Here is a 278,763-nt window from a genome sequence, read left to right as displayed (position 1 = left end):
TACCAAAACGTAAAGTTCCCGTGGGAGGATTACAAAAATTTTAGTTGTGTTCGATTCCTAATTCCTTAGGTTGCATTGGTGACGCCGACGGATGTAAAAACACAATTTTCAATGACTGACCACTGTGAAAAATGACATGTTTCACCATTCTCCAAAGTCCATGTGTGCTGCAAAAGTTGAAGAAAATGTGCATTGTTACCTGGGCGATTTATGAGAAATTTGCGAAAGGGTGTAATCCAGCCCCAAACATCTGAACATTTTTCAATGGGGACTAGATGCTTTAAAGAAAACTTTGGCAAAGTTAAACAATATGACACATTTTTTAGCTATTTATACCCACGAAGAGATGATGGCATTTCATTGAACAGGCAGCCTGCTACACCCCGGGGCAGTAATCGCTTAGAAAAGCATTACATTGCAGTATGATCAACGTGGAATGTATTTTGCTGTTGAGCGTGTTTGCCTCTTCCCTCTCCTGAACATCTTGAAACCTAAAATTACCCTTAATTTCCTTTACCACTGCACACCCCTGAACCCTAAAATGATCTCCCTTTACACTATATATATGTATGTGTATATATATATATATATATATATATATATATATATATATATATATATATATATATATATATATATATATATATATATATATATATATATATATATATATATATATATATATATATATATATAGGGGCGTTATAGTTAGTTGGCCATTTCACTCATACAAAACCATAGAAATTCCCCCGTTATAGTTATTTCAGCTAACTATAACTCGTGCTCCCACAAGGCACTCCTGATGATGTCACATATTACATCACACATGACATGGTCAGTGACATCACTCATGACATCACTGATGACATCTCAAATGACATCACTCATGACATCACTGATGACATCATCCAGTGAATGTGTGTTTTTCAGAAAATTAAATATGTTTTATATATGTATATCTCAAGGTTGATGGAAAAATAAATGGGTATACAAGTGTCTAAATGGATGATTTTTTGGGGAAATTGATTGTATAACTGACTGATTAAGTGTATCTTAGTGAATGCATGGGTTAGCAAGTAATGTTTAAAGGTGTACCTATCTGTATCAGTCTCTCACTTTGTGTATAAGTGGCTGCATGGGTTGGTGAGTAGCTACATGAGTGTCTATATGAGTTATTAGTTGTTTTTTTGAGTATCAGTATGAGTGTCTGAGTGTCTGTATGGTTCGGTGGGGGTATTACTTAGCGCATAGATGCATGAATGAGTGACTCACTGTTTGTATGTTTTGAAGACAGCATGTGTGCAATACTGTATGGGTGGATGAGTGTGTGTATGGGTGTGTTAGTGAGGGAGGGTCAGCTGGGAAGGCGGGAGCGGGGTGAATACCAGGGCAGGGCAACACAACAACAACAACAACAAAATGGCCGGTGGCCTTCCACGGAGCAAGCAGATGCCCTTCTAGCAGCAAAATAAATGTTTAAGCACTAACACAGAGCGCAGTACGGTAATACAGATACAATGCAGGCAGCAATATCAATCATCAGTTTCTCTCTCAGCAAGCAGCGGGCATGCGCTACGATACCAATCAGAGGCGAGGCAGGTCAGGGAGCAGCGTGGGGAGCGACCTCGTCTGCAGAGAGCAGGGACGGTCACAGCGCGATATGGACAGAGCTGCGCAGGTAGTATTCGTGGGAGGGAGGGTCAGCTGGGAAGGCGGGAGCGGGGTGGATACCAGGGCAGGGTGACACAACAACAACAACAACAAAATGGCCGGCGGCCTTCCACGGAGCAAGCAGATGCCCTTCTAGCAGCAAAATAAATGTTTAAGCACTAACACAGAGCGCAATACTGTAATACAGATACAATGCAGGCAGCAATATCAATCGTCAGTTTCTCTCTCAGCAAGCAGCAGAGATGAGCTATGATACCAATCAGAGGCGAGGCAGGTTAGGGAGCAGCGTGGGTGGGCACCACCAGGTTCTCTGCTACTCTGGACCCAGGTGGTTCCCTCTGTTAACACTCCCTGGACCAACTAAACCTCCCCACTGGCAGTCTCTAGTCAGTTGCGGCCAGAACCGGCCCCATGGCCATCCAGATGTCTCTGGCCCTTGCTGTCTCACCAAGTGGGTGGCAGTAACCCCAGGCACATAGTACTCCTTGGCCACTCTACCTCTCCTCTGTGCAGTTCCAAACTGCCACTGTTCCTCCCACCTGGGGTCCGCACCGTCAGGCTGACCAGCAGTCAGGGGCGAGACTCTCCTCCCTCTACCTCTCCTCCTATGTGAGGCACCCTCAGAACACCACTATCTCAGCAGTCCAGGGTCTGGACCTTGCAACTGATCCATCAACCTAAGGTCTAAACCCTTAGGTTGAACCGGTGCCAGAGGCGAGTCCTCCCTCCCCCTGCAACCCCTTCCAGAGTTCAGCACCCTCCCACCTGGAGAAGTACCCCTGGAAGACAACCCAGGGTGGACACTGATTACAAACGTCCATCCCGCCAGGTCAGGCAGTACCTGTCCCTGGCCTCCCAACACAGGATCTAAGCCCTGCGGCTGAGCCTGTGATGGAGGCGAGTCCTTCCTCCCTCTACACCCCTTTCCAGAGTTGCACACCCTCCCACATGGAGAAGTACCCCTGGAAGTCAAACTGGGGGAACACTGGTTACAGACGTCCCTTCCGCCAGGTCAGGCAGTACCTGTCCCTGGCATCCCAGCCCAGGATCTAAACCCTGTGACTGAGCAGACACCAGAACTACTAGAGCTCTGTTTACGTCACCCCGGGTTCTCCTGACAATTGGATATCCCCTTCCCTGGACTGCCTATCAGGACAGCCTAGGCTCCCAACCTGGGGCTCCCTTATGGAACTCTCCAGGCCCTGAGACTGCGGTTGGGGCATCTCAGCACACCTCCCCATCTCACTCCCTCTCCTAAGAGACCGAGCGTGAGGCCCTACAACCCTCTCACTACCCTGGGACCTAGATGGGCTTTTCCGCACCTCTCCCACCTCGCTGGGTTAGGAGACCCCTGAGGGTTATGGCACAACCTTGGGAAACAATTTCTGAGCATGTGCTCCCTGCTAATTACATGGAACAGCCCTTCCCAATCATTCACCGCGCTACCCAATATCCAATCCTCCAGTGAAATCCAACACACCTCCACAAACTCCTCCCAGGACTGGTGAGCCAGTTTACCACTGCCCTTGAACTTCAACCTGTTCCCATCTTCCTGGGAATCAGGCACAGTCTTCTGGGACCCTGGGAGTGGGACTCGCTACACTGGATTCAATCTCGCTGCCACCACTGAATCCCCCCCTCACTGGTGAATCCAGACTCCTGAAACCGCTCTCATGGGACAACCTACCCTCCTGAGCTAGTCTCTCCCTGGCGAAGGCCCTTTCAGCCTCAGCCATGCTTTCCTGTGCAAGGACCTTTTCAGTCTCCAGCTTTTTCTCTTGCACCCTCAGCTGTGCTATCTCCTTGGCGTGCTCTAACCTGAGCCTCTCCAAAGCCAGCTGATGTTTCCTTTCTTCCCTCCTATACACCCACTCTTCTGGGGACAGGGAAAGGGATGGGGCATTACCCCTGACACTGGACCTAGCACTGGACTCCCTACCTATGGCGTCCTTCCTTCTTACTGGTGCCCCCGCCCTGTCATTTTCGACCTCCTGTTCATGCTCCTTAGGGCCACCCTCTCGGCCTTCAGCCAAAGCCCTCTCTGTCTCATAGTGCTCACAGTCCCACTCATCCTCTTGCCGTTTAATCAGGAATCCCTGAAGGCCTGGCTTGGTGTCTGACCCACTTACTAGTATATCACTCCTCACACAGAAACCCCTCAACTCCACCACACTATTGAACAGATGGTCAAAATCAAGGGCAGATTCCATTTTGGCAAGACACCAAGATGCAGTGCAAGACAAGGGACCTAAGTGCAAGAGCTGCTTACAGAAGTGCACAATTCAAAATGACAATTTCACGGCGCAACAAAATCAGAAAAAATAATCCCCAAAATCTGTGAAATGCACCCTTTGTAGTGCAACCAGTTGTTGTTGTGGTACTGCGCAAACACAAGTCCTATCCCACCGCTGAGCACCAATGTTAGAAACATGGTAGCGTGGTGCGGAGCGGGTAGGCTAAACTCCAGGGCATTGTGTAAAGCATCTGCGCAGCACACCCACAGGCGACACACTACAATAGAGACTCTGCACCAGGTGATGTGAAAATAACTTTTTGTATTAAGACAACACATTGTAGAATGTAATCTCAGGTACAGATAAACTGTGCCAGCCGGCACCCGGGAGCAGTTCACAGGGGACTATTTACAAGACTGGGCCAATCGGGCCGCTGCCAGAACGATCACCAGCACATTTAGAATGAATGTAAGGCTCAATAATAAACGTAAAGCAGCCAGTACCTCCTGGCAAGATTAGGCACTTAGCCACAGTGCAACTAGCCTTAAGCATAAACATAAAGCATCACATGAGACATCGTCATGAACATAAATACATGATGGTTGAGTCCTAGGTCCAGTATGCATAACACCAGCAGTGCAGGCCTTAGGGAAAGAAAAGCATTATCAGCATGAACATAACACCTGAGGCAGTTTAATCGGTAAATGCGGATGAAGTAAAAATCATAGTAAGCATTCAGTTCGCACCTCAGTGGCATCAATAACATTTGCATAAAACATAGTATGCATATAAATGCTAGGCCCAAACCTGAGGCATAACTGCAATCTCATGGGTATATCAGCATAACCCTAAGACTTAATAATTCTGTTATTAGGTATACTCATATGCCTTAGGCATCACAAGGCAGAAATGCATTAACCATAGATCGCATTAGCAGTAGGGCTGGAATGTAAAACATTAGGTACAGAACCCTCTCACTACCCTCGGACCTAGCTGGGCTATTCCACACCACTCCCACCTCGCTAGGTTGGGAGACCCCTGAGCCACTCCCTTCGGGATCATTCCCCAATGCCCCATCCGACTCTCTGGCACTCACCCAAAGGTCTGCCTCCTGAGCAAGCTCCTTCGGGATCGTAGAGCCCACGGTCAAACAGGTGGTGGCGAAACCTTGGGAAACAATTTCTGAGCATGTGCTCCCTGATAATTACATGGAACAACCCTTCCCAATCATTCACCGCCCTATCCACCATCCAATCCTCCAGTGCAGTCCAACACACCTCCACAAACTCCTCCCAGGACTGGTGAGACAGTTTTCCACTGCACTTGAACTTCAACCTGTTCCCTTCTTCCTGGAAATCAGGCACAGTCTTGCTGCCACCACTGAATCCCACCCTCACTGGTGAATCCAGACTCCTGAAACCACTCTCAGGGGACAACCTACCCTCCTGAGCTAGTCTCCCTCTGGCGAAGGCCCTTTCAGCCTCAGCCATCTTTTCCTGTGTAAGGACCTTTTCGGTCTCCAGCTTTTTCTCTTGCTCCCTTAGCTGTGCTATCTCCTTGGCGTACTCTAACCTGAGCCTCTCCAAAGCCAGCTGATGTTTCCTTTCTTCCCTCCTATACACCCACTCTTCTGGGGACAGGGATGGGGCATTACCCCTGACACTGGACCTAGCACGGGACTCCCTATCTATGGGGTCCTTCCTACCTACTGGTGTCCCGCCCTGTCATTTTCTACCTCCTGTGCAGGCTCCTTAGGGCGACCCTCTCGGCCTTCAGCCAGAGCCCTCTCTGTCTCATAGTGCTCACGGTCCCACTCATCCTCTTGCCGTTTAATCAGGAATCCCTGAAGGCCCGGCTTGGTGTCTGACCCACTTACTATTATATCTCTCCCCTCACAGAACCTCCTCAACTCCACCACACTGTTGAACAGATGGTCAAAATCAAGGGCAGATTCCATTTTGGCAAGACACCAAGACGCAGTGCAAGACAAGGGACCTAAGTGCAAGAGCTGCTTACAGAAGTGCACAATTCAAAATGACAATTTCAGGGCGCAACAAAATCTGAAAAAATAATCCCCAAAATCTGTGATCACTCTCAAATGCACCCTTTGTAGTGCAACCAGTTGTCGCTGTGGTACTGCGCAAACACAAGTCCTATCCCACCGCTGAGCACCAATGTTAGAAACATGGCAGTGTGGTGCAGAGTGGGTAGGCTAAACTCCAGGGCATTGTGTAAAGCATCTGCGCAGCACACCCACAGGCGACACACCAGACACACTACAAAAGAGACTCCACACAAGGTGATGTGAAAATAACTTTTTGCATTAAGACAACACGTTGTAGAATGTAATCTCAGGTATAGATAAACTGTGCCAACCGGCACAGAGAACAGTTCACAGAGGGACTATTTACAAGGATGGGCCAATCGGGCCGCTGCCAGAACCATCACCAGCACATTTAGAATGAATGTAAGTCTCAGTAATAAACGTAAAGCAGCCAGTACCTCCTGGCAAGATTAGGCACTTAGCCACAGTGCAACTAGCCTTAAGCATAAACATAAAGCGTCACATGAGACATGGTCATGAGCATAAATGCATGATTGTTGAGTCCTAGGTCCAGTATGCATAACACCAGCAGTGCAGGTCCTAGGGAAAGAAAAGCATTATCAGCATGAACATAACACCTTAGGCATTTCAATCAGCACATGAGGATGAAGTGTAAAACATAGTAAGCATTCAGTCTGCACCTCAGTGGCATCAATAACATTTGCATAAAACAGAGCATGCATAAAAACGCTAGGCTAAACCTGATGCATAACTGCAATCTCATGAGTATATCAGCATAACCCTAGGACTTAATAATTCTGTTGTTAGGTATACTCATATGCCTTAGGCATCACAAGGCAGAAAAGCATTAACCATAGATCACATTAGCAGTAGGCCTGGAATGAAAAAAATTAGGCACAGAACAAGTAGGCATGAATCACATTAGTATCAATCAGAGTAGGCCTAAACATATGCATGGGGCCTAGCACATTAGGCACATTAGGGCCCCAACAATTCCTTTATGCATGTAAACACATTAGCCTGTGGTATCTGGTTGGTCTGAATCCATTAGGCTCAACATATACATCTCTTCTGCATTACATGAGGCCTACTCATAGTAGCTTGGCATAAGCCACACTATCAGGTATCAGCACACTAGTATTAGGCCTCAGCAGGCATGAATCTGAGGCGTAAATGCAATATCATTAGCATGAATGCAGTAGGCATGAAGTATAAAACAGCTCCTACATAACATTAGGCACACATCCTGAACCATAAAACATGTGAGCATAAATCACATTAGCATGACAACATTGGGATAAAGCATGGGCAACATCTTAGGGCAACTCACATTATCATTGGTATCACTTCATACCATCAGCATAGGGTCTAATCACTTGAGCTGGTAGGCATCTTATTAGCACAAGTCCCATTGCATAAACAATACTGCAGGCCGAACGGTAGGCATGACAACCTCATCAGCCTAAACTAGATTATACTGGTACAAAGGCCGTTCCCAGAACGTTGGCAGGGCACCTTCTGTAAATACACCTGGGCATGAAATCATTTGCATGAAGCGATCCACATGAAATCAGCAAGCCAAACCACATGACCCCAACAATGCACAAACTGGAGCCCCCATTCTGGAGACTCTCATGCGGAGGAATGCCCAACCGTGGCAGCTGCCCACTGTCCTGCAAGGCAGCTGTGCAGTGTAAAGCCAGTTCCAGTAACGTTGGAGTCCCCTCTGGGACTCAGAACTCCAAAGTGATGTGACCCACAAAGTACTGTTGCCCACAACATTGCAACTGCCCAGTGTCCAGCGGGGCAGGTGTGGAAAATAAATGCAGTGCTGTCCATGGGATGCATGACTTAGAGTCTTGGGGGCTAGAAAACAGTTGTAGCACTTCACAAAGCACTAGACAGCAAGCAGAGCACAGTCAATGTGAAAATAGCACTCTGGCAGCACAGTGCTGCAGGACCCACTCACCTTCTTCTCCTGGGCAGGGGCTGGAGGCAGCGCCCACGAGGCGCTAGATGGCTCACAGTCCCAGGGTCCCACCCGAGGGAGCAGTGCCTATGTTCCTCACTTCCTTGGAGTGCAGGCAACCAGAAGATAGCGATTGCGAGGCGCTAGGCGGCCGGAAAGTTCTTAGGGGCTTGGATAGCGCTGCAGCCCTCACAAGTCGCTAGGCAGCAGGAAGAGCCCAGTCACTCCAAATATATTGCCCACGAGGTGCTAGGGGAACATGCAGGGGGACTCCCTCACCAGACGTCAGCTGCAGGATCCACGCTCCTCCTCTCTTTGGGGATGGAGCTATAGCGCAATGACAGCAACGCGCTGCAGGCGTCAGCTCATCCTCTGGCAATCAGGAAAGTAGTGCCTCCCAGGCACTAGGGAGCTGGAGAGGATCCAGAGTCCCACACAAGAAAGTAGTGCCCACACTCCTCACCTCCTAGGAATACAGGCAGTCAAAGTATAGCACTTACGAGGTGCTAGGGCAGCAGAGCAGGCAGGCCAGGCTGAGCAAGATCAGCAGACAATGGGCACTCATCAGTACAGGACAGCAGCTCCTAGAAGCAGTCATCTCCCATAAAGTGGCACTCCTCCTGACATAGCAGTCTTCCCACCAGCAAAGGCTTTCACTGGCCCTGTAGACAGCAGAGGGGTACTGATGGGCTCAGGGGCCAGCACACAGGCCCTTGTGGCGGTACCTCCTGGCAGAGTGTCCCCTCTCAATCAAGTCCATGTTCAGTCTGAGCATATGGAGGCACAGCACCCCTTCATATACACCCCTCACCCCACCTACCAGAAATAACCAGAAGCTTCTGGAAGGTCCCTGGCAGTTCCAGTCTCAACTGTCACTGTGTGGGAGGTGTAGAGCACCTTGTCACTTCAAACACTAGACCGCCAACCTACCTCAGGCAGGCGGCACAAAGCACACAGCAATTGCGTCTATTTTAAAAGTGACATTTCCCAAACAGTGAAAATAAACCTCTGCACACCATTTTGCAGCATTCAATGACGCTCATACAGCAGAAAGGGTAGGGGGGAAAGGCCAAAAAGTTTGGGATGACCCTGCAAGCAGGGCCAAGTCCAACAGCTAGTGACCTGTTGAACGAAGTCAAAATGTTTTGGCTTACTATGCATAGCCATATTTATCAGTGGGGGGGACAAATCCAATGCCTTTCTACATCATCAATGCCAGCAGATGCTCCAACCTGTGATTCTTCACGAAATCCTTGGTCCGGCGCACGAGGTGCTTACAGACCCTGCTTAAATCTCTACCAGCTTTGCTGATTACTTCATAGACCTATACACCCCATTGGAGATTCTCACTGAGGCCACCATTGACAGGTTTCTGGCTGATCTGCTCTGAGGTCCTTGCCGGATCTGTGCGGACTGACCTGGACGCCCCAGTCACAACTGAGGAGGTTCAGAGTGCCCTCGCGGACATGAGCTTGGGTAAAGCACCGGACCGAATGGATTTCCTTGCGAGTTCTACAATACTCATCTCAAGTATCAGCATATTATTTTGGAGCACTTCATGCTGCGCCAGAAGACGGCCGGCTCCCAGCTGACTGGTGTCCCGCTGAAATAGTAATCTTCTTAAAACCAGGTCGGCCCCCAGAACTGCATACCTCATATAGACCGATCTCCTTACTCAATGTGGAGGCGAAACCTTTAGCCAAAATCATTGCTAACCTCATTGTCCTGCACATAACAACATTAGTCCATCCAGATCAAGCGGGCTTTATGCCTGGTCGTTCCCCCGAACATAATATCCGTCGTGCCCACAATGTTATTACAGCTGAATGAACTAGCTGCGCTCCTTCTTGCTGATATCGACAAGGCCTTTGATTCCCTTAGTTGGACCTACCTCTTTGTACTCTTGAACCACCTTAACATCAGCCCTCGACTTCTTAAATACATTCTCCTCCTATATACAGATATCACCGCTTCAGTACGGATCACTGACTCAATCTCGCGGCCATTTTGCAGCGGAAGAGGTACCAGGCAGGGATGCCCTCTAACTCCCTATCTTTTTGCAATTGCCATGGAGCCACTCGCGGAGTGGGTAAGAAATGATGCCCAGGTAAATGACTTAGAGTGGTCATGGGAGGTCTCCGATCGTGTAGCGTTGTACACTGATGATGTACTATTCTTTGTAACGCGCCCCAATAGATTTGGCCCAAGCCTGCTTCTAATAATGCAAATTTTCAGTGAAAACTCCGGTCTCGATATGAACATCCCTAAATCATTTCTGTGGCCTTTGTGAGGGGGGGACCAGCTCGGAACTTGGACGCCTTCGTATTCTACAATTTGAATATCTCCACTGTGTATATTTCACTCGCTACAGGCTTTGGTGCACCGGGATGATTGCATCCCCCCTGTGTCTGATCTGCGGAATGCCCGAGGGCACTCTCCTCCACACAATATGTAAATGTACTGCTTTATCGTGGTTTTGGCGTGGGGTGCTGACTGGTCTATCTGAGGTGTTGGGGTGGGACATTTCACATTCACCGCGTTTAACTAAGCTTCATATTACGGAGGGCATTGGATGTAACAGGTACAAAAGACATCTGTTATTTCTGGGGCTTACTCTGGCTAAGCGTGACATTCCTAAGGCTTGGAAAGCGGCTTCACTGCCATCTGTAGGGGCCTGGAAACGGGTCCTTGACTTTCCCATGGGGATAGAAATACCAATTTTGTAGGCTCGGGATGTCCCCAGAAACACCAGAAGATATGGAAGCGGTGGCCTGATTATCAGGGTCTGTATCTTGAACCTATCCTGCCTGCATTTTGCAATGAAGATCAAATGTTAGGTACTCATATCGAGGACAATTATATCTGTACTCAAATATTACAATTGAAAACAATGTATGCTAATATATATATGGACTTTGTGACACTGATGTTTCTAGTTTATAATGTTTATATGTGTTTAATTCAGTTTTTGCATATTCCTTTTTTCGACAACTGTATATTGAAAAAGTTGACATCTTTACCATTGTCATGATATGTATACAATATGCTGCCCTGGTGTCACCTGGGCCTTTCGTGTCTGTCAACAATAAAATCTGTTGTGAAAAAAAAGTCATATGTTAAAGGATTGGCTACAGGTCTATACCATGTGGAGGTTTGAGACAGAGTTCCAGGACACTTTGAAAGTGGAAAAAATACTGTGTGGCATCTCAGGATGTTACTGTTTCAAACATCATGAATAAGGAATTGCTACTGCTTCTCTATTTCATGGGATGACAGTAGCCATTTAGTCCTATACTGCATGAACTTTTTTCATATCCACATTCCATATCAGACTTTATCTTGCAAAATGTTTGGTCCCTCTCAAGGGCCTAATTCTCCCCCACAGTGTGCAATAGAGGAGGTAGAAACAGAAATCCCCCCCAATTAATGGTACCTTTCGACATAGCTCAAACAGCTATCATTAATACGATGGGTACATGGAGGAAAGCCTTTCAGTGGAGGGCTACATGTTTCCATTCTTTATAACCTTGATGATGGATGTTTTCGATGTGCAGATGTTAGATGTGGTCCGAGGCAACTATTCCATAACAGTGTCTTGCCTGCCACTACATTGGTATCCTTTGGGGCTCTACCTTGTAGGGATCCGTATCTTCCAATCAACAATCCTGGTTAGATCATTTCCTAACTTTGTAAATTAGGTTCCATTTCAGTTCCATCATAATCAGGATGTTACCCTTACTTCTCTGTACCCTAAGTTGATTGCCTCTGTGTCAGGAGCACTAAAATCCTACCCAACTTACACAGGAGCAGAATGACGACTAGATCCCAATGCCTCTTATAGAACCCCTTCTACTCTTCAGGGATTACTGGTGGTCAGGAGTGCTACAAGGGTGGAAAGGGGAAGGGGAGAGATAAGAAGACTGCCTTGACTGGTGTTCTGGGTTTTTCTCTTGTCTTGATGTTAACAGTCACTTCTGGTCTTCTTATATTGTTGAGATGAGATTGAAAACTGAAAGTAAACATGTAACAAGTTATTACTCTAAAACCTCCTATTTCTAAATTAGCGTTTTAATAAATGTGTACCCAGTCATATTAAATTTACCAATTATACATACCCCACAAGACATTCACTCCTTTTCTAAGAAGTATGCAAAATAAGCCAAATAATTCTTAGTATCACTCTTTTAAAAACACACTCTTGTTCTTTCTTCTAATGCTTTTCCTAATAATTTCTTACTCTTTTGTATTAATTATTCATTTATATCCAACATGTAACTGGTAACTTCTTTTAAAGTTGCATAGATGCACCTTTTAACTTTTTATACTTTTTCTCTTCTGAACAGAAATACTTGTGTGACTTCAACTTATTCTTTTAAAGTAGTCTAAGGACGATGAACACCAACTCTAGCAAGGAGTAGTTCAGACAGGTTCGGATTGCAAGTTTGTCCTTCTTTCACTATTTTTAGACTTGAGCTTGCTTGTTTTTCTCTGAATTGCTGAAAGAAAACGATGTGTGCTAAACCGCTCGACTTACACTAGAAACCTTCCTAAATTGAGCAATAAGTAAAGTGTTTTCCAAACTCTAATCCCTCTGAGCTCTACAAGCCCTGAAACCAATGTAATATTGCCATCTGAGTTGGAGAGGTAAGGAGACACTTTTCCTCTCAAGGCCCACGCAGACAAGAGACGCTTCTTCTCACAGGTGGAGGTGCGGAGAACAGAGACTGTCTCTTTTCAATTACTGTCTACAAGCACTACCAAAGAAAAGGATATGGAAAGCCCACAAGGGCTTCTAATACAAGTTTTCCCCAGCTACGCCATTACCCCGAGCTATCTTAAAGGAAGGAACACTCAGTCAAGAGATGTCCAGAGGTAAAAGTCTTCAGTAAAGTGTGCTGCTTCAAGGACAATGCACCCTTCACATTCTATTCTTAGAGGAATAAGTGAGGACAACTAGTGTGAGTGATTAACATGCTTATGGTGGCGATCTTGGAATTCGTTCAGTATAGTCTTGTTCTCCAGGGACCACCGCACTGCTGCCAACACCAGCCGTCTGCAGCATTCGCAAAGTAGGCTTCCCCACCGGTGTAGTCTGGCAAATGCTATGCACGGGCAGCGCTCACCTCATGGCGATCAGACAGCAGGGCCGCCCGTTCCAGCGTTCCCTGTGTGTCACCTGGGCCCTCCGTGCCGCGATAGCGTCCTTCGCCCTTCGTAGGGGCTCCTCTCTATCGCACTTGAAAAGGTGGGGCCCTTGGATCCCCCGCCCGCATGGCGGTGCGGCGATCCCCACTCCCCTTGCCTCCCGGTGGTGTGGGGGCGTGATCTCCCGGCGTCCAAAGGTTACGCGGGAGGTGTTCGCCACACCACCGGTCGGCCGGTGCCCATTCCCTGATCCGGGAGGCGTGGTGCAGTCTTCCGGGTCAAAGGGCCGGGCGTCGAGGGGTGAGGGGAGGGGGTGGCCCGCCCTCTCCCCGCTTCCCCGGGAATAAAGGAGGGGGAGCGCTCAGTTGGCCCTTCTTGTCGCCTGACGCTCCCCCACACTGGTCGTGCCCCACGCTCGGGGCCTCCTAATTTTCCCCACCCACCATCCCTGGAACAAAGCTGTGTTGTGCATTATATATACCTGTTTTGTTCTTAATCAAGTGTTTCCCTTTTAGGATGCATAATTGAAGCATAAATGTCGGTTAGAATGTTTGGTGTAGACTGTAATTGTGTCTATCTCTCGTGTACTTCCCGTTTGGGGGAGAAGTGTTAAAATGTAATTATTAATGTTTGCTGTTTTGTTTAGGCCTTTTTTCCCCATAGTAGCCTGATGATGGTATGTCATGACATGTTGTTGTAGATAGCGTAGCTGTCCTTTAGTTCCTTTTTTCCACAGGTCGTCGTATTTATTAGGGTATTGGACATGCGGTAAGGTCATGACCGGTGAGCAGCTATTTTAAGGTCTGAGGGGGCGGCATCATCCGTTGGAGGTGTCCGCCCAGGGGGAGGAGGGGTCACTGGCCCCTCCTAGAACTTCAGGGGCAGCTGGTGACGCAAGTTAGGGCACTCCTTCAGTGGTTAAATGGAGTTCACGGGGTGGACCGAGTAATTAACGGGCTCGGCTGCATGGGTGGACCGAGTAATTAACGGGCTCGGCTGCATGGGTGGACCGAGTAATTAACGGGCTCGGTTGCATGGGTGGACCGAGTAATTAACGGGCTCGGCTGCAGGGGTGGACCGGGTAATTAACGGGCCCGGCTGCGCATGCGCACCTGCGTAAGGGCGCAGCTTGTAAGACCTGACACCGGTTAGCGACCTTGCCATATGGCCATAAATGTTAGTATGCAAACATTTTCAGATGAGGATGTTAGATTCGGTTAGGAAACAAGCTGTATTAGAATCTTGTTAAGGCTAGCCGATCACACTTGTCGATATGAATATTTCTAAATGTTCCTGAATATTTTTGCATAAAAAATTGTATATTTTGTTTAACAATTTAATTATTTTGTATCCTAATAAATACAGCCGGGGGTTCTTGCGACCCCCCGCCTTCCAAAGACAAATCATGTACTGTGTCGTTGTGTTCTGGGTTGATGTGGGTATACAGGAAGAGGGGCGCTAGCTGTCACTGACCACGTCTTAATTGGGGCCTCTGGCAGGGTCTCATGTCCACGGCCTACATCCAGGCCCACCCCAGGCAGTTCGCACACTCAGCCGGAGGGGTGTGGGGGTGGGGGGGGAAAGGGGACGAGAGTCCAGGCCCCAACTCACTTTTGCTGCAGTGCCCCTAACCGGCAGTGTCGTGTGTCCTTCTCCCGACAATAGACCACAGCAAGGTCAGCATTGACTCCCGCCGCAGCCCGGCATCTGAATTCTCCGGCGCAGCTAACCTCCGAAGCCTCCCGCGAATCCTCCTGGAATCCACGTCACCCAGTCCAGCCTCCTTCGTCCTGGCCGCACTTGGATCCACTCCCGGTGCTGGCCGCGCCGCAGTTCTCCGCCGCCTAATGTGCCCCGGGGACCCCAATCACCCCTGGGGGTGCACCGGGACAACAGCAATTAGTCTCAACTCCCGCAGAGGCATGGGTGCTGCTGGAACGCGCCGTCAGGATCGTTCTCCCCTAGGGTTGATGGAAGCTTCAGCAGGCTGCGACCGCCATCTCGGCTGGCCAGCCACACCCCCCAGTTCCATCCTAATGTTAATGTTAATGTTCAGAAAATGTATTGAGTGCATGGCTACCCAAAGGCTTCCCAGTGCTAGGCAGTGGACTCATGGAATGACAGCGAGAGAACAGGTACTTATTTGACTTCAGTAAGCAGCTATGCTTTCAATTTTTTTCTAAATGTTGCCTCTGAGGATGAGAATCTAATTTCCTGTGGGAGTGAGCTCCACAGCTTAGGCGCCAGGTGGGAAACCCCCCCCCCCCCCATCTGGCTGTTTTTATTCTGGCGGTTTTTAGCAGACGCTCAAAACCTGGCCCCAGGCATCTGTTGGGAAGGTGTAGGCACACCACCTTACTAATTGTAACAATGTTACATTTACTTTAACATTATGTACATAGATGTGGGGCTCATATTGTTAGTGCTGTTGTTTTCCTATGAGTAGCTCCATGGAGCTTCACCATGGAGATAGAATTCTGTGGAGTGCTTGATTAGACCTGATGGATGGGATTTTCTTTCTTCTCAATAAATACAACTTTGTTTCAACATTTTTACCTCTGTTCTTGATCGAACCGGATGTTACACTGGCGAGGAGGATGGGATGTTGGCAATATTGACTTTAAAGAATATATTTATTTCTTTTTGGAGAGAAGAAAGTTACCAAAGAAGAAAATCTCAACATCAACCTCAAGATTTGCTGAGGAGGTCTTTTATATATCTTCAAATCTGCTCAGAAGATACTATCTTGAATCTCCACAATCTTGTGAGTGTTGCTAAAATATTTTTGGACTATCTAATGTTTGTAAGATTTTAAAAAATCAATAGCTTTCGCCACATATCTCGCCCCTTCTCCTATTTATTATTCATGGGGTTAGGAGATTTCGATGTGGGCTATTTTACTCTGAACATTTTGTTGAGAGCAAGTTTTATAAATAAATGCTCACAAATGAGGGGTAACTTATTTCTGGAAACATATTTTTCTCCTGTGTGGCTTCAGCTCTGACTCTATGTAGCAACTCTATGAAACTGACTGTATAAAGAATTTGCTAAAGTTCACTTCTGGGAAAGACTTATTTTTATGCAGCAACCTCTCACATTGATACTTGGAGAACACTTGTCAGCTGAAGAGATACCTTTTTTTTTCATTGAAATTATAACAACATTTCATTTAGTTAAGTGCTCTGTTTTCCGAATTGCAAGCTGTGAGGATTGGAAAGACATTTGTGGTCATATTGTTGTGATCGCTATTTTCATTGACATTTGCTACCTAAGTGACAGTTCCCAGTTCCGATTTAAAAAGAAACTCACCGCCATCTCTACAGTGCGATTCGCAAGCTCACCTGACAATCCTCACACAGCGGACTTCTTGCTCGCGACCTCACCATCTTTACCAAAGGTTTTCTTCTTTGAAGATCTGTGTGTCAAGGCGAAGGAGGCTGAAGCTTGTTCCTCCGAGGGACCGTAGGTTTGTGATGTCACAACGTTACGTGACGTCTCAGGCAATGTGGCCGCCATCTTGATTTTACAACAGGATGGGTGGGAGCGCTTTAGAATAGTTTTATTACTTTTCATGTGCTTCATACATTTACTGTAGTTTTCTTTTCTTCTTTGTTTAATTATTAATTTTAAATAAGTAACGTTCTCGTTCCTTCAGCAGCAGAAACGAAAAATTGAAGAGTCATCTGGGTAGTGCTTCTGACATTTGTGATCAACTTGGAGGTGCAGTTTTAAAATACCTTGAACAACTTTCATTTACATCCCAATAGTTTTTTTATATAGACCATTATACAATCTTGCCTCCTACAAATTGTTAAAAGTACTTTCAACTCTCCTAGTCCACATGATCTCTGCTCTTAATTAATTCAACGTTAATGTCATATGGAATATCATTAACCTTTGTTGAACCTTTAGAGACATATTTTTGTATATCATTTTGGGGTGTTTGGAATAACAAATTTCTCCATTACTTACTTTGTAAAATTTTTTATCACATACCTTTGTCATGCAGAATGTAGCTAATTCACCTTTCTTTCTTTCTGATCCTGGTGATCCGCCTATTAGGTGGCAGAAATGGAAGAAGGTGTTCGAGCGCTATGCTAAGGTATGTGGGACAAATTTAAGTGCTGAGAGGAGGACTGCACTTTTACTTCACTGCCTAGGGTCGGAAGGTCAATAGGTCTTCGACCACATGCCTGAAATTGATGATTCATCATTAAATGAGTACGAGATCTGTATTTTGAAATTAGATAGACACTATCTCCCAAAGGTCAGCACAATACTGGAACGTTACCACTTTGGGAGGCGCAGCCAAAATGAAGGTGACTCAGTTGAAAATGATATTACTGCACTAAGGAAATTGGGGTCCTCTTGTAAATTTGATTCACTCCTAGAAGAAAGAATAAGAGATGAATTTATGTTGGGCTGCAACATAAAGAAGGTGAGAGATGGCATTTGGCAAAAAGATGAACCTTCACTTGATGAGGTGGTTAACATCTCTAAGCAAATTGAACATTCTTTTAAATGTGTTGAAGTCATTTCCAAACAAGAAAATAAAAGTGGGTATGTTCAAGAGGTGAAGGTACATCCGAAAGGAAGAGCAAATCTAAAGGAGAAAGGTGAAACTAAGGATGTTAAATTTAAAGATGGTAAATGTGATGTGGGGAAAGGTCCTTTCAAGAAATCAGAGTCACACTTTAAGTGTTTTAGATGCTGTAACCCTAATAATTTTGCAAATGATAAAAAGTGTCCTGCTTTAAAGGCAAAGTGTAGCATTTGCAATAAAATTGGTCACTTTACATCTTCTTGCAAGGCAAAGAGTTTTAAAAAAAGGTTAACATGGTATCTAAAAATAAGGAAAATGACATTATTTCAGACTCTGATTGTGACTGTGGGCAAATTGTTTCACAAATTTCGAGTGATAAAAAGAAAGGACCCTTTGATGAAATACTTGTATAGCATTGTGGTACCAAGGTGCTATTTGATTCAGAGGTGAAGATTACTATTATATCAAAAGAAAAATCATAAACTTTTTGAAAGACAAAGTTAAACTTTGCAAGGCTGATATAAATCCTTATGCCTATGGTGGAGAACCGATAAAACTCATGGGGTACTTCATCGGACTGATTGAGTATAAAGGGAGATATGTCTCTGGAAAGGTATACGTTTCTCTCAAAGGTGACATTATTTTGAGTTGGGTGCATCAAGGAGAGTTGGGGGTAATGTTGGATCCCAACAGTGATCCACCAATTATTCTGAAGGAGAATTTTGCTATCAATGAGATTGACTCACGAGAGTGTAGTGATGAGTTCATCTTAAGCCTTAAAAATCATTTCCAAAAGTATTTTGTGATGAGCTAGGATGTTTGAAGAACTACACCCAAAAGATCAAGTTGATTTCTAGAGCCATTCCTTATGCAAGCAAGGCGAGAGGGGTACTACTCTCTGTAAGGGAAGAAATGAAAGAACAATTAGAAAGATTAAAGTTAGATGGGATCATTGAAGAGATTGAGGGAACTCAGTGGTTGGCTCCGATCATGGCCGCGTGGAAATCTGATGGGTCCCTCGGTCTCTGCATTGATCTAAGAGAGTTGAACAAGCAGGTTATTGTGGATAAATATCCACTTCCTAAGATTTCTGAGATGTTAATGTTATTGGAAGGGGCCAATGTATTCTCGACGGTCGATCTTAAATCGACGTACCATCACATCATGCTTGATAGAGAATCAAGGGACTATACATCTTTCATAACGCCTTCTGGGACATTTAGATTTAAACGTTTACCTTTTGGGTTGGTCTCTGCGGCCTCTGTTTTTCAGAGGGCATTAGAGAAGGTCTTAAAGAATCAGAAAGGTGTGAAAATTTACCAAGACGATGTATTAATATTTGGAAAGGATAATGATGAGCATGATCAAAGACTTAAGGAAGTTTTGGAAAAATGTAGTCTACACAATCTTACTGTTTGGTTGGATAAGTGCAAATTTAAGAGATCTTCAATTGATTATCTCGGATATTCCATCTCAGGAAAGGGGGTTGAACCCAAACGTGATTTGGTTGAACCTATTGAAAGCTTAGCCTCACCTAATAATAAGGAGGATTTGATGAAATTCTTAGGAATGGCTGAGTATTACAGTAAGTTTGTTAAAGGGTTTGCGGAAAGATGTATCAACATGCGTACTCTTCTCTGTAAAGGTGTAGATTTTGTTTGGAGTCAAGAGTGCGAAAGAGAGTTTGTCAAAATTAAGAGTTTACTTAAGGATGCTACCAAGCTTAGGAGTTTTGATCCTGTAAGTAAGACCTTTCTTGTAACTGATGCGAGTTTGAAAGGGCTGGGAGCAGTCTTACAACAAGAGTGCAATGGAGAAACCAAAGTAATTCTTTTCCTTTCAAGGAGTCTCAGAGGAGCTGAAGTCCAATATTCAGTGATTGAGAGGGAGGCATTGGCGGTACATTGGGCCAAGAAAAAATAAAAAAATCTGTTATGGGGTACTAAATTTATTGTTCGAACAGATAATAAACCTCTAGTTGAGGTATTTAATAGGAAAGGCATTGACACAATCTGCAGCAGGATTTCTAGGTGGGTGATTGATCTCCAAGGGTACGATTTCAAGATGGAGTATTTATCTGGAATACGTAGTTGCACCGCTGATGCCCTATCCAGATTGGTTACACCGCATGAGGAAGGAAATGAAACTCAAGATATAGAAGATTTAGAGTGGGTTTGTGTAATTGAGAGTAATGGCATTAAACAGAAAAAAATGTTGAGATGAGTGTGAGAATGATCATGAACTCTTAGAGATAGCTTCTTTTGTTGGGAATGGTTGGCAGAATAAGAAACAAGGTGTCTCTGAAAGATATTGGAATGTTAGGCATGAGATTTCTAAGTCTGATGGGTTGATTTTTAGAGGTACTATGTTGATTCCACCAAAGTGTTTTCGTAGGGAACTTATTGATCTGGCACATCAGGGACATCAAGGCATTTCAAAAACAAAAGAAAGTATCAGACAAAATTACTGGTGGGCTGGTATGGACATGGAAATTGAGCGTCTGGTGAGAGAGTGCATTCCTTGTACTTTGAGTGAAAAATCTTTCAAACCAAGAGTACAACCCATGGTTATAAGAGAAAGACCAACAGGGCCTTGGGAGGAACTAGCATTCGATATTTTAGGTCTAGTAAAAGACAATGAGGGAGATCTATATATCTTTGTGCTCATAGATTTGTTTTCTAGGTGGCCAGAAATAAAGATAACCAAAGCTATGGATACCAGAAATGTCATAAAGTTTCTAAAGGAAGTGTTTTCAAGAGAGGGACTTCCTGTTTTATTACTCACTGATAACGGTGTTCAATTTGTTTCCAGATAAATTGAATAATTCTTAGATAAAGTTCCATTAAGCACAAGCGCTGTTCCTTATACCACCCAGAAAGTAACGGAATGGTTGAAAGTTTTGTTAGGGTACTCAAAGAGTCTATTTACCTTTCTAAACAGAATAATATTGATTGGAAAAAAGGTGTTGAGGAGATTGTTGAAATGCACAGACTCACTCCTCATAGCATGACAGTTTGTACACCATTTACTTTTCTCAAAAGTAGACAACCTAATACGTACATCACACCGTTCTGGGTTAATAACTTATTATGTACAAGGAATGATAGTAACATGCGAGAGAAAAACTGGGAATCTAGAGAATAACACAAGATCATGGAAGTCGAGGTTTGATGAAGTTAAAATAGTTAAGAAAGCTCAGGTGCGTGTAGGTGATCGAGTTATGATTAGAGCTCCAATAGGGCGCAAATCTTCCGATGTATTTAAAAAAGTGCATCAAGTTGTTAAAGTCTTCACTAATGCTGCCAAGACAGAAGATGCAAGAATTTGGAACCTCAATGGAGTAGTTGTCATAAAGAATTCTTTTATTGATAAAGATCCTTTATTATTTCATTCTAAAACTGATGATGATATACCTACTAAAGTTAAACCCAGCAGGTCTATCAAATTGCCAGCAAACTTTTATGACTAGGTGATGAAGTGATGTTCTTAACTAAACCCTGTATTTTTTTTAAAGTTTGTTTTGTGTTATATAGGAGGAAGATGTGTAACAATGTTACATTTACTTTAACATTATGTACATAGATGTGGGACTCATATTGTTAGCGCTGTTGTTTTCCTATGAGTAGCTCCATAGAGCTTCACCATGGAGCTAGAATTCTGTGGAGTGCTTGAAGTCAGTTGCACCTGACTGATCAGACCTGTTGGATGGGATTTTCTTTCTCCTCAATAAATACAACTTTGTTTCAACATTTTTACCTCTGTTCTTGATCAAACCGGATGTTTCACTAATCTTGCTGGGCCCCATGTTATGTATAGCTCTGTGGGTTAGGCAAAGTGCTTTCAACCTAATTCTGGCCTCAATCGGAAGCCAGTGTACGTTTTTGTGGTGAGCCGAAACTGATTCTTTCATTGGGATTTGACACAGGAACCTGACCTCTGCGTTCTGAACTACCTGATAACATATTTGGGCGAGCCTAAGAAGAGCAAGTTCCCGTAATCCCGTCGTGAGGTGACCAAGGAATGTATGACCATTTTCCTTAACCATGCCGGAATAAGCACGAGGATCTTACAAAGCATTCTTAACAGCCCGAAGCACGTGCCTGCCACCTTCCGTGCTTGGGTCTCCATGGACAGTTCCTGATGCAACCAAAAGCCAAGGTTCTTAATTGGCGTACTGGGAGTTGGGGCAGGCCCCAAGCACCCGGGCCAGCTTACTAGGGGCCTAGGTATCCATACATTACCGGGGACCATCATTTCGGTCTGATCCCCGTTTAGTTTCAGACAGCTCCTTGTAATACATTTAACTAGTTGTTCTAGGCAGGGGGCCAGCTGACCTGACTACCTATTGGTCCCCATTGGTCTTGGAGTCCAATGAGACCACCAACTGGGTGTCGTCGGCATATGAAGTAACTGAGAACCCATGTACTATATCAGCTATATCAACTAACTGCTGCATATAAATATTAAACAGTGTGGGGCTTAGTGTCGTGTTTATATCTAGGACCCTAATTCGATATTCCTGATTCATGCCCTTGTAAGGTTATAATCAATAATATCCTGAAAAAGGCATAAGAAGCAGATCCATATTCAGTAATAGCCCATGCAGTCCAAAGCACAGCACGGCTACTCCCATCGACTCCTAGAAAGCACAACGCGTTCTTTAAACAAACCAAGCCTCCAGCAGCCCGGGAAATCCCCCCTGCTTTTGTTTTGATTCGAACAAGAACTCCTGAAGTCCAGAAAGAACTGTTAGTTCTTAGTGACGTCTTATGTCCAACCTTACGTCAAACCCGGCACCTTCCAGGTATAAAATACCAACAGTTGCCTTAAGCAAACACACTGTGGTTTGGAGCAGAGCGGCCATCTACTTGCCCGAGAGCATAGCTGATGCGAGAGCCCACGGAAGCCGCCCCTTCCGTTTAACGCACTGAGAGAGACGCTGTCTTTTTCTCCAGTCGAGAAAATCCAGCTCCGGTGTTTCCAGCCTACCCTTGCAGGTTGCTGGGAGATCGAGTCCTGAGGAAAGAGATACCAGACCTCCCACATTCTATTGCCAAGGTACGGAGCTGACTAAACCCTTAAGAGAATTCTCGATGCAGATTCTTGGCAAAACAATCTTAACCAACTTAACTTAAACTGCTAATTACTTACTCCTTCCCAAGTATTAGGCTTAGGTCAGGTACACCGGGGTAGGAGTAGTTAGAAGCACCAGTTGAGTATGTTAGTCAAATGTTTTTATGTATGTATATATTTTATCCATTTTAAAGTATCATATGGCTAAGAAACCATATCAATGCTTTTACAGTATTATTTCATAATACTACTTTTACTGTACGCACTTTACATCATGATAAGTGGTGCAAGAGAAAGAAGACTGCTCAATAAATAACACCTTTTAGTGAAAACGCCTGTCTCTCTATTTCTCTGCACTCTGGTGAAACTAAGTATGCACGATTGACTGAGTGAAATAGCTGTCTATTGTTTTCACACGGCTCTAGAGATACACTCTTATTCTGAGGGAGCAAAGTTGTCATGTTTATGCGGTTGTCGGAAACTGAACCCCTTCTTGTCTGAGCCAGGGAAGTTCATCCCTCCCTATTCATTCAAGAAAGTTTCCAGTGACCTCTGAGCTAGCTGGCGCAAACCTAAATTAAGTTTAACATAGTCAGTAGAGACCTAGATGACCTCAGTCCTCCGTCTACACTGCTGTTTATGTTATTCCAATGCGCAGAGCCTATTGGGAAAATAGGAACTACACTACATGGCGCCCAAAGTTTGGTTAGGCAATAATCTAACGCAAGACACTAGAGTAACTCAGTCGTGCTTTTTCACACAGAACCCTTTTCCCGTAAAACCTCCAATAGACGTCTGGAGTGGGTGAATGGTTAATATCCGCCGGAACGTAGTAGGAAGAGATTCCTATGCATTAGTTTTTGGTTTGATCAACGTTGAAGGATACAGTGTTCCAAAATATTGTGCACCTAATCTTGGTTTCCTTGAAACTCGATCTGCAACAAAAAACTTTCAGTCAGTAAAATGGCAGAAAGTGACAAAGAAAAAGAAAGAGAAGCCTTAGCAGCTCGACTCTTAGAGGAAGACATAGCCCTCAAAGAAAATGACCCGAGTGTTATAATCATTCTGGTCAATATAAGAAGAACTATAACTCTTAAACTTATAGAAAATGGACTGACACCAAGAGGTGGTACGGTCATATTCGTGGTAGGGGCACATGAATATCGGCAGAAAGAGGTATTCTATTCATGGATGAATTTTCCAGCAGCACACGCTGTGACAAAAGACTTCCACTATTTCAAAATAGAGGAACCTCCGGGAGAATACACTCCTTTCGAGGAGATCGAAATCCCACTAAATTACCAAGAGCACCTCACCAGGCTCGGTCCACTAGGTAGACCAGGAGCAACGTGGCCGGTTCTAGCCAGCTACACACCACATCCAGACATTGATAAAATGTCAGTTCCTGAACTTTTAGCTCAGCTAAAACTCTTAATAAAAATACATAAACAATTGGTCCAATATGTCATGAGGACTTCAACAGTCCAACCGACAATTAATATTCCACAGCTGACCCCTCACCAGGGGAACACAAACAAAATCACACCACAGAACATACAATCATGTCTTGGTAAAGTACCCATAAAACGGGAACAAATTCCATTCTGGTTAGCACAAACAATTACTCAAATAGAGGCAGTATTTCCAGATATTACTCCTACTGAGAAACACAGAATTCTGACAATCTGTCTTCCAATGGGGATCGCACCACATGTGGAAGACTGCGACACTTGGGGCACAGTCTTTGATTCGATCTACACAAAAACACATGGTGTCCCGTCAGTGATACCAGATGTACTAAGTCAGATTCAAAATGAATACGGTCTAGAACCTGCTTTAACTCTAGGTATGAAATTACTGAAAGACTTCAAGCAGGTCTTGGCTATATTATAAGCCAACATTAAAGGAGAAGCAGCATCTGTGGCGATCCGCCAGAAATTGAAGGAAACAGATATAGCAGACCAACCATTTGAACTCGCCAGAATCATAGAAAAATCCTATGAAGAGCTAGGAAGAGATAGTTTGGGTGGGAAACCGGTAAAACCCCAACTAACTGAAAATCCTGAAAAAACATTTATTAAAAATAATTTAAGAACTCCAAAAAGGAGTTGGGATGGTAATAAACAATGCACTCCCAGGGAAAAACATTTCCAGTCCAGAGGAAGGTCTCCTCAGCGTAGAGAGAGATCTCCAGGCCGAAAAGGCAATTCTCCCCAAAGGGAGCCCTCTGAAAAAAGATACAACCTTAGAGATAGGGATAAAATAAGAAAACCTGACAGATTTCAAGATGTTGATACACGTCCCTCTCGATCCTTCTCACTCAATCTTTCTCGATCTTCCTCACAGAAATCGGAAAGAAGAGGACGGTCAGAACACAGAGAAGAGCATGTCAAGTCCAAAGACAAGGAACCTGCTCATCAAAGTAAAAAAATTACAATTTCCCAGAAAGAAGGTAGCAAGTATTAAAATTAAACATGCCGAGAATTCTGAGGACACAACTGGAAAATGGAGAGTGGGCACAGACAATGCTAGACAGCGCAGCAGAAGTGACCATAGCTCACAAGATCCTGATGAATCTTCTGGAGACAGTGGACACGAATGAGTACATTCAGGTGGAAACTGCAGACACACGAGTTAGTGTGCCCCATAAACTATATGAAATAACATTACGTATAGAGGGAGATAGACTAGGAAAATAAAAGGTCTGTTTTGGGAAAAACTTTCTAAAGGCTATGACATCCTGTTAGCTGAGAAAGACTGGCCACCAGAGTTTGTCAGGGAGTGCCCTCGTGGCGAAGAAATGATTATGCCTGCCTTCTCAAATCATATTCCGATTTATAAAAAATACACATTGGCAAGAAAATGGGCAGTGGCCCAAGCTCCTGCTTCATACAAAAACCATGTAGGATGGGATGAGGATTCTCCTCACCACAAAATCCAGTTAAAAAATCAGCCCACTGCACAAAGGCAGTACCCAGTTAAACAAGAAGCTAAAAAGCAAGTCAGGGAGATCTTAGATCAACTTGAATATCAAGGGGTGATCGAAACATGCACCTCTCAAATGAACAATCCCTTGTTTCCTGTCTCCAAGCCAGACGATTCATAGCGTCTAGTTTTGGACTACAGACACCTTAACTCCTGTTGTAAAACATTTGCAGTACAAAACTCACATAGTGCAGCACTAATGAATAACATTCTGCGCAAAAAATATAAAACAACATTAGATATCTCTAATGGATTCTTCTTTCAAAACATTGCACCTGAAAGCAGGTATTTGACCGCTTTCTCAATAATGGGATCGCAAAAACAATTTTGCCGACTCCTACAGGGATTCAAGATTAGCCCAGGATTATTCTCAGCAAGGGTAACAGAGTTACTACAAATATATGATTATGAAGCATTATCATATGTCGATGACATCTATCTCACAGATGATGACCTGGAGACTCACTTAAAAAGGGTAAACACCATAATACTTGGGTTCGCATCAGAGGGTTACAAATTCAACTTTAAAAAGTCATGAATTGCCCATCTAACTGTCCTATTTTTAGGATATGAATTATCAAGTGAAGGCAAAAGCCTGGCAGACAATTTCTTAGAGAAATGTGCTGTACTCCAACCACCAAAAACGCTGAAGAATTTACAATCAATACTAGGTTTCCTGAATTTTGGAAGAACATACATTCTAAATTATGGTGAGAGGGTTAAACCTTTCTATGAATTGATAAGACCAGATTTCAAACAAATCAATTGGACTCAGAAACACACAGAGATTTTGAGATCATTACAAACAGACATGTTAGCTAAAACAAAATTACAAACTCGAGAAAACATACGCAATCTTGTAATCCGAGTCATCCCAGGAAGATGCGGATTCACATACCTGACCTCTAATGAGGGAGAAAGGGTACCAATAGATTTCAAATCACATTTGTACACTCAAGCTGAAATGAAATTCAGCTCTACAGAAAAAAATCTGATAGCTGTTCAAACTGCTGTAGCAAAAGAAAGAGCCCTAGCCCAGGGCAAGAGAATATCTGTTTATACAGCAGAATCAGCCATTGAGGCATTAACAAGTCCACGTAATCTGATTACAGTGGCCTTAGATCCAAAATGGATAGAATGGGAACATTCTTTTGCTGCAGTAGACGTGAAATACAATTTTGACCCAAAACTGAAAAAACTAGATGATCTAGAATATGAACGAGAATATCCTCTGCCAGCTGAAATTATGCCTCTAGAACAATACACCTGCGTAATCTATATGGACAGATTCGCAGAACACTACGATGTAGAAAAGAAATCCTACAATGCAGTGTGCGCGATTGTTAAAGGTCGCTGGCGCTCTGGTAAATTCAAACCAATGATTACCAAAACTGAATCACTCAGGAACTGTTCAGCTCAGCGAGCTGAAATAAGATCTTTAAAGATGGCGCTTGAAAATGCTGATCGCGAATTCCCCACACTAATAGTGTGCGATTCGTATTTCAGCGTCAAGTCATACAACAGTGACATGCAGACATGGAGTAAAAATGGTTACAAAGATGACACAGGTCCCACAATCAAGCATAAAATGCTTTGGGAACAAGTAGTTCTTTTAAAGAAAGAACTACGAAAGACTCACGTGATAGACGCACTGAGTCATCAACGTGATGGCGTTCACGTTGCAGGGAATTCATTGGCTAACACAGCCACAGCGGAAGCGGTTCAACCGGATTTCGTAGCCACTGAAAAGCTTTCAGAAAAACAAATAGATGGAGAAACCATGCTGTCAGTAAAAGCCTCATTAAAAGGCGATTATGCAGCATTACCTCTCAACTATCCACTCAGTAATACATACATAATTGATGCAAATCCGTTCCGTTTGCTCGAATCCCTGGAGTGGGGGATAGAGTAATTCCAAACACGAACCGGAGAATCTTCTTGCTACAAGAAGCACATATGGGATTGGGTCTGAGGCACCAAGAGATCCTGAAATCTCTGATGGAACTACAATCAGAGTACTGGTGGCCGGGAATGAGCGTAGATATTTACAAATTTGCAAAAAATTGTGAGGACTGCAACAGAGATGGCAGTTGTGAACCGGACCAGCCTGTAGCCCAGATACCACTATTAGATAGCATCAGGCTATCTATAGCGCAGAAATCCAGTCGGAGAAATGCGTCACATAATTAATAAAGACTTAATACACTTAAAAATGTGGCCCCAGCACTCGGCTAACGCCAGAACTGTTATAAAAGATTTGCGAGTCTTTATCGGCACATACGCAATTGGCATGCTACATTCTGATCAGGGTCCTGCATTTAGCTCTCGAGCTTACAAAGAGGCCATGAGCAGCATGGGCATCACATTGCGGTACTCTTCTCCCTTCCATCCTGAGGGAAATGCGGTGGTGGAAAGAAAAAAACGGGACATAAAGCAATCTATAACGGCGAGGGTATTAGGCTCGGGTGATGGGTGGGTCAAACATTTAACAAGTGTCCTACGTAGTCTTAATAATCTGCCAAGAAACTCTCTAAAAGGTCTCACTCCATACGAACTATTGTTCGGACCTAGAATGCTCATTCAGGACCTTGATTGTCATGCTTCAGTGGTAGAAGAAAAATCCTTTGATATCAAAGATCGTTTGACTGTTTTACAGGACTTAAATGAAACAAGAAAAAACCTGAGTAACATAAAGTTGAAACAACAGCCGACAACCACTGAAGAAAAACCACCTGTCCCAGCAAGACCTGTCTGGATTCCAAAGATTGGGGATCTGGTCAGAGAGAAGATTGCGGTAAAGAAGGAATTTGGGCCTTCTTACAGAAAAGCAGTACCTATCAGCGGAACAAGATCAGTTGTACTACCGCCCCTTGCTGGTAAAAAGGAGAACAGAGTTGTATCCATCGACCTGGTAAAACCAAAATCATGTGGCCAATAGTAAGTAGTAGGCCAAGTGGACTCCCAAGAAATAGCAGAATACCGAAATTTGCTACAATCCAAGAGGTTCATACTGAGAGACTAATCACATTTGATAAATCTGCAGTGAGTAACAAAGAACTATGCAATAATGCCATGGAACTAGTGCCTCTTGAAACCCAAATTGCAGCAGTTCGTCAAGAAACACCAGTCTACAATGATGTAGCACCTGACTATGCTATTGAAACAAAGAAAAATGCAAAAGCAAATGAAAATCCGGAAAAAATTCCAACAATTGACAGAACTGCATCTGGCTACTTCATCAATTTCGACGACATCTCTGAAGATCCAAGCGAGCATGAAGAAACGCCTCCAACAAAAACTTTCATAGACAAAGTAATTGAACTTTTTCACCAACTAAAAGAAACATATCTGATTTCACCATGGATTGAATTTTGGATTGTGGGTGTACTTACTCTCCTGCTTTGGCTCATCATGGTTCTATGTTTGGGAAAATTCATTGATGGAAAATATAGTACAATGGACACAGCAAGTCAGAACATCAACTTGGTCCTAAAGCCTCACACATCCTCCCACAACGAGAAAAGAGAACTGACATCAGTAAACATCTCAGCCAATCCAATACCCGGTGGGGTAGCATGGGACAGAACTGATTATGACATTTTTGGCCCGGTTGAGCTCTTGAAATATCCACACCAGTTTAAGGTTTCATTAAGTGACTTTGTGACACCAATTACCTTCTCTGATGATTGGGACTTTGAAAACATTAATAATATGATGTCAGATTTAGTAATGTCAGCAAAATTCACAGAACATGATTACTTACAGGGTTCATCGAATTATGAAGAGTTATACTGTTATAATCATTATGGTGATCACTATTTGCATAAAACTGCTCAGCCTAGAAATGTTTTATATTATAACCAGTGGGAACACTGTCCAACTCCACCAAAAGGCAGTTAGAAAACATTTTATGAGAAATTTCAGTACTTCTCAGGGTTTAATAACAGTGATCCAGAAACGTTTTATTTTAAAATGTTAACTGGGACAGGAATAAAAACAATGTTGACAAATACTAAACTGATTTAAATGTTATGACAAAATGTCTACATTTGGTTTCGAATTTTGGAAAAACACCATTGAAACAAAAACGTTCTGGGGTTCCAAAGATTGGCAAGTACAAGGCCTAGAAGCATTATTTAGGGCAGGGGTCTCCAAACAGGTCCTGGAGGGCCGTATCCATGCCAGATTTTTAAAATAACTACATGTATCTCAATGGGGATATCCAAAAAAACTGGCATGGATCCAGCCCTCCAGGACCGGTTTGAAGACCCCTGATTTAGGGCCTGCATGATCCCAGAACAAATGATATTCTTGAATGACACAATTCAACAAACTACTTGTCTTGGCCTAGCTAAGATAAAAGACTTAAATACACTGTCTATTCCGAAACCCATAACTGATAGTGACAGCACTACAGATATGGAGATAGACGTATCCCATATTTTACACCAAAACAGAACACATCCTGATCGGAAAAAGTTGTTGATCTGGCCAACTGTGGATAAAGATTATTTCTCGTAGTTTATGTCCCATCATACACCCTCTCAGTCACGTCCCCGAGCCCATCATGTCGGAAAACAAGCAAACGAGAACACGAGCAAACCTGATCACGTGCACACAAAAGTTGCACATGCACTCTCCTTCCTCTAAAATTCAAAGGTACATTCTTATGGCTAAGGCGATGTCGAGAAACAGCTTCCTCACTCAAACTGTACATTCCTATGGTCAAGCCGATTCAGAGAACAAGACCCCCCCCCCCCCCATTTGTAACCATTTCCCTATAATCGGGCCGATTCCAAGAAATAGGCCCCGTTTTGCTAAACCACAACAACCAATTCCGAGAAGAAGAGCCCCCGTTTGCTGAAAGACACGACACCAGGCATCCTGTCAACGACCAGTTCTCCTTTTCTCTCTCTCTCTCTCTCTCGCTCTCTCTCTCTCTCTCTCTCTCTCTCTCTCTCTCTCTCTCTCTCATCTAAGGAACCAGCCTAGGATTATTTCTCAATGCTCTGCTTCTGCCCTGACTTCCTCATGATTAAAGACACAGTCACGCTTCTTCCTGTCATGACATCTGTATGACTTTGACACAGTAACGTTGCTATGATTTCTGTAAAATTGTGACACTGCTATCCGAGTTTTACTGACTTCTGTATTGTTGCAAACACAGCTATCCGAATTTTGCTCAAGGGAAGCTCCTTCCTCTTTTCTGTGTATAAATACCATGTCCTCTTTATTGAAAGTTAGAGAGTCTTCCGATCCTCCTTCGGTGACGGAGCTCTCCCTTAACTCGAGTTACTGAATAAAGACCCTTTTTTCGAACCACCACGGGCTCTGCTCTTCATACTTGACCTTATTGATATTATAGAAATTCCGATCAAGGTAAATTACTAAAATATTTACCACACAACAGACACGAATAACTGTCAAGATAGATTCCTGAACAAAACACAGAGGTTTAAAATGACCAGACAAGACCCTAGATACTCCCAGAGACAACATCCAGGGATAGTTACAACATACAGTGTAGGGAAACTATGCCTTGAGTGGCTAGAGAAATCCACACTGGCTGAAATTAAGCAACACTTGACTTTACTTAAAGACGGTGCTGACTTTCGTGATTTCATATTGGGACCACGCAAACAGCGTCAAAAATGTTTCATAGCGGCCGGTATATATGCTGCGTATAACGAAGCTTGGAAAGTAATGCAAATTGAGACAGCAGAAAAAATACGAGAAATTGATCGTATAAATTTGGAAAAATCACTTTCTGTAGTGGACAATGGGTTAACGACTCTGTCCTCCAAACTATATTCACTGGACAGCATTGTATCATCTGCTTTTGATATAATAGAGCAGGACTTACTAATGTTACAACATGGTCAGTCTCAATTACGTTCTATTGTACAGCTTGGTTGGACGTTGCAAAATCTGCATTCAGGCTACGTACCATGGCATTTAATCAACACAACGTCATTATTCGGTATCTTTAACCTTACTGATAAACAAATCAGTTTGGCACAAAAAGGAGCAGACTATACGATTCTGAGCATTGAAAAACTTGAGAGATTACCTTTGACAATGTCAGAGAGACCTGCCATTGAATGGATAATACACAGAACGATTACAATTCAGATAACAACTTTCCAGTTTAAATACTGTCAAGAGTATATACCTGCAGGCCAGTATGAAAGGTTGGGTAAAGAATACATCAAATCAACCTGAGATTTACCTTATACACACAGATGTTATAGTGAAGGGAAAAAGGAGGTATTTCTTAGTGGTAAAAATTGTAAAAAATCACTAAGCGGTACACTTCTGTGTCAAGGTATTAATTTGCATGGAGCCTGCGAAGGGTCTTCAAATAACCTTTCATGTCACCTGCATGGCACGCCTGCAAAATGGATAGAGCCATTTTTTAGACCCCTTTCTAACGGCAGTTACGTTTTAATAAGTGACTGCAGCTGTTGTGGCATGCTGCCAGGAAAAGACTATCTGACAACTGTAACTTCCAGGGCCGTTTGCTGTATGCAAGTATTGTATCCACACAGCAATCCAGATATGGGGGCTGCGTTATGGCCTGGGTTGAATATCTCTTCTATTCGAATTGATACTTTAAGCAGAATGAAGTCTATTCTTTTACAGAAAACTGTGCCTTTAACGTCATCCAAAGAAATGTATGAGCTGCAAGTGGCAAGGACATCGGCAGAGATACATTCCCTTTTATTGACAAAATGCCCCGTGCATTTCGTAGAAATACTAAGCCAAATCTTAAACTTATCTGATACCAGTGGCATCGCACATGTATTTAAGACAAATTTTTCGGGACTGTTAGCACCCTTTGAAAAAGTTCTGGGCATCTTCCCAAATTTTGTCCAATCTGTCTTTGGCGGCCTACCCTTAATCTTGGGATTCATGGCAGGAATTTTTATTTTGCTCCTTCTGCACCGATATGGCAAGCCAATCCACAGACAAGACTCTAGCAACGATGGAAGAAATGATCCTAGCAATACGATACCGAGACCGTATCACTAAGGTCCTCGGATTGGCCCGGCCCGGCTAAGAGATCTGAGTCCAACCTGGTTTCTTTCATTCAGACCGATCTGGCAAGATTTAATCATACCTGTGCTTCGATGTCTGCTATGCGGAGAAGAATGCGTGTTGGACGTCTGTCTTACACTACAATCAGCAGTACCAATGGATATCGATACTTTGCTAGGTCGTGTTGTCCCCAGCGTCTACCGATTCTGATGACGGCATTCGTTGAGACTTCACCACTACGAATAGGTGGCGGTGAGGTACGAGAGGAAAGCAGCACCAAATAGGTACAGCCTTCTGTGAGCATTGCTGATCCAACCATTGATGATAGCAATCACGCAGAGAACTGCACAGTTGCAACATTTTCAAACTTGGTCGAACTTTCACCTGATGTTGTAGACCAATTTTTTGCGGGTCTGTCTGAAATAATGTTCTCTCCAGTCAACGAGAATAACTCTTAAAAAAAACAATGAGCACGCAGCGTTCCCTGTATTCTGAATTCGGCCTTCAGCTTTTGATAAACACTCATTTTCGTGTATTTACCATATACCATTTCAAATGCGAAATATATATTTTGGGGTGGGTTGGAAAACACACATGCATCGTTGAATGTTTACTATTGCTTAGTTTTTTAGTAATGATGGACATCAATCCGTGGAGTGGGTGTTGTGTTTATATCTAGGACCCTAATTCGATATTCCCGATTTATGCCCTTGTGAGGTTATTATCAATAATATCCTGATAAAGGCATAAGAATCAGATCCATATTCAGTAATAGCCTATGCAGTCCAAAGCACAGCACGGCTACTCCCATCGACTCCTAGAAAGCACAATATGTTCTTTAAACAAACCAAGCCTCCAGCAGCCCGGGAAATCCCCCCTGCTTTTGTTTTGATTTGAACAAGAACTCCTGAAGTCCAGAAAGAACTGTTAGTTCTTAGTGACGTCTTATGTCCAATCTTACGTCAAACACGGCACCTTCCAGGTATAAAATACCAACAGTTGCCTTAAGCAAACACACTGTGGTTTGGAGCAGAGCGACCATCTACTTGCCCGAGAGCCCAGCTGATGCGAGAGCCCACGGAAGCCGCCCCTCCCGTTTGACGCACTGAGAGAGACGCTGTCTTTTTCTCCAGCCGAGAAAATCCAGCTCCGGTTTTTCCAGCCTACCCTTGCGGTGTTGCTGGGAGATCGAGTCCTGAGGAAAGAGATACCAGACCTCCCACATTCTATCACCAAGGTACGGAGCTGACTAAACCCTTAAGAGAATTCTTGATGCAGATTCTTGGCAAAACAATCTTAAGCAACTTAACTTAAACTGCTAATTACTTACTCCTTCCCAAGTATTAGGCTTAGGTTAGGTACACCGGGGTAGGCGTAGTTAGAAGCACCAGTTGAGTACGTTAGTCAAATGTTTTTATGTATGTATATATTTTATCAATTTTAAAGTATCATATGGCTAAGAAACCATATCAATGCTTTTACAGTATTATTTCATAATACTACTTTTACTGTACGCACTTTACTTCATGATAAGTATTGCAATTGTGGCCAATTCATTTCTCTTGCATGAGAAAGAAGACTGCTCAATAAATAACACCTTTTATTGAAAACGCCTGTCTCTCTATTTCTCTGCACTCTGGTGAAACTAAGTATGCACGATTGACTGAGCGAAATAGCTGTCTATTGTTTTCACACAACTCTAGAGATACACTCATTCTGAGGGAGCAAAGTTGTCATGTTTACTCGGTTGTCGGAAACTGAATCCCTTCTTGTCTGAGCCAGGGAAGTTCATCCCTACCTATTCATTCAAGAAAGTTTCCAGTGACCTCTGAGCTAGCTGGGGCAAACCTAAATTAAGTTTAACATAGTCAGTAGAGACCTAGATGACCTCAGTCCTACGTCTACACTGCTGTTTATGTTATTCCAATGCGCAGAGCCTATCGGGAAAATAGGAACTACACTACATTAGTGATGAGCCCTGTGGTATGTCCATTTCAGAGGAAGTAAGCCTCCTTGACTTGAAAGGACCTCTCCTCCAGGAAGGATTTTAGCCATTCCAATGCTGTGCTGTTAATGCCTGTTTCACTTAGTTTGTGTGCCAGTAATTCATAATCCACCATATCGAACGATGCACTCAGATCTAGCACAAGTATTGCAGCAGTTAACCCCTGATCAAGAGTCATCTTTAATTCTTCAGTTGCGGCTAGTAGGGCCGATTCCGTAATATGCTGTGGGCAGAATCCCCATATTTGTGGGGTGTAGCCGGAGATGTTCTTCCAGGAATTAGGACAAACTTTTCTTACCATGCCTTAACATGCCTTCCCAAAATGTTGCTATTAAATGGGAGCAATGATATTGGACAAAAATTATCTGGTAAAGCTACATCCAGATTTGATTTCTTTAGCAGCGGTTTAACTATTGCTTGCTTCCATGCGACAGGGACTCTGCCTGTCTGAAGGGAAAGATTTAGCATATCAACTATTGAGGGCAGGAGGACCTCCATGGTCTTTACAAGGATGTGTGGAGATGCCGGATCTGAAGGGGAGCCTTATCTGATCTCTTTGATAATCGTTTGAATTGTGTCGGTGTCCAGATCTGGGAAGAATGATAGGATTGGATGTACGACCTCCTGCTGACCTAATTCTGGAATAACAGGGTCCTTCCAAGTTGGTTTCTCCTGAAAGGAGAAAAAATCTCATTTACTGTTCTAATTCTTGGAGAGATCTCTCGGTCTGTCCATCTGTCTCTGGATGATAGCTAGTAGAAAGCCTAGCCTCAATATTCAACCCATTAGCAAAGGCCCTCTGGGAATGGCAGCTGAATTGAGAGCCTTGTTCAGAGATGATCACACTTGGAAAACTGTGGGCTCTCACTATGTGTTGAATAAAGTGCTATGCAAGTTGTTTAGCAGTAAGAATGCTCTTTAATGCAACAAGATAGGTCATTTTCGTGAAGGCATCATGAAATACTAAGATATTGTTGAACCCTTGACTGGAAGGTAAATCCACTATGACATCCATGGTCACAGTGTGCCAAGGATGAGGAGGAATGGGTAATGGTTGTAAGTGTCTTTTAGGGGCCTGTCTCTCCGATTTTCCTCCAGCACAAATCTCACAGGAGGTTACATATTGATAGATGTCTTTATTCATGTGTGACCACCAAAACTGTTGTTTCACTAAGTCTTTTGTCTTGTGAATCCCTTTACGGCCAGCTAACGGACTGTCATGACATTCATATAAGGCTCTTTCTTGTAATTCTTGAGTGGGTGAAAACGGTAAACAGTCAAAATATTTAATTTTAAATATCGAGATGGCAAAATATTGAGTTTTAAATATCGAGAGGATATAATATCAACTTTCAAAAATATAGTGGTGCAGAATATCGAAATGGAGGTAAGAAATATATTTTTTTATAATATCGAAGTTAGTAATATTGAGAGTCATAATATCGTTGCAAAAAATATCATTTATTTGTGTTTTAAATGTTAGTATATGTATTAAAAGTATACATTATTTTTGTAATGCATGTTGGAATTTTTTTAAAGTAATGAATTTTGTGTTAAAATATTTTTGGGTATTTTAGTTCCATAGCGAGATGTGGGTTTATAGGGGAATAGGGTGGGAAGTAATTTAACTATAATATATTAATTAAGATTTTTTCGAATATGTTCATTAACTTTTGCGTAATTTTATTCCGCAGCGGGTTGTGGGTTTATAGGGAAATAGGGTGGGAAGCAATTTAATTTAAATTAATTAATAAATACATTAATTAATATTTTTGTATTTAATAATGTATATTGTTAATTGTGCTGATTAATTAATTAATTAATAATTGATTAATAAAAAAATGTATGTATTGGTAAGTGTGTTAATTGTGTTTAAAAAAGGTATTAATTAGTTATTTATTGTATATTATTTAATAATAATTAATTTGTTCATATGTTAATTGTGTACTTTTTATAGGAGTGGGTTGAGGGTTAATAGGGTAGTAGTGTGGGAAGTAATTTAATTTTTATTTACATTTTTTATATAATATTTATTTCAAGTTATTTTACAGTGTTAATTGAGGGAATTCATTTATATTCAATGGTTAATGTTATTGTTAACTGTTATTAGTTAATTAATTAATTGATATTTAATGTTAATTTATTAATATTTTACAAAATTGGTGTTGACGTTTATAGGGGAATATGGTGGGAGGTAAAAAAATGTTTTAATTAATTATTGTTAATTAATGTTAATTATAGTGCAGGAGTGGGAATACTAAATTAATCCCCTACGCTAGTAGGAATAGTACATTTTTCCCACCCGCTATCCAACACTTTCCCTACTGTTGCAATCGCTGGAATGGGAATAGTAATTTTTATACTCCCGCTTTCCAACACTTTCCTACTGTTACACTTGGTGAAGTGTGTGAATAGTAAATTATTTCTTCCCGCTATCCAACACTTTCCCTACTGTTGCACGCACTGCAGTGGGAATAGTAATTTTTACCCTTCCACTTTTCCAACACTTTACCTACTGTTTCACTTAGTTGAGTGGGAATAGTAAATTATTCCCACCCGCTATCCAGCACTTCCTCTACTGTTGCACTCGCTGGAGTGGGTATAGTAATTTTTACCCACCCGCTATCCAACACTTTCCCTACTGTTACACTTGGTGGAGTGTGGATAGTAATGTGCACACACATGCAGATTCAACTGCTTTCAAACATCCGGGTAAAGCAGCAGCCACTCTTTCATGGGTAGCTGAAAAATACTCGACAGGCATGCAATTACATCTGTTTATCAGTGTAGTAGCGAAAGAGCAAAGCCTTCTCTATCACTACAAAATAACACAAAGCACTTGTAATCGGGCATTCCCAGAGCCAGTACCCTGCAAAAGCATTCTTGCAGCGCAGTGAAGGCTGTCATACTGCTATCATCCCAGGGTACCGGCTCAGACACGTCTTTCTGTGTCAACCTCTGGAGAGGTTTTGCTGTCAATGAGAAAATTGGAATCCACTATCGGCACTAGCCCATCATTCCTAAGAACATGTGGACTTCTTTCTGGGTAGTTGGTGGACTCATATTTAGAATCGCTGTGATTCTTTCTTGGGGCATTTCCTTTCTAAGTTTTTTTTATTTTTTATAAACAACTTTATTGAACGTTTACAGTCAATAAACAAAGCAAAGCGTCACTGTGCCCTATTATTCATGTCAGCATAATCCCATAACCATATCCCTTGCTACTTTTCAATGTGATTTCTTAAGTACAGGACTTCAGTTTGGCAAAACTGTATCTTATTCAGGGATACTTTATGTCCATTCTCGGCCAGATGATTTACAAGGGAAATAGTATCAGTCTTACAAGCTTCCTTTGTATTTGATGCCACCAATAGGTCACTGAGTGAGACTAGAGATTTTTCTTGAGTATCTGATTAAAATTTGAGGGGCTTTCTGTATATCCTTGTGGGACTCTGCATCTTGCCCAGACACAATTGCCGAAACGGAAAGCAAAAAGATATTGACCATACTCATGCAAGGGAATGGAAAAGAAAGCTTGGCATAAATCAATGACTGAAACACATTTAGTGTCACATAGAATTTGAAATAGACTCACAGCTGGATTCGGTCCCAGAGTAAAACAAATCCTATATTATGATACTTGCTGTTCAGCTTTTGTACGCCCATAATGGGAGAGGTACATGGACTTACCATTACCTGCATTAGGATCCCTTATTTCAATCATTGGGTCAATCAAAGGATTGATTCTGGCAATAGAATATTGAGTCAAATTGTACTGTGGGATTCTTGGATATTCTGCATTGGGTTTGACTGTGATGTGCACTGGTTCAAAGCCTTAAATTAGTCTGATATCTTTACCTGTAAAGTCCTAGACTTTAGGCAACAAGGTGTCTCTTAGCTTAATGGGTAGAGCATCTTTGATTAGATGGGAATACATTCCATGTCAGATTTCTGTCAGGAAACTTTAAAAACAACATCTTCATTGTTGGTATGAAATTCAAAACTTTCTGGAGTGCAATAGATGGAACAATTTAACTAACATATCAAATCTCATCCAAGTATATTCATTGGACTCGAATCACACACCACAAATCAATGTACATCCTCAAAATACCATATTTTATAAAGAACTGATTTAAAAATTTGGGTGGACAACTTTTTTTTTGCAACTCCTACAACTTGAATACTTTCTCCCAGGAGGAGTAGGTTAGGAACCTCTGCTGTTCTCCCAGTAGAGTGGGTAGCACCGGTGTCAACAAGGAATGAAACATGATTTCCATTTACCTCACCATCCACATATGGAGCTCTCTGGTCTACTTCTAAGCCTGTGCCAAGCACACAGTCTTCCACCCTCCACAGGCACTGTCAGGTGGATGGGTCCTGATCGAAGTCATCTGTCTGAATCAAATACTGTTGTGATGCATTTTGCTTTTGGTAGGAATGTGTATTCATCTGCTGATTCTGAGCATTGTATCTTTGTACCTGAACAGTCTGTTGAGGCATTGGAGCTTGGGGTATCTGCATTGTTTGGGATGTATTACAATTCTAAAGTCTCTGTCTTTGTGACTGTTGAGTCAGGATCATGTAATTTATCTGAAACTGTGAATTCCCTCCATTCTGCATCTAATTTCCAAAATTACTTGGATTATATTTACACTCGTGTTTCCAGTGTCTGAACCTTCTGCACACATGACAAGGATTAATTTTCTTCAAAAACAATAAATCAACACCTGTTCTAGAATCCACTGGATTTCTGCGACCTCGACCCTGTGTCTAAAAATTATGTTGCTGGAAACCATTAACACTCTGAATCACAGGAACTGTGTTAAATCATCTCTGTACTGAAGCTGTATAGGTAAAAGGATCCTGACACTTTTGTACTGCTCTCATTTGTGCTACCATTAATTTTTACTTAGCCTTATATCTTTAATTCCAATTCATCACGACAATATTTAGCGTAAAGCAAAATCTCATTGATTAGTTTGGTTTGCTAACAAAGTAAGCGCTGTTGAATCATGGACGCAATCTCAGGGTGCAAACTATTCACAAATCTTTAAAATAAATCCCCTTTCTTTCTCTGCCACATTTTTCCTTCCACTGAGCTGTTTGAAGCCTAATCTCTTATAAAATGCATCAACTGATTCATTAATCTCTTGCTTAGTTCTTCCAATCTTTTGCCAATCGATATCTTTCGGATAAATCTCTGTTTTCAGGAAATTAATCACTTGCTGGTATTTCTTTTTACCATTGGAGATGGGGCACCTGTTTTAGGATCCCTCTCTGGTTCTTTTTCAGGTAAATCAAGAGAAATTGTACACTTGGTCCACACATCTCTAGGAACTATAATGTCAAACAGAGTATTCAAATATATCCACAGGACTTTTGAGATTTTCACAAACCCCCATCAGTTACCTCCATCATAGGTAGCCTCTGTAAATCACCTAATCCTTCGTCAATCTTGACTGGAGGTTTCTGCATTCTAACGTACTGTACTTCCTACTTTTTTGCCCATCTACCGTCCCATCTATCTCTGTCATTCCATGTCCTGATCATTGTCATCAATTCCTTAATCTGTAATTTCATTCCAGATGGCCTCACATTTGAAAAGTCGTTGTCATTTGAATTCTAATCTATACATTCTCTGTAAGAACTTTGATTTCTGAATGTCAATTTCATATATCTGAGCCAATTCAACTAACTTCTTATGTGTGTTTTTTGCTCAGATTGTAATGTCTTTGCATAGGAACAAAAGTTCCTCTCCCTAGTAAGTGTCCAATCAAGATGGACTAGGAGTTCCCAATATAATTTCTTATAGCTCCACTTTCAGTTTGGCTACATCTAGTATTTTTTCTTTCCTGAAGCTCGAGTTGTGTCAGAACTTTGATTATCAATAATCAGGGTACTAAATCCTCTACCCTTATAACCTAATTTATGTTGAGTAATTGCAGATGTTTCTCTTGAAATGCTTAAATGCACATCTTCATTAGTCAAGTTTTTACTTGTTTCAGTTTGCATGTCTATTACGGATGTATCAGGAGCTGATATTCCAACGGGCGTAGTTATCTCAGTTGCATGATAACTTATTACAAGAGACGCACCTGTTCTGGGGACATAAAAAGTTGGCAATCCAGGAATCATTCTGCGTCTTGGACCAATATGTCTCTGATTTCAATTAAACGTTTTACTTTTAGTACCAGCCGCATCACTTTGGGTCTGATCCATTGGTGTCTGTAGCAAAGATACTGATGTCAAGTCTAGTGGTTTTCAATCTTCAACATAATGTCAATGTGTGTGCAGTATTTACCTGTACCCCAGATTTATAAAGAGGTACAACAGGTGCAATAGTAGCAGGAGCAGATAAAGCATCTGGAGCACTTAATTCATATGGATTCGATGGAACTGGAATTTCTGTTAGCCCACGGTGTATTTCCTCTTGGTATCAGGCATACAGGGGCATTTGGAATCTCAGCTGTACTTTAATCTACTATACTCTGATTTTGAGATTCATTGTATGGTGGTTGGCGTCTCAGCAACAAATCACTTTACAAATATTCATCTATGTCATCCTCTTCTTTTTCCACCTCAAAATCCTTCTTTTGTGTCTCAAAGTTTTTTCTTTTCTCTTTCAGCTTTCCCTGAACTTCTCCTTCAACAGGTATCAAATGATACATTCTTGTTCCACGAACAATATCTGCTCTCCATGATTTTTGTTGTGCATCTCATTTAGTTTCTGCATAGTAATCTAGAGTTCTCCAATACCTCCGCTGGAATTTCTCCTCATCCTTCTCTTTCTGAAGAGCTAGATGTTCCCAAACATTATTTGCTTCAAACTGCATTTTCCTAGGAGGTGGTTTCATTGCATATCATTTCCTCCTCAAATTCTCAAGAACTCCCAGACATGGGTCCCTTGCTTGCGGTGCTACCCTGAAACTGGTCCCAGGATGCTGTTTCAGGTCCAGGGAGGACCCGGCTTTGAAGTTCGGGCTTGTCGGTTCCCATGAGGAGGAGGGTCAAGACTGAATTGCATATGGCTTGGTCCAAACTGAGGTGGCGCATTGAGCAAAAGAACAATGGATTTAACCCAGATCTCTTTACTAGGGGTGCATCTTTGATTCATTCAGCATTCCGTTTATCATTTGTTGCTTTAGCCCTTTTTTTCCCTAAGTCGGATGGGTTATGACCAAATATGGGACTCTAACTCGCTTTGCTACTGGATTCAAGTTAGCCTGGCTGATGAGGGGTGTTACCCTGAAACCGGTCCTAGGACTCTGCTTCCGGTTCAGTAAGGACCCGGCTTGGCAATTTGGGCTGGATTTTTCCCATAACGAGCAGGGTCAAGACTGATTTGCATATGGCTGGGTCCAAACTGGGGTGGCACAGTGAGCAAAAGAACAATGGATTTAACCCAGACTCTTGACTGGGGTTGAAAGTTTAATTCATTCAGCATTCTGTCCATCATTTGTTGCTGCAGCACATAATAAGACACCCATGCACAACATAGGTTTCTTAAAAGCTTGCATATTAACCTAGAGACACCTAAAAACACTACAACCATTGTAGACACTCACATACAAAAGCTACCATAGACTTATTAACTCTTTCAAAAACCTATGCATGTTGCCAGAGCAAGACACACCATTGAACATACAGGTCCACACTCACATCTATTAACATTATCAGTAGCACAAATGAGTTATTAAGTAGTATGAGTGGATGTGGTAGGATGAAGTATGAGTTGATTGTGCATGATATGGGTATGTCGTTGAGAGAGAGGCGGTGAAGCTGGATAAAGCTCTTAATATCTTACCTAATACTCCCCCCAGATATGGGCTTGCTTGTCCCTGACACCCTAAAGCTGCACCCCCTACAGAAACCTACACGTTCTCCTTTTCACCCATGTTTGCTTTGAGACATGTGCATGCAACCAGAAAACCATGTGCGCAGTTACACACTCATGCTCATACCTGTACACACCTGCACATTATCTGATATCAATGTAACATGATTAGACAGAAATTGTATTCAATAGGACATCCGTACACCTTTGGACACAGCCACATCTACACGTATTCTTTCATAGTACATTTTCTAACACCCATCTTGGGCCACCTATAGCCATCATAAAACACTCATAGATATCAGACACTCACCTATTGCAGAAGTCCTCACACTCACTCCAGACACCTACGAATGCTAACAGACACACACTTACTGGAGACCAACACAATCAGGCAAAATCAATCATATTAGATTTTGAGTCACAGCATTACCCTGACAAGTCAATACTCCTTCAGGCAGTCTCAGACAAATACTTTCTTGTTTGATACACATTGGCTGATGCACAACTTACCTGGTATCAATGAATTAAGGCAGCATGGAATCTGTAGCTGAGGCACAACAGTTTTCAGAGTCAAAATCTTCAGCTTCCAGGACCTTTTCCATAAGTGTTCTCTGGTAGCACATAAAAGGGTGATGGAAGGTAAAAAACCTTTGACAGCACTGAACAACATTGCTTACAAACACGAATATTTCCAGAGACCAACAAATGCCATCAGATACCCATAATTAACACCTTTCCTCCACACATGCAATCAGACAACAATATATGACAGCAGACTGACAGGCCAATCACCAAGCACCCATTCCCTTTCGTACAAGGAACACATACCCTCAGAACCCATGTACACCCAGAAATGTCCAGTAAAACTTACCACATATCCAGACATTCTCAGACCCCGATTACCCAAACTCCCGGCCCCCAAAACAGGTATGATCATTAATTCAGAAGAGTTACACATAATCTGGGACTCCTACAAACTCTGGCAGTACAAGACACATATTTCTCCTCAGATATGTGTACACACCATCAGACACCCAAACACACACACAAACATGCAGACACAACAACATAAACTTGAACACTTACTAATATTCATAGATACATGTTCAAATACGAACACTCATACCAAGAGACAGACCCTCACATGCACCAGTTACTCTATAGATTCAGTATTGTGATTAGGGATATGCCAGAGTATGAACTCAGAATAGTTAACAAATGCATAAGAAGTAGCACAGTGTTGATGATATGAGCAGCTGACCTACAAAGATGAAAATAAGCGGTTAACATGTAAGGAGCAGGAAACACAACCTGCTATACACTAAGCTTGGGCGGAAAATCCGTTTCGCTCGCGGATTTTGCGGATTTTCGGGAAATTCGCAATCCGCGAGATTCGCGAATCTCCCGCAAAATCCGCAAATACGCGAGCAGCGGATTTTGCTCGCACTGCTCGCACTGTTCGCGTGAGTTCGCGGCTTCCCAGTACAACTTCGCGCCCCGCGAATAAGTGCTAAATTGCAGAAATACGATCTTAGCAAAACTGAAACTACTTACCAGGTTCAAAAGTTCAGGCTCATCATTAGTAGCCATTTCCTGTAGTGCTTCCTGAGGGGCCCCTCCAGAGTTCAGTTGCCAGTTGCAACTATTATGTGACCGTGCTCTGAACCTCAGAATAGTTACACATATGCCACAAAGGTCCTGAATTACAGCTAAGGGAGACAAGCAGGAGCCAGGCTGGAAGTTAAAATCCATTAATCAGCCCCTAATTCATTATTGTCAGTTGGGGCAGGGCAGGTGTTGTAACTAATTTTGCAACAATGAAAGCACTTAGCAAGTGCAAAAGATCACTAATCAAGAAGCACTAAGGAAGCAGGTGCCAGCTAAAAAAATATTCTGTGACACATTAATCAGCCCCAAATTAATTCAGGTCACTTGAGGCAGGGAAGGTGTGCTTTGCTTTGCCGAAAATAATGTACACTGGACAACCAGAGGGTGTGATGATGAAACAGAGGGTGGCATGGGTGGGCCAGAGGGTGGCATGAGTAGTCAGAGAGTGGCAGTGGTGACAGAGAGTGGCAGTGATGAAGAAGAGTGTCCCAAACAGGCTGGACATGTAGAAACAACAAGTTCGCAAAACTTGCGACCCGACAGGTAAGTTCGCAAATTGCGAAATTGTAAAAACCCTCGCGAACTGGCAGAAACACGGGCGAACACAAAAAAAAAAATCCACAAATTCGCGGGAATTCGCGGATTTTGCGGATTGCGAGTTCGCAAATCCGCAAAATTCGTGAACGCGAGATTCGCAAAATTCGCCCATGCTTACTATACACACATGTGCCATGACTCATGATGCTTGCAGACATATTTATTGACAAACATACAAATAAAGCCCCTTCACTCACACAATTGAAGTTCACTTGTAAGCCATTCGAATTGTGCCATTTAAACTCCCAACAAACCCAGACACCCTTACATCTCCCTCAACCCTCCAGTCTGCTTAGACAGTCTCACACCACTATACAGAGATGCTCACAACTCTCCAATATACATAGTAGTCCCTTTAGTCACACCACCAACCATTAAACACCATCGAGAGGCACACCACATACAATAGAGCACTTTATTATGGCCACAAAATGCACTTGTGCTCAAAATGTACCTTAGGCACCATCACCACTATCCAAGACACCATCAGCAGTCGTCCGCCACCCTCCTAACACATATAAACATGCTCACAATGACACCCAATGTGCCTGTACACTCTCAAGCACCCATAGACACCCTAACAGCACCACTTGGACTATCAATATCTAACCATACAAACTTAAAATGCATTTTACCAACACTCACAGGCACCCTCACAAATACCCTAAGCATCCAGTTTGCTCAGTACCAACACTTCCCGCAGAGAATTCCATTAATCCACTGACACAGCTCTTTCAGATACCAAGACACACCCACTAGGCATGTTATACTGTCATGCTCCACACCCTGTATAGATACACCAGACATACTTATGCAACCAAACACAATGACTTCCAGCCATCTAGTAGCCAAATACCTAACCACAGACAGAAACTACACATCACAATTTCTTCTCATGAAACACCACATACAGGCACCCACAAAGAGCAAAACTATTAATTATATGTACTTCATGTTGTCCTTGCAGATACACCTTAGCTCCTTCTCTCTTTACATGAATCTGCAAAAGTAAAGGCTGAGGCTGCTAGAGAGAGCCACCCAAATCACACTAGCTGCTTTTACACAACTCTGGATATGGAGCTGGGATATTCGAACTGCCTTTACACTTTCCACTGGTTCTCAAAATGCATTGGTGTTTGTGTTGGGAATTTTGCATATTTATTATTTGCAACTATAAAATGTGCTATGAGCATGTTTCTTAGTTACAACTGTGAAAATACATTACTGTGCTTTTTCCAAAAATGTGATATGATATAACTACCATAAACACACTTCCCTATGCCCATTACATTTCACACGAGCAAAGGCTCTGTTTCCATGTAGTCTAATCAAGAAGCTGCTGATTTTCGTAGCTGGAGCACGCAAAGCTCTGAATTGGAGTCATGGAAAGCATTCTAGGGCACATGAATCAAACCATTTTGCGATCGCAAACGGTGCGATTTGCAAAAAGCGGCCATTTGCGATCGCAAAATGGCCTTTCCTGATGCGTTTACCTTTTTGGCTATTCACAATTTAGGCAATCGCAATTTATTGCGAGTCCCTAAATTGCGAATGCAAATAGGGAATCGCAATTTGCACAAAAATGCATGAAAAAAGTGCCATGAAGCGCACACATGCCCTTACGGCATGTGTGTGCTTTACATGAGCACACATGTATTTGTTTTTGGGGTGCTTCAGGGGGACCTTAGGCCCCCGGGCACCCTTGGCTCTGTATTTGCAATTTGCGATTACCTATTCGGTAATCGCAATTTGCGAATGCATTACCATTCATTCCTTTGGGCTTATAGGCCCTTAGGAATGAATGGGGTCACATTACCTAATACCGATTTCCTAGTTACAGAATCGCTATTAGGTAATGTTAAGGAATCCCAGTTTTTTTGTGATTCCTACATGCATAGGCATTTGCGATTACCAAATAGAGATTCCTTAAAAATCGCTTTGGTAATTGCAAATTCAGATGTTGAGGCATGTGCCCCTCTGTGTCTACACTGCACTTGAGCCAGTGCTGCCTAGTCTTAGGTGTATCTCAAGCTGCAAGCGTTCTATCCGTTCCACAGCAAGCCAAGTGCTCTATCCTATGCGATTCACTTGAGATAAAACTTTGCTAATCAGACCTTCATACACCTTCAAATAATTGTACCCAGAATCGAAAACCATGTAGTCAGTTAAACGAGCACTTACACACCTGCATATCCATGAACCCATCCTCATACATTCTCAGAATACCATGTACATACTCAATGAGCAACACACATCCATGTACTGAGACCATTAGTATCGCACAATTTAAAAATCCAAAATCTACAAACAAAGGTTTGCGAAAAACAGAAATTTATTTATTTTATTTTATTTTCAAAGTTTTATATAGCGCTGGCTAGACCCGGAGGTATCGGAGCGCTTTACATGAGGATCAGCGAGTTACAGGATACATAGTTATATCAGTTGAATCAGCGAGTTACATGTTACATAGTTACATCAATTTGAATGAAAGAATCACAGGGGGAGGAGGAGGGGGAGGGAAGCAGACACGAACAGGGAGACGAGGAAAAACCATGTCAGATGACCGGCTGGGTAGGTGACGGCCAAGGGGCCAGACTCCTCTATAGCTGTATAGGACAGATCCACGGGCATCAGCCAAGGCTGCTCGGTCTCCGCGGAGGGTACACACAGTTTTAGTATCCACCCAAGGGGCGTCGTCATCGTTCCACCGAAGGGGAAGAGATGGAGACACAAATGGGGAGACGAGGAAAAACAATGTCGATAAAGCTGCATAGGACAGCTCCACTGGGCATCTGCCAAGGTTGGTCAGGCTCCGTGGTAGGTAAAAAGAGTTTTATTATCTACATCAGTTGAATCAGCAGGTTACGGGTTACATAGTAATATCAGTATGAATCAAAGAATCACAGAGGGAGGCGGAGGGCGAGGGAAGGAGACACAAACGGGGAGACAAGTTAAACAATGACCGATGACAGATGACCGGCTGGGTAGGTGACGGCCAAGGGGCCAAACTCCTTTATAGCTGTATAGGACAGCTCCAACAGGCATCGGCCCAGGTTACTCAGGCTCACCATATGAACAAATATCTAGAACGTGGAGGAAACCTAAGTTCAGGAAAGTATAAGTGCAACCTGCAGCTTTCTTCCCTGGCAAAATCCAACAGTCAGAGACTAGATGCTGCAAAGTGCAATTGAAAATACATAGAAAGCAGCAGCTTTAAAGTTCTTTATAATTACTCCAAAGGAAATCAATGTTTTTAATCTCAAAGCAAAGTGCAGCTCTATTAGCACTATACAGCGGAATCTAAAAATGTATTAAAGTAGGAGGTGGGAGCTTTGCATGTACCGTCTTGAGCTCCCACCCAAAATTATGCCTTCAAAGACCTCCTGGCACTGCATATTTAGAAATAAAATCTCTCTGCTCATATTTCACCTCTGTCTGTCCCATGAGGCACAGGGCCAGACTAATTTGCATATGGCCATGTCTGATCTCGGGTGGCAGAGTGGGCTAAAGAACGGTGATCGATTAAACCCAGATCTGTTGACTGGGTGTGAGTGTTTGATTGGTTCAGATGCTCCGTCCATCACCACCCCCTTTTGTACCACTTTATTCACCATAAGTTGGCAGGGTATGCTCAGACGTGAGACCCTTGCTCACTTTGCCACTGGATTCAAGCAAGCCTGGCTGAAGACGGCTGTTTTGCTAGAAACCGGTCCTAGGAAGCTTGTTTCGGTCCAGGGAAGGCAGGGCTTGGCAGTTCGGGCTGGACTGTTCCCATAAGGCACAGAGTCAGACTGATTTAAACATGGCAATGTCTGAACTGGGGCGGCAGAGTGGGCTAAATATGAACGGTGATGGATTAAACCCAGATCTGTTGACTGGGGGTGAGTGTTTGATTGGTTCAGATGCTCCGTCCTTCACCACCCCCTTTTGTACCGCTTTGTTCTCCATAAGTTGGCAGTGTATGCTCAGACGTGAGTCCCTTGCTCACTTTGCTACTGGATTCAAGCAAGCCTGGCTGTAGACGGCTGTAATGCCAGAAACCGGTCCTAGGAAGTTTGTTTCCGGTCGAGGGAAGGCATGGCTTGGCAGTTCGGCTGGACTGTTCCCATGAGGCACAGGGTCAGACTGATTTGCATATGGCCATGTCTGAACTGGGGTGGCAGAGTGGGCTAAAGAATGGTGATGGATTAAACCCAGATCTGTTGACTGGGTGTGAGTGTTTGATTGGTTCAGATGCTCCGTCCATCACCACCCCCTTTTGTACCACTTTGTTTGCCATAAGTTGGCAGGGTATGCTCAGACGTGAGTCCCTTGCTCACTTTGCCACTGGATTCAAGCAAGCCTGGCTGAAGACGGCTGTAATGCCAGAAACCGGTCCTAAGAAGCTTGTTTCCAGTCCAGGGAAGGCATGGCTTGGCAGTTCGGGCTGGACTGTTCCCACGAGGCACAGGGTCAGACCGATTTGCATATGGCCATGTCTGAACTGGGGTGGCAGAGTGGGCTAAAGAACGGTGATGGATTAACCCAGATCTGTTGACGGGGTGTGAGTGTTTGATTGGTTCAGATGCTCCGTCCATCACCACCCCCTTTTGTACCACTTTGTTTGCCATAAGTTGGCAGGGTATGCTCAGACGTGAGTCCCTTGCTCAATTTGCCACTGGATTCAAGGCAGCAAGCCTGGCTGAAGATGGCTGTAATGCCAGAAACCGGTCCTAGGAAGCTTGTTTCCGGTCCAGGGAAGGCATGACTTGGTAGTTCGGGCTGGACTGTTCCCATGAGGCACAGGGTTAGACTGATTTGCATATGGCCATATCTGAACTGGGTGGCAAAGTGGGCTAAAGAACGGTGATAGATTAAACCCAGATCTGTTGACTGGGTGTGAGTGTTTGATTGGTTCAGATGCTCCGTCCATCATCACCCCCTTTTGTACCGGATATTTCACCTCTGGCCACCGCACTAGAACTTTGCCTTGGGTAAACAGGACTTCTAGGCCAGTGAAAGCTGTACAATACCTAGTAGACACTTGACCTGCGGACCTGACTGGCTGTTGTGTGCAGAACTCGAGCTAAAGTCATAATCTGGTCAGACCACGTGCTGCACTCTGTCAGAGGCATGCAGCACTGCAGAGGCAGACTTCAGTGCCCAATAGATGAAGCCGAGCAGTTTATTCTACCCCAATGGGGCTCAGGACGTATGCTAGTTCCTGTGAATGAGCATGAGAGTGTGAGTTTCAAAAGTATTCATGCTTTACAATCTGAAAAAAACAGGCAATGTTAGGTACTCGGCGCAAGGTAATATGAAATAACTCCATTGTATGATGCAGATGAGCAGATTATGTACGGGCTACAGAGCGTTCCTGTTGAGGAAGCAAGCATAGACAAAATGGCACAAGGTACTCCTTTGGAGTATTGTAAAGTTTTTTTGTGTTGTCTCTTGCACAAATTAGGTCCAAAAAAGACATGCAGTGCGAAGGATCTATGTTTCCCTATTCAAAATAAAAAGGAGGGGGGATGGCTATAACGGAGAGCCTTTTATTCTTCAAAAAATACCTTTTGAAAAGTTTCTCACAGGTTGAATGTCCGTCACCCTGTCTTAGAGTGACCACCTGGCACAGAAAGGAAATTCTGGACAGGCATGTAAAAAAATCAGGACAAAGGGTCAAAATTCAGGACAAACAATCAGTACAAAAGGTCCGTTTTTATGGACACATCCGAGATGGGGCCTTCCCCCACTACTTTATAATTGCATTTATCTACAATTTTTTTATATTGCACAAAATGTACAATTTATATGAGATTGTCTCTAGATATGCACCATTCAGATGGGGCATTATGTGCTTCTTCAACAGTAAATTGATGCCCTTTACCATGGTGCCAAGGCCATCACCCCTTCCCTAATCTACCCAACCTTTCTTGGAGAGAAAGCAACAGCTATGTTGTGATTATGGCTCTACACATTTCAATACCCATGGCAAACTGTTTGGGAAACATTAAGGTAAGTGACTTTTTCACGTTCTGCTCACCTCAACCTCCACTAGAAATCAAACCTGAAAAATGTAATGAGGCAGAGCAGATGGTGTGATTGACAGTCTCACACCTAATGTCAGGATGTGAGGTACCCACAATTTGTCTGACAAGCACAGCACCAAGAATATCTGACTAATACATTAGCATGTGTGTCAGGGACTCTACATTTATCTCAGAAGTGGGGGCCCGATAACCAGACAGAGAATTAAAGAGCAGGATGAAATCAAGATCAGAAGGGAGATCTACAGCAACTGATTCAAATGGCCATTCATAGGAACTGGCTAAATAAGGGAAGGTAGAACAAGACGCAACAACTGCTAAATTCAGATGGGCTCTCCATGAGTATCGGAAAGTATTGGGTACATGGAGAGTAATCTCAGCCGAGTGGCCAAAAACAGAAGCACTGTCAAGTGGTAGAATAAGCAGCGCTCAATCACCCTGGTAAACTCTACCTGTGTGGTGGTCCATTGGTGAAGCTTCTAAAGGGCAGGCAGGGGCTGGGCCCCTTGGAAAATTCAGCCCGAGCAATTGTCTTCTCTGTCCATGTCTTGAAATGGCTCTGCACTTGAGCCAACCCCTAACCAATGGGCTGGCTCATCCCTATATGCCAAACAACATGAGAATTTTAAGACTAATTGGGATGTAAATTACACAACAAACAAAATATAAGAACATGATAAAGACTTTAAAATGTAGAAAGGGTTTCCTTAACACGTGGAAGTGTTTCATTTTAGCATATCAGATCCCAACATTGCATTGATATTTATTTGAAGTGGAAGTTTCTAAACATGAACTTTAAAACATTTATTAGCCCTCCCTTTTGACAAACTCATTAGTAAACAAAGTGAACTAATTGTCTGGTTTCCCTTATGTCATGGGCAATAATATTTTTATGGCTGGTGGAAGGTAACAAACCATTAAGAATGAGATTTTCGTTCAGAATACATCTTGAGCTGAATTATTAGAATGTGCTCTCAAACAAAGTAAGTTGATTTTACTTAAATCACATATTTAGTCATGTGGGTGAGCTGGGATTTGAACCCAGGTTTCCTAGTCACAGCTAGGGGCATATTTATCATTGTGCTGCACCATCCTTGCGCCACATAAGGGCAATGCTTCACTAAAGTTAGATTTATCAAGCCACACAAGGCCATATAGGGTGGCCCTGCATGGCTTGAGAAATCTGGAGTAATGCAAGGCAGCACATATCACTGCCTTGCAACACTCTGCAGCATGAAGGCGTTCCATGGGTGGAGAATGGTGTTCCCATGCATCCACCCATGGATTTTGGTGCATTTTAAGATTAACGATGAGTGGTAGATCTGGGAATGCGCCAAAATTCTACGCCTCCCAAGGTGGGGCAGGGGGTGTAACGAGGAGAAATATGTTTATTGCTTCTCTTTTTTTCCACTTTCTACGTATGCTGCATTATTCTTCACACTGAGAAATAGGAAAATGCCTCCCAAGATTATTTTTGTGCAGGAACGTGTCCCTTCCTGCACAAAAGCAATCCTACTTACAATGCAGCAAGGGTACCTGCACTGGCGCTAGACAGCCAAAAGTGCACATGCACATAGAAAGGACAGCGATGCGTCGTATGATGTTAAATACAGCACATTCCTGTGCTTTCCCTTTCACACTGTGCAGTGCAGCGCAGCAAGGTAGCTTGCTGCGTTGTGCTACGTGAAACTATGATAACTATCCCCCATTGTGTATTTAAACAACTGACTACATTACTTTTTTTCCTCAGACTCCTTTAGCATCAGAAGACAGTCGTTTTGTACAATTCTGTCAAATGAATAGTAGACTGTGTTAAGTAAATACGCCTCTCAGGTTAATTTGACATAATAGCTATAAAACAAAAGGTACATAGTGATGGTGAGGTACCACAAAACCATATGCTAACATCACTGGCTTTCTTAGACTTGACCTTGCTAGTCAATGCAGCAGTCGAAGTGCATTAAAAAAAAGTATGAATACTGTGATACTTTGTGCAATTGGGATGGGGTCAGTGAGTGTGGAGGCATAAACATAGGTGCGGCTAAAAAGAACAAAATGTTCAATGACTACTTTATTGATCGCTCACCATCATGAATTTGCATATAAAATAATTGACAACCTAAATAAAAAATAAATGAAAGTTAAACTAATAAGTGCGAAATGCACTATTTTATATTATGAAACCTCTTTTGATTATTGTGATCACTGCAGATGTATGAGTGGGCAACCAGTGGCACACAGAATTTAATCTTGTTTGGCTAGCAAGGCATACTGACTTGTGTATATATTTGTCACTGCTCCTCACAGAAAGCATTGTGAATGTATGTCTCTAAATTTATATTACACACAAAATAAAATTTAATGACACAAAATGCGGAAATACATTTTGGTTTAAGACAAAAAAGTGATCTTAAAGTGTACATTTTAGTAATATGCAGATTGCAACTAGTGAAAGAGTTTTACATAAGTCAATTAAAAGCACACATTCCAGAACTCAGCTTGAAACACTCTAACAATAACTCTAAAAAAAAGAAATCGTTAACGTCAGGCAGGCATAAAGTGAACGTTATCAATTAACACTTATACCTGTGATTTAGCAAGGGAGTGACAAAAAATTTTGTGTACCCCTTTTAAAGTTAATTTGCCATAACTATAACATGATGTATTAATCGAGTGGAGTGTTAAAACTAATCAACAAAGAGAAAAAGCACACACAGAAAAGTACACATGGGATACTAATTTGCTCATGTTGCAAACTGTAATGCAATAATCCTGTGAAATTGTCATACTAACATAGTGCAATAATGCTTTTAAGTGAGCAGAGCTATGCATGTATGTTTATTATAAGTATTTTTGTGGCAAAACAAACAAAATTGGTGAGTAAACATTGCATTTTCGTTGCTTTTTGCTAGTTAACCATTAGCAGGGTAAAACTTAGAATGGTGAGAGGTAAACAGAAGGGCTTTACTTCAAAATCTAACGTTTGTTGTGTTTGTTTCTGTGTTAGTTCCCATTAAGGCCCGTGCGGCCTACAATAAAATGGCGATTTTGCGAGACCCCGAAAGAGTATGGCTCTACGCATCTGCGACTGTGCTCGAGAATTGTATGAGCGGCCTGTCCCTGGGCTACTGATGTCAAGGTCAGCGTGTCCCGGAAAAGCAGATTTATGCCAAATAGATGCTCGAGTTTGTCAGCCTGGAAAAATTGAGTGAAGTATCAACATAAAGGACAGGATGGTGTGTATTGACAATGAACAATTATGACCACATGAGAAATATGGAAGTGACTTTGCAAAATTTTGGACAATAAGGAGATGAGGTGATCTTCACCACCCCTCGAATGGACCAATGAGAAATAAGGATGGACCCTAAAGTTTCAAATTTTAGTTAGTTAGTGAAAAAGGGTATAAAAGAACCAGTATGGGAGAGAGAAAAAGCTGCTCCTAAATTTATTTTCGCAACACGACATGCTGTTGGACTGAATGATTTTTGGGTGCAAAAGACTTTGACATTTTCCTGACTTTAATTTTTGACGGGTATAGAATTGAATGCGGAGTCCTGATGGGAGGTAGACATCAAGGAAGATAGAGAGGCTGATATTGTTAACCTGTGTTGTTTATTCCTATTCTTTTCCTCATGACAAGGAAAATTGGTAATATAACTTTCATATTTCTTCTTTCTAAATTGTATTACTAATAAATGTAAAATTATTGAATTCATTTTTCCCTTCTTAAATAACTAATAGAAAATGTTTTAATAAAATGTATGAATAAAAGTTAGAAGTTTAACCTTAAAGTCATGACAAACTATTATAGTTAGAAGGAGAACTAAAGCTCAATAAAATGGTGAATTACGCTGGTTTTGATTTCCATCAACTAACTTCTACTAGCTGGTCCATCGACCAAAATAGTGGGGTGCCTTAATGTTGTTTTTATGAATCTAAAATATCATGAAGATGTTCATAGAATGCACATGTATATAATGTATAGAATTTAAAACTGTAGATTAATTATGGTACTCCGCTGTCCAGCAGCTTATCCTCTAGTTTTCACTGATCTTGGGAGCAGTGTGATTTGTGGGAATGAGTGGCTTGCGGTGTTATGGACCCCACCGACTAGTGAATTGTGATAGCTCCTAAGTATTCTGTGATGGTGTGGAGGGTTGTTTGAGAGCAGCGCTGGATCACCTGCATTGATTCAAACAGCCTTTACATGCACAGCTGAAACAGTTGTCCACTTTTACATTTCTTTGAAGCAACAGGCACTCTGGCTGCCCCTCCCTCTGGATCACTGCACAAGAGATCCCCACCCTTCTCTTCTGCTTCAGCTGAGCCAGCTCAACTGTTAGAGTTAACATATGTCCTTTACGACAAAGGCTAAAATTACAGACAGCATGCTGTCTGTGTAAACTTCCTTCACAGACAACGGACATTAAAGTAAATTTATGGACAGTCCATGAAAATTACAGATGGTTGGTCACCCTACACTCTCCTCCTCCACAGCCTGTTAGGAGGCCTGTTATTTGTCATCTGTGACACTTTTTAAAGTGCACTTGAACAAACCAATAAAAAAATCTATCTTGCAGTTGCAGAGATGCATGGTTTTGCTCCTCCTACTGCTCAGTTGAAACATGTGAGGCCGCCCATATTTCCATTGTATTTACAAGCGCCACATGCTGCATATTTTTGTGTGTGCAGCTCACACATTTTGATGTTACTTTAATGACTAGGCAGGGCATGTCAGGAAGAGCCTAAGGGGTTCATTGTCTTATCCATAATAGAAAATATTGACCAAACGTGTACACTGACCTCTAAAACTACCGCAGCTGATGCTGAGAATGAATGCTCTCGGACCCAATCAGATCTGCAAAATGGCATTGGCAGACCTCACTTGGGGCCTCCTTTTTGTTGATTAGGAGGAAAGCCCATGACTAGTGGTTAAGATAGTTCATAGCAAAGAGGGTTATGAACAGAGAACGCATAAGTGGGTTGGAGGTTAATAAAAACATCTCCCACTAGAGGGTGAAGCACAGGGCTGATCTGATCAGCCAGATTACTTTCAGTGTCTAAACAGGGCAGATTAGATTGGCCTGTGACACTTCTTGGATTGATTCAGCTGAAGTCAAAAATCTGTTGTACAACCACAATCGGCTGGAGTAATGCACAATGCCAAATACTTTCTGGATGTCAGTAAATTGTGACTCCAGACCCTCTGAAGTAATACAGTCTGTAGTAAGAGCAATCATTTCAGGTACTTGTGCGGATGTTGCAAGGCACAGGTATTATGCTTCTACAAGTTCACTCAGGGTACAGACGGTGTTTGAAAACCTCAAATTTCTGTGTCTGTAAGTCAGACAAGAGCCGACAACCAAGATGGTATGGTCTGATTCGAAAAGTGGCTCATCCAAAATGTATGGTCTTAGCTTTATGCATAGCTTAGTGACATCCTACAGTTGTGATCAAATAGGCTTTATTCACCTTTATCAGTGGTAGGCGATAGAGACACCTCTATAAAGAGACATTGTCTGCAGCCAAAATAGTTCTCTCATAGCGGGTTAGGCAGCTGTTGGCCAAATGCCTGGTGCAGGTCATGAGAATTTCAATTGAATGAGGCACAACAACGAGCGGGAGGCCCATCATGATCCCTTCCATCTGCTGAATGCTCAGACTGACCACTGCAACTACTTTGAGACAGCCAGGCAAGGATGCAGCTACTGGATCAAAGTTGTCAGAAAAAAGGCCACATGTCATTTTGCCTCACCGTGAGTATTTCAACACAGATAAAGCACAATCATCATGCTCATGGCAGAAGAGTATGAACTCTTTGGTGTAGTGTGACATTCTAAGGGGGGGTGCACTACTGAGCAAATACCCTAGAAAATTTGCAATTTTTTTTGTGTGGTCGGGAATTTCGTTTTGAGAACCATCTCAATGCACTTATGGGATACACTCCTGGCTCTCTTCTCCATTTGGTGTTCCAGATACTTAACTTCTTTCGGACAGTACTGCAGTTTTTTGGGTAAACCTATGCCCTTTCTCCGCAGTGTGATTGAGTAGGGCAATGGTGTCTTGCTTAGAATCTTCTTTTATCACAGATGCCACAAGCAGGTCATTGATGTACTACACTAAGGTAGAGCTGTGTGACAGCTGTAGGGTCTCTAGGTTCTTCTCTTTGGTATCTGATTGAAATATGAGGGACTCTCTGTATACTCCTGAGTAGCTCGGCACCAAATGAGAGTTTTCTATAGGGAACAGAAGGTGAAGAGATGACAACTCTCTTAGTGAAGGGGAACAAAAAAGATGCATGACACAAGTCAATGACCATGAACCTCTTCGCTTCTGGGGAAATTTTGAATAGGATAATGGCAGGGTTCGGTACCACAGGATAGTATGGAATGACCATCTGGTTTATTTTCTTTAAATCCTGGATGTACCTCCATTTCTTATTAGTTTTTTACAAGAACATAATCGGAAGATTGCATGGACTCCAGATGACCGCTTTCAAACTACCCTGTTCTATCATATTTTCAATGACAAGGTTATTCCTACGATGGCTTCTGGGGTCAATGTATAAGGACGTGTTTGGGGAAAAACTTCATCGGACCTCAGAGTTATCTTTAGACGTTTAGGGTCCTTAATCAAGCCAATTCCTTCTCTGTGAAATCCCACATGTCTTCTTTAACTGATTCTTTTAGATCCAGGTTTAAATCTTATTTTATAAGGACAGGGTAATATATTACTAAAGACTCTTGAGCCTATAAATTAAATCTCAGTGTCTGCTGAATAAGGACCAGATGTACAACCATTTTTTTGCTGTCAAAAAGGGGTTTAGGCCCGTCAGCGACTGCAAAAAATGTGTGGTCAATGTACCAACCCTATTTTGCGAGTAGTTAATCAATCAGCAACTCGCAATTAGGAAGGGGCATTCCAAGGACATCCCTTCCTAATAGCGACTCCAAAACCTATGTATGAATATTTTGCAACCCCAATTGCAGTCACAAGACACTCGCAGTTTACCACCCTTCTCATAAGGGTGGTAAGGCACTTGCAAATGGGAAGGTGTCCCTAGGGGACCCTTCCCCTTTGGGAATGTATGCGCAAATAGGCCCCAGGGAACACTACCTGCCCTTAAATAATGAAAATGAAAAGTTCAATTTTTATTTTTTAAATGCATCCCGTTTCCTTTAAGGAATACGGGCTGCATTTTAAAAAAACTGCTTTATTGACAAAGCAGTCTACTGATCCGAGCAGGCCACCATCCCTGGGAGTGCTAACCATTCCCAATGGGGTCACAAATTGCGACAGCCCCATTATTAGTCATGAGGCATGCAAAATTTGCGACCCCATTGGGAATCGCAAAGAGTCTCAGACACTGTCGTAGATAGCATTTTGAGACTCGCAATTTGTCGCAATTTGCGAGTCCCTAAATGCTATAGTCATACATCTGGCCCCTAGTCTCTAATCCTTCCCCGTCTGGTGTGCACTATCTCACACAATTTAGTTTACAGAGTATTTCTCTCCCCAATACGTTCACGGGGCTTGAACCACATATCACGAATTGGTGATGCTCTTTGATGGCTCCAATTTTTACTGGGTCTAGGGCTGAGACTTGATTAGGATGCTGCTGATTTGTGATGCCATCAACTTGGACATTTTTCCTGAGGTAAGTTTGTGACCTCAAACATCCTAAGTAGCTCTGGTATCTATCAGCATAGATACATTATGTCCACTGACCTCCCTTCCACATATGGATCACTCTGGTCCACTTCAAGGACTGTGCCAAGCCCACACCCCACCTCCCCCCTCAGGCACCATCATTGGTTATGTTCGGATTCCACAGAGCTTCCAAATATAATGGGAGTTGGGGAATCCAGAGTCATGTATAGAATCTGCAGAGCTCTGATGCCGAGTTGGAAATTAGGGTTCCCGCCTTGAACCTGTATGGGCACTATGAGATTTTATGGTAGTCCTGGCCTCTGGGTTTTTGGGTTCCTCAGAGATGATCTCGGCACAGGGTGAAGTTCTCCTTGCATCGTGGGATTAGGTACTTGAGCATTGATCATTCCTTGGTTGGGGTTGTATCGGCACTCCCATTTCCAGTGACTGGCCTTGTTGCAAATGCGACAGAGGGTAACTTCTTCAGAGCACTTATTCTTGTTCCAGACATACCTCCCTGTCCTTTCCCTATCCATTGAGCATTTCTTCCATAAGACATAAAGACTCCCAGCATATTCAATTCTATACATGTATCAAGGTACAGCCCTGGACTAGGCATATTTATTCCACTCAAACATCCATTCTGTGCTAACTTTATGTGGGTGGCCATGAATTTCTTCTTCAGTCCTCTTCATTTGGTATCTGAGGTGTCGCAGTGATATTTGGCATACTGCGGTATCTCGTCTACTGCTTGCTTTGTCATTAATGAATGCTCTGTATTGCCTGAGTACTGATTTCTGATCAAAGCATACACAAAGTAAGCAAGAAATTCTCTAACATATCTCCAAAGCAACATCCAACTGCAACTCCCTACCATCTAGAATACCATGACATTCCTAGAACCTCATCGATGTCATGAATACATGCTCTGCACGAGCCATTTAAAGAAACACTTACATAAGAAGAGATAAATAAAGCATGTAGATCATAAAGTGTTTACACAACACATCCCCCCTCTTTAAAGGAAACAAAGATGATAAAACCAAACAATTGGAACATTAAAAAAAAAGAAAAAGTAAAAATAAAAAAAATAAAAACAAACAAAATTACATAATAAAATCTTTTAACCACATAACATATTCTTTCAACCAGCCCGGAAGAACTCTCCTCCTCTTACCAAAAGATGTAGCGAGATCTGTATGGTCTGGAGACTGGCGAAGAGATTCCGTACCAACAGAAGTACCTGCCAAAGACCCTTTCCCACTATTTGAAGTAGGAAAATCAGAACTAGTGGAAGGAGACTCATCATTGATTGTTTGAGCACCAGAGGTGACCTCACAACTAAAACCACCCAAACCTAAATGAGATTGAAGACCACTTTTGTCAAAATAATCCTCAACCCAATCAAATTTTGACGATTTTTGAGTTTTTGGAGTACACTCAACACTCTGATGATTCCCATCCAATGCAACACTTTTAAGATTCCACACCTTGCCATCTTTGAGCCTAACAGCATTGCGCAGAACCTTCACAACTTGTTGAGGAGAGTAAAACATGCTCTCTCCTTTTGGAACCTTAATAGGTTTCTTGATACGAACCCAGTCTCCCACCTTAACTGGAACGTGTTTTGTGCTATGCTGTGTTTCATAATATTCCTTGCTTCTCATATGTACAGACTCTAAACTTTTCCTGACTTGGACAGGCGACCAGTGTTTAACACACCCCTCAACAAGCCAAGCCGGGTTGACCTTACCCCTAGGTGCCCTTCCTCTGATTATAGTAAACGGTGATAAACCTGTGGTGGGGTGAATAGTAACCCTATAAGCCCAAACTGCTTTCTGTATTTCAATTTTCCAATCCAATCTTTTACTCATTGCCACTTGAATCACCCTTTTCAACACCCTATTAAAACGTTCCACAATACCATTTCCACTAGGATTGTATAGAGATGTTGTTTTGTGCACGACACCACAGTTTCCAACATAATCCTTGGCCAATTTAGACGTAAATTGCACACCATTGGCGCTTAACACACAGACCGGTAAGCCTTCCATTACAATGATCATAAAGTGTTTACACAACAGAAGATTGTAAATGTGGCTGGAGCTCTAGAATTGAGTGATAGGGTGGGTGATAAGGTGGGCTCCTTGCACTCCACTTTTAGCTAAATGCAATCTAGAGAGGGAGAAGTAGCAGTCAGCTATTGTGCAGTGCTTAAATGATATTTTTCGTGCAGAAGGCTGTGGAAGAAAAAGGTGGGGTGCATTATCAGTATGGCCTGGACACAGACAGAGCCATACTTGCGAGGTAATAAATGTGTTGTAATGGCATGCGTTGTGAAAGCATGCATTGTAGTGTCATACGTCCAGCGTGTGGGGCTCTGCAGAGGTGCATTGATTGAAGTGTATGGGTTATTTCTCTAGATTCTACAAGGAGCCCTTGTTTCAATAATTGAATGTGTCTCACGTTTGCTTAGTTTCAAAACGGTGAACTATATAGGACAGTCTGCTAATTAGGTATCTCATACCTTAATAAAGGGCTCTAGTAGCCAGGCAGATTGAATTAAGGCTGTTTTGTTTGAACTGATCTATGGAGGTACTCATAAACTTTGCCAAAACATGGGCGCATTCTTAGATGCTTGGTTCTTTTTGTGGTTGAACTTGCTTTGGAATGATCCTGTGTGATGTGGGAGGGTTCTCTGCAGATCTCTGGTAGCGTAAAGATGAGAGGAAGAGTCAGCTGTCTGGTTGCTGTGTGCTCTAGTTGCACTTGACCTGAAATGGTGAAGCAGGGGGTCTATCTTGGATGTTGTGTTCTTGTAGTGCTTGCCAGCTGTGAAAGCCATAGACTTCAATGGAGGCTCCCACTTTTCAAACATACATCACTCTCCAAAAAAGTGCTACTTTTCAATTCGCCTTAGTGTGATCACCCTCTTAAATGCTTAATTCTGTCCGGCATTTTTTAGAAAAGGTTGGCAGGTATGAAAGGATGAGGTTGAATTGCTTATAACGCAAGGACAACAAGCCACTGCGAGTCTAAAATTACAGTTAACTTGCATCTAATTGGCATTTCGGCCTGTCATTTCGTCTCCTCTGCTTCCTTTTGAACACTAGAGATAACACTATTTAGTTGATACCTGTAACACCGAATTAACTTGCAAAACGAGGTAGGCAAATTTGCAGGACGGATATTCTACGAATAGGTGCAGCGAGCATCAAGAGAACTCCCACGCCCTGCCCCCATGGCTCTAGCATGGTCTGGGACTACCGGCCACCCCCCTCCTTAATACACAAAAAATGCATTACTTAATTCAACAAGTCAACACCTGAGTCTTTGGAAGGCAGGGGGTCAGGGACCCCCTGGCCGTATTTATTAAAATATGAAATAAAATGAAAATTTTAATAAAATAAACATTTAGACAATTATTAAATGCACATTTCAGAACATTAGATTAATATCCATTTTTGACATGGTATGATGGGCTAACTTTAACAAATATCTAGTACAGCGTGTTTCCTAACCGAATCTAACATCCAGAAAAAGAAATGCATTCTAATAATTAAGTCGGACGGCAAGGTCGCTAACCGGTGTCAGATCCTTTACAGCTATGCTCTCACGTTCGAGATGAGCATGCGCAACCCAGGGCATGTTTCATCCATGTGCGCGCGCAACCCAGGGCACGTTTCACCCATGTGCGCTCCCTGAACTCCATTTAACCATAACAGGAGGGCCCGTACACTTGCGCACCTTGATGACGTCATAGTGTATGTGAGGGGTGGCTACCAGCCTGAGGAAAGCGTAGACTCCCTCCCCCGCACCCTTCTAAGCGATGGATATCCTGCCCCTGAAGTTCTGGGAGGGACCAGTGGCCCCTCCCGCTGGGCGGCCCCTTTCGTGAATGGGACCGCCCCCCCCTAAGGACCTTAAATTGCTGCTCACCGATTATGACCTTACCGCCAGACCCACATAATAAATACGACATTGCTATTCTAAGATGGAAAAAGGCCTAAGGAAAAATTAGTTAAAACCAGCAAAGCACACCAAACATATACATATGTACATTTGCCTGTAAACGGGAAAAAGGCCTAAGGAAGAAAAAACATTGTATTCCTATGATCTTGCATAACAAAGGCCTAAGGAAAACTTAGTTAAAACCACAGCAAAGCCCACAAAAAATATACATATGTACATTCGTCTGTAAACAGGAAAAAGGCCTAAGGAAGAAAGCATTTTATTCCTATGATCCTGCACATCGCCAGACAGTATACCTACCATTGTCCTTACCCAAAATTCGCTAACCAAGGGGATGGAGGGTGGGGAAAATTAAACAGCCCCACGGTGGGGCGAGGAGCGAGCCTGGGGAACGCGGGCACAAAGAGGCCGCTTCCCGCGCTCCCCAGGCTCTTAACCCCTTTGCAGTTGCGGCCCCGCCCCCTCGGCCCAGAAGTGCACAACTACTTCCGGGGCGAGGGGGGGGGGGGCAAGCCACCACGAAGGAACCGGGATATGGGAGGGGCCGGCCCCGCCATGCATGCGTGGGGGCCGATTGGCCCCCCCTTTTCTCATGGTCTGGGACTACCGGCCACCCCCCTCCTTAATACACAAAAAATGCATTACTTAATTCAACAAGTCAACACCTGAGTCTTTGGGAGGCAGGGGGTCAGGGACCCCCTGGCCGTATTTATTAAAATATGAAATAAAATGAAAAATTTAATAAAATAAACATTTAGACAATTATTAAATGCACATTTCAGAACATTAGATTAACATCCATTTTTGACATGGTATGATGGGCTAACCTTAACAAATATCTAGTACAGCGTGTTTCCTAACCGAATCTAACATCCTGAAAAATAAATGCATTCTAATAATTAAGTCGGACGGCAAGGTCGCTAACCGGTGTCAGATCCTTTACAGCTACGCTCTCACGTTCGAGATGCGCATGCGCAACCCAGGGCATGTTTCATCCATGTGCGCGCGCAACCCAGGGCACGTTTCACCCATGTGCGCTCCCTGAACTCCATTTAACCATAACAGGAGGGCCCGTACACTCGCGCACCTTGATGACGTCATAGTGTATGTGAGGGGTGGCTACCAGCCTGAGGAAAGCGTAGACTCCCTCCCTCGCACCCTTCTAAGCGATGGATATCCTGCCCCTGAAGTTCTGGGAAGGACCAGTGGCCCCTCTTCTACAAGGAGCCCTTGTTTCAATAATTGAATGTGTCTCACGTTTGCTTAGTTTCAAAACGGTGAACTATATAGGACAGTCTGCTAATTAGATATCTCATACCTTAATAAAGGGCTCTAGTAGCCAGGCAGATTGAATTAAGGCTGTTTTGTTTGAACTGATCTATGGAGGTACTCATAAACTTTGCCAAAACATGGGCGCATTCTTAGATGCTTGGTTCTTTTTGTGGTTGAACTTGCTTTGGAATGATCCTGTGTGATGTGGGAGGGTTCTCTGCAGATCTCTGGTAGCGTAAAGATGAGAGGAAGAGTCAGCTGTCTGGTTGCTGTGTGCTCTAGTTGCACTTGACCTGAAATGGTGAAGCAGGGGGTCTATCTTGGATGTTGTGTTCTTGTAGTGCTTGCCAGCTGTGAAAGCCATAGACTTCAATGGAGGCTCCCACTTTTCAAACATACATCACTCTCCAAAAAAGTGCTACTTTTCAATTCACCTTAGTGTGATCACCCTCTTAAATGCTTAATTCCGTCCGGCATTTTTTAGAAAAGGTTGGCAGGTATGAAAGGATGAGGTTGAATTGCTTATAACGCAAGGACAACAAGCCACTGCGAGTCTAAAATTATAGTTAACTTGCATCTAATTGGCATTTCGGCCTGTCATTTCGTCTCCTCTGCTTCCTTTTGAACACTAGAGATAACACTATTTAGTTGATACCTGTAACGCCGAATTAACTTGCAAAACGAGGTAGGCAAATTTGCAGGACGGATATTCTACGAATAGGTGCAGCGAGCATCAAGAGAACTCCCACGCCCTGCCCCCATGGCTCTAGAACTCCCTTTGCCACTCCCTCTGGCCTGCCTGCTGGCCACAGCAGCCCAGATGCGATAGTATTAGAACTACGTTCCCCGACATGCACTGGGGGCTGTCAGCGCAACTAGCCAATCGGGAGAGAGAGGAGGCGAAAGCCAACAAGAACGCAGACTTTCAGAATGAAACGTGTATAATAAAGAATCGTTTTTATCAGTTATTCTGTACTTTTTACACTTTCGGGGACAACAACCTATAGAGCATTCAGCAGCACCATGTGCACTAGATTTGGGCGGTACGGCAGCACCTGCCCTCCCTGTCTTGCAATGAGCGACCAGGGAGTGGGTGCGGGGGGCGGGGTGTTGTAAGTGCGTCACCGCCTCGTCCGCCTAGTTCTGGGTACAGAAAGGAGGGGCGGGGGCTGCAGGCAGGAAATGAAATACATTTTTGATAGAAAAATAAAATACGGAGAGCGAAGAGGCAACGAGAGGAAGGGTAGCGGGGGCACGGGCTTCCTTGGCAACGCCTGTTCCCGCGCTTCTGCCATCGGTCCACCCACCGCCGCCCGGGTAAGCAATGGCGGGGCCGCTCCTTGGGAGGTGGGTCCTGGGCAGCAGGGGGAAGGCAGGAAGGAGGAGCGGGGTGCGGCCGCTGCCCGAGGAGGAGGCAGCAGACAGGGAAAAGGGGGCGATCCCCGGCTCTCGGTGGGTGGTGGTGGTGGGTGAAGAGGGAGAGACATTGTGTCCGCTGGCGACGCCCTGTCGCCGCCCTACTTCCGCCCTCATCGGACAGGCCGTCCTGTCTTTACCAGGGGAGGAGGGCGAGCCGTACCCGCCGCCGCCCAGGAGGGGGAGAGGCAGAGGGGCTCGAGGGAGGGGGCAGAGCCCCAGCGGCCGCCATTCCAGGGAAAGGACGAGAGGAGGCGGAGGAGGCCGCCCCTCCCTCCCTCTACTCTCCCAGCCTCCGAGCCACAGCGCCCGGCCTTCTTCCCATTGCACCCTCCTCCCAGGTTCTGCTACCTCCATCTGTCATCTCCGAAGTGCCATGAAACACCGCCTAGTATTAATGCTGCAGGATGAGCGGTATGTACTGTACCTGCCCCTATACATAAAACCTCCATTCTCAAGCAATGTTCATTTCATGTGATATTGTTGCTGTCTCAGGTTGTGTGCACCACCGCCAGGCTGTTACTTAAAACTGGGGCGGGCTTCAGATGGTGGCTCTCGCATGCACTTTGGCATTATAATTTTTTTTCGGTTCAGAGATAAAAAAAAAAACAAAAAAAAACATTGGCACAGAACTATAGAAGCGAGAACACACTCCCTTTGGCCTAAACATATTGTGGAATATTTACGAGATACCTTGTTTTTCAGATATAAAGAAAGAAACTATGGCCACAGAAGGAGGGAAGTCAACCGATGCAGAATGTAATAAAAAAACCAAAACATCAGGCTCGCAGGTAACGCCCCATGACTCCTCTCCCCACGCCCCCTTCTCAAAAAACACAACTTCATTCACTCAACTTACTTTTAATTTAATTTAAGCTTTACTGTAGATAGGCCCATTCCCTCTCTTCGTTGCTTTTTACACAGCGTGTCATTGCCAGAAGCGTTATGTAATGTTGTAACTGTACTTGGAGGAGTGGTTACAGATCGTCCCTCCATGACTGTATTCTGAGCGAATGTAGCTTCTGTATGGAAAGGTCATCGATGCTGTGTGGTTGTCAAACATGATTTCATTTATGTAACACGTGATGCATCTGGAGTCCTAGATAAACATTCTACCTAAACGTTTCTCCATACTAATGTACTTAGTTATGTTTGGCAAGTTAATGAGTATGGGAGGAGGTGAATGTTTGTTTGACTTCACTTCCTAAATTGAGCTGTCAGAAAATGTGGTCACACCTACTGGCTCCGTCTAAACCCGCCCATTTTCCCCCTTCTCTCTTTGAGTAGGACTCCCAGCCGTCTCCACTGGCCTTGCTCGCAGCCACGTGCAGTAAAATAGGGACAACAGGCGAAAATCAAGCAGCTGGACCTCAACAAATTATCATAGACCCAAGCCAAGCTCTGGTACAGCTTCAAAATCAGCCACAGCAGTTAGAATTAGTCACTACCCAACTTGGTGGAAATACTTGGCAGATTGTGGCTGCTGCTCCTAATTCTAAGGAAAACAACATAGCCCAAGCCATGGCTATTGCTACAAGCACAACAGGCTCCACGAGCAGCAATAATGGCAACTCCTCGCCCACCAAAACGAAACTGGGCAGTTCTGTGTCTGCCCCAGGGCAGTTTCAAGTTATCCAGGTGCAAAATCCTAATGGGAGTGTACAGTACCAAGTGATACCACAATTCCAGTCGATGGAAGGACAACAGATTCAGTTTGCTTCCGCAAATGCTACATCGCTTCAAGATTTACAGGGACAAATACAATTAATACCTGCCGGGAATAACCAAGCTATTATTACAACTACAAACAGGACAGCTTCTGGCAATATCCTTGGTCAAAACATTGGTAATCAGACCTTACCTGTACAAATTAGGCCAGGTATGTCTATACCACTGCAGCTGCAAACTATTTCTGGCGGTCAGACTCAAGTAGTAACAACCTTACCTATAAACATTGGAGGAATGACACTTGCACTGCCCGTCATAAACAATGTGGCCGCGGGAGGAGCAACAGGGCAAATTGTCCAGGCCACTGATGGAGGGCTTTCCAATGGGAATCAACTGATGTCGACACCCATCACCACCACTTCTGTCAGTACCATGCCCGAATCTCCCTCCTCTTCTGCCTGTACAACCACGGTTTCCACATCTCTAACGAGTAGTGAGACTTTATCGAGCTCTGTGGAAACAAGTCAGTATGCAAGCACACCTGCCAGCACAGAACATGCTACAGAAGAATCCCAGACAGCAATTGCGGATTCAGAAGTTCAGAGTACTAGTCAGCTTCAGGCAAATGGGTTACAGAATTCTCAAGATCAATCTAGTTCACTTCAGCAGGTACAAATTTTAGGCCAGCAGGTTTTGCAACAAATACAGATCCAGCAGCCTCAGCAGCAGATAATCCAGGGAATTCCACAACAGACTTTCCAACTACACACAGGACAGACTCTGCAGGCTCTTCAACAACAGCCTCTGCACAATGTTCAGTTTCAAACATTAAGCCCAACTCAGGTTCTCATTAGGGCTCCAACGTTGACACCGTCAGGGCAGATCAGCTGGCAAACTGTGCAGCTTCAAAATCTACAGAGCCTTTCAAATTTGCAAGTTCAGAACTCTGGGTTGCCCCAGCAACTGACTCTGGCCCCAGTGTCTTCAAGTGGCAGCACATCTCTTGCCCAGATTGCGCCCGTGACTGTTACTGGTACACCCATCACTCTCAACACTGCTCAGTTCTCTTCAGTGCCAAACATCCAGACAGTGAGTGTTGCCAGTCTGGGTGCAGCAGGTGTTCAAGTACAAGGCCTCCCACTTACCATCACCAGTGTTGGAGGTAAGCTAGTTATGCCATTCGTGCTTCATTACTGTAGAGAGCATAGTTGATGTACAGCTTCTTAATATGCATGCGTTTTAACTGTTGTGCTGTGGACATGAAAGTAATTGCCACATAGATGTCTGCAATTTGACTTTGGGGTATTACATGAGTAGTCCACATTCTATTAACAAGTAGTTTTAAGATATAACTGTACTCCTGTATTTGTGTGTGAAAATGTGTCTACCGTCTGTCTAATGTGTTTATAGGAAACAATGTTTCTAAAATACAGGTTCATGTTTGCAAACTCATTAAAATAGAGTGTTGACTATTAATGGTAAACTGATTTACAAGCATGAAAATGCAAAAAGCAGTATAGGAATGTTACACCATGAAAACCAAATAGGATTTTGAGAGCCGATACCCACTTTCATTAGCATCCTTTTTTTTCCAAATTTCCTTTATGGATTATGTAGAGGTTAACCTTCCATTTCCAGACCACCCCTAGCAAAATTACATTATTTCAGGGCCAAGGGCGTAGCCAGAGATTTCCAGTTTGTACACTGACACTCTGCACACACACGTTTCTATTTCCTGGCTTAATCGCACTGCTGCCACCACAAGATTCTTTCAAAATATCTAATTCCAGTGGTGTCAAGCACCCACACCTTCTACAGTTTTGCAGGGTATACCATACTTGCTGACTTGAGCATCTTGTCAGATATCTATCCCATAGGTTATTAAACGCTACATATTCAAGCCCCTGACAGCCTAACTGGCCATCCCTCATTGAGCACAAATCTTACAGTGTCTACCGAGCCATAAACAGAAGAGCTAATTCTTAGTTTATTGAAACATAGAACAATGCCCCAAATAGCACAGCAGTACGGTTCTTCCGTGTAACTGTAACTGCATGTCTCAGCATCTCTTTATTACCTGAAATATGTTGAGTGACCATACCAGTTCTCGGCTACAAATAATACCAAGTAAAAATTCCTCACATTTTCCGATCTTTACAGGCACAGTTTTTCGGCAAAAGTTCTTTCCAATAGGTTAAACAGCTCATATATGAGACAGAAGAGCTATCACCTGGTTTATTTAGACTTTACAGATAAAAGTCTCAAAGCCAAGGGCCTTCCTCCTCGTTACTCAAGGGATCATGCACCAAAAACAGCTTCCTGTTTGCACGGATATTATGGACAGGACCATTAGATAACCGTGATTTCTCAGCCATATTGTTTTCTACCCCCTTGCCACTTACATAGCCATCTGCTACACAATTTGCATTTTTTGGTTTGTTTAGCAAGTGTTTCTAACTCGAGTCTGATCAAAAGTTATTCAAAAGCTGCACTCTGGTTGGAATGATGTGCTAGACATTTTCGAAAAGCTAACCTGTCATCTTCCAACTGTTGATGGCTGTATTGGAGCAATAAACAATAAAGAGGGGACCGTTTTGTGGTCTCAACGTCCCCAGTTCATGGACTGACCTTTTGGCCTTTATCTTGTATGTATAAGGTATAACTTGCATGCTTAAATGTATTTCGAGCGTGCTGTAAATAATGTTTCACCTTTTGCCATCGTATTGGTTTTTGCCACTGTTTATAGAACTTTATTTAGGCTCACAACATCGATGCTTTGGTCCAAGCAGCCATCACTTTTCAGACATCGTTCTCAAAGCTGTAGCTACTTAAAGTTGTACCCTTTTAAGGTCTAATATATTGAATTTTGAAGTACTTGCAAATGCCTCATAAATATTGAAAGTACAGTTTGATCTGCAGGGCTGTTCATAATCGAAAGATGTGCTTTTAAAGGCACTGTATCTTGAATGCTCTCTAAACCCAAAAGAGATGACCTATTTTAAAACCTAACTTGGATGCACCAAGTTAAAGAGGTGCACATTTTATTATGGACAACATGTACATTTAGGCTTTCTTTCGCCTGAGTTAAATATAGTATATGTTTTCATAGACTTGAATTTTGAGGTGTATTATGTGCAGTATTGATAAAATAGTATTCATGTACTTTTGTTCGAGACCAAATCTTTATTATTAGTGCATAACCTTTTTGAAGTGGATATAATAAAGTCACATAAAGCAATGCATAATTTGCCTTTAATGGAACCATGTATTATATCATTTAACTTTCCTTGGTACATAATTTGCCTACTTGCCTTTTCTATGTCGCATCGTTTAGTCAACACTTGCACATAATTTAGTTTTGCCATGCCGCATAATTCCGCTGACTGCAAATCCACTCTTAAATTTTGTTATCCCTCAGTTTAGATATTGTTACAGGATCTAGTATATCACCAGACAGAATGCTATCACGGAAAATGCGGAGCCTTCGCCAAAACCCTCTTCTCCAAAAGCAGCAAGTGAGCCAAAAGAATTTATGGGGCCTATTCACAGACTGCACTTTGTAGTACGTTTAGTAGCGCTACAGTAGTGCTACTTGCGTAATACAAGATATCTCTGTGCAAGAGTCTCTGCCTCTGCGTTCATATATTTTCTGTGCGAAGGTATGCCTCTGTGCTCCTATCTTTTCTGTGCAGAGGTCTCCGCTTCTGTGCTCATATCTTTTCTGTGCAGGGGTCTCCACCTTTGCACTCCTAACTTTTGTGTGCAAAAGTCTCTGGCATGTGTGCAGAGATGTCCTCACATGTATGCAAATGTTTTAGTGGTAAATATGGGAGGAACCTGGGGAAGGGGCTGTAAGTTGCAGAATATTTGCTCCTTAGTAGTCGGAGTTTAGGGAGGGAAAAACAACCCTTCAAAAAAGAGTAAGTCCATTGCTATTCCTAAACTGTTCTTTAGAAATTACTATAGTCAAAAAGGCCCCAAAGCTGCAGTAAGTGTACCTCAGGTCAGCCATGGAGTCAGTCCAGAAGTAACATGGTTAACCACTGATACTGCAAAGCGGTCTAATTGAAAATAATGGGTAAAACAAATAACAGTAGGGCAAAATGAGAAATTACTGGGATTTTTTTGTTGTTGTTTCAATTTTAGATTTATAATTTACTATTTATTTTAATAGTTTTTATCCAGGGATTACAACGCACCTGTAATGCAAGATGTGAAGCTCTGGACTCCACCACCCAGCTACAGGTGAAACACAGTACCGCACCAACCAATCACATGCAGGCTGACCAATTAAGAAAGGGACTCCAACCTTTTCTGACTTCACTCTGTTTGTGAATTTCCCCCATTTTGAGAAACCATTGTTTTAGGAGGAGGAGAGACAGTTTACAGACAAATGATCATTTGGCCTGTCCAGTAAAGTAGCCATTGTGAGATACTGCTTCTCACCTGTTGGGATCCTAGACAAGGTTGCAGACTGGGGGAGTACCTTGATTCACCCATCACTTGTTCTCTGGATGGCCCTGCCTCTCCACCTTTGCACTCCTAACTTTTGTGTGCAATCGTCTCTGGCATGTGTGCAGAGATGTCCTCACATGTATGCAAATGTTTTAGTGGTAAATGTGGGAGGAACCTGGGGAAGGGGCTGTAAGTTGCAGAATATTTGCTCCTTAGTAGTCGGAGTTTAGGGAGGGAAAAACAACCCTTCAAAAAAAGAGTAAGTCCATTGCTATTCCTAAACTGTTCTTTAGAAACTACTATAGTCAAAAAGGCCCCAAAGCTGCAGTAAGTGTACCTCCGGTCAGCCATGGAGTCAGTCCAGAAGTAACATGGTTAACCACTGATACTGCAAAGCGGTCTAATTGAAAATAATGGGTAAAACAAATAACAGTAGGGCAAAATGAGAAATTACTGGGATTTTTTTGTTGTTGTTTCAATTTTAGATTTATAATTTACTATTTATTTTAATAGTTTTTATCCAGGGATTACAACGCACCTGTAATGCAAGATGTGAAGCTCTGGACTCCACCACCCAACTACAGGTGAAACACAGTACAGCACCAACCAATCACATGCAGGCTGACCAATTAAGAAAGGGACTCCAACCTTTTCTGACTTCACTCTGTTTGTGAATTTCCCCCATTTTGAGAAACCATTGTTTTAGGAGGAGGAGAGACAGTTTACAGACAAATGATCCTTTGGCCTGTCCAGTAAAGTAGCCATTGTGAGATACTGCTTCTCACCTGTTGGGATCCTAGACAAGGTTGCAGATTGGGGGAGTACCTTGATTCACCCATCACTTGTTCTCTGGATGGCCCTGCCTATGTCAAAATTATGTTATAGTAACAGGGTTAACCCAAATTGTAGTCACAGGGACCTGGGTATACAATATTATATGGGAAAAGGGGTCCCAGACTTCAAAAGACAAAGGTACTCGAATAATGTTCATGAAGAAAAATCAAGATACACTTTTAGGAGTACAATGTTCTTTAATCACAGAGTACTCATTCTTATTATTAGACCAACAATTTCACTTAAAAATTCTTCATTAATTCAGTTATAATTGTGCCCAAGAGAAAGGGAGGGGGGAGGATAGGGGTGCAGTGAGGGAAAAAGTGTTGGATGAGAAGAGAAAATATTCACTTCAGTGTAAAGAAAAACATTCATAGTAAAAACATCACTTTGTGGCTCTCCAAGGGGGCCAAACATAATTGCCATACAAGGTCAAACTATAGTTCAAATAACCATGCTCCAAAAAAGGGGGAACAATCCTGCCAGGGATGGGAGCCGGTTCGATAAGGTGTTGGTAGTCTACGTTTCGACCCTAATAAGCGTAGGAAGTTTTCCCTTACAATGCGGGTCTTCTTCAGGACAGGAAGTGGGGGGGGAGAAGAAGGGCTTGGACTGTTTACCTACAAAAAATACATAAGTCAAAATTAGGGTCTCAAAAGATCCCAGAGTGTCACCTAATAAATACGAGAGACATCTACAAACTCCATAATTATACAAAATACGCAATTACGACAGAGGACAGTGTCAAAGGGGTCGTATAAAAGTGACTTAATTAACACAAATGGTCATGAGGCAAGGCTATTGTTACCTTGCAAAGCTGCAGATTGTGCGTCAAGTTACACAATAAAGTTTACTGTCCATTCACTGTTCTATGGGACGACTGGAGCTAAAGGCAAAAGCGTATGTGTATTATTTATTAAAAATGACTGCTGGTGAAGGGTACAATATAGCCATGTCACATAGAATTATAATTACCTCGCCTTTAAATATTCAGGCGGCCAGCGCTGTCAGATTTGTAACTGTTTCCTGTATCCCGGTATATTTAAACTGGGGAAATCAGAAAAGACTATTATATCATAGTCAGGTGTTTCATCCCAGAAAAAGGTTTGGCGCCCAAAAGAAACTAAAAGATACCTGATAATGGAGGTAATGGGGGCCAGACTTAGTTTGTGTATCGCTTTTCTATTCTAATATAATATCGCCCGGGCTGCAAAGATAATAGTGCATAGGTTACTCCTATTGCAACGAAATGACAGGCCTTCGCTATGACATCCTGTAGTCACGAGGCAAAGACCAGAGTTACCTTAACTCAATTAGAAGCGTGGACCGGCGCGGGCAAAACGCGATGTAAAAACGAGCTCACATTTGCTGGTTCACGGTATGACCCTCAGTTGCCGGCTAAAATTACAAGGCCATATGAGTTATCCATGCTGTCAAACTTCCATTTTTTAACATTTAAGAGTGCAAACCCACTAGAAATACCTGATAATGGAGGCAAGAGGCCGGACTTAGTTCATATATCACTTTTTAATTCTCATGTGCCAGAGCTGTAAAGATAATAGTGCAAGAGTTACTCCGAATGCAACGGAATGGCAGGCCTTTGCTGTGACATCCGGTAGTAACGGGGAAAATAACAGAGTTACCTTAACTCAATTCAAAACTTGGATCACCTGGGCAAACCGAGATGCAAAACTGGGCTTGCGTTCTATGGTTCACCGTCTGACCGTCAGCAGTCGACTGAAATGACAAAACCATAGGAGTTCTCTGCACTTGCATCTTTTAACATGTAGGAGTTCGAACGGGCGAGTGAGAAAGTAATACCTTGACAGCAGTAGAAGTCTCAGTTCCTACAAGCTAGTCCGGTTTCCAACCAAGCTCCGTATCCTTGCTATGGCTGTGCCTGGCGTGTGCGTTCGCAGTTGTATTGCGTTACTAGGGGGCGTAGCCTACCTTCCCGTTTGTTAGAAAAGGTAGAAAGACTCTAAGTGGGGTGGATTTTGTTACTCCGAAACCCTTTAGAATGGTATGCACCTGCCGCGCAGGGTAGTGAAATACCGAAATAGAGGGGGAACAGAAACAAACAAAAATAAATTCGTGAAACGCAGATTAAATATGTGAAATTTTAAAAATATATACAAAACTACATCATTTCAAAGTGAGCTGAGCTGATCTCTGGAATGGTCCGCAATATCTACATATTCACAAATACAGTAAATTATTCATAAAAACACTCCATGCACGCTGCATGTGTAATGTGTATGTCAGACCATTACTGTGTTCTAGAGAATGACATCGCTTCATCATATACCAATAGTTTGGAAAGCTGTAGCGCCAACCTGCCACACAGGGTAGTTCAAGCGCAGTCACTATCAAAACCATTTCAAGACTCTCCAATACATATATCCCTATGCATAAAGGAAAGGAGAGGACCGATTATTAGAAAGAACAGATTATAAATTAGCCAGTTGTGCAAAGCTGCTGTCAGATTCGTTAAGCCCAGTATGGACAGAGTCAAAGAAAGTGATCCATTTCAGTTCCCTAATATTCAGTATGGGGCCTATGTTACCTCCTCTTGGGCCCAGGGAGACATGTTCAAGGACAATTCATTTGAGACAGGGGAGTGTCCTGTTTCCATACAGTGTTCCACTAAAGGGGCACCTGAAACTTTACATCTAATGCGACTGCAATGTTGTAAAATTCGAATTTTTACTTTTTGTTGAGTTTGCCCAACATAAATAAGGTTACATGGGCAAATGATGCCTTGTGACTACAGGATGTCATAGCGAAGGCCTGTCATTTCGTTGCAATATGAGTAACCTATGCACTATTCTCTTTGCAGCCCGGGCGATATTATATTAGAATAGAAAAGCGATACACAAACTAAGTCTGGCCTCCATTATCAGGTATTTTTTAGTTTCTTTTGTGCGGCAAACCTTTTTCTGGAATGAAACACCTGACTATGATATAATAGTCTTTTCTGATTTCCCCAGTTTAAATATACAGTGATACAGGAAACCGTTACAAATCTGACAGCGCTGGCCGCCTGAATATTTAAAGGTGAGGTAATTATAATTCTATGTGACATGGCTATATTGTACCCTTCACCAGCAGTCATTTTTAATAATTAATACACATATACGCTTTTGCCTTTAGCTTCAGTCATCCCATAGAACAGTGAATGGACAGTAAACTTTATTGTGTAACTTGACGCACGAACTGCAGCTTTGCAAGGTAACAATAGCCTTGCCTCATGACCATTTGTGTTAATTAAGTCACTTTTATACGTCCCCTTTGACACTGTCCTCTGTCGTAATTGTGTATTTTGTATAATTATGGAGTTTGTAGAGGTCTCTCGTATTTATTAGGTGACACTCTGGGATCTTTTGAGACCCTAATTTTGACTTATGTATTTTTTGTAGGTAAACAGTCCAAGCCCTTCTTCTTTCCCCCCCACTTCCTGTCCTGAAGAAGACCCGCATTGTAAGGGAAAACTGCCTACGCTTATTAGGGTCAAAACGTAGACTACCAACACCTTATCGAACCGGCTCCCATCCCTGGCAGGATTGTTCCCCCTTTTTTGGAGCATGGTTATTTGAACTATAGTTTGACCTTGTATGGCAATTAGGTTTTGCCCCTTTGGAGAGCCACAAAGTGATGTTTTTACTGTGAATGTTTTTCTTTGCACTGAAGTGAATATTTTCTCTTCTCATCCAACACTTTTGCCCTCACTGCACCCCTATCCTCCCCCCTCCCTTTCTCTTGGGCACAATCATAACTGAATTAATGAAGAATTTCGGTGTGAAATTGTTGGTCTAATAATAAGAATGAGTACTCTGTGATTAAAGAACATTGTACTCCTAAAAGTGTATCTTGATTTTTCTTCATCAACATTATTTGAGTACCTTTGTCTTTTGAAGTCCGGGACCCCTTTTCCCATATAATATGTCAAAATGATAGCTGCACTCCATTTCGTGACCCCATGGCATTTCCAAAGTCAAGAATAAGGGAATGCCATTCGTAATGGTTGCAGGACAATGGGATGTGGTGGGGGGAGGGGGAGGGGTTTCACCGAGTGTAAAAAGAAGTAGAAGGGTAGAGGGAGAGTTACCTCTGACAATATTACCATCTCACATACAAACCAGTCTAGATGTTTTCATCGGGTACTGAAATATAGAAGAGTGTAGCAGTGTATTGCCAAGCTACTAACACTGGTGGAAAGGCAATGGGTGTGAAGGGAACATTATGCGTTTACCTGCTTCCCTTGTGTGGTGGATTTGATTGACTTCACCCATGTTGCATTGCGGTCTCCTCTCAATACAGCACATCTGCTCCGCAACCTACATTTCTAACACTCAGTCAACTTGCAAGCTTTCTACGATGCAAGGGACTGCTTCTCTGATGTGCACATAACCTTTCTTGGAAGTACACACAGCAGTTCCGTTTTCTGTCAGTCACCTCTTACACGTTGGTTTGTTGCTGGAGAGTTCGATGACATGTGGCTCATTGGTAAGTAAGAACATTTCACACTGCGTCTGCATTATGCTCTTCGGGTTGGCACATTAAACATACTTACTCATTAAAAACACAGTATATACATGTGACTTAGTCCAATGCTACCTGTGTGTAAATAGTATGCATTACATTTTGTTTTACAAAAATCGCATACCTTTGTTGCAGGTGTTGACCGGTATGTGCTTTCTCCTAATCTCCTCTCACCATACTGATGTCCAACCACACTACCTCAACAGACATATAAAGGGAACACAATTGTACAAGAGCCATCACTGAACGCACTTTTGGTATTCTTAAGTTGCAATTCACATGTCTTGACTGATGGGGGGACTCCCAAGAAGTTTTATGCAAGAGTGTTGTAGCATGTTATGTGTAAAACAATATCACCATGCAACAGGTCTAACATATAGACCTCACCCCTGATCCACGGTTACATCTGGATTCCTGTGGTGGAGTACAGAACAAAAGTCTGGGTATACAGGTGTCGACTAGTAAAATAATTTTTCACTTGAGTTGCTAGTTTGGCTGCTACATTTTTGTGGTTGGACACGGTCTTGTCAATGAAGAGTTCCGAACACTGTCCATTTATAGCATCCTGAGACAACACTGTTTAATGAAATAATGTCATCAACAAACATGCTGTGCTCAAGTAAATATTCAAATTACCCTCCACTTTCAATAACATTCAAACATGTTTCGCTTAAAACACTAAAGTACTCTCACACAGTACCATCACTTTTTGGAACATACTTACTACAGACCTTCATTTGGTCACATAAATCACAAAAATACCCGCTACAGGTAATAATATTTTTAATCCTAAATATGTATTAAGATTTCTAAACATACAAGGATCTCTCTCCAGCATGTGGATATCTCTGGCCTCGTTGCAGAGGTCTCCACCAAGTAGCCGGAGTGTAAAATAAAGTCATAAAGGTACTGTCAGCAAGTTTATGGCCATAGATTACATTTATGCCGACTCCACCCACTAAACTGAGGGGGCGGAGACGTACGTCTACACCAAGGAGTAACTGTACACATGTATGAATTGTAAAAAGTAGCAAAGTTACTCTTAAGTTTTAGAGTAAATTTACAGGATTACATCTACAAATGTAAATGTATCTGTAAATAGCCCCTTAATATTTACATCATGAAAAGAGACCACATCTGGATCCCCCTTACTCTTCAGTACCCTTCTAATAGTTCTTTTCACAGCCCCATCTTTGATTGGTGCAGACAGAACAGTACAAAGTAATAGTAGAGATATCCACACGGATACACAAATCACATAGGATCAAAGCTTAGGCAGCCAAGCTGTAACAGTGGTCTAACTAGCCTATAGGAGCCGCCTTCAAATTATGAGTTGTTCCTCTGGATACATAGATCTCAGTGGCCAAGGCATCCGACCGAGGTCAATCCCTCAGGACAGCTAAATCATGCAGTCACATGCAGCAGATTTCTTGTATCTTGTAGCCAATCAATTGATCTGTTTCCTCTGAGCAATGGTTCAGTTTTCTCCGGCCCTACTGTACCGACCACAGGATTAGAATGCATTGCAATACTTCATGTTACTCCGGTATCATAGGCCCAGGCTGCAGACAAATGGAGCAATCCTTTCTGCTTCACAGTTTTTACATGCATGTCCTCTGAATGTTGGGAAATCCCTCTGGTACACAGATCCTATGTGCTTCAGCTTCAGACAGCAGGGCCACCACTCACGTTAAAGTATCTTAAAATGAAACTTTACTATCTGTAATTAGGCACAGGAACAGATGTGTTGCAGCAAGTAAGGGTTGTTTCCGGATGACATCCTTTATAAGAGGAGTGATCGAGGTAACAAACCAAATTGCCTATCCCAACCCAAGGAAAAAAAAGAGTGGCCATCCCTTAGAAGTCACGAGATTACCCATTGGCTTTAGTTAGTATACCAATTAGTTACTTATGTTTACAAAATAATGGATTTTCTTCCCGAAGGAATATTTGTACAGGTCTTCACATTTCAGTTTACACCAAGACTTCCTGTTAATTCACGTTTTTGGTCTTTACCCTACTAGGCATGTTTCACATTACCAGTCAATTAACCATCAAATATGCTCCTTTATAGTTATTCTTACTTTTGAAATAGACTTCTTAATTTTAGGCTATCATAATGAATCTCATAGTTACCAAGTGGAAAACTCTGTAAATGTAAATTAGTGTGGAGTGAACACAAACAGCCCCCGTGCCCCAGTGCAGTCAGTGTTGTCCCCCATCACACTTCCATCCTGCCTTACCCAAGGCAAGATCAATGGACAGTCTCTTCTCTTACAAGGGCGGAGAGTGTACCTTTAGCCAGTCTCAACCAAGACAGTGGAAAATGGGCTTAAGTTCAAGACCATTTTACAGCCAGCATGGCTTGTTCTCAAATGCTTTTTTAAAATCTTGTCCAATAGGGAATCTTAAAACACATTTGCCCCCAAAATCTGCTCAAAATTGGATATAATTAAATAGTTCTTTACCAGGGCGCTGCAAGCTCTCACCATGCAAGTTTGGAAAATATGTTGTAAAATATTTCAGTTTGAATAAAATTTGGATGATAACATTGAAACCACCTTGTTTGGATTGAAATGCATATCGACACAGAGGATTGGGGATGGCTAAAAGCCATTTTGAAGGGATGTCCGAGTTCTATTCAAATACGTTGTAGGACGTTTGGTGACACATGTTGAAATGTTTAGGAAAATAGGCCATTAATACTGTGGATCGTGGCAGAATGCAAGATTACGTTACATTAGTCTATGTAAAACGTGGCAATTTTCTGTAATTCCACTGGTATCACACCTTGCAAGTTTAAAGCATCATTTAGCATACTCTGTTTTGCTGCCTTCTGTAGTGCCACTGCTGTGCTGATTTAGCAAATACCACAATGGTCTTGTTCTTAAGTCCACTGGCAGACTCCAGTATTTCTCAGATTCAAGAATTGATGTATATGTATCCTTAGGAGGCCTGAATCATTGATTACAGCTGTTCCGATTCATTGGATTTTTTTACACTGCCCGGCATTTATTTTGAGTGCTAGAGCTAGATATCCAGCTCCACAATTCTATAACTAACCCAAACGCAAACAAATAAGGTTTGTAAGTTTCCATGATTCTTCAGCTAGCACATTTAGCAGCTTTCTGTAAAATCATGCTAGCACATTTTGCTATTTTCCAAAATGTCCTAGACATCACCTTGCTTTTTCCCGTAATTCTCGTGTTAGTTCACTTTGCAAGCTTCCACAGTGCTAACAGTGCGCATTATTTGTCCATTCTGCACTTACATAAAGTGACTTTACTTGGGTCAGACTGCCAGTGGTGTTCATTAATTGTTATATAAGCCGTACATTCCACTGGCTGGCTGTCTTGAAAAGAGAAAGTATTAGTACTGGCAGAGAAATTGCTCTGTTGCAGATACAAGAGGAACATGTTTGAAAAGAAGGGATGTTCTTTTCTTTTATCTTTTTCATTTTCAACCTGTTCCCATAAGCTTTACAGTCAGTTGATGCACCCTGCAGACACATGACACATGATGCTTCCTGCTCTTCACTCTTGTGAGGACTTCAGAACAAAGCTTGCAGGACCATTAAAGAGACGCCGGCCCGCAATGAAAAAGGATCCAACTCCCATGCCTCAGATCCTGGAAAATATGATTCTGCCAGGCAATGCCCTGGTGAAAAGACTTCAGGGAAGCAGCCAGGCAGGATAAAAATCCAGGAAAGCTTCCTAATCTTTCCCTTCAAAAGAAAATAGAGGCATACACCGAAAAATGTCACTGTGGTTGACTTTGGTTGAGCAACATTTTAGGATGCTGTGAACATGTTGCTCGTGAGCCACATGTTCGGGACCACTAATATACAGCCTTTTTCTGAGAAAGCACCCCCTGTAAAAACCCCATTGTGTGCAGCATTTGGAGTGCTGTGGGGGTTTACTGCAGAGTCTGACCTTTGTCCAGGCCCTGCACCCAATCCTCTGTCGATAGCCAACCCTGCCTATTGCCAGGGTCTAAACCATCCCAGGGTTCTCGGTGTGTAGTGTACATGGTCATTGCCATGCATATTTCTTCTTGAACTATTTCTTCAGGATTTGCAAACAAAGTATATCCCACGAATTTGCGGATTAACGAACTCAAACTTAGATCTGCAAATTATGTAAAACTAACACAGGCAATGTCTGCCCCTTTGGGACAACCCACAGACTATCTTCTGCCAGAGTATGGGCCTCACAATGCCTTATGCCCCTTCTGTCAGTTTTTTTCAGGACAGAGGCATCGGTGGTTATGCATCCTGTTCAGTTGCAGTCAGCTGATCAGATTGCTGAAATGCTCAGAGACTCCACGAATCCCCAATTGTTTCTGTAATTTTTTATTGTAGAAAAATATATATTTACATGGAGCATAACATATACATGGGTGGAGAAAGAGGAAAAAGAGAAAAGGGTGGAAGAGAAAAGGGTGAAAAAGGGGGGGGGTATGTAGCAGTCTTATTGGAGTTAGTCCGATTGCCAGTCGTTCGAGCTCGACTTGTCGTTGAGGTCCTCCGTTCCTTTGTCTTGCTTGGTTGTCCATCCTTGGTCCCACTCCCCGGAGGAGAAAATAGAGAGAGAGAGAGAGAGAGAGAGAGAAGAAGAAGAAGAAGAAGAAGAAGAAGGGAGCCTCGCAGGTTCCGTTCCTGGTGTGTGCACTATCAGAAAAAGGCTAGGTGCTCTGCAGCTATTGGCTTTGTGTCTAGGTGCACAGCCTATGGGGGTTTGTGCGACGATAAGTAATTGTCTAGGGACTCCCACATATTTGACTGCGTGTGTGTTTTGGGTGAGTGTGTCGCTGTGATGTTGATGTTGTCAGCCCCTCGTAGGAAAGTGACCCAATTGAGCCATGCTTTAAGCGTGGCTTTCCCTGTGTCTTTCCAATTGGTCAGAACTGTTTTGACTGCCGCTGTCAGTAGTAGGTCGATGAGGTCGCGGTCCTCTTTAGTTGTTATTGAGGGGGATGTAAAACCCAGTGCCAGGCTATGGAAGTCTAGGTGCATAGTGACCCCTGTGATGTCGTTTATTAGTGTTTCAATTATGTTCCAGAATTTCCTAACCTTGGGGCAGTGGAAGAGTAGGTGTGCGAGGTCTCCCTTACCCTTGTTGCAATTCCAGCAGGAGTCGCTGTCGCGGATTCCCATGGATGCTAGGTGGGCGGGTGTCCAGTATGCCTTATGTATGAGCCAGAATTTAGTCTGGTTTAGAGCTGTTGTAACCTTTTTCCTGGAGGTGGATCTCCATAGCTCCGATCTCTCGTCCTCGCTTAGCGCCCTTCCCACTAGTGTGCCCCAATAAGTCGTGACTTTATCGTTGAGTTTGGTGGATTTTGGGCAAAGGGCCTTGTAGAGGTGTGCGACTTGGTGTCCTAGTATATTAAGGTTGGTGGCGTATTGTATGAGCGATGGTGTTAGTCCGTTGAGGTTTGCCTTCCTTATTGCTACCTTGATCTTCAGAAAGTTGTACAGTTCTATGCTCTCTAGGTTGTGTTCTTCCTTAAGTGTGTTGAATGTTAAGTTTGTGCCTTGTTTCTGTAGGTTGCTGGCAGTGGATATGCCGTGTCTGTACCATGAGTGCATGTTCAGAGTCTTATCCCTGTATTTTATTGTGGGGTTGTGCCAAATGGACTCGAAATGGGTTTTCTTTATGCTTGTTCCCATTAGTTTATCAACACTTAGGAGCGCTATTTTTGTGTTCCTTAGGACGGGGTTGTCTTTGATTGCTGGGTGTTGGGTAGCGGTGAGAAGGGCAATGGGGTTCATCCCTTTTAGTAGTCCCCGCTCAAGTGTCAGCCACGCCGGGGTATATTCCGGTCTTGGGGTGAGCCAGTGTAGCCCCTGTCTGGCTATGCACGCTTTTTGGAATGTTTTGAAGTTTGTTATGTTTAGACCGCCTAGATCTTTCGTCAGTCTGAGCTTGTGTAGGCTTATTCTGGGCTTTCCCCCCCTCCACAGAAAGGTATTCAGCATTTTGTCTAGTCTCTTATGGAAGTCTTCTGTGTTTATCAGTGGCAGCATGTTCAACATGTAATTCACCATTGGTGTGAGCATCATTTTAATTGCTTCCACTCTCCCCCACCACGTGGTGAATTTTGGAGACCATCCTTCTACTCTTTCCTTTATTTTCTGTAGTATGGCTTGCTCATTGTGTTCTAGTGTGGATCTCAGGTCTCTCTCGAAGAGGAGGCCCAAGTATTTGATAGGTTTCTGTTGCCATGTCAGGCCAGACGAGCCTAACACCGTTTTAGTGGTGTGGACGTTCAGCGGCTCGCACTCGGATTTGTCCCTGTTTAATTTGTATCCCGAGACCTGGGCATATTGTTCTATCGTTTCCATCAGTGCTTTGATTGATCTCTCTGGGTCTTCGGTCATTATTAGCATGTCGTCTGCGTATGCCGCTAGCTTAAAAGTTTCTCCCTCCACTGGTATCCCTGCTATGTCTGTGTTAGTTCTAATCATGTTTAGGAGTGGTTCTATCGCCAGCAGGAAAAGGGCTGGCGAGAGTGGGCACCCTTGTCTGGTCCCTCGTCCTAGGTGGAGTAGTTCTGATATCCCTCCGTTCACTACCACTCAGGCTTTGGGGTCATTGTAGAGGGCCAGTACCATCTTCCTATAGTTGGGTCCGAGCCCGAATTTCACCATGCACTGGTCAAGGAATGGCCAGGACACCCTGTCAAATGCTTTCTCAGTGTCTAAGGCTATCATGACCGCTGCGTTGCTGCTCTTGGAGGAGTGGTTTATTATGTGGCATAGCAGCCTTGTGTTGTCGTGGGACATGCGGTTTTTAAGGTATCCTACTTGGGAGCAGTGTATAAGCTTCGGTAGGTGTGCGTTGAGTCTGGTTGCAAGTATTTTTGCGTAGATTTTACAGTCTTCGTTTATGAGTGAGATTGGTCTAAAGTTCTTTGCCTGGTTTGTGTCCTTTCCTTCCTTTGGTATTACTATTATGTTTGCTTCCGCCATTGATGGTGTCATGCGTCCATTCTGGACACACTTCGAGAAGACTTCCTTCATTGTGGGTCTGAGAATGTGCATGTATTGCTTGTAGAAGCCGGCTGTGAAGCCGTCTGGCCCTGGTGCCTTGTTGTCTTTGAGGCTCGCTGTGGCTCTCCCTATTTCGTCCTTCGTTATGTTTAGGTCGAGGATGTCTCGTTCTTTATCTGATAGCGTTGAGGTGGATATGCGTTCTAGGAGTTCTTTGCCCCCATCTCGCAGTGTTTCATCCCTCGTGTAGAGTTTCTCATAGAAGTCTCTGAAGACCTCCAGTATCTCCTTGTTTGCAGTCTGGGACTTGTTATGTCTGTCTTTGATGGCCTCTATCGAATGCTGTTTCTGTTTCCCCTTAAGGTAGGATGCCAGGTTTTTCCCTGCTTTATTTGCGGTGCATAGGTTGATAGCTTTGTATTTATTTATCCAAGTCCCTTCTCTTTCACTCAGGATTTTGTTAAGTTCATACTTCCGTTTAGTTAGGCTGGTGAGGGTGTTTCTATCTTCCAGGTTGGCTATGTGACCATTCTCTAGGTTTTTAATTTCTTTTTTTAGATCGGCAACCTTTTTGTTTCTTTCTTTGTTCAGCCTTCCCTTGATTGTCATAACTTTCCCTCTGATGGTGGCTTTTAAGGCATCCCATAGCAGTTCTCTGTCTATCTCGGGGGTGTCGTTAATTGCCAGGTATTCTTTTATTGCTGTTTCGATCTCTGCTTTCGCTGAGATGTTGGTAAGCAGATTGTCGTCAAAACGCCACCTGCGGGTTGGCTTCTCATTGTGTTTCCCTGATAGGGTTAGGCTTATGTGCGAGTGATCTGAGATGCTCCGGGCCCCAATTTCCGTGTGGTCTATGAGGTGGGTGTGTGTTTCTGATATGAGGATGTGGTCTATTCTGCTGTAGGAGTTGTGTGGGTTGGAGTAAAAAGTGTATTCTCTGGCGTCTGGGTTTTGGAGGCGCCATGGGTCCTTGAGTCTAAGTTTGGAGCACAGGTTTTTCAGAATATTCCCCTTGTGTGTTGCTTGGCTCGGTCTGTGCGGGTGCTTGTCAATGGCTGGGTCTAGGACCTGGTTCATATCTCCAGCGACGACAAGAAGGTCGCCTAGCGGTAGAGTGTGTAGTTGCGCTCCTACCTTGTCCCAGAAGGGCCTGTCGTCAGTATTTGGGCCGTAGATGTTGGCCACATGCATAGTTTCCCCGGCTCTCGTTAGGCTAGTCACTAAAATTCTACCCTCGGTGTCTGCCTGCGTGTTCACCACTGTTAGCTTGGAGTTCTTGCTGGTTAATGTCACTACCCCATTCTTCTTGTTCTGTGCTGCTGACCCTCTTACTTCGCCTATCCAGCTGGCCTTGAGGCGCTCTGTGTCCTCAGCTTCTAATCTTGTCTCTTGCAGTACATAGATATCGCTCTTAAGTTTCCTCAGGTGTTCTAGTACTTTACTTCTTTTCACCGGGCTGTTCAGACCTTTGACGTTTAGGGAAACTATCTTAATATCAGCTGACAGGTTGGTTTGGTTGTTGTGTGTCATTTGTGGTGGTGTGCATCTGGCGATCTGTGTGGCCTCGCTCTCTGTGGTTCCCTATGGCGGCTTCTCCCTAGCCCTTGGCTTGCTTGTGGGTACTTGTGCTTATGCCTGCGCTTGTTGCTCCTAGATGGAAGTGTGGAAAACTGGAAGAAAGAGTGGTAGAGATAGAGAAAAAGAGTAACCCCATGTATGTGCTCACCACCCCCCCTCCCTCCCCCGTACCCCCCTGTCCCCAGCTCCCCCCCTACCCCCCCTTACTTGCTGAGTGGGTGTGCGACGACAAAGTTCCTTTGCTCTGCATCATCCCTGTGGTAGAGTTTGTGCTTTGTCGATGGTTGAGCTTTGAAAATAGAAAAGGCACAGTCATTCTTGTTTGTTTGGTTGTTTCCGTGCTAGTCTAGTCCTTCTCAGCGTTGAGGTAGGTTTTTAACTGACATGTAAACGTGATTATTGATGGCCCGCACTTCTGTTGGCGACGAGAGAAGAAAGACTCTGATTTCCTGCTTGTTTGGTCTTCCTCGTCCGTGTGGGGTCTTGTCTGCACTGAGGTTGATTGTTCAAGCCTGTAAACTGTTCCGTTCTCTTTATGACCTTAGATCATACTTCCGATTTGTCACTTGGAAGAGGTAGCTTGCTTGAGGTAGACGTGTTGTCCTGTTGCTTGTGTTGTTCCTTATTCCAAGTGTGAGGCCTTATCAGGTGAGGCGCTTCTTTTGGCTGCTCCGGGGCTTTTTGTTTCCATCTCCTCTGCTGGTGGCCCTTGCATGTAGCGTCTCAGGTCTTCCGGGTTATCAAACACCATTGTTCTACATTTGTCCGTGATCTTGAAGCGAGCCGGGCCAACGAAACTGAAGCTGATACTTCTTTTGCGCAGGGTTTCCCTGAGGGCCAGAAAACCTTTCCTGGTCTCGACCGTTGGTTTTGAGTAGTCTTGGGTGAGCACGATCTTGCTGCTTGCCCATGCGAGGTTCTGATTCTTCCTGGCGAATGCGAAAATGGCGTCAGTATGGCTCGTTCGTAGCGGATTGCATATTATTGGTCTGGGTCCTCTTCCCGTCGCCGGTTTCCCCGCCGGCACTCTGTAAGCTTTTTGTACTTCGAACCACCTGTCAAAGTTGATGCCTGTGAGCTTTGGAATCATCTCTTCAAGCATGGCTGCGCATGAGCCTGCTTTATCCTCTGTTCCCTCCGGCACCCCAAGGTTCCTCACATTTCCTCTTCTGGCCCTGTCGTCCTGCTCCGCTAGCTGTCTTTGTATGGCCTTCGTGGCTTTCTGACATTCTGCTATCGCTTTGGTGTTCTCTACAGTTGCGTCCTCCACGGAGCTTATGCGACCTTCTGCTGCTTCCATACGGGTGTTGGTGCTGTGCAGGTTGGCTCTTATTGCCGCCAATTCTAGTTGCATGTTGTCAATCTTTAGTTTTGTTTCCTTCGCCACCGCGTTCCCTTCATTGATCTTTCTAAGGATAGTCTCTAGGGTGGCAGTTTCGCTCTTAGATTTCAGCGGGGAGTCGGGAATGTCTTTTTTGACTTTTTTTTAGTCTCCTGCCGGTTTTCCTTCATTGCTTGCCATTGTTCCAATACCTCTTCTTGACAGAATGCTGCCTAGGCGCCCCACTTTTTGGGCAGGTGTTGGGATGCCGGATAGAATTACTTTTGGAGTCGGGGCAGTTGCGTGAGTTCTGTATCTACTTGGCTCTCTGATGTGTCTTGTTCGCGTCTTGGCTTTTGGTCCTGCCAGCGTGTGCTTTGTCTCGTTCTCAGCCTAAACCGGCTGCTTTTTATGAGTGGCGGGCCGGGGTGGGTGTCGGTTCTCTCTCTCAGCTGGTTGAGACAGATATCAGTTGGTGGCTCCTGAGTTCTATTTGGCTTGTGTTCGTGCCTTGGTATACCCCCCCTTCAGAGGGGAGTCCGTGTTATCACCCGCCTAGGAGCTCCTGGGCGAGCCTCCGCACGTTCTCCGGCGGTAATCGTCGTTCAGTGTGTCACTCTGGTCTTGATCGCACCCTATGATGGCACTTTGAGCCCCGCTAGACCGTGTTGCTTCACATTCCCTGGCGGCGCTTGTTGCTCTGGCCCTTGATTGCCCTTTCCGGTTGGTCCCTGGTGTTTCCCTGGCGTGCGTTTGGCGCGGTCTGCCTCTGCCGCTCCGCCGTCTTCTGCAGCCTCCTCTTACACCTTGGGATCGTCTGCACCGCTAACGTTCCCCTTCAATGGTGAGCGCTTGGCTGCCGAGAGAGGACTCACGCCGGATGTTTACCTCCGCGCTTGTCTTTCCGCTCGGGCGTTTCCCGTTTCCTGTTAGTTCCTGTGACAGCTTCCTGTAATGGCGGCGCCCATGCGTGGGGTTGGTTTTGCTTTCGCCGCTGCTCGTTGGTCTCCGGTGGCCTTTCCTAACGGCGATCAGCAGCCTTTTCGAAACCCCTGCGTCTCTTCAGAGACTCCTCGCTTTCCCCGCCCTCGATGCGCCTTGTTCTCCGCCTCCGTCCCTTGTCCCCCTTCTGCTCGTCTCGCTATCGTGCTCAGCTGACCGAGGGGGCTGGGGGGGTGGTGGGGGTAGTTTAGTGCGGGCGCTCGACTCACCCCTTCTCCTCTTCGCTGGATTGCTCGGTTTGGTGCCGTGGTAGGTTTCGCTCTTCCTATCGTCTGAGCGCCATTTTGACCTACGCTTTGTTACTGGGTCCACGGAGCATCTTGGTTTGGCACTGCACTGCTCCTGTTGTGCGCTTCTCAGCCCTTCATGTAGCCTCGCTCCTCCCATCCATGAATCTTGTTCTTTTAGTTAGTTTGGCGGGTAGTTATCGCCGTAGTTGGCCTCGGGGGGTACGGAGCGAGTGGACTCAGACGACCATCCACATTGCCGTCCAAGCCACGCCCCACGAATCCCCAATTGTTGAAGACAAAAACGCTTCATCATCCAGGGGTGTTTATTTTTCCAATATATTTGTAGGATTCAGTAATTCAGATTCTTGAAGGATCCATAATTAATGGACAGGGTCTATAAATGTAACCCTTCCAAGCCCACCAACGTTCTTGATAAAAACTTCCTTAAACCTGATGTACATATTTACACTAAACCAAGCCAACGCACAACTCTGAGCAAAGTTCCAAGTTCCATGACAAATTTGGTTGAATTCTATGCAGCTTTTTCTGCAGTAACGGAGAATATAGTTTCCTACACGGAAAACACTCATTTTTGAACCCCCTTCCATGATGGATTTGCAAAAATTGTGACGTGCTGGAAAAGTTCTTACAAATTTGTCAGCACAAAAATAGCGATGGAAAATTTTGACCTAATGCTATGATGTGTCTATAATATGTGCTTACTTTTATGAGAGACATATATATTCGTATTTAGATATACATTTTACGCCTTTCCAGTCACTGTCAATAAATATTACCTATTAATGAGCTTCTAGATCGCCCTCCATTGGAGATATATATTTTATGAAGGCTGCATTTCAACTATCATCATTGAACAATGTAAGTAGACTATTTTATGTTAACAACCATAATCTAGGAAGCTTTAGCAGATAATACCGGTCTTAATCCCTGGATGGTGAACTGTTATGAAGGACTGCAGAAATGGTGCACCTACACATGGCCTGCAAGCCCGTGGGATAGGCACGGAAGCTGGCAAGAGGGTGTGGTGCGGGCGAGTGTGCTCCAGGCATGAATTACTCCCCAGTTCCTAAGCCAGGTTGATGAGCTAAGAACTGATTTTTTTGTCTCCCTACAAAAACTGAGCAAACGTTTGAATGCTTCTTTTCGACATGGTTCGTGGCCGCCTCCAGTTTGTAAAATTTAACATCGCTGTGGGAGAAAAATATTTTTCAGCCAATCTGATTTGAATTTTTGATATGTCAAAGGCAGCGGACAGGTTCTTTAATATTAGAGCAGTCACTCCATTTTTGGTGGTTATAGAACTCTGTGCTAACCAGTGGTAAGCTGCTAGTGCTCCTTCTTTCTACACTGTAAAAGTGGTATACTCCTGATTGGTACATTTAATTTACTCATAACTCTCTAGCATATGATATTTAGTATTGTCAGGGTCTAAACATTGAATGCCTCCAGTGGACTGCAGCATTCACAGTGCCATCCAGTGTAGTGGCACTGTAAAGTATGTCTCCATGCCTACCATTATAGCCAAGCTGTACAGTTTTAAAACTGCAAATTTGACTTGTAAAAATAATTCCTTTTGACAGGCCTAAACCTTATATTTAAATATTAATAAGTCACCTCTAGTAGGCCTTAATTCCCAGAAGGCAGGATGCATGGTATTTAAAAGTAGGATGTGTGAAAGTTAAATGCGTATTAAGTCCTTATAGTGAAAAAGCCCAAAAGCTAATTTCACTGTAGCACTGTTGGCTGTTTCACAGGATATCATTGGATACAGTATTACACATAATAAATGTTATCTACTCATAGGAAACAGCTATAAATTACATTTATGGACTTTTTGTAATATTTATAACAAGCCCAGTTCACTGGTGAAATTAGATTTGTAATAAATATTTTGTAAAGATTACTTTTCATAAGTTATCTTTGCCCTGCCTGAAGTACCTGGAAGCTAACTCTGCATATTGTTCTCTCACTTCTGCCAGCCAATAATTAGCATTTCAGTTGGCATAAATGAGATGCTCCCAGGACAGGGACAAAAGGCATCGGGTGTGGGGGGTGGTGTTGTGCCCTTGACAGGATGGCCTTTAGGCTGGGCGAAAGGATTTGATTGGCTTCAAAGAGGTCTATCCAATCACAAGCCAAAGTAGCTGACACCCAGCCTTATACCCTTCTTTTGTACCTCCAGCCAGACTGGCCTTTACCACATTGTCAGATCCTGCTGGAGTGTCAAGACCTGCTTGACAGGTCTGCTGGGGTATTTCATATGACACTTGGGGTGCACATCCAAGAGACTTCCCCTGTCACAGGCAGATGTTAGGTAACACTTGGGCAAGGAGGGCACTTCTTTTGTCCCCCCGCCAGTAAAGGCCCCAATTACAGTCTGCCTATTTTTTACATTAAAGTGCCAAAGCCTGTTTGACAGATCTGCTGGGCTCACACATAATATTTGGGGCACACTTCAAAGGAGGGAAGCAGAATGCTAAAATAATTTGTGTGCATCACTGTCTAGATGCTGAAAACTCAGCTTTGTTCTGCCAGACTTCCGTCTCTAAGTTTGTTGGGGTACAGGGACTGCCTAAAAGTGGATTTTAGTGTTTGATATGGGAAGCTGTTTGGATCACCATAGTACACTTTCCACGTACACCCCAAGCCCTCAGAGGCCAAGTTTAGTGTGGCCAAAGACTTTGGCCAACTTTAAAATGCCCAAAGTGATTAGGGTTTCCTTGCTTTAGAAGTGAAACCTTGTGGTGGATTGGGGCCTAAAGAACTAAAGTCAAAAGGTAAAATCTTCGACCAGAACAAACCTGGTTGATGTATCCGGCCCACGCTCTATCACGGTCAGCATCAAATTGTGCCTAGATCCTGTTCTGCCGTTTATTTATGAAATTTTACTCTATTTTTCCATTCTCACCAGACCGGGTCAAATATTGGGGCCAATCATGTTGGAGTGTCGGTCAGATACGTGGTCCAGCTTCATCCTTGTGGAAAGTTTACCTTTTAACTATGTCGTTTTTCTAGAGAAAAGTCCTTGTCCACGGGTCGGGTGCCACCTGGATGGGAAGAAGGGTCCATCGATGGTGACCGGTTGAAGTGCAAGACCTCAGTAATACACTGACTTGAGCTGAGATTTCGAGGCTCTCGATAGCGAGAAAACTCTGAACGGGGGAAGTTCAGTCCCAGGAATGTGTTGTCATCATTTGAGTGGTGCTTGGTGTATGTGCTCTGTGATTGGATTAGTGGCCTTATTATGAGTTTGGCGGTGCAGGAGCGGGGTGGTTCACCACTGCCCCGCTCCTGCAATGCCAAACCGGAACGCTGCCTGCCCACCAGATTACGATAGAAATCGTCTGGCAGGCGGGCAGTGTGGCTGTGCAGTAAAGAAGCTCAATGAACCTCTAAGACGGCTACAGCACATTCCAGGATGGCATGGATTGTAAAGGAGGCCTGGGCGGCAAATTTCGTTCCGCTCGCGGAATTTGGATAATTTCGCGTTTCTGAAAATCTGTGTTCACGAGATATTTCCCCACGAGCACGCAAAGAGCAATTGCGAACAGGAAAAAAGCATTGCGAACAAGCAATTCCGCGTGTTCGTGGAATTTCTGCATGTTCGCAGAGATTTTTTACTGTTTCGCTGAGATTTGCGAAACGCGATTAGGCAAATTCCGCCCACCCCTACTGTAAAGTCCATGACATGCTTGAACTGGGGGGATGCTTGCACACAGGGGTGGGCAACATGTGCTCTCCTGCATGCACCTACCTGCATTGGGCCCCGATGTCTCCCACCACCTGCTTTTACATGGCGGGGTTGACCGCCATGTAAGGCTGGAGGTCGGGAAACTCAAAATATGCATAGAGGTGCTGCAGCAGCTCCGTCCAATACCACCCCCTTTTGTACCGCTTTTAGCCGCCATAAGTGTGGCAGGGTATGCCCAGACGTGAGTCCCTTGCTCACTTTGCCACTGGATTCAAGCAAGCCGGGCTGAAGACGGCTGGAATGCCAGAAACCGGTCCTTGGAAGCTTGTTTCCGGTCCTGGGAAGGCATGGCTTGGCAGTTCGGGCTGGACTGTTCCCATGAGGCACAGGGTCAGACTGATTTGCATATAGCCATGTCTGAACTGGGGTGGCAGAGTGGGCTAAAGAACGGTGATGGATTAAACCCAGATCTTTTGACTGGGTGTGAGTGTTTGATTGGTTCAGATGCTCCATCCATTACCACCCCCTTTTGTACCGCAGCAGCACCACCAGCATAGTCTGAGCCCCTGACCGCTGCAACACCTTCCCTGGCTAATGCGGAAGTCAAATGGGGGTCTGCCTGCCAAATGTTATAATACGACAGTGGGACCGCCACCACCGCGAGTCCAGCGGTCCACGGACCGCCAGACTCGTAATAAGGCCCGTAGAAATATTCTGGACGTCAGGATCCTTTCAGCAGGGCAAACCAGCAAGTTGAGTCCGACCAGCAGTTAGACGCTGCACTATTGTCCATTGTTAACTTATGGTTTGTTTTGCAAAAAGATCAGAAACATTTCTGAATGCCCAGTCTTACAATTTGAAAGAGGAAACAAGTACACGCTAACACTGGCCAAGGGTCCAGGACCTTCTGGGCCCCACTTGGAGGTTAGGACTCAATCTCTCAGAAGTCACCAGCAGGGACCGGGGCAAATCCAGTTGGAACTGGTCAGCTGGGTGCAGCTTAGATTTGGACGTCTAGCAGCTTTTGTGTTTCTGAAGCTAGCAAACTAGCCTTTGTAGTTCACTTTTTTGTCCTGGGTACAAGTGGGGAACTGGAACTGTCCCAGCCCTTGGAGTTTCTCACCACAGGTTTAACAGCAGGTTCAGTCCTCCTTTCTTCCAAAGGTCCAGAAGTGTTCCAAAGAAAGTATCTATGAGTTCCACATTCATGCCTGGTGCCTGACCAATTGGGAAAAAGTTCCTAGGGACTAGCCTACCCACTTTGTCATCACATCACGGGAATTTAGCCCTAAACAATCCCACAGTGCACTGGCCTGCCAAAATCCAAAATGGCAGAATCTTTCTTCTCCTGATCAGAGCTTGGGGCACACCCTTGAAGTGTGTCTAGAAAAAGTTGAAACTCCCTCTGCAAACCAGTTCTGAAACAGGCTTTCCCCCCACTGAGATTGATAACACTGGCTACTTTGATATTTGTAGGGGCAGGCATAGTTGTGAGTTACATCTGACTGTGACAGGGGATGCCCTTTTGAAGCTTGTGTAATTAGTTGGTGGGCACATACCCCTAGGTCATCCTGTCAGGAGGAGGACACACCTTCTCCCATTCAAGGCCCCTTTGTTCCTTTTCCAGGGAGCCATTCACACCTCATTGCAGGGGATCAGAAAGCTGCCAGGTGACAGTTTGGGATTAACTCTGGAAAGGCTACTAGAGGCTTTAGACAAGAAAATGCCAATTTTGTAAAAATAACAAGACAAAAATGGTTACCCGAACCGTCACATTACTTCCAGCATATTTGTTTAACGCTGGAAAGATCAACAAACCTGAATTTTGTTTAATCCGTTTTTTCTTTACCCATATTATTTTATCAAAAATTCATTTATTTTCTGAAAGTTTATACAGAGAAAGACATGTAATCATATCAATAAAGAAATACATCTGTTATTCAAAAAGATTTCTTTTAACAGCTGACTTTACATAGTAAGCAATACACATTTGAACGTTACAAGCAATGAGACCAAACAAAGACTACTGCCAACAAAAGACAGAAAAGAACAAGACTCTTATAGTTCAATACATTTTCATAATCATCTTATTACAATCAAAGGGAACAATATTTAACAGAGGGGGGGAAACGCAGTAAGACTCCCTCAAACTCTGTACATGTTTATTTAAAGTTCCTCAATGACAAGAATGCCAACCTTCTTCGAGTCCTAGTCCTCATGATACAGAGACTCTCATCAGGGCTTCTGAATGTCTAGATTCGCACTGGGCTTCATTCCTGGGTGCAATGTCATTGAAACATTTACAGAGTTTGAGGGAGTCTTACTGCTTTTACCCCCTCTGTTCAATATTGTTCCCTTTGATTGTAATAAGATGATTATGAAAAGGGTCAAGGGGTTAAATCCTATTACAAAAAACAAAACTAAACAAGCGTTGGCAATGAGTGACTTGTTTAGGCATGGTTTTTGCAAAACCTTATCAGTGTTGGAGCTGCTGCACCCTCACCATTCTAACAAGCGTTGGCAAAAGCAAACATTGTTTTTGGTTTCAAAAAGTACACATTGCCACAGTAGTTCTGGGCACTGTACAAAACTACTTTGTGTGCCAATGTGCTCCTTGTGAAAGAGCAGAATACTGTCACTCACAGTGATGCTAGCTGATAGAGAGAGAGAGCCCCAGGCAGAATTTTAATATACACAAACGGTCATGGTTAACACCAGGCCTAATTAGAGGCCCAATTATTAAAGAAAGTCTCAAACTGCATGCATGGTATATATCCTTGCATATATATACGATTTCCTTGAATTCACAAGAATTTACAGAAGTAGGCCAAGAAATAGTACTCCTAGAAAATATTTGTGAACTGCATTTTTCCATGAGCAAATTTGCATGTGTAGATTTGCTCATGTGAAAATCTGAATGTTTCTAAGTCCCGTTTCCTCCAACCACTTTTTTCCTAACCCTGGAAGAAGTTTTACGCCTGCCACTGTCAAGAGTAAATTTCCAACCTTTCTCATTATGAGAAAAGATTAGAGAAGAATTGGTGAAAATCCCTTAAAACACGCAAGTTAGTAGGTTTTAATGAGATTGCTGCCATAATTTGTCGCAGCATTGCATGGCACAAAAGGGACAAGTGGATTTTGTTACAGGACACATAAATATATGAAGCAACCTCCCCCATGGACAAGTAGATATTTTATTAAATTCCACACCCCTGAGCACATTAGCCTGGGTGCTGAAACATCTACTGTTCTTTAAAATGGAGAGAAAGTAAGCACCAAACTGTGTGACACGCCAGGTATGGGAACACATGGAGAGAAATATTGCCTTTCAGTCCGAAGCTCTGTTATTAATATAAAATCAGGGCCTTCGGTGGTCATACCACTGAAAATACAAGATACGTCTATGAGTGCTTGTGGAAGACAATTTCTATGGACTGGAATCTAGAGAATGCTAAAGTGATTTTGGTATTTTACTGACCTTTGCTGGTCATTTTCCATCAAGACAGTTAAACAGAGGCAGTTGAACAGAAAAAAAGTACATAAGTGGAAGCAGACAAGTCCTAGGGCTGATCTCCAGAGCCCACAAAGTACATACACATATAAGTATTTAATAAGTATATACTAAAGGATATACCAAAGGTCTTAAATGCTTGATCTAAAAATGAAGGTTTAGGCCAGACAAAGGGGTTATTTTGCCAAGTTTCATTTTCAGATTTAAAACTGCACACTGAGGCTACAGGGTCAGGCCTGTACACATGCTTTGTATTGTCACTATAGTGGTGGCACAATTGTGCTGCAGTCCAATAGTCACATTTAACTTACGGGCAGTAGTTACGCTGAGTACCACATATTAGGTACTTCTAGGTAAGTTAAATGTGCCAATTTGGATTTTTCACCAATTTCGCAAGTAGTTAGGTACAGAGCACATGCACTGAGGGATGGTTAGCAGGGTCCCAGTGTACAAAGTCTAAAAACCAACAGCATCAGTCCAAAAACTAAATGAGGATGATCTTGAAACAAAAGAGGCAATTTTTTACACCAATGAAAAGGAAGGCAGGGTAGGAAGGAAGAAGATGGGAGGTGGGACTGGTAGGAAGGCTATTGATATAGGGGCTTACAGGAATGGACTGAGTTCAGAGTATGCAAGGAATGGATTTGTGAAGAGGGTGGGAGGCGTATCGAGTGGCAAGAGAGGAGCAGAAAGTTAAATGAGAAGCAAGAGTTAAAGGAAGTAAAGATAGGGCACCGGTGGGTGAGAGGGTACAGAGTTCTTATACAAGGTAAAAGGAGGGTTGAAGGTGAACTTATCAGTTAGCAAGAGAAAAAAAGTTCATATAGAGCACAAAGGTGAAAAGGGACATAGTCTCAAGAGAGTTGAGATGGGGGCAGAGTGGCTAAAGAGGCAAGAAAGGGGTTGGCAGGGAAAAATTCAACAGATGAACATGCAGAAATGAGACATCCTAGGGTCTTAGTGGTTGCTGGAACGCCTGTTTGGTATGTGATGACCAGCCAGGCATTAGCAGAAGCTCTACTCACTAGAAGACGACAGTGGACCAACAAGGTTATTGAGATTCTATGTGGTTCACCGAATATGGGCAAACCCAGATGAAGACACACATCCCAAAACTTCCAGGAAATTAGGAATCTATGTTGTCTAACGCCAAGGGAGGGAGGCGCAACTGTCAGGAAGTCAGTGCTTCCAAAATCACCTGCTTTTTAAGAGTCTATGCGGGTCGGCCTAAAGTGACAACATATGTGCTACTCCCAGGAAACCAGTCCTTCCAGACATCTACTAGAATATTATGTTGAATTGTGTATGAGGTGGGGCCAATAGTTGTCTAGAGTCTAGCTGGGTGGGAAATGGTAACTAACTAATGGGGTTCCAGGAAGTGATGGGTAGTTGGCCAATTATCACTGGAGGAGAATGGACCTGGGTGGGCTAGAGGCATTCCAGGACAATCATAAGGGTTCTGACTCTGGAGCATCAAACATCCAAATGGAGAATTTGCCTCTGGAAGTTGCTCTTAGCCTCCCTAGCCTCGAATTGAATGTCTTAGCTGGATGCCCTGATGGGAGAGGTTTAGTAAGTGAAAAGGATAATAGGGTGAGTGAAGAGGCTGGATCACTTTATCCAGTGGTGCACGTTATATCCTTGAAAAAACTATAAATGTAAGGTTTAGAAGAGGGGGCTAATACACAGTGGGCTGTTTCACTTAAAAGGGGGTGGGGGTTCTGGCAGCCATGGACTCAGGTGCTACTGGACAGTGGACTTGGCTGGGTGAGTCAAAGATAGCCCTGTTTAGTTCCATCTGTGTAAGCCTCATAGCCAGATATGCAGCTTACAACTGTAAAAAACACAGCATAGGTGGGGCTTCAGCTCATCAATAGTCTCTTTCCACTGATGAAATTCCCTAGAGATATCTCCTCCTGGATTCAAATGACGTAAGCATAGATCGTTGATCTGTCTGGTTTAGGTGGAATATACCTTGGGGGAAGTTCGAACAGGGCGCATGATCTGAAGGCCGGCCTTAACAAAAATGGAAAAATGCCAAAGTCAGAAGGAAAGATCCTTTTGAACTGAACCACCATAAGTAATGTGAGTGGCCATAATCCACAAATACAGAAAATAAAAGTTTATTTTGCTATGAAATGTATTATATTTCATTTTTGAAATGATCTGCTTGGTAAGTGATTAAAATTAAGAAACCAGAAGGCGAATACGTATTTTATAAATGAGTTATAGTGTGTAATATACATTACTAATTGGAAAATATGATTTGTTTTCATGGTTCTAAAGTATTTTATATGACCTCATACGAAGGTTGCTTTAAGATAATTATGATGATAGACATTTGCAAAATGGTTGAATGTGTGTTGGGGTGAATTCGAGTTTGCTGCATGGAAAATAAATGAAGACGTGCATCAAAGCTTTCATTTTAATGAGGGCAAAACAGGGAATAGAGGAAATGTCTTTGTAAATAGACCCATCTCCCTGCTGCACCGATTACATTAATTGTGGCAAAACTCCATAAATCATGAATAAGAGTTACAATCAAATGATGGATATAAATGATACTTCCAGTAACATGGGAAAAATCAGGAGATAGTGAATGCCACTCTTGTTGGCAGAAACAGACAGTTAGTTCTACAGTGGCTGATGAGTGACCCAACAAGCAATGTCCCATTGTATATAGATTACGTGAGCTCTCAGATTCTACTAAAGATGACTCTAGCCACACCTGAAAACCTCATGAGAAATAATCTTTCATTTGCATTATTTATTCTTTGACCCAGGATCCGTTCAAATCTTTGGTTTTGTTTCTTCTATCTCTATGCCAGTTATGGCATTTACCTTAGGGAAGAGTGAGTCCAGTTAGTGTACAACCACTTCAAGCAGCATCAGCATTGCACAAAGGGAGCTAGTGCAGACAGCAGATGGGGTCTTGAGGATGGAAGAATATGGAGCTGTGCACACTGGCTGCGGACTCTTTGAGCCATGCACTGGATCAGCATCACCCTCAGGTGAGGCCTCTGAGTGGGAAAGTTGCAGCTGGCGAGCCTGGAGAGTACTGTTCCTCAGAGACTGGGGGCAGCTGACTGACTATAAGATACATTAATGCTGGCAAAAAAGGAAACTTGTCCCTTTAGGAATTTTATTGTTAATTAATTGGCAGAACTCCATATTTGATGATTATCCGATGGCTGATGACTTGACAACCAATGGATTATTGAAGTGTACCTCCATAGCCTCTCTTCATAGATTACATTAGCATTGCAACTCTGCCCCCAGCCAGGATAAAAAATGGAGTATTACTACTTTGTAGCATAAAAGTAATTCAATTTTCATTGCACAGATTGTAGAGCATCTTATTCAAGTTTTGGGTGCTACTTCTCAAGCCTCGATCCTCCATTCATTCGCCCTCTTTTCAGACGTTTGTGTGGGTAAAAGTCATAATACAGACAATTGGGTCTCAACGCTTTTGCTAAAATTCAGCTGATAAGTTTTCAAGCTCTTGAACTCTGATGGCCGAGTATTATTTGCTCATCACCCTTATATTTGTACTGGTATTCCTCTCGGTCTAGATTATAAGTAACTTTAGTTGGTTGAGATGCAGGATCTTATGTCAAGCTTTATGGTATAGTTCGTTAACGTTTTATGGAAGTAGTCAGGGGATTGAGACAATTGCAGTTTATTTGCCATTCTGATTTCTTTATTCACTTTAAAGAGAGTTGCTGATCCGAGGGCAATATCGATTGATGGGATGTTTATTTATTTTGTCTTTCTTTTTATTGCGTTTTCCGTTTCATAAAATGTAAGAAAACAGTGAAAAACACTTAGAACACTAGGGCTTGCCTCCACACACCATATAAAGGCAAAGAAAACAACTTTAAATACACCAGAACACCTCTCATCCAGTGACACCCATTCCCCTTGAACTATGCCTGAGTATATACAGAATGGTCAAGTTTGGTGTTCCCCTAGGAATCACTAGGAATCACTTAGTATCAAGTATATCTGACCTTAATGTCGTCCCAGGTAAATTAAATCAGTACAAATTCATACATAGTCCACATTCTTTATAAATTCCTTCATATTCAAATCAGCAACAAAAGAATAAAAAAGTAGGTGCTCCAAGTGACGGGCGCAGTGCAAGAAGGTGAGCCAAACAATATAAAACGCAGAGGGCCCGATTACGAGTTTAGCAGTGAGGCGGCGGGACCGCCCGCAGCGGCAAAACCTGCATTAGAACCGCCCACCGTATAATTACTTTATTTGTCACCGGCAGTTTTTTTTTTTTGGGGCATTCCTTCGGCAGTGCCTTTAAAGTAGGCACTGCAATGGGAACGTCAAAGAACTGGGGGTGCATGCACACAGGGGGGGCACATGTTGTGCATCCACATCGAGTGATGCACATGGGGGCCCTGTAGGGCTCCCTTTCTTTCCTCACCACCCCTGGTTTAATGAAGGAAAGACTTTCAGGCAGTACTGCCAAGCATACTACTGTCCCAAGCCCGCGGCACTAACGGCAGGAAACTGCAGATTCCTGTCGTAGTCAGTGGTCCCAGGGCGGTACGACCACTAAGGTCGTAATGTGGCAGTCAGAAGAACGTCTTCTCCGCCCCACCACGAGTCTGACATTCCAAGAACCGCCAGACTCGGAATTAAGCCCAGAGTGTGTTTTCCATTATTTGGATAACCTTCCTGCTCGTGCGCTGCTCCATAAAGAATGTGAAATATCTATGAATTTGTATCGATTTAATTTACTTGAGACCACACTAAGGCCAGACAAATTTGATTCAAAGTGATTCCTAGGGAACATTGTTCTTGGATGACTGTATTACCAGAGTTCCATGGAATATTGGGTGCCCAACATTGTTGGTTCATTTTATACAGAAAGGAGCAATATGCCAGCACATTTCTCACAATGGGTCCCATAATTTAGCATATTTTTGGAGGTAGCCCTATTCCAAGTGTATTCTCTTCCCCATTCCGGCATATAAGTCCTTGGATCTGGTCCATTTACACTGAGAAGGAGCAGCCGAAGCCCTCCACATGTGGGCAAGTTCCCATTTGGCAATCGGCAGTCCCAATGCTAAAAGTTTCTTCTCAGTCCAGTTACTGTCCCACTGTGACATAATCCCCAACAAAGCAACCTTAGGCTCTCTCTCGAGGCGCACATCTGTAACCCGGGCCAGAGTGGATGAATTTTGGCCTAATATCCTTGAACTACTGGACACTTCCAGATAATGTGTAGAAATGTACCCACCTCCCCACCACATCATGTGTAGGTCTGGTAGGGACAATGCCCCACTCTATGAAGAAGGACAGATGTATAATAAACCCTGTGGAAGTATTTGAATTGAACAAGGATAAGCCTCGCTGGGATCAGTTCCCTAGCAGACGTTTTTAAGGTCCAAGTGATGTTTATTTTTAAATGAAATAAGTAGTATACCTTTCATGTTTGGTGCTAATTATACTTTTCTTCTCTGGACGATTGCACTATGTTTACTCCGCTCCTTTCTTACTCAGTCACTACTGCCTCCTCCCACCACAGTCAAAAAACAGGCCTTTGAAGGAAATCTAAGTAAATGGGCCTTCCTCTGGGAAAAGGCAACACATCTACATTCTTGCTTTGTACCTTCTACTGACTTCTTCCTGAAATCTGAGGAATTTTGAAGTTTTGCCCAGTTACACAGTCTCCGATCCAGTAGGCGAAAAACAGCACTTATACAATTGATTCTAACACCTACCCGTCCTCTGTGGGGCCTCAGTGCTACTACTCCTGCTTCAGATAATCTCTATTTTCCAGTGGTCATCAGTAGAATCAATTACTACAATTGAATATCGAGAGGTAGTACCAGATAATAGGGTTCTCAAAATTCCCAGAGAGCAAAATCATGCTTTCCATGTTATTCTTTGAAGGAAACCACCAAGACCACATTTCTTTTTCGTCTCCAGCTAATCAACAGATTGAATTTACAACTGCTTCTTGCACAAACATTTTCAATAATATACACCTTACAAAATGTCAACACATTTGACTTCCCACAGTCTGACAAATCTCATAAAGTTAGTTACCCAAAATACACTCCTCGCCATCCCTGTGAGCTACAAATGTTTGTCACTAGAACATTTCCTGAGATTCAGAAAGCCCTGAAATCTTATCTGGTTCGACACACTTTTGGGTTATACCTTCCTCCTTTAAGAAGAGAACAGTTTATACTTGATGAGGTTCACTCTTGATTCAATGCCCCCACCCCCTCCTCCATTTGTGTATATTCTATCCTTACAAAACCCTTTTAAGAATTCCCCGGTCAGCATTAGTGCTGTATAAAAATAGTAAATATGAAAATAAATCGACTTCTAATATGACCAATCTTTGGTCCTTTGACTGTAGGACATAAGTAGATTTTTGGACTGACGATGCCCATATTAAGGAAGAGAGGTACCCAACATACCATATGCTGTTTCTCTTACCAAAATAAAAAGTAGATTACACTTAAAGACTTGGTAGATAGTGGAATTTTAAAATTACAGTTGATGAGTAATTTGCTCCACAGCAAATGAAAAATCAAGAGGCATCACATATGCTTTTTGGAATGTTTTTGTAAGTGTTTTAGATGCACCACCAATGAGTTTTCATTGTCCTTAGTTTGAGAAGACGAGTGGTTCATATTGCTGTTTTCGACCATTTCCAGCTCCGTCTTAACTGTACCAGAGAGTTTACCTGTGAGCTTCAAGTCTTGTATGTGGCAAGACCTTTCCTCTGCATGTCCTCTTTTTCCAGTGCAAGTGCATATCCAAGTCCGAGATCACTTTGTCCTGGGCATATGAGCTGCGTTTCTCTGAGCCTGAAAGCTTTCATGTTTTCTCTGAAATCTGAGGCTGTGCTTCTGCTGTACCCTTGAGTAGCTTCCATAAAATTTCACGAGGTCTTTTATTGAGCCTGTGAGCTATCTGTGAGCTGATGATTGTATCACATCATATATGAAATACTCTGATTCACTGACGCATGCTGTACAAGTATAAGTACCTTGAGTAGACTTTTCGGAATGGAAAGAAGAAAGATTAATGCAACTAGAAGAAATCTGGCTGCATCATTTTGCCGATTATCCCCCCCATTCCCCATTCAGTTCTTGTTAAGTTATGTGTATTTGCAAAGCGAACTATCACCTGTGAGGGTATTCTGGCACTGAGGTAGTGTGTGTTCCTAGCCCTACCTAGCTTAGATTGGTTAATTGAAACAAATGGGGCTTCAGCTTCTTGCAGAATTCTAGAAAAGAGGTGAGGCGCTGATGTGAATTGGAAAGTCGTTCCACACTTTAGGAACAATGGTAGAGCATACCTGTTCTCCAGATTTGGTTCTGTGTATGCATGGGATGTCATTTAAAATGTTTATTTCAGATTTAAAATCCATAAAACACATACATCTGAAATACAATTCATGGATAAAAACAGGATAAAAACATTAATGAAATTATACCAGTAGATAGTAGTCATTTAATACAAAAAAGTCGATAACTCACTACTGAAATAGCACACAAAAGTAAAATAGATTACAGCAAAAATTCTGATGTGGTCAGAGAGAATAATAAAACTTAAATCTAGTATACAGAGTGCGGTTGGCCCTAAAAAATGTTACAATGGGAGACACACCAGGTTTATTACTTTATTATTGGACACTACGGATGCAATAAAGCCAAGCAGCATGGAGAAACTTGGTCATAGCAACCACAATCACCTTGCTAGTGTCAGAACGCAGAATGTGAACTGCAATCTTTTCTTGCTGAAGGCCCAGGAGTCTGCTCAAACGTTTTAACCATTGCTTACAGGGTTTGCAATAAGCGGGTCAAAAGAAAGCAAAGTGGTGGAGGGCTTCTTCCATCAGGTTACAGGAGGGGCACATGCTTGAGCTACAATACTTCACGCCCCACTTCGCACAAAAACGATTTACCAGGAGGATCCCATAACTCCATTTTAGGTAGAGTTGTAATGGGGTAAAACAAGTGAGAATGTCAAGGAATAGTTCATAAGCAGGTTTAATCTCAATATCCAAAAATGAATCCGTCTTACTCCCTGCTCCTTTAAACAATTTTTAATCACGGAGCGAGTACAAGACTTAGCTGTACCCGGTGAATCCCAGAGAGAGGACATACCAAGTGTGTGAAGCAAGAACTTGATGTGAGCAAGCCAGGTGATCTTTTCCCACCCCAGGGAATTTCTGAGTACCTTAATCTAAGGATTCCAGTTCCTCTGTAGACCATAGTCTATGCCAATACAAGATGGATCTAGCTATAATAGCGTGATTAATAGGATAAAGACCCAAGTGTAGGAGCTCGGGAAGATGAGGAGTTCTTTGCGTGAGGTTAAGAACACTCCTCGTAAACCTATTTTCTATTTTACAGAATTCATCCGACCCTGCATGTCCCCAGAGTTCTGCTCCATACATAATAGAGCTTTTTACTTTTAAGATTGTAACTCTCGACCACTGTGGCAAGAGTACATGCGTGGGCCTTGCGCAATTTAGACGCAACCCCAGATTCCTGTTAAAGTTTAAGTGTGCTTTTTCTTATATGTGTGGACCAGCACATTTTATTAATTAAACAACCCTCCCCCACCCCAAATACACAAACCTGTGGACTTGTTCAAGGGGTACACCCTGTGCCACAATCTTTGCCCTGGCTATCTTGTACGAAAAAGGCACTATAAATTTGTTTTATTTATATTAAGCTCAAGGCCTCGTGTGCTGCACAAATGTAGGAAACTACCCACAATTGCTTATAGACCACACAGGGCTTTAGATGTTAGTAGCTTGTCATCTCCAAAGAGCAGTGTTGCGATTTTATGAGGACCCATTTTAGGTGCATGATTGCTAAAGAAGAAGAGTTCACGCAGTAGGTCATTAATGTAGAGCGTGAACAATATAGAGGCCAGCACACAACCCTGGCGAACACCAGAGCTGATGTTAAAGGAGTTAGTGAGCTCACCATTGGTGCCATATCTAACCCCGGCCAAGTTATGCTCATGAAACCTAATTTGTACAGACAGAAGTTTACCCATCTACTTCAAAACCTCCCACAACTTGCCTCTAGGAATGGAATCAAACGCTAATTGTAAGTAGACAAAAACCACATAAAGGTGGCCTTTGTTGAGTTGTTACAGTTTTCCTGTAGAGCCAACAGAAGTGGAGAATTTGGTCCAGTGTATTAACCCTATTAAGGAAGCGAGTCTGGAACTCGGAGAGAATGTAATTATCCATGACCCAGTCCACTAACTGTCCCAGGCTGAGTCGGGAGGGGTGGGGGGTTTCAGAGAGGCATCGATAAGGCTGATGGGCCTATAATTTCCAGGATCATCTTTACTACCTTTTTATAATAGGTAAAATCTTTGTAGTTTGCCAAGATCTTAGGATAGGGCTACATTTGAGCAAAGAGCGGAAGAGCAGCTGAAAACAAGAAGCCCAAATCAAAGGTGCATCCTTAAATAAATCTCCTGGGATCCAATCGGGATCTGGGGCTTTGTGAGCAGGGAGAGCCATAATTGCCGCCACAATTTCCTTGAACTCAAAGGGGCAGAGGAGTGCTTCCACCACCAGGACCTGAAATTCGCTGGTTCCACAGATTGGCTTGGCTGCATAGATGCTCGAAAACTATCCACCCAAATCTGCAGTTGTAGGTTGTACTCCACACTGGTGACTTCGTTGTGGTTACCATGAGCTACAATTTTCCAGAATGACTTGGTATCACCTATCTTACTGGCTGCAGCCAGTTCCTACCACATACCAGACTCCTGAGGCGTGAGCTGGGAGCTTTACATCACGCTTTTAGAAATTGTACTTCTGCCACAAATTGAATTACTGTGTGGGGGAATTACTATTTTAATCTTCAGCGCTATTTTCGCCGCTTTTTAAAAAACGCACTGCATTGCTGCTGCCACCGCTAGGATCGATTGCACGGGATAAGGGAGGGAGGTTGTGTGCCATCTTGGGGGAGGATTGTCCTGCTTACAGACTATTGTTTGCTGACTCCCTGCTACTATAAATGACGTCACTTAGGCGCCCGCGCAGCATACCAGACTCCTGAGGCGTGAGCCGGGAGCTTTACATCGCGCTTTTAGAAATTGTACTTCTGCCACAAATTTAATTACTGTGTGGGGGGAATTACTATTTTAATCTTCACCGCTATTTTTGCCGCTTTTATAAAAAACGTACCGCATTGCTGCTGCCACCTCTAGGATCGATTGCACTGGATAAGGGAGGGAGGTTGTGCGCCATCTTGGGGGAGGATTGTCCTGCTTACAGAATAGTGTTTGCTGACTCCCTGCCACTATAAATGACGTCACTTACGCACGCCCGTCCGCGCCAGGCCGACGCCAGATGCCAGGACCCCTGCATTACCCACGTGTGAAATCCTTAGATATTCCCGTGAAGAATTGCTGGGGTTGGCTACTCCGTGTTCAGCGGTACAGTGGGCCTTTCACGAGCCGAATTTTGCTTGTAAATTTTACACCTTTAAGGTCATCAGGGTGGAGCAGTCTCCATATACTCCTGGTCATACTGTATACAAGTTTCTTAGTTCAAATTGCCGCTCTATGGTGAGTCACTATGCACAAATATTTGACCTACTCATGGCGGAGGCCCCTGATGCCCTCTTTCTGACAGAAACTTGATTGATTCATGACACAGTAGCAGAACCAGGGCTTGCCCTCCTGGATGGTTTTACATTATACAACATCAACAGAGAAGGGGGAAGAGGGGGCGGCATAGCGGTAATAGCCAAAGCCACGTTTGCCGTCAGCTTGTTGAAGGAAGAAATAGCGGGCTGTGAGAGTGCTCTATTTAGAATAGAGCTTAATTACAATCTGACCATGTCTGGCCTTTTGATCTATAGACCACCGGGGCCCTCTGGGAATTTCCGTGAGGACCTTGTGAATAAACTAAACAAAGAGCATGCTTGTGTTGCAACTTCCAGAGCCCTAACAAGGTCTGAATGTACCTCGACCTTGCAAGTGGTGGCCCAATTGTGTGACCCAGAACCAGAAACTAAGAGAAAGCGGGGAGAAGTCTCCCAGAGGAATAAAAAAGCAAAAATCCAAAAATGTGCTAAGCCTGGAGAGCTGACAACTGCTGACACGTCAATTAGTCCTGAAATACGTCAGCCACTCGCTTGAGCGAGTATGACTACTCCAAATTGCGGTGATGCTAGTTTATTTCAGATGGGAATGGACTTTTGGTTTAAATTGGAAACTTTATTTACTAATTCATGCCTTCCCCTCTACAACAGACTTAACTCCATAGAGGAAAGACTCTTGCATCTTGAATCTCTTTTTCCACGTAATCACCCTAAGGATACTATGCGGGTGGAAGGGGATCGTGGGAATCCAGTTATGGCAACAAATGTAACATGTAACCTCTCTGCCCCTAGTAATTTACCCTACCCACTTCCTTCCAATCCACCTCTTAACTTACCTTCACCCCTAATTAGTGGGAATGTTGCGGCTAACGCTATGGTAATATGTGGAAGTGTGGTAAATGATGGGGGTGGAGTTAATGAGAACATGACCCCAGTAATGCTGTGTAAGGGGGGTGGCCCGATGCACGAATCAGAGAGAACAGACGGAATACGTGTCGCCGCAAGGAGTGCTGTGATTAATGGCGCACTGAAGACTGCACTACCGTGTATAGATCTTCCACCTGAATCAACACCGTATGTTGTAGTACTAGCAGGGGTTCCTGTGCTGAATTAGGGTAAAGATGAGTCATATACTGAACTTAAAAATAAATGTATCCACTGGCTGAACTATAACAGGCCACTCCCCCCACAGGCATCCAGCGAGATCCTCTTTGCCCGCAGAGTAAATTGGGTGGGACAACGAAAGAAAGATATTGAGGATGATTGTATCTTGATCAACTTTAGAAACAGGTGGGTGGTTGAGCACATATGTAATTGGTATCCAGTACGGCCAACAACACGAATACAGTCCCTCCCCCTAACCTATTTTTACCCTGCCACCCCCAATAATCCCACCCCAAAGAGAGGGGGCCAGCTTTGGGGAAATTGGGATAGTTGGGGCCCAAGAGTCCGGGCAGGCATTAGACACTTTGGTGGAGATATCAATGATATCCCCCTATCAATCGCATTTCCTGTAAGCAACAGATTCAGTGTTCTGGATCAGGTAGATTGATAGTTTAGGAGCAGTCACCATTCAGACCCTCTTGGCAACAAGCCGAGACTGCTAGAAATTGGTGTGGGAATTGTGGCCCATGATCAGATATCGTCCCCAAATAGTCCACAAGGGTGTGAGAAATCTCCGAAGGGAGCTATTGATGATAGTAGGGAGGCTACAGGAGGGGGTAGCGTGGACGATGGTGTGCCGTTTGGTACTCTACCATTGAGAACACAGTGTGGTGTAGCGATGGTCGTACCATCTCTAGCAGTTAGGGAGGGTACTGGTATAGAATTGGCGGTGGCAGAGCACAATCATGCCGGACTATATCCTGGGACTACAATCCCAGGTTGATAGGTCCACTGAGGGACACCAGATTACTCAACTGCTTGAAGTTAACGCTAATATTAGATTTTTGTCCTGGAATTTGGCTGGGATTTGGAATGAATTATCTTGTCCAGAGTGCGGATCCTTTGTAGACAACTGTGATGTTTGCCTGTTCCAGAAGACGTGGGCCCGGGAGGAATACCAGAGAGTAGGTTTTGCTCCTTTCAATAAATTAGCCACTATGAAGGGCAGGGGGAGACCCTCTGGTGGCCTAAGTATTTGGGTGGGTACCCACCTTGGTGCTAAAGCCGAGCAGATTCCAGCTAAATCGGATGATGTACAATGTGTCCTCTTAACACTTCCCTCAAAAATACAAATAGCCCTACTTAATGTTTACTCAAGACCTGTACAAAATGGGCAAGAATCCGGAGCCATTGAAGATCTGAGACAGTTTTTACCAACTCTTGATCCAGCAGTTGTCCTGATAGTAGGGGGCGATTTTAATTGTCAGTTTGAGCCCCTAGACAATCCAATCCTAGATGGCCCTGCTGATGAGGACCAGTACTGGCATATACCTGATCCGCAGATTCCACCTGTGAAAGCTTGGACGCCGCTGGTCTTGCATCTAAATTCTCTCACCCTGGCATCATCATTGAGGGCATGTAATGGGAGGACTTAGGGCCATATGTATCATCAAACTATTTTGCATTTCCTAAATAGCGAATTTTAAGGAATCGCTATTTAGGAAATGCAAAATGGTATGTATGAACAAAATCGCTTTTTATTAGCGATTCCTTAAGCTTCCTTATTTGCGAATTCGCATTTTGCGAATTCGCAATTAAGGAATAATTTCCAATGCTTTCCTATGGGCCAGGAGGCCCATAGGAATGAATGTTAAAAAATTCTCAAATAGCGAATTCGCAATTTGCTACTCGCAATTTGAGAATTATTGCAAGGGTGCAGGGGTGTCTCAAAGACACCCTGCTTCACCCCTGAAAAGAACATGTGTGTGCATATGGAGCACATACATGCGCTATGGGCATGTGTGTGCATCATATGCCACCTTAAAAAATGCCAATTTGTGCATTTCTGGAAGAATTCGCAAGTTGCCATCAACTGAAAGTTGGTGGTAATTTGCGAATTCTTAAACAAAATTTGCAAGCTAAAATTGCTACATACATAGCATTTAAGGAATCGCAAATTTGCGATTCCCTAAATGCTATGGAAAAATAAGGAATCGCACAAGTTTGCAATTCCTTATTTTGGGAATGTTTCATACATTCCAAAACGTGCAAAACGGCCGTTTGCGAGTCGCAAAAGCCTTGATACATCTGGCCCTAAATCTGATAGACCAGGCCATCCCACGTTCAATAGAGCAGGGCAGAACACGCTGCTGGATTACATCTTGGTTGAAACCAGAGTCTGGGACAGGATTCTTAATTTTCAGATTCACCAGAGACAAGACAGCGACCATAATGCCCTGGTAATGACTCTTAAACCAGAGAGTTTGGGTCTGTCTAACGCTTTACCAGCACCCATTCCAGCTCAAAATGTTTTGTCCCTAGCGAATAACAGGCGGAGAGTGAGGCGGTGCCATATCCAGAATTCCCCAACTAAACTGGCCAATATATACCAACAGGTCCTACCATATTAAATTGAAATGTGTGAGGCAGGTGGAACGGACATACAAATAGGGATTGAGGACAGGCCTCTAAAAATCCACAAACAGTTGATGTCAAAATTACTTGATGTGTTCTATCCAGTAGGAAAACAAAGGGCAAAAATTGATCCTGCCTACCCCTGGTATAATGCCAACTGTCGTGAGGCTAAATTAGAACTGCTAACTGCAGTGAAGGCAAAGGATAGGTTAGCAATTAAACAGCGCAGGACTAGGTATATGCGGATTATTAATCTAGAAAAAAAAATTGGGAAGCCGAGAAGTGGGAAGATTTTAGGACTAAACAATGTGGACTGGCCCACTATGTGATAGCTATAGTCATTGTTTTCGTGGCCTGAAACTGGGACACACTTGGTGTTTTAAAAGAGCAAAGATGGTTCTATAGATTATCTAGCCACAAAACAGGCCTTAACGACAATATCCAGTGAAACGTTAATCTGGACCTGGACTTCTCCACCCTAAACCACACAATGGGTACTCTATCTATACCCTCTGATTCAGAGTACAGACTTGATTCCTGTTGCATTAGCCCCACAATGCCATCTTAATGTGGTCTATGTTGATTTTCATCTCAATCTCTATCCCTTAGTCTGCCTGAACATAAGCTGCTACATGTTTATAGTAATCTGAAAATAGACTTTCCTTCCCATGCACCCCCCGTTTGTCAAACTTGATCTGTCACATGTTTTAATGGGTTAATATCTTCTACTCGTAGATATTATAGATCTATATAATCTTGCACACCCAAAATGCACCGATTATCACCTTTAATTCGGGCCATTTACCCACTCTAACATGGCCGCCAAAGTGACACTCCCGCTGGTCCGCTTTAGCGCATGCGTCCCGGGCACAGCCAGCGAACCCGGAAACAGGACGGGACAACTCCGTCCCGCTGCATATAATTGGCTGCATCCCGCAGCCCTGGCACCAGCCGGGACCATGGGGGACCAACGATAGGTCTCCAAGCGAGGACACTCCATTTACCAAGTAAGGCCTTGAGTATTAGCTTGAGCCGAAACGCAGAATACTTACCGACAACAGTGAGTTTATCGTAGCACTCCTTCTTTGTTCCCCTTAGATCGGACAGAGAGTGCCTCCCCCCTGAGCCCCGATTACTGCAACGAACATAGTGGCATTGTAAATATTGGTGTATTACTGGTTTTTAACCCCTACTGTTTTTTAACCTCCTCTTTGCAATTATGCTAATATGCCTAGGTAGCAACTTGATACCGCAACACGGGCGGTCATTTGCCAAAACGTGGCTTTTCGGGGTGACATATCCCAGTTTCACTCGGCTGATTGCCATCACTATCCGCACTCTGCGCGCCACGGACTGACTGGCCTCCTCCCAGCTGTCCCCACGCACGCTCCCTGTGCCACATACCCCCATAAAACACTGTCCCCGCATGTCAATGTTGCCCATTAATAATAGGATTGCAACACCAATCGCGCATGTAAGGTTTCACATTATTACTATGAGATGAATGTGTTTGGCATGCAAACCACAGTATCACTGCATGCCCCTTTGCATGTTCCAACATATAGTCACATCCTATGACCTGATGACGAGACAACTTTATACCACAACTTAAGATTGCATTTTATGTTGCTGAAAATATACAGATGCATATGTTGTTTTGTCCTCTTCTTTCCCTACAGGATATTTTGCTACTCTGGAGTACCAGTGAGTACACCAGCACTTATTATTTTTCTTTTCCACACACCTTAGCGCATGTGCTTGGATTTCACCTTTCAATTGGCACCTTTCATTTTGCCACTCACTTACTACCAACTTGGTCCTGAAGAAAGCCCTTACAATCACACATGGGGCTAAAACATGTAGACCGCTGCACATAGACAACTCATAGGACTACCACTTCTTCAGGAGTTGCACTACACATAATTTTAACGATACCCTGGGCCGCCAATAATGAAATACAAAGGCAAGGATTCCCAGAGGTCTTTTTAACCTAACACTCACATCACATCATCGCACTTACACCTGCTCCGCTGTAATCAGGCGTCGTAGCACAACCAGGTGGCATTTGTCTACCTGGTTGGGACCCCAATGATGAAGCATGACCCCAACCAGGTTGGTGTGTGAGGGGTCTTTTAAAACACCAAGTGTGTCCCAGTTTCAGGCCACGAAAACAGTGTCTATAACTATCACATAGTGGGCCAGTCCGCATTGTTTATTTACTTATACTACATATCTGGGGATCTGGACTTGCCCTAGTTACCCTTGCTCTCTCATTGTTTCTGATAAGATCTTAGGACTGCCCTGCATGAAAAAGACCTGAAAACATTTTGGGCAGTCAGCTCTGGGGGTAGAGGGGGGGGGGGGCGACTTGCCCTAGAACCCAATATAGCCCCAGCAGTTTGGGAAGCACACTTCGGGGCTTTGTATGCTGATCAGGGCAAAGACGGTACCTCCTCTCCTTCGCCGAACCCCTCCCATGAGTATCGATTGGAAGGGATTTGGAAGATCACCTTAGGCGAAGTAGAATCCGCCATTGATAAACTACAACCTAATAAAGCGCCAGGTTTAGATAAGCTACCCGGGGACCTATTCCGGAGGGAACTGAAAATTTGGGGTCCATATCTGTGTGCCCCGTTTAATTCTATCCTAAAGGGTATGGATCCGCCGGACACTTGGCGTGGGGCCGAGATAGTCCCCATCCACAAAAAAGGTTGCCCTCTCCTTACGTCCAATTATAGACCTATTAGCCTAATAGACACTACACAAAAACTTATGGGACGGGTCATTTTAGAGAGAATTCAGGGCTGGATTGAGGAGATGGAGATCCTGAGTCCTTATCAGGCAAGCTTCAGGTCAAGTATATCAACTATTGACCAGATATTTAGACTACAGGTCCTATACTGGAAGACGGTGAGTGTAGGGGGTGGCAGCCTCTACCTCATCTTTGTCGACCTGCACCGTATCTCTTGGATGTGTTAGTGAGGTTGCACAGGGAGACCTACGCCCAAGTTGGGTGCGGGAAACATGGGGAATTGTCAACACGTTTTCCGGTGAAGGAGGGGGTTCGCCAGGGGTGTGTCCTGGCCCCCACCCTATTCTGCCTCTACATCAATGGACTTATTGACCATCTACTTGGTGTTAAAGATAGTGATGCTCCAAGGTTAGTCTCGGGAAGGGTGCTCGCGTTGATGTTCGCGGAGGACACCTTGTTGTTGTCCAAAATATCAATGGGCATTCAACACATTCTGGATGGCTTCTCTGACTTTTGCATCTTGAGAGGCTTGGAGATCAACCTATCTAAAACTAAATTTATGATCTTCAACCCCCCCAGGACCACTCGCCCAAACCCATCGTTAGATGGCATTCCCCTGGAGAGAGTGAAGACTTTCGAGTATTTGGGTATCACTTTATCGGAACACCTAGAGAGGGATACCCAACTGGCCAGGGCAAGCCTAAAGTTAACCCAAACAGCGGGGGATAATGAAAATGTATAGACTGACCGCGTTTAAGCCAGCTGCCCCTAATATTGAAATCTATAAAGTACTGGCTAGGGGGGCCACCCTCTATGGGGCTGAATTGTGGGGACATTGTAGGCCCTCTAACCTTATGAAAGTACAGCATTCTTTCATGAGGAATTTGGTGGGACTTCCACCTAGCACACCTTTAGTTCCCCTCCGCATGGATTTAGGGCTATTACCTATTGATGAAGTTACTGCTCTAAGACCCCTCATGTACTGGCGAAGGCTATGGGTAACACCAGAGCTGTCTCCTTATAGAGACGAACTCTGAGAGTTTTTGCCCACCCTGATTAGTAAGAAAATCCCTTGGCTTAGCCACATAAGGGCTCTTAGTACCAGAATAGGAATGCAGGAACTCTGGGAAGCTCCGGATATAGCGTGCTCATTAATAACTAGGGTAGAACTGGTGTGACATTGTAGGTATCACAACTTGTCAATCCTCCAAGTAAGTTCCACTGTTGGTCGCTTGACAACAGAGTTTCTACAGGTGAAAGCGGAATATAAAAAAGAAGAGTTTTTAGATTTGATCCATCCTCCCCTGACAAGGAAATTATGCATGCAATTCAGATTGGGGACTCTCCCTCTTATGTCATTCACAAGTAAATGGGACAGTGACAAGAATCAGGAATGCCCGGCGTGTAAACATAAGATAGAGTCTGAAAATCGTGTGTTTTTCCTATGCCCTGCTTATCATGTATCCCGCAAACGATGGGTATTTCCAATTTGTAGAAATCTAGGATTTAGACACTGTTTTCAAGCCCGTAGGATTTTAAAGTATGATACCCATCCCCCTATTCTTTTTGCCGTCTCGCGCGTTCTGAATGGGATATAGCACAAGCGTAGGAGTTTCCTCTGTGGAGCCGTATGTCTGCCTGTCTGTTAAAAGAAATTCATGGAGGCATTTATAATGTGGTTACTTGTAGCACTTATTAATTTATTTTTTAATATCGATAACTTTCAAGGATTTTGAAGCTGTTTTTATCTAGGGATGGCTGAATTACATTTTTAATTTGGAAAAATGCAGAATACATGATTGTATTGTATTATTTTATGCTATTTATTAACTTGTTTGTTGTTTTGTATGATTGTATTAATGTACTTTAACCCCTTGCCTGCGCGTGACAGAACCATTCCGTCGTGAGCTTCGGGTGGGCTGTGCTGGTGACGGAACGGTTCCGTCATGGCCCGCTCGCCGCGAATTCCGCACCTGCGTTGAGCGTTCTATTGAGCGGGCGGGGCGTGACGGAACCGTTCCGTCACAAGCACAGCCCTCCCGAGGCTCGTGACGGAGCGGTTCCGTCACGAATACGGGAGCGCCGCGCGGCCCGCCCTCCCCCTTAGCACTGCGGCGGAATAGCCGCCGCAGCTAAGGGGTTAATGGCCCGAGGTGGCCAAAATAAAGTTATCGAATGGAATGAGATTCCTTTTGCCGACGCCCAGGACATATTGTTTCGGGTCAAGGGCAACACGTTTTCATGTGTATTTTGTCCTTGGGACAAGGAGGCCCAACCCCCTACAGTACAAACCCTTTGGCTGCCAGTTTACAGTACTACATTTTGGATCAGGGAAAGGCATTGTCTGCAGTTAAGGTTTTATTTGTAGCCATGTGTTAATGCTGTTCAAATGTGTATATATGGTCCATTATCGCAAAGCCGTTATTACTAGGGTGAGCGCACTATGTAAATGTTGTAAGCTCAGACTTCACTACTGACTGTGGTTCCAGTATAAAAATTTGTACACACGTTTTCAGTATTTAGCAATATGAGTCTTTGTATAATGCTCCCAGGATGCTCTCTGATTTGATGCAAATATTTGCCGAAGCTTGAAAGCACGATTGATGATTCTTTGCTTTCAAAATAAAATGCTCACAAAAAAATGCAAAAATATTTCGCTAAACTACTGTAAAATTTTAGGTACCATTTCTTTGCAGCATCATTTAGAAAAATGTGTTGATGTATGTTAGTATTACCCAAACATATTCATAATGGAAAAACAGTGTAACCAGTTTTAATAAGATTATGGGAAACATAAAAACAAACAAGCATTGGTAAAGCCAGTAGGTCTGAAATTGTTGGTCAGCCTTTTGGTTTTTGTCCATGCGTGACTTGTTTTAGCATAGTTTTTGAAAAACTTAATTGGTGTGGGAGCTGCCGGGCCCTCACCATCATAACAAACAATGGCAAAAGCAAAAATTGTTTTGCTTTCAAAAAGCACACATTGCCACAGTAGTTCCTGCCACTGAACAAAACGACTGTGTCGATATGCTCCTTGTGAAAGAGCAAACTGCTGTTGCTCACAGTGAAGTTAGCTGATAGAATGATAGAGAGAGACAGACAGAATGTTAATAAACACAAAAGGTCATTGTTAATGTCATACCTAATTAGGGGCCCAATTATTACCTAAAGTGTCAAAAGTGCACCCATGCCCTTGCGTTATTGCAGATATACAGCTTTTGTGAATTCACAAGACTTTACAGAAGTAGGGCAAGACATAGTACTCATAGAAAATATTTGTGAACTGCATTTTAGCATGAGCAAATATGCAGGTGTAGATTTGATCATGCGAAAATCTGACTGTTTGCAAGTTCACTTTCCCGCCAACCACCTTTTTCCCAACCCTGGAAGAAGTCTTAGGTCTGCCATTGTCAGGAGGAAATTTCCAACCTTTCTCAGTATGAGAAAAGATTAGAGAAAAGTTGGTAAAAGCCCTTAAAACATGCAAGTTAGTAGGTTTGCACTGACTCAAAAGGGCATTCCAGCCCTGGAACTACCTTCAGCCCTAGTATGTAGATCTGCGGAAACGAGGCAACATAAGGGAATTGCTAGTATTCAAACTCTACAATGGAAAGAGCCTTAGCATAATCAGAGAGGCTATTTAAGAGCTCTTATATAATGTTGTTGCTGCCATAATTTGTCACCTCATTACATGGCACAAAAGGGACAGGTGGATTTTGTTACAGGACAAGCATATTCATGACGCAATCTGCCCTATGGACAAGTAGATATTTTATTAAATTCCACACCCCTGCCAGGGGACTCTGCTGAGGGTTGACATCCTGGGATATGTCAAACGGCCACCTTGAACTGTTTTATTGTTAAGTCTCAAAAGTTTTCAATAGTGTTGGAGGTACTGTAGGAACATCCCTCAAAACAATCAGATAGTCAGATAGGGTGTACACTCTGGGGGAAGTTGGGGACAATTGGAGGGCATGCTAACATGGCTGATGGTAACATCCATCCCTCTGCCTGCCAGTTTACCATCTGCACTGACAGCTTTACCATACCCCCCTGGAATACCCTCCGAGCGCCGACTACCATTGGATCAAGGCAGGGAGGGAAGATGATATGATGGTCATAGATTATCTCCTCCAGTGGCCTGCTGCCCATGCTGGTATAAGGGCTCTGTAGGGAGTGACACTGGATTACCTGCACCTTAGGGAAGCATAGCCCTAGGTGCCTCAGTTTTACTTTCCAGCAGATCAATACAGGCCACTAGCGGTGCAAGTTCCGCCTTCAGGAAGTCCCTAAATTTCCCTAGGCAATTCTCCACAAACTCGTTCATAAACTCAACAGCAAATACCTTCATATTTCCTTGTGTCTACAGAGAAAATGTAGAGAAGTCTGTCTCTCTACACTGAGAAGATCCGCTTACAAAGCATTTGGATTGTTTAGAGTGTGTGGAACTAGGGACCCCTGCCCCCCTTCTTGCCCTTGGTGTGTTGTTTTGTACGGGTTACCCTTTTGGAATTTGTGTTAATCATAGGGGATGTGGATTATTGGTCTGTGAGACTTACCCCAAGTTCATCACTGACCCTCAGAGAGAGCTGAGAGGGATTAGGCAGTGAATCCCTTTGCAGAGAAGTAGTGGAGTCCGATACTACGCAGAACTCTGAGCTGGGATGAGAGGCTGGTGGGTTAGTTCCTAAGTTTCTAGAAAGCCGCCTCTCTGAGACTGCTATTTCAGTGCTCACAACCCCAATAGCCCTCACAAGCATCGGGTCAATGGAAGTAATTTTAACAGTAGAGGATTGGGAGGAAGCTCCGCCCTAGTTTGCTTCTTTCCCCATCACTCTTTTCAGGGTGAGTAAAGTTGCAAAACATAAAACTGTGCAAAACAGTTTACAGAACAGCCAAGGGAGATGGCCCGGCCTAACCACTTCCAGCCTAAGTGCAGCAGGAAATGCCAAGCACTTTTAGCATTGTCCTGCTCCTGCCCTGCCTTGCAGCTGTAGAGTCTGGGGAGGTAGTCCCACCCCAGGCGCGATGAAGGACAAGTCCCTGAAGGTGTGCGGGCAGGAAAGCACTATTGAGGACTCACCATATGGTGTAGCTCTGCCTGTCTTAGACTGTACTTTTTACCTAGCTTTTTGTCTAACTATCATCCGTGGGGCTTGAGGTAGGGGGGAGCAAGCACTGGCCTCACAAGTCACACCCCAGCCTAGTGAGCCACTTCCGTATGGCAGGGCACAACCCTGTTTGGTACTCTAAGCAACCACCTTACTGAGTCCCCATGCGTGCCACCTTCCCCCTGCAGTCTCTAGCTGCACATGTTCCAGACCACTCACGTTCATTCAGATATAGCTGCTTCAGTATCCAGCTCCAAATAGTGGGTGACTTTCCCTTGCCTGATGCCCTTGGGTTTGGCTGGGCAGTTAACTGGGCTATTGGCTGTTGGCCCTGGAGGACTGGATCAAGGCACGCATAGCTGGCACGCTGCATGGGCTCAAAAGAGGCAGTAGCAGGTTGGTGGTTTTCCCAATGCTGGCCCTTTTTAGACAGGGCAACCCTCAGCAAAGTGCCTGGTCATCTCTGTCCCATGTCGTTTCGGTCTGTCTCACACTGCCTTGAACTGTCTCAAAAGCGGCGGTGTCTCCTGCGGTGTTTTCAGCGGCATCTCGGAGACTCGCCGCTGCTCGCACCAGCACTCCACCTCCTCCAGCGCACTTGGGAAATGCTTTTACTTGGGATGTGTGCAAATTGGAGTCCTGTGAAGTGGATGTGTCTGGGTCGTTGGTGGAAGGAGATGCAACTGTTCAGGTAGGTGGGCCTACGATTTGTAGTGTCTTGAATGTGTGTGAGGAGTTTCAAATTAAAGGATTTGTGTATCAGGAGCCAATTGAGCACCCGGAGGTGTAGTGTGATTTGAGTTCTACGCTGAGAGGTCGATAGTGAGTCTGGCTCCTGAGTTCTGGATAGTTTGTAGCCTTTTGGTATGTTTCGTGATCCCGGCGTGGAGGGCTCCAGTCGTCCAACTTGCTGGTGACTGGGGCATGAGTGATGGTTTTTCTGGTGTTTCTTGGGAGCCATTTGAGTATCTTCCTCAGTATCTTCTTGGTGTGGAAGCAGGATGTAGTGATGGCGTTGACTTCTGCTGTAATGTCCATTTGGCTGTCAATGATGATTCCCCTCATGTTTGTGGATCCAAGTTCGGCCGGCAACCAGTTGGAGTCCCATGGCGAGGTGTTGTTGCTGAAGATCACTACCTCCTATCTTGTTGTGTTGAGCTTGAGGCAGTTGGCTTTCATCCAGGTAGCGACTGCGGTCATGCAGGTGGCAAACCTATTTCTTGTGTTGGGGATCTTGTTTGAGGGCGAAAGTATACTTTCACACCCCACATTTCTTCCTGCTGGCAAGATTTGGGACTTTTAACCTAAACATTCCCTTGATACATTGAACTACAAACGATTTGTTGTGGTAAGTGGTGTAGTCAAAACGTATTTCAAAAAGAGCAAATAAAGGAATCCAAAATGTCCAAAAACAGCTTAGAGCCAGGTGTTAATAAAACAAAAAAATAAAGGCTCAAACTCCCAAAAGTCCTAAAAAGTAAGCAAAAACACAAAAGCTAAAAGGGGGATAAAAGTTACATTCAGAACATATATGTGCCTATTTGTTTTCCATTTCTACTGTTAACCTAAACAAAATAACAGAAATGTGAAGGAAGTCTAGATTGCATATGGTAGAAGTGCGATGGGATACAGAAGCAAGAGAGTTACTCTCCCACAATGTGGAAAAATGTGTATTATACGAAGAAGAGTGGGTAGGGAAGTATTGCTAATGAAGGGGGACTGAAGAGATGAGCATAGAGAACCTAGAACATTTTGAGATTTAAGACTTTTGTCTGTGGAGTCAGAAAATGCAGTGAATTCCATTAATGCTGGAATTTAAAAGAAGTCTGGTTTAGTGGCTTGTGATTATCAGCTTGGTATTCACTAAGTTGTTTCTTTATGGCCCAAAGATAACAACCAATCATGTAACCATGCTCCATTTGCCCTTTTCTAAACTTTGTTCTAAAACTTGTATCTTCAGCCTTTTCCATTGCTGTGCAAGAGAGATTTTTATGATCGAATGTATTTACACAATTAGCCAATGCATCACCAGTCTATCACCTGGCCTTGCCTTTTTGTAATGCCAGGGTTTTGGAGGATAACAAAAGCAAAATCTGAATCACAGTATTGTAGCAAGTGGATGACATTTTAGCTGCTGAGACTGCCATCCATGTACTGAGCCCCTTGTTTGATGTTTGGGGCACTTCACGCTCATGCTTTCATAATTGTTGTCCACATTGTTGGATTATTGGTCTTTTTCCGTTTTGAAGCTGCATTTCCCTGCTCATGTCACGACTGGGCTTTGCTTTTATCTGTTTTTTAATGTAGCTGGTGATATTTTTTTATGCAACTGGTGAAAGTTTTGCTGAGCATTTGGGGATTACTGTTCATTGAATCTGTTGGTGACTGAAAGGAGGGGGCAACTCCTATCGGGAGTTTGAATAAACGAGATCTCTCAACGTGACGATTGCTTCACAGGCCCTCAAATACACTCACTTCCTCGTTCTTGGTGATTTATATTTTCATATGGATAACCCTACAGAGTCGTCAGTCATCGTGCTGACCGAGAGTCTCTCAGCTCTTAACCTAGCCCCTTTTGTGTCTCACCCTAGGCATTGGGCGGGACACATTTTAAATCGGGTGTTTTCAAATGTAAAACTGAAGGTTGACTCACCTCTCCCTCTGGTTTAGTTGGACCACTGTCTCATCAGCTTTAGATGGCCACTCTCTCGGAGAATGGCTCATAAATATGCAAACAGGGGGACAGATAGGCACAGAGCTTTCCGCAGAATCTCACCGACAGAGTTGGGGGACGCCCTTGAAATCTCCACCCTTACCTTATCAGGGAATATGGATGAGTATGCTCCTCGGCTAGAAGCCTGGGTGAGGCAGTGCATCAATGAGTTGGCTCCATTGACAATTCGCCCATACTAAAGCTAGGCTCTCTGCCCCCTGGTTTAATGCATTCTTAAAATCGAAGAAAAGACCCTCTAAGGTTCTGGAAAGGAAGTGGTGGAAACACTAAAGTTGGGAGAACAAACTTGAGTATAAGCAGGCCTCGAAGGACCACCATACACTGTGAAGTTAACAAAAAAAAAGCTATCTGGAAGACAAAATTGAAACGTCCAACAATAAAGGAAATTAGATGTTTAGAATTGTAAAGGTCTTTTCCAACCCGTTGTCCATTATTAAGGATTTCCCTCCTTCAATAGAATGGACTAACCAGTTGGCAAAATTTTTTCATGAAAAGATTATCTCCATACAGAGCGCCTTCCCGGGGGTGCCACCAGGTGAAGATTCGTACTGGATAGTCCCAGCTGCTGAGGTTCATGCTGGTGAAGTCCCCGCTCTCCTGCAATTACCGCTGCTGCCGCTTGATGTTTCCCTTGGTATTATCAAGTGCTGTAAGTTGGGCTTTGCGACATACCCATGTCCAGCTCAACTGCTGGCCAAGGTAGCCACGACCATCAATCCGGTTGTCAATGTGGTTCTAAATACCTCCTTGTTAGAGGATCATGTTCCTTCCTTTTGGAAATATGCTAAAAACCTGCCACTTTTAAAGAAACCTTCAGCCGACCTTAAAGTGTTTGCCGATCACAGGCCTATATCTTTACTTCCGGCCTTCTCCAAGGTATTGGAAAAATGTGTAAACACAGTCTTGCTGGAATATGTTGAAAAAAAATGGCCTTCTGTATACTAGTCAATCAGGCGTTAGAGCTAATTATAACACTGAAATTGCACTGCTAGAGGTGACTGACCATATCAAAGAGAAGTTGGATCAAGGGGGCAGAGCCACTTTTGTATTATTGTATTCGTCTGAGGTCTTCGATACTATCCTGCACACCATGCTCATTGAAAGGATCAAGAAGCTTGGTATCAGGGGCTCTGCGTTAAAGTGGCTAGCCTCTTTTCTCGAGGACAGAAGTCAAGAAGTTTGGACCCCCTCCCTTTACGGCTACCATTCATTATTCATAAGTGGGGGTCCTTTTTTCAATTTGTAAATGTCCCCGTTAGCATCATTGGGTGAAGCATACGGGTTAAAATCATATCTTACGCGATGATACCCAGCTGCTTTTTACCTGCGAAAAATGAGCTGTTTTTGAGGGCGAGAAGATTAGATCATGCCTCACTGTGTTGTTCAGTTGGCTGCTGAGGAACCAATTGAAGTGTAATCCCAAGAAATCAGAGATTATCTTTTTTTGTTCACCACCCCCGGCTGAGTGGAGAGTTTGGTGGGCAGGGGATATGTCAATCCCTGCCTCCGCTCAAATTATGGTAAAAGATGTTGATATAGCTCTAGTTCCCTCTCGATGAGATCGCAAGTCCAATGAGTGGCTGGTACTGACTTCGGTCTTTTGCGAATGCTGAAGAAATGCCTACCCATGCTATCTTTAAACGAAGAAAATGGTGGTCCAGGCACTGGTGACCTCAAGACTTGATTATGCAAATATTCTGTACCTAGGTGCTGCTGAATATCTTCTCAACCCCTTGCAGGTAGTCCAGAGTGCAGCAGCGAGATTGGTGCTGATGCTTAATCCCAGGGAACATATACCCCACATTTTAAGGTTCTACACTGGCTTCTTGTGAGAAAAAGGATTAGGGTCCAGGCGCTGGTGCTGTTTTTCAAAGCCTTACTAGGCAAAGGTGCAGGCTATCTCAGGAAGAGGGTGACCCATCACATGCCATCCAGAAAGCTGAGGTCCTCCTCAAAAGGTCTGGCGTCGGTCCCCAGGATACTCGGACTCCATTCTGGGGGCAGATCCTTTAAGTCTATGGGAGCCCAGGCCTGGAACCTGCTCCCTGTGACTCTATAACCGACCTGGCGGTCTTTAGAAAACAATTGAAAACCTGGCTCTTCTGCAATTAAAGCATGGCAGACTGATGGAAGGAGACCATTTTCTAGTGCTGGAACACTCACTTGAGTAGCTGTGTGCTTTATAAATGCCTTCATTCATTCAAAAGGTATCTAGGTCAAAATTGCCACCTTTTTGTGTTAGAGATTCTCAAAGGGAACCAGGTTTTTTGTGTGTTTTTAATGAAATCAGTAAAAGGTTTGCTCTGTAAAGATCATCATCTTTCAACATTATTTTTTACTACAGTTTTGCATCTTTAGAAGTGGTAGTTGATTGTTCACATATTTTGTGGTTTCTGTCCTCCTGCAGAGTGCAGTCAAAGCAGCTTTGAAACCAGGGAATGAACCCTGAAAGCTGTACATTTCTGAAAGATAGGCAAAAGTCCTAAATTTAGCAAGGGGTCATATATGTAGACGGCTCATGGTTATCCTACGGAAACTAATCATTCAAAGAAAAAATAATGAAACTACGTAGAAAAAAAATACCAACAGGTCAAAGCGTTTTCATCTGTAATTTTTGTCCTGATGTCCGATTTACAAAAGTAATATACCATAATGCTCATCAAACCCTTCTGTTCGCAGGAATATATGGTGCTTGCTTGTTATCCAAAAGCGAGTGATACCCAGAGCCAGCAAATGAGGTGCAGCTTATAGTATTTGATTGTATATCAGCCATGCATAAGTTTATCAAGTAAAATGGATGAATGAAAAATGGATATGCTTGGAGGACTGAAATATGCCCCTCCCCAAGCACTAATCAGAGTGAGTTCTAATGGCTCCTAATGGTTTCAATTTAAATCATTGCGATGTCAGTGGGCTGCATATCACAATGTTAAAAAGAAAATATCTGGATGTGAGGGAAACTCTTTTCTTCTGTCACGCCATTAAAAAAAAAAGAAAATTATTCTGGCTCTTGCATCCGAAGGACTTTCTCCTTTAGTGTATTGGATGAACCATTCATATCCACTACACTACAGAAGTAATGTGGTGGATGTGAAAGGTTCGTCCACTGCATTAAATTGGTTACTATTGCCAACATATTAATTAGGCTATTCGGTCAAGAGCAGCAATTATCATGCAGTTACAAAGAACCTTAAGGACTACATTGATAGCTTTCTGCCTGTTGGGATGAAAGTTCTTTAATGGTTTGGTAAAGTTGTACCTGCCTGCCATAAGTATTTTTACTCGCTTACTCTATATTTTAACTCCATGAGCTCAACAGGTGAGAGCAAGGCACTTCCGGCAGCATTGGAGCGGTTAGCGCTCTAGTGCTCTCACTTCTGGGGCTATTTAGCCCTCGCCCCCCTTCTCGCGCGCAGCTGTCGCGCGCAGCCGAAGACACGCGAAGAGCAGCCAAAGAGCTGCCCGTCTGCGCCCGTCCGCGACAGTACGGGGCAAGGGGGCAATGGGGTCTCATCATCTGGATCCTTTATCTTCAGGGACTAATACTATCACGTACTCTGCCCAGGCTCTATTAAATCTACGATCTACACCTCAGGTAGGCTGTATGTCCAGAGGGCCCCTTTTCATGTATTAATTGCCATTTTCAATCATCTCTTGCTAACCCCACTAACAAGAAAAATAAAGCGAAAATCACACAATTAGGTGGCCTAAAAAGCTTCCTTCTGAATGTTCGCTCCTTGGCCAAGCATCACCATGAGGTGTGGGACCTTGTACATACATTGCAGCCAGATATATGTTTCCTAACAGAAACCTGGCTGAAACCCCATACAGTCCCAGTGATAACATTAGGGGTTCCATTAGGCTATAAGTTCCTAAACTTAGATCGCCCTGAAAAAACAGGTGGAGGCTTGGCCATCATGTATAAAGAGGACTTGAAGGTCACTATATTGGAACAAAGGCACAGCCCACTATTGGAAACTATGATTTTTAAAATTAGTTCAGCTGCTAGAACCTTTTGGAAAGGAGCTTTAGTTTATCGCCCCCCAGGACCCAATCCGGGTTTTACCCTCTCCCTCCTGGAGCTACTAGCCCCGTATTTTAAAGCCAAAGAAGATTTTATCCTTCTCTGTGATTTGAATGTTCACGTAGACAACCCCACGCATCCAGAAACTACATCTCTGCTTGCTGATCTATCCACCCTAGGATTAGAGTTGCAGAATAGTGGACCAACACATATAGGGGGCCACACCTTGGATTTACTCTTTTCTAACTGTGCCAAGGTACAACATTTATCCACTAGTGAGATCAGTTGGTCGGACCACTCTCTAGTGGAGTTCATCTTATTGGGTTTGAATAAACCACCCCCAAGGACTCCCTCTCTGCCAATTTGGCGGCGACAGTGGCATAAGGTATCCTTGGAGGAGCTGCAGAAAATATGGAAACAACCTATCCTTACAGATAAGGTGAGTGTGGAATCCACACTGTTCACATTCAACAACTCACTAATAGAAGATATTGACATACTGGCCCCTCTGAAGCTACATAAGCAACATCCCCCCTCTAAACAAGAAGCTTGGTACACTGAAGTACTTTGAAAAGAGAAGCAGGGATGCAGAAAGATAGAAAAAATATGGAGGAAAACTAGAACTGAGGAGAGCAAGAAAGCACATCAAGATGCTCAGTCTAACTATTATAAAAACATAAAACTGGCCAGGAAGAACAGTCTCACTCAGCAACTGGCAGAGGCAGGCAATTCATCGAGGGAGTTGTTTAAAATTTTACTGGCTTTCGTAAAACCGGTAGCCTGTGAGAGCCCTGATGAATTCTCTCAATCTCTTTGCGATGATATTTCATGGATGGTTTTTTGAAAATAAGATAAATTTGATTAATGATAAAATCATGGTGGCCTCCAGTAAAAGGAATAATATTCCTCCCCTTCTAATCTGCCTGTGAACCCTATCCGAAAGAATGCGGCACTCCCATGGACAGACCTCTCTAATCTCCGGCCCATCTCCCTCCTGCCATACCTCAGTAAGATGACCGAGAAGCATGTGAACACCCATCTATCTAAATATATCGAAGCAGCGGAAGGTCTGGACTATTCTCAATCTGGGTTCAGACCTAATCACAGCACCGAATCAGCCCTCCTTTCAGTGACCGATAACATCAGGATGCAACTGGATGGAGGGGGATCTATGATTCTGGTGCTGTTAGATTTATCCGCTGCCTTCGATACGGTCTCACATGAGGTACTTCTCGGTCGTCTAAGGAAAGTAGGCCTAGGAGGTACGGCGCTGTCCTGGTTGCAGAGTTTTCTCTCAGGCCGCACACAAGAAGTCCGGCTAGGATCCCATCATTCCATCTCTAGGGAGATCACCAAGGGAGTGCCACAGGGCTCATGCCTAAGCCCCACACTGTATTTTAGAAAAACAATGGTTCAAGGGTGGCCTAGTAAGGTCCTTAAAGGAGTGTAGCGTATAGTTAATTAACGCCGGGGAGCTAAAGATGTAGGTAAACATAAAATCTTTAATTTATTTTCTTTTTCTCACATATATCATAACGTTTCAGGTGCTCATATGGGTGACAGAGTGCATAACGTGACACAAGTGAACATAGTGAAAAACGAAACAAAATGTCACACAAAACAAGGTCTAAACCACAGAGATATATACAATGAAGTGGGGGTATTTCCTTGAGTGGGTCGACGATGTTTCGATCTATACTGATTTTAGATCATCTTCAGGACTGATGAGCCTCCTGAAATCTATAGTTGGGACAGTCCAACTGGACAGAGAAGAGGAAATTTGAGCCGATGTGACCGGGATATCGGGTAAGTTGACCCGAAAGATTTCTTATCTAAATCCATGCAATTGCAGGTTTTTACGAGTCTGGGCAGTTGAACAAAGTAGCTTGTATGTGGTTCCTTCTGGAGTGAGTTATTCTTAAAAAAGGAAGTCCGTATTTGGGGGTCCGGTTAGCGGCTTGCTCGCTATGGAAGAAGACAACTGGTCACATTTAAAACGGTTCGCCTGGAGTTAATCTCAGCGATTTGGCGGCTGGAATGGGGCGTCCGAGTGCCTCGCTGCCTAGCTGCTCTCACACTAGTTCGCGAGCAGTGAGCGCGATATCAATGCGTCCTGGTTGCGCGTGCATACGCAGTGCTGGTCACATTTAAAACGGTTCGCCGGAGTTAATCTCGGCGATTTGGTGGCTGGAATGGGGCGTCCGAGTGCCTCGCTGCTTAGCTGCTCTCACACTGTTCAACGTGTATGTGGCCCCCTTGGCGGACATTGTAAGAACTTATGGGTTCACCCCGTTGTTGTATGCCGACGACACTCAACTTCTGTTCCCTTTTAAGACTCTTACGCCCGCATTAAAAAAATCCTTTGCGGATGGAATGAGGGCAGTATCAGACTGGATGGCTTTAAATTGCCTCCAGTGCAATGTAGGCAAAACAGAGGTCATGCTGTTCGGGGAGGCCACGCTTTTGTGGTCCCCTGAATGGTGGCCTCTGGACTTAGGACCAGCACCGAGCCCTAAACAGACTGTGAAAAACCTGGGAGTGCGATTAGATCAGGCACTACTACTTAAAGAACATGTAGGTCAAGTTGCCGGATCTTGCTACTGTGTCATCAGACTACTACGACGGGTTTTTCCTTTCCTGCCTGATAGTCACGGGAAAACACTTGTCCAGACTTTGGTGATCAGTAAATTGGACTACTGTAATGGTCTCCTTCTTCTCAGCCAATGAGGAACAACTTAACAGATTACAAGTAGTCCAAAACACTGCGGCGAGCTTGTCCTTAATGTCCAGCCCAGGACTTCCTCACGCCCCCTTCTGGACAAACTCCATTGGCTGCCGGTGCGGCAACGCATTAAAATTAAAATCTGCTGCACTATACACCGATGTTTGTTTGGCATTAGCCCTAAATATTTGGCTGAAAAATGTAACTCCTACATTCCGGGACGTTCTTTGTATTCCAATAAGCTACAACTACTTCAGATACCCAGGATTAGGAGATCTAGGCAGGGAGGACAAGCTCTTTCCTACAAGGGCCCTATCCTCTGGAATTCTCTACCCCCGACTCTGAAACAAACCACTAATTATTCATCCTTCAGGAAATCATTAAAAACGTACTTATTCTCGACTTCTTAAAAACTATAAATTATCAACCATCCTATAGACCATGGACCAACTGGGCAATTCTTAACTAAAAGCGCAAGCGCGGAGATACCCCTTCGGGGGTCGAGTCCTGCGCTATATAAGAATAAAAATAAATTAATAAATAATGTGGTTCCACTGAAGGTGCTTTATAATTTTTATTTTATTTTTTTTGCCTTTAGAGGTTGAACTCTGAAGAAACGGAGACACTAAGTGTAGTGTCTTTATGAATAAGAAACTCAGGGTTCTTTTAAGTTTATCATGTCTTGTGCATACATGAAAGGGGTATGTTATGTCTGCTTGCTGCACAAAAGTCACATTTAAGTCAAGCTAGTAATTCCAGCACGGCCTGCATTTCATTGTTATTGTTATAGTCCCACCTCCCCAGAATTATACATATCTTGTGGGTTAACGAAATCTGCAGCTCATTCCCTTCACCCGGAGAATTGTTCCTAGTCCTGGGAGGAATTCACTGACCCTTTCCCGCTTCCTGTGTTCTAACAGATGCATGCAACACATAGCGCAGCAAACCCGTGTCGGTCCGAATGGGGAATATCTGCTTATAAGCCTGAAAATTCTGTATACCAGCAGTGGCAGAATTGGAGGAGTGTGTAAACATTTAGCTGTTGCTAGCTTTATGGCTAGCCCTATCCTCTTGCTTTGCCTGTCAGAGGAGTATGTACTGGTCTTTTCTGACAAAATAGGGTTTGGTGTTTGTCCTCAGGGATTCATAGAGACCAGGACCCCAGTGTAGGCGAGAAGACATTGGACCAGTAGAAGAATCTGTGCTACCCTCGCTGTGAACTCCGCTTAAGTTTGGGAATCAACCAAGAAGCCTTGCTCCCATGACGTGTGAAGATAGCCTACCTTTCAGTCATCAGCTCGACTGCATCGTCCTAAATGGCCTCCACTTGATCCACAGGAATGCCTCCTCAAGGCTACCTAAATGGAAGAGTAATGGGGAGTGTGTTTCCTCTGGACTGAGATCACCCAAGTGGTGCAGTACAGCTGACTCAGGAAAAATCACTGATAGCATCATCTGAGTAATGGAGCCACCACTTTATCTCCTGTCATTGAGAGTGGTGATCTTCACCCATTGTGTGCCTGTATAGTGCCTCAGTCTCTAGCACTTCAATCCCAGAGGAACAAGGGGCGCTGATTGTCGCATATTAAACATGGAATACGGTCCTGCTGGCTAGAATAGGCCATTGGGAACTTAAATGGATAATACGAACTGATGGCCTACATACTTGGCTAAACAAAATGAATGATTGGTCAGGTCTACTGTTACTTGTCTGCCATATGTAAATATGTACCTTGGCTTATGGACTCTTATATATGCTGCACGAGTCATTCGTGTCTGCTCAATGGGATCTCTTTTAACCTTTCATGTATTGTTGCGGATAAGCGCTCCCCTTTAACTTATTATTTGTTGTCCTATAATTTCCTTAGATGGTGTCACTTTTGTATCTAATTTCTCTTTGCCTCTCTGGCTCTACTGGATTCAGATTGCCGGTGCGCATTCCTTCTGCTACCAACTGATTACTTTGTGACTTTTTCTATCCTTTCTGATTTATTTATGCGTTGTTCTGCCGTCACTTTATTGCCACTGAACGCATGCTACATTTTACTTTACGTTAGAATTATGAATAGTGACAATTCTACTTGACCCTTGGTATCCCAACTGGGACTATTTTTTTTATGCGTTATTGTGCCGCTTCTCTACTGCTCGCAATGTCCTTATACATATGAACAATCCAAATAGATTGGGTCACTCACAATCCCTGCACATCATTAGTCATTCCATGAATTTACCATGATGCCTTCCCCTTTCAATATGGCGACTATTCGCCCGCAGGGATAAGTAACTTATTAACAAGGTCTGAGCATGCGCCCATTCTGACTGATCCGGACTTCCGGCTCCGGCATAATTCCGTCGCTCCCTGCCTTGACGCAACTTAAGACAAACCCAGCTCCCACATTCACTGAGCGTCCGCTTTTTGTGACCGTCCCCAATACGGAATACTCCTTGAGGGATCCTTTACAGATCCAGGCAAGGTTATCCTCACATGCCCATTTATCTACACCCGAGCACTCTAGGATTTTGCTAAACCTTCCACCGACCTGGCACGGGTAAGTGTTTTTACTGGACATACTTTTTAGCAAGTGTTGAATTTGTGATCACCATGATAAACTCAAATCACCCTTTTTATTCAAACTGCCCTTCAGGCGGACTAGATCCATTCCATTACTTTTCGGTTCTTGATTTAAATCACAATTGAAAATGAGAGCTTGTCATTATGAGTTAATCACGGGGTATGTTTTTCACAACTATTGTAGATCTAGTGTCATGTAGATAGGCTTTGCCTTTACACTGTATTAAGTTAGCATGAGATTATTAGTAGTTTAAACGCCATTTTACCTCTCTGCTGCTTTTGCACATGGCACATATTGTTATTAATGCTTTAAGCCTAGTAGAATATTTTGCTTCACACGAGAATAATATGTTTTCCTATAGTATCAGCTTTGCTTGGTAAGCTATGTCTGAACAGTGAGTGCCGAAGCCTTCAAGGTTATTTCAACACAGCGGTTGTTTTTCGGTCTGATCAGCGCACTTCTTAGACATAACACATAGGCAGCTGTGGCCAACTCTGACTTTTGGCGCGTTGCACACACACTTGATGAATATCCGCATGCAGAGAGTTGGTGTAGAAGATGATGTGATCCATTTCTACTAAGACCAGAGGTATGGGGCTGCCCTGCTAAAACCCAAAGAGACCTTCTATAATATAATATACTAGCAAGGCAGGGTAAGACTGAGGTTCTATTTAGACCTTTTCCCTTTAGCATTTTAACATGCTTTCACCCTTTGTATTTTATGGACTAGTAACTATGCTGATAACCTTGTTGCTTATAATATGTTTGCTTGTATTAGCTAAGATACTGCGTCTGAGAACACGGCATTAGAAATAAATATTTCAAATCTGCACGTGTCCTCATTTACTCCTCGTTCTGGACTGATATGTTAGTATAACGAAAGAGTGTTCATGTGTTCCACGTTACCTGAGGTGTTCTGAGTTCATGTTCTGGGTTGTCTAATCATTGGGGGTGTGTAAGAACCAATGAGACACTGATTGCTAGTCTGGTAGGGGATTTTGGATACTAGGGTGAGTTTTGGCACACCCTAATTCACTGAGGTTCCAAGTCTCTATGGACAGTTCTGTGTAGGAGCAGAATCTCTGCGACATGGCGCCCAACCGTTGGTGGTCTTATTACATGACACTTGAGTAGTGCTTCTGTCAGTCCTTAACCCCCTTCACAATTGTTTCCGGAAGACAGTGATGTTGGACATACCTACCTATAATTACATAGGTCTTTTCAAGCTTGAGTCTATTCAAACGGTTTCTATTTGAATTACTACCCAGTTGTGCTAATGTAGGTTCTTATTGTACCTTTTTCTTACTGTGTCACTATGGCTGACGTGGACATACCGCAACATAGTCGTTTTGCGGTGCGCAGTTATTTGCAGACTTATAACGTCCAAGTTGATGGCATGGCAGTTATCATGGTAGTGAGTGCGGAAGTAGCTTACCCTTTCGAAATTTTCTGTTCGTGGGTGACCTTCCCTGCTGTGAACGCAAATACAAGTGTGTTCGACACTTATACCGCTACTGCTGTGCCTCAGGAATATGTTCCATATAGGACACAGGAAGTTCTGATTAATGCTTGGCAGCACCGAGTTTGGTTTCATGGCGCCCTACCCCACTCTTTGTTACCTCCAAGGTTAGGTCCTTTTTCCATTCCAGGCGCTACTTGGCCTGTTTTGGCTGGATTCACACCGCATCCTCGACATGGTGCGGTACCCGTTGCAGATTTACGGCTGCTACATGCAGTCGCTGTTAGTGTAATTCGGTCATTAGTGCAGTACTTTACCTGCAATCTCCCGGGCGGGACCCCAGGTGTTGCGGCGCTTCCAGCCGGACCGAGCGGAATGAAGCTTAGTCCTGTGATGGTAAACGCAGTAATGGGCAAGCGCCCCCAGAATAAGGATGATTTTCCTTTCTGGCTTGCCGAAAATTTTTGACCAGCTTAAAGCAGTATTTCCTAACACGACTCCTGTTGAAAAACACAGGGTTCTAACAATTAGTATGCCTAAAGACTTGATCCCAGAAGCTGTTGACTGTGAGTCCTGGGGTAAGATTTTTGTGGCGGTGTATACGAGGTGCTTCGGCACTCTGTCAATGACTGTCCTTCCCGAGGTCATTAAGCGTGTTCAAGATGAGCACGGACCTGAGGCAGTGGTTGAATTGGGTATGCGGCAGTTTTAAAGTAGTTTCTGATCTTGTGCTTGCAAATGTCAAGGGAGATGCGGTGAGCTTCCAAGTGTCTAATGCTTTGCAGGCTGTTCCCGATGCCGATAAACCCCGTCAGTTCCCAAGAATTATTACGGCGGCTTATAAGACCGTAGGTCGTAATAGTGTGGGTGTCAAGCCTTTCTCTACAAAGGAGAAAAAACTACCCAAAGGGCAGAAGTATGAATCTGACAACCAGCCCAAGGCTAAAAAGCAAAATTGGCCGAAAAAACACAAACGGGGTAAACAACAACAGCAGCAGAAAGAGGAGTCACATCCTGCATCTCCATTGCCTGCACTCACAGAACGTGTTTATGACTTGCGCGATCGCGCGACGATAAAATAACCTGATTGTTTTCAGGATTCTGAACAACGCTCTCCTTGTTCTTTTCAAGACTCATCGGCCTCATCGGCTGGTGGTGGAGGAGGCGGCAGAGGTTGGGGTGGCCAGCAGGGACGCGACCAGTCCCGCCCGAAAGAGAGTAAAGTCAAGCAGGACGATTCTACACCGAAAAGACCCCAGTTTCAGAAAAAGAAAGTTGCCCCTTTAACAGCGAGATATGCCACAGATAGTGAGAACGCAGCTTCGGAATCGGACATGGGCGCTGACTTTGTTGGACAGCGCGGCGGAGATTACCATAGTGCGGGAGGCCCTGCGTCCACTACTGAAGTTGACAGCGACTGACCAATATGTTGTTGTGGAGACAGCTGATACTAGAGTAGCTCCCCCTGATAGACTTTATGAGATAGTCCTTTTAATTGAAGGTGACATACAGCGTACCATCAAAGGGGTATTTGGGGAAAATGTTACAACTACCTATGACATTTTGTTAGCGGAGGCTGACTGGCCCCCACATTTTGTGCCCGCAGCTCCGAGAGGGGAGGTGGTAATCCTCCCTAGTTCCGCGCACACGGTCTCGAAAGAGCATGCGCGGAATTTTGCAGAAGCGTGGGCTAAGGATCTTGCGCCGGTTTTGTACCGTACACGCTGTGGGTGGTATAAATTTTCCCCACACCGCGAGATTCCTTTGCGGTCTATGCCACAGCCTCAACCTCAATATCCCATCCGACGTGAATCTAAGGTTTCCGTTGCGGAAATCCTTGAACAATTGGAATATCAAGATGTAAATGAAACTTGTTTGTCACCGATGAATAACCCTCTTTTTACTTGCTCGTACCGTTTGGTATTGGATTACCGGCATTTGAACTCGCATTGCCGTACCTGTGCAGCACAGAATACACACGGCTCTGCTCTTGCGGATGATCTTGTGCGAAAACGGTTTAAAACCACACTTGACATATCCAACGTTTTTTTTGCCCACAATTTGGACGGACTGAGTTCCCAGTGGACCCGTTTTACCTAAGGCGGCAAATAACGCCAGTACAAATGCTTGCCTATGGCCTATAAAAATAGTCCAGGCGTGTTTGCTGCCCGTATTGTCTCTCTCTTAGAGAGAATAGACATGGATGCGTGTTCGTATGTGGATGACATATATCTCAAAGACGACTAGCTTTGGGGGCATCTGTGTCGCGTTGATCGCATAATTTGTAACTTTGCGGACTTTGGTTACAAGTTCAACTTTGCGAAGTCTCACATTGCAGAGTACACAGTGTTGTTCCTGGGCTACGAGCTCAACAATGAAGGTCGAGGATTGGCTCCTCACTTTTTTGAGAAATGCTCACAATTGCGCGCTCCTACAACTCTGAATTAATTACAGTCCTTACTGGAATTTTTAAATTTCGGGCGTACTTATATTCCCGAATATGCCCAGTGTAGCAAGCTTTTGTATGCATTGATACAACCTACTTTTACCAAATCTTGCTGGCTGCCAGAACATTCAGCTATTTTGCAATCTTTGCAGGCTGATCTTTTAGAATATAAATTCTTACTGACTCGTGACAACCACACCAACCTGGTGATAAGAATTATCCCTGGGGCGGTGGGTTTCACGTACCTTACTTTTAACGAGGGAGACACAGTACCTATTGCTTACAAGTTACACTTGTACACTTCGGCTGAAATGCGGTTTTCCATTGTGGAAAAAGTGTTGACAGCAGTGCAAATGGCAATTCTTAAGGAACGTGCACTGTCGCAGGGAAAACGCATGTTAGTTGTTACCCTGTATCCTGCACTAGAGGCAGTGACGAAGGCTAGTGTACCCAATTCTAAAGCTTTGCACCCACGGTGGATACAATGGGCAGCATCATTGACGTCTCCGGATGTCACATTTATTTTTGATGCCTCCTTACAGTCGCAGGAGTTTTTGCAGTATGAATTTGTTCATCCTGCGCCTTTGGCTATGCGGCCTTTGGAGGATTTCCATTGCATCATATACACTGATGGTTCAGCGCAAGTTGCGCATGGGTCTAAGCACTCATACGTTTCCGCTTGCGCCATTGTGGTAGGTGCCATGGTGAATGATGAGTTCAAGTCCAGGTCGTTCATACGCAGACTTTAGGGGACTGCACCGCACAATTGGCAGATCTTCGTGCTCTGATGCTTGCATTAGAGTACGCTGATCCTAGTGTGAAAACTCCTATTGTGAGTGATTCTTATTACTGTGTCCAGTCTTGCAATGAAAACCTGTTCTTTTGGATTCAGAATGATTTTCGGGATTCCAAGGGTAGCACAATAAAACATAAAATGATCTGGGTCCGAGTGGCTGAGCTTAAAGAGCAGTTGCCACTCGTGTTTTCAATTCACACTCTCGGTCATCAGCGCGTAGGGGTCCACGCTGTTGGCAATTCGTTGGCTGATGAGGCCGCAAAATCAGCAGTATCGACATATTTGGTTGCAGCAGTTACACGTTCCAAAAATAAGATTGATGATGATTTCTTAGCAGCTGTTGCTGTAACTGAGAAGGGAAGTAAATATCCTAAGGGGTTCCCTTCCGAAGTATTGGGCAAGCGCCCCCAGAATAAGGATGATTTTCCTTTCTGGCTTGCCGAAAATTTTTGACCAGCTTAAAGCAGTATTTCCTAACACGACTCCTGTTGAAAAACACAGGGTTCTAACAATTAGTATGCCTAAAGACTTGATCCCAGAAGCTGTTGACTGTGAGTCCTGGGGTATATATTTGGCTGGTGCTTTTTTCGATTTACCTTTTTATGTCAATTGGTTTTGTCTGTTATTTTTTCCGTCTCGTCAATGGACACTATGTCGAGGAGAGAACATGCATTCGACATATCAATGGAACACTGGCTCCGCATTCCTCATCACATAGATTGAAGAGAGACTTGGCTTTTGTTAATATCACTGCTTGGCCTGTCTTAGATGGGATTGTATGGGATGCTGTTCGATTTCAAATTCATGGGCCCACTGAGGTTATAAATGTCCCTAATGTGTTTAGAGTTTCTATGGGGGATGTAGCCAAACAAAATATACGTTCTGATGATTGGGATGTTCAGGCCATAGAATCATTGTTTTCTGATTTGAAATATTATGCTCCCTTTGATGCTGAAGATTTGTATTTGGAGTCTGCTAATTATGGTGATTTATATTGTTACCAACATTTTGGCAATCACTACCTGCATAAAACTAATACCAGGAGGAACACTGTTAATTATACACAATGGGAACATTGTCAAGCTCCTTTGCAAGGCAGTTCTGCTTCCTTTTTGAAAAGGCTTACTTACTTTACCGATTTTAATCAGTCCAATCCCAATGCATTTTATTTTAAAATCACTGAAAAGTCCACATCCAGTTAGACTTTCCGATACTAAATTGTTGTATTCAAAGTCCTTTCTAGACCAGTTGGCTGTTGGAGGCTACGAGTTGTGGAAGGATGCCATTGCCCTTAAATCAGTTTGAGGTTCTAAAAGCTGGCAAGTGCAAGGCACTGAGGCTTTGCACCGTGCATGCCTCATCCCGAACCATATTTTGTTTTTTAATACTACAGTTTCACAGACAACATGCTTTGGATTGGCTACTACAAAAAATTAAATGCTCCTTCTTTTCCTGACTTAGAAGAATATTCCGGTTGGAGTAATACCACAAACTTTTCGATAAAAGATTTACAAACTCTGTTGTTAAATTCTTCCTTTAACATATCCAGTTTGGATCCCAAAGGCTGGTTGCTTTGGCACATAAGTGCTGATTCTTGCCAGCATCGTTTTCTGGGTTTGACTGAAGGTTTTAAACAGGTCAGAGTAGATCCCCGTTTTGAAAGGGGCCATTCTGTGACTACCTATTCTGTAGGCAAACTATGTCAGAATTGGCTCAGACATTCTACCCTGGCATCGGTTAAGTTATATTTGTCTAAACTGACTGACGATGTTGATCTGAATGACTTTATAAAAGACCCGGCTAACGGCAGATCTAAAAGATGGGTATATGCTGTTTATAATGAGTTATGGAAAACATCCCAGATTGAGGCGGCTACCCGCCTTAGAGCTATAGATCAACCCAATTTAGAAAAAGTGCTAGCAGTTGTTGATAATAGCATAAACATGCTCTCTTCCCGCATTTACACATTAGACAATATTGTATCATCTGTTGTTGACATTGTGCATGATGAAGTGTCTGTTCTGTATCATGGTCAAAATCAATTGCGTTCCATCATGCAGTTTGCATGGACCTTGCAGACCCTTAAGGCTGGCAAAGTACCATGGCATTACATGAATACGTCATCATTGTTGGCCCCATTTAATTTGACTGATAAGCAGCGTTTACTTTCGATGAAGGATTCATCTTTTTGTATGTTACACATTGAAAGTTTAGAATCGTTACCTTTTTCTGTGGCAGAAGCCAATACTGCAACTTGGCTTATCCACGGTTCAATAACACTCCTGTTCCCTCTTTTCAAATTCGAGGGATGTGTGAAGTACTTTGCAATTGGTAGATACGAGCCTCTGGGAAGTTCTGATCTCCGTGAAGCTTGGTCGCTTCCGTTTACCTATAGATGCCTTAGAGAGGGTAAAGAGGTTTATTTGAATGGTGAAGAATGCACTGAAGCACTAGATCACTCATTGATTTGTAGACCTATACAATTACATGGTTCTTGTAATCAGAATCAGCCTAATTTAGCCTGTGTTTTGAAAGGTACACCTGTCCTGCTATCGTTCCCACATTCACATTACTGGCAAATGGGAGTTATTTACTTTTAAACAACGAAGATTGTTGTGGGTTAATAAAGGGAATTGCTTATGTGGTTACCGTCAGTAAGCGGGTGGTTTGTTGTAAAAATGTAAAGTATCCTCCCCCGCATGGGAAGCTTGATGTTTCCATCTGGCCTAAGATTCCGACCTTGAAAGCAGAGTTCAATAAGATGAGTTGCATAAGAGCTCTATTGTCCCAGAAAGAAGTTGCCCTTACATCTGCTCGTGAAACATTTGTCCTTCACGTGGCTAACACCCGCACAGAAGTGCATGCTTTGTTGAATACTGATTTGCCCTTGCATTTCGGTGAGTTAATTCACACTATCTTCAATGCATCCTCCACAACTGGGCTGGCTCACTTTTTCAAAGTTGTAAGCAGTGGCCTGGTCACTTCGTTTCAAACTATATGTGGTCTCTTTCCAGCTTTTTTCCATTCTATTTTTTCCAGCCTGTTTGGTGGATTTCCTTTGCTACTGGCTCTGGCTGCGGGTGTGCTTTTGCTGTTTTGCTTATTTCAAAATGGATGCATGTCCTGTATTACAAGAAGAACTGTCTCAGCTGGGGCTGCTTCGCTCCCGAATGCTTGAGTACTATGGAGCGCTGCCTCTTGCTACATTGAATGCAGCTTATGGATTATCGTTTCGATTTTCCTACTTTACATGCGTCCAGCCTGTCTTTCATTGCCTGAGTTGCGACTTCGAATGGGCCCTGGATTTGTGTCTCTGCAATACGGTGTCTCCCGATGCGGATTATAATCAATTTATGAGCCCCTTAGTTGCTCATGAATTGCTTTGGTCTGATGGAGGGATTATGGCATTTGCAGCGATGCATGGAGTACTGGGTCGTTGGAATGTTTTCGCAGCGGCGCAAGATTTCTTGGCACGCAGCTTCATTGAAAACCCACCGAGTTGTCCTCTGAGGGTGCTAGAGGCTCCGGTAATTGAGGAACATGTATGTTCTTTCCCTTTTGTTAAATTGGATGGCCGAGTTATTTTCAGATGAGAACAGTGACTTCCTGTTGGAGGCTTTTGCTGCATATTTTGCATATTCCTTATTGGGATGAATTATGTCTTCTCTCTCTCCTCTATGCCGGACGCCCCTTTTTGGACATCAAACATTTTTTTTGCACTTTTTCATTAAATTATGCCCAGACCTATTGGCTTCACTATGTCCGATGGCTAATTTTTTTTTTAATTAACATTTAATACCTATGAATTTTTTTTTTCTTTTCTCTTCAAAGATTTTTTATTTCGTTCTAAAAACAAATGAGAGACTTGTGTTCGGACTATTGTTCTTGAACTCTGTGTTCCTAAATTTGCCCCTTATGTTATCTTATCCGTGCTCGGATCAAGGGAGGGTGTCATGTAGATAGGCTTTGCCTTTAAACTGTGTTAAGTTAGCATGAGCTTATTAGGAGTTTAAAGGCCATTTTACCTCTCTGCTGCTTTTGCCCACGGCTCATATTGTTATTTATGCTTTGAGCCTAGTAGAATATTTTGCTTCACACAAGAATAATATGTTTTCCTATAGTATCAGCTTTGCTTGGTAAGCTATGTCTGAACAGTGAGTGCCGAAGCCTTCAAGGTTTTTTCAACACATCGGTTGTTTTTCGGGCTGATCAGCGCACGTCTTAGACATAACACCTAGGCAGGTGTGGCCAACTCTGACTTTTGGCGCATTTAATAATGCACTGCGCAGAGCATGCACACACACTTGATGAATATCCGCATGCTGAGAGTTGGTGTAAAAGATGATGTGATCTCTTTCTTCTAAGACCAGAGGTAAGGGGCCGCCCTGCTAAAACCCAAAGAGACCTTCTATAATATAATATAATATACTAGCAAGGGAGGGTAAGACTGAGGTTCTATTTAGACCTTTTCCCTTTAGCATTTTACCATGCTTTCACCCTTTGTATTTTATGGACTAGTAACTATGCTGATAACCTTGTTGCTTATAATATGTTTGCTTGTATTAGCTAAGATACTGCGTCTGAGAACACAGCATTAGAAATAAATATTTCAAATCTGCACGTGTCCTCATTTACTCCTCGTTCTGGACTGATATGTTAGTATAACGAAAGAGTGTTCATGTGTTCCACGTTACCTGAGGTGTTCTGAGTTCATGTTCTGGGTTGTCTAATCATTGGGGGTGTGTAAGAACCAATGAGACACTGATTGCTAGTCTGTTAGGGGATTTTGGATACTAAGGTGATTTTGGCACACCCTAATTCACTGAGGTTCCAAGTCTCTATGCACAGTTCTGTGTAGGAGCAGAATCCCTGTGACACTAGTTCCTGTACAGGGATAATTATTTTCAACAATGCTTGACTTGTATGGCATGGGCGACTTTACTTCATTACACCAATTGTGATTCAATTCACAGCGGTTTTGTGTCCCCACTCATTGAGCGGCAGTCAATTTTGCAAATGGAATTCCTTGCAATTACGTGAACGTCAGGGTGGGTACACTCCATCGGCATAATAGATTGAGATCTGCTGACATTCCCTTTATCTTCCTTTTTTTTTTTTACAGATCCTTCCTCCTTTTTTTCCCTTCCTATCCCCTTAAGTGATTTGTTGTTCTCTTATCTCCACCACAGGCATAATTCTCAGGCATAAATTCTGTGTCCTGACGATGATCCCCTTATTATATATGGAGATCGAAACGTCGTCGAGCATAGTGTTTTTGCTTGATTTTCTTACTTATATGTGTTCTAAGCGAAGACACTTTTTCATGTATTGTCATTTAAAAGTGTATTGTATTACAAGTCATCGAAATGCCTGAGATTTGGAAATCCTTTGATTTCCACATTGTGTTACCCCCAAACTCTTTTATGTTTACATTTCTCTAAAATGATTTGTCAATAAATGATTCAAGTCTCCACTTTGAGTAAGCAGACATCGTTTTCCATTGGAATTTCTATGTTATAACCAATTCTCTTTTGGGAGGGACCTCTGTTCTAACAATATAAATGGGATGGGTCATTGTCCTTCCAGAATAGTTTTGACCCATCCCTCTAGCTCGTGTGGTTCCAGAGATATCCTAGATTAAAGACAACGTTTATAGCTAGCCTACAAGACCGTGTCTGAGTTAGTCCTGGTTGGAACATTCACTTTCATTCTTGCTCCTGGTTCTGTGGTTGCCACGTGTCCTGTGGGTATGCCTACCACTGGAAAAGCTTAACCAGTCGATTTTTATTTATACGCCCTAAAGGATACAATACCCCATGACCTACCTAGCAATACTGGCTCATTAGTCCATTAAGTCCTTGCCAAAAATAAAACTAAAATTTGGGTCCTGAAATGTAGATTCATTCTTGTGACCTAAGTATTTTGGAGAGTAAGCCTGTCTGGATCCAATAGTCTTGTATCAAGTCACTAATATATCATCGACTTGAGTACCAGAGACTCTTTGCTTTTTGGGATCCAAGATTATTTTGGTGGTTGGTTTAGGGATTTACATTTTTGAGTGATGGAATTTGGGTTTTGCATCTGTAGCTCTTCTTTCAGTCCCTTCACTGAGAGATTGCTCCTACTAAGACATATAGAGAAAAGGTCTTTCAAAATTTCTAGAGATGTCGCAAAGCAAGCCTTACACTGCATCTAGTGTTAACTGAAATTTAGGGCCTGATTTAGAGTTTATCATCATGTGACTCATATCCCGCCTGCCTTTATTACAAGTCCTACAGGATATAATGCACATGTAATAAAGCAGATCGATGTCAGTCACGTTTGAGATGGAGTAACATCTGCCAAACTCTAAATCGGGCCCATAGCACCAAGTGTTAAGGAGCTTTTATAACGTTTGTAGTATATCTCATTCCCAGAATGAGCAAGCACCTTTTTGTTTTTCTAATTGTAGATTTTTAAACTGATTTATTTACTTAGCTGTTAAATATTATTATGTATTTTCTAACACAAAGCAATGATTAGACATTGATGTTTTTAAACTGATATGTACCTCATCATACTAAATACAAGTTTGGGGGCGCAACTAGGTGAAGTTCCGGTCGTCAGCCTGTACATTGGCCTCCATCTAGGTCAGAGACCCAGCATCATGGTTGCCTTGGGTGCCTGGAGACCTCCACACCTTACTCCATGGTGGACCTGATCCCCTTTGCTGCCATTATCGTCCCCTACCTGCACTCCTTATTCAGGCCTTGCGGCTCCTGGGCGGTCACCGCGGGCCACTGGGCGATTCCGGCTGCCTCGCGTGTGATGCCCTTGCTATCTCCGCAGTGGCCCGGGATGGATCCCGGCCCCTATTCAACATTTGAGGCCTATCCGCCGTCTGACCCATAGACAGAAGTGCCCACTCAGCGATCCTGCGCTGCGAGCCCGTGAGTGACAGCGGAGGTGGCCCACGCTGAGCTGCTGGCTCGTTCCTGAAGGAGCTGGACCCAGGGAGACATTCAGTAGGACTTTGCCTTATACCTGCCAGCGCTCTCGTGCCCCCGCTCACTGCATCCGCTCTGTCGCCAGACTCGAGGCATGTGGGAAGAGCGACATGCGTGGCACTGATCGGCAGCAGCCTTGATGCCTGGAGCCTGCCCCTACCTTAGAGCTGTGCCAACTGACACATGGCTGAATGCCCCGCAGCTCCCAAGATGAGCCTGAGTCTGATCTCGGCCCTCTCCCTCACTCCTGAACTCCACTTCACAACATGCTTGCACGGCCATGGCCCTCCTCCTAGCTGAACACATTCTCACAGTCCTGTGGCGATCGCTGATGGCTCCATCCGTGGCGGCTTGACAAGGGGCGATGAGGAAGCCCTCCGCTATGAGGAGGTCCAACATCTCCGCAAACGTCCCATCTCTCCTTAGTGGGCCACCCTTCTCACACAATTCCTGCAAGAGGTGGGAAATGATGATCTCCCCCCGTGAACCATGCTGCCCAACCCAGTGGTCATCACTTGCCACGCGCATGTGTCGGACTCCATATCTAGAGACCTAGATGGAAGTGATGATTCTTGACCTCCCTAGTTTGTACGGCAGAAAGGGTTGCCTGGGAGGCTTTTCTCTTCCATCTCCACCCCTCCTCTCATCATAGACCCACTCAGCCGCACTTCCTGCCCAGCTGCACTTAGTAACACCATCTCAACAAGCACACCTACCTACATTTATGCATTTCTCTCTCAACAGTCTCAGCCTACCACCGTTATCTCTAATATATGCCCACTTTCCCAGTTCCTATTCTCACCCCCAGTTGACATTGCGGCAGGGTGTAAGTAGTACTCACCAGCCCATACGAATAAATCCTTCAGGTTTATTGTTGATATACGCATACTCTGTATATTCCACTCTACGATGTGTGTATACATTGCATTATCGCCAGCAGTGTATTGGGAAGGCAAACCTTGCCGCAAATGTTGTGTTTAATGTAACACCCAATAAATACATTTAAAAATAAAAATAATTCTATTTGTGAGTTTTAATATCTTCTTCTGTCTCGAGTATTGTTTGACACGTTGTCGTTGTGACACTTAGTTGCCCCAAAACAGTAACTTGGTTGTGCTGTTAAAATACATTTGTTTTTTGATCCTGGAACACCCGTTGACAACGTCGGTTCTCACCCATCCCAATACCAAAAAGCCCCGGACTACACCGGAACACTCGCAGTCTTTATCTACAATAGGCTTGTAAACAGGTCTTTCCCATTTCTTGCTTGCATTCAGAGTTTTGTTTCTGGGCAGATTTGTGAGTTTGTCGTTTGTCCAAGTTATATGAGCTGTATGACAGTAATGGGATTGTCACTAGAGAGTTTTCTAGACTTTTTTTATTTACCATTGAATAGAATCACACATCTCTCTTATTGTTATGAATTAAAAAGGAATACTTTCCAAAAAGGTGTTATCGCCCTGTAGAACAGGATAGAGGTTTCTTCTGTGAACTTCCAGAAGTACATCAATTTTTGCAGGGTATACAAAAATGGCTATCCTACTTGCATTTGAGTGCATGGCTTATAGCATGTGCTTGGGACCACACAATCTGAGTAATATATTCAAATGATGCTTGACGTAAACTGTCCTTATTCCCACATTGTCTTCTAGTTTATCATGCTTTAAAAAATAAGAGATCCGTATGTACAGATCTTCAGTTGTTTAAATTAACAATGTCTTTGAATGAAATATGTTAGCAGTTCTCCTTAACTAACTCTACCCTACCATACAGAGCCCACAAATGTCCTTCACAGTTCTTTTGATAACTGTTTGAAATTCATAACTATTAATCGTGACATGCAAGGAATGTAGAGCACTAGGTCTAAGGATGCTTAGGAAAACACAATATATACTGGCGTCACATTTTTTAACTTCTAAAGTTGAGGTCCTATTCCAGCCAGAGAATGGAGGCTGTGCACACATTGGAATTACAGCAAGTGACTGACGTTTCATAGATTTTGCAAGAAGTTCGACATTCTATTGTATCAGTTTTGATAATTAATATTTTACAGGTCAACAGCAAGGACAGGAAGGAGGATTGAAACTGCAGCAAGCCACATTAACCCCAGTGACTGTTTCAGTTGGGGGAATTAGTAATGCCACAATTAGTGCTCTTAGTCCGGACCAGATCGCCCAAGTGCAATTGCAGCAGTCCCAGCAATCTTCAGACCAGGAAGTAACACCTGGCAAAAGGCTCAGAAGAGTTGCATGTTCATGTCCGAACTGCCGGGAAGGTGAAGGAAGGTACACATCTACTCATTTGTAGACTTTTATGTCTCTTTATTTTGCTTTAACAATTATTTATGCAATTAATGTATTTGATGTTGATTTGATTGCATTCCTTTAATGGTTATGATCACTGTTTTATTTTAATTATGAACTTTAAATTATTTAAGGCTAAACCAGGTTTAACTTTTTCATTTTGTTAGAAGCACTAATGAACCAGGGAAAAAGAAGCAACACATATGCCACATTGAGGGATGTGGAAAGGTTTATGGCAAGACATCTCATTTACGGGCACACCTACGTTGGCACACTGGAGAAAGACCATTTGTTTGCAACTGGATATATTGTGGCAAAAGATTTACACGGAGTGATGAGCTTCAGAGGCATAGAAGAACTCACACAGGTGGGAATGTCTCAGTTTTTAATTTAAGTATATTGTTTTTTAACTTACAGTTCACATAAATGTGATTAGAAACAACTTGAGATCTTGAGTGTAAGAATTACTGCTAAAGGGCAAAGAGAACCACGTTTACTCTCTTATCTACTGGCCTCCTATTTACATGCCTCCATGGTGAGATGTTTGTTATGTAGCTGTGCATGTTCTTCTTTGTATTTAAGTATGAAAGAAGGCCCTAAACTTTCAATAATACTTTAGACCACATGTATAGCACATGTAACTAAGAGAAACCAACAGCTCATGGCTTTCTTTTTACCTATGGTACTGCAGCATGTTCACAGTTAGTTACTGTTTTTCCAGTAATGTAGACATTAGATCCTCTCTGTAAATTATATTGGAAAGGTAAGCGTTATTTTTGGTTTCTCGTTTATTATTAAAATGTTGGATCCTTATTAAAATAATATTTCATCCAGTGTGAATCATGTACAGAGCCAGTATTTCCTATTACCCCACTACAGAATGTTATGGAAGACCATTTCGGAGATTTACGCCACTGTAATATGAAGCAGTGGCCATCTAGCTGCGGGATAGTACTGTTGCTGTCATGCTTCTTGACTATCATGGGATTCTGTCTTGTATTTCTAAACAATGGAGTATTTCCACATAAGTGCTGGATACACTGTACATATTTTACAGTGTATGTAAGAAATCTGCCTCAAGGAGGCAACATTTTTCTTTTTGTTTTTTTTCATTTTAAAGATGAACTTGATTAAGACAACTTATTCCTAACATACATTTCGGCCAAAACGCAATTGTCTAACCATCTTGTAAGATTGAAAAACAGAAAATAAAATTGGAGACTGAATTTAGTACCCAAGCACTCAAAAAGAAGTTCAATAGAGTAATTTGAGTTATCACCATTTCAATTATTCCCATAAATGTTGATTCAAATCCCTCCTCTCTTGGTGGTGACAAATACGGCGACTTTCCACTTCATGAATAATTGTAATGTCATTGGAATATATTGTAAACAAAAATGTGTGTTTTTTGTATATGTACCTACAGCCCTGAAGAAGTCACCTCATTGTGACGAAACACGTGTTGCCTGTTTCTCTGTTGAATACACGTTGCTGATGACAGTTTGGTTTTCGTCTCATTGGAATGATTGTAATTGTGATAACTCAAATTACTCTATTGGACTTCTTTTTGAGTGCTTTGGTACTAAATTCTTTCTCATCTTTGCATGGAGGTATTCTATATAGCATGGCACGATACCCAAATGTAATGTGTAAAGTATTTGTACTCAAAACACACAGTAATACAGTGATAACACCACATATGGATACCACACCAGTTTAGGATAAATAAAGTATCTTTATCTAAACTCAACAAGACCAAAATGTTTGAAATCCAACATACATGTAATAATAATATGACTTTGAAAAGGTTTCAAGGAACTTGGTCCATAGAAAACTATGGATGCGTGATTCTACACAAAGTACCTGTTGATGCATCAAAATTCTCAAGGCCTAACAGCTGCAGAGTAGGGAAGCGTTGAGATACAAAGAGATGCATCATTTCCGGAGTCCTCGGGGAGGCGATGCAACAGTTCTGCTGCACGCAAGAGAAGTGATGCGTCAAATCTGGACTGCAGAGGGAAGTGATCCGTTGACTCGAACATGATTCTGGTTTGCAACTGATTCGTCAGGAAAACGTGCCGCTGCGTGGAAATCCGGGATGTGCTGGTGATCGATGAGGCGGCGGCAATCGGCACTGCATCGGTTTCTTCTGCCTCAATCCCACGATGCGTCATTTCTAGCAGCCGCAACAGGTGATGCGTCGTCTCTGCAGCAGCACAGTGATGTGTGGAGCTTCTTCTCGCATGGTGGTGCTGTGTCCAGAGAACAGCTGCAAGAAGGGCGATGCAGTGATTTCTTCAGTTCTTCAGGTTTCTTACAGTTCCCAACAGCAGTAACAACCTCCAGAGGCCCCAAACTTGAATAGGCACCTCCTGGCAGGTCAGACCTCTCAGCAGCAGAGTTCAGGAGAGCTGGGGGTGAAGTCTTTGTGTCTCTGTGACTTGTTATGTTATGTTATGTTATTAGATTTTTTAAGCGCAACAGCTGCCCCAGCAAAGGGGCGTCCCGGCGCTACCAGATCAAGAAACAAAAGCGGAGGCCATCTAGAAAACTTCAAGGGGGAAGACTATGGTGATGGAAACAGAAAGGTTTTAATGGCCTTCCGGAAGTCTAGCATATTCTCAATGCCACAGATATAGGTCGGCAGAGAGTTCCATAATTTAGCTGCCAACACCTGGAAAGAACGGCCACCCATGCGGCATAGTTTGAAGCGCGGCACCTTTGCCAAATGTTGCCCCAGCGAGCGCAGACTACGCTGCAGGACATACCAGGTCAACAGAGGGCGTAATAAGGCCGGGCTCTCAGTCTTAAGAATCTTAAAGGCCATCACCAGGGCTTTAAACTGGATCCAAGATGAGATCGGTAACCAGTGTAGTTTTTTCATTGTAGCTCTAACAGAGCACCAACGAGGGAGCCCTATCAGTGTTCTCGAGGCCATATTTTGAACTCTTTGCAGTCGTAGGGTCTCAGATTTATTAGCACCCAGAAGCAACACGCTGGCATAATCCAAGCGTGAGGATATCAAGGCTTGCATGATGATCTGCCGCACCGTTGGTTCAAAATATTTCAGGATGGGTTTAGGGCCTCTCAGCAGACCCATGCAGGTAGCTGCCACTCTCTTAGTATGGGTCTGGAAGGTTAGTGAGGAGTCCATCCAGACTCCCAAGTTCTTAACAAGAGTCGTTGGTATTGGCATTTCGCCCAGCGATGCCGGCCACCAGTGCTCAGTCCAGAGGGCGGTGTTCTTCCCTGCCAGCAAAACCTCGGTTTTGCTGGTATTGAGCTGCAAATAGTTGTCCGTCATCCACTGGGCAACAGCTGTCATTCCATCTCTATACCTGGTAGCCGAGTCAGATGGCCCTTCGGATAAAGTGATAACCAGCTGGGTATCGTCTGCATACGATACCAGCGTAAGGCCCCACTTTTTTGCTACATCGGCCAGGGGTTGCACATAAAGATTGAAAAGTGGTGGGCTGAGTGCAGAGCCTTGTGGGACCCCCTGACCGATAGTGTGAGGTTTAGAGATGAATGGTGGAGCTGAGACCCGAAAGGATCTCTCCTCAAGGAATGATCAAAACCACTCTAGGGCGGATACCGTGATCCCTATCGCTTCCAGCCGAGACAAGAGGATGTCATGAGATACCGTGTTGAAGGCAGCACTGAGGTCTAATAAAATCAGAGCTGCACTCCGACCGGCGTCAAGGATCATCCTAAGATGTTCAGCTGTAGCAAGTAAGGCAGACTCGGTGCTGTGACCCGGCCTGAACCCGTTTTGGGACGGATCCAGGATATCATTGTTGTTCAGATAACGGGACAGCACTTCACTCTCATGGGCTTCCGCAATCTTTGCAGCCCACGGAAGGAGAGAGATGGGCCTAATATTTTCTGGCTTAGAAGGGTCTAGAGAGGGCTTTTTAATAATGGGAGAGACCCAAGCCTGTTTCCAGGCTCTAGGTACTTTAGCTTAGGAACATGAGAACATGAGGCCAGCACACACAGGCCCTTGGAGATTCTTCCTCAAGCAGGTGTACAGCAAAGTTCCAGTCTTTGTCCTTTCCTTGGCAGAAACGGCAACTGCGGGCCAACCCCACACAGAAAAGAGGCCGTACTCGTCCTCACAGCTCTTCAGCGAGGCAAAGGTTCCTCTTGAGTCCAGAAGTTATGGGGTTTACGGTCTACTACTAATACCCAATTTTGTCTCTGTTCTCTTTATGCTAGGGTCCCTGAGCCCAGTCCAAACCAGTTCTGTCCTCACTGGTGCAGGATGACCATAGGGGGTGGAGACAGCATTGTGCAAGAGAGACAGGCCCTATTCAGATGCAAGGAAATCTCCTCCCACTACTCTAAATGCAGCCAAGCCCCATTCAGCTCAGCTCAGCTCTGAGTCATCCAGGAAGGGTCAGGCACACCTCAACCTCCCCTGTGGCTGCCTACAGTGAATCCACATCTCCATCCCCAGTCACTCCAAACCCAGACAGTCAATCCACAAACAGGCAGAAGCACACAGAATGGTTAAACAAGAAAATGCCTACTTTCTGAAAGTGGCATTTTCAAACACACAATTTAAAAAACATCTTTAATGAATGATGCGTTATTAAATTCTCAGTTTAGAGAGCCTAAACTTAATTTCTCTATCTTGCCTCAATGGGTATACTTTTAAGATGGTACAAATACCTTTCAATACTGAAAAACGAAATTGGTAGTAGCCTTTCAATAGTGAAAAACGAAATTGGGAGTACATGTCTGTGTTTTACATACACTGCACCCTGCCCAAGGGGGTTCCTTGGGTTTATCATAGAGGGGCCTTACATGTAAGAAAAGGGAAGGTTAGGGCCCGGCAAGTGGGTGCACTTGCCAGGTTAATATGGCTGTTTAAAACTGTGCACAGACACTGCAGTGGCAGGTCTGGGATACTTTTTCAGGGCTACTCATGTGGGTGGCACAATCAGTGCTGCAGGTCCAATAGTAGCATTTGTTTTACGGGCTCTGGCACACTCCTTCCATGTTACTGGGGACTTACCAGTAAACCAAATATGGTAATCCGGGAGAACCAATTGTAATAACAATTTACACAGGGAGCACTTGCACAGTGATACAGATTAGCAGTGGCAAAAGTGCCCAAAGCATCAGAGCCAGCAAAAACGAAAGCCAGCACAGCATTAAAAATACAGTAGGTAGAGGCAAAAAGTCAAGGGAAACCACACCAAAGATGCCAAGTCCAACAGGTTGCTTCTTAAATGTACTTGTCCTGTAACAAAATCCACTTGTCCTGTTTGATGCCCTGTAGTGCGGCAACAAATTATAGCAGCCGTCTCATTAAATGAGAGTACTGATAATAGCTTCTCTGATTATGCCCGGGCTCATACTGTAGTACGGTCGAATTCTAGCGATTCCCTTATTTTGACACCTTTCTGCAGACCTGCATACTGAGATTGGAGGTAGCAGTAAGCAATAGTTCCAGGGCTGGAATGCCCTTTTGAGTCTGAAACTTACTAATTTGCATGTTTTAGGGGTTTTCACCAGTTCTTCTCTAATCTTAACCCATCCTGAGAAAGGTTGGAAATATACCACTTGACAAGGGCAGAAGTAAAACTTCTTCCAGGGTTGGGAAAAAAGTGGTTGGAGGGAAAGTGAACTTGTAAACGCTCAATAGATTTTTGCATGAGCAAATCTACACTTACCTATTTTGACGTGCTAAAATGGGGCTCCCAAATATTTTCTAGAATTGTCATTTCCAGGCCTATTTCCTTAATTTTTTGTGAATTCTTGAAAGCTGTAAATATGCACTAATGTGTGGGCATATATCATGGATGCACCTTTGTGATTTTTATTAAGAATTGGGCATCTAATTCAGTCTGGTGCTAGCCAAGATCTTTTGTTTTTATTGAATGTGTATCTCTTTCTTTATCGGCGGCCTTCACTGTGACAGCATTCTGCTCTTTCACAAGAAGGATATCAGCACACAAAGTTTTGTTCACTGCCAGGAACTGCTGTTGCAATGTGTACTTTTGGAGACCAAAAATCTTTTTGTATTTTACCAATGTTTGATATAATGGCGAGGGCCTGTCAGCTCCTACAACAATAAATAAAGTATTACAAAAACCATGTCAAAACAAGACACAAATTGACAAAACCAAAAGGCTGACCACCAATTGCAAATTCTTGTTTATTTTCATGTTTCCCATAATCTTGTTGAAACTGATTACACTCATTTTCCATTATGAATATTTTGGGAGAGATACTAGCATGTATCAAAACATTTTACTAACTGTTGCTTCAAAGAAATGGTACCTAAAATTTTCAATAATTTAGCAAAACATTTTTTACTAGCAATAAAGAATAGTCAATTTTGCTTGCAAGCATCTGGGGAGAATTGCATCTTATTAGATCACATTCTAGGAGCATTGTATGTAGCTTCATATTGTTAAACTTAGCAAATGTGTACACATTTTTATACATGAACCACTGTCAGTAATGAAGTCTGAGCTTACAATATTTCTTCTGAGCACTCACCCTAATAATAGAGGCTTTGTATTAATGAACCATAAATACAAGTTCAAATAGCATTAATATAAGGACACAAATATTACCTTAGCAACAGGCAATTTCCTTCCTTGATCCATAGTTTCTTACCCTTAAACTGGCAGCCAAAGGGTTTGTGCTGCTGGGGGTTGAGCCTAATTGTCCCCAGGACAAAATAAACATAAAAACCTACTGTCCTTGACCCCAAACAATATGTCCTGGGCGTCGGCTATCTATTGGTAGCATTATTGGTTGTAGATACACATGCTCTGCACAGACTGTAAAGCAGTACTCCTTTAAACAGTGGTCAGCCAGTGGATGGTGCAGATGCTTGAAACAAACTCTTAATGACCATTTGGTCAACTTTAGCTGAATAAGTGAATGTGTGTGGAGTGGACCATGTAGCTGCCTTGCAACTGTCAGCTAAGGAGATGCCACCCAGGAAATCCTTAGTGGCCCCTTTCTTATGAGAAGAATGTGGTCTGGACTGAACAACATTCTCTTGGCTTTCAGGTAGCAAGTTTGGATGCACTTGACATCCATGACTGTGAAATGCACAAACGATTTCCAAGATTCAAAATTAAAAAAACTTAACAGACCAAAAACAAGTATGTTGGTTTGGTAACAGCCACACCAAACATTTTCCAAACTAATGGTGGAGGTAGCAGCCTTGCCTCTAGAGTTCTCACTGTCAGTCCTTAACTGGACCACTGGTTTCTCAAGGCCGACTTCAATCAGAAAGTACTGCAGGATCTGCAGATAGCTTTCAATCTGTTTTAAGACTTGAGTGTGCAGATAAAAGTGCAGTTCATCCTCAAAATTGTTTGTCATTCAGTACTTAAGGGGATTTCTAGACCCAAAGATCGCTGAGGAGTTTAGTCTTCGGGGCAGTCATTGATCCTAAACGAGTGCTATCTCATAAGGACAATTCCCTGGTTAACAGTTAGATAAGTATTTTCTCTTCTGCGCTCTATAGCTTTGTGCCCTTTCCTAATCCTAAATGAAAAGACTTAACACAAGTCTCTAAATTTGTTTCTGGAGGTCCACAGATTCCTCACCTTTTGAGTATTTCCCTTGGCATCAGACTAGATTCTGAAAATCTTAAGCAGCGCGGCGCTATGCGGCACTGCACCGTTGTTGCTTCGGTCCAAAAGTGAAGCTCGGGCCCTATTCAGACTTCAGTTGTCTTCTTTAAGTGCAAACAGATGTAGATATGGAGCTACCCCTCGGGGTCTCTTTCGAAATTGTACTTTTTGATGTTTTTTCCTAAAAAACTTCTGTAGTGTGCTAGAAAAATGTCTCCACATAAATGTAGAGTTTAAAACATGTGGGGCATGTTGCAGACCAAGGTCTGTGACTGAACTGCACATGGTTGCCTGGGGTCCCACCATGAATACAAGGCCTGCAATGACTGAACCATTCGGGATAGGGAAGCAAAGCTGTTTGTAGCGAAGTACCGCAAGACTCCAAGTGGTGACCGGTCGAGGTTCAAAGACTAATGATCATAGTGGTCCAAATCTTGGGGTAAGTCGAAGAAAAAGCACAAGAAGTCCAAGTGGGACTCGAACCTGTCCTGTTACTTTCGAACACCTGAGAAGTCTTGAGAGGCTCACTGTGCCTCCCTTTTTCATTCCAAAGCTGTTCCCTTCGTAGCTGATTCCAACACTGGTTCGACGCATCCTGGATTTTCAGGGCTGTCTGCAAAGCAGGGAATTCCAGGAAGCCATGCAGTGGCTTTTTGGCAAGTTATCAGCTTCCTGTGACACGGCAGCATACCCCCTAAGAGCTGCAAGATCTCCCAACTGGGCTTCATCTGCTGGATCCTCCCTCGGCACCAGTTGGACCCTCTGGTTTCATTCTGGGTTCCAGACCTACCTCGCCACCAGTTCTCTACCCAGTTGCGCAACCTATCCAGGTATACGATCCACCAACGGCGATGCTGGTGCTATCTACTCTAGACGCCAACTGCCAGACCATAGGGCTGCCTGACATTGAGACAATGTCATTCTGACCTTGACTGAGGCTGTGTGCTGTTTAGCCTTTTAGCCACCCTCCAGATTCTAATATTGTGCCCTTGCGTTCCGGAAAAGCTCATGTCCTACATGAATTGTTTGGCACAGATTCTGATAATTTTGGCTAGGTTGCTGAGGATGAGTTTGTCCAGCCTTATCATGGGGACAACCTGGATCTCCAGGATGCCAGTGGTCTGGAAACTTCCCCCAGACACTGGATTTGTTTGTACACCTGTACAGAAAAAAGTGCCTCCTTTGCAATGGCTGTGTGGAGGGTGGCAGAGTTTCTTGATCCACAGCTCCACTGAACCCATACGTCCCTTTAATGTGACTCTTACAGACCCACTTTTGGGGACCATGGCAAAACCTTGGTCATGCCCCTCTATCTGTCGGCAGGCTGCAAAACTCCATTGCCCTAATCTGGGCAAGCCCGACTTTCTCACCCAGCACCCCAATCCAGAGCGCCTTGTGTTGGAGACTTTGGCCTGCAATGTTAACTTAAATTTGTTCCGGTCTACTTCCCCTGTCCAGCATTCGGAGAGGATAGAGACCTTTGGAAAAAAGGTCTTTTCATTCTGTGAATGGCAGCTGGCGCATCGGCTGCTACACATGCCTTGTGGGACTCAGTTGCCCAGGTGTTACCTATGTTTCCTGAATAACCTTGTGCCATCCTCTCTCAGGCTATGCAGAACAGTTGTGATGCAGCTAAGTTTACTATTGGCTGCGGGCTAGACACCCTAGACTCTCTTGATAGAGCCATAGGCACGAGTGTGGCCCTTCGCAGGCAAAGGATGTTGTCTACTGGCTTTTCCAATGAGGTCCAGGCCAGTCTTTTGTACATGCCTTTAGACAGGTCCTGTCTTTTTTGGGGATTAAGGAGAGATGGCCCTGGAGCACTTTAATGATAGCAGGGCAATAGCGTGCTCCCTTGGCCGATATGTTCCTCCGCGCCAGCTGCATCACCAATGTCGCTCCCACTATGGTTATGGTAGGGACTTTCAGTTTCGCCTGTGAATCCAGCCAGTACAGCAGTTTCACCCCACCAACCCAGTAATCCGCTCCGCTCCGTTCACCTGCCCATCACCTGCCACATCTCGAAGCATCATTAGTATGCCCTTCACGGCACACAGTCACCATGTCAGAGGCAGGATCTGACATTTTCTGACAGGCTGACAGACGATAATTTACTACAAGTGGATCCTGCAAATTATTCAGCAGGGTTTGCTATTTACCATTCTTAGTTGCCCCACTGTACCTTCCAACATCCCATAATTGGAAAGGTCAAGAAAACAGAACAGCCCCAGCTAGAGTCAAAAATATTTTACAGCTGAATCGGTCTCTGTCCAAACTTTAATTAGCTGTCAAAACCTGGCTCCACACACTCTCCAGAAACCTGCAAATCTCTCCCTTATATTTATTTAATTTAATTATTGTTTTTGTGAAGGGCTGCTACCTACCCTTTGATAGCCTCAGAGACCTGTAGGTAGTGAGGATACATATAAGAGGGAGCGATCAGGCGGTACAATAAAATTCCTCAAATAGGAAGGAGATGGACAACCTGTCTATCCTCCAGCACCGATGGAGAGGACCGGAATCTGGACCCACCCAAATATGTCTCAAGTAAGAGTGTCTGGGGTAACATACAGGATGATGTTAGACAACTGACAAGGACAATGTAGTTTACAGTTGAGGAGTTTGTCTTTGAGAATAGACGTTTTCCAGACATGTGGCAAAGAATCTTTGAAATTTGATGTAGTCATTTTATAGTCTCGATTTGAGAGGAAGAGAATTGCAGTTCCTGCTGCTGGGACTTGGAAAGTGAACACAAGCTCTGTTAACGAGATAGTTTAGAAGTAGGTTTAGGCCACTGGTGTAGATAAGTCCTATCAATGGGCTGACTACTTTCAGACATTTCCTGAGCTATAGTGAGCTCAGTAGTTCTTGGAAACTCAGCCACAAACCATATCTTTAAGCAAATTTGTAATGAAATTGCAAAACAAACAAGCTATTTGTCTTGAGAAATTAAATAAATCTAGGGCCCCATTCATAAGCATAGAGCCAGACGTGGCTGCTTGTAATGGTGATGTACCAAGCATACATGTATTGAGATTTTTTTTAACAACCAGATCAGTGATTTATTGCATATGATATGACCTTGTTGTAAGTTGAGACCGTTCTGGGAGGTAGTCTATCTTGCACTGAATGAGATACTGGGATGAAAGACCCAAAGCTGGCATTATGCCACATAGCGCTAGGCAAGGAAGCCAACATATGTAAGAGGGCGTTCACTGTGGCTGGGTTTATTAGTTGCCAGATTGCTTATATCTAGAAATTGGTGCACAAGCTATTTGAGGGCATAGTGGAAGAGACTAGCCCAATGAATGACCCTAGGGGTTCATGACGTTCCAATAGGTGAAATTTTACACAGGATATATGGAACAACAGTTAACTGAGAGATACATAGAGTTTATATATAAACAGAATATATCCTGATCTGTAGGATGTGCCGTACTTTCTTGTGTCATCCTGCAAAATTGCTATTGTTATAATGCAAAATGACAATAAAATGTTTTTTAAAGAGTATTTTTTAAATTATCACATGATGATCTTAGGTAGTCATAGGATTCAGTATGTTAGTAGACCTTTTAGCTATTTTAAAGACTTAATGGTACAGATTATGTGTCTTTGAGTAGCTGTGTAGGAAGAATGAAGTAGTACCTAAACATAACTGGTGTAGGAGGCGAACCTAAGATGGTGGGAAGTTAGGACGTGTTTCCAGTACCTCTGTCCCTGGTCCGCAGAAATTCAGCATTGACACCCTTGTGAGAGATCCCATCTAAGACCCTACATCTTTAGAAGACTCAATACGGCGATTACATGCTGAGAAATTCACTGCATTTGAGAGAAGATGGTGTGTTCAGGTGGTTGGTGATGAGGCAACATGGTCGCTGCATAGCACAGAGGCCTTGGTGTGGCGGCGATCGGAGACTCCAATCAGTATTGTGCATGCACAGCTGAAATTCTCTATAGATTTATCAAGTTTCCTGTGGCCCCTGGGTATCACTCTCTGAACCAGAGTGTAACAGTTAACAAACTTAATTGCATCCCCATAAACGTGGGGAATGTCCCCAGGGCACTGGTCAACGGTCTTCTAGCGATAGGAGTCTGTCACTGCAACTAAACCGGAGATTAAACCGGGGCTGGATGCTCCTGTTCGGGGCAGCCCAACAATACCAAGATTGTACGGCGCATTAGGGGAAAGGTATATGTGAGTCCTGTGGGAGAAGCAGGACAGAGTAGTGTCTGGACTGCTATGAAGCAGGGGATGCAGCAAGGGGCAGCGTTACAATTGGCGAGACCTGGAGGACTGAAGGGCCCCACAGCCATAGTGGGCCATAAGTGGGGAAGTGGTATCCTGCTTGTAACAGCGTAGAGAGGGACCTGCATGCCCCTTGTCCAGGCCACTGGAGTCAGGAGCACCGAATCTTCACAAACCCTACAGGACTATAGGTAGTGCTGCAGCTCTCTGTGTATAACAATGTAGTGATGAGTGTGTATGCCTCTTGGCCAGGAGCTCAAAGCCAAAGCTGGGGGCTAGACAACACAGCATAACAGATACCTTTTAGGGGCACAATCATCCCTAGAGTGATGACACAACCTGTGCACAAGTGTCTTTCAAAGAGGCCCATCAAGCACAATAATAACCAACAGGGAAGAAAGAAGTCCGTATTAAGGACATACTGTCTAAGTCTCAGAAACACAATTTACTAGTGCTCTCAGCACCAAACTCCCCAAACAGAGAAACCTCTACAAAGTCAGCATCAGCACAAACCGAGCCACCATTAACTCTCATTCGTGGAAGAGCTATTCAAGAGTATCAGGGAGGACCTCCCAGCACTTCTAGAGAAGGTAAAAGTAGACATTCTGTCTCTCAAACACAATGGAAAAGAGGTAGGAGACAGAGACATGGCACTGGAGGAAGACATCAAGGTCGAGACAAATGCATTGAGAAAGGAGGGCCTTATGTTGCAATACCATGCAAAAAACCTTCAGGTGCATGTGGAAGACACTGACACTGATCCTAGAATGTAAATATATGCATCAAGTGGGTCTGAAGACTCTCAAAGGTGATGGCATTGAAGGATTCAGTAAAAGACTTTTCAAGCATATACTTCCTAGCCAGTATGAAAGAGACATTGAATTATATAGCACACACTGCATCAACTCTAGGTTTAAGCAAGCTAACCAGACTCCCTACATCCCGACTTGCCTCAATCATTAACATCAAATGGAAAGGTCATGGAGGCAGCCAGGAGCATGATCCAGATTGTATTTAAAGGGTACTCCATTTGGTGGCCTAGAGTTATGCTCTGCAACTCTACAGATAGAGAGGATTGCTGTCCGTGAAGCAGCACAACAAACCACCAGTTGTCATTGTGCCTGCAGAGCAGAAGGCCAGGGTAAGGCTCCAGAGGTCACTGAGACCCCATAAAGGGAGATGCCAACACGGCTACAGACACGATGTACTCGTTGGATGTAAAAGTTGGTAGTATAAGCGGTGTCAGGATGGAGGAGGAGATGGACAGAGGAAGGTATTAGAAGATGGAGGAGGAACAATGGCACTTTACTGCTAAATTGAACTATGGCCTGTTGGCCATAATGTGCCTTAAAGAATCACACACAAAGAAGTGGGGGAGAGGAAAGAACTCTTACCCCAACCTCCCCTACAAATATCTACATACACAAAGATAGGTAGGAGTGTATGATTTAACACTATTATATATGGTGGCATGTGCTAGATATTTAGAAATTGCCCTTGCCCACAATTTGTGGCATGCTTCATCATAGGGCTTGCTAAAGGACATCCTTGCGCAGACCAAAGCTTGAGGTGGAGCAAAAGGGAAGGGGGAGACAATACAAATATAAACTTATTGGGATCAACAAATAAAATATTTTTGCAGAACGTGAAGTCTAAAACTGGCTTCGTTCCTACCTTGTTTCTGTAGGTTGAGGGTGTAGGAAGGTAGATACCTGACTATGGTTACCCCCAACTTTTTTTCCTGGTGTTTTGCTGGTTTTCTGACTTAGCTGACCTGGGGCCCTGCTATTCAGGACCCCAGGCCCACTGCTCTCTCTCTAAAATGGATTCCATGTACCTTAGGTACATATCTAATTGGTACTGAGTCACCTTATCAGACCCTGTAACTCAGGGCATAGGTGTACCCAGGGCCTACCAGTGGCTGAAGCATGTATTATGCCACCCCTGGCTGGCCATCTAAATCTGACACAACTGGCTGAACGACAGCTGGGGCAAGGTGGTGTAATCACCCTTTGCTATAGATATAGTATACCTATATCTAAACCCTAAAATGGACACACAGATTCCTATCAGTCACTCCTATGGCAGGCCTTAACAATCCTGAAGGCAGAGTGCTTGGAATCGTGTGAGATGGTGCTCTGGCATGAGCTGAGCCCGTCTGCAGCTTGCGGAACCAAGTCCTAATAGCTGTTCCATGATAACGCATACCATATACTCTTAAGTGCATTATAATCCTCGCGGTTAAATGCCAACTCTGGTATCGCTTTATCAAAACATATTGAGTAAGGTGTCATACGAATTGGAATACTAACCCCTCGCCAATTCTGGCGACGGGGTTAGCATTCCACCCTTCTAGAGGGACACGACATGTATGTAACTGTGAACCCCGGTTAAAGTTAACTCGAGCCTCAGCTCCACAAAATGGATGATGCCACCAGACACAAGTCTGACCTCCTGCTGCTGGGAGTCCTCCCAGAGAGGAGTGCTTGGACAAAGGGTTTCCTGTCAGGGGCGGTGCTAGCACCATCCCAGACAGGGTTTTGTGTATCCTGGGTAGGCAGGGCTTTACAGGAAGGTGACTGCAAGTGGCACCCCGGTGCTCACTATGCATAGGCCGGCTAGAACCAGTTCCAGGGGCACACCAGCCCCTGGCTTGGGGAAAGTCCGGCATGGGAGAGGGGCGTAACCACCCCCCTTCCTGGTCCCACCCCTAGGGCAGGACCTAGTCGCGTACCCACCCCTTTCTTTAGGATAAAGGCAGGAGCGGGGACCCTTCCAAATTAGATCATCTTCGAATCAAGAAACTACTTTCTACGAAAGGAACTCTCGACTTCTTCTTAAGATTTCTCCCTTGTGGCTAAGGAGTAGTCACCCTGCACCCGCAGGCACCATCAAGAACACTGCGGTTTGCTGCACGTCCTTCCTCAGGAATCCGACCGACCAGCACGACGAGACCCGGCTTCCCTGGCACCTCTGACCTCTACCTACCTCTACAGCTAAGCTGAGAACCGTAGGTGCGACGAGACCTCAAGGGACCGGCCATCATCAGAACTGCACGACTTCGATCCAGCACGACCGCCGAGGGATCCTCTGGTGAGTGCTTTGGGGTCCGAGAAGCCCCGACCCTGAGCAGCTCCAGCACCGAAGCCCAGCCCCCCAGCATCCACGAGATCTGCGTGGGGCCCTTCTGCTTTTTGCTGCTCACCGCATTGTCTGGCTACTAGCCCGCTGGCTTGTGGCCTTCCCGAGGACGATCAACGACGACAACACTGCTGGTCTGGTTGCTCCAGACTGGCCCTTGCTCCCTTCCAAAAGAGGAGCACCCCGGACCCTCCTGGTCCACTCCAGACGCCATTTTAGGTCCACCGCGTGGGCTTGAATTTGACAAGACTTGTTGCCCCAATCCTGGGTCCAGCGACGTCGACAGCATCAACCATCGTGGGACAGCTCGCACCTCCATCCTGGTCGCCGACAACGCCTCCTGGTCCGTGAGACTGCAGAGCACAGCGTCGCCCACTCACCTGGTCAAGGTGACTTCGCCCGGTGCCATCCTGGTGCCCACACAATCACTGGCTAGTGATTAAGAACTTGGTCCCCTCTGCTTTCAGGTGTCATCCATCTTCGATCCAGGCTTGGATCCATCGAACAATCTTCACCGGTCGCCTGCCAGCAACTTCTTTCTTCAGGCTCCTGGTTCGTCAACGAGGATTCCCGACGTCTTTTCAGACCTATGCAGCCGCAGCCCCTGGGCTAGGTAACTTCGGCATTTCGGTGCCCCAGCATAGCCTCACTATCCAAGGGTCCAGATCCACTTTCGTTTTTGACCTACCTAGTCGGGTTCGCCCGAGAACACTAACTTTGCTTTTACTAGCCTCCATAGACTTTGTCCCGCATCCCGCGTGAGAGTGCCCACTCTGCACCCGAGTCCCCTAGGCCTCCTATTAGTAATCTGAAGGTTCAATAGTCAAGTCCTAGCGATTCCAAAGCCTATTAGTCCAGTACTTACCTGCTAGTAATTTCGCATTCCACTTTCATAGTATATGGTTTTTCGTGCCCCTCGGGCATTTGTGTAAATTGTGCAACTTAAAGTATTTTCGTAAGAGTTTTGTTGTGTGCTTAGTACCCTGTCCTCATAAAGAGTACAGGGCTGTTGTGATCTAAATAAATACACTGTTTATTTTCATAACACTTGTGTGGTGTCCTTTCACTTGGTGTTCAAGGGGTATATGTGATGGTATAACAGCTGGCTTAACACGCCCTCTAGAGTTTAGCCCGAAGACTGCTCGTATCCATGCTACTAGGATAGCTGGTCTATAAGGTTGACTTACAACCAATCATCAATAAGGGTTGTTTGGACTGATACATAGTGATCACTAGAATAGTGAGCACTGCATATCAGGCCAACTTCTCACAGAGGGTAGGTACACTTTAATCTGGGGCTGCTTAAAACACACTGCAGTAATACCTGTGGACAAAGATATAGGCAACATAGTAATAGAAATCAGTTGAAGGGACTTGGCTGTCTGTATTAAGCAACCAGAAAACATGCATTGATTCTCTCTTGCACTCTTACCACTCAGTTATTCTTCACACTTATTTCTACCAAAGGGGTCTAATGTGCATATCCCCCTGGCAGCACAAATGCAGGTTTTCATGTTAACCTATATTATACAGAATTGCTAATAGTCATTTATGTAGTGCAATCTGTTCATTTGTTGTCCAATAAGAGAGAGACATAACTCCAAGTCAGCCCGCCTCCCTTGATGTCATTTCGGGTGGGCTGGGATATCCAGAATATTAATTTATAATAAAAACGTACTGAGTTTCAAAGTAGTTGAAGCTCGAACAAGCATGGGAGCGATGACGGCTTCCTGTAGTCACACACTAATTATATCAGAAAATAATATGCATAATTACAAACTCTGTTCAGTGGCCAGTGATTTGTCTATATATTTTCAACATAAAAAAGTGCAGAAAGTTTCTGAGTGCGTGCACTGTTCCTGGAGCGTTAGGGTCCTCTAGCAGTCATCAAGGAGACCCTCCGGTCTCCATGTATGTTCTTATATTGAGGGTTATCTTTAGTGGGTGGGAGCCGTAAGGCTTACATATGTTCTTTCATCTCTATTTGATCAAGTAGTCGGGTGGTCCGGCCCCTCACCACCCTCTCCTTACTTCATCAAGGTGAGACTGCCATCCCTGCACTTCCCACCTTGCACAGTGTAGTTGCTGGTCGTCCGACTCAGCTAACCTACTTGATGCGTTTCTTCCCGTCAAGTGATTACCAATTGTGATCACGTGATCGGGGGCGTTTATTTGGGCCAACACAGAGTATAATTACTACCCCTGTCTAGCTCCATCTGCCATCTTGTGGGGGTTTTAGATTTACTGATGGCAGTCATTTAAGGCACCAATGTCCCACTAATATTAATAACAAAGGTACTGTTGTGTAGCATAGATATGATCTGTCTCTAGATACACATTTTAGCATAAATAAAAATCGAAATGGAAAGGAGACACCCGAGAGATACCTAGGTGGAAATCCTATATAGAGTATATACGGTGTATTTTACCCTATATCAGATCATTATTAACACTTTGTCTCTTCCATATTGTTAGGATGCGGTATGGGTATTGTATTTTTATTGGTTCTATGGGGCCATTCATATGCTTACCATTTAAAATCCTGTGTGACCTTAAAAAATGTATGTTTGAGGCATGTGAGCTGTAGATCACATGCTTTGCATACTCCTGCCATCTAGTGTTGGGTCTGGATGTTTGCAAGTTGTTTTTCTTCGAAAAAGTCTTTCCAGTCACGTTTTGCTGATAGTGCGCATGTGCATTGACTACATTGTTAAATTGTTTTTTTCCGCCATCTGGTTCGGACGTGTATTGCTGCGCTCCGATTCAAAACCATTCCATGGCTTCCCCTCGGTGCGTAATCCGCTCTACCTACTTCTGTTTTGTTTCCACCACGTATTCCACTTTTCCACGTATCACAGCGGTCGAGGAAAATCTTTATTTCGATCCGAAAACTCTGGGAACGCCGTTGGGCCTAACCGTGTTGGTCCACCTCGTGGTCGATGGAACAGACTCCATTCAAATTCTGTCCACGGAGCCATGTGAAGTATCTGCGCACCGACTCACACGTAGGGTGCAACTTGTGCTTATCTCCGGAGCACAACGAACAGGACTGCAACACATGATTTGATCGAAGAAAACGCTCCGCGATAGTCTGGCTCGACGTCATGAAATGCGAAGCCAAAACATCTAATCCACCCCCGAACATCTTCGGTGAAGGATCCAAGCAAGATGAATTTGATGCACAAGGCGCCGAAGAAGAACAGGAAGAACTTGTATCTATTCTGGAATCAGACTCCGAGATGGAAGACAACATACTGCAGGGTCAATGTCCCATGAGTACTGAACGCTCCTTGCCCCAAAATCCAACTCAGACCAAGCAAAAGGCTTTGGTTCCACCTCTGCCTTCGGTCCATGGTCAGCACCGAGAAGTTGTTTCTGATGCCCCACCTTCTGACTTGGCTCTGAAACACGTTGTTAAGCCTTCCGGCTCAGGGTTGAGTCGGCCAAAGTCAGGCCCTGAGCCGAAACCTTCAGGCTTGAAGCCAAAAACTGCTCAGGAACCGAAACCCCTGACACCGAAAAGGCAGCTTTGGAACCAAAATCTTCCACAGCGAAAAGTCATTTCACCCCGGCACCAAAACCGTAAAATGTTTCTCTGAAGCTGCAGGATCCGATTTTCGAAGTTCCCCCACCCTAATCGGACCCCAAACAAAAGGAATTTAATATTAATCCCGATACAGGACATGTTCTTACTAAACTGCCTCAGAGGCGCAAACCCGAGTTAGACGACACACATCATAACATTCCTTTTAAGAGGAAGAATGTTGGTACTAACCCTTCTCCTCCTCCACCACATTCCCCTCCACCACATACCCACCATTAGAACATTTACTTATTACACCAACTAACTCTCTACCACCACAACCTGATGACTATGATGATGGAGATGGTGGGGATAATATTTTACCTGTAGATCCCAGGAAAGACCCTTCAAAGCCTCCTGACGATAATGTAGGATATCTAGAATTACTTGCTAGAGCTGCAGAATATCATGGGGTACAATTACACAAGGAATCCCTAGAGGAAGATTTCTTATTTGAAACGCTTAGTAACACACAAAGGTCTAATCAGCCTCTCCCTTCGCTCAAAGGCATGATGAGACATGCTGATGATATATTTAAAGGCCCTGTTCGTGCTCGTATTCTCACCCCCAGAATAGACAAAAAATATAAGCCTGCTCCATCTGATCCAGCTTTTATTAAAGGACAGTTACCACTAGACTCTTTGGTCGTCTCTAAAGCCTGTAAACGGGCAATTCACAAACCTCTGGGTATGCCCCTCCCCCTTCAGACAAAGAGTCAAAAATGGTCAATGCCTCTGGTAAAAGAGTAGCCACCCAAGCAGCAAATCATTGGCCCAATGCTAACACCCAGGCTCTACTAGCCAGGTATGTATAGAGCACACTGGGACGAAATGGAACAATTGCTCTAATATCACCCAGATGAGCACAAGGCTAAAGCTTGGGATTCAGTGCAAGAAGGAAAGCTCATCTCCCAATTCCTCTATTAAGTGTGCTTTAGATGCTGCTGACACCGCAGCTAGAGAGATAAACACTAGTGTGTTACAGAGGGGGCACGCATGGGTTAGGATTTCTGGTTTTAAACCTGAAGTCCAACAATCTATTTTAAATACTCCATTTGAAAAAGAGCATCTCTACGAGCCTGAAGTAGACAAGTCATTTGAGAAAATGAAGAAAGATACAGAAGTGGCTACGTCAATGGGAGCACTACAGTCTCCTTCTAATCGTGGCTCCTTTCGTCGCTCCTTCTATCGTGGGGCGTCCAAGACCATGTCCTCGGACAATACGGCTGCCTCGCATAAAGCCAACAATCAATCCTCCTCTTCATGAGACTTCTTTAGAGGACGATACAGAGGTAACAAAAGCAAAGGTAGGGGCAAAGGTTCCACACCACGTAATCACCCTCCCCTAACAAGCAGTGACTTGTATACACTTCCCCTGATCATTTAGCACCTGTCTGGGGACGCCTTCTACAATTCCTCCCCATTTGGCAATCCATAACCACGGACAAATGGGTGATGGGAATTATCCAACATTGTTATTGCCTTGAGCTTACCAACAATCCTCTAAACATTCCACCACGCTCTCACAAAATGTCACCAGAACATTTACACCTGCTCAAAGAGGAAGTCTAGTCTCGCCTTCTAAAAGGAGCATTAGAGCCTGTACCGTTACAATATCAAGTGTCAGGCTTGTACTCCCTGTATTTTCTAATTCCAAAAAAGAACGGCTCCTTGAGACCTATTCTGGACCTCAGAGAATAAAATCACTGCATAATGTCAGAGCATTTCCATATGGTGACACTTCAACAAGTGCTCCCACTTCTACAGCAGGGCGACTTTATGTCTACTCTAGATTTTAAGGACAAATATTTCCACTTTCAAATTCACCCGCCCACCAAAAATACCTCAGATTCATGATAGCGGGTCATCATTACCAACTCAATCAATAAGAGGTTTATAAAGCTCGCTACTCACCGGCGAGGATCTCAAGGCGAGCAGTGGTGACTGTTTGGAGTCACCTCTGCTCCCAGGGTATTTACAAAAAGGCCTGGCAGTAGTGGCAGCTCATCTCAGAAAACAGCACATCCATGTCTTCCCATACCTGGACGACTGGCTCATCAAAGCCAGCACTTACCAAAAGTGTCTCCAACACACTCCAGCCACGATTCACATATTACACCAATTAGGGTTTACAGTGAACGTGTTGAAGTCTCATCTGCAGCCTTCCGGCACACAAATCTATCTTGGAGACACCATAGAAACTCAAAGAGCTCTAGCCTCTCCCATTGCAGCCAGAATTCTCAGTATTCGGTCCCTTCTTACTCAGTTTCAGCCCGACCAATCATTACCAGCAAGAGTATTCATGCAACTGCTAGGAATGACAGGGTTTGCATCGTAATTGTTCCCCGTGCAAGTCTTCACATGCGTCCCCTGTAAGAATGCTTAGCAAGTCAGTGGAACCAGTCGCAGGGTCAGTTGACTGATCTAGTGTTGGTGGATGGGCACACTCCTCGCTCTCTGCAATGGTGGAATCCACAAAATGTATCCAAAGGGTGGCCTTTCTTCGACCCTGTTTCACAGACAGTGCTAACAGCAGATGCATCACTCACATGTTGTGGTGCTCACCTACTCAATCACACAATCCAAGGGTTGTGGAGTTTAAAGCACAAGGGTCTCCATATAAATCACCTAAAGCTACTACCAGTGTTTCTAGCACTCTGAGCTTTTCAAATTCACCTCTCAGGCAAAGCTGTCCTAGTCCGCACAGCCAACATGACAGCTATGTATTATGTACAGAAACAGGGTGGGACATGCTCTCTCCAACTGTCACGCCTGGCACAAGTCATTTTGGAAATGGGCTATACATCACAAGATTTATCTCCCGGCAGAACATCTTCCAGGAGTAAACAATCAAATTGCAGACCTTCTCAGCAGAACGAGACAGCGAATCCACGAGTGGGAACTTCATCCCCAAATTCTCCTCCCTTACTTTCAGGAATGGGGATTTCCTTACATAGACCTGTTCACCACAGCTCAAACGCAAAATGACAAAGCTTCGACTCCAGGTTCCCACACCTGCCCTACAAAGTCAAGACCCTATGGATAAACTGGTCGGGAATATGTGCCTACGCTTTTCCACCTCTCCCACTAATTCCTTTTGTAGTTCAGAAGCTCAGACAAAGATCCCTCAAACTAATTCTTATAGCTCCCACATGGGCACGTCAACCTTGGTTCACCACCCTGCTGGAACTCTCAGTAGTTCCACACCAAATGCTGCAGCTCAACTCCAGTCTCCTCACTCAGAGCCATGGAGAAATCAGACATCCAAATCCCAAAGAACTCAACCTGGCGATTTGGTTATTTACAGTTACCACCAGACTGTTTGAATATCCGCAAAAGAAGCTAGAAAACCTACTACTAGGGCATGTTATGCAGCAAAATGGAAACGGTTTGTTATCTATTGCAACAATAGCAATATCAATCCTCTTGATGCATCTGTGCAAAACAATATCTGTTACGTTAACAGCCATCTAGACTAGCCTATACATCCATTCGCTTACATCTAGCAGCAGTAGCTGCATACTTACAAAATAGACAACACTTCTCTCCATTCAGAGTACCAGTGATTAAAGCCTTTATGGAGGGATTAAAAAGGGTAATACCACCAAGAGTCCCACCTGCACCAGTATGGAGCTTAAACATAGTCCTTACAAGGCTTATGTGTCTACCTTTTGAACCAATGCACAGGTGTCAATTACAATTCCTCTCATTGAAGGTTGTGTTTCTCATTGCAATCACTTCACTAAGGAGAGAGAGTTGGTGAACGTCTGGAATTAACTATACAAGAGCCTTTCTTTCAGCTTCACAAAGACAGAGTGGTTCTTCGAATTAATCCCAAATGTCTTCCTAAAGTAGTTTCTGCTTTTCATATCAATCAATCAGTTGAGTTACCTGTGTTCTTTCCTCAACCTGATTCTGAAGCAGAACAAGCTCGCTCATTGGAATACTATATCCTATAGATTAGACGTAGGACTGAGGTCGACTAGGTCTCTCTCGAATATACTAAACTTAATAGTGAGTGCCAGCTAGCTCAGAGGTCACTAAAAACGTTCTCGAATTCACAACAATGGATTAGTTTCTGACAACCGAATACACATAACAACTTTGTTACCGAGGAATAAGAAATATATCTCTAGAGTCGCAGAAACAATAGATAAGTATTTCACTCTGTCAATCATGCATGCTTCGTTTCAACAGAGTTTGTAGAGAAATAGAGAGACAGGCGTTTTCAATCGAAAAGATTTATTGAACAGTCCTCTTTCTCATACAAGAGACGTGAACTGCTACAATCGTTAAGCAGACTACAAAGTATAATGCGTACAGCGAGAATAGTATTATAAAATAATACTGTAAAAGCATTGTATGGTTTCTAAGCCATATACAAATACATACATAAATAACATTGACTAAAATACTGAACTGGTGCTTCTAAATACGCCTACCCCAATGTACCTAACCTAAATCTAGTACGCGGGAAGGTTTAAATGTTTTTGCCAAGAATCTACCAAAGTTTCTTTAGGTTCTAATCAGCTCCATAACTTGGTTTACAATGAAGGAGGTCTGGTATCTCTGTCTCAGGACTCGATTTCCCAAAACCCTGCAAGGGGAGCTTGGAACACTGGAGCTGGATTCTCTGCGAGAGAAAGGCAGCCTCTGGATCAGTGCGTCAGCTGGAGAGTCGGCTTCCTTCTGCACTTGCTATAGCGAGCTGCGTCGGGCAAGTAGATAGTCAAACTGCTCCGAACCACCGTAGTTTGCTATAGCAAGTGAAGGTATATTTATACCTTGAAGGTGTTTAGGAATGCCATAGATTGACGTAAAGCCGGGATTAATACCATCAGGAAAGAACCCCTAGGGAATAGTTGTTCTTTGCAAAGTACATGAGTTCTTGGACAAATCAATATTCAAGCAAGGGAAGTTCCTTAACTGCTTAGGCCGATTTTCCAAGAAACCGTTGTGACGTTTGGTACGGGTGGAAGTAGCCATGCCTGTATTTGGTCTGCATGGGCTATGTCTAAATAAGGGATTGATTTCTATGCCTATATAAGGGTAATGTAAATTGTACCTATATAAGGGCATGAATCGGGAAAATTCACTCGGAGCTCTAAACTTCACACAACACTAGGGAATATTCCCCTAGCTGACATCTGTAAGGCAGCAACATGGTCTACACTGCACACATTCACAAAGCACTATTATGCAGATGTGTTAGCGAAGCAACAAGCTAATGTACTTAAAACACTTTTTCAAACAACGGCAACAGCTACAGATTAGCCACCACTATGGGAGTATACTGCTGTATAGTCTATGCAAAGCATCTGATCTACAGGTCACATGCCTTGAATGGATATTGTTACTTACCTAGTAAGCATCTGTTCTTGGCATGTAAAGCTGTAGATTTGCATGCGCCCATCCGCCTCTCCAGGTACCTATAGTTGTTGCAGTTTCTTACTTTACTTGCATACGCAAGGACATATCCATTCTACACTTACTAACTCCATTCTCACCCTCTGCGGGGAAACAATCTAACAATGGAGTCGATGCCCATGCGCACTATCCCTGAAATGAGGAGTCCCCTTACCTGGTGACCGGAAAGACTTCTTCAAAGAAAAATAACTTGCAAACACCCTGACCCAACACTAGATGGCAGGAGTATGCAAATCATGTGAATCTACAGCTCTACATCCCAAGAACAGATGCTTACTGGGTAAGTAAAATTATCCTTATCTATTGAGTGAGTTCCCCTGGATTTCATCGTTTGAACCGCACTCATTACTGCAGATCCTGTATATCCATTTATGTTCCCTGAGGAGCAGGATCCTTTTGATGTCTTGCCCTGAATATCAAGTTTATCTAACACTGTCCACTAGATATCATCCACCATGTGTTTTGTTTTCCAGATAATGTGTAGTCAATTTTGTCATGTTTTTCCGACAGTGTATGTTGCTTCTATGTTCCATGATTCATACCTTTACTTTACATGCTGTCATCCCTATATATATAACAGACTACAGGGACATTCAATTGGGTACATAACATTTTCCGAATTGCCGTTTGTATTTTTGTTCTGCACCCATGGATATTTTAAACCCACCATACATATCAAAGAAGGGAGTGGAGAGGGAATGTGTCCACGCGGACACAGGGAGTGGATTCAATCTCCCCAACTGTGTAATTTATAAACAAGTGTAATCCACCCACACAAGATAGGCGAAAAAAAGGAAAATGGTCTGGGGTTGGATGTGTTTCCTACAATGGTGGAAAGCACGTTGTGTTCTTTAAATACCCCTCACACACCAAAAGGGCCCTTGGTCTCATGCTTCATCATACGGGTCTTTGCGCCCCTCTACGGAACGCGGCGTGCTTCTAACCGGCGGGTACGCGGGAGCACTGATGTAATCACTATGTGAAGTGTGAGAGGGTTGTGAGCTGTAGGGTCAGGAGTGGATGGTGAGTGAGTTATTAAAAAATACCTGGCAAGTGAGGAGTAAAAAGATTTTTAATATACCTCCATACTGGTATTGTTAACTATAGTAAGGTTAAGGTTTGGTGTATTTAATGTACTTAACCTCCTGCGTGTGTCAACATGTTTCGAAGCCACAAGCTTCTTCTTCAGAACGGGTGCACAGATCCCTACCCTACTCACAAGCGACAGTCTAATACCGTCTATACATAAGGAATATTATGTGTAGAATTGATGTACAAATGTGCCTACTATGGTCAAATGGACTGGAAAAAGATAATACCTTAAATGTTGATCTGTAAAAGAACAAAAAAGTACAAATGGAACATTAGGTGAAACACTCCGGACGTGAAGATCGAGACCTGTAAAGGTGAAATACACAGTGTCTAGACGTCACTATAAGTGTATCAGTGTCAGCGCAGTGCCCTGAAAAAAAGGGGGACAGATACTAGACCTACAAAACACTTAACATAAAACACACACTCTATACAAGTCTATTCCAATAGGTCGCTGCAGTACTTCCTTAGGGTTGGCAAAAGAAGTTATTAAATTGGGAATAAAAAGGTAGATAGATTGCATACTTGCTATATAGAAGTCAATGGCATCATGAGCCTTCAAAAACCTGAGGGGACCCGTGCTTAATTGCACTCTGTAAGGAGAATGAATGCAAATTCAGCGATGCATAGGATACTCACTTGGTTCGAGTGGTGGTGATCCTGCTGAAACGGCTATGCCGTACTTACATGTGTAGCGGTACTACCTTCTACGTACGTTCCTTCTGCAGCTCTGTGGTGTGTGAGAAGCCGGGAGGTCTCAGGCCATATTTAGTGTGGCCTGTTATTAGTGGGAGATCCCACAGCCTTTGAGGTTTCCTGTGACAAGGTCTAGCGTGTACTAACAAATCCCTCATGTTTGCACTTGTCTTGAAGGAAAGTAAGGGCTTTTCAAGGCTTAAGCCATCTGAGTTCAAAATGCTCCAGTTTTTTAGTGCAATGCATTTTATATTATTTGATGCAGTATGATATGATAATGGTAGTGTATAAAAATACTGGATGGCTGAGTTGTTATTACACAGGAAGAGCCCTTCGTTTTGTGAAATCCAGTCATTGTTCACTGCTTCCTCCACTAAAGTGGCTATTTCTGTTCCTATTTTAGGGGGTGGGGCCCAGGGGAGGATACTGTGGTAGTTCCTTCTGTCCAGTAAAAGCCTGACCCAAAAGGCTCTTCCTGTGTAATAACAACTCTGTCATCCCGTATTTTTATACACTGCCAAAAGTACACAAACCCACCATACCTCCACCAAGCAGACCAGAACTGTTTATAGGCAACCTCGACTTCACACTGGCTCTCAAGGATAAAAATGTAATAGAGTGCCTAGAAGGTAAAATGATATGGGGCCTGTGCAATTTAGAAGATCTAAAATTATTTTAAAAGGTTAAACTGGATTACTGGCTCCCTGAAGAGGAGAGATGTAGGTACGGCACTACGTTTCTGACTCTTGAATTAAGCAAGCAGCCAGCCATCCCTTAAGACCATTTGAGAAATGGCTTTTCAGGGGTTAAACACAATCTCAGAAACGGTATCTGTAGAGATTTCATAGCAGTACTCCTGTGGGGCGCTAAGGGGAGTCTTGCGACTGCGCATTGACTCCTGGAAGTAACGGAGCGGAGTCTCATAATAGCACCACCACCCTGTGTACAGACGTCCCTTGCTTTCATTCTGTGACTTCCAATATGAATACAGAGCTCTGCTACCGATTTTCTGTGTTTTCCAACAACTTCCCAAATGGTTTGACTGTGCTAGGAACAATATCTTTACCTAAAACGACAGGTTACAAGCAATGCTGTGACTGCAGGATGCAGATTCAGGCACTAACCTATACGAGGTGTGTGTTTGGTATCTGGTCTCGGGCACAACTCTAGGTTGAGTGACGAGTGTGCTGGCGTGCACCCAAAGGCGATTGACGGGCAGGGGGTGAAGTTGTAGTCGCTGAACGAAAGAAGTTTTCGCTGTCTTCAGATAAGTCCTACTCCCTTTCCAAGTGGCAGGCCCAGACTCTGTACTAGTCCACCAATTTGAAATCCTTTGGTAAGTCCACGTCCAAATGAAAGAAGAGCTCTACCCATCCCGCCATTCTGACTAAAGTGAAGGCGCAAGAGCCTTGCAATGTAAGTCGCACTCCTTTAAGATATCCGGCCTGAGAACGGATTCCTTATTTGAGCCTAATTTGCCCTGAAGTCCCTGGGCAATGTAAACCCTGCAGCAAATAGAGGCCTACAAAGAGACCGGGTTGCAAATTTTCATTGCTTACTCCCTCTGACACATCTTTGAGCCCCACAGAAACACAGAGGCATCCAGTCAGGTTAATTCCAGTGGATTTCTCCCTATGCTTGTCTGCATCCTTAGGGCCCTTTACTGAGCTGTCCTGACTCCAGTACAGACTTCCAATCCAGCCCCATGATCTGTGCTGGTTCCTGTCACCCCGACAGCATTGCTGCTGCTACCCACCCTGGAGGATAATCTGGTGCCAATGCCAGACCCTGAATCTTCATTGGCCTGACCAATGTTGGCTGTAAAATTACAAAAGCAAAACTGGTCGTCGTGCAGCCTGACTCTAACCCTGTGCCTCTGCCATGACACAACTACCAGCAGAGGCTCTGTTCTTTTGGTTCTGACTGATTATTTTCAAGAGTTGGATGCACCTCGGGATGTTGATGAGGATAGGGAAGGGGATGGTTTGCTCCGCTTCATTATAATGTTGCCTTATACCTTCATTTACAGAATGTCAGCCCCCACAGGTACTCTGATGACTACTTGTTTGAAGCCATGTTCCCTTCACCCCATGAATTGGCAGGTGATCATGGGACATAGACTGGAGCCAATCGACCTGGATTTTCTCACCAAGCACCCTGCTTAAGAGAGCCTTGTTGTGCTCCAACTACTCCTCCTGATAGGTCTTCCTTGAGTCCCTCCATGCTATTGATGAACGTATTATGTCTGCTGAGCCTCTACACACATGCCATTTGGGTCATGGCCTGCAAGACATTGTCAGAGGCCACAGAAGATCATACGGCTTTTTGGCCGCATTCAAATACATTTTGCACTCAGGCCTAGTTATCATAGATTTTCCTTCATAGACGCACATGGTTGAGAGCCACTGGATTCTCGGCCTATGTACGAATGCACTTTGATAGGTCCTGTCTCTTTGGAGAGAAGGCAGGCTCTGCATTGGAACATTTTGAAGACAACAGAGCGATGGCATGTTCCCTGTGGTTGTTGAACCTTACTGAACAGCTTCTGTATCAGTTCCAGAAGTTCAGTGGCTATTACAGGGGACTGGCAAATAGACCGGGACAACCTTCCCAGTCATTGATGCAGCAGGCAACTCAGTCGTTTCAAGGCTTGGGAGCTGGCCTAACAGACAGTGTGAGAGTCAGAATGGCCTCAGTTGTCTAACTGCAACAGAAGGTGCGCATCTTGATCTCCAAGAGTGTCACCAAGAGGATCCTGGGCTCAGAAAGCTAATGGCTGTTGCTATTTCCTCATACCGAAAAGAGGATAGGGAAATATCCTTGACCACTGAATGTTGTCAAGCGGAAGCACAAATTCACTATACTCACGCTGGCACAGATCCTGTGTGTTCTGGACCCAGGTGAATGGATGAAATTCTTGAACTTGCAGGGCAATTTATTCAGAGCTCCGGCCATCATTTCCTTGTGTTTGCACATATTTCTATATACCTGTCCTGCAGCGCTAAAGGTGTTTTCTGTGGTTCAAGGTGGGCCAAGAGCATTTTCAGTTTGCTGTGCTCCCCTTTCACCTCACCAGCACCCTCAGGTGTTCATGAAAGTGATTGTGGTGATTGCTGGTCATCTTTGGAGGTCGGGATTCTATATACCTTGACTACTGGCTGCTGAAGGCCGGCTCGATGCTGTCAGTCTGGGACCACCTCCAGACAATGACAAATCTCATAACATCATTGAGGTTTACTATAAACGAGCCTAAATCCCACCCAATTCCTTCGCAGAAACTTCATTTATCTCTGCAATTCGGGACACAGTGAAGTTCTGGGCTTTTCCTCTGCAGCAGCGAAGGAAGGACATGTGCACTATCATCGTGATGTTTCAAGCTTTATCCTGAATTATGGTCAGAGTGACTCTGCGGTCTTAACCTCCTATATCCTCCTTGTAAACTGTGCCAGATGCCACATAGATGCTCTGCAATGGAACTTAAAAGTTCCAGTTATTCTTACACCAAGACAACCTTTCTGATACTATTCAGGCCTTGGAGGAGACTACTCGAAATCTGCAGTGGTGACTGCTCGAACACAGTTAGTCCAGCGGCAGGCCCCTCACCCTTTCCCACTCAGAAATGATGGTGAAAACTGAAACACTGGTCTGGGGATGTCAAGTGGGGAAGGTGGAGATCTGAGCACTTTGGCTTCAACCTGCTGGCCCATTCGTCTCACTTTGAGAGCCTTCCTACAATTCATTAAGGGGAGAATATAGAAGGTTCTCACGGACAGCGCCACTGCCATGTGATTGTCTATTAACCCCTCCCACGCTGGTGACGGAACCGTTCCGTCATGCCCCTCGGGTGGGCTCTGCTGGTGACGGAATGGTTCCGTCACGGCCCGTTCGCCGCGCCTGCGCGGCGCGTTCTATTGAGCGGGCGGGCTGTGATGGAACCGTTCCGTCACAAGTACAGCTCACCTGAGGGGCGTGACGGAGCGGTTCCGTCACCAGTGTGGGAGCGCCGTGCACCCCGCCCCTTAGCACTGCGGTGGAATAGCCGCCGCAGTGAAAGGGTTAAAGCAGGGAGAAATGTGATCCCGGGTCCTTGCCAAGGGGTTTTTCCTCTTGGGAGGTGAGACGCCAAGGCATCTTCCTGTTTGCAATTTACTTTGCCATGTCCCTCTATGCCAGAGTGGATAAACTGAGCATATTTCGTCTGCCAGATCATGAGTGGTGTCTATATCTGGAGGTAACATGGAGAGTCTTCCAACTGTGGGGAGAAACTTAACTAGATCTGTTTGCTACCGCCAACAACGCACAGTGCCAACAATTTTGCACATTTGATTTTCCACAAGAACACTCCTAAGGAGACTCATTCTGTCTGGAATGGAACACAGAATGCTTTTTCTCCTTCCTGTCTCTAACGCTCCTGCCCCAAATTCTGAAGAAAACGAAAAATGATAATCCTGATGGCCTCAGCTACTCTTAAATATGTAGACACTGAGCTGTAGAAATAGACTGCATCTGATTTGGTGACTAAAGTGGTGAATGTTATCCTTGTCACCAGGTGCTTTTGCACTAAATCAATTTATGCCGGTGCTGCAACAAATTTGTAACCACGTTTCATTTTGGTTTTTGCGTCTATAGCCTTTACAGTGGGCACTATAAAAGGTCATTTGTTGGGCCTTTGTACGTTTGCCAACCAACCGTCTTTGTTCAAGTCACCTGTTTGGTTGAGGTTTGTTACAGGTTTGGCACATTTTTACTCCCAAACCATTTGTGATGCCACAATAGGACCGTAACTTTGTCTTAGTATTTGTTTCTGTGTACACCCTTCAAGCCAGTCCACAGCTGCCGGCTGCATCTCCTGACTGTGAAGGCTGTCTTCCTCTTTGAGATTACTTCAGCTCATTGAGTGAGTGAACCTCAGGCAATTTCAGTGCTACCACTCTAAACCACCTTTTTCCAGGAGGAATTTGTGTTGAGGAATCAGACTGTCGTCTTACCAACAGTCATTACTCCAATCCACATTGGAAAATTGTGTGAGTAAATCTCAGGTCTTTTCAGTGCAACCACTCCTTTACTCTTCGATAGAGAATCCACCAGAAAGAAGGTAAGTAGCTTGTTCTTTAGCTGTCCTAGATTAGCAAATCAGATCATAATTGGGAGAAGGAACCAATGGCAAACATGCTCCTCTCTCTTTTAATACGAGGAAAGCCACAGAGCTGAGAGGTGTGTCTAATTCAGCTTTTGAAGATGCACAGCCAGAGGCAATTCCCCGAAATGATAACATGAATCTCTAGTGTCTAAAGATTACCTCCCATAGCTTCAGTTGCAGCTAGAGTAAAATTGACCACTTAGGTTCATGTCTCAATCGCATGAAAGAAAGGCTCAACAAACAAGGCACATGTCTGGATATGTCAGTACACAGAAGTAGAAGATGGTGTTGTAGACAGTAACGTAAATTTGCTTCATATAGAAAAGGTGCTGGCAGTTATAAAAGCATAGAGTGAAGACCTGGAGAGCCAAAATATAAGGATCCTTTGCAATTTGGAGATAACTAATCTGGGGAAGCTTGAAAGCGTTTAGATCCTTCTGGCCGGCATACTGAACAAAACACATGTTCAAAGCCTTTTATGACTAAACTAAGATATTACTTCCTAGCCCTCAAGCCCAATCCACTTTCATGCCCATATTAGCACATCTCTGAACTATAGGGATTGGGGCACAGATCTGCGCCTTACCAGGAAGAACTGGGATACCCTGGCCATACATATCAGCATACCCAGTATTAACCACTGCAGTGCAGGAGAATAGATATGTATTCATAGTAGTGAAAATGAATTTTAGGCCTCATCCCGTATGTCATGTAGAACCCAGTCAAGCTCAGTGTGATTACAATGAGAAGTTGCATAAGTTCTACATATGCAGGATGGCTTCACAATTTGAATGCTGACCAGAAACAGAGCAGAGACAGAGCTGAGATCCATGGGAGAGAAGATGAGTTGACCTTCTATCATTCAGAAACACAAGTGATCTGGAATGCCATGACTGACAGTGAGTGCACACTTTCCGAATTTTTAACAGACAAGCTATGCTAAAGATGCTTGCTAAGTGATGTTATTATTCAGTTGCTCATTGAAGTACTGAGATGCTTCCTTAAGATAACAATGATGAGATACTATACATGGAGGAGATGGTCAGAGAGGATGCAGAGGTTATTCTGAGGACAGCCGCTTGCATTAATCCTCTAAATGTTTTTATTACAGATGCCATGCATGCATATGACCTACAGAGGGTGATAAATTGAGAAGATGATGTGGAGGAGGGATAGATGATGTTAGGGTAGTCTGGTATGATAAATGTATTGTACTGGGGTGGAAGTGCAGCCAGACTGCTCCTCAAGGGTTAGATCATCAACTCTTCATAGTAGAGAGTCCTCTTGAATATTCAAGATGATGGGACACAACTAACAGTAAAGGTGTATGTTCCATAGTATACTACTCGCTCCCTGGTTCTGATGTCCACAGATGATTACTGGCTTTTATTGCCAATGCTGGGGCTGTCACTTTGTAATTGCAGTTTGACTACATTCTACTTGACTTGAGAATGGTGAGTTAGTGCTTGCAACAATTATCTTCAGTTACAGCAATGATTTTTGCTTCTGCATATGGGGGTTCGGGAATAGCACTGACAGATGGGTTATTTGCTGTGGGTAATGATGGGAGTTAGTCATTTACAGCAGTTATTTTTGTTTCTATAAATATGGGAGCAGGGATAGCACACAAAGACGGGTTACTTACATTGATGGGGATGGGAGTCCCTCAATTGTGAGTTAGACATTATGTTTTATGAACTTGGCAACAGAGACCACTGTGTTGGGATATGTGGAGGTTCAGGGTTGTCAGGATGCGTAATATCAATACTCCTTAGAGAGGCACCATGTGACGGAGACACAACCGTCCAGCATGTGGCCTCTGTCTTTAGTCTGTAAATGTGAAGGCAGCAGGTTTTTCAATTCTTACAACCCGTACTCAAGGTGGGGGTCTTTTCTGAGAAAAAAGAGCATTGAGTAGAAGACCACACAGAAAATTAGTGCAAATATTTTGTGGTGCAGCATTGTATCATGGATACACAGGTCACATGGATCTGGCTTCGGCTTACTGGGGTGTTTTGAAGGTGTGTTGTGCTGGTGCCTGGAACTGAATGCATGCATCATTTTACTGTGGGGATAACGTGCATGACTTGAACACTCTGCATGACCCTTGGAGAGGTCTTATCCGGCTACTACGAACCTGCTGGCATCCGTGAAACGGTTCCAAATTGTGGATATGGTGAATCTGGTGGAAATATGGAGACTGTGGAATAGCCAGACTCAAACTTACATTTTCTGTTTCTGGGGACTCAGCATTCTGGTGTGCATCAACTACAGTTATTAGAAGAGATTTCGAGGATGGCAGTCTGAACAGTGAGGTTTATCCCAGAGCACTATTCAGCTATAAACATGTATCGGTACACATGACAATCTCCCTAGGGTGCTTCTGGAGGTTCCTGACTGAGATGCTGATTGACCTGATGTTTTAAGACACAAGACAGGCCACAGTTCTTTTATATAAAATTGGGTATTTCAAGCTATGTAGTTGAGCCACCTGCATTGCTAAAGCCACTAAGGAAGCAATTATATTGGAGAAAATAATCACCCTCCCTGAAGAACTATATGAAAACTACAGTAAGCTTGAAAGTATTTAAAGTCCGAGATCCTGGCCTGTTTTGAAGAGGTATTGTTATTCTGTGGGAAATATTTGAGGACTACAAGATACGGTGAAAGGGAACTATTGACTCCGACCCTGGCAAGGCTTGTTTGGAAGTCTGGAGGCAAAAACTGCATTTTGTCAGTGAAATACTCATTAATCATAACATTTCACAAGGAATTAACAAACGTTTTTTCCCCAGGGTTACTGGCAATATATAATGGAGCTATTGCAGAGTTCTGTCTGCCTTCCTCAAAAAGAAGGGTTCTTATCATGAGACTCTTGTAGCCCAGTTCAGACAACAAGCTATGACTTTTCTGTCAATCGCTAGCTCTTATCAGTGTGGATAATAACATTCTCCTCCAGAAGATCTTCATTATTAGTCATAAGCACTAATTTGCCCTGGCCAAGTGTTGGATTTACAGAACATCTCTTAAGAGTACATATGCCTTTATTTTGAAAAACAGATCTGTAAAACAAATACTTTAGATCAGCCCATGAAAGTTTATATGGGCCGATCTTCAGCTCTGTACCTTAAAAACTAAACCAAAATGAAACATAACTAAAGTCATTACAACAACCGGGTGACTATAGCAGTCTTAAACAAACCTTTTTAACTGAAAGGTGATCAAAAATTGGGACAAGTAAGCCTTCCCTTGCACATTATTTGACCAACAAAAGAAGGCGGACTTGATCAAAGTCAAGGGTCATAACGTTGTAGATGGAGTATACACAAGGAGATGATGGACAGAGCTCTGAAACTTTGCATACACTCACCCCCAGTCACAGATCTGGATTGAATCCTTCATTGTTCTTTAGCTCCCTTCACCACCCCAGTTCAGACCCAGCTATATGCAAATCACTCTTAACCCTGTGCCTCATGGTAACAGTCCAGCACAAACTGCCAAGCCAGGTCTTCCCTGGACCGGAAACCAGCATCCTGGGACAGGTTTGGGGGTAACACATCAAATTCACTACTTGTTTACCTCCAAGAAGAGGCAGAGCAACATCAAGGACAAGGATGTCAACATCAAAAACTGTATCGATGATTTGAAAGAAGAAGAATCCCATCTGTCAGAAGAATGGGTCTACAGTCAACTTACTGTGAATATTCTGGGACATACTCTCCTTTCAGAGAAGTAACTCCAACAGTGAGTCTCATCTACTTTGGCTGAATCACCTGAATATGGAGTTTCACCGGTACCTCGTTAGTTTCGGGTCCCTTCTGAAAAACTGGTAGTTACCCTTACTACCATGCCTGTACCACATATGGTGCCTCAATATATGCTGCCTTCACCAGCTGAATCTTATCAGCCTATTTCTGTTCCATCAACACCGGTTAGACGTCCAATATGTTCAAGAGGCAGTATCGGAACACCTAGAACACGTTATAGGAGTCCGTGCTCCTGAAGCCACTAGCAACACCTACGTAACCCATTACCTTTTCATTGTTTCTAGATCTAATTTTTGTATTTGTATTTTATTGTATTTGTAGAGCGCATCAAACATCATATCACAGCGCTAGGACGAAACTTAGTGCAATTCAGTTTGGTCTTAAAAGGATCAGTATCTGGGAAACAAGGTGGTTTTCAGTTTTTTCCTGAACAGCAGATGGTCGTCTGTCAGGCGAAGATCAAGTGGTAGATTGTTCCAGGGGACCGCAGCTGATAAGAAAAGGATCAATCACCCATCCTAACCTTTGATATGCGTTTGACTGACGCAAGGGCCAGATGACATGATCTCAAATTTCGCGGAGGGACATGACATTGTAGCTTCTCTCGCAAGATGTGTGGTCCGAATGTATGCAAGGTTTTGTGTGCAAAGCATAGGACCTTAAAACTAGCTCTCTGGCTTACAGGCCAGTGTAGTTCCTTCAGACAATGAGATGCTGAGCTGTATTTTTTTTTTGTTATAGATTAGTTTAGCGGCAGCGTTCTGGACTTCCAGGAGTCCAGCAAAGAGATAGTTGGCCATGCCAACGTAAAGGGCATTGCTGTAGTCCAGTCTGCTCAGGAGCAGAGCCTGGGTTACCGATTGCAGTTAGAGGGGATCCAGGGAAAAGTCGTCTGAGCAATTTCAGTGTGGCAAAAGCTTTTCCATATAGAGTGTGTACTTGGTCCTGCATGGAAAGGGTGTCATCAAAGACACTGCCCAAGTTTTTTGCTGCTCGCTTAGGTTTTGGGGCTTTACCTAGTACCTGGGGCAACCAGCTATTATCCCAACTCATCTGGGTGCCTCCAAAAAGCAGGATTTCGGACTTCCCAGCATTTCGTTTTAAACCGTGTCTGGACATCCAGCTTGCAAGTTCAGTGAGGCAGTTTATTAGGTTATCCTTGATCGCGGTATTGGTCAGTTTGTTTAGCAGAGGAATCACCAATTGAGTATTTTCAGCATAGGAGCAGATTTCGAAACCCCATTTACTGCTAATATCAGCCTAATATGAAACGTGCATTAAAAAGTATAGGACTTAAGGTAGCTCCTTGCTGGATTCCATATTTAATATTCTTTGAGGAGGAAGTACAAGATCCCATTTGGATTGTTTGGGTTCGGTCTTTAAGAAAAGAGGCGAACCATATAGGGCTTTATAGCAGATCTCTTTTTTATGTAGTATTTGAAGTAGTTTAGTGTGTGATCGAAAGCCGCAGTAAGGTCCAATAGGATAAATGCTATGGCTCTACCTTGATCAGCTTGCGATCTAATACGGTCAGATACCGCTAGTAGGGTGGCCTCAGTACTGTTATTTTCCCTAAAAGCTGTCTGTGAGGGATCAAATAGGTTGTTAGTCTCAAAGAAAGTGGTTTAGTTGTTTATTGACTAGCCGCTCCAAAACTTTGGAGCAATATGGTAGTTGGGAAATTGGGCGAGAATTGGCCGAGTCGTAAATTCCAATCCTGATTTCTTTAGACGGGGAAAGACCACTATTTTCTTCCATATGTCTGGAAAACAGGCTTGCTCTAAAGATTGACTGAAGATTTTGGTGATGAGGGGACATAGGACCGGCACTAGTCTGGAAAAAATAAAATGTGGGCAAGGGTCAAGTGGAGATACTGCCTAAAATTCAGCCATAGCTTTGGCCACCTGTTCCTCTGAAAAAGGAATCAAGAGTATTGAGATGGATTTTTGCTGCGGGTTGGGGGGCCAGATTTTCCCAATCAATATTGACCTCTTCATGGGCTTTATCAAAGGATGCGTACATTTTTGTCACTTTATCAGGGCAAAAATTGTTAATTAGCTCACAGTTCTCTGTTGTGGGAGTCATAGCTTGTGATAGACTAGAAGGTTTACAAAGTTCACTAATACCTTTGTATAGTTCCTTGGAGGAGCTGCTGTTGTCGTCAACCCTTTTTGTATAGTAGTTTGTTTCGGCTTGTTTTAATGTGTGGTGGTAGTTTTTCAATTCATCACTCTAGATTGGCTTGACTTTGTAGATCAGGAACGCTACCTACATCTGCTATGTATCCAAGATCTAGCGCATTCCCACATTCTTCCTCTTTAATCCATTGATATTTTCCAACACTTTCCGAAACTCCATCCTTCAGTGAAGCAGTAAAACTGCTCCCTCCATTCCAGAAAGCAAACTAAGTTTACACCTATTAATTTCTTTCTTGAAAGAATTTAAAATGAAATCTCAGTACAATAAATAGTTGCTTTATGTGGTAGTCTGAACCTATTGTAGATCTCAAGACTGTGAACAAATTAATAAAACTGGAGAATGTTTGCATATTGGCACATCACCAAATCTACCCTCGCTCCATCCAGGGGATTGAATGAGAGCCATATGCAAGATGCTTATTGTCACATTCCCATCACCCAAAACACAAAAGATTTCTGTTTGGAAATGTCTGTTACTCATACACATTTCTAACTTTCAACCTCAAGACAGCACCACATTTGCTTTTCCAAAGTGTACGATGGTGGTCATAGCCAATCTCAGAAAAATAAAATATTTGTCTATCTCTATCTAGATAACCAGCTCATAAAGGCAGCAACATCCCAAAGAGGTCCAGCACCAATACTATATGGAATTTGCAGTATTTCAAGTATCAAGGACTAAGAGTTAAGCACTTATTTCAACTGTGACTCCAGAGCAATCCGTCCATTACCCAGGAAACTTCATATACACTTTATAGGCAAACAATTTCATTTGAATGAGAGATCGTGTTTTATTGGTCTAAAGTGTCGAAATTCCTAAAAATGTTGATACCATGTCCTTGGTGTTGCTGATCTGTAAACCTCACGAAGGGTGTCCTATTCCAACCCAAGAATCCACCTCAAACCATTTTCCAATGCAAGTCCAGTGACTGTGTGTCTTTTCTACTCATTTCAGAGCTTCATCCCTGCTTTCTCAAACAGACAATACAACAACAAGGCATTACATGAACAAGGAAGGTGGCACAAGCTCCAGAGCTCTGGTTCTAGTGTTCAGAACAATCTAAAAGTGGCTGATTTCAAAGGAACCTCACTTCAAAGCATTTAATCTACCGGGAATCCAAGATGCAGAAACAGACTGTCAGCAGTTCAATACAAGAGAACCATGGCTGAATGCTAATCAAGACAATTCTACATGACATCTTTTGTGAATAGGGCTTATCAGATGTTGACTTAGTCGCAAATGCAACAACAAAAATTGCCCAAATCAGGCACCCAGGTACCACCAACCGAGAATGAGGAGGAATGCTCTTTTGATCTGGTGAAATAAACGTATCTGCACTTTTCCTCCAATCCCACTGTTTCCAGCGGTGCTCCTCAACTGCAAAAAAGACAAAGCGAGGATGATGTTCATAACTCCACATTACCCACTGGAGTGGTGGTACAGTGATCTACACCTATCCGAACTAACACAATCGCCTAATCTGGTGCCTAATCCTGAACCCTAGCCTTCCATTACTGAGCCTGGCAGCTCAGTTTCTAAACTCTTACAGTATGGCGATTGAGTCGTTCAAGAAGAATGCATAAAGATCTTAAGAGAAGTCAAATGTCCTTTTACCTCTGTGCAAACAGAAGAACTATTATCCTACCTGATTTCAAAAAGAGGAGATGCCTTCTTGATTTAGTTATGTCTGGCCTGCTGTTTTTTCTATAATGGTACATTTGAAAGCCGTTATTGCTTACATGAAAAATCTGTCACAAACCTCCTTTCTCAAAATCCTTGTTGTTGAAGACTTCACAAGATCTTACGAAGGTTTAGCCTCCCCTAAGGAGACCTTCTCCCTGGGAACTTATTATATTTTTATCTAACATAGTGTGTCCCCCTTTTGTACGTTTTTCATAAGAGTTCTCTCTGCTTTTTCCTGGAAAAATGCTTTTCTATTAGCCATAACTTCCTCCCGTAGGTTTTTCGAGAGCCTAGCCCTCTGTTGCAAGGAACCATATTTGGTGTTTCATAAAGACAAAGTACTGATGATAAATCAACCATGTTTCCTACCTAAGTTGGTATCTAATTTCCATGTTTTCAGAATTCCTAAGAAATGTTTCAGGAACAGCCTGTTCTAACAATGAACAACAACGTCTGGTTTGATTTAGTATATACTGGCAAAGTTTTTATATTAGGTAAACATAAAGCATTGTTAGATAAACTTCTGCATAAAACGCGTTCAAACGAGACGTACCAGACAACTTACAATATTGGTTATTAAAACTTTTCAGCTCACTAGCAACCACTGAGACTTTTATTTTGATACTTTCCAGCTGTTTCTTCTAGCATCAAGATGAGGTACAAATGACATCTAAATATGAGTAACAGGTTGCCAGTTCCACACTAAGCATGCTCAGTGCTGAAAATGGTACTATTAAATTGGTGTCAACCAGTAGGTCTATTTAATTCTCCAATAAGGGCATTGAAAGTTGGCACAGAAATTGCACCAGTAGCGTGGAAGTTAAATATCTTATACATAGGCTGCAGTATGGATTTAAACCAACCACATATATACAACAAAAATCTATGGCTGCAGGTAGCATGGGCTCTGACTGGGCAGCAATTTAAAAAGCATTACATGACTGGAAAAACTGCCTTTGCCTTACAGGAAACCCTTTTTATATGTATTTGATAAGACACCCTTACAATAGTCCATTTAAGCTCTCAGATTTGGGTGCATAAAATTGTGGCATACTATACATTGACCATTTACAATGCTGTGCTGCCTCTTGGCTAGGTTCTTGCTGTGCTATTAGAATAAAACATACATACATTGGAAATAGTGCGCCTTCAGTGACCAAATGTCCAAAAGTTGTTTTCTCTGTTTGTATATCTGCATTTTCCAGGAACAGAACTAGCTATAAATACAATTATTATTTTGTTTTAATTTGTTTTTGTTTATTGCAAATAAATAAAACATGCAATCAAAAAAGAAAAACATTAATGCATAATATGGGCTCAAGGGTGGGCAGCAAGATGCAGTTGTAGGCAGAAAACATTTTAGCAGATTCTCCAATAAGGAACACATTATTAATCCAATATCACATGGGCTTCTTTCATGTCTAGATCTAGGCCATAGTACTCTATCCAGGACTTCCAAATTGTGTGAAATTTACAAGGGCACCCTCTCGCCTTATGAGTCACCTTCTCTACGAACATATGAGATCCATATTGGACCTCCACTCTGTGATTGTGGAAAGTCGTTGAGCCCCCCCAATACTTAGCTATATCTCTCTTGTCTACTACTAACCCTAGGTTAACCAGCAGCAGCTTATGTTGCTGCAGATCAATATCTGTGGGGATACCTAGCAGGAGAAACTGTGCATCCAGCCCAAGCTGGGCTCCAAGGATATCATGCAATTCTTTTACTATCCTAAGCCAATAGGTTTGGGTGTGTCTGCACTCCCAGAGGGTGTATGTATATACGTACCATGCTCCATGTGACATCTAAGACAGTCCGGGTTATCAGCTCTTCTAATAGAGTGTAAGCGTGCCCTGTCAAAATAGGTTCTATGTAGGATCTTGTATTGTATGAAGCGAGGCCGCAATTTAATTGCTACGTCACGTAGGTGCATGAGGGCAACTTCCCAATCCATATCCTCCAATGGGCGGTTGGTGAGCTCCCATTTGGCTTGGAGCGGACCGAGATTGTCGGGTATGTTGTTGATTTGTGTCTTATATGTCAAGGAGATGGCTTGGGTCGGGATCTCTTCTTGTAGGAGCCTACCTTCTAAGGGGGCATATTCCGGCAGTGTCTTCCTGTCCAACCCCTCAGCGTGCCAGACATGTTTAAGTCTAAGGTAAGCATAGGCCTGGGAATCGTGAAGTTGATATTTAGATAGCGCAACAAAGGATGCAAGGGAGCCCATCTCCAACAAGTCCCCTACCTTTGAGATAACTATGAGGTCCCATTTCTTAGAGCCCCTCAGTTTTCTGATCTCGGGTAATGTAGCACCCTCCCACAACCGGGTCACCCGGGTAGGCTTCCCCTCTCATTTCAACTGCTTTTCATCCAGGCCGTCAGCATTCGTTGGGTGGCCGGCAAGAGACACATACTCTCTGCTCCCCCGTACAGATAGCGTAATTGTGTGCGGTTTCGGAATTGTAGTCTTTACAGTCTATAGGTAGGATGATCTCCCGGCGCATAATTCCATTTGTTAATAGCTATAAGATGGGCTGCCCTATCATATGCTTTAATATCTGGCAAGGCCAAGACCCCATTGCATGGATTAGTGCTATTTGTGGATGGGATCCGTCCTACAGAAGGAGACGTAGTTTACTGTTAATGGCAGTGAAAATATCTTCTGGTAACTTGTGATAGGTATTTTGTAAAATGTAAAGGAACTGGGCTAGCATTACCATCTTGTACATAGCGGCTCTCCCCATGATGGTCAGAGGGAGTTTCCTCCACCTCTTCATATTGTCCTGAAAGTTCAGAAGCACTCATCTAATATTATGTTCTATTCTGGCTACAGGGTCAGTGGTGATATAGAGTCCCAAGTAGGTAAACCCTTCCGTAGAGAGCCGCAAACAGCTTGGGTAGGTGTAGGGTTCCACTGCCCCGCTCAGCGGATATAGGATAGACTTTTTCCAGTTAATCCTATAGCCTGCGTGGCTGCCATACTCTTCAAATATCTGCAATATTTGGGGGAGTGTCTCAATCGGGTGCGTGACCTAGAGCAATATGTCATCTGCATATAGTGATATGCGTCCTCGTCTAAGAGCCGGGATTCTTCTACGAAGCCACCAAGTCCTTGGTGGGTTCCTCCCACACAGGCTAGTGGCTCTAGGATAAGGGCAAACAATAGAGGAGACAAGGGGCATCCCTGTATAGTTCCGCGTTTAATCAGCCAGCCCACAGAAACAACCCCGTTGACCCGGACTCTAGTCTAAGGTGCATTGTATAACAGTGCCAACAACTCCGGGTAAAACCAGGCCAAAGCCCAGCTTTTCCAGGATGCACCTCATCAAGGGCCAATGAATTGTGTTAAACGCTTTTTCAGTGTCAAGCGAAAGGAGCATGTGAGGGCTGTCTCGACTCTGTACCGTGTCCATCCAGTTAGCTAGACAGCGTAAATTAAAACGTGTGACATGCTTCGGCATGAAGCCTGACTGATCCCTATGTGTCAGGGGGGTAATAACTGTCAGAAGACGCTTAGCAAGTATTGTGGCCAGAATCTTTGACTCAATATTAAGCAGGGATATGGGGTGATATGACCCACAATCATCTGGGGGTTTCCCCACCTTAGGAATAACCACCACCGTGGCTACACGGAGGTCCTGTGGCAAAACCCCCTGTTCCCTCGACTCTTTGAACATTTTAAGTAGAAGTGGTGCCAGCAATGTGCTATTTAGTTTAAAGAATTCCCTTAGAAGACAGTTGGGGCCCGGGGTTTTGCCCACTTTCTGCCGGCCAATGGACTTGGTCACTTCTGTTGACGTCAAATCCCCCTCTAGACTGTCTCTATCCTCTTGTGAGACTGAGGGTAGGTCAATTGCATTTAAGTATTGGTGTATGTATGGTTTCTCGGCCTGGAACTTGGCCGCATATAATGCTGCGTAGTATCGTGCAAAGGCTCCCGCTACAACCTTGGGTGCGTATGTGTGACAGTGTTTTCTTTATTAGACATCACCCATCACGTCTCCAGCTCCCTCCGTCCTAACCATGCAAGTAGTTTCACTGCTCTAACCCCGGTTTCGTAAAGCCGATGTTGAGTTGCCAATTGTTGTTACCTCACCTCATTGGTCGCAAACGCTAGATAATCTCTTTTATTTATTTCAATTTGGCGAAGGGTATGGTAGGTTAGCATGGCAGGATCACTTCCCTCTAGGCTTAAAAGATTGTGTTCTAAATCTTCAATCTCCTGGGCTACACGTTTCTTTCTGTGGGTAATTATATTTTGCGCTCTATCGCAGAGTACCGTCTTGTAAGCATCCCACAAAATAACCACCGATTTTACAGAGCCTTCATTCTCCCAAAAATAATGCTCGGAGTCCACCCGAAGTTCCTCAGTAACTGTCTCGTCCTGCAATGCCCATGGGTTCAATTGCAACTGCGCTACTTGGTGACCCCCCCCTTCCTCCCACCTTCATTAGGAGAGGCGAGTGGTCAGAGATGCCCCTAGCTAGGTATTCTATAATCTCAACCTGTCAAATCTCTCCTGCCGGGGCGAGGAGAGATAATCCAACTGTGAAAACACTCTATGGCCCCCGAAAAGTAAGAGTACGCTTGTAAAAGTGGGTGGTGGTGCTGCCACAGGTCAGTCAGCCCCAGGGTGTCAAGGAATCGAGCCAACATTGTAGGCCCGTGGGATCCGTGTCGAATTTGAGTGCGGTCCAAAGAGGGATCATTCACGTCATTAAAATCTCCTCCTATGATATGTATGGCAGGGCCAGAATGTAAGAGGAGCTCAGTTAATCTATGCAGAGTATGTTGCCGTAGTCTGGGGGGTGCATATACACTAAGAAGCAAAAACGTCTTGCTCTTCCAAATGCCCTGTACTGCAACGTATATCCCTTCTGTGCCCACCCATTGTTGTGTGACATGGAAGGGGGAGACCTTTTAATGAGAATTGCCAACCTTCGTGTACCTTTGGTGAAGCCCGCATGGGCCAGGGTGGTGTATTGTCCCCTTCCCAGAAAGGAACAGCTCGAGCCCAAATGTGTGTTTCTTGTAAAAATATAATATTAGGTTTAAACCTCTTGAGGTACCTGGTCACCAACCCCCTCTTGACTTTATTGCCTAATCCATTAACATTCCAGGTCAATACTGTATATTTGTCATCTGCCATTGTATACTGTCTCCAGATTCGTCACCTGCCCAGTGTTCCATCAAATGTCTGCCTCTCCTGCTCTCCCCAGCCCCAGCAATGTGTCTATTTGAACCAAACAAGCTCCACTCCCATAAAACAATCTCAACTCACTACACCAAACCGTGCCCAGAACAACCCCCACCTCTCACTCTTCAGGTACCCTCACCACCCCCAATTCGTCAACGTGACAACTCGGGCACAGGTAATCCACTAAGAGGTCTGTAGCCCTCCCTTACCCCCCCCACTCACTTAACTACACAATAATAAAACCAAAACCAACAATGTAGTTCCCTGGCTTGGGCCTTAATCCTATAATGCCCACTAAGCCTTGGGTAGTCTTATTGTCTTTTGACGGCCATCCGGCCCCATTTCTCAGTCCTCTTTGCCATTGCTGGGCAATGTTTGCTGTTGTGTACCGGCTGCCGGCAGGGTCTGTTCCGATGCTTCTAGTCTTTGTATGCTTTCAAGCAGTGGGTAGTCACTGTCCACATCCGTCGAATCCTCTCTGTCCGACAGTTCATTGTGGCCTGCATCTTCTGATCTGGTCAGGGACCCTGACAGGCGTGAGCGAACCACCTCCTCTCCAGACTCCGACAGGTGTTCATCAGCGTTTCAAGATCGCAATGCTCTGTCCGGCGTGCCTCCCGCTGATTTCCGAAATCTTGACACTCTTCTTCGACGCTTTTCTTTGGGTTGTTCCGGACTCAGGCCCCCTCGTTTCGCCGAGATTTGGCTCGAGGCAGTTGGAGTCCCACGTTGTAACTCTGGTTGCTCTTCAATCCAGGCCCATGCTTCATCTGGGGTTATAAAAAACAATGTGGAGCCTTGAAAAATAACCTTCAGTTCGGCCGGGAACAGCAACATATATTGAAGCCCAACCGCTCTTAGCTTCACCCTGACTGGGTCAAAGATCCGTCTCTGCTTTTGTACATCACGGGAGTAGTCCGGGAGTCCCACGTTGTAACTGTGGTTGCTCCTTAATCCAGGCCCATGCTTCATCTGGGGTTATAAAAAACAATGTGGAGCCTTGAAAAATAACCTTCAGTTTGGCCGGGAACAGCAACATATATTGAAGCCCAACCGCTCTTAGCTTCACCTTGACTGGGTCAAAGGTCCATCTCTGCTTTTGCAGATCACGGGAGTAGTCCGGGAAAACCATCACTCGGGTGTTCTCATATTGGACCTCTCCTTTCGCTGCTCGCGCAGTATCAAATCTCTGTCCTGAAAGTTCAGAAAGCGAACTATCAGAGGTCGAGGAGTAACTCCTGGAGGCGGAGGGAAATTTGGCGTTCTATGCGCCTGTTCTATGACAAAACAGGTCAAGAATGGTGCCTGTGGTAGGGTGTTCTTCAGAAATGTCAAAAGAAATTGTCACAGGTCCGACCCTTGCGCTTTTTCCAGAAAACCAATAAATCGCAGGTTGTTCCTTCGGGCCCTGTTTTCTGCGTCATCCATCCCCCAGGTCACCTCTGGCATAGCAGCCAGGAGTCCCGTTACGTCCTTCCGCGTGGTGTGGGAGACATCCTCGAGTTCTGAGATGCGGTGCTCTGCCTTTGTCACTCATTCAGAGACTTTTCGGAGATTGTGATGAAGCAGCGTCATCTCTGAGTGGATCTCCGCCATCTTCCCCTCCAAGATTTCTCTGGACTCATGAATGGCTTGCAAGATGGTCGCATTGTCAGGGGGGGGCAAGGCCACCCTCCGACCTTACCGTCGCAGGGAGCACCCTGGCGTAGCGGTCCAGTTACCCCTGTCGGGATGTTTTAAGTTCTTTATCCTTCGCCATCGTGTGTGAACCCGCTCTAGTGCACATCCCACTGTCTTTTCTCACGGCACCAGTCCTCTGCGCTTTGTCAATGGCTTCACCACTCCTCTCCCTATAAAAACCAGAGTATTGCCTTAGGGGCGTCCTCACTGCCGTGTTGGTCCAGGGACAAAGTTACTGCCCTTAGCGCTGGGTAAGCCCACAGTAGGCACCTTTCACTCAGTCGCTCCGGGAAGGTGTGGGGAGCACAATCGGTGCCCCCGCCTGAGAGGGCACAGTAGCGGAATTCGCCCGGGGAACATAGCAGGTGTCACGGGCACTGTGCAAGGTCCCGATAGCAGGCGAATCACCACCAACTTATTCCCACAAGTATGTTCAACTTTGCAGGTCGGTGGATTCCAGGGTATTGGTGTAGGCAAGGGCAGGAGGCGGACGCAGCACAGCCACATCATGGGACCCCAGAGCATGTAGTAGAAGAGAGAGGCACAGCCCTCCCCAGGAATTGTGTTACACAGACGTGTTAAGTACTGCTGATGATTTCCCCGAAAGTCACACCCCGCGGGATATCAGGGCTCCAAGAGCAACGTGGGCGACGGTTGTCAGGTCACATGTGTCAGTGTAGGGATATCTTTGCCTCTCTCACCGCCTCTGGTCTCTGGAGGGGAGCAGCACGACTCACGCTGCCCGCCTCCCTTTCACTCTTCACTGTAAGAGTTACTCACTGTCGCTATAAAGGGGGGGAGAGGCCAGGCCCCGGCTCAGGTCCACCGGCACTGGTGTAGGTTGTTTTCATGGTCTTAGTGCACATATGAGGTAATAAAAATATGGTCTCATTCTCCCAGTGACCCTTGCCCCTGTGTCCCCTTAGCAGTAAATATGAAGTATGGGGTCACGCCCCAGTCACACGTGGCTGATTGGAATTCCACTGCACCAGGACCGTGATGCAGAAATCTCCATCTCAATGAGATCTAAATCCAGCAGTGTGCAGCAAGGCCAGTCTACCCATTCGCCTCCCTCCTAGCTCTCCACCACAGTGTCAGCAGCATCTGCGTGGGGGAAGGGAGAGTGCAGAGTCCATCAGTCGTACAGCTGGACCCCGTGGTATCCGTTCGGCAACGTGAAAGGCAGTTTATAAGCCCCAGGGGGAAAGTTAATGAAGTTCATCACTGTCGCTTTGTGTGGATGTCTTTCAAGCCGTTCAGCCGCCGCGCACAGTACTCACCAGCGCTGCCGCCACTCACTGCAGCGGCAGGGGGAGATACGGGGGGCCCGCCCACAGTGCCAGAGCTCACCTCGCCAGACCCAGCAGACGTCTTCCACCACCGCTGTTTGTAGTGCCGGCATGCAGCGAAACTCGTTCCGTGCTCCTCCCTCTGGGCGGCGATCTACAGCAGGCGCCTAGTCCCCTCTCCTCGTCTTGATATCAACAGCGGGGGGCGCCAATCGTGGTGAAAGAGCCGGCGCGCTCCCAGTCTCCCACTCTCAACGTAGGTGGAGCACAGGTCCAGTTGATCTTCGTAGTACGCATCGAGTGGGCGCCATTTCGGGGAAATGAGTCTTGCCAAAGTCAGCGGAGGAAATAGTGCGTTTATAGTATGTAACTCCTTTTTTCTGTTGTTTTTCAGGACGTTTCTGGCAGCGGACACCGTCCGATCCTTACTGGTATGTTTGTTAGGTGTCGCGGAGCAGGATAAAAGACAGGATTCATATGGGGCCAGCGGAGCTTGCTAAGAACGCGGCTACCCAGCCATGTTGTTAGCCACGCCTATAAATACAATTATTGTATTAGTTGGGCTGAAAAAATCCTAGAACAATGAATAAAACATGTTTCAAAAATCTAATTAAATAGTGAAAGTGGATTTTTAATATGTTTATTTTAGAAGTAACTTCAAGAAAGTGTACTTTGTGCTGCCTTACAGAAAACTGTTACTTTTCTGGCTGGTCAAAGGTACTCCTCTGAAAAGTCAATGCCTTGCCTCAGGGCCCAGGAATAGTAGAGTCTTGTCAATAAGTGGTCAGTTAGCTGGGGCTATCCATCTTTAGGAACAGTTTATGGGGAAAAAGTCAGCCTTTACAACTCTTCCTTTGATTTGCCAAGGACTAGTGGAGCTCACGGGAACTGCTACAGTTTGTTCCTAGGGTTGCCCTAGACTTTCTGTCTCTAACCCAGCACGAGGGAGAATCAGTTTTGGCTTTGACAGTGGAAACAGTACCTCATCCAAATATGGGAGGGGCTGGTGGAAGTTCCAGAGTTCCTCCAGGTGGAGGGCTGATGGGAGCTATTTTATTTTGTTTCAGAACTTGCAGTAAACCTAGACTGAATTGCAAAAAAATTAGATGGATGATTTGTTAAAAGTAGGTTTGGATGGGAGGTATTCTCCAATTACTGGGTAGTACACTGGATAAGGCTGGCACCGCACCACCACTTCTTCAGATGTCCCTGGATCTGGTAGGAAAACATATTTTAGACTTTTTTCTTCTGCTAGCACATACGGGTTTGTTCTGCTCTCCATGGGTCAAACGGTTGACCTCCTGTATGCCTACTCCATGGACACAAAAACAGAACTCCTAATTCCAAGAAGGTCTAGCTGATCACTGATGACTTTACTTCCTAGAGGCCTTAACGTAAGATGGCCCTGGGATGTAAGGCCCTAAGAACCTGATGACTGCACGAGTGACAGGCGGAACTATATCAGCAGTTGAAGAAAAGTAGGATTTGGTATTTTATAAGTATGGGCGAATTTTGCGAATCAGCGGTTCGTGAATTCGCGCAAAATCGCAAAAAATCTGCGAATTTCCCCGCAAAATTGTGGATTTTTTTGCGATTTTGCACCATACTTAATTGGAGTACTTTCTACTGGCTAATCAGTAAGTGCTAACTTGTTGGGTAAATGTATAGTGATTTTCCTGCACTACAGCTGCGAAGGGCCAGAAGAGTTGCCTCCAGTGACCATGAATGTGTAACTTCAGCCATCGCACCGAAGGGCGCCGGGGTCCCGCGAGTGAGCTGTCCATCATAGTGTGTAAAGGGCGGGAAGACGGTGCACACCGCTAGTGTGTGGGGGGCAAACGGGGGAGCTTCTTTGTGAGTTTACATGCCTCTTGTGTGTATAAAAGGTCAGGCACAGATCAGAGCAGCAGATGAGGAGAAAGAAGCTACTGGTTACAGGAACTGCATGAGGATTGCACTCGTGAAAGTCAAGGATGCAAAGGCCTCCATCAAGCATCATAGCTCATTTTTGACTGTAGATATTGGGAGAAAGCACACCTGTACAGCCTCGACAAAGCGCACGATTTTTTGGGGCTTATTAAGGAGTTACTGAATTTGACCTTAAACTCGGGCACCTGCTTTATCTGTATCTGTAAGTGCTTCCTGTTTGCGGATTCTCGTTGTCTACTTGTAACTATTCTCTGACCTTGCTTCGAGGGTCAGAGCAGGGTCAGAGAATAGTTGCAAGTAGGCAACGAGGCGCCGCTCAGGAAGCACTTACAGGGTTACAGCAGGTGCCCAAGTTGAAGTTAATTTCTTTGTAACCATTTTGTAAATGGTTACAAAGAAATCAGCTTCAACTTGAGCACCTGCTGTAACCCTGTAAGTGCTTCCTGAGCAAAATTCGTCCCGCTCGCGAATTCGCGGATTTTGCCGTGATTTCGCTCGGATCGCGAAATCACGGAAAATCTGCAAATTCCGCGAGCGGAACTAATTTTCCGCCCATACTATTTTATTCCCAATTCCAGAGTACCGGGATAAGAGGTTGAGGCCTCCCCAGGGACAGTGTATCATTGGAGGGCAAAAAAACAGATTTGCCATGCTTGGAACATTTTGTCACACTGAAAGCTGCTTCAGTGGTAGCTGATGTTAATGGTATTCAGGAGACTTGGCCAGGTACAGCTTCCAGCTTTGCCTGCTGGTGGATTTTCAGAACCAAAGAAGTGATAAGTCCAAAGGTAAATACTTTTACCAGGGCAAGGTTGTATATCTGTCCCAGCACCAAAGCTTCATTTGCAGCTACGATATCCAGCTGTGTCCCACTCTGAAATTGTAGCAACAAAATTAACCACTTAAAAAGGAGCTTGACAACCATGTATCAGACACCAAGAGACCTTTTCCAGCTTTGGCTTTTTATTTTGCCTCATGGCTTATGTTAACTTCTCTCAATCGCTGTTAACCTCAAACTAAACGTTTGCATTTTTTGGTTGGCATGTTTTTGGCTTAAATCATTCAGAAATTGTGCCTCCAGTTCCTCTTTTCAGATTATGTTTGTTTTTGTGTTTTTCTCTTTTTTTCTAAATTGTGTTCTTTTCTTGACCTTAAAACTGTTGGTACTGCTTAAACTTAACATGCATGTCTCTGGGGCTTTGACTGCTAGTTGTACCACAGCTATAAGGGGTTGAGCAGACTTTCACTGAACACTGAGTTAAATTGGTAAGGGTTCTCCCCTCGCAAAATTAATTGCCCTTTTCCGTCAGTTTCAGTTCTTCAAAAAAGATTCCCAAGAATCTACTCGAAACTAACTTTATAATTGAAATCTTGGTATGACTCCTATTGAAAATGTATTAATTGTCATGGATGTGATTCCACATGTATTTCCAGTGTTACATAGTTAACAAGAAGTAAAAGACAAATGGTGCTTTCTCCCATAAATCTAATCTCATTAATCTCTCTCCAAAAACTTTATCAACAAACAAGCATTTTAACTTTGCCATATGCATTAGTATGAGAAACTCGTAGTACACTAAAAAATGTGCATCCAAAATTGGATGAATAATATGACTACACCAACATCTGTGGAAAGGGTGACCGATAAGTTACACCACTAAGATCAATATGTTGGGACACTTTCCTCTGATGATTCCTTGGTGCTTCACTCTTCTAATTTTCTCTAACTTTATCTGCTTCTTAACTAAACTCTGCAGTACGTTTCAAGAGCCTTTAGATTCCCATTTTTCTTCCCAGTATGTTTCTACTCTGTATAGCATTTCGCTGATATACGTGACAAGATTGTTATAACTGAAAGGAGATATTCAATTGTGTATATCAACGTATAGTTCTTGATGAAGCAGATAACTGCCAATATAAATTGATATTTTTGTTTCACCCTCCACAGGTGAAAAAAGATTTGAATGCCCGGAATGTTCCAAGCGGTTTATGAGAAGTGACCATCTCTCCAAACATGTAAAAACACATCAGAACAAGAAAGGTGGTGGAACAGCTCTTGCTATTGTTACCTCAGGAGAGCTGGACCCGGCTGTTACTGAGGTGCTAGGTTCCCCAAGAATTGTCACAGTTGCAGCTATTTCTCCAGATTCAAACCCAGCAACCCCCAATGTTTCGTCAAATATGGATGAATTCTGAATTAAATATGCACAAACTCTTTATAATGCACTTAAGTTCACCTACTTTCTAAGGAGTGGACGCCAGCTACAAAATGAACTAAGCAATCACGTTGTACAGTCCTGATTTCAGTACATATTTCAATATGTACGACTGTAGAGAAGGTTGGATTGTGTAAATTGGAGCAACCAGGAGTTTTTTTCTAGGACAGAAACTGGGGACATCTATTTATTAGAAACATAGATATGGAGTATTTAATCCATAATTTTACATTTTTGTTATGTGATGTGGATGGATAGCGCATTGTGGGTGTCATACACAATGCTACTTGTTCTTATAGCACTATTGTATTTCTTTGTACAGTCAGATAATATCAAAACATATCGTATAATTACCTTTAATTGTGATTACTTTCATACTGTGGTACTTCAGCAAAAAACATTTTTGCATTTTGGTGGGAATTTTCTTCCCGTAAGCCACACCACAATGGATATCTGTGTTTACTCAGTGGTATTGATTTATATTTCTGTTAAATATTTTTTTTCTCAAGTTGATGTATAGTGCTCATAGGTATTTCATTCTATAAAACATTTTAATTTAAATATGTGAGGTAAGTATCTTATCTCATGCTAGAAAACGTGCAGTTGGATTCGTACATAACTGCCACACAAATGTGTGCTCCCATTTATGTAATCATGGCCACTACATTTTAGTAGTGGGTTTAATGACAATCAACTCAAATGTATTCATAAGATGTTGAAACAAGTAACCTTCTGAAAATGTTGCACCGCAAAAATTAATACAATGCACTGCTATCATTTATTCATAACTTTAAAATATTCACATTGACTTAAGTAGTGAGAAAGGACACCAAAGAAAGCCGTTTGTATATCACCTGTGTTGTAATTGTGAATTACATGTTTACTAATGAAGATAAATTAATATTATTTCAATTTAAGAAAAATAATCTTTATAGAGGTATGATGGACTACTGTAAACATCAAGGCAGTCAACCCTTTATTGGTTCGTGTGACAAGCTCGGACAAGAAGCTGACGATGGCCTCACTGCCTGTTATTTACTTTACATATTAATTAGCTTGGCTTTAATTTAAGACTAATTTTCTTCCATTAAATGTATCTTCAACTAATTTATTTTATTTGATCCCTGTGCTGCAGTATGCAGCTTAGCAGCTAGCCTTCTGACAGGGTAGCCGTTTGAATCTGACTACATCACGTTTATGGGGTACTTAAAAGTTATGGGGTAAAATATTCGAGGTAGTAAGCAGTTAAATCATGTATTATTAAATAGTTTTGAAAGGTACATCATGTAACTTTTGAAATGCATAACTCATTGATTTAATTTGGTGACCAAAATCATGCCATTATCCCCTCAGTCATTAGCCAGTAGTAAACCTAAATAAATTCTTATGATATTGCAAAATATTTTTACAGTGAAGCACAGTAAAGTTGTTTATTTTTAATAGTTACCTTGCACCCATTTTACTAGAAAAACATACACGCACAGAAGAATGTTCAACTTTTCCCCTCAAATTGCTTCAAAATGCTTTTTGGGAAATAACTATTTTGCCTGGGAACACTTTGCTTGCATTCTCTCGTACTTCCAAGCCAGCTCTACAATTGATCTTTCTAGATAAGAATAATTATGCTGGCTGTTGATTACGTTCCTAAACCGATTAACATAGTCAATTATGTTCTTTTTCATAGATTTATTATTCTCAACATAACTGAAATGTGCTGCATCCGGTTTGAAAAAGATAGTGTATTTTTCATTATTGGCAACCAAAATTTATACAGAGTACATCCAAAATGCAGTCCCTAAACACCCCATAACTGTTTTTCTAGTAATTTTGGAAAGTAGATAATAAATGTATTGAGAAACAAACTTTTAATAATATTCTGGACTAACAACAATTAACAGTTGTTTATCATAAGGAAAACTACCTTTAAAGTGGTAAAACAATTTTTCAGGATTTATGGAATTAATCAAGATACATAAAAATATTTCATTAGTTTTTGGGGAAAGATTATTTACACACTGGTAATTATTCATTTCATAAAAAGCTAATGTTGATTGCAGATGTTTATGTAAAGATTTTCTTGAAACACATTTGATCAAAGGTCCTACAGAATTGAAAGGTCTTCTTGCCCTTTTTTAAAACATAACATTTTTGCTAATTATTTGTATTCTTCTCTTTGTGCACTTGTTTTTCTTTGTGTATTTACACACATACACGCACGCAAAATGTTTTTGTTACTTTTATTGATCAAATAACAGTGGTGTCCTAAATTGTAATGCGTGCAGGTGGTGTAATTCCGGAGAACCCTTTTGTCTAATTCTTGGAAGTTACGTTATTCCAGTAAAATAGGATTACAACCAATTGTAAATTCTGAATTTATTTATTTACTAAAGTCCACCATAGAGTACCACTTGTATTATGGTCTGATAATACTGTGTATTGATTTTGATTTCGCTCGCATACAACTCTGCTCTAATCTTTGTGATTTATTTTCATGCCGCCAAAATGTAGTTACATTGTTTGGAGGATAAAATAATGAAAAGTGTTCAGTGTCAGGGTTCATAAGTCTACAGAGGAGTCTGTTGATATTATAGAGAATAAGAAGGCAGACTAATGACTGGTTCACAATTTGAGAGGTAGGTAGGTTAGTCATTTGCTTCTGTATGACTACACCTACATTTGCAGCTTTCTTGGAATTCACAAAATAATTGAGTCTTAGGGTGAAGCTCAAATGAGCAGTACTACAGTTCATGATCCTTTTCACATGCAGAAATCCAACAGTTCTGTCTGTAAAACAAAAGTACATTTTCACTGTTTAATATATTTTTTTTATGGAGGTGATTTTTTTAATACGCTGTGAGAAGTGCAAGTCTCCCACTGGCTCTAGGGTGGAAAATCCCCTCAAAAGATTTGTGAAAAACCACAAAAGTGCACTTTTGTATGTCTTGATGGTCATTCTTAACGGTCATTCCTGGTTTTGTGAATGCAATGTAGGCAATATTGATAAATAGTCTTCTGACTTTAGAGGGCACTGAGGTAACATATTCAGTCGGGTAGGATCCCGGTAGATTATCCTATGTTAAACAAGACATACTCACTCTCTGGCTCTCTCTTTCTCATACACAAACAACAGTTGTGATGTCCTGACTGAATGGTAATACGTTGTGTCACACGGAATGGCACAGTAGTGTAATTCACTTGGCCAGTGAATGAGTTAAGATTTTCCCCAGAATTAAACAAATCTACATCTGTTTTATGTGATCCTTACAACTGGTGTGTATATATATATATATATATATATATATATATATATATATATATATATATATATATATATATATATACAGATATATGTATATAAATATATATATATACAGATATATATATTTTATTATTCGTTTGAAATGGAAGGTACTGTCACATTTGTTTCTCACAATAACGTGACCCTTGCATCTCTTGCCCTCCATAAGCACTGACTTGTATGTGATAAATGATATGCCATCTATATTGAGTTAGCAAGAGTAGTACAAAGAATTGTTAGAATTAGTTAAGCATGGATTTGTTTTGTTGAGTGCATTTGGAATGTGCGTTTTAGATATCCACAGGACTTTAGCGAATACCTTTGGTTTGTATTTTATTATTAAAAAAGCATATTAATGCTTGGCCTAATTGCACAAGCCTATTCTTTTGCATTGAGCAGTTGTACAATTTTCCATGTGTGCACTGAAGAATTGACAGTAATATTAGGAAAAGAAGGGAGTGAAAGGGATTCACATTCATTTATTGGTGGACACACTCTTCTGGATTCTTGACCATGAAGAGTGTTGATAAAGGTGCAAGAATGAGCTTTTACATACCTCTCCCATAGTAGCCCTCTAAAATTGTCAAGGTTTAACCACAATGTCTTCTGTTCACATTCATAGTGTAATACGAATTTTGGATAGTGTTTACGCATTTTTCTACTAGAGATTCAGTAGATGCACCATTTTGTATGCACCTTGTATCTTTTTCGATAGGAAATACGCAATTAGGCTGAAATATATGAAGATGTTGGCCATTCAATGAAGGTTGGATTACAGTAGGCAAATATATTTTGATAGCTCTGCTTTTTCAATAAATATGGATACATGTATATTAGAATAAGCTTCCTTGTATGACTTTTTCTCAGAATTACATATTTTTCGTTCAGTATAATGTGTCCCTTCCTCAAGTTTTTAAATAAATTGCAATCTTATTCAATGTAATAATTTACACTCCCCCATAGAATCCATTTATGCTGAATGTCCTTTTGTCTGATAACGAGCTTTGCTAATTAAAGTTAGCAGATCTTATTTATGGTGATCAATTTCAATGTTCTAGAGGATTATAGATAACAGTTTGATTTCCCTACATGAAGCCATTCAGATTGCTGCAGTTTAATTTGTTATAGATCTGTTATAATAAATAAACCTACATTGTATCTTTACTCTATACAGCCAGCAGGCGCTATACATTTTCTAAAGGAAGCCAGTTGAGTTATGTACTGTTTGTTTTACAAAAACTGATATTAAAAAGGTGCACTGTGTGTGCCTTTTTTGAGTATTATACATGCATATGCATGGATATGTAGATGCATGTGTGTAAATCTATTATTTGAAATCGACAAGCCCATTTTAAATTTATTAATAAATGTGGCAGTGTTTAGCAGTGGCAGCGTAATAGAATTTGCGACCCGGTGAATAATTGACCACCAGAGTTAAAAAGATTGGATGTCTTACTTAGTTCATATAGCATTTCAAGATGATTCTTTTGAATGATCCGATATTGAGTACGGCAGTTTTGTTTTAGTTGACTGATATGTACACGTAATTGTGAGTGTCTGATAAATGACCTACTGTTTGCATTTCAGAGTTCTTTCTCTTTGCTACTTTTATAAACACGTTTCTGTCATGTAATTATCTGTGCTTAAACATATTTGTCATGTTATATGCCCACTGTTCAATGCTTGTGTTTTCCCATAAAATATTTGCTTAGAATTTTGTATCTAATATTATTAGGAAGTGAGCACAAGTCATTATTCGTCAGATTCAATATTGTAGAATGAAGTAGTCCAGCGTGTCAATCTTAAGTGAGCGTGATATTAAGGTCCTTTTTCCCATTACATTACAATTTCATTGCAACAGGATTTGTGTTTGAGTCTTCCTTTAAATGCTCTGCATTATTGTGCATGTAAAAAGTTAGTCATCAAAAATCTATGTAAAATAGAAGGTAATACAGTTATCATAATGTTGAAAGGAAAAAAATGAAATGTTAAAATTGGAAATGTTTTGTGAAAATCCTTCTATGAAATATTTTGTAGTAATTAAAATGTAATGGTTCTTATAAGAAGCCAGCTGGAAAAAATCAGATCCAAGGTCCCTAAACTTAGACCCTGAAGCCTTTTGCCAGTAAATCCTCTATAGGATAATTTGAGATTTTTACTTGACTGATTTGTACAAACTTTTTTCTCATACATTTGAAAATAAAATCATGATGTACAAATTGTTTCCTGCCCTAAGACATTTACAGTAACGCATTAAAAAGCACCTCTGATTTAAATATTTAATTGATTTTTAAATAATGATGTGTAAACAAAAATGTTTATGTGAATTTGTTCTCCCGTGTGCTACTTTCAGAGCATTCCCTTCACTTGATCCTCTGATATTAAATGGTTCTCTGGAAAAAAATACTCCCATATCCAGCGTTCTTTCATATAGACTAATTTTACTTCCTCACCAGAAGGCTAGGAGAATGGATCTTTTTGTGCAGCAAAAAAACAAAAGCTTGGGACACCTAAGTCGGCAACTGGCACATTTATGCCCCAAGCCCTGCCCAGTTAATTTAATTTATAATGCCTAAAATTCATCCATACGTGTGACTTAAATGTGCCTTTTCGTGGCTTAATCACTTACCATTTTAGTTCATACCCTCTTGTAACATAGATTTGTAACCTGGAAGACAGCTGTCATGGTAAAAGTTGCCTCTCCCAGTAGACTCTCAATCTTAAAGCTCTTTCATTTTGGCCTGCCCTACATTGTTATCTACAAAGACAAGATTTTTGTTTGAATAGTCCCCAAGAGATGTTAAATATATATTTTTAGTTTTGGTTGGGTGACATTCTTTTTCAGCTCAGGACGTTACACAATTTAGAAATTTCTAGATGTATTACTTGCAGCATATAAAACTATTCATGGTATCTAAGAATCTATTATTTCTTTTTTTTTTTTAAATCTTTATTGGGTTTTGTCATGGTATTAATAGTTTACATTGCCATTTCCAGGTTGTACACACACACAGGACTTCCATATCATGCGTACACTGGATATCTGTACATATGGTGCTTTTGAGTTTTCAATAATAGCAAAGTTTTACCTCATAGTACAGTTAGTGTACTCCCTGTGTGCCATTCCTAGTCAGTAATATACATCTCTTATCTTGTGTCCTAGAAATATTTGTCTTATATATCCGCATGCGTGTTTGAGCAGTTAGGAGAATCCTTGATCCCATGTCAAGCCAGTTGCTGCTGTTGCCCCCCACCCACTCCTACGTCGGCAGGTCCCAATAGCGAGTATGGGTCGGATACAGGGAATCCTACATGACCCTCTCTATTTTCTATGACATTTGGTCAATTACTTTCCTCATTCCGTAGACCAGTTGTAGAATATTCGGCCCAGCTGTTGGGGGGCATCTCATCTGATAAGGCTTGCGGTGTCAGTAGGAATGTATCCCCTTCAATAAGGGGTGTCCCCGCTCCCATCTGCCTGTGTGTACGTGTCATAATTCTAACTTCCACAGTGATCCATTTAGTCAGATCCCAGATTTAGCATGGGGAGGGTGCGTTCTAGTACATTGCTGTGCATAGTTTCCTCAGGAGCCGAGCTAGGTCTGTAAATTTGAATGTGTTTGGCTTTCATTAGTCTGGTGAACTGTTCCAAGAGACACAACGCCATAGTATCAGGTAGCGGTTCATTTGTCAGTAGGTTGAGGATAGACATCCTGTAAGTGCGTATGTGAAGGCAGTCCCACACCATGTGGAAAAAATCTGCCAGTATAGTCTGACATCTTGGGCAATCCGACGGAAGCCCAGGGTATATTTTAGCAAGCCTAGTTGATGAGAGATATGTGTAGTGTAGATAACTGAGTGTTTGTTTGAACCGGGGGTTCCTACTTACTGTTTTGGTGTATTCCAGTTTGTGCCCCCATTCTATATCAGAAATATCTAATCCCATTTTTTTGTTCCCATTTGTTTTTCAGGGAGTTTACGTTTGTGTAAAATGTGGATGCCAAGTCACAGTGCAAAAAGGTCACTGCCTTGCATTGTATTCCATGTGTCAATAAAGTGGTCAGAGCCTCTGACATGGGCAGATCTGACGTACTCCTTCCCCAAGTTTCAACTGATCGCTTTCTGTACTGCTCTGTATTCAGGAGCTGGCCCGTTTGTAACCCTTAATATTCCACTCGGTTATCAAATTCAAGTAGCTTACCCTCAGTGTATATAGGTTGCCTATTATTGTAACCTCAGCCTGGTGGCATTCTTGGGCTAAGTAATTGTCACCTAAAGCACCAGATGTGGTGACACTTATAGCAGGCGGTATAGGGGATATAGGGCACTTGTTTCCCATTTCCTGGAGTATGTACCCCAACAGGCTGTGACAACAGTAGTTTTCAGAGGATATAGGTATTTTGGTCTGCAACTAGAGAACAGCACCTTGAGAAAATGCCTTAATTCATTCTTATTGGTTCAGCACCCTTATTTATCAGTACTTACTGCTTGTTTCACATGAAAGTTCAGCACAATTTCCATCATATTCCACCCACACAATACATATATTTCACGTTATCCTCAAAGTATACTTTGAGGAAAGTTCTTTATTAATTTTTTTCCTCTGAATGATCGCCTTAAATACAGAAGCCAACGCGTTTCATCTTCACTGGACTTAAAGGCACTATTCTAAATCCTTGTTACGGAGGATGGTACGCTGTTGCATATGTCATCTATGTTGTACCTATTCCTTTCTAGAGAGTTGGTTCATTGGATCCTACGACTCGCTTTTGTGGAAAAAGCACGCACGTCCATGCAATGGGCTGCTCTGTTGAGGCATTCTAACTTGCGATGACGTGTGAGATATCCAAAAATTGTTTCAAACCGTGCAGATAGGTTTCCAATGCCAGAGTATATGTGCTCTCTGCATAAACTAATGTTGGGTGACAATTGCTTCGCAGAACAATGCCACCAGGCTGGGGTTACAACTGTAGGAAACTTATACGCTGACCGTAAGTTTCTTGCATTTGATAACCAAGTGGAATATGTGCTGAATTTTCATGTAAAACAAGCAATAAATACTGATGAATAAGGGGTGATGAACTATTAAGGGTGAATTTTTGTTTTGGAGTTTTCTCCATTAGAAGTTGAAAGAAATTGAACTTCTAGGTCTGTGCACCACGTTAAGCGCATAGGTGCAGTAGTATATTGCCTCAACCCCTTCTGTATGTAATTGGCTCTTGGGAAAATTGCGGTGGATCAGTATGTGTCCAATAGCCTGTTTCCGGGTCTGTCTCTACTGCGAGCCACCTCACTGGCCAGACCAGTTGGTCTGCTAGATTTTAGGTCCTAGGATTGTGAGCCACATTCCACTCTGCTAGAAGGGGCGCATCCCTTTTTCTATTTCTAGGAATCTGCGTTTGGTATCTTATATCAAATCTGTAAGTATGGATTTCAACTCACGGGAAAAGGAATTTTGGTAGGCTCAAGTGTAGGGTCATAAAGAAATATAGAAGTCAAGGGAGAACAAACCTTTTTTTTTTATAGCCACTCATCCAAGAGGAGAGAGCAGGAGACTGTTCCAGAATGAGAAAGCCTGACAAATCTTGGAGATACATTTATCTAAGTTTCCCCGCTCAAGTCCTAACCTGTGCGGTAAATCTGGACTCCAGGTTTTTTTTCAAAAAGGGGCTCCCACCTCAGGGAACGTCCTAGGCAGAATGGCCATTCTGCTGGGTTTATGTTCTTAACTGGGAACAGGCAGGGTTTCACCCGATTTACCTTGAGACCCAACACATACCCAGATTCATTCAGTAATTGCTCAAGTAGGGGTAGAGCATGTTCTCGGTCTCTAAGAACCAGTAATGCATCATCTGCATACTATGCCACTACATGGTGTCCGGCTCCTATTTCTAGTCCCCATTGCAGACCTTCGGATCTTAGGCACGCCAGTGGCTTGAGGGCTGAAAAAAAAAAAGGGTACAGGGGACAACCCTGTCAGGTTCTCCTATACAACTGTCATCTGTTTGGAAATGCCCTGCCTGTGGATACCCTGGCTAGGGGTTCTGAATATAGTAACGGTATCCATTTCAGATTACTCAATCCCCATTATTTATAGTACTTCAAAAAAATAGGGCCGTAGTAGGATATTGAAGGCCTTTTCTATGTAGAGCGAGACTACCGACTGTGCCTCCATGCCCCTACAACCAGGTTTGTGCTGTGTCACAACCAACGGATATTATAATGTAATGCAGCCTGAGACATAACCATGTTGATTCAGCTGCATCAGTCTCTGTAGGAATGGTAGGTTTGGTAAGATTTTCCCCAATACTTTGTATTCTGTGGTTAGGAGGGCGAGTGGTCGATATGATCGGACATCTAGTGGGTCTCAACCTTGTTTTGGGACAATGGTGGCCTCCCTGGTGGAGTCTGGAAGCAATCTTGTGTTAAATGTTCTGGTGTGCAAGCAGGCCGCTGGTCAAGCCCAATAGGTAGCATAGAATTCAGGGGGGAGCCTGTTGATTCCTGGCAACTTCCCTTTAACCAGATGATCCATAGCCGCCTGTACCTCCAGGTTTGTGTTCCAAGACTCAGTCTGTGTGGATGTGATCCATGTCTGAGCCAAGAATAGGGCAATTTGGTGAATTTGAGGGGTTATGGGTCCTACATATAAAGTTATATAGTAGTCAATAAAAGCTCTATTAATTTTGGTTTCTGTTGTGACTGTTTGCCCCATGGACAGCCGTATAGCATCAGTGGGTTTGTGTTCGGTATCTGTGGAGAAGTGTGGCTCAATGGTTAGAGCGGCCGACCCTGATGCAGAGGTCTAGCCTCGGATCAGAGTTCAATACCCGCCTCGGCGGGTCTTGGGCTCAATTTCCGCAGACCTGATAATTCTCGCCTCGGTGCCTATTCTAATCATGGGTCCCACTCTGCAACTCTGGGCAATAGCTTGCTTAATCTCCACAACGGCCCAACAACGCTAGGATGCCTGGCTTCACTTTGGGGTTGCACAGGAGTGGGCACTTCACAGGGAAAAGCCAGGAAGGGTTCCACAGCGGTATGCGTACAAGCGCCTGAGATACCCCTTCGGGGTCGATTCGGTGCGCTATACAAATACTACTACATTTACATCTCACCAGCCAGGCTAAAAGGCAGCCACTATTCCCCCTTTCCCATGCTGTCACATAAGGTATTCTTTATAGATTATGCACCTGATTTGTTCCATCAGGGACTGGTATAATTTTACCGGTTCCATCAGGGACTGGTATAATTTTACCAGATCCAGAAGTTGCGGTCTACCTGTTAGGATCTCCACCACAGAGACTTTAGATTTGTGGAGGCTGTTTTCCATTTCTAGGATTACCCTCATCAACGTCACCCTAGCGCAGAATGAAGTGACAGACCTCTCAGCCATTGGGTAGTCTTCCCCCACAACCTTTGCTTTTTTCCTCCACTTTTGCTGATCTTGTTTTTGCTGGCCTTAGAACTCTGTGCACTTTACCTCTGCTAACTAGTGCTAAAGTGCATGTGCTCACTCCTTAAAACATGGTAACATTAGCGTATCCCAAATTGGCATACAAAATGTACTTATACATCCCTAGTAAAGTAGTACTCCATGTATCCAGGGCCTGTTAATTAAATGCTAAAAGTGGGCCTGCTGCACTGATTGTGCCACCCACTTAACAGACTTTTAAACATATCTCAGGCCTGCCATTGCAGCCTCTATGTGCAGTTTAAAACTGCCATTCCGACCTGGCAAAATAAACCTATTCTGAATAAGCTGATTCTCACATGCACAAGAGTCGCAAGGTGCACACGTCGAAAATGTAGGTATACCATAAACCATTTTTAGTCTATTTATTCTTCATGTTCCTCATCTTGGTTTAATCTTCAAAATTTACATCAACATATCGTGCTTTCAATGTACATTTGCTTGCGAAATGCCAATCCAGGCTTAGTACAGCTGCACGTCGAAATAGATGCAAGTGTCAAATAGTCACAGTGTTTTTATCCAAGTGCATTTTGCATTGCTTAGGATTAGTCTCATTAATCTGTCCCACGGGCCAGGTTGCTCCCCATTGATTAAAAACATAAAGTTTAAAATAGTAAAAAAGATATCGACTACTAATACAGCAATACATCAGTGGGAGTACTTCATTTTAACAATGAATAAAGGACTGGTGAACTCACGTTCATATGTGATGTACAGTGTTGTAATCCATGATTAATTTAGTGTTATTTAGACTATACTCATGTGATAAAAGAAATTTATTGATTCATATTTTTGTGATTTTTCAGTATTGACGTCTCTCTTATTTCTTTCATTTTCATTTGTCATTATTGCATGTTGGTTTGTCAGCACCTAATTGGGGCTAATTACATTGCACGTTTAAAATGGGATTAGTTTCACCTGTCTGAGGAAGTTTAGTTTGGAGCTGCCCATTCTGGACAGTGCATTTGTCTGGAACACAATAATTATGTCACCGGAGAAATACAGTTTAGATCTACAACATTCATTTACAGATTATGTTGGTTTTAATTCACAGTTACCAAGTTGTGATCAGATCTCTTAAACGAGCCAAGCCAAGAATCTGTGTAATTCTCTCACGATACCTCATGGCAAGGAGGCATTGTTCCATGGTATTCTGGGTATCGCTGGTGACCGGACTTGCCATATCGGAGCAGAAGGAATAAAAATAGATTTCCTGCTACGAGTCCCAAAATGAGAGGCAGACCGCCGAACACAGATTGCACGAAATTTGGAAAAATGCTGAGGACTGCCTCAAAAGGTGTTAACAGTCTCGAAAAAGTTGTCTTAAATACATGAGCGATGCCACTGGTATCAGACATAGTTAAGATTTGACTTCAATGTCTCGTATTCTTTCTGCAGTTTCCATTTGTGTTATTTTCCAGGCTTCGTTGTACGCAGCGTATATACCGGCGTATATGAAACGTTTTTGACGTGGTTTGCAAGGCCCCATTAAGTAATCTCGCAAATCATTGCCTTCTTTAAGTAGAGATAAGTGTTTTTTGATTTCCCGGAAGTGTGGATGTCTGTAGCCACTCAAGGCATAGTTTTCCTACACTGTATGTTGTTACTATCCCTGGATGTTGTCTCTGGGAACAACTTTGATCTGGCCTGTTCATTTTGAATCCCTGTGTTTTGTTCAGGAATCTATCATGACAGTTATTAGTGTCTGTGGGCCAGATTAACCATTTTTTCCAATCCGGATTAGTTCTCTTGTGTTATAAAATATATGGTACGTCTATCTCCTTTTCTGTATTATCATTACTCTCAGATGTGGGTTTAGGTATAGACGGTTTATTTAAATCTTTTATCTTAGCCAGTTCAAGACAAGAAGTTTGTTGAACAGTGTCATTTAAAAACATTATTTGTTCTGGTATAATACAGGCTCTGAACAGGGCTTCTAAACCTTGCACCTGCCAGCCTTTTGTGCCCCAGACCGTTTTTGTCTCAATGTTGTCTTTCCAAAAGTCCAAACCTAATGTAGACAGCTGAGCATAAAAGTTTGCAGAATACATTTTTTTAGTATTTGTCAACATTGTTTTCATTCCTGTCTTATTCACATTTTTGAAATAAAACGTTTCTGGATTTGTAACATTGAACCCTGAGAAGTACGGAAACTTTTCATAAAATGTTTTTGAGCTACCTTTTGGCGGCGTTGGACAATGTTCCCATTGATTATAAGTAAAAACATTCCTAGGGCTTGCAGATTTGTGCAAATAATGGTGACCATAGTGATTAAAACAATACATTTGTTCATAATCTGATGAAGCTTCTAAGTATTCATGTTCTGTAAATTTTGCAGACATTTCTAAATCTGACATCATATTATTAATAGTCTCAAAGTCCCAATCATCAGAAAATGTGCTGGTTGATACAATGTCACTCAAAGAAACCTTGAACTGGTGTGGAATCTTCAGCAGCTCCACCAGGCCATAGATGTCATAATCAGTTCTGCCCCATGCTATACCACCAGGTATAGGAACGGCTGTGATTTTCACCGATGAGAGGTCTCTTCATTCACAATGAAATGATTTGTGAGGTTTCAGGACCAAGTTGATTTTCTGACTTGCTGTGTCCATTGAACTGTATTTTCCATCTATCATTTTCCGCACGCTTAAAACCAGAATGAGCCAGAGCAGGAGGAAAAGTACACCCAACACAATCCAAAATTCAATTCACGGTGAAACCAGATATGTTTTTTCAAGTTGATGAAAGAGTTCTGTTATTTTTTATTTGAAAGTTTTATTTGCTGGCTTATCTTCAGGTTCACTGGGATCCTCAGAAAATGTATCAAAGTTGATAAAATAGCCAGAGGCAGTTCTGTCACTTGTTGGAATTGCATCAGGATTGTTAATGATCTTTGGAGTTGCTTATTCCTTTGTCATATTGGTATAGTCAGAGGCTACATCATTGTAGACAGGTGTTTCTTGATGAACTGTTATTTGGGTCTCAAGAGGCACAAGTTCCATAGCTTTGTTACATAGTCCTTCTTTTCTTACTGCAGGTTTATCAAAGGTGATAAGTCTTTTAGTTTGAACCTCTTGGATAGTAGCGAGATTTGGTCATCTGCTACATCTTGGGAGTCCACTGGGCCTACTACTTATTATTGGCCACATGTTGTGGTTTGACCAGGTCGATGGACACAACTATGTTTTCCCTTTTACCAGGAAGGGGCGGTAGTACTACTGATTTTGTTCCTTGGATTGCCAAAACAGGTACTGCTTTTCTGTAAGAAGGCCCAAATTCCTTATTTACCGCAATCTTTTCCCTGACTAGATCCCCAATCTTTGGAATTCAGACATGCCTTGCTGGGACAGGTGGTTTTTCTTCAGTTATTGTTGGCTTCTGTATCGTGTTACTCAGACGACTTCTTGTTTCATTTAAATCCTGTCAAACAGCCAAACAATCTTTGATATCAAAGGGTTTTTGTTCCACCACTGAAGTTTGACAATCGAGGTCTTCGATTATCATTCTAGTACCAAATATTAATTCATATGCAGTGATTCCACCCAGAGAATTTCTTGGCAGATTGTTAAGACTACGTTGGACACTTATTAGATGTTTGACCCACCCATCACCCAAACCTAATACCTTAGCTGTTATGGATTGCTTTATGTCACAGTTTTTTCTTTCCACTACCGTGTTACCCTCAGGATGGAAGGGACTAGAATACCGCAATGCAACGCCCAAACTAGTCATGGCCTCTTTGTAAGATCGAGAGCTAAACGCAGGACCCTGGTCAGAATGTCGCGTGCCGATTGCGTATGTGCCGATAAAGACTCGCAAATCCTTTATAACAGATCTGGCATCAGCCGAGCGCTGGGGCCACATCCAAATAAATCTTGTGCAGGAATCCACTGCGACCATGATATATTTATAGTTGCCGTCCCTTGTTAAGGCACCACAGTGGTCCAGGTAAACACACTCTAGAGGTTTATCTGAAATATGAAAGGGGGTCTGGGCAGGACGTGTTACTGTAGAAACTTTCATTTTTTGGCAGATTTCACATTCTAGAACATAGTTTCTAGTTTATTTCCTCATGCGTGGCCACCAATATCTCTGTTTTAATAATGATACTGTGGCGGAAACTCCTGCGTGTGCAGAGGCCAGTCCTTCATGTGCTGCTAAGATTAGTCCTAACCTATGTTCCATGTTTGGAATTGCCCTGTCCCCTACTCCAGGGATTTGAGCAAAAGGAACATTATTTGCATCAGCTATATATGAGTACTTTACTGGAAAGCCTTTCGGGATTGTATTACCACTGTCTTTGACTGAAGCAGTGACAGCTTGCAGTATTTTGCTGTCTATTTTTGTTTTTGACCGAGTGATTGCTGCTACGGGAGCCGTTTGCACAGCTGCCTTCGTGGCTTCATCTGCCAATGAATTCCCTGCAACGTGAACGCCATCACGCTGATGACTCGGTGTATGATTCACGTGAGTCTTTTGTAGTTCTTTCTGCAAAAGAACTACTTGTTCCCAAAGCGTTTTATGCTTAATTGTGCCACCTTTCGCGTCTTTGAAACTGTTTTGAACCCAGTTCTGCAGATACTCATTGTAAGATGGTACGCAGTAATATGAATCGCACACTATTAGTGTGGGGAATTCGCGATCGTGTTTTTCAAGCGCCATCTTGAAAGCCTGTAGTTCAGCTCGCTGAGCTGTACAGTCTCCAAGTGATTGAGTTTTAGTGACCATAGGTCTAAATTTGCCTTCGCGCCAACGACCTTTGACAATCTCGCACGCAGCACTATAGGCTTGTTTACCCCCAATTGCGGGTTGTGCTGATCCGTCTGTATATAATATACAGCTGTAATGTTCTAGAGGTAGATCTCGGTCGGCAAAGGACATTCGTGTTCGTATTGTAAAAATTCTTGTGTCTTCAAATAAGGGTCAAAGACGTATTCAACGTCTGTTGCAGCAAGAGAGTTAACCCATTGTATCCATCTCCGATGTAAAGCTTTTGCATTTGGAATGCTCACTTTTGTCACTGCCTCTAAGGCAGGTACAGGTGTAACAATCATTATACGTTTTCCCTGTGCGAGAGCTCTCTCTTTTGCTACTGCAGTTTGAACCAATGTCAGAATTTTTTCTGTAGAAATGAATTTTATTTCAGCTTGTGTGTACAAGTGTGATTTGTATGCTATTGGTACCTTTTCACCTTCATTAAAGGTTAGGTATTTGAATCCGCATCTTCCTGGGATGATTCGGATCACAAGGTTGCGCACATTGTCACGTGTTTCTAACTGTTTTTGTTACCATGTCTGTTTGTACTGAACGCAAAATTTCTGTGTGGTTTTGAGTCCAATTAGTTGGTTTGAAATCAGGTTTTATTAATTCGTTGAGCGATTTAACCCTTTCTGCGTAATTCAGAACATAAGTACTTCCGAAATTGAGGAAACCTAGAATTGACTGTAAGTTTTTCAGCGTCTTTGGAGGTTGGAGCAGCACACATTTCTCTAGAAAGTTAGCTGCCAGGCTTTTGCCTTCACTTGATAACTCGTAGACTAGAAATAGGACGTTGAGGTGGGCAATTTGTGATTTCTTGAAATTGAATTTATACCCTTCAGATGTGAACCCAAGTATTATGATGTTCACTCTTTGCAAGTGCACGTCCAAATCATCGTCTGTAAAATAGATGTCATCGACATAAGATAATGCCTCATCATTGTACATTTGTAGTAACTCTGTTACCCTGGCTGAAAATAACCCTGGCCTATTCTTGAATCCTTGAGGGGGGCCGGCAAAATTGTCGCTGTGTCCCCATAATTGAGAAAGCGGTCAAATGCCTGCTTTCAGGTGCAATGTTTTGACAGAAAAACCCATTTGAAATATCTAATGTGGTTTTATACTTTTTGCGCACAATGTTGTTCATCAGTGCTGCACTGTGTGCATTTTGTACTGCAAAGGTTTTTCAACAAGAGTTTAAGTGTCTGTAGTCCAAAACTAGACTATATGTATTGTCTGGTTTAGAGACAGGAAACAAAGGATTGTTCATTGACGAGGTGCATGTTTCAATCACCGCTTGATATTCAAGTTGATTTAAAATCTCCCTGACCTGTTTTTTAGCTTCTTGCTTAACTGGATACTGCCTTTGTGCAGTAGGCTGATTTTTTAAACTGGATTTTATGGTGAGGTGAGTCCTCATCCCATCCTACATGATTTTTATATGATACTGGAGCCTGAGCTACTGCCCATTTTCTGGTATATGTGTATTTTTTTAAAAATTGAAATGCGATTTGAGAAGGCTGGCATAATTATCTCTTCGCCATGTGAGCACTCACTGACAAATTCAGGTGACCAGTCTTGTTCAGCCAGAAGAATGTCATAGCCCTTAGAGAGCTTCTCCCAAAAGAGTGCTCTTATTTTTCTAGTTATGTCCCCCTCCATCCAGAGTGTTATTTCATATAACTTGTGGGGTACACTAACCCTGGTGTCTGCAGTTTCAACTTGAATGGATTCATTCAAGTGCACTGTCTCCAGATGATCCTTCAGGATATTGCGAACTATGGTGACTTCTGCTGCGCTGTCTAGCATTGTCTGAGCCCACTCCCCGTTCTTGAGTTGTGTCCTCAGGATCCTCGGCATGTCTGATTTTTATGCTTGCTACCTTCTTTTTGGTGAATTGAGTTTTCTTATTTTTTGGAGCGTGCTGTTCTTCTTTGGACTTCACGCGTTCCTCTTTCTGTTCTGATCGTCCTCTCCTCTCAGATTTCTGCAAGGAAGTCTGAAAGGTACGCGAGGAACGTGTATCAGTATCTTGATATCTATCAGGTTTTCTTAAAGTATCCCTATTCCTAAGGTTATACCGTTTTTCAGAGGGCTCCCGTTGGGGAGATCTACCTCCCCGTTGGGAAGATCTTCCTCTGGACTTAGAACGCTTCTCTTTAGGAAGTGTCTGCTTAGCGTTTTCCCACTTCTTTTTAGGAGTAGTGAGATTATTTTTAATAAGCACCTTTTCAGGATTTTCTGTTAATTCGGATTTTACTGGTTTCCCACCCAAACTATCTCTTCCTAATTGGTCTGTTATATCTGTTTCTTTCAACTTTTGGCGGATTGCCACGGATGCTGCTTCACCTCTGATGTTAGCTAATAATATAGCTGAGACCTGCTTGAAATCTTTCAGTAATTTCATACCTAGATTTAAGGCCGGTTCTGGACCGTATTCATTTTGAATCTGCCTCAGAACATCTGGTATTACCGCCATAGACGGGACACTATGTGTTTTAGTGTAGATTGAAGCAAAGACTGTACCCCAACTGTCACATTCCTCCTCATGTGGTGCTATCCTCATTGGTAAACAGATTGTCAGAATTCTGTGTTTCTCGTGAGGTGTACTATCAGGGAATACTGCCTCTATTTGAGTAATTTTCTGAGCTAACCAGAACGGAATTTGTTCCCTTTTTGCAGGCAATCTACCAATGACTGATTGCGTAGTCTGTGGTGCGATTTTGTTTATATTCCCCTGTTGAGGTGTGTGCTGTGGAATCCTTACAGCTGGTTGGACTGTTAAAGTCCGCATGACATATTGAACCAATTGTCTGTGCATTTTAATTAACTGTTTCAGCTAAGCTAACAGTTCTGGGACCTGTCATTCAGTTAATGTCAGGATGTGGTGTATAGCTGGCTAGTACCTGCCATGTTGCTCCTGGTCTACCTAGTGGACCGAGCCTGGTAATGTGATTTTGATGTTTTAGGGCGCCTTTAAACCAGAGCTGATTCTCTTGGTAAGTTAATGGAATTTCAAAGTCCTCGAAAGGAACGTATTCCGCTGAAGGTTCTCTACTTTGTAGTAGTGGAACTCATTTGTTACCGGATTTGCTGTAGGAAACAGAATCCATGAATAGAATACCTCTGTTTGCCGATATTCATGAGCTTCTATAACAAAGATTACTTTACCACCTCTCGATGATACTCCATTTTCTATAAGTTTTATAGTTATGGTTTTCCTTATATTCACCGGGATGATTATTGCATCCGGGTCACTTTGTTGGAGATTTGTGTCATCTAACACTGCCTGAGCTGCTGCTGCAGCTCTCTCCCTCTTGTCGTCACTCTCTGTCATTTTATTGACTGAAAGTTTGCAGAACAAGTTTCAAGGAAACAAAGATTAGCTGCACAATACTTTGGAACACTGTATCCTTCAACGTTGAACAAACCAAAAACTAATGCATAGGATTTTCGTCCTACTCAGATTTGGCTGATATTAACCTTTTACCCACTCCAGACGTCTATTGGAGTATTTTACGGGAAAAAGGGGTCTGCGTGAAAAGCACGACTGAGTTACTCTAGTATCTAGCGTTAAATTATCGCCTTCCAAACGTTGTGCGCCATGTAGTGTAGTTCCTATATACCCAATAGGCTCCGCGCATTGGAATAACATATACTATAGTTTAGACGTAGGACTGAGGTCGACAAGGTCTCTATCGTATATATTAAACTTAATTGTGAGTATCAGCTAGCTCAGAGGTCACTAGAAACTTTCTCGAATAAACAAGAAGGGAATAGTTTCTGACAACCGCATAAACATGACAACTTTGTTTCCCAAGAATAAGAAATCAATCTCTGGAGTCGCGGAAACAATAGATAGCTATTTTACTCAGTCAATCATTCATTCATGCTTTGTTTCACCAGAGGTGCTGAGAAAATAGAGAGACGGGCGTTTTCAATAAAAGGTATTTATTGAACAGTCTTTTTTCTCAAGCATAAGAAATGTACTGCTGCAATCGTAATACTGATTATAAAGTACAGGGCATATAATACGAAAAGTATTCTGTAAAAGCATGATATGGTTTCTTAGCCATAAGTTGCCTACAACATATAAAATACATACAGTAATAAAATAATGACTGAAAGTACTCAACTGGTGCTTCTAAAATACGTCTACCCCGGTGTGCCTAGCCTAAGTCAAGTACAAGGGAAGAAGTAAGTGAGGAGTAGCTTAAGTTTAGTATTTCTCTGCCAAGGATCTATCCAAGAATTCTCTAAGGGTCTAATCAGCTCCGTACCTTGGTTTAGAATGAAGGAGGTCTTGTATCTCCCTCTCAGGACTCGATTTCCCAGCAACCCGCAAGGGTAGCCTGGAAACACAGGAGCTGGATTTCTCGGCAGGTGAAAAGACAGCGTCTCTCAGTGCGTCAGCTGGAGGGTCGGCTTCCTCCGGCACTTGCTCCTGCAGGGCCTCGGGCAAGTAGTTAGTCGATCTGCTTCAAATCGCCATGTTTTTGTCTGGGCAAATGTAGGCATATTTATACTTTGAAAGTGCTGAGTTTGATGTATGATTGAACTTAATAACGTCACTCAAAGACCCAGTTCTGTGAAAACTCCATGATTTCCTAGATAAATTAGTATTCAGGCGAGGGGAAGTCCCTGGCTGCTGAAGGCGGGTTTCTCTAAGAAATCATTGTTGATTCTTGGAACTTAGTGGAAGTAGCCATGCCATATTTGGGCTGTATAGGCTCAGTCAAAGTATGGTAATGATTTATATGCCTATATAAGGATCGGGTAATTTATACCTATATAAGGGAATGAATTGGGAAAAGTATACTAGGGTCCTAGATTTATTTACAACAAGGGTCTCAAGGCACTGGGGGAGGGGGAATGCTGCTACTGTTCAAAAAGCCAGGTCTTGAGGAGTCTTTGGAAGGTAAGCAGGTCCTGGGTCTGCCGTAGGTGGGTGGGGAGGGTGTCCAAGGTCTTGGCGGTGAGGTGGGAGAACGATCTACTGCCGGAGGTTGTTCTTTAGATGCGGGGGGACTGTGGCAAGGTCGGCGGAGCAGGTGGGTGGGGGTATAGAAGCCGAGTCGTGTGTTGAGGTACGCTGGTCTGGTGTTGTGGATGTCAAAAACCGCTTTGTACCATTGACTAAGATACATTAATTGACCACAGAATCAATCGCTTAAAAGAGTGGACAAGCATGATAAATGCTTCGATCATCTGGAAACTCTTCCCAATGACAACAAAGGCTCGCACCACTGCTGATGAACATCTTCTATGCATGGAGAAAGTGCTGGAGGTTATTAAGCTTAAGAACAAAGACCTAGATCTGTGTTCTTGATGTAACAACTTCTACATTCTGGAAGTCCCTGAATACACAGCCATCAGAAAGATGGAAATATGCATTGAAAACATGTTCGCTCCCTGTCAGGGGATGCTTAGTCACCAGTCTTCATCATTGAGAGAGTGCAAGATGCGCTGGGCCAAGTCCTTCACCTGGCGCACCAGGGAGACCCATTGTGGCCAGACTCCTCAATTGCAGGGATAGGGATACTAACCTATGGCTTACCAGGGAGAGTTGGTCCCCCCGTCTCCAGGCAAAAGCATTGCCATATACCCTGATGGTACCATCGCAGATCAGGCTGACCACCGAGAGTTTCTCCTTGTGAAACACTCACTCCAAAAGTCTGAGATTGCCTACTCCATGCTGTACCCGGATAAATTGTGAATTCAACTGGATGGAAAACAACACTACTTCACAGACCGTAAGGCCACCATGAAGTTTTTTCTATGTCTGGCCATCACCAAGACAGCTCCTCGGCCTGACACCATAGATGCCGGAGACTGCTGCCTAAGTGGCAACAACTAGACATTCAACATCTTTTATTTTTACACACCATTGTTCTTTCGCTGCAGGTGAGATAGAAGCGTACCTGCTATAGACTTTACATTTGTAGAACTGTTGCTCTCATTGACTCAGGGTTGTTGTTCCGGTCCCATTGTTTGGTCAGGGCTGCCACTTGTTCTTCCAGTTTGGGTACCTGCACCAACCCCCGGTGGCGTCCTTATCTTCTCCCTTTGGCCTCCAGACTATCTCTGCTTGGGGTGCTTGCCCGATACTCTGTTGTCCCCGCTGGATGTTTCCCAATGTGCTGCATTGTTCTTTGATCATTTTTCTTGGGGGTTGGATCATTTCAGCCAGTTAGGGGGAGATGAAATGGGTGGTGGGTGGGTCTCGGGCTTTTGTATTTTCCCTGTGTTCCTTCACAAACCTTGCATGCTACAGTGGAACAGTCCTCTTCTTGCTAGCCATAAGACATCTGCTACACTACAAATGTTGCTTTCTCACACTTCCCTCACTCCCCGTGACATCCATTAAATACGTCACCTCAAATATTTGTGGAATCTATGATCAGTGCAAGATGTGACTAGTACATGCATATCTAAACAGGCACCATATAGAAGTGTGCTTCCTCCTGGAGCTACATCTGACTCATGCTCCAGTTCTGCTGGAAATCACTGCTCCCAGTCCTTCAGCTGGAGGCTAGCCCCACACACTCTCCGTGATGCAGTGTTTTGGGGTGAACTCCACAACACCATCCTAGGAAGGCTTTCAAAGTAGTTATCAGAAGTATCTGTATTGCAAAACAATCTGGCATCCTCAAGGCAATCCATACACAAGCCACCAAGTTAGAAACGGACAATGTGATATAGACTTCTAAGCCGCAGATTCCTTACTTCTGAATTTCTCAGGCATTAGACTGGATCCAGAATATCTTTCTTCAAGCAATTCTCCTGCGCACCAGAAGGTGGCTTTAATCGGCTCTGTGTGAATTTGTCTGCACCGGAAGTCACTTGTGCTTTAGCTATATAGGCATTACCTCGTCAGTTTTTTTCTTTCCACGCTAGTCAAGTGCTGATCTGTAACAAGAGCTACTCTCTGTCACTTTTTAATGGCATTTTTAGACTTCTTGGCAACCCCTTTTTTCCTTGATGTGTTGGAAGTCAATGTCTAGGAAGACGTCAAGATTCATGCCGTGCGGGACCGGTCATTGCGCAATGTTGGTGATGGACCTGCATCTGGTTTGTTTGTGGTGTCTCGAGCGCGACCACGACTCCAAGTCGTGACCCAGCTGCCGGGCAATGGCTCCGAAGGCTTTAAGAGAGCGGTCTCCACAGAGGTCTTGGTTGAGAAGAAGGTCACATGCCCCCACCATGAGTCCCAAGTCCACTTCGTCCCACTCCAGATCATCGGGACACTCAGTAAAGAGGGATGTATGATGGAACAACGTATGCCGTTACAACTCATGCCATTGGAATGCGAATGTAACAACGCAAGTGCTGTTACAACGCTTTACCATTACAATGCAAGATTTTACCATGTATATGTCATTACAACACTTGCCTTTAGCAACTAATTTCATTGTAATAGCATGATTGGTAAAGGCATAGGCATGATCAAGGTTGTGTTTGTAAATAGAAGTATTTTGCAGGTGAATATAAACACTTTCTCTCTCGCTCTGTGATGACATTTGAGATATCATGAGTGAATTCACTGACCATGTCCTGTGTGATGCAATATGTGAGGTCATAAGCAGTGCATTTGGGGGGTGCGATTTGTAGTAAGCTCAGCTAGAACTGCTGAATACCACTGGTTTTGTGTGAGTGAAACCTGAGCCTTACTATAACGTCCCTGTAGCCTTTGGTTTTTTCAATTAATTTCTATGTTTTTAAAAATTCCATTTCCTAATGATAACGTCCCTGTAACCTTTTGTTTTTTCAGTGAATTTCCAAGGTTTTTAAAATGGTAATTCCTAACTATAACGCCCTTTTAACCGGTGTGTGTTTTTTCAATGAATTTCTATGGTATTTTTAAGTAGTAGTTGCATTTGCAGAGTGGTAAAGAAAGGGGGATGGGCCTCTGATCAGATCTCTGGAATCCTGCTGTGTAGGACTTACAGGAGCTTCCAGGAGGGCTTCTTGGCCCCCAAAGTCACTCAGGAGTAAAGAGGACCAAGTCCCCAACCAGTAGTGCACCAGAAGGTGCGTTTACAGAGTGGTGGAGAAAGGGGCATGGCCTCCAAAGACCTCTCAGCATTCCTGTAGTGTGGGACTTACTGAAGGTAACAGGAGGGGTAGTGAAAGGCCTCCAATGACGTGATTGGTGGCCAACAACTTCTCCTGTTACCTCCATTAAGTCCCACACAGCATGAGTGCTGAGAGGTCTTTAGAGGCCACATCCCCTTTCTCCACCACTCTGTAAATGCGCCTCCTGGCGCACTACTGGTTGGTGGAAGAAGTCCACTTTAGTCATGAGGTGATCAGGAGTAAAGTGGAATTAATCCCTGAACCAGCAGCGCATCAGTAGACACATTTGCGGAGTGGTGAAGAAAGAGGGGGGAGCCTCCGGCGTCATGCCGGTAGCTTTTTAAAAATTATTATTTATCTGGAAAGGAGGGCTGTGTGGCCCTCTTCCTTGGGCTGATTTTGGCCCTGGAACCCATCTCCGGGGGCCAGGTATTTTTTGAATGAGACGGAAAACTGGGCAGCCCCTCACCAGTCTGATTATGGCTGGGGCCCAGCTTTTTCTTTTTTTTTTTATTCTTAAAAAAAATGTTTTAATAAAGGAAGGGTGGGCTGTGTGGCCCACCTTCCCTGGGATGATTTTGGCCCTGGGGACCCTATCCACCAAGAGCCTGCCCTTTATTTATTGGGTTGGGCCCATAATCAGTAATGCTAGGCCCCCTTAGAACTCAACAAACCTCACAAATGCTAGTACTGACACACTTTCACTTCAATACATGATTGCAAGCCTTAATTATTATGATCAACTTTTTTTCTATCAATTTTTGAATTACTTTTTGAAAAAAAACGTATTCCAGGTGTATCTGTCAGACTTGTTGGTACCACTAAGTCCCCCGCTTCCTCTCATACAGTATGGAGTAAAGTGGACAAAACAATTCTCTGCACTCAGTTGGAGGGTTCACGACCACAATTTCACGATCACACTGACATACTCCTTCTGCCCCATGGTTCTCTGACACACTATTAAAAGAAAAGCAAAATTGCTGCCGTCTGGAACGTCGTTGGCGAGTAAACTATCATTTACCGGAAAGAGAAGTGTATAGGACCACTTTAATGCAATATAAAAACCTATTAATATCAGAAAAGAGGCATTACTTCACCAAGCAGATTGAGACAGCAAAAACTCCCCCAAGGGACTATTCTCTGTAGTAAATAGACTTATGGTACCTAACAAGACAGGAAGGAAGGGCAATCAAAATTTCTGCAATGACATTGCAGTGGCTTTTAAAGCAAAAGTCCTGGATATTTTTAAGGTCTTTGAGGATGGATCAGGGCATCGCCCCATCGTTCAAACAATCTGCCCCGACCCCATAAAAGCCCCCTGCTCAAGATCTCCTCCGTATCTTCGGAAACAGTGTAAAAATACATAAAAGAAGCAAAGTCAGGATCCCCCTCGGACCTTTGCCCGCCAGCGTTTCTGAAAGAAATAGCAGACTTAGTGGGCCCTGGCCTCACAGACATCTTCAACTCTTATGTTTAATTCTGGTAACTTTCCCGCTAGTTGGAAAGAGACCCACCCTGGATGCGACTAACCCAAATAATTACCGACCTATAGCCAGATTTCCAGTTCCGGACAAAATAATAGATACTATTTATGAGCGAAAACAGCCTGCTTGACCATTCCCAGTTCAGATTTCGCCAAGAGCATAGCATGGAAATGGCATTCATTAAGGCCACTGAGAAGATCAGAGCAGTGATTGCCGGAGGAGGCACAGCTGCCCTCGTGCTCCTCGATCTGTCTGCCGCTTTTGACACTGTTGATCACGCCCTTTTGCAACAGCGGCTGGAGAGACTTTGGGTTGGGGGCACACCCCTGGCCCTATTGTCCTCCTTTTTAAAGGATCGGAGATTGACAGTGTCAGTTGACGGTTTTAACTCAGTATCTTATACCTTGCCGTGTGGAGTGCCACAGGGCTCCTTTTTAAGCCCTTTCCTGTTTAATGTTTATGTCTCTGAACTGGCTCCTGTGATTCAGGACTTTGTTTTTAGCCTGACATCGTACTCCGACAATACTCAGATCGTGGTGGCTGCATATAAACAGCACACTCCTCCTTTTTCAACAGTTTCAAAACTGCATGTGTACAATAAACAGTTACATGAGCACACACTGTCTCAAACTCAACTCCGAAAAAACTGAGGTCTTGAATTTTGGAAACATGCAGCCAACCTGGGGAAATCTGTGGTGGCCGCCAGAAATGGGAGTACCCCCTAAACCAGCAGCCAAAGCTAAGGACTTGGGGGTATGGATTGCCAATAAACTAACACTCTCTCAACAGACCAATGCTATTGTCACTGCTTCACACTTTCTTATAAAGAAATTACGGAATATCCTCCTGTACATCCCCGCGGAGACTATAGAAAAACAGTGGTAACATCTCTCATCCAGTCCAAACTGGACTACTGCAACGGGCTATATCTGAATATTCAGATGCAGTGTCTGAAGAAGTTTCAGATGGTAAAAAATACAGCAGGTCGGCTATTGCTCAACCTCCCCAGGCACAAATCAGTATCTCATGAGATACGCAATTTGCACTGGCTTCCGGTCCCGCAGCGTATTACATTCAAGGCACTGTGCCTGGCCTACGAAGCACTGAATTACACTGGCCCTTCGTTTCTTCGAAAGCTTTCTGTCTGGTACAAACCTACAAGACAACTCCGTTCCCCAGGGGCCAGACTACTGGCGGTGCCCAGAGTTCGTACATCGCATTGGGGTGGCGCAGCTTTCACTATGGTACCACCAAGTTCTGGAACACTCTTCAATGCGAACTCAGAAGTGCGAGTTCCCTATCTATCTTCAGAAGAGGGTTAAAGACCTGGCTGTTCCAGGACTAGATGCTGTGTGTGTGGGCTTATTGTGTCCTCAGCGCCAAGCCTCTTCCGGGTATTCGTGCGCTTTTATGAATTCCGTTAACATTTGTTTTGTTTTTAGATATACAGAACAAACAATCCAAAAACATATAAAGCAATTATTTTGATGTACATCATCAATACATATTCAGCAAAACTGTAGTTAGATAAATACCACAAAAAATTATGATTCTACAAATTTCTTAAGCCCAAGTTCTGACGTTTTATCACCCTTAAGTAGCTCAATATATTTTCTTCAATTTTTAGCTCCTAACTGAGTGTGCAATGACCAAACAGTGCCTCTACAGAACTCCGGGAGAATTGACTACTACTGACTTTTCTAGTGGCTCTAAGCTCCAGTAGTACTTATTTTGAAATGCACTTGTTTGATGAAACCACTGTCGATGCATTTTGAACCCTTTTCATTTTGGGTTTCTCCTCAGTACTCCATTTGAGCACTGTGAACTAATAATAACACTTTCTCTGCACATACCAATATGCAAAACAACACACACTATACATCCCACCACAAATCATAATACCTCTTGTGTTTTCTCATTCACATGCCAACTTGCACTGTAGTGTAGTTCCTATATGCCCAATAGGCTCTGCGCATTGGAATAACATATCCTATAGATTAGACGTAGGACTGAGGTCGACTAGGTCTCTATCGATACTAAACTTAATAGTGAGTGCTAGCTAGCTCAGAGGTCACTAGAAACTTTCTCGAATTCACAAGAAGGAATTCGTTTCTGACAACCGCATAAACATGACAACTTTGTTTCCCAAGAATAAGAAATATATCTCTCAGAGTCACGGACACAACAGATAAGTATTTCACTTAGTCAACCATGAATGCTTCATTTCAACAGAGTTTGTAGAGAAATACAGAGACGGGCGTTTTCAATAAAAGGTTTATTATACAGTCTTTCTCATACAAGAGAAGTGAAATGCTACAATTGTTAAGCAGACTGCAAATTATAATGCGTACAGTGAGAATAGTATTACAAAATAATACTGTAAAAGCATTATATGGCTTCTAAGCCATATAAAAATACATACATAAATAACATTGACTAAAAATACTCAACTGGTGCTTCTAAATACACCCACCCCAATGTCCCTAACCTAAGTCTAGTACGCAGGAAGAAGTAAGTATTGTGTAGCAAAGGTTTAGTTGTTTTTGCCAATAATCTACCAAAGGTTTCGAACTGCTCCGAACCACCGTAGTTTGCCATAGCAATTGAAGGGAGGTTTATACCTTTAAGGTGTTTAGGAATGTCATAGTTTGGGAAACAACCATCACAACACAACTTTCACAACGCACTACCATTACAACTAAACTTTTACAAAGCAAGATCCATTACAACGCATGCTATTACAGCGCATGCCATTACAACATAGATGCTACTTCAACGCATGCCATTACAAGTTAAGTATTTGTAAGTATTTAATTTAAATAATATTAATATCTGAAAGAGACACGTTAGTGAGAGATTCCTTACCTTAGAATATCCCCAGGAGTCGGACTGGATCCGGAAACTTTTGCATAGCAATACCCCTGCGCTGCGATAGGCGTCGTCCGCGGCTCCGCATCCGTCGTCGGCGTCATTAGCGCCGGAATGACGTCGCCAGAGTACTTAGACGCCGCCCTCGCACGCTGACGTCAGTTCTTCTTTTTTCCGCGCCAGCTAGTGCAGATCCGGAGAAGCTCTACCCCTTAGTCACTTTTAGACTAAACTTTTTTGATATTTTGATCTGTTTTTCTCGCGTCGTTCGTCTCCTACGGTGCCGGTAGGGATGCCCGGGCTCAAACCCTGCTCCAAGTGCAGCCGACTGATGTCGGTTACCGACCCCCATCGCCGGTGTCTTCAGTGTTTAGGCCTCGACCACAATGACCAAACCTGCTCCGACTGCCGGGCCCTGACGTCTGAAAAGGGGGGGGGCTCTTGGCCCCCCCCGCCCGCATGGCGGTGCGGCGATCCCCTTTCCCCTTGCCTCCCGGTGGTGTGGGGCCGTGATCTCCCGGCGCCCAATGGATACGCTGGAGGTGTGCGCCACACCACCGGTCGGCCGACGCCCAATCCCTGACCCGGGAGGCGTGGTGCAGTCTTCCGGGTCAAGGGGGCGGGCGTCGAGGGTTGAGGGGAAGGGGCGGCCCGCCCCCCTCCCCGCATCCCTGGGAATAAAGGAGGGGGGAGCGCTCAGTTGGCCCTTCTTGTCGCCTGACGCTCCCCCACACTGGTCGTGCCCCGTGCTCGGGGCCTCCTAATTTTGTGTTTTATCTTTCAGGTCAATGATTGCTGCTAGGAGTGTGTGGTAGCGCGACGTTAGAAGCAGACAGATGGAGAGCTGATCGTAAAGACCGAAGCGTTCACGCGGTATACAGGGGGACAGTGGATCTGTAGAGTACAGGACACGCAAAGCATCGACAGTAAGTGGAAAGCGGGGGGCCTGCATTTCATCGCTTTGTGTGGCCGCCGGGTGGGTCTATGTTAGAATTTGGCCACCCCTAACACTTGGAAAGCCGGTGTTGCGGTCGCAGTTGCGCGGGGCTCATAGCCCCCTGCACATCCTCCGTCTCGTGAAGGTACAGGACGCACGGGTTGCGAATCCGAGCATTAAGTGAATTGATTGATAGTCAAAATGCCGGGAACCAAGGGCGCTATGGAGTAAAAAATGGAATTGATTTTGCAGGTCATGATGCGTAAGATGAATGCCATGGATAAGAGATTGAATAAGGTTAATGGCCTAGAGGCTCGTATGATGGAAAGAATGGATGATATCGCAGGCCCACGCGGTAGACCCAAGCGACAGATTGATGCGCCTTTGCTGGAGGGGGATTCCGATTCCTCGCCTAAGAGGAGCAAGTCCAAAAGACCAAGGCGCGGTGCACCCGCTCTTGCACCAGTGGCAGTGCCCACTACCCTGGAGCCGGTACTCCCGGCTCCCATGGCACCGGCTCCCGCCTTGCCAACAGGGGCCACTCCTGTCGGGCCGACGCCGCCTGCCCCAGTTGACCCACTTCCGTTGCCTCCCGTGCCGGCACCCATGGCGCCCCCCCCACCGGTGGTGCCGGCAGCAGTACCCGATTGCGAACCTCAGATCTCTCCCGTTTTAAAGGCGCAGATAGTGGCTATACTTCCCTGGCTGCAGAAAGGGGGTATGATGCCCTCAACACTAGACCATGCTGCTGAGGCGGCCAAGATGGTCGAAAAGATTAGGGCGGGAACAGTTGCGAGTGCTGCTGCGGCCTCTGTTTCTCCTTCTTCTGCAGGTTTGGATGCCGCTCGACCGAATGGAAGCGTCGCAGGACCGGCCCCGGTGTTCGGTGATGGTAAGGAGGTAGCCCTGCCTCTTTTAGGGGACGGTACAATCCCGTCTAGGAGCGAAGATTTAGCGCAACATGTTTCTCGGGCGGTGAAAGAAATTATTTGGGCGGGAAAGTACATATATATTTTCTCTTTGCTTTTAGACAATAGGGAAATGGAAAATGCCAAAATGCTAAAGGAATGGATGCATCCTAGTGAATGGAGAGTACAGTGTGCGAATTTAGGGTGGAGGAAACTCTGCGCAATTGGATCAGGGCCTTCTCCATCCTTACGGCTATCACTGTTGAACGCCCTCCAAATGTGCATCCGGCAATGGCTTGCTATCAGAGCAGGATTGTGGGTTGGAGCGAACAGTATACTGGGGACACATGGAAAGAATATGATGTTAATTTCAGGAAAGCAAAGGAGTTTGACTTGTCGTTAACATGGGACAAGGTGGACTCGCTGTCGTGGCATAAACAATTCGCAGGGAGCATGGCCCCTGCCCAGCCCGCGACCGTAGCCAGTGTGTTCCCCACTAAAACCCAGCAGCCCTTTCGTGCGGCGCCAGGGAATGAGTTCCCAGGGAAGAATAGGGGAAGCGGCGGGGAAAGGAAGGGTGGGTGTTGGGACTTTAATAAGCGTTCCTGTACTAGGCCAACCGGCACATGTCGATTCAGACATGCATGCGCAATCTGTGGTCACACCTCCCATCCTGAGACAACATGCAGATCTAGAAGTGGTAACCATAGTCAGAGAGGGGGAAAGAAACCAGAGTAGCGCTGGGTTCACGGTTAGCCCCTCCCCTGTTAATGTCCTGGCAATAATCCCATGGTTGAATAGATACCCAGACCACGCTGCAGCTGCTTTACTACAGGAAGGTTTCTCCCAAGGTTTCCGGATCCCGGCTGGGGGATACACAGGCAGTGCACACTGTAGGAATCAGTTATCAGTACAACATAATCCTGCTGTAGTTAGGGCTAAGATCCAAAAGGAACTGTCTCTGGGCAGGATAGCGGGGCCATTCCTGGAAGTCCCAGTGCACGATTTTGTATGTTCACCGTTGGGCGTAGTCCCCAAGAAAGAGAAGGGCGAGTTTAGACTGATCCACAACTTATCAGCACAGAGAGGGGCGTCCTTGAATGATGCGATAGACGAAGGAATTTGTAGTGTGAAGTATGCTTCCTTTGACCCAGCAGTGGAGCTATTGCGGGAGTTGGGGCGGGGCACTCTCATGGCCAAATCGGATATTGAATCCGCCTTTTGTCTGTTGCCGGTGCATCCTTTGGACCACCACTTACTTGGTTTCGCTTTTGAGGAAATATTTTACATGGACAAATACATGCCTATGGGTTGCTCGATTTCTTGTGCGTACTTTGAGACTTTTAGCTCCTTTTTGGAGTGGGTCATGAGACAGGCCACGGGCCACAAACAGGTCATGCATTATTTGGACAACTTCCTTTTCCTGGGAGCGGCGGGGACTCAGGAGTGTGCCTGGGCATTGCAGGAATTTTGCATGCTCATGCGGGCTTTCGGGGTTCGGCTAGCGCCCGGGAAGACGGTCGGCCCGACCACCTGTTTAGAGTTCTTAGGCATCGAGATTGATTCAGTGGAAGGGTGCTTCAGGTTACCCAAAGACAAGGTATTGAAGTTCAGGGCGGCCTTGCGCCAGCGCCTCCTCAAGGAGAAGGTTACCTTGCAGCAGCTACAGGAGACGGTGGGTCAATTGAACTTTGCATTGCGAGTTATCCCAATGGCACGCCCCTTCTCTCGGTCGATTGCCCAAGCTATGAAGGGTTTGAGAGAGAAACATCACCGCACTAGGCTGTCAGCTGAGGTCTGCCAGGATATGCGGATATGGACGGCATTCCTGGAGGATTTCAATGGCAGGGTAGTGTGGCCGGGCCCCCCAATGACATCAGCAGAGTTGGGTTTATGGACGGACGCTGCTGGTAGCATGGGCTTCGCGCCATCCTGGGAACCAAGTGGGTCACCCAGAAGTGGCCTGAGGAATGGGGGTCGTGGGGATTGAACACCAAAATCGGATTCCTGGAACTATTCCCGATATGGGTAGCAATGATGGTCTGGCCGGAGCACCTTAGCAATCAGTCAGTGGTGTTCTGGTCGGACAACATGAGTGTGGTAGAATGCATTAACCAGCAAGCGTCACGGTGTCCATTCATACGGCGCTTGGTAAAGGAGATTGTGCTACAATGTTTAAAATGGAATGTGACTTTCAGGGCCAAACATGTGCCAGGCGTTCTCAATAATGCAGCTGATGCCCTTTCTCTCTTTAAAATGCAGGTGTTCAGAGAGCAGCTTCCAGCAGCAGACCCATCGCCAGCACCTTTCCCGGTTGCTCTCTGGCGGATTGGTGCCCCAAACTACCGTACCTCGTGGCATCTAGCTTAGCTCCCAGGACCAAGACAGCATACGAAGGGGCGTTCTTGTCTTACTGTACTTTCTTAGGACACAGTTGGGAGGCTAGTTGGGCACAGGAGGACAGTTTTGTTGCATACCTAGAGTTGATGCATAATGAAGGGCGCTCGGTGGCCGCCGCGAACAGGCACAGGGCGGCAGTTTCCTTTTTCGCACAAGCTAGGGGCGTAAGGGACCCTACAAACACGTTTGTAGTGCGCAAGGCTTTGAGGGGCTGGAGTCATATGCAGGGACACTCGACGGATTCGAGAAAGCCGATTGGGCTTGTAAGGCTCACAGCCCTGTTGTTAGCACTCCAGGGTGTCTGTAGTTCGTCATGGGAGGTGCTGCTTTTCAAAGCGGCGTTCACACTAGCATTTTATGGGGCCCTAAGAATAGGCGAGCTAGTAGCTGCGTCAAAAGTTGACAAAATAGGCGGCCTGCAAGTGGGCTGTGTGGTGATCCATGATGATACCATGTGGGTTCAAAGATCGAAGACCGACCAGGAGGGAAGGGGGGACACCATAGTGCTTCACCGGGCTCGGACCAACCTTTGTTGCCCAATCTCGCATGTAGAGGCTTTTAGAAGGCAGCGGGACGGTGCGCTGGGGGGGGCACTGTTGTGTCACATGGATGGTACTCCTTTGACCAGGTATCAGTTTAAGAAAGTCCTGGACCTGACGGTCGCAAAAGCAGGCCTGGATCCCACGGAATTTGGCTCCCACTCTTTCAGAATCGGGGCAGCAACTGAGGCAGTTGTAAGGGGACTCCCAGCCGAAAAGGTTAAAAGGATTGGGAGGTGGTCTTCTGAGTGTTACAAACGGTATGTACGTGTTGACATGTTGTGACATAGCCAGATGACTCATGCTTGGTATCTCTTGGTTTTGCAGTTTCTCGAACCTGTCACGCGGGAGAGGAACTTGCCGAATGTCGGCAGGAAACATCAGCATCGCATCACACGCAACAAGAAGATCGTCGGACAATGGTGATTTGGATCGTGGGCCACTCTTATGTTCGGCGCGTGAAAAATGTATTTTTTGCAGGTGACAGGATGCGAAAGGTTGAGGAAGAGGGGTTCTCCGTCTCCTTCTTTGGGAGGGGAGGCTTGGGCATTAGGCAGTTCAAGGACTACTTTTTGGAAATATTGTCTCAGCAACCCGCCCCCCCGTCAGTGGTGATACTTCACCTGGGGGAGAATGATTTGACCAAACTGGGGAGGCGCATCCTAATAGATGAAATCATATCCACTGCGGGATGGGTGTCTAGAACATGCGCAGGTTGCACGGTAGTCTGGTCGCAACTTATTCCTCGTTGGCAGTGGCGAGGGGGGGGGGGGGGACTCGGTTAAGGCGTTGAATCACTCGGTAAAGAGGATCAATACACAGTTGGACAAATTGTTTTGAGACCCCCGGTTGCAGACGATTCCTCATGGGTGTATTTGGGGGGAGCATTTCTACCTGTGGGACGGGGTGCACTTGACTGAGGCTGGGAACGTTCTGTGGTCGAACAACATATTAGCATGGCTAGAGGGATTTGCGAAGGGAACATGACCTTTCTGTGGAGTAGGAAGGGGGGAGGCCAGATCGTCGGGTAACAATGCTGGCCTGTGGCGGTAAGGTCATGACCGGTGAGCAGCTATTTTAAGGTCTTAGGGGGCGGCATCATCCTTTGGAGGTGTCTGCCCATGGGGAGGAGGGGTTACTGGCCCCTCCTAGAACTTCAGGGGCAGCAGGTAACGCAAGGTAGGGCCCTCCTTCACTGGTTAAATAAAGTTCACGGGGTGGACCGAGTAATTAATGGGCTCGGCTGCATGGGTGGACCGAGTAATTAACAGGCTCGGCTGCATGGGTGGACCGAGTAATTAACGGGCTCGGCTGCAAGGGTGGACCGAGTAATTAACAGGCTCGGCTGCAGGGGTGGATCGGGTAATTAACGGGCCCGGCTGCACATGCGCACCTGCGTAAGGGCGCAGCTTGTAAGACCTGACACCGGTTAGCGACCTTGCCATATCGCCATAAATGTTAGTATGCAAACATTTTCAGATGAGGATGTTAGATTCGGTTAGGAAACAAGCTGTATTAGAATCTTGTTAAGGCTAGCCTATCACAATTGTTGATATGAATGTATCTAAATGTTTCTGAATATTTTTGCATAAAAATTGTATATTTTGTTTAACAATTTTATTATTTTGTATCTTAATAAATACAGCCGGGGGGTCTTGCGACCCCCCGCCTTCCAAAGACAAATCCTGTTCCATTTCATTGTGTTCTGGGTTGAAGTGGGCATACAGGGAGAGGGGCGGTAGCCGTCACTGACCATGTAAAGCTAGGCGGGAGCAGTCCCGCAAGCGACTTGAGCTCCCGCAGTCGGCCCGTGCCGTTCAAGGTCCCGGTCCCACAGGAGGTCGAGGGACCGGTTTCAGGGTCGGAGCCCTCATAGTTCCGAGAGTCGGAATCGGTCTTTGGGTTCAAGGTCCTCAGGTAAGAGGCATGAGAGGTCGGAAAGGCATCATCACTCTTCCGACTCACCCCGACGCTCGTGTGACGCGGCCGGGGGTTCGGGTGACACCACCCATGCGGCTCCGACAGAGTCACGGGCGTCGCAACCTGCCCCACACCTTACGGTCCCTGGGCACGATGCGACGCCAGAGGAGATTGAGCAGTACCTCATGGCCATGAGGTCTCTCCCTCCTCCGACGGGCTCCGTGGCGCCTTCGAGCCCAGCGGTCCCGGCTGGGGGGCCTAGCGGGTCGGGTGCTTCGGCTTCAACGCCGTCAGGTGCTCCGGCCCCGGTGGCGTTGGGTGCTCCGGCCCCGGCGGTGCCGGCGACTTCGGTCCCGGCGCCGCAGGCCCCCACTGTATCCGGTTCCCGATCCGGGTAGTCGCCGGTCGACCTCATGACCTCACCGACCCGGCCCCTAGGGTGTTGCCCCTAGCGCCGCCTACGGGCGATGCCGTCCCCGATCCTGCTCTTGATTCGGTTCCGGCGCCGGAGCGACGAAGCTGGGCGCCGCTCACAACGTCGTATGGAGACTTTTACTTCACCCGAACTGGCCCCATCCTTTGAACCTGAATTTCAGGTGATGGGTGACGAGGGAGATTGGGAGGGGTCTGTGGACCCTCTGGCACAGGAGTGCCAGTCTCAACAGGACTGGCTAGGTGAGCTTGGGGATGCCAGTGGACTGGACACTTCGCCAGACACTGGTTTTGTCTCCCCTCCAACCGTGGCTACGGAGGAGGAGGCTGCCTACAGTGTAGTGTTGACGCGGGCGGCCAAGGCATTGGGCCTAGAGCTCCCCGTCGCGGCTGTGAGGACTAACCTCCTCACTGAGGTCCTTAAACCGCAGGCAAGCTCGGCTGAGCCTCTGCTGCCGTTTAATGAGGTCTTGTGTGACATTCTTTTGGGCACTTGGTCCAAGCCCGCTACAGGTCAGCCTGTAGATAGGAACGTGGCCTGACGCTACCGCCCGGCTCCGGGCGACCCTTGCTTCTTGTCCATCCATCCCAACCCTGAGAGCCTGGTTATCCAGGCCTCTACTTCCCAGACCGCATTCCCGACGGCTCCGCCCGATCGGGAATCCAAAAGGTACGAGCATTCGGTAAGAAAGTGTTTTCGTCCCTGAGTTTGGGACTGCGGTCAGTCAATACCGCATGCCTCTTGGGCCGCTACACCCACACTCTGTGGGACACGGTCGCAGACGTGCTGCCACAATGTCCGGAGAAGGCCCGGACTAAACTCGCCCAAGCCCTTGCGGAGGGTCCAGATGCCGCACGCTATTCCATCCGGTGTGGGCTGGATACCACGGACTCACTGGGCAGAGTGATGGCAACAACGGTGGCAGTTCGACGCCATGCCTGGTTGAGGACCGCCAACTTTTCCGCTGATGTCAGGCCACCCTTCTGGACATGTCGTTTGATGGCCGTCGCCTCTTTGGCGACAAGGCAGACCATGCGCTTGAGCGTTTTAAGGACTCCAGGGCTACGGCCAAGTCCTTGGGCCTCTCGGCCCCATGCCAGCAAACGGGTGCCTTTCGCTCCTTTCGTGGCCAAGGAAGGGGCGCTCCCACAAGTGCTGCCAGCCACGCAACGCAGACTAATACACAGTGCGGTGGCGGCCATGGAAACCGCTGTGGCGGCGGTTGGGGACAACGGCCGGGCCAGTCCACACCTTCCCCTGCAGCATCCACCTCAAAACCCTCCTAGTCCGTGCTTTCAGGCCCGTGTGACGCCAGTGGGGGGCAGGGTTCGCCATCACCACTTCCACTGGCGCACTGTCATGTCGGACATGTGGGTGCTGCAAATCGTCAAGAAGGGGCTACTCCCTCCCTTTTGAGGCGACCCTTCCAGCCATGCCTTCGCAATACCACCGCGTGTCGGGAGATCACTTGCAACTTCTGCAAGAGGAAGTTACGGCCCTCTTGGCCAAGGGGGCCATCGAGCGCGTTCCTAGGCAGAAGTAGGGTGTGGTTGTTACTCTCACTACTTTCTGGTACCCAAGAAGGACAAAGGGGGCCTGCGCCTATCTAGGACCTACGGACCATCAACGGCTTCCTCCGGTAGGAGAAGTTCAAAATGCTGACATTGGCACATGTCTAGCTGCCCTGGACCTAGGAGACTGGATGGTAGCGTTGGACTTGCAGGACGCTTATTTCCACATCCCGTCCTGCCGGCCCACCGGCGCTACCTGCGGTTCACGGTAGGCCATGAGCACTTTCAGTTTACCGTGCTCCCCTTCGGCCTTACCAGTGCCCAACGGGTTCTCACGAAGGTGATGGTGGTGGTCACAGCTCATCTGCGCAGGTTAGGGGTTTGAGTCTTCCCCTACCTCGACGACTGGTTGTTAAAGGCGGGCTTGCCCCAGACAATCATCAGCCACCTCCAGACAACGGCGGACCTCCTGCACCAGCTGGGGTTTTCCATCAATGTGCCGAAGTCACACCTGTGCCCCTCTTAGAAGCTCCTCTTCATCAGAGCGGTCCTCAACTTGGCGCAGTTTTGGGTTTATCCTCCCGAACAGCGGGTCTGGGATACTCAGGCTCTGATTCCAATCGTTCAGCCTTTATGTCCGGTCTCGGTCAGGTTGACGCTGCAGCTTCTGGGGCTGATGGCCTCCTGCATCCTTCTGGTGCATCACGCCAGGAGGCGGATGCGGGCTCTGCAGTGGGACCTGAAGTTTCAGTGGGCCCAGCATCAGGGCAACCTGTCCGACCATGACATGATTTTGGAGGGCACTGCGAGACAGCTGCAGTGGTGGCTCATGGACCGCGATTGGGTCAGCGGTAGGTCCCTCTCCCTTTCCCCGCCTGAGCATGTAGTTGCGATTGACGCATCCCTCCATGTCAACCTTCTGGAGCTGCGGGTGATTCATCTAGCACTGAAGACATTCCTCCCCTCTGTCCGGGGGAGTGTAGTGCAGGTGTTCACGGACAACACCACCGCCATGTGGTACTGCAACAAACATGGCGGGGTGGGGTCATGGACCCTCTGCCAGGAGGCTCTGCGCCTCTGGCAGTGGCTGGAACATCAGGGCGTGACCCTGGTGGTTCAACACCTGGCAGGTTCTCTGAACGCCAGGGCAGACGAGCTCAGCCAAAGGTGCATGATGGATCACGAATGGCGTCTGAACTCTGACGTGGCGCAAGGCCTCTTTCTGCAGTGGGGAAAGCCTGGTTAGATCTATTCGCCACCGAAGAGAACGCACAATGTCATCAGTTCTGCATGTTGGAATATCCAAGGCGGCACTCGCTCGGGGACGCTTTTCGTCACGAGTGGAGTTGCGGTCTGTTGTACGCCTTTCCGCCTATACCACTTCTGCCCAGAGTGCTGAAGAAAATCAAGCGCGACCGGGCCCACGTCATCCTTGTGGCTCCAGACTGGGCGCAAAGGTACTGGTGTCCCGAGCTACTCAGTATGTCAGTCGATCCCCCGATTCATCTGCCTCTTCAGGAGGACCTTCTGTCGCAGCAGCAGGAGACGGTCCTCCACCCGAACATGTCCAGTCTCCACCTCCATGCTTGGAGATTGAGCGCCATTTGACTGGCCTCCTGAAGTCTGTAATGTCATTCTGGCAGCCAGGCGTCCCTCCACATAGTCGATATATGCCTACAGGTGGAACAGAATTGTGGCATGGTGCACAGCAAAGGCTGTGGATCCTCTCAAGGCCCTCTCTTTCTGAGGTTCTCCTCTTCCTTCTTTCTCTTGCCCAGCAGGGCTCTGCTCTGGGCACTATCAAGGGCTACCTTTCTGCCCTTTCAGCCTTCTTAAGGCTACCTGATCAGCCGTCTTTGTTCAAGTCCCCCATTGTAAACAGATTCTTAAAGGGCATCACTGATATGTTCCCTCCGGTTTCTTTTGTGATGCCCCAGTGGGACTTGAACCTGGTTCTAACTTACTTGATGTGCGCTCCCTTTGAGCCACTTCATAACTGTCCTCTTCGCCTTCTTACACTTTAGACTGCTTTCCTTGTTGCCATCACCTCTGCCAGAAGAGTGAGTGAGCTCCAGGCTCTTTCCTCTAAACCTCCTTTCCTTTCTGTCCATCCAGACAAGGTTGTGTTGCGGACAAAACCCTCTTTCCTGCCCAAGGTAGTCACAGCCTTCCACATCTGGCACTCCATCACCTTGCCCACCTTCTTTCCACCTCCGCAGCCCTTGAAAGAGGAATACAGGCTCCACCGTCTGGACCCAAAATGTGTGCTCTCTTACTATCTGGATCGCACACGCCAGTTCCGGGTAGATGACCAACTCTTTGTTGTTTACGTGGGCGCTAAGAAAGGACGGGCGGTGCACCAGTGGACCATCTCTCGGTGGATCGTGTTGTGCATCCAAGCGTGCTACTCTTTGGCTAAGAAGGAACCTCCTGTTGGGCTGAGGGCCCACTCCACTCGGGCCACGGCGACTACTACTGCCCTGGGCCGAGGAGTCGCCTTGCAGGACATTTGTCAGGCAGGTACATGGGCCTCGGTGCACACATTCGCAAGACACTACTGCCTGGACAACCAAGTCCGGAGGGATGGCTTCTTTGGCCGCTCCGTCCTCCAGGACTTTCTGGTGTGATTATTGGTTCGCAGACCCACCACCAGGGTTGGTATTGCTGGGGTATCTATTCTAAGGTAAGGAATCTATCACTAACATGTCTCTTTAAAATGCACAAGTTACTACTTGCGTAACAATATATCTGTAAGAGACATTAGTTGGTGATAGATTCCTTACCGACCCACCCATCCTCCCCGTTCTGCGAACCGATATCTAGGGTTAAGGTCATCCCCTTTCAGGGCCCTAGTTTCATGGCACCAGTTTTGGGTCTATCATGGCTCCGTGTATCTGGCGCGGAAAAGCTGTGTATAAGAACTGACGTCAGCGCGCGAGGGCGGCGTCTAAGCACTCCGGTGACGTCATTCCGGTGCTAACGACGCCGATGACGGACACGGAGCAGCGGACGACGCCTACCGACGCGCAGGGGTATTGCTACGCAAAAGTTTCCGGATCCAGTCTGACGCCTGGGGATTTTCCAAGGTAAGGAATCTATCACTAACTAACAGATATATTGTTACACAAGTAGTAACTTGTGCTTTAACTTAATTAAATTTTCTTAAATTAATTTAATTATTTTTAATTTTAATTAAATTTAAATGCAATTTATTTGATTAAACCCCCTGGAGTTAGAATAGTAATTTTAAATCCTACACTATCCAACACTTACCCTACTATTACACCCCCCTGGAGTTAGAATAGTAATTTTAACCCCTACACTATCCAACACTTACCCTACTATTACACCCCATAATACTTACCCTACTATTACACCCCCCTGAAGTTAGAATAGTAATTTTAACCCCTACACTATCCAACACTTACCCTACTATTACAACCCCCTGGAGTAAGAATAGTAATTTTAACCCCACACTATCCAACACTTACTGTACTATTACACCCCCCTGGAGTTAGAATAGTAAATTAAAATATATTGTAAAATAATTTTTTTTCTTTAAATTAAACATTTTTGTAATTAAACATTAAATGAATATGAATAAAATTAAATACTTACCTATACTTACGTTGTAATGGCATGCGTGGTAATAGCATCTACGTTGTAATGGCATGCGTTGTAATGGATTTTGCGTTGTAAAAGTTGCGTTGTGATGGTATGCGTTGTGAATGTATGCGTTGTAACGTCATACATTCTCATAGTTTGACAAAGTCGGGCATACGAACATCAGGAAAGAATCCTTAGGGAATAGTTGTTCTTTGCAAAGTACATGAGCTCTTAGACAAATCAATATTCAAGCATGGGGAAGTTCCCTGACTGCTTAAGCCAATGTACCAAGAAATCGTTGTGACGTTTGGTACGGGTAGAAGTAGCCATGCCTGTATTTGGGTCGCATGGTCTATGTCTAAATAAGGGATTGATTTCTATGCCTATATAAGGGCATGAATCTGGAAAATTCACTCGGAGCTCTAAACGCCACACAACAATCACTCCAATTTGTTATGTACTAAACATGATGTGTCAAAAACCCACCCAAAATACATAAAAATGCATTGGTACTGGTTGTACACGAAAAGCATATGTGCTGTACACATTTAAAGCAATGTTTCATTCAAAGCATATAGTTTGACATTTTGAAATGCTATCTGAATGAATCACGAAAATACATTTATGAAATGGCTCTTATTTACAGAAGAAAAATAAGGTTGAGACCATTCCATGGCAGATTATAAACCTGCTTGAATGTGGACAAGATCAAATATTGTCTCTCTGAAGTTTTTCAAAGAATTCCAGTTCTCTATGAATAGTTCTACTATGAGCAGATTACTTTGTGCCAAAAAAATAAAAAATACAAATTTGGAAAAACAAAAGCTTGATCATAGAAAAAAAGAGTTCCAAAGTTAGAAACTTGTTTTGAAAAAATGAAGGTCTAATTCACAGTCTCTCGAAAAACTGTGTTATTGTTTGGAGAAAACATAAAATCTGAAAAGAATTTGTCTACCATTGTAGGTGAAAGTTAGATTACCTTGCTAAGAAGATAAAATGCACAGAGAAGCGAAGCATCGTTGTCCGTATTGGTCGCGTTAGCAATGTTCAAATTGGATACCTGTGTGCCGCTTTCCTCTTGTACCTCACCATCAGCATTTTGCCTCTGTAAGATCTCAATGAATGCTGTCATCAGAATTGGTAGCCTCTGGGGACAACACTGCGCATGGGTCTTTACTGGGTCCAGCAAAGCATCAACATCCATTGGCATGACTGATGGGACAGATTTCTAACAAGCATTCTTCTCCACATAGCAGGCATCGTAAAACAGGTAAGATGCAATCTTGCCAGATTGGTCTGAATGACATAAACCATGTGGTATTTAATTCTCTTAAACAAGTTAATCCCAGAATTTGGACTATGCGCTCACGACACCACATCGCCTGAAGAGTGTTTTCCATGGTGAATTGGGTATCGCTTGTGATTTGGCTTGCCATATCAGAGAAAAAGGAGCAAAAATAGTATCCCTGTTAGGTGTCCCAAAGTTTGGAAAAATTCCTAGGACTGCTTCAAAAGGTGCTATCAGTCCTAAAAAAATAGTCTTAAATACATGTACAATACCACTCGTATCAGACACGTTTAAGATACAACCTAACATTTCTGAGAAATGTACAGGGCAGTTTGAGGTTAATAGGGTGTGTATCTCTGCAGAAGTCCTTGCGACTTACAGATCATACGTTTCTTTGGCCGAGGTCAATGGCACAGTTTTTGTAAAAGAATGGCTTTCATTCTGCTCAAAGTATCAATTCGTATAGAAGAGATGTTCAGTGAAGGCCATAACATCGACTCCTGGTCTGTCTTGGTTTTTGGAAACAATACTTGCATACAACAAGTGACCCTGGCTGATAGAGTTACGAGATAGGCTAGACCTGGCAACATGCCACAGCAGCTGTGATCATTCGACATAATGTAACTTCCATTAGAAAGTTGCCTAAAAATTGGATCAATCACTGCAGCTGGTGAACCTTGCAAGTGGCAGGAAAAATTATTAGAGGAACCATCGCAGGCCAGTGTAAGTTTATACCCTGACATAGGAGAGAACCGCTTAATGCATTTTCACAATTATTGCCACTAAGAAACACTTCTTTCCTCCACTTTAACATTTGTGTGTATAAGGTAATTCCCAGGATGTCTTGATGTATTGCTTTTCACAATTATTGCCACTAAGAAACACTTCTTTCCCCCCACTTCAACATCTGTGTGTATAAGGTAATTCCCAGAATGTCTTGATGTATTCTTTACCGAACCTTTCATATAGGCCTGCTGGTGTACGTTTTAAGCAATACTGAAATTGGAATATTGTAACAGGCAGTGATTCTACCGTGCATTATACATTCAATGGCTGTTTTTTCAGCGACTGTAAATGGCAATCTTTCCAGTTTTTCAATGCTCAGCACTGTATAGTCTGCTCCCCTCTGCGCCAATTTGATTTGTTATTCTGTGAGATTAAATTCAGAAAATAATGTCGTTGTGTTGATTAAACGCCAAGGCACATAGCCTGAACGAAGGTTTTGTAACGTCCAGCCTAATAGCATTATAGAACGCAATTGCGACTGACCATGTTTGCACATGACCAAGTCCTGTTCCATTCTGTCTATGGCAGAGGATACTATGCTGTCCAAATATATATCCTGGATGACAGAGTTGTTAACCCATTGTCAACTACAGAGAGAGATTTCTCTAAATTAATACGATCAATTTCTTGTATTCTTTCTGCAGTCTCTGATTGCGTAATCTTCCATGCTTCATTATATAGGGCTTAGATACCGGTGTATAAGAAACGTTTATGATGCAGGCATTTAGGTCCTTGTAAGAAGTCCCTCAGGTCAGCGCCATTCTAAGATAAGTGTTGTTTTACTTCCTTCAGTGTAGACTTGTGTAGCTACTCAAGGCACAGTTTTCCTACACTGTATGATGTTACTATCCCTGGATGCTGCCTTTGAACATATATTGGATCTGGCCTAGTGTATATGTGAACCCTTGTGTCTTATTCAGGAATCTATCTTGACAGTTGTTTGTGTCTGTGGGCCAGATTAACCATTTTTTCCAAACTGGATCTGTTCTGTTGTGAAGCAAAATAGTATATACGTCGACCTCCCCCTCTGAATGGTTACTGCTATCAGTTGTAGGTGTAGGTATGGACGGATTGTTTAAATCTTTTATCTTGGCTAACCCAAGACAAGATGTCTGCTGAACAGTGTAATTCAAAAACATTATTTGCTCTTGGATGATGCAGGCTCTAAATAAAGCTTCTAATCCCTGCACCTGCCAGTCTTTTGTGCCCCAGACAGTTTTTTGTTTCAATGGTGTCTTTCCAAAAGTCAAAGCCCAATGTAGACAGCTGAGCATAAAAGGCTGCAGCATAAATTTGTTTTGTATTTGTCAACATACTTTTCATTCCTGTCTAATTAACATTTTTAAAGTAAAATGATTCTGGATTTGAAACATTATACCCTGAAAAGTATGCAATGTAGCCCAAAAATGTTTGGGAGGAACCCTATGGTGGCGTAGGACAATGTTCCCATTGGTTATAAGTTAATACATTTCTAGGATTTCCAGATTGATGCAAGAAATGATGACCATAGTGATTGTAACAATACATTTGTTCATAATCTGATGAACCTTCTTAGTATTCTTGATTTGTAAATTTTGCAGACATTTCTGAGTCTGACATCATATTATTAACAGTCTCGAAGTCCCAATCGCCAGAAAAGGTACTAGATTAAACAAAATCACTCAAAGAAATCTTAAATTGGTGTGGAATCTTCAACAGCTCCGCTGGACCAAGAATGTCATATTCAGTTCTCTCCCAAGCTATACCACCTGGTATAGGAACGGCTGTGATGTTCACTGATGACAAGTCTCTTTGTTCACGATGAGATGATTTGTGAGGCTTGAGGAGTAAGTTGATGTTCTTACTTGCTGTGTCCTTTTTAACATATCATCCATTTATCAGCATTCCCAAAGTAAATACAAGTCAACCAAAGTAGAAGAAAAAGTACACCTAACACAATCCAAAGTTCAATCCATGGTGAAACCGGATATGTCTTTTCCAGTTGATGAAAAAGTTCTATTGCTTGTTCTTTAAAAGTTCATTTTACTGGGGTCATTTCAGGTTCGCTGGGATCCTCGGAAAACGTATCAAAGTTAATGAAATAGCCAGAGGCAGTTCTGCCAATTGTAGGGATTGCTTCAGGATTCGATGAAATCGCTGGAACCACTTGATCACTTGCCACATTTGTATAGTCAGTTGTTATTTCATTGTAGACAGGTGTTTCTTGACTAACTGTTATTTGGGTCTCAATAGGTACAAGTTCCATTGCTTTGTTGCATAGTCCTTCTTTTCGCACTGCAGATTCTTCAAAGGTGATGAGTCTCTCAGTTTGAACCTCTTGGATTGTAGCCAGATTCGGACGTCTGCTACATCTTTGGAGTCCCCTTAGCCTACTACTTATGATTGGCCACATGATGTGGTTTTACCAGGCCGATGGACACAAACCTGTTCTCCTTTTTACCAGCAAGGGGCGGCAGTAATACTGTTCTTGATCTATGGATGGCTAGGACAGGTACTGTTTGTCTGTCTGAAGGCCCAAATTCCTTTTTGTCCCCGATTTTTTTCTCTGACTAGATCCCCAATCTTTGGAATCCAGACAGGTCTTGCTGGGACGGATGATTTCTCCACAGTGGATGTTGGCTTCAGGAGTACGTTACTTTTTCTGGATCTTATTTCATTTAAGTCCTGCAAAACAGCCAAACGATCTTTGATATCAAAGGGTTTTTGTTCTACCACTGAAGTGTGACAATCGAGGTCTGGCACAATCATTCTAGTTCCAAAAATTATTTTATATGGAGTGATACCCCCTAGAGAACTTTTTGGCAGATTGTTAAGACTACTTTCGACACTTATTAGATGTTTGACCCACCCATCACCCGAGCCTAATACCCTAGCTGTTATAGATTGCTTTATGTCCCGTTTTATTCTCTCCACTACCGAATTTCCCTCAGGATGGAATGAACTAGAATAGCGCAATGTAACGCCCATATTGGCCATGGCCTCTTTGTAAGCTCGAGAGCTAAACTCAGGACCCTGGTCAGAATGTAGCGTGCCAACTGCGTATGTGCCAAAAAAGACTCGCAAATCTTTTATAACAGTTTGGGTGTCAGCCGAGCACTGAGGCCACATCCAAATGAACCTTGAGCACGAATGCACTGAAACCATGATATATTTATAGTTACTATCCCTCTGTAAGGGACCGCAATGATCCAGGTAAACACAAGCTAATGGTTTATCTGAAATTAACAGAGGCGTCTGCACAGGACGTTTCACAGTAGAGACTTTCATCTTTTGGCAGATTTCACATTCCAAAACATAGTTTCTGGTCTGTTTTCTCGGCCACCAGTATCGCTGTTTTAATAATGACACTGTAGCGGAAACACCTGTGTGTGCAGAGGCAAGCCTTTCATGTGCTGCTAAGATTAGTCCTAATCTATGTTCCATGTTTGGAATTACTCTATCCCCCACTCCAGGGATTCGAGCAAACGGAACATTTTATGCATCAGTTATGTATGAGTATTTGAGTGGAAAGCCTTTTGGTAATGTTTAACCACTGTCTTTGCTTGAAGCATTGACAGCTTGCATTATTTTGCTGTCTATTTTAGTTTTTGAACGAGTGATTGCAGCTATGGAAGCCGTTTGTCCTTCACTGCTTCATCAGCCAATGAATTCCTTGCAACGTGAACGCCATCATGTTGATGACTCAGTGTATGGATCCTGTGAGCTTTTTGTAGTTCTTGACGTGACTGAACTACTTGTTCCCATAGCAACTTATGCTTAATTGTGCCAGCTTTTGCATCTTTGAAACCGTTTTCGATCCAGTTCTGAAAGTATTCATTATAAGATTGAACGCTATAATATGAATCGCACACTGTAAGTGTGGGGAATTCGCCATCCGTATTTTCAAGCGCCATCTTGAATGCTTGTAGTTCAGCTCGCTGAGCTGTACAATCTCCTAGAGATTGCGTTTTAGTGACCATAGGTCAGAATTTGCCATCTCGCCAGCGACCTTTAACGATCGCGCGTGCAGCACTATAAGCTTGTTTACCCCCAATTGCGGGTTGTGCTGATCCGTCAGTATAGATGATACATTCATACTGTTCTAGAGGCAGAAGCTCAGTAGGCAGAGGACATTCGTTTTCATATTGTAGAAATTCTTGTGTTTTCGAATAAGGGTCAAAAACGTATTTAACGTCTGTTGCAGCAAGAGAATTAACCCCTTGTATCCATCTCAGATGTAAAGCCTTAGCATTTGTAATGCTCGCTTTTGTCACTGCCTCTAAGGCAGGTACAGGAGTAACGACCATTATGCGCTTACTCTTTTGCTTTTGCTACAGCAGTTTGAACCGGTCAGAATTTTTTCTGTAGAAGTGAATTTCATTTCTGCTTGTGTGTACAAGTATGATTTTTTAAGCTATTGGTACTTTTTCTGCCTCATTAAAGATTAAGTACGTGAATCTGCATCTTCCTGGAATGATTCAGATCACTAAGTTGTGTATGTTTACGAATGTTTGTAAATGTGTTGTTGCTAACATGTCTTTTTTGACTGAACGCAAAATTTTGGTGTGTTTTTGAGTCCAATTAATTGTTTTAAAGTCAGGTTTGATTAATTCGTAGAGAGGTTTAACCCTTTCTGCTTAATTTAGAATGTAAGTTCTTCCGAAATTTAGGAAACTAGAATCAACTGTAAGGTTTTAGGCGTTTTTGGAGGTTGGAGCAGCGCACATTTCTCTAGAAAGTTTGCTGCCAGGCTTTTGCCTTCACTTGATAACTCAGATCCTAGGAAAAGGACGTTGAGGTGGGCAATTCTCGATTTCTTAAAATTGAATTTGTACCCTTCAGAGGCGAAGCCAAGTATTATGGTGTTCACCCTGTTCAAGTGCCTGTCCAAGTCATCGTCTGTTAGATAGATGTCATCGACATATGATAATACCTCATCATCATAGGTTTGTAGTAACTTTGTTACTTTGGCGGAAAATAACCCTGGACTATTCTTGAATTCCTGGAGGAGACGACAGAATTGACGCTGTGTTCCCATAATTGAGAAAGTGGTCAAATACCTACTTTCATGTGCAATGTTTTGACAGAAGAAACCATTAGAAATATCTAATATGGTTTTATATTTTTTACGCACAGTGTTATTCGTTAGTGCTGCACTGTGTGCATTTTGTACTGCAAAAGTTTTGCATCAAGAGTTTAGATGTCTGTAATGCAAAACTAGACGATATGTATTGTCTGGTTTGGAGACAGGAAACAAAGTATTGTTCATGGACGAGGTACATGTTTTAATCACCCCTTGGTATTCAAGTTGATCTAATATCTCCCTGACTTGTTTTTTTAGCTTCTTGCTTAACTGGGAACTGCCTTTGTGCAGTTGATTGATTTTTTATCTTGATTTTATGTTGAGGAGAATTCTCATCTCATCCTACATGATTTTTATATAATGCAGGAGCCTGGGCTACTGCCCATTTCCTGGCATAGGTATATTTTTTATGAATTGGAATATGGTTGGAGAAAGCTGACATAATGATGTCTTCGCCGTGTGGGCACTCCCTGACAAATTCAGGTGGCCAGTCTTGTTCAGCTAAAAGAATGTCATAACCCTGAGAGAGATTCTCCCAAAAGAGTGCTTTTATTTTTCTAGTTATGTCCCCTTCTATCCGGAGTGTTACTTCATTTAACTTATGTGGGACACTAACCCTGGTATCTGCAGTTTCAACTTGGATGTACTCATTCAAGTCCACTGTCTCCAGATGATCCTTCAAGTTCTTGGGAGCTATGGTGACTTCTGCTGCGCTGTCCAACATCGTTTGAGCCCATTCCCCGTTTTATAGTTGTGTCCTCAAGATCCTCGGCATGTCTGACTTTTAGACCTGCTACCTTATTTTTGGTGATTTGAGTTTTCTTATTTTTTGTAACGTGTTGATCGTTTTTGGACTTCACACGTTCTTTTTGTTCTGATCGTCCTTTTCTTTCCGATTTCTGTGAGGAAGTCTGAAAGGTACGAGAGGAACGTTTGTCAGTATCTTGATATCTATCAGGTTTTCTCAAATTATCCCTATTCCTTTCAGAGGGCTCCTTTTGAGGAGATCTGCCTCGAGATTGAGAACGCTTCTTTTTAGAAGTTTGTTTAGTGTTCTCCCACTTCTTTTTGGGAGGAGTAGGAGTGTTTTTAATAAAGACCTTTTCAGGACTTTGTCAGTTGGGGTTTCACTGGTTTACCACCCAAACTGTCTCTATCTAGTACTTCATAGGATTTTTCAAATATTCTGGCCAATTCATATGGTTGCTCAGTTACATCAAATTCTCTTAACTTTTGGCGGATCACCACGGATCAGGCTTCACCTTTAATATTAGCTAATATTATTGTTGAGACCTGTTTGAAATCCTTCAGTAGTTACATACCTAGATTTAAAGCAGGCCCTGCACCGTATTCATTTTAAATCTGTTTCAGGACATCTGGTATAACCGCCATAGATGGAAATCCATGTGTTTTGATGTAGATTGCAGCAAAGACTGTACCCTAAGTGTCGCAGTCCTCCAGGTCTCCATTGGCAAACAGATTGTCAGAATCCTATGTTTCTCATGAGCGGTAGTATCAGGTAATTCTGCCTTTGAGTAATTTTTTGAGCTGTCCAGAATGGAACTTATTACCGTTTTGCGGGTAATTTGCCAATGACTGATTGTATAGTCTGTGGTGTAATTTTATTTGTGTTCCCCTGGTAAGGGGTGTGTTGTGGAATCCTTATTGCTGTTTGGAGAGTAAAGATCCGCATGACCTATTGAACCAATTGTCTGTGGATTTTAATTATCTCTTTTATTTGAACTAATAGTTCCGCGTCTGTCATATTTTCAATGGTAGGATGTGGTGTATAGCTGGCTAATACCGGCCATGTTGCTCCTGGTCTACCTAGTGGACCGAGCCTAGTAATGTGATATGTATGTTTTAGGGCGCCTTTAAACCAGAGTGCATGCTCTTGGTATGTTCATGGAATTTCAACATCCTCGAAAGGAGTGTATTCCTCTGGAGCTTCATCTTCTTTGTAGAAGTGAAACACTTTTGTTCTTGGATTTGCTTCAGGGAAGACTATCCATGAATAGAACACCTCTGTCTGATGATATTCATGTGCCTCCATCACAAAAACTACCCTACCACCTCTAGATGATAGGCCATTTCTTATAAGTTTCATAGTGATGGCTTTCCTTAAAGTTTCTGGAATGCTTATAGCATCCGCGTCTGTCTCTTGGAGACCTGTAAAGTTTAAAGCTTGTACGGCATTGCTGCCTGTAGCTTCACCAACCCCGATAATATCTTCGTCTGTCATTTTGTTTAATGAAAGTTGCAAAGCAAGTTTCAAGGAAACAAAGACAAGGTGCACAATATTTTGGAACACTGTATCCTTCAACGTTGAAAAACCAAAAACTAATACATAGGATTTTGTCTTACTCAGCTATGGCGGATATTTTATTCCTTTACCTACTCCAGACATCTATTGGAGTATTTTACGGAAAAGGGGTCTCTGAGAAAAGCACGACTGAGTTACTTTAGTATCTAGTGTTAAATTAGTGCCTTACCAAATGTTGGGCGCCATGTAGTGTAGTTCCTATATTCCCAATAGGCTCTGCGCATTGGAATAATATATCCTATAGATTAGACATAGGACTGAGGTCGACTAGGTCTCTATCGAATATACTAAACTTAATAGTGAGTGCAAGCTAGCTCGGAGGTCACTAGAAACATTCTCGAATTCACAAGAAGGGATTAGTTTCTGACAACTGCATAAACATGACAACTTTGTTTCCCAAAACACAAAAACTTCAACTACGGACATACCTTCTTTTGAATTTTTCCTGCTGTGAGCATTTTCCACGGTGTCTCTGTTCATTACAGCTGAATTGCTTACTGGTCCAAAAATCCAGGTGCCCCCCCCCCCCCCCAAACCCCCTCCTTAAAAACCAGGTAGTTTTGTGATTGGTAATTTTGATGTCTCCACAATACGTTTTAGGCCCTTGCCTGCCTTGGGTACTTGGCCCACCCACACAAGTGAGGTACCATTTTTATCAGGAGATCTGGGGGAACGCTGGAAGGTAGGAGATTTGTGTCAGCCTGGTGATCCCACAAATTTCCCACACCAAAATTTGAGAAAAATTTGATTTTTTTTCTCAGCAAAATTTGAGGCTTGCAGGGGATTCTGGGTAGGAAAACTTTGGGGGGGGGGTCCATGCAAGCCATACCTTCCTAGACTCCAACAGGTGTCTAGTTTACAGAAATGTGTGGGTTTCGTAGGTTTCCCTAGATGGCCGCCGAGCCTGGGCCAAAAATCCAGGTGCCCCCTTGTAAAACCAGGTTGTTTTGTGATAGGTAAATTGGATGTTACCACAATATGTTTTGGGCCCTTGCCTGTCGCAGGTACTTGGCCCATTTTTATTGGGTGACCTGGATATAGCGCTGGATGGTAGGAAAATTGTGCTTTTTCGAATACCAGAAGATTATGACACTGTAATGCAAGGAAATGTGTGACTATAGTCACATTTTGAGGTTTGCATGGCATTTTGAGTAAAAAACATTCTTGGGTTCCATGAGAGCACACCATCCAGTACTCCCTATCTTTTTGAGTCAGAAAAATATCTAAAGTTGGTAGGTTTTCCCTGGAGACAAACTACACCTTAGTACAGAAAGACAGACAAGATAAATATGACTTCCTAGCCCTCTGTTCATCAAGTACATACAAATACTGATTGGATTTGGCACAAGGGTGAGTGAAAGGTTCAAAATTTATATTATATCAACAAGAGATTTCACAATAAGGAAATGCACTGTAATAATTAAAAGGTAAAAAACCTGAACCAATGACTCGTAGCTTGTGAGCCGTAAAGCCACGTCAAGGCACCAACCTCTTTACAGGCCAATCACGCATCTTTCTTACTTGACACACATGTTCACACCACCAGCTGCAGGCCCAGCACATTACAACACAACACTCCTATCAACAGACAATGTAGAGACAATCTACACCGTGACAGAGAAAGAAAGAAAAGACAAATATTACTTCAAAACAAACTATTCCCTGGGTACACACACATACTGGTTGGATTTGGCATGAGGGTCAGTGAAGGTTCAGAGCGTAAAATGCTATAAACAAGAGATTTCACCAAAAGGAAATGCACTGTTAATAATTAAAAGGTTAAAAACTGAACCAATGACTCACAGCTCGTGAGCTGTAAAGCCACGGCAAGGCACCAACCTCTTTACAGGCCATTCACACCCCTTTCATATGTGACACAAACAAGAACATTTACACCACCAGCCGCAGGCTCAGCACATTACAACATTCACATCCACAGACTGTGCCATTCAAGGGCCCATCACTTACATACACCCACATGACTGACACCAGCTTACACCGGCTGGTGGTTGACATAGTGTGTGCACTGGCATTTGGCTAGCAGTCCGTGTAATGACCAGCAGCAAGGTACTACTCACAAACCTCCAGCCAAATGCCAGCCCACACACAGTGCCAGTCAATGCATACTACCAAACACCAGTACACCCACACCACCAGCTAAGCGCCAGTCCACGCACACTGCCAGCCAAGCACCAGTCCATGCACACCACCTGCCAAGCGCCAGTCCATGCACACCATCATCAAAACTTTTTTTAACAGGAAAGAAAACAAAAACCAAATGGAACTAGATACAAATCTATAACTACAAACACAAAAGCGATAACTAAAGACAACATTCTAATGCCAACCGTGAAACTGAACAACAAATATAAAACGATACAGACCAGGCAGTACACTATTAGACTCACGGTTTCTCCCCAAAAACTCTTTTGAGTGTGATAAAATCTGAAACACCTGGGCATACAAAGCCCAGGATTAGAAGGACAATAAGCACAATGCATACTAATCTTCTTCCGCACACCTCTTCGCAAACAGACTATATCTCTTACATGGATTGGGTTTTTGGGGTGTGGGTGGAATTAAATCAGGAAAGTGGCGATCTTTCAATCTTGCCACATTCGCCACCACTCCAACTTCAACACTTGCCTGCTCCACTACAACAAGGCTGTCTATCACAGACTCCTGAAACTGAACAAAAGTCATCCTTGATGGCGGGTAACACTCTTTAAACAAAACAAAAGCATTAAAAGTTGCTAAATTGAGGAAATGGACGGCCAACTTCTTATACCAAATGGAAGACTTACGAACAGCAGTGTAAGGTTCCAACCTCTTATCTTATCTATTGACACCACCCATGTGCTTATAGTAGTCTACAATGCACACAGGTTTGCACACAGGTTTGCACACTTCAGTATTCTGACCCCAAACAGTCACAGGTGAAGTACTTTCATCATGGATGGTAGTCAGCATGTACACATCACTCCTGTCCACAAATTTCACAGCTAGCAGTTCATCACTGCACAAGCACTGCACTCTCCCCTCTGAAGCTCTTTTGGGTAACCTTTATGGTTAGAGTGCAGTGTGCCACAAGCAAGAGTGTCCACTTTGAACAATTCCTTAAACAATTGCACAGTAGTGTAGAAGCTATCTAGGTACAAGTGTTGACCTTTGTTGAAAAGTCCTCCAGCAAGTTCTCACACAATTTTCTCTAAAACTCCTAAAGTGGAATCCCTACCAGTGTACACCCCAAAATTATAGACATATCCTGTCCTACTCTCAGACAACATATACATTTTAATTCCATAACATGCCCTCTCACTAGGAATGTACTTTCTAAAAACCAAACGGCCCTTGAACAGGACCAAAGACTCATCAACAGCTATTCTTTCCCTGGAATATAGATCTATGAAAATCGATCTACAAATTATTCGAGGATAGGCCGAATCTTAAAAAGACGGTCACAATCAGGATGATCTTGTGGCAACGCTGAAGCATTATCAACAAAATGCAGCATCCGAAGCAAAAGTAAATACCGATCACGACTCATAATTGTAAAAAATATGGCGGAAGCCATCAAGGGATGGGTAGACCAGTATGAAGCCAGGGACCGTTTCCTTATCAAGCCCATAAAAAAAGTTAAACCCAAAAACTTCCACCGGGTAGCTCTTGAGTGGGGCCTAAGTCTGGCACTGTTGTCCCTCAAATACTGTTCAGCATACAAATTAGTTTGCTCAGCAATCTCAGCCACAAATACATCATCCATAAACAACTGAAAAAAACTGTATAGGCAAAACAAATTCACAATTCACTCTACACCTGCATCACCACTTAAGGCAGGCAACACCGGCTGCACCGTGTTTGTATCAACCCAGAGTCCATCACTTTTAATGGGAAGCCTTGCAGTCCCAGGCTGCAATCCAGATGCCTCTTGCTGCACCATCGACACATCAGTGTCCTCCTCTAAAACATGCACTTCTTCCACACTGAGAGTAGTTTCCTCATCAGATGATTCCTTGTGGACCGAAAATTCACTGCCAGAATCTTGCACTTCCTCCTCTCCCTGAAGGCGCAGTATCAGTCTCATAATCATGGTCAGAGGAAGATACAAAGAGCATACCAACCACCTGCTGAGCAGTAATTCTGCCGCTAGCCATAATCCTTACTTATATAGGTAGCTTGTCAAACAAGTCAACAACAACAAACACTGTAAAATAAGTATTAAACAAAATGTGGTTTTATCCAAAACTATACCACTCACTTGCCAGGAACAGCTAGACTCACCTCTACCTACTCTGCACAGACACAGCAAGGACCAACAATATCCCACTAAAAAAAAGAAAAGAAAATTACGCACAATACAACGCAAAACACATTGTGCACAAATCCCCTAAAAATTTCACACTCAAAACAAACTAAATATGCTGCTATTATGACACCACTTACAAAAAAATCATTCATACATGAGAATAATACTCCTTTAGAGTAAACACAACAAAAAATGTTTTTCTTACCAAATACATGCAACTATTGCAAATTGAAGGAGGGTGCACCAGTAAGAAGTCCAGTTGCAATATAAATTTCAAAATAGATCCTTTATTAAATTTCATCCATATAGGAATGGTAAAATCCAGCCAACGCGTTTCCTTCCATAATGCACCCCAAAATTATTCTTTAAGCACTTCTCACCTCCACACCGTCAGTTTAGATTATTTCTTCTGTATATTTCGTGTTGCTTGTTAGTCCATCCATACATTCAGAGATATCGAGTTTTCCCCAACATTAAAACAGAAATCCCTGGTGGCCTAGTGAGGCACACAAAACAAAAAAAAAAAACACCCGATCTGTCCCCCAGGGGGGCAGAAATGGCCAAAATAATACTCCCCCAAGGGGCCGCTCCCCGCAAACTTATTCCTAAATACAAAAGCCCTGGTGGGGCACACAATATTTTAAAAAATGGGCCAATCTGCCCCCCAGGGGGACGCAAAAAGGCAAACAGGAGCAACTCTTGCCCAACGAGCTGCTCCCTGCAAACATAACAAACGTACAGAAAAATGTGTTTTAAAAAATCCATGGTGTCTAGTGGGCATTCCTGTTGAACGATCGCTCCTGTTGAATGATTGCTCCCCTTGCACAATCGTGTAGCAGCAATGCTCAAAAGAGACATAGGAGAAAAGGAAAACCCTATCCTTTCCTCTCAATACTCTTTTTTTAATAATCTCCCTTCCCTTCCGCTGCCTACCCCGGTCGGGACAACATGTAGTGCGGCCCACAGTGGGAGCACTAGCACATCCCCAGTGGGTGGTTGCTAGGATGGCCGGTAGCCGTCCAATGCACATGCCCACCGTGACGTGGGACGGCTCCTGGCCGTCCCACACATGGAAGGGGGTTAAGCTATCTACTGTGGTATTAAACTTCACAAATAGATGGGCTTCTTTCTTAACCAATCATCTTTCTAATGTCTAATCTGGACATATTATTGACAACACAGTCCATTGTAAATAATTTTCTAAGTTTTTTGAGTGATCCAACAGTTTACCAATAGAGCAGTAAGCACTTTTTTCAGAATCCTTGATTTATATTGGGTTATACGTTGATGCACTTCTTGATTTATTTTTCCAATATATAATTTGTCACAATGACAATCTACCCCATATACAACATTTTTGGTTTTACAATTCATGAACGTGTTTTGTTTCTAAACCACATTTTTATGTGTAAATTCAGAGCCGTCCAATGTCTGATTGCAACAAATGAGTGATGTCCTTCAATCGGTGAAAGATTTCAAACTTGTTTTAATGTGCTTTTTGCTGATGGTAGCAGGATCGATGCATTGACCATTTGACTTCTTGTACTGTGCTCCTTTTTTAGCACTGATAGTGGTTTTGTGAAATATTGATCCAGATTAGAAATCAAATGCCAATTTTGATTGATAGTTCTTTAAGACTGTTAGTTTTAGTACAAAACATCAATATGAACACCCACATCGGGCTCCCAGTTTCTCACTTTTGGGGACAGTGGTGTTCTGTTCCAGGCGTAGGACCATGTAAGCAAAGCTGCTCATTTCTTACATTGTCCTATCTTTTCACAATAACATTTTTTCACTGATCTTTTGCACATATTTGCATGCATGACAATGTTGCATTAGTTTCTCTGAAACTACTTAGTTTACACATCTAGTTTTGCACAACATTATCACTATGCCTCAAACATTATGTACAAGGCCTCTTTATGCACCATGTACAAATGTCGTTCTGTCTTCATCCATAGGTGACAGCTATTTACATATCCATAACATCGCTAATCTACAACGTACATCGCAAGGCTGCTTTCTAATATAAATAATGAGCATCCCAATAGATTAGCATGGGAGGCACTTCAGTTGACACCGAAGTTCCCTGCATGCTGAGACTTCGACACGCAGTGGTCTGACATCTCAGTGTGGGGGCATCCAGTTGGTGACTAAGACAGGCTCCTACATTCTCTATCACTAGGTAATGGGGTTTGCTTGTCCCTTGGGAGATTCTTGGCTTTACACCCACACAGCCTCTAGGTACACTTAGAGTAGGGTTTTGCATAGTTTGAGTACACCAGATTACGACCTTCCTTATATGCCTGCATATACACACTGTTTTAGAACTATGGTAGAACTATATCTACTATTTACACTCTTGGTGCTTGTAATCAATTTTAACTGCTTCTTTCTACTGATTATCACAGCATATGTATTCTATACAAAAATAATATTGGTTCAATAAATATATTGAAAACGTCCCACTGTTTATTCTGTATATTTCTCTGAGCACAAGTAAGCACAAGGGACTGATCAAAAATATCTGATCTGTTTCCACGATCCCTGAGGGGTCAGGGTTATCATGTTCAGTGGTTACCAGAAACCATTCATTCCCAGATAAGGTTATGGTGGCTTACAATGGCAATGTTAGCTAGCTGGTCCATAGGCAAACATATCCTACAGGGGTGTCCAGAATCAGTCTAGGACCCAAACCCCTAGTCTATGTTATCCAACGGATTAGTAGGAACTACACGACATGGCGCCACCAACGTTGGTTGGGTATAGGAAGGTAGAGTCTTTCTGCATGGTTACCCCCACTTTTTGCCTGGTGCTAAGCTGTATTTAGACTAGTCTGACTGGGATCCTGCTAATCAGGACCCCAGTCTATCTGCCTTTTCCCTAAATTGTTGTGATGAATACTTTGGTACTCTCCAGATTGGATACTGGGGTACCCTTATCAGTCCCTAGTATATGGTACCCATGGCATAGGTACCCCAGAGGTCTCCTGTGGGCTGAAGTATGCATTATGCCACCCATGTGAGACCATGCAAAATGCATCTACAGGCACAACTTACTTAAGATATAGGTTTACTATAGCTAAGGATCACTGCACTGAAAACCTATCGGTCACCCCTATAGCAGTACAATCCTGAAGGCAGGATGCTTAGTTCTAAGTGAGAATTGGTCCCCTGCATAAGCAGGACACCCCTGCTGCCTAAGGAGTCCATTCGCATGGCTTGTCAATGAAGCAGTCATATACTATATAGAGGAGCACCACGTAATTACGCGATGACCATCTAAAAAATAAATGGCTGCATTGAATCCTATCATGTTTGGTATCAAACATGTTGGAATCATACCCCACACCATAAACGGTGTGAGAGGTATGTCTCCAAGCAGAGACACATTTCTGCCCTCCTGCTGCTGAGCCAAGCTTAGACACGATTTAGTGTATTGGAACTGGGTGGGTGAAATGAAAGTCTGTATGAGGGGCACACTTGGTGTCCCCATACATAGTCAAATTGAAACCAGTTCTGGGAGCTGTTGGCTCCAGCTCTGGCGTGAAACTGGACAAAGGACATGGAAGTACCCTCCCCTCTGTTCAGACCCTCCCCTGGGAGGGTCCCTTGAATCTTCCCAACCCTTTCCCTAGGGTACTTCAGGGCTTACCTGAGTGTAGGTCACTAGATTCGTTGTGGGATAAGATTCAGATCAGACACCACTGCACTTCTACCGTCTGGGCCCTCTAGACTTCGCTGGACTTCATTTGGGCCTGACTTCGTCTCCCTTCCAGTATGCTGCATTGTCTGTGCCTGTGCATCCTACAGGAACTTTCCAAGGCTTGTGATGCATTAAAGACACCTGAAGTAATCTACCTTGGAGTGAAGGAATCACTCCCCTGCATTTGCAGGCACCACAACTAAGTTGTCCGGTGTGCAGATCCTGAGCTCCTCTGGATTCCGTGGGCTCTGCAACACAGGTGGTGGTTTCCCACAGCTCCTGAGGCCTGCCCTCACAGCAAGTTTAAGGCCAGTATCCCTCATGGGGGTTGCAATAACGGAACCCCTGAGCACTGTGTCCAACTTGCAGTTGCAAAAGATTGTTGGCTTCTTTGCAATAAGATCTTCGGGTTCCAAGTAGCCCTAACCTCAAGCACCTCTAGTGACCAGAATCTTCAGCCACACCACATTGTGTGCATCGTGGCCAGCATCTTTTGGTGAGCTGCTTAAGGTCCTCTAACGACTCCAGCGCCTCTGGCCTGTGGTACCACTTGAGGGTCACACTTGTTACATTTGGGTTCCCTTGATCGCTTGGGGCCTGCCCTGACTCCCCTGTCTTTGTTGAGGCCCCTGGCCTTGCTGGTCCCTACTTTGCTTCTCCTCGGATTCCTGCATGGCTTGCCTTTGCCAAGGCTTGTTGGTGCTCCCGCCGGACACCGACTCTTCAACACTCAACAGCCTTCGTGGGACAGCTCTTACCTGGGTCTTCCTCAGCATCGCCTGGTCCGCACAGCTGCAGAGCCAAGTTCACAATCATCATCTTCACTGAAGCATCGACATCGGAGGGCATTTATCTTTCAAGTCTCCTGGTCCCTCCTGAGTGGCATAGACTCTGTCCCCTTTGCTTTCAGGTACTCCCTTTCAAGAATGTACGTTTGGATTCTCTTGTACACTTTCTCCTCTTCCAGTACGGCACTTTCGTGAAGTACTCCATTGGGTTAGAAAGCGGTTTCCGACATCACATCACACCTATGCACATGGCTTCCCAGGTGTAGGTAATATGGATACTAGGGTACCCATGGGTGGGGTGGCTCTCCAACCTTTTGTCTTCCAAGTAGTTTCTTCAGGGTCCACTGGGAAGGGTCCTTAACCCTTTCCATGCTCATGACGAGCTCAGCTCGTCATGATGCACGGTTTAGCTGTGCTGATGACGAGCTGAGCTCGTCATGAATAGTAGGAATGACGAAAAGTCAGCATAGGAGAAGAAAACACCTAGCAGCCAAGGTGTTAATCTTTAAAAATCCAACCGCAACTTGCGCATATAGTTGTACGGAGCGCGCGGTCGTGTTTCCACACTGTACACGCTGACCGTGGAATCCCTATCTACTCACCTTGGGTGGTTCCTTGGAGTCCCAACACTTCTACGTCCTCTCAACACTGTCTTGACTCGAGTTGTGGTTCTTATGCCACTTCCTTAGCATATGGTTTGGTCTCACCCCTGGGGCCACTGTGTTTTTTGTGCTATTTACTGTGTTTCTTTGCTAAAGTATTGTGTGCATTGTGTTTATCTCAGTGTTGGAGATATTGGAACATACTATAGATTATTATATAATAAATACATATTTTTATAAATACTTTATAGATTCTTTTTCACTTAATCTATACAAAAAGATTGCATTCTGGCAAACCAAGCTGTTTTACACTCCTTCTGGACTACGCCTGAAGGCTGCTCTCCACAGCTACCACTTAGAGAGCTTTCTAAGGTTGTCTAAAACCTCTTAAATCACCATAAGGGTTGTCTGGACTGGTGCAAGGTGCCCACTTACATTAGTGGACATCATATACCTGGCCAGCTTCTCACGTTGGCTTTTTATTCAACAATCTCAGTAGTTCAGTCGTGCTTGCTCAGAGACCCCTACTCCTCTCCAAACCTGAGACTTCGGTGGTGGTAGGGAAACTCTGCCTCAGCTGAGTAGGTGTACTGTAGGTTATTCAAGCTAGTAGGATAAAATCTTCCCATGTTGTGCTAACCCTATCTCCATTAGTTTTTTTAGAGAGTACGATGACGATCAAGAAGTTAGACTAAACATTACAGAAAATTGCAGACATGCAGTTACTATGAAATTATTACATTACATTACAGCCTCCTGGCAACGGGTGGGGATGCACCCTTCGGGTTTGAGGCACACATAGCATTCAAAATAGAGGTATTCTACTCCTGGGTTAAGTTGCCAGCTGTGGATGCAGATACACAATTGTTTCATACTTAGATTGAGGATGAAAGACCAGAGGAATACTTCCCATACGTGGACATAGAAATTCCATTAACTTACCAGGAACACATGAATTGGTTTAAAGGCTCCCTCCCCTAAACTGTAGAAAATGTGAGACTCGTTATGCTCTGTGAAGAAGGAGCGACATGGCTGGTCTTAGCTGCTTATAAACCCCATTCTAGTCTTGTTAACTTAAATGTGGCAGAAATAGGAATAGTACACAAAGATCTAGTCAAATTTACTGAAATCTCCTGCAGTGCATTATGCAAACAATCACAGTTAACCCTGCACAGGCGGCTCAGGTTGCACAACCACAATTAGCTGCTACAGATATCAGCCATCAAACACTGAATGCTGTTATGGGAAAAGTTCCCACCAGTCGGGAGCAAAGTCTGTTCTGGATAGCACAAACAATTGGTCAGCTTAAAGCAGTTTCTCTCCATACAGGCCTACAGGATAAACACAGAATAATAACAATTTGCTTGCAGATGGGAATGGCTCTCGCGGTGGAAGGTTGTGATTCCTGGTGTACAGTCTTCGCTGACATTTTCTACCAGAACAGATGGTACCCCTTCAATATTAGTTCTACCTGAAGTACTGAAACAAGTACACAATGAGTATGGGGCAGTATCTGCCCTGGACTGGTAGGGCACATTGACACAGTATCGTCTATATTCTTAGGTAACATAATTGGGGAGGCAGCAGTATTGGCTATACACCACCGCCTAAAGGAACTCACTCCTGCACATCAGGAGCGAGAACTACCTAACATTTTTAAAGAAACCTATGCTACACTTTGTAGAGATAATTTAGGAGCCAGATCCGGGAAACTAAGCGTTAAGCGTAATCCTGAAAAGGATAACTCCAAGTAAGCACCCGATTCTTCAAAGAAAAAGCGGGATAATAAACAAAATAAAACACAATCACGGGGTGGGTCTCCTCAACAGGAACCCACTGATAAAAAGAAATAATTTAAGAAACCATGATAATATTTGAAAACCTGACAGGTATCAGGCTACTGATACACGTTCCTCTCGTTCCTTTATGGATTCGGCCAAAACGCTTTCGGAAAGAGGGGGACGTTCAGAGCGCAGATCAGAAGAGCATGTGAAGCCAAAAAGGGAAACACATCGCACTTCAGACTACATCCTTAAAGAGGACAAACCAAAGACTCAAAAATCTCAATTATAAACAGAAGAATGAAGATGGGCTCAAAATAGGACATGCCCAGACTACTGAGGACTCTTATTCTGAACGGGAAATGGGCAGTGACGATGCGAGACAGCATATCATGGTGAAAACACCTCATACAAGGATGAGTGTCGCTCGTCTGATTCTGAACGGGAAATGGGCAGTGACGATGCTAGACAGCATATCATGGTGAAAACACCTCATACAAGGATGAGTGTCGCTCGTCGTTTATAGAAAATGACACCCCAATTAAATGGGGACATACCCAGGACAGTTAAGGGTCTCTTTTGGTAGAGCCTGAATTATGGTTAAGACATTCTTTTTGCTGAAAAGCATTGGCCACCTGGGTTCATATTGGATCTGCTGGGGCAGTGAAGAAATGTTTTGATAAAAATAAAGAGTAAACAGACCCGGTCCTGCTTTTCTCGCGACCCTGCTGCCGGAGGTTCTTCAGCCAGAACAGCACTGCATGTGGGCAGAAAGCACTGCTGTGGAGAGCTATTTAAAAATAAGCGATGAGCGTGGGAACTGGAGCGCTCTTAAATGCAAAGAAAAAATAATTACAGAATTCCACAGCGAGGGAGCAGGCTGCAGAAAACATGATTGAAAGTGGGGCTTGTTGGAACTTAATTGAGAATAGCTGTTGGAGTAGCCAGTGGGGTCTGGGTGAAGCTGCACATGCCCAACCTAACCAGACAGAAACCAGGAAAAGGGGATTTGTGGTAAGAGAGCAGAGAAGCGGTCTCCTGAGGCAGAGAAGGGCTGCAGCAGTTGTTTCTAACTCCTCCGTTCTGTCCCTATGGTGGTTGCCGGAGCATGGGGAGATGGAGTGCCTGCTCTGCCTGGCTGAGTGCTGGAGGGATAGGTATAGGATGGGGGCTTCAGTACGTCCGCTGTTGTTCACCCGGATGTGCCTGCTGCAACACTAGTGTTTAAAGAGTGAAAGGCTTAATTAATCAATAGACGACAAGTTGCATTAAAATGAAGTCCCAGAACTCTGATTTACGCGGACACCCCCTCGTGGAATTAATATAGGCTCATAAACAGGCTGGTTGCGTATGGGCCGTGCTAGGTGAGGGCCATTTTAAAATTGTTTAATCCAGCTGAGCGATGCTTTCTGAGCCTGGCTGTTAGCGCTGAACTCCGCTGACTCTTCTGATTAAAGACAGCTTTGTGTGAGGGGTCTCCTTTACGACGCTGGATTCCTCACTCAGGACAAAAAGCCCTGCTGACGGGCACTCAACATATTTCCTAAGCTATTTCCAAAGGCCAACGTGAGACAAGCTGCAGTATTAAAGGAGGCTGGCTTAACAAAAGCACTGTTTCACACAAGGAGAGATTTTGAAAACGCCTTTTCTTTGTAGAAGCAGGATAACGTGCGCAGCCAGGACAGGGGCTTTGTCAATGGTGGCACGGCGCAATGCAAAAATAAAACATGCACCACCATTGGCAAAGCCCCTGCAGGGAAAACAAGCGTGAGGGAATGAAAATGAACCATAGCGGAGGGTATAAATGCACACAAAATAAAGTCCTAGTTATTACTTGTATATGTATTAAATGCCAAATTATAGTTGCCAACATATAAAAACAAGGCGGAACCCGACCTCGAGACGTTCTGGGCTGCTGTGGTGGAGCTTGTGGTGAGCTGCATCGGTGCAGTGGCGGTATTGATCATAGAGTGTGGCGGCCGCGACGTGGAGCTGCAATGTCTGTGAGTTCTGTAGGCAAGGTGAGGAGGTTGCGGTGGACCTCCGCACACCTGCAGGAGGAGGAAGGCATGAAGCATATCGCTGTTGCCAGGGCCGGCTGTGAGCAGCTGCAGTCGCACAAACACGCACAAAGCACCGAGGCAACCACAGGCAGTGTGCGTGCAGAGTGAGCATGGAGGAGGCAAAACAAAGTTAACTATTCGAGCGCCGCGCTGATGGAAAAAACAAGGAAGTACATGACTGGTGTTATGTAGTCCCTACATGACTTCATAACACCGAGCAGCGGAACAAAACTGTAGTTAGTTGGTGCTGCTTCATGAAGCAGGGAAGCAAACCTGAAGTGACGCATCGGAATTCAAGCCAATGATAATCCTGCCTACAAAAAAAATGCCAGAGTTAACAAATGGCAAGCGGCAGCAGAAACTACTGCCAATAGGCTGAGTTTCACCTATCATATCGATTACTAATGCCTCGTAGAGGCAGCACATGCGCTTCCCTTTACGAGACCTAAAAATGAAGCTAAAAACAAGTTATGGAAATACTAGAAATACTAGAGCACCAGGGTGTAATAGAAAATTGCACCTCACACATAACTAATCTCTTGTTTCCCATAATGAAACCAGGCAATTCCTACCATCTAGTCTTAGATTGCAGACATTTGAACACTTCCACATGCACTTTTGGGGTACACAATGCACATAGTGCCACACTAATGAAAAACATTTGCGGAAGATATACAAACCAACACTAGATATCTCAAATGGATTAATGTGCCAAAATATAGCACAAGGAGGCAGATAATTGACAGCATTCTAGGCGCTGGGGTCTCATCAACAATTTTGATGTTTACCACAGGGGTATATGAATATCCCGGGCTGTTTCCAGCAAGAGTGACAGTGTTACTTCAACATGTTGATGAGGAAGCAGTCTCCTACGTAGATGATATTTAACTGATGGGCGATGAGTTATTGGAACACTTTGCTAGAGTGAAGCACATAATTGTAGGGGTTGCTCACCTGGGTTACAAATTCATTTTTTTAAAACAAAAATTGCCCCACTCAGTGTCCTATTTCTAGGATATGGGTTGTAAAGTGAAGGCAAAAGCCTAGCAGCACAATTTTTAGAACAAGGTGCACTGCTCCAACCTCTCACAACTCTGAAAAGACTACCATACATTTTAGGATTTTAAAGTTTTGCAGCACATATATTTTGGAAAACGCAGAACAAGTAAAGCTGTTCTACGACTTAATCAGACCTGATTTGCCAATCAGCCATTGGACAGAGGAACATACAAACATTTTACGTTCTGTATAAGCTGACATGATAGCTTCCAAACATTTGCACACACTTGTAAATTCGACAAACCTGGTAATCCACGTAGTCGCTAGACCGCTCGGATGTACATATATCACCTTCAATGAGGGTGATCTGGTACCCATTGCATACAAATCATATTTGTACACAAACTCTGAAATGCGTTTGCACCTATGAGAAAATTCTTACAGCAGTACAGACTGCTGTGGTGAGAGAGAGAGCGAGCACTGAATCAGGGTAAGTGAATAATTATAGTTATCCCATTAGTGGCTTTAGAGGCCGTTACAAAGGCAAGCTTGCCAAACTCTAAGGCCTTGCATCAATGATGGATTCAATGCACTAACTCTCTCACTATATCTGATGTAGACTACAGATTTGATTCTACTCTACAAACACAAGCATGCCAGCAGTATGATCAAAAATATCCTGTGCTGAAAGAAATAATGCCTCTAGATAAATATGATTATATCATTTATACCAATGGATCTGCTCAATTTGCTGTAGGGTCACATCAACAATATTCTGCAGCATGCACAATCGTAAAGGGGCGCATGCATGACGGAAAGTTCTGTCCTGAAAAAACACACATGCAGTCCCTATAGGACTGTACAGGGCAGCTGTCAGAGCTAAAAGCCGCTATAATGGCACTACAAAGTACAGATCCTGAATTCTCCACACTCATAGTGTGCAATTCATACTATTGTGCCCGGTGCTATAACAAATATCTTCACTATTGGGGCCAGAATAGATTTTGAGATTCAAAAGGTTGTACAATCAAGCACAAGATGCTTTGGGAACAAATGGCAAAGCTGAAAGAATGCATTCCAAGGGCTTGATATCCAATCATTGAATCTTCAGCATTTTGGCGTTCACGTTTAAGGTAATTCCATAGCCGATGAGGCCGCAAAGGCTATAGTCCACACTGCTGCCACTGCAGCAATCGCTCGTTCGAGTACGAGATTAGACAGAGACATCATGGTGGCCATCAATGTTACCCGCAACGACACCCATCTGCCGAAAGGCTTTCCGCTCAAGTACTCCTACAAGTTAGATACACAAAACATTTTGTATTCTCAGATTCCAGGAGTGAGGGACACTGATTGCATATCGGGAATAATACTGGACAACTAACAGAAGAAAAAAATTACTATGAAATACGACTTGGTATTGTCTTGATGATGTGAATAGCTGAACATGTGGGTCTGGGGTCAGTTCACACAGGGATTACGGCTATAATATCATTACTCAACCATCGCTATTGGTGGCCAGGTCTTACCAAACAGACCAAGAACTTTGTCTTTAAATGCAACATCTGTCAGCAGATGAAAGGTTCCACTGTAGCACGTCCAGCACAGACACCTCTATTGATCTGAGACAAGCCTTTGGGTTGTGTTAACTTGGACCACTGCAGCCCCTTACACATTGATGGGGCTTACAAGTACATCTTGGTGGCAGTGTATTCATGCTCCAGATTCCTGTGGGTTTGGCCACAGCGCTCGCCTGACGACCGAACTGTTATAAAAGATTTGCTAGTCTTCATCTGGGCATGCGCAGTTGGCACACTACATTACAATCAGGGACTGATGCTTAGCTTTTGGGCTTACAAAGAAGCCATAGAAAGTTTGGGTGTGGCCTTGTCATTCTCCTCCCCCCCTACACTCCCAAGAGAAATTTGGTAGTTGAGAGGAAAAACCATGACACAAAGCAGTCCTTGACAGCAAGAGTATTAGACTCGGGTGGCAGTTGGGTCAATCACCTATATGGGGTCCAGAGGGCACCTAATAACATGCCAAGAAAATCCCTAGGGGGTCATACTCCATATGAAGTCCTATTTGTAGTGAGAATATGGCTCACAGACCTCAATAGTGTCAGGGCAGCGGAAAACACCATTTGACATCAATGAACGATTGGCTGTTTTACAGGAACTAAATGAATTTAGGGTTTTCCAAAGAAACATCCAAGTAACACGCATCACCACTGGGGAAGTGAAAGTAGTTTGGGAAAGACCTGTCTGAGTCCCAAAGATAGGGAACCTGGTCAGCAAAATAATTGGAGACAAGAAAGAATTTGGGCCTGTACCTGTCCTGTCTGTCAAAGGCACTAGACTCTTACTTCTTTCACCCCTTGCTGGGCGCAGAGACAAGAAGATTGGTTCTATTGATCTGATCAAACCACCATATGTGGCTGATTCTCAACAGTAGGCCATGTGGGCTCCTGGGTAGCTGCCACACTCCTCTCGCTACTGCACAGAAAGTTCAGATGGAGCTTTAATAACGATTAGAAGATTCCACTCGCCAAGGAGAAGCTGTAAATAAAAATGAAATTATACTCGTCACTGTTGAAACAAGTACAACTTTAAATCAACAAGTACAGAAATCTCAATTAGAAATATTGACGACTATGTGAATATGCCACAGATTGAGTGGTCTCCTGGTTCTACAAAACCTGCTGAGCTGCCAAAAATGGACTGGCCGGCGTCTGACTACTTCATGTATTATGGCAACTTCTCATCGGATTCAAGTGAACCTGAACTGCCAACACCACCTCTCCCTTTCAAGCTACGAGTATATGCTTTCTATCGTTGGCTGAAAAAAACATACTTTGTTGTTCCATGCATACTCTCTGTATTACAATTACATTACTTTTTACGGTCTTCTGGATTAGTTTGGTAGCTGTCTTTTTCCTTCTTTTGAATGGGCACTATCTCCCATAAGGCTCTGCACTACCACTGTGAACTTGGTTCTGAAACCACATGCATCACCATTACCGGGAACTAAGGGACCTGTGCCTGATGAACATTACAGCAGTTCCAGTTTCTGAAGGACTAGTGTGGGACAGGGTATCATATTATGTATATGGTCCTACTAAACTTTTAAAGATTCTATATTTGTTTAAAATTTCTTTAAATGATATCATCACCTTTAGTACTTTCTCTGATGATTGGGACATTGAAACTGTACACAATTTGCTTGCATATCTGGAGCAATTAGCTGCATTTTCTAATGATAAATTGTATGATGGTACATCTAATTTTGGAGAAATTTTCTGTTATCAACATTATGGTCAAATGTACAAACAGTTCCTAGGCAACTACAAGATCATTCATGTACCAATATAAAGAGGGTGAGCCAGAAATAAGCAGTAAAATGTCTATAAAAATTATTGATTGTGTTCAGTTGTGTCCACAGTAGGCTCACTAATATTAAAAAACAACAATAAGTTCAAAGCATCCTAAAAGTTAAAAAGACATAAGCAGTGTATTTCTACTTAGTCCAAAATAAAGGGTTATATATACAATTGCAAAAAAATCACATACAAATCATACAAATAAAACACATATAAAATAATCATATTCCAATTCACACTAAATATATATATGCAAGAAAATGGGCAGTAGCTCAAGCACCTGCATTATATAAGAATCATGTAGGATGGGATGAGGACTCTCCTCCTCACAAAATCCAGTTAAGAAGTCAACCTACTGCACAAAGGCAGTACCTGATTAAGCAAGAAGCTAAAAAACAAGTCAGGGAAATTTTAGATCAACTTGAATACCAAGGGGTAATTGAAACATGCACCTCTCAAATGAACAATCCTTTGTTTGCTGTCTCCAAACCAGACGATTCGTATCGTCTAGTCTTGGACTACAGACACCTTAACTCATGTTGCAAAACATTTGCGGTACAAAATTCTCACAGTGCGGCACTAATGAATAACATAGTTCGCAAAAAATACAAAACAACATTAGACATCGCTAATGGATTCTTTTGTCAAAATATTGCACCGGAAAGCAGATACTTGACAGCTTTCTCAATAATGGGGTCACAGAAAAATTTCTGTGGACTCCCACAGGGATTCAAGAACAGCCCAGGATTATTCTCAGCCAGAGTAACAGAGTTACTACAAATGTATGATGATGAGGCATTATCTTATGTCGATGACATCTATCTCACAGATGACGACTTGGATACTCACTTGAAAAGAGTGAACACCATAATACTTGGGTTTGCAGCAGAGGGTTACAAATCCAACTTTAAAAAGTCACGAATTGCCCATCTAACTGTCCTATTTTTAGGATGCGAATTATCAAGTGAAGGCAAAAGCCTAGCAGACAACTTCTTAGAGAAGTGTGCTGTACTCCAAGCACCGAAAACGCTGAAGAACTTACAATCGATTCTAGGCTTCCTGAATTTCGGAAGAACTTACATTCTGAATTATGCAGAGAAAGTTAAACCCCTCTACAAAGTAATACAACCTGATTTTAAACCAATCAACCGGACTAAAACACACAGAAATTCAGATTTGCGAAGAGCTGTCCAGACTGCAACAGAGACCGCAGTAAAGAGCCAACTGGAGTATTGCCATGGCCAATTCTGTAGTTAGCATAAGGCTATCTATACATAAAATCCAGCGTGCTATTAATTTCTAAGACTAAAAAACACTTAAAAATGTGGCCCCAGCGCTCGGCTGACGCCAGAACTGTTATAAAAGATTTGCGAGTCGTTATCGGCGCATACGCAATTGCCATGCTTCATTCTGACCAGGGTCCTGCTTTTAGCTCTCGAGCTTATAAGGAGGCCATGACCAGCATGGGCATTGGGTTGCGGTACTCTTGTCCCTTCCATCCTGAGGGAAACGGGGCTGTGGAAAGAAAAAGCCGAGACATAAAGCAATCTATAACGGCAAAGGTATTAGGTTCGGGTGATGGGTGGGTCCAGCATTTAACAAGTGTCCAACGTAGTCTTAATAACTTGCCAAGAAATTCTCTAAAAGGTTTCAGCCCGTACGAACTATTGTTCGGAACTAGAATGTATGTTCAGGACTTAGATAGTCATGCTTCAGTGGTAAAAGATAAGAAAAAATGCTTTGACATCAAAGATCGTTTGGCTGTTTTACAGGACTTAAATGAAACAAGAAAAGCCCTGAGCAACATAAAGTTAAAACAGCAGCCAACAACCACTGAAGACACACCACCTGTCCCAGCAAGACCTGTCTGGATTCCAAAGATTGGGGATCTGGTCAGAGAGAAAATAGCGGTGAATAAGGAATTTGGGCCTTCTTACAGAAAAGCAGTACCTGCCTTAGCAATGAACGGAACAAGATCAGTTGTACTACCACCCCTTGCTGGTAAAAAGGAGAACCGAGTTGTATCCATCGACCTGGTAAAACCACAATCATGTGACCAATAATAAGTAGTAGGCCCAGTGGACTCCCAAGAAATAGCAGAATACCAAAATTTGCTACAATCCAAGAGGTTCAGACTGAGAGACTAATCACATTTGATAAACCTGCAGCGAATAAAAAAGGTCTATGCGACAACAATGTCATGGAACTTGTGCCTCTTGAAACCCAAATTGAAACAGTTCGTCAAGAAACACCAGTCCACAATGATGTAGCATCAGAATATGCTAATGAAAGGCAAATTGAAAAAACAATTCCACCAATTGACAGAACTGCATCTGGCTACTTCATCAATTTTGATAACTTTTCTAGAGATCAAAGTGAGCCTGAAGTAACGCCAGCAACAAAGACTTTTAAAGACAAAGCAACAGAACTCTTCCATCAACTCAAAGAAGCATATCTAAATGCCCCGTTGATTGAATATTGGATTGTAGCAGGGGTACTCATACTCCTACTCTGCCTAATTTTAGTTTTAATTTTAGGAAAATTTATTACAGTACAATGGTCAAAGCAAGTCAGAACATCAACTTAGTTCTGAAGCCACACAAGTCATCTCACATCGAGAAAAGAGAACTATCATCAGTGAATGTCACAGCCATTCCAATACCCGGCGGGGTAGTTTGGGACAAAACAGATTACGATATATATGGACCGTTCGAACTCTTGAAATATCCTCATCAGTTTAAGGCTTCATTAAGTGACTTTGTAAAACCAAGTACATTCTCTGATGATTGGGACTTTGAAAGCATAAATAATATGATGTCAGATTTAGTTATGTCACCAAAATTTACAGAACATGATTATTTGCAAGGTTCATCGAATTATGAACAGATGTATTGCTATACCCATTATAAAGACCACTATTTGCATAAATCTGCTCAACCTAGAAATGTTTTTAAATATAATCAATGGGAACATTGTGCAACTCCACCTAAAAGCAGTTCAAAAACATTCTATGAGAAATTCCAATACTTCTCAGGGTTCAACACAAGTGATGCAGAAACATTTTATTATAAACTGTTAGATAAAACAGGGACAAAAACCATGCTGACAAATACTAAATTGATATATTCAGAAGCATTTTATGAAAAAATGATTACATTTGGTTTTGATTTCTGGAGAAACAACATTGAAACAAAAACCATCTGGTGTACAAAAGAATGGCAGGTACAAGGCCTAGAAGCATTATTTCGAGCCTGCATGATCCCTGAACAAATAATGTTCTTGAATGACACCATTCAACAAACTAGCTGTTTTGGCCTAGCCAAAATCAAAGACTTAAACAAACCGTCTATTCCAAAGCCAATACCTGATAACACAACCACAGATATTGAGATAGACGTATCCCAAATTTTGCATCAAAACAGAACACATTCTGATTGGAAAAAGTGGTTAATCTGGCCAACAGACACAAATAAATGTCAAGATAGATTCCTGAACAAAATACAGGGGTTAAAAATGACCAGACCAGAACCTAGATACTCCCAGAGTCAACATCCAGGGATTGTAACTACATACAGTGTAGGGAAACAATGCCTTGAATGGCTACAAACATCCACACTGGCAGAAATTGAGCAACACTTGTCTTTACCTAAAGATGGTGCTGACTTGCGCGATTTCATAATGGGACCACGCAAACAGCGTCAAAAACGTTTCATAGCGGCCAGTATATACACTGCTTACAATGAGGCATGGAAAGTGATTCAAATTGAGACAGCAGAGAAAATATGAGAAATTGATTGTATTAATTTGGAAAAATCACTTTCTTTTGTGGACAACTGGTTAATGACTCTGTCCTCCAGAATATATTCACTGGACAGTATTGTATCATCTGCTATAGATATAATAGATCAGGACTTGCTAATGTTACAACATGGTCAGTCCCAATTACGTTCTATTGTACAGCTAGGCTGGACGTTGCAAAACCTGCGTTCAGGCTATGTGCCTTGGCGTTTAATCAACACAACGTCATTGTTCTCTATGTCTAACCTTACTGATAAACAAATCATTTTGGCACAAAAAGGAGCAGACTATACGATTCTGAGCATTGAAAAACTTGAGAGATTACCATTGACAATGTCAGAAAGACCTGTCATTGAATGGATAATACACGGGATTATCACAATTCCGATAACAACTTTCCGATTTAAAAAATGCCAAGAGTATATACCAGCAGGCCAGTATGAAAGGTTGGGTAAAGGGTACATTAAGTCAACATGGAAATTACCTTATACACACACATGTTTTAGTGACAAAAATCAGAATGTATTTCTTAGTGGTAATAATCGTAAACAATCACTGAGCGGTATACTTTTGTGCCAAGGTATTAATTTACATGGGGCCTGTGAGGGGACTTCAAATAACCTTTCATGTCACCAGTACGGCACACCTGCAACACAAATAGAGCCATTCTTTAGACAACTTTCTAACGGGAGTTACGTTCTAATAACGGACCACAGTGTCAGGTTTTAGACTAGCGCGCCTGCCCAAAAAACTACGTTTCCCAGCAATCTCTGGCTCATGACTACTTTTCCCAGAATTCCCGGCGGAGTCACGGGATATCACCGGGCAGAGCCTGATGACCGGTGCTAGTGATTCCGGATGTTTGGAGGTGGCGGCTGCTCCTCTGTTCTGATGTTCCGAGTGACCTTGTGGGTTCCCCGTGTATGAAGACGGGAGCCGGTATCTCTGGTAACGTTGTAACGCGCTGGCTGGTGCGTTCATTCAGCTGATTCCGAGTTGACATTCTTATCCTAGTCGGAACTATGCTGGGTGTTTGTTTTTGCCTCGCGGCTGCGAGGGATTATTGCAAAGGTGTTTATGTGTTCTTAGCACACGTTTATGGAGGATTCCTTGGCGTGAGTGTTTATACCTGTATTTGCAGATATTCAAGTGGCGGAGTGCAGGGGGGGATTTAGGACCTCCGCACTGCCGTCACGAATCCTTGGTCTGGGGTTCTCTCTATCCGAACTTGTGGATTTACAAATACCAAAGCGGAGTGTAGTAGTGAAGGAACTACGCACTGCCGTGTTTGGTTATCTTTTGTTTACAGCGGAAGGAAGGAAAACATTGTCCTTTATTTCAGTGACGGAGTGAACTCTTTGCATCTCTTAAGCACAGGTGTGCTCCTTTAGTCTTGCTGCTTTTCACGATCATTTTTGGAACCATTTACAAGCTCCTTCTTTGTACTATGGGGTATGTGGAAAACAACAATTAAGGCTTTTAGTTATTGAAGGCATGGCTTGTTGGTAATACCTTTCTTTTGTGTTGAGCAGGATGGAAGGAAGACGGGAGACACAGCGATAGGGTGGTGTAGAGCCCATACATTACAGGTGATTTCAGGGGTTATTGGACTAGTGAGAATTGATGAGAGTAGGGTTAAGAATTGTATTAACCTTTTGTACTTTTGTCTTACAGTTTCTTTATCCCTGCTGCCCCTTCCTTCTTCTCTTTATTCTTTCTGGGTTTTTTCCCCTTTTGGGGTTTTTTCTCTCGCCGTATCGTCTGAACACCCTGTGTTTATACGTCAGGGTGTTGGGATGGTCCGGAGGTGGAGCATTGTTGCTGCATGCGGATCCTGCGGAGTGTAAACCTGACAGAATCACTAGCCCAAGAAATTCACTCTGCCTGATTCATATGTAGCAACAATGGCGTCTATGGAGGATGTGTTACACGCTTTGGTCCTGGTACAGCAGGAGTTGGCCTCCTCTAAGGCAGAGACAGCTGCCTTGCGGGAAAAAGTGGAGCGGCTGAGTGGTAATCCTTTCAACGCTTCCACTCCGTCTTCTAATGTCCAGGTCACTGTGCCTCCACCCATTCCGCTGGCTACTCCTGAACGGTTTTCAGGGGACCCCCGGAAGGTACATGTGTTTATGACACAAATCCTCATGCATTTTTCATGTAAGCCATCTTCGTTCCCCACAAACCATTCGAGGGTGGCTTTTTTGATTTTGTATTGGGTGGGGGATGCAGCTGATTGGGTGGTACCCTTGGTAAAACGAGACGATGCTATCCTGTCCGATTGGACAGCGTTTAAGAAAGAATTTGAGAGGGTCTTTGACCGAAGAGCTACTACATTCAGTGCTGATCGAGAGTTGCTGACATTGAGACAAGGCAGGGGTGAATTGATTACATATCTTACTGCTTTCAATAGACTTGTGGCAGAAGCAGAATGGCCAGAGGAGAAAAGAATATCTTTGTTTTATCAAGGGTTACACGATGATTTGAAGGATGTAGTGGCTCAGGTGGATCCACAGCCTACTTCCTTTGTGGACATGGTAAACCTGGTGTTAAGGCTGGATAGTCGTCTTACGGATAGGGGGTGTAACAGGAGACGTTGGGAAGAAGGGGCATTGTGTCCGGGAATGTCCTTCTAAACCCAAGTCTTCGGGGAATTTCAGTAGGTCCAAAAAGGTTGCTGTATCTAATACAGTACAGGAAAGAGAGCAGATGGAAGACAGCACATCTAGTGTAGAAAGGGGACATGTGTGGAAACTCACATCTTTGTCCTCTCTGGGTGATGATGAAACAGAGCCGCACTTGGTGGTTGTAATGACACTAGAATACGAACTAGAAAGATGTCAGGTGATGGTGATGTTGGATTCCGGAGCGACTGGTAATTTTGTGGACGAAGGTCTGGTGAGGCGTCTAGCTTTGCCTCGTGTCTCTAGGGAGATACCTGAGGACGTGTTGGCAGTTGATGGGCAGCCTTTAACATCAGGTAAGATAACGGAAAGAACAGGCAAATTGGGGTTGTCAGTGGTGACACAAGGATATGTGCATTCTGAGGTGTTGTCTCTAAACATCATCGACGCACCTCAGTATGAATTCATTTTGGGTATGCCTTGGTTACATAAACACAACCCTGTGGCGCATTGGCAGTCGAAAGCGTTTCAGTTTGTATCAGAGTCTTGTAAGGATCATTTAACACCATGTGTGTCTGCTAATGTCTTGGTGTTAGCCACCCCGTTTTTGGCAGCTACGGCTGCGGAAAAAGATGTCAGGCTACCAGTTGTATACTCGGCTTATAGTGACGTATTCAGTGAGGCAAAGGCAGAGGCTCTACCCCCTCACAGGGAATATGACTGCCGTATCGACTTAGTGGATGGGGCTACAATACCATCTTGTAGAGTGTATGCTTTGTCTGTGCCCGAGACCTCCCATTTGAAAGAATACATAGAGCATTATTCTCGTCTGGGGTTCATCCGACCCTCCCGCTCTCCAGCAGCTTCCCCTCTTTTCTTCATAGCGAAGGCCAACGGGGACTTAAGAGCGTGTGTGGACTATCGCGTCTTGAATAAAAACACCATCCGTAACCGTTACCCTCTTCCACTCATCTCGGTTTTGCTCGATCAGGTGAGAGAGGCCAAGATTTATACCCATTTGGACCTACGTGGGGCGTATCACCTGATCAGAGTGAGAGAGGGGGATGAGTGGAAGACGGCGTTCAAGACGCGTTTCGGTCTGTACGAGTACTTAGTGATGCCTTTTGGGCTTTGTAATGCTCCTGCAGCTTTTCAGTTTTTCATAAACGATGTTCTGAAGGAATACGTGGATCAATTTGTTGTGATGTACATTGATGACATCTTGATCTACTCACAGGATGTATCATGCCATACGAATCATGTCTGCAAAGTTTTGGATAAACTAAGGGAACATCGTTTATACCTGAAGCTGAGTAAATGTGAGTTTGGGGTGCGGGAGGTGGAATTTCTGGGTGTGAACCTTAGTCCTAGCGGATTACAGATGTCCGAGAGATAGGTACAGGCGGTGAGGGATTAGCCAGCCCCTAAAAATATGAAGGAGGTGCAGAGCTTCTTGGTGTTCGCCAATTATTATCGGTGGTTCATCTTGCACTTTTCCCAAACTGCTGTCCCCATCACCAGGCTATTAAGAAAAGGGACTTCCTTTGAGTGGACAGGGGAGGCTGAGGAGGCGTTTCGAGCTCTGAAAAGAGCTTTCACTACAGCACCGGTGTTGGCACATCCTGTTTTGGAACATCCTTTCATAGTCGAGGCCGATGCTTCGGATGAAGCCATAGGGGCAGTTCTGTCTCAGAGAGATGTACACTCAGGTCAGCTCGATCCTGTTGCTTACCTCTCGAAGAAGTTGAGCTCGGCTGAGGTCAACTATTCAATTGCAGAGTAAGAACTCTTGGCGATTAAAAAGGCCTTTCAGGAGTGGAGGCCTTATCTGTGGGGGGGCTTATCAGGCAGTGACGGTTTATACAGATCACAGGAATCTCCAATACATGTCCTCCGCCAGACATCTGACGCAAAGACAGATGCGGTGGATGCTGTTCTTTTCCGAGTACAACTTTGTGGTCACTTTTCGTCCTGGCTCAGAGAACAGGAAGGCGGATGCTCTTTCCAGACGGGATATCCCCCTAAAACAGCGTGAGGAGGAGCAATCCATCATCCCTTCCAGTAAGGTGGTGTGTGTGATCAGGGCCGAGAAGTTTCTGGACGACATAAAGTGCTCAAGGTCATTGGGGTCTTGGGTCCGATGGGCGGCTGATAAACCAGGCAGGAAGGTGAGACAGGGTTTACCTTTCCAAGGGGAGTGTTTGTTTCTCCCTAATGAGGAGATTAGAAAGAAAGCTTTCAGTTGGTGTCACAATGCTCCAGCGGCTGGACATCACGGGATTACCAAGACTGTGGAACTGCTTAGGAGGCATTTTAGGTGGGTGTCTTTGGTCAAAGACGCGACTCAATGGGTGGGTAGATGTGATACCTGCGCCAGAGCAAAGGGGGAAACCACAAAAAAGAAAGGCTGTTTGATACCTATGCCCACGCCTGAGCGACCATGGTTGAACATAAGTCTGGACTTCATTACGGGTCTCCCATCTGACCGGGAAACACCGCAGTGTTGGTGATAGTGGACAACCTGACAAAGATGGGACACTTTATACCGTGTGTGAACCTTCCCACGGCTAGTCAAACGGCTCAGTTACTGGCATCTCAGGTCATACGTTTGCATGGCATTCCGAAAGTCATTGTGTCTGATAGGGGGCCACAATTCATCGCTCACTTTTGGCATATGTGGTGCAGGGCATTGGGTATAGAGTCAGCGCTATCTACCAGTTTCCATCCCCAAACAGATGGACATACGGAACGTCTGAATCAGACTTTAAAGAAGTATTTGCGCTGTTACGCTAAGGAAGCTCATGAGTCTTGGGTGGATTTATTGTGGATGGCAGAGTTGGCATACAACAATGCTTGACACAGTTCCATAGGCATGCCCCCATTCAAAGCTAATTACGGTTACGATGTACAGACCCTGCCGATCAATGTCCCTGAAGGATTGGGTAATCAGCCCTCTGTGAGGGAGCGTGTACTGACAATAAGGAGGGTACATAGAGCAGTGCAAAGACATCTGTTGAAGGCCAAAGAGGTGTACAAACGATGGGAGGACAGGCATCGTGTACCTGGTCCTCAGTTCGAGGTGGGGGATAAGGTGTGGCTTTCGACCAAATACATCCGTTTCAAATTGAGGAGCATATTCCATCTGCGATTCATTGGGCCCTATCCCGTGGTGCGTCGTATCAACCCTGTTGCATACAAGCTGAAGTTGCCTAACACGTTGAGAATCCATCCTGTGTTCCATGTGCAGCTGCTAAAGAGAGTCCTTACGTCACGCAGAACTGCGCCACCTGTCCTTGCTAGTGACTGGAATCTGGAGTACGAGGTGAGGTCTATCCGGGACTCTAAATTCCGCAGAGGGGTGCTGTGGTATCTGGTCTCGTGGAAGGGCTACGGGGCAGAGGAGGATTCATGGGAACCGGTGCATCATATCCATGCTCCTAGGGCTGTGAGGTCTTTCCATGTCCGGTTTCCAGCGAAGCCTGGGCCTAGGAGGCGCTTGGGAGGGGGGCGTACTGTCAGGTTTTAGACTAGCGCGCCTGCCCAAAAAACTACGTTTCCCAGCTCATGACTACTTTTCCCAGAATTCCCGGCGGAGTCACGGGATATCACCGGGCAGAGCCTGACGACCGGTGCTAGTGGTCCGGATGTTTGGAGGTGGCGGCTGCTCCTCTGTTCTGATGTTCCGAGTGACCTTGTGGGTTCCCTGTGTATGAAGACGGGAGCCGGTATCTCTGGTAACGTTGTAACACGCTGGCTGGTGCGTTCATTCAGCTGATTCAGAGTTGACATTCTTATCCTAGTCGGAACTACGCTGGGTGTTTGTTTTTGCCTCGCGGCTGCGAGGGATTATTGCAAAGGTGTTTATGTGTTCTTAGCACACGTTTATGGAGGATTCCTTGGCGTGAGTGTTTATACCTGTATTTGCGGATATTCAAGTGGCGGAGTGCAGGGGGGGGATTTAGGACCTCCGCACTGCCGTCACGAATCCTTGGTCTGGGGTTCTCTCTATCAGAACTTGTGGATTTACAAATACCAAAGCGGAGTGTAGTAGTGAAGGAACTACGCACTGCCGTGTTTGGTTATCTTTTGTTTACAGTGGAAGGAAGGAAAACATTGTCCTTTATTTCAGTGACGGAGTGAACTCTTTGCATCTCTTAAGCAAGGTGTGCTCCTTTAGTCTTGGTGCTTTTCACGATCATTTGTGGAACCATTTACAAGCTCCTTCTTTGTACTATGGGGTATGTGGAAAACGACAATTAAGGCTTTTAGTTATTGAAGGCATGGCTTGTTGGTAATACCTTTCTTTTGTGTTGAGCAGGATGGAAGGAAGACGGGAGACACAGCGATAGGGTGGTGTAGAGCCCATACATTACAGGTGATTTCAGGGGTTATTGGACTAGTGAGAATTGATGAGAGTAGGGTTAAGAATTGTATTAACCTTTTGTACTTTTGTCTTACAGTTTCTTTATCCCTGCTGCCCCTTCCTTCTTCTCTTTATTCTTTCTGGGTTTTTTCCCCTTTTGGGGTTTTTTCCCTCGCCGTATCATCTGAACACCCTGTGTTTATACGTCAGGGTGTTTGGATGGTCCGGAGGTGGTGCATTGTTGCTGCATGCGGATCCTGCGGAGTGTAAACCTGACACACAGCTGTTGTGGCATGGTGCCAGGGAAAGCATATCTCTTAAGTGTTGGTTCCATGGTCACTTGCTGTATGCAAGCATTGTATCCAAACGGCCCTGGAGACTCAGAGGCGACGATTTGGCCTCAGTTGAATATCCCTTCTATACGAATTGATACTTTAAGCAGAATGAAGTCTGTGCTTTTACAGACAACAGTGCCCATCACGTCATCAAAAGAAACGTATGATCTTCAAGTTGCAAGGACAACAGCAGAGATACATACACTTTTATCAACTAATTGCCCCATGCATTTCGCAGAAATGCTAAGCCAAATCCTAAATATGTCAGATGCCAGTGGTATCTCGAATGTATTTAGGACAATTTTTTCGGCACTGTTTACACCCTTCAAAGCAGTCCTGGGCATCTTTCCCAATTTTGTCCATTCGGTTTTTGGTGGCCTACCACTTCTTTTGGGACTCGTAGCAGGAATCTTATTTTTGACTCTTCTGCTCCGATATGGCAAGCCAAAACGCAGACATGACTCCGGCAACAATGGAAGAAACGATCCTGGCTATACGCTACCGGGACCGCATAACTAAAGTCCTTGGATTAGCCCGGCTAAGAGATCTGAATATGACCTGGTTTCTTTCATTCAGACCTATATGGCAGAACTGCATCTTACCTGTGCTTCGATGTATACTATGCGGTGAAGAATGCGTATTAGACAGCTGTCTTACACTACAATCAGCAGTACCAATGGATATTGATACTTTGCTAAGTCCAGTAACGGCTCATGCATCGTGTTGTCCCCAGCGGTTACCAATCCTGATGACGGCATTCGTTGAGACTTCTGCACTACGATTAGGTGGTGGCAGTGAAGCAAGGAATGAGAGCAACATCACCCAGGTACGACCTTCTGTGAGCATTGCTGATCCTGAAATCGATGATAGCAATCATTCTCACGGCTGCCCGGTTACAGCACTATCATCCTTGGTTGAACTTTCACCTGAAGCTGTAGACTGTCTTTTTGCACATCTATCTGAAGTCATGTTCTCCCCTGAACCAAAAGAATAACTTTAAGCCAACCGGCACACAGCGTGCCCCTGAACTTTGAATTTGGCCTTCAGCTTTGAAAAACAAAAGCTACTGAAAACATTTGGAACTATTTTTCCCCTGAAAACTAAATTATTTTTTTCCAAATTCCAAAATATTTACCTTTATTTTTTTGGCACTTGTACTCTGCTTGAAGTAGAACTATTCATAAAGGACAGAGCTTCTATTTTTAGCTAATCTAGAGACAATATGTTACCATAGCCTCTAGCACACTCACACGCAATTTCATTTATATGTGATGAAATAGTCTCGACCTTCTTTTCTGTAATTCAGAGACATTTCATGTGTAATTTTCACAAATCGTTCAACTGAATATATATGCAATTTTGAATGATTACACTGCTTAAAAACGTACAGTACCTATAACGTTCCGTGTATTTCGCATACACCATTTCGAATGCAAAATGTATTTTGGGGTGGGTTGGAATACACATGTATCTTTTTGCTTAAGTTTTTAGTAATTGATGGACATAAAACCGTGGAGTGGGTGATGTGTTTTATCTAGGAACCCGATTCAATATTGTGACTTTATGCCCCTATATGGCTATAATCAATAATATCCCTATAATGGCATAATAATCAGATCCATATTTCAGTAAATCGCCCCTGCAGCCCAAGGCATGGCAGAAGCTACTTCCTCAGATTCCTAGAGAGCACACAGAGTTCTTTCAACACACCAAACCTCCAGCAACCTGGGAAAGCCCCGCTTGCCTTGTTTTGATTTGTAATAGAACTCCTGCGAGCACTGTAAGAACAGCCAGTTCTTAGCGACATCTTTATTGACGTCTTATGTCCAAACCTTACATCGAAACTCGGCACCTTTCAGGTATAAATATACCAACGTTGCCTTAAGCAAATACACGGTGGTGATTCTGGAGCAGAGCAGCTAATCTACTTTCCGAGAGCCCAGCAGAAGCGAGAAGCCCACGGACGCTGCCCCTCCTCTTTGACGCGCTGAGAAAGACGCTGTCTTTGCTCCTGCCGAGAAAATCCAGCTCCGGTGTTTCCAGCCTACCCTTGCGGGTGACTGGGATATCTGGACCTGAGAGGGAGATACCAGACCTCCTACATTCTATTCCCAAGGTACAGTGCTGACTAAACCCTTAGAGAGAATTCTTGAACAGATCCTTGGCAATAAACCTACTTAACTTAAACTGCGACTTACTTACTCCTTCCCACGTATTAGGCTTAGGTCAGGTACACCGGGGTAGGCGTATTTTAGAAGCACCAGTTGAGCACGTTAGCCTATGTATATATGTGTGTATATATATATATATGTGTGAACAAGCTCTCGTGTAGAGCGAAACGCGTCATCCTTATTTAATAAACCGTCTTCCCTGCTTTCCATTCTTGGATTCCTGGCATTCTTTGTGGCTATTTTATCTTGCTGGGCGTGAGGCTTCTGAGGTCTTGACCTATTTGTTTCCGCCATCATCGGTCGGGACTAGGAATGCTCTCACATATATATATAAATATATATATATATATTATATATATATATATATATATATATATATATATATATGTTTTATCCATTTTAAAGTATCTTATGGCTAAGAAACCATATCAATGCTTTTACAGTATTATTGCATAATACTCCTTTTACTGTACGTATTTTACTTTATAATAAGTATTGCAATTGTGGCAATTCATTTCTCTTGCATGAGAAGGAAGACTGCTCAATAAATAATATCTTTTATTGAAAACGCCTGTCTCTCTATTCTCTGCACCCTGGTGAAATTAAATCTGCACAACTGACTGAGTGAAATAGCTGTCTATTGTTTCACACAACTCTAGAGATTGACTCTTATTCTGAAGGAGCAAAGTTGTCATGTTTATGCGGTTGTCGGAAGCTGAATCCCTTCTTGTCTGAGCCAGGGAAGCTGATCACTTCCTATTCAGTCAAGAAAGTTTCCAGTGACCTCTGAGCTAGCTGGAGCAAACCTAAATTAAGTCTAACATAGTCAGTAGAGACCTAGAAGACCTCAGTCCTACGTCTAAACTGCTGTTTATGTTATTCCAATGCACAGGGCCTATAGGGAAAATAGGAACTACACTACAATTATATAGTGTTAGAAAGTTGTGCTTCGATTGGCTAAAAACCTCACCTTCCCTGGTGAAGCAACGCTTGTCCTTTTTTTTGATGACATGGATCTCAGGAATTCTTTATAAGGTCCCCAAAACCCAAGTCAAAAGCGCTTCTAGTATGGGATATAAAATAAGCTATGGAACATTTCACACAGGAAGCTGCTGAGAGACTGTGCGAGATCAACAGGGTTAATTTAGAAAAGGTTTTTGCTGTGGTTAACAACGGTATGACCACATTATCATCTAGGATTTATTCACTTGTACCATAGTATCATCTGCAATTGACATAATACAGCAGGATATGTCTATATTACAGCATGAACAGTCACAGCTACAGTCCATTGTAATGCTAAGCTGGACGTTACAAATATCACGTTCTGGCCACATGCCATGGCATTACATCAACAGTACTAGTCTGCTTTCTGAATATGATCTAAAGGATAAACAGTTAGTAATGACATGCAGAGATGCCAAGTATGCCTTGTTTCACATTGAAAAATGAGACCAATTACTTTTCACTGTGGCTGAGAGACCACCCACAAACTGGATAATCCATGGTTACATCACCCTACCGGTCACTACTTTCCAATTCCAAGGTTGTCTTCAATACCAACAGGTAGGAAGATAGGCAGCGCTAGGGGAAGGTTATGTGCATGAATATTGAGAATTAACAGTCAGGTTAGATGCAGGAAAGGAGACACAGAAGTTTTCCTTTGTGGTTTTGACTGTGAGAATGCTTTAAGTAGGTCCTTAATTTGCAAAGACGTTTCTCTTCACGGGGCATGCAATGCTTCAGCGGCGAATCTGTCTTATTATCTGAAGGGTCCTCCAACTGCTGTGATTCATCGTTTTTTAAGCTGCTCTCGAATGGGAGCTATGTTATACTGAATGATCAAGGTTGCTGCGGAATTGAACCAGGCATCGCTTATCTGGTAATTGTTAGTTCCATAGTCACTTGTGCACACAAGTATTGTTTACACTTGGCCACACACTTACAGAGGCAGCACTATGGCCTTCAATTAACGTTTCCAACATACAAATTGATTATCTGAGCAAGCTGAAAGCCATGCTTTTTCAAAAAGATGTGGCCTTAACTTTGGTCAGAGAGCCTGTTGCTCTCCAGGTTGCAAGGTCATCGTCTAAGATACAGACACTACTCCACACTAACTTCCCGACGATTATTCAAATTATACCATCTTTCATAAACTCTGTGTTGGGAAGCGTTTTTGGAGGGCTCCCTTGTGCTGCTACTTGTGGTAGGAATCCTGATTGAAATTTTTCTGCTCCGCAATGGACATTCCAGTTCAACTCGAAATAGAGGTGGCCCTACTTGTGCTGCGGTGCTGTGAGCGTTATGGTACACTGCTTTGGCACATCTCAGCTTTGAGACCTAAATGAGCACTGGTTCTGGTCCTTCAGGCCTTTTTGGTGTCACTGTGTACAACCTGTATTCCAGTGCCTGCTTTGCAGCCATGAATTCGTATTTGATCTATGCTTAGGATCGCTATTGGTTTGCCCCACTGGAAATTGAGGTACTGATCGACCCCTTAAAGGCCCATGGGTATTGTTTTCCTAGGCGTATTTCATTGGTACTGAATGCTATCTTCGAGCCACCCTGGGATGCTTTAACTCCTAGTGAAATGGACACCAGCTCAACAATATGCTTACAGAATGCAGTCCCTCCCTCAGCAGCTGCTGTGGGAACCGGATGGAATCACCTTTGGTCCATAAACTTGTTTCGAGGTGCACCTCTGGGACTGCCGTCTGCGTCTACTACTCGGAACACACAAACAATTGGATTTTTCCATGTGGGACAATTTGGCCTGTTTTTAAACCGAATGACTCAAAACAGATTTTTGATGTTTCTAGGCACCATGGCTTTCTGAGTGCTTGGTATTTCCAATAGTATAATGACTTTAGAGCTTTTATATGAATATTGTAAAGGGAAAACTGCTTTTAGATGATTTTAAGAGTAGTTTTTAACCTTTCAATTTTGTTTCATTATAGCCTGTCGTCTTTTTAGATTGTCCCTTAGTATGAGGAGTCGGTGTTATGTTCCTGCATTAGGCCCATGTAGCAAAGCTGCTCATTTCTTACATTGTCCCCGGGACATTGCAGTTTTAATATGGCTTGGCGGGAGCGGTAAAGCTCCAACCAAGCCATAGCAAACTGCAATGTCCCTGAGGTGGGCACCCCAGAACATTACAGGAGCCAGCCCTGGGGGTGGCAGTCCCCTGGGCCATCTTTGGCCAAGAAGGGGGCTGCACAGCCCCCTTCTTTTATTGTCATTTGCCCTGGGGAGATTGCGGCCCCTGGGACTGGGGGGCGTGTCCACTTGCCCCCCTCCATTCATTAAAGTTAAAGTGCTGGGGAGGTGGAGGGGGTTTCCCGCCCTCTGCAATATTTTCAGATTAAGCCCTGGGGAAGTGGTGGTTCCCGGAGCTGGGGGGAGGCAAGATGACACCCTATGTAAAAAAAATATATATAACCCCGGGGACGGGGGCTGTACGAGTCTCCCCCACATTTATTGTTAAAGAATCCCGAGGGAGGTGGTAATACCACGGGCAAGGAAGGGGTCTGTGTACCCCCTCATTTTTACAAAAATATTATGGTGGTTTCGTCACAACCTTGCAGTAAAGGTTTTTTAAGTATATATACTTTTTTTTTGCGTTGTGGGGTCCCAAAGGGACCATTGATTTATTTTCACTTTTTTTTTTTAATTCAGTGAAGCTGAGTCCCAAGAAAGCTGCAACTCTCTGGTTCACCCCTGCCACCCTCTGGTTCACGACTGCCACCCTCTGGTTCATTACAGCACCTCTGGTTCACCACTGCCACCCTCTGGTTCACCACTGCCAACCTCTGGTTCACCCCTACCACCCTCTGGTTCACCATTGCCACCCTCTGGTTCATCACAGCACCCTCTGGTTCACCCCTGCCAACCTCTGGTACAGCAAAGTCACTCTCTGGTTCACCACTGCCACCCTCTGGTTCACGACTGCCACCCTCTGGTTCATCACAGCACCTCTGGTTCACCACTGCCACCCTCTGGTTAACCACTGTCACCCTCTGGTTCAGCACTGCCACCCTCTGGTTCACCACTGCGACTCTCTGGTTCACCACTGCCACCCTCTGGTTCACCACTGCCACCCTCTGGTTCACCCCTGCCACCCTCTGGTTCACCCCTGCCACCTTCTGGTTCAGCACTGCCACCCTCTGGTTCAGCACTATCACCCTCTGGTTCACCCCTGCCACCCTCTGGTTCATCACTGTCACCCTCTGGTTCATCACTGCCACCCTCTGGTTCACCACTCCCACCCTCTACAGAGACCT

General features: G+C 43.8%; 1 protein-coding gene across 2 annotated transcripts; it reads left to right on the top strand.

The window, feature by feature from the left end:
* The first annotated feature begins 64,983 nt into the window (after window positions 1–64,983).
* LOC147672016 (transcription factor Sp4-like) lies at window positions 64,984–196,743 on the top strand. Of its 2 annotated transcripts, none has more exons than XM_086948052.1 (6): window positions 64,984–65,013; window positions 65,818–65,903; window positions 66,400–67,942; window positions 142,757–142,988; window positions 143,174–143,373; window positions 193,631–196,743. In XM_086948052.1, the coding sequence occupies exons 2-6, from the start codon at window positions 65,835–65,837 to the stop codon at window positions 193,876–193,878; spliced, it is 2,292 nt and encodes a 763-aa protein (XP_086804178.1). In that variant the 5' UTR covers window positions 64,984–65,013; window positions 65,818–65,834; the 3' UTR covers window positions 193,879–196,743. The 2 variants fall into 2 exon arrangements, with proteins under 2 accessions (XP_086804178.1, XP_086804177.1); XM_086948051.1 differs by lacking the exon at window positions 64,984–65,013 and adding an exon at window positions 65,238–65,526.
* The last annotated feature ends 82,020 nt before the right edge of the window (window positions 196,744–278,763 follow it).

The sequence above is a fragment of the Lissotriton vulgaris genome, unplaced genomic scaffold (assembly GCF_964263255.1).
Source record: "Lissotriton vulgaris unplaced genomic scaffold, aLisVul1.2 SCAFFOLD_3066, whole genome shotgun sequence".
Taxonomy (NCBI): Eukaryota; Metazoa; Chordata; class Amphibia; order Caudata; family Salamandridae; genus Lissotriton; species Lissotriton vulgaris.
This window is presented reverse-complemented; position numbering and strand designations above follow the sequence as displayed.

Bases quoted from the DNA above. Each gene is read 5' to 3' on its own strand.
- LOC147672016 (XM_086948051.1), top strand. The intron at 65,904-66,399 runs GTAACGCCCCAT...CTCTTTGAGTAG, and splicing joins CCAAAACATCAGGCTCGCAG to GACTCCCAGCCGTCTCCACT. The intron at 143,374-193,630 runs GTGGGAATGTCT...CACCCTCCACAG, and splicing joins GCATAGAAGAACTCACACAG to GTGAAAAAAGATTTGAATGC.